Below are 285982 nucleotides of genomic sequence, written 5' to 3'. Positions count from 1 at the left end.
ATTATTTGTTGAACTTTAAAATCGCACTTCTATTAGCATAATTTTTTGAGACGATTAAAAATTCACACAAAAATTTGCTGAATTTCAGAACTGATAGGCACGTACTTTTGTTTTTAAATGCTCCCAGAATAAACAGGGTCCGGCAACACTTGTGTCCACCCCCAAAATCGTGTTTAATTTTAAAGTTACAATTTTAAAAATTTGCGTACGCTCATAGTTGACAAAGCTCTAGAAGCTGACGCAAAAATGTTGTTTTTTATCACGGTTTGGTTGGCGTCGCGACACCTAAGAAGTATAATTTTTAGTGATTTTTGAGTTTTTGCGGAAATATTCGAGAATTTTTTTTTTTCAACATAACTGTGATAAAAATATCTGAGTTTTTATTTTAAATCTAATGCAAATCGTGTTTAAAATTTGCGAAAAAAACGTTGATTTATCAAGTTAGTTTTCAAAATTATGGCAGCGCATCGGCAAATTACGTTTACACCAAAATTTCACAAGTCACTTCATTCACTCTTATAAAGGTTAATTTTGATTAACACGGGCATGTTGCACTTTATGGACACCAGAAATCGTTAATTAACATCGTCAAAGCGACAATTTCACCAAGTAAGACTTTTGTTACAATCTAAAGCGAGCCAAAGGATAGATGTCATTTGTGACACAAGATGTTGACAGATGGGTGTAAACGTAGTTCCCAATTTTGACGTAATGAAATTGGAAACTAACTTGATAAAACCGCATTTTTTTCTCAAATTTTGAAGACAATTTGCATAGAATCTAAAATAACACTGAAATATTTTTAACACATTTATATTGAAAAAAAATTAAATTAGGGGTTGATATCACAAACCCTCGCAATTAACTAAAAATTCCATTTTTAAGGCGTCGCGACGCCAAAACTATCAGTGATAAAAAACAAATTTTTGCGTTTCTAGAGCTTTGTCAATTATGAGTGTATGCAAATTTTCAAAATTTTATTTTTACAATTAAAGACAATTTTGGGGGTGGACACAAGTGTTGCCGGACCCTGAATAAGAGAAACGAAATATAATAGGAAGGAATGTCTTTTAGGGCAGTTTGCAACGAAATTGATTATAGAGTATGGTATACTACATATTAATGCTATGAATAAAAAAAATCAGAAATTCTTTTCTTTTAAATATTTTTTTAATAAGCCGGGGTTATGTGGCCGCCCCCCATTAATGGCCGCCCGCGTGCCTTGCACGCATTGCACATATGGACGGCTCGGGCCTGACTTATTATGTTTGAAAAGCTTAAACAATTGACGTAAAAATGAGTGACCTTGTGTATAGTGATTATGTTTACTTCGAATTTTATTTTACCAGATGATTTGCGAGCGGTAAATTTCAGTAATAAATATCCCAATATTTTCAAGTTTACTGCTAAAATTTGCAATGTGACGGAAAATACATTAAAATCAATACAAAAGGTAACTTTATTATACCTTTTAACTGTAATAATTAAACGAGTCGTTATTTATAATGGTCTACAACATATTTCCACGATTAATTCCAGGTAACAAAAAAAACTCTTACTTTTTACTCTATTGACTCTAGGTCTAGGTCTTGCCTTATTCAAACATTAATTAATTTTTTGTACAACTTGTGGTAGGTAGCTACATTAAATTTTGCTAAAACCGTAATCAGTTCAATTTAAGACTCTTGAGGACACTGAGAATGAAAATAAAAACGAAGAATAAAGGATGAACCTAAAAATTTATTTATTAATTTACTTGATTTTGTTGTCATTAGACAAAAGTATAAATTTAAGTTCGTTAACATTAAATTTTATTTATTTTTTAATTTTTATTTATGTTTAGATCAACTCGCCCAGATCTAAAAATTAGGAAAATTTGAACACGAAAGAAAAATTTACAAAGATATGGTTGCAAGAGATGGTTGATTGAAATTGTTTTATTTATCTATAAAAAACCATTTCTCATTTTGTAATATTTTTTTGACATTTCTTCGGGCGATATCTCAAAATTTTGACGTGATAGAATCTGAGTGCAGATTTGGATTTCTTTTTGTAATTTTAAATAACATACGTATAAGTCAGTAGTAACTCTTCAACAATTCATCACACCTTTTATTGCATGAGAGGAATTTTAATATGTATGCATATTCCCTATTTTAATTCATACTAATTATTCTGTACACGGTACTTACTTCGCTTAATAGAGAAATTATTTCACAAAACGATTATTGTGCATTTAGGACACAACAGGCATCATAAACTTGATATATATTAGTAATGTCACTATTTCTAATATAAACAGGTAGTAAAAGGGTAGTTTATAATGCGCCATAAAGCATAAAACTGTGTAAAGAGCGTATGGGTAGACAATAACTGCAAGAATGCTCCGAATAACCAATTAGTCAACAGGCAATTAATTTTTTTAATAAAACTTTATAGGTAGTTATCCATTTAACTTTCACAACCGCACAAAAATTCATGATAAAAGACCACTCTATCTAAAGTTCAGTAAAATGTTAAATCTCGCATAGATTATCTCCTAGCTCGTTGGAGTGGCTTTAATAAATTTTATAAAGTATCAGTTAAATCAAAATTTTGTTTTTAAAATGACGAGCGTGAAAAATGTCGGTTGATTAAATCTGCTGTGATACGTTTGTTAATTCTTATTAACGATTACATAAATGTGAAATATTTTTGGGCAAGTCTAACAAAGCATGTGCGTAAGTTTTTTATCGCTTAGGTTGTTATACTTTATAGTAATTGGCATTAAATATTTTTAAAATAATTTTGTTTTTTTTTTTATAAAGGAATTCAGTTTTTATCTTATTTTAATAAGAAATCGTTGTTAGATGTCATTATTGAAGACATGAATTTGTTAAACGGTTCTAGCTACTTTAAAGTTGTGTTGTTTCGAAAGCTCCCAAGCTTTCAACTTTCAACAGATGTGACTGAACTTTCCATGTACTGTTAATTGCCCCAGCATTTTTTTGTGAAAATGCCGGAATTATTAATGATTTAAGCTTAGTATTATCGGTGTTAATTCATCATTGCACACGTTGTACACTAGCCGGCTGATTATAATTTTTAATGTGCTCCTGCTGAGTTATTGTGAGCAAGCTAGAGAGAATTTCAGCGATGTGAAACGGTGATAATGTCATCGTGACTCTGGATGGCGAAGGCGCGGTCCACACACTACAACAATCAGACGCCCATCTCGACTCATACGGCCTAATACATCATCTATGCAAATACCAAGAAACGTACACGACCGATAACGCTATTAACTCTGACCGGAAATGCAAGAAATGACTGTAACTGCATCCCTTCGGCGGTTATTAAATTAACATGAATTGACCTTCTACAAGAAGATGGTCTTCACACGAAGCTTTAAGTTCGATTATCAATGAAGAAGCGTGAAATCAAGACTGATAATTACTTCTAAGCTGGAAGTTCAAATGTTAAAGACGCGCTCTCATGGGAAGCGTTTCCAGGATTGTCACTATGAGTTATTAGATATTATTCTTTAATCAGAGGTCCTCTTAATTAATATAGCAATTAGCTAATGGGAATTGGAGTAATTAAGCAGCGGGGGGGCTCTAAACGAAAAAGTTTAACAGTGGGAGGCTGCGGAGGCGGATTAAATTCATATTCATATGCATTTTTTAATTTTAGGTGCGTACATTACGAAGCTGGAAAATTAAACGTTTCTAGTAAAATTTCAAAAAAAAAGAAATAATTTGGACATGTATGTAATTTTTATCATAAAAGTTTATCAATTTATTTAAACAGTTTATATAATATATCCCATTCTATTCTTTTTAAAAACTTTTTTTATCTAAAATGCACTAAAATGTGGTTTTACTCATTCTTTTGAGATAAATAAAAAACTCTTTTACTTTCTAGTAAAACTTAAAGTAAACTAAAAGTACTAAAGTTACTAAAAGTAACTTTTTCACTTTAAAAAAAATTTTGTTATGATGCCATATACAGTGTCCCAGAACTCGCGCCCTAGGGAGCAAGAAAGGGTGCCGACAGCAACGCAGATGGTAAATTTCAAAAGAAAAATTGATTAAGTTTAGTATTTGAGAAAGGATAAAAAATTAACAACCAAAGCTTATTGTAGATGTGGAGTAAAAGGCCATTCTAATTTCCTAGGCAACGAGAGTGCAATGTTTATCTGACCAATGGATGATAGTAGACCGATTTTCAAATTCTGTTCAGCTTCGGAATTGTTTTTCATTTTTTGTTTTAACTCGATTATTTTTTAAGCTAAAAAATTTTTGTTTCAAAATTGATAATTCGACAAATGTGACAGTTCTTGTTTGACAAGCATTGACTAAATTGTACCACTGAATAACCAATTCCATAGCTGCATTTTAAATTTGGCGCCTATAAAAAATACACTGCGGGAAAAACCTTTCGATATAACTAGATACATATAAAAGATTTTTTATTGGTAACAAATGTGCTTTTCTTTAATTTTGAGAAATACTGCAAAACCATAAGTTTTTATTCTCTGGGTCACGAGTTTTGGGACACCACCTGTATTTATTTTTTACTGGCTTTAAAAAATTAAAGAAATGATGACGAACTGATGACAACAATAACAACAACAGATTCGTCCAAGATTGATTTGCTTACAGAATACCTAATATCACTTGAAAGCGTTCAGAAAAGCGATTTTTCTTCGGGTATAGTAAAACAAAGGTTTTTATGTGGTAGCGAGTGTCATCACGATGTATTTATTACCGACACGTACTTTTGGAACAAGCTCCACACATCAGATCACCATCACAACCGGCACTGTTTTTAGATGCTGGCCCAGTATTCATAATTCGTGTCCGTAGTTGACGAGCATAGTACAGAAAACATGCTGTAAACTGTCAGAATGTCTGCTGAAAAAAGCGCCTCGCTGAAAAATGCCTTAGCAACGTGACGTATATTCTTGAGCGACACTTCACTTATAAACTTCTCGACGCTTTCTACTTATAATAATAATTAGTATATGCAGGTGTCCGGAAAGTGGCGCACCACCTTAAAAGGGGGTAATTGGGAAGTCCCCAGAGTGTCAAAAAATGTTAAAAAAAATCTACCCTCTCTGTTTTCGCAGTAAGGCCAAAATAAAATTAGAAAAATGCTGAGATTGCTGAACTATTTTCACAACAATTTTAATTTCTAGTATTCAAAGCCATTGTAACATTGCTATTGTATTGTTAGCGTTGGTCTGGTTGGCTCATGAACGACTAATGTAACTATGGTTACTTTGCGCAAAATGTCCAGTACAGCAGTAACAAATTCATTTGAACGTAAAATTATTGCACAAAAATCGTTAATTTTAGCATTAAACATTTTTCCAGTGATATATGACATTGTCTGATGATACGGTATCACGGTGGGGCGCGATTTTCCGGACAGCCTAAATCTACAAATAAACTTTAATTTAAAGAAAGTCTTTTCTTATATCGTCTTTTCGGTTATATCCTATTTTCGTTAGGAGGTGATATTTTTACATGTTGTAAAAGTTGTAAAATATTCCTCTTTCTATGATTTTTAAATGAAGCTATTTTTTTAGAAAATGGTTTCTATACCACAAAAAACTTTACATACAGTTTTTCAACATATGATAAATAAATTGTGGATTATCATTTATCAAACACCTATTGAGATTTGAAACTTCTAATTTATAGCAGATAGACTGGACACTAACATCACAATTTGTTGTTTCCCTATGGCTAAAGTGAACGAGAAACCTGTATTATAGGTAAATGTACACTGACATATCGTAGAGGTCATATTTGGTAAATTTCTATAACTTTTTGCGTAATGACAATGAGTAATGACAGACTTGAGGCAGCGAATTATTCACGAAGTTTATTGAGCTCTGCAGAAGTTTATTAAAATCATTCCTTTCACCATTTCAATTTTTTATTTCTAATGTTTTTTGAAACAACAGTGTAAAACAAGTTGTTAATTACAACAACTTTTTTTTGCGTCGATAGCAAATACAAATAGGTACATACAATTTATATGCACCATAGGATCCACTTTTTTTTTTCGAGTAGGCCATGACGAGTGAGAGACATACAAGTCATGTCGGAGTAATGTTTTTATTTTTTTACATAACCTCAATTCTTTCATGAAAATAAAATTACCAAGGTGTGAATAAGAGGTAATGCGTGGTACCTACTATTCCGGCCAAAAGTCTTTAGTCGTCATTTATGTCTGTTCAAAAAAATTCTAGCTCTATATCAAGCATTAGCGTCAGTGCCAAAAAATTGAGTACCGCTGTAGATAATATATCAGACTCCGCTGTAGATAATGATTTTGTACAAAAAATCAAAATTTAAAGGGCGCGTATGGCACTAAATTTAACAACTTTTCTAAAAATTGATTTGATTAATTTGTTTGTTGAAATAAAATGAGGCCTCAAAATGGTCAATTTTTTTTTTGTAGGGTGACTTTTTAAAACAAAAAAACTCAAAATTAATTCAAATTTGAACAATTCTCCTCTTTAAAACCCACATTTTTCTACTACGATTATGGTTAAATTAGCGGGAAGTTTTTGCTACTAGTTTATTAGTGCTTTAATTCCCAACTCTTTGATGGTCTGGACTGACATTCATATTGAAGCTGACCTACCCCAACCATTGAGTGGCGCACGGCTATTTCTGCAGAAAACTTTAATCACTTTTTTTCTTGAAAACGGTGACGATTTGGAACGCAAAATTTGACCATTATGTCAAACGGCTTTGTCTGATATTGGGGTAAAAATGCTTGCACTTTATTCGGGTACATCCTGTATAATTCTAAAAATAACTCTCAGATTAAGAATTCTTGAGAGCAACATCCGCCATTAACGTAATTTAATTTGATGATTTGGGAGAAGAGGAAAAAATTCAAATTCCCATGTTGTTTCCCTAAGTTCAACAATCCATTGAACGCCCGATAGATACAGGTGTCCCTGAACTCATGATCCAGAGAGCAAGGGAGGGTGCCGGCAGCAATACAAATGTTAAATTTTAAATACAAATTGCCTAAAATTAATAGTATTCGAAAAAGAATAAAAAATTAACAACCAATTTTGGAGATATTCTAGAGATAAAGTAAAATTTCCTACTCAACGAAAGTGTAATATTCACGTGACCAATGGACGATAGTATGACTTCATAGTTACCGATTTTCAAATTCTGTTCCGCTTCTGGATTGGCTACCGTTTTTTTTGTCTTAACTCGATTATTTTTTGAGCTAGAAAATTTTTGTTTTAAAATTTTTTGAATTGTTGCTTTCATAAGTCTTTTTTCTCTGATTTACGAGTTTTAGGACACCCTGTATAGTATAAGCCAAGTAGGAGATGAAATTGAAATATGTATAATATCAAAAAATACTGGAATGTAAACACAGTTATATAATTAAAAACCTTTGCTCAGTTACCTCTGCAATATCAAGGACCGTTTTTGATTAAAAAGGGTTGAGGTTATTTGATTTCTTGAATTGCAACAAAACTGAAAGCAACAGTGGTTAAATCATCAAAATATTTTTTTTTCTAAGCGTTTTAGACATGATTACACTTTACCTATTTACTTTAACCTAGTAACAAAATATTTCCGTTAAAAAACGTCAAATTACTTGTTATAAACAAAAAACTGTTTCTTCAATCAAAGACATAACTTGAAATTTAAAGATGATTGAGGATGAGATTTTGTTTGATCGTGTAGTTATGTTTAGATATGTGATCATTTGTGGTTTTTTCAATTATTGTTGAGTTGACATTTATAATTTATGTAATAAAAGAAGACAATGAAAATTTATAGATGGGAACTTTCATATCGTATCAGAATCTATTAATATTTCCGCCAGTGTTTATGTGTACTTCTCCATTGAATCTTATTAGCTTTATACTGTACTTTACGTATTTTCGATTTCTCTGATTCAAATCCAGACTTTAGGAATTAAAAATGTATTATAAAAGTCAATAAAATGCGTTTAGTCTGGTAATGAGAATGACATGCAATGTTGCGCCGTCAATAAATGAACCAACATGATTTCGTTAAAACCACCGTATCTAGTTTATTTAGTGACGCTTTAATGTAATATTCAGACAATGACTATCTATCAATCACTATTAAAATAGTAGATGGTGCTACAAATGTCCCAATGTTGAAAAAATCACAATAGTCATTGGTTTTTTCCAGCTACGCTCGTAATTATTGATAATGCCAAAGCAGAAAAAATATTTCGACAAATCATCAGTCGTCAATTTGACGCGTTAACAAGACTGATTATAAAAAAAATTAGGGTCCCAGTGCGATACAAATTTACGTAAACCAAATCAAATATACGTTTGAAATTTATTATTCCATTAATGGATGTTCTGTCGGGTTGAATAAAAGGCGTGAAATGAAGTTGATAAGTTGACAGGCTGAGAAATTTGTCAACACACTGAGAATTTTAATAACGTATGCGAAACGTTAACACAAAAGAAACCGTTGTGCTATTGTTTAATTTTGTCTCGAAATCTGCTCATAAGCCCACTTAAGCACAGAATTCCTGCAACGCCATGATACAGGGTTAGGGTCGTGCTTATTAAGCTGTCAGAAGGCCCCGAAGACAGGTTTGGCCCGACACACGGATTAAAAGTGCAAGAATAGTTCGGTTCCGGGATTATTAATTCAAAAGCCCAACAGCAAGAGAATGAGTAGGAGTGCTTATAGTAGCAGGAACGTTGCATTAGTACTGAAATGACAGGAATGGCGGGAAATGGGAGTTGACGGGTCTTAATCTCCGTCACTTCCCTCGGTGATTGCCGCTCAAAAATAAACCATAAACGATGACACGGACAAATGGCCTAATTGCAAAATTAGCAACCACGTACGAGGAAATATTACAAATAGTGTTCCTGCTGGACGAGAAAATTTTGCATATGAAATGCAACTTTAATTAAATTGAACTTTGTTTTTTTAGGATTGATTCATTATCTCATAATGTTGATGAGTTTTCTGTAGCTAGAATTCCTGCAGGAAAGTTTGCAGCAGCGTGTCGTTTGTGGTTTCGTGTTCGTTCTTTATTGGTTATTAGCCGTTCGGGGTGTTTTGCTCGCTTACAGGGGAAGTCTCTTTAATATTTTGTTAATTTATTCAAGTCCATTGTTTTCTGGTAACGTCACTGGCTGGTCCTGCATGTAAGCGAACCCAAAACAAAAAGGAAACTCGATATACCGCAGGACGAAGCGGTGCAGAAGAGAGTGCAAGGTCTGGCCAATTTGCTGCGTTTGTATTATCTCGCATAACTTGAATACATCTCTCGCTACTCAGATCGCAGACGAAGATACAGCCGCAAATGCAACAACAACTCGCCACAAACCTGCCCGCTTATTTCTTTTATCTTTTGCAGGGAACAGGACGAGTAATTAAAATATATAAGTGTTCTCGACGAAGTCGCTTTGCACAAACTTTGGAAGATAGCAATAACACCAACGTATATATGATTAGGAGGTGCATCTGTTGGCAGCGTTCTTTCTGACATTGTCTGATTTACAGAGGGCAATTATAATATCCGAGGGGTGCGTTCGCGAATGGGGGTGGTTTTCGGGGGGTGTACACGGCAGCGGAACGCCAGAGAGCTAGCAATATCCGCATTCCAGAGCTGGAATCCCGCGTTGACAGCTCCTGATATTGCAGGGCCGGGTGTCTGATAACGACTCCGCTCCAGGAATGTCGTTAGCTTCCCAAAAATAACGTTTAGACAGTGTTATTTATGGCCTTGACAGCATCGCCGTATCGTACTCGAGCGCTCAGGAACGCTACCGTCTCACTTTCCAACCCCGTCCATATTAAATTGGTCGGGAACAGGGTGATTTGCCGCTTATTGGATCCGATATTGTTATTGTCTCGCGCACCAGAGGGAAACAGGATGAAAAAATATTGCGCGCAAACAACACTCCAGGTTTTGGTTTAATTAGCAGCGATGACAACTTTTATCTTTATAAGTTTCTTAAACTATCCAGAAACAGTCAAATTTTTAAATTGCATACCTACAAAATCATCAGCTACTAGAAGTGAAAGTAACCATCGACTACTGGTATTTTATAAAAGTTCAAGCTTGGAATTAAGTTCTTTAACTAATGTACTGATAAGCTAAGCTTGGAATAGACATCAGAAAAAATACCCTCCAATATAGCAATGAAATAAAACATCTCTGACGATTTTTAATGCCCCTGCATAAGTGTCTTCCAATCTTAATCCTAAGCAGGTCGTATAAAAGGTCGGAATAAAACAAAATATTGACAGATATTACAGGTACTTAAACCGGGCACTATAGGCATCTATTGAGTTGGACGTAATAAAATTATACAGCGCAGCCTATAAATTAAAAATAGCAGACACACGTAAAAAATTAATTACATAAATATGTATTTTAGATCTAAGATAGGTATTGAGGCAATTAAGTAGGAATCTTCGAGGTAGTTCAAACAAGGCATAAAAACCGATACTTTTAGTATTATAAAAATGCATTATAAAGCGGCATTTAAAACCTGCACAGTACAAACTCACAGATATGCAGACATTGAGAGACACATTTAATTAGCCTTTTATACACTTGGTCGAGATTATACGATCGTTGAAACAATTTAAATGCCATTAAATTGAAAACGTTATGACTGTAAAATTTTGATGATTCGGCATATTGCAGCTGCCTCAAAAAAGTGGGAGGAATGCGAAAAGCGATGTGAAATTGAAAGTAGTTGGAATTTTATGCGTTCCGTTTTCGTTGGTGTTTCCATGAAAAAAGAAATAAATAAATAATAATTCTTCACAACAATCATAACATTAAAGTGACACTAATGTGAGCAGATTGTGAGCCTGATAGTCTGAGATCACGTGATCGAGACGAATTATGGCGGGTGTTATTTATAATGGCAATTTTTGGTTCAGTTAATAAATTAAGTTTTCACTGTTGAAGAAGTACAATTTGTATCATGCTTTTAAGGTTAAAAGTTAATCTTCTAGAGTTCAAAGGACTAAAAAATTCTTCAATGTTAAAACTGCAATCAAAAAGTCACAAAAATTGTCGGTCTATGATACCCATTGTGAAATGATTTTGGGAGGTACTTTGTAGAAGCTGGAGCGATATAAATGGAACACAATGAAATCAAAGAAAAAAGCGTTGTCTACCTGCAGGGGTCAGAGACGGACCGCGAGAAGAAGATGGGAGACAAGAAGGGAATCAGATTTTATTATCGCGGACTTAGTTTTATTGACAAACAATTTTTGCAATCTGTGCGAGGTAACATAATACGTGTCGACGAAGGAGGTGTGTATTTGGTATTACCCCAGTGCGTCCCTGTCAGAAAGCATGAAATTATTCTGCATCTTCTATGCTTAACCGCTTTGACCATTGAAGGCACATCCTCTTGGAATTCCAAACGTCAAAACGTGACAAGAAGACAATGAGTTATAATTGCCGGTCCCCACAACTGGGTCGTATTCATTCGAATTTTGCTACGCTCACAGCAGATTGATTCTTTGTATTTTTCGGAGAGGGAAAAAAAGTTCGATTTAGATATGCCCCAACTAGTTGAGGACGCGAAGACGCGTGCATGCATTATCACGCAGGATATGATGTATGATCTTTCCACGAGTCGCTTTTCCCAAGGGCCAGATTTTCGGAAACGAGTTTTTTTTAGAGGTGATGGAGAAATAAATTGAAGTTTTCATAGTTATTCCTTGTTATTCCCTCGCACATACGTGATATACAACACTCGCAGAAATGAAGATATGGTCACAGCATTACGAACATGCAACAATTACATCGTCTTGCAATAAATTAAAGCCCTTTGTGAGTCGGCGTAAGACCCATTCAGGCCTCTGTAGACGATAGGGTTCATTAAATCCGTTATCGCAACTTTCAAGTCGTTTCTGCAGGGAAACTTTTAAATTTATTTCACTTATCGTTATTCCGAAGACGGCGGTTCCATTTCACCGCTACTAACGGCCACGGCCGACGCGGCTTTCGCACTTAATCAACGGCCTATTTTTAATAGTCTAAGCGCACCACCAAAGCCTATTAGCCCAGGAGATGGGCTCTAATGGATTACGGGGGTGTGGATTCGAGCCATTGCATTTTCAAGCCAGAAATCAAACTTAAAAGGCGTTTCAAAAATTTAAACGTATTAGTTAAAAAGACGTTTTTAAACTTAAAATCCAGCATTTTTAACTTACCTACTGAATAAATTGGAGCAATAGTCGCTTTATTTTTATTATCTGAGTCTTCTTAGGTATGTATAAAATACATATAGAGGGTCCGGCAACACTTGTGTCCACCCCCAAAATCGTCTTTAATTTTATAGATAAAATTTTGAAACTTTGCATATCCTCATAACTATGACGAAGCTTTAGAAGCTGACGCAAAAATTTGTTTTTATCACGGTTCGGTTGCCGTCGCGACGCCTAAGAAGTATAATTTTTAGCGATTTTCGAGTTTTTGCGGAAAAATTCGCGAATTCTTTTTTTTTCCACATAACTGTGATACAAATATCTGAGTTTTTATTTTAAATCTAATGCAAATTGTGTTTAAAAATTAGGAAAAAAACGCTGTTTTATCAAGTTAGGGGTCAATTTCAAGTTATTTAAAGACGTCGCTAAAGGTGTTTGCGACGTAGCAACGTCAATCATATCACAGCTACCTTAAACGACTTGAAATTGACTCCTTAGTTTTCAAAATTATGACAGCGCAGTGCAAACTACGTTTACACCAAAATTTCACAAGTCACTTCATTCCATCTTATAAAGGTTAATTTTGATTAACACGGGCATGTTGGGCATGTTGTGACTTTATGGACACCAGAAATCGTTAATTAACATCGACAAAGCGACAATTTCACCAAGTAAGACTTTTGTTACAATCTAAAGCGAACCAAAGGATAGATGTCATTTGTGACACAAGATGTTGACAGATGGGTGTAAACGTAGTTCCCAATTTTGACGTAATAAAATTGGAAACTAATTTGATAAAACAGCATTTTTTTCTCACGTTTTGAAGACAATTTGCATTGAATCTAAAATGATAACTGAAATATTTTTAACACATTTATATTGAAAAAAAAATTAATTAGAGGTTGATATTACAAACCCTCACAATGAACTAAAAATTACATTTTTAATGCGTCGCGACGCCAAAACTATTAGTAATAAAAATCAAATCTTTGCGTCAGCAGCTTCTAGAGCTTTGTCAACTATGAGCGTACGCAAATTTTCAAAATTTTATCTTCAAAATTAAAGACCATTTTGGAGGTGGACACAAGTGTTGCCAGACCCTGTATAATACACGTATCTACTTATCTACAATTATTAAAAATCTGAAACTGCAAGTTTTTAATACCTAAGGACATGTCCATATATTAGGTATATCACAAAGCCAGCACAGGGTGTCCCAGAAAATATTTTTGTAGGCATTTCTACTTGCTGCATATTATCAAGAAATTGAACATTTTTGCAATAATTTTAACTTAAAACAAATTTTCAAAAACGAGATACATTTGGAAAAAGCATTTATTTAATCTTCATTTTAGCTCATTGTAACCATAAATTTTTTACGGATTTAGGGCGTTAAGAAATACCCTGCGCAGGCTTAGAGACATTAGGAAATTCCGATTAACTATAGAAACGAAACGTTCGTTCTACATTATACAGACTGTCCCAAAACTCGCGCCCCAGAGAACAAGGGAGGGTGCCGGCAGCAATACAGATGGTAAATTTCAAAACAAAAATTGACTAAGTTTAATAGTATTCGCGAAAAGATAAAAAATTAACAACCAATCCCGAAAGCTTATTTTAGAAGTGGAGTAAAAGGCTATTCTAATTTCCTAGGTATCGTTACCTCGTCTCGTGAGTGTAATTTTCATCTGACCAATGGATGATAGTGTGTCCATAGTTACCGATTTTTAAATTCTGTTTAGCTTCGGGATTGGCTACAATTTTTTTGTCTTATCTCGATTATTTTTCGAGCTAAAAAATTTTAGTTTACTAATTTTAGTTGAGAATTGTTGCCTCCATAAACCCTTTCTCTATAGGGCGCGAGTTTTGGGACACCTGCTTATTATAATAGTATGTATAGACTATCAATTAATTGAAGATAAAGTGCTCCACGCAAGAATGAAAGAACCACCAATAACATAATCACCGAACTCAACGGGGAAAACCTAAATAAATTTAAATTTTATCATTTATGTGAAGTACCTAGTCAAAAAGTTTAATGATAAACTTTAAAATAGTAAAAGGTCACTAGATTAATGTTTAGCTTTTTTGACATTCGATCCACAGCTTCACGAACATTACTTTTTGTAATTACGGGCACTTTTAAATCCGGATTGTAGTTAACTGTTAAGTGCTCTGTCAAATTAAAAAGCATCGTCTAATCTTGAAATCTAAAGTTGCTTGAAGATTTGTGCTGAGGATCATGCTTCTCGCATTTCTCGAGCAGCTGCATCCGAGTTTGCGCATAAGAAATTTTATTAGGACCATTCATTTAATTTTATGCGAATGTTTACGAACAGAATTACGAAAGCTTTAAGCCTTATGCCTTACATGTCGTAACGCAAGCTTGTTATAATTTTTATGCGCCAATTAATATTACGTTTACATTTCACTTAACGCTTACATCCTCTGCGTGAGGGAATCTTCAGCTGTCGGACGTTTTTTCAGTTTTTCAATTCCGATGTTTTATTGCACTGCGGAAATTTGATGGTATTTTTTTATTGGTATTTTATTGTCAAAGTCAAAAATCTAGAATAAAAATCTACTTTTACGACTAGAAATCAAAAAGGATTAACAATCCGTGGATTAAATTTGTAGTAAGGATTGTCTAATTTTTATTTGATTGTCGTACCTGTGTAAGGCGCATTCTTAATGTGAAGGCATTCTCAGCTGTATTTTTTTTAATAGGTCGTAATCCAGATCGTTTGTGTAAGTAAATGTAATTTAGTTGAATATGGGCTAGTGGGTCAGTTTAGGATCTATTAAAGCTTATTGGCTTGTTGTCTAATTGAATAGGATGTTCCTTGGAGATTATTATAGTGCAGAGTGGATTGGTCGGAAAAGCATTATGTTGGTTGTAATAATCTGCGTGGTGGAACAGGTGGTGCATAAACGCCCATCAACGAAGCCATCCGACTTTTGGTTAGATGGTATCAAAGTTTGGAAATAAAAATCCCATTTCACCCCGTCACATTGTGACGATCAAATGAAGCAACGCACATTCAAGATCCGTAATAAAAGGAAACGTCCTAGGGGAAAAAGCGAGATCAAGAATCGTTCGCGACGTTGCGGTGGAATTTTTGAGGAGGACGGTTCGGTTCCACCATTATGCGATATATTTATGGGCAGCGGATGAATAAAAAGATCTGCTCGGCCTGTAGCTGCAAGGCGGCCCTACATCATTTTAACATAATAGAAGAATGGATGGCTTTCAGATTTATGTCATCTTTCGGCCGTATCAAAGTTTGTAGCGATAAAGAACACAATGAGCCGAGACCGAGAACGCGGTCCGATATTATAATATTGAATTAATCCGCCAGGTATATCTACACACGGGGATTTCGTTGCCGCCCCATTTGTTACGACTCTGGCAGTTCTCTAATCCCCGGAGGTCGACGCGCAGCATTCCGGGTCCATTTCACCGCACTCAACATACAACATCCACCTTCGAATGCAATTATCTTAATAATATCATATTCGTCGAGGTCGAAAAATGACATAAACCGAGGGGAGCGCAGACCTCAAATTAAACTTATTGCTATTTGAAAGATTAAATTTCGGTAAAAGGAAATGGATCGACCCTTAGCCCTACATATTTCTTCATTTTCGAATCCTACACAATCGCTATCTGAATACACATCACTTCAAGTTTCTCTAACATTCAATAACTTTTCAATGTGTCTACTGATAAATTTGGCCATGGTTTAGGTTTTTTTGATCGCGATGGTATGTATGTATACAGGTGTTTCAGAATTTCCGAAGCACCCGGTAACCATTGCTGCTGTCTAGCTTTCTGAACATTAAAGCAATTTAAAAATTACCAATCAGAAACGCTTCTTGCAGCGACAAGATTATATAGTTAAATAACTAGCAATATACAGGATGTCCCAAAACTCACGCCTCTCAGAAAAAGGGCAGGTGCCGACAGCAAACAAGAAATCAAAAATGCATTTTTTTTTTGTCAAAATGTGTACCAAAACCCAAAAAATTACATAATGAAATGGTCTAATCTCAGAACCTCAACTGCACGTGACTTCATGTACATTTTACTATGCTTGGTTTCAAAAACAAGTTCTAAAGATCAAGAATTATTTGTTTAACCACAGACATTTGAAGAGTGTTATGCAACAAAGATCCAACCCTCAAAACTTTTCACCAAGTGACCGGACCTAAAATTCTTCAAGCTAATTGTCTAATTGAGGTGCTATATCAGTGTGACAGCAATTTTGCGCTGCCGAATCGATTAAATTAAGGTTTGAATGACAATGATCTCTGTTTGTAGACGACACTGCCTGTATTTTTCTTACGTAACACTTTTCATTTTGCATCTGACGTTTTGTGTCAAATGTGACAAATAAAATCCACATATCTATTGACTCTTCTAAAAAGAATCCTTGAGAACTGTTTTCGCTAAAATTTGACTTTTTGCTGTGATATTTTCTTATTGTAGCAGCATCAAAGTCCCATCCTTCGATTTTGCCCCAAATTTGTGAACTAAGGTCACCTTTGAAGTTGTCACCCCGCTGTCTTTAGTCAAATTTCCAGCGAACCAGATGGTTTATTCAAAATTCAAACATGAAAAATAAAATTCATCTCATAGCAACGTGCGAGTGTATTCTCTAGGCCATGCACACGCGACTTTGTGATTGGTCAATTTTTTTATGTTTTTTTCTCCTTGATAGAGCTTGGATTTTTTTTTTGAACTTTCACATTCATAGATTTTCCCAATATCACCGGTTTTCGGCTAGGCGCGAGTTCTGGGACAACTGTATCATCAAATATTAATTATTAAAACGTTTGTGAGACATAATCTGGTTTGTGAGCTTTGGGACACCTGTAAGTATACAAGGTGATTTTGAAATAAGGGGGAAAAAATCCATTACAGCTTTTTGTAAACGAAGGAAGTTGGCAGATTTCGTTATTTGAATTGCTGTCTCTGTTTAAAAAAAAAGTAAAAGAAATTGATTTCAATTTTCATGCTACGCCAATGAATACTAAGGTTACTAAGGTTACTATGCCTAGGTACATTATTAACATACAAAATGCTCTACGTTGTTGTTAAGGTTATTTTGTGCATATTAGTGGCGCCGAGTAAGGTCAGGATTTTGGAATTTTTACCTTTACCTTAAAATTAATAAAAATCACAGAAAACGTTTTCTATGTATTTTCGTACAGCCGTGATTTTTTTCCGCTTCTATTTCAAAATCACCCTGTATATTTTGCGATTAATTTTAGATCAAATAAATCAGTTTATTTCATTCACGTGTGATTCAATAGAAACATTACATTACGATTGTTAACAAGAAGTGTCACTGTTATTTTATTATTTTAAAGTAAGTATTTTAAAATCCATCTTTTGCTTGAACCACCTATGTTAGAAATAATCAAAACGATCTCACGAAACCTTTATTATTCACATAAACAGCTAAAAATAAAAGTATTCTAGACATATCCTGTTACCTGAAAATGACACTCACGTGTTGCGCTCACCACGTGGATGTCATTTTGAATCATGACGTCACAAATACAGAATTAGATCTATATTCTTCGGTTGAAGAAACGTGAGCACGATAAATGTTTATGATTTGCCAATCAGAAAACAATTCAAAGGAGTCGGTGTTTATATTTGTGTAAATTTCCTTTTAGTATTGGTCTTTTAGGGTATAACGCTTCGGAGGATGCTATAAAAATCTGCATGTTCCTCCCTCAAATCAGGTCTGCAATATCGGCTAATATCCTCGCTGCTATTAAAAGGTGTTAGATTAGTTTTTATTGTTTCAGCGATGCGATCGCGGGATAAAAGTAAAACCCAGGGGCGGCTATTTGCATGCCGGGGAAACAGCTGGTAAAATTGCCTACTGGCGGCTCTAATACAGTCATAAAAGTAAGTGTAATTAGTGCTCGCTTTGTTTAAGTACAGCTTAATTAATTTATAGGTATCATCGTGTAGGTAGGTAAGTAATTTAGCTGGCTGCAGACGGTCCACATTAACCCCCATCAAATTGCCTTGTATTACGTACTTCTTAATGATTATCGCACCTGGGAGACGGTCATTCGCGTTGAGTCAGTGTTTTTATGACCTGGACGTCGTCCATGGGAATATGACTATGTAGGACCGATTTCGGCGAACACAAATCATTACAACCCACCTGTTCTTCCACTCAATCAACGAGAAAACTTGGAATGCCTCACACACAATGCACTTTAACTAAAATGTAGACGTTCTAATTTATGGCGTCACGGTTCGAAAGAAACGCTTCGACTTTCCAGCACTTAATTACACGCAAAATTATCTTAGTTACAAATTTGTTAATTTCACATAGATCGGTCTACACAAATTGAACCATTCATCGTCCGATCCGTGAAGAATCGATGACCAAACCGATCAGCTCGATGCATAATAGAAGATTTTTTCTGGGCATTCCTGTGGGTGAAACTCACACATGTAACCGATGATTAAAAGACCCAATCAAGACACAACGTGCAATTTAACACTCAAACTCTTCCAATCAGGTGAATTTGGCGGATTTTTTCTTGGTTGCTTTATAATGGATTTTATTTGGAGGGCGTCGTCCCTTGGTCTGTGAAGACGAGCGTGATGTGTACCGTTCTGACACCGCGGTGTTCTCGGCCTCCTGCGGCATAATATGTGGGAATTTGTCGCCGTAAATTACCGGAATCAGGCAGGGGCCCGTCGGACTCCCTCCAGGGCTTGAACGGGCTTTGCACGGCGACATCCACATATCAGGATGGGATTCCGATCTCGCTCCCCGGAATTAAGGTGTTCTTCCGGAGATTAGCCTCCCAGCTGTATATTTTTTATTTTATTCGGGCTATTTATCGCCGGAGGAGATCACGCTCAAGGAAATGGGATTTTACTTGCTTGCGCACACCACCGAATAAAATAAATCATACGAGGACGAGGGCGAACAAACAGGATACGTGAAAGGGACAAACAGAGACAAACAAGGTGGGAAACGCCAGCACACGATCAGAGATGTTTTGCATAATGTTTTCCAACATTTAGGTTGGTATGCCTTTCATCCTTTTTACACAGATATCTAACAATTAAAATGCAACAATTCAACAACATTACGAATCTTTCCTCAGCGCGTTTCATTAGGCGAAATTAAACTAATGAAAACAAACGGTTTGCCAGAAAAATTTAATCTTTTATCTAGAAGCTAAATCTTCACCGTAATCTCACTCACACCAGCAGTTCCATCATCGACACTTCCAATTTCTAAGCTTCCCTTTTTGGTCACCTTTTTACAATATTGGAGAAATCGTCTCGGAATAATTTGTCTCGTTCGCTTCTATCCCAGATCCCACGCAATCATTCAATTCACTTCCTTCCAAGTTTTTTTATTAAAGTTTTTTGTTGCTTAATAGAAATAACGAACCCTTTTGACTTAACGGCCTCAGAGACGGCAATTAGCGTTGCGAGTCTCGTCTCCTGGGACGTGGGGGATCGGTCTCGGGCTAATTATGAGTTTTGGTCGCGCGGTACGCATCCGAGTATGAAATCCTAAGCTTCTTGTCGTAAGTGTTGGATTACAGTCGCCAATTACAGGGTGCGTGTCGGGAATTAGGCGCGCACGACGCCCGGTACACTTGATTGACATCCGTCTTCTTTGCAACCGCCCCTCGAACAATGCGTCGGGAAAGCTCTCACGGACTCTCACCACCATGGGGATAATTGCTTTGTTGGGTTGTGTATACGAGCCTATATTCCAGCTTAATCCGCTCCCAATACCGACATTAGTCCTGTAATTATTGTTATTGTTTGGTTTTATTGTTCGGGTGAGGTTTGGGGGGCCAACGGCAAGAGTTATGGGATTAAAACACCTGTGCGATTAATTTTTGCGGTAGAATCCTGAATGCTACAAATGAGCACTGACTGCGAGTAATGAAGAGGAGGAGTTGGAATATCCTTACAAGGATCATTCCTTGAGAAGTGTATGTATTATTCAATATTGTGTTCTTAATGACGGAGATAAAGTGATTAAAATGTGCTGCCTTTGTGTAGCTGAAATTTACAATTAGGGAATGATTTTTATTTTGCGGAAAATTAATCATAAAATGCGAAAACTAAATACATATAACTACATACATGTATACATACTTAGTTTTGAATTTATATTTTTTAAATAATGACCCAAAGGTAATACATACATAAATGCATAGTTGAATAATAGTGATTTCATTCCATGAAGTACGTAAAACATAACTGCATCTATTGTTTCCTTAATTTCAGCGAGATATTTTTTTGAATAACAATAAAGTAAGCAAAATGATGTTTTTAGGCGACTTAAACTAAAAATGGAATTTTTAGGCCTCTAAAGCGTCCTAAAAGTAAGTTTTTTCTGGCCGCAATCAATTTTGGCCGATCTATAGTGGCGCCATCTATTCATAGTTTTACTTATTACATCAAGATACCGACATTAGTCTCAATTTTTTAATTTTGTGGCTAAATTAAATCGACAAACTGCTGAAAAGTGCAACAAAGACGTGTTGAACTATTGAAAATGAACATGTCTAGCTGTGCTGCAGCAACAACATCAAAAAGCACTTCAAACCTAGTTCATGCAAAATGCTGAAACTGCAAATGTAAATAAAGAAAATATGAACTTTTTTGAAGGATTCATAAATATTTGCAATTATTCAGTTGTTATAATTGATGAAATCAATAAATCACAAGTAAAAATTAATTAACTTGTAAATTTAAGGATGTCGCCTAAAAAATCTTGTGTGTATCACGGTCAAAAAAGAATCACTTTTTGGCCTTGGTACACAAATAGCTATTATCTGCGACCATTTAATAATTTGATTATAATATTTTTTCTTTAAGACAAATAATGATGGTATAAATAGTCGTTATGCAATAATGAAATAAAATTATCGTCGCAAATAAAAAAAATGTATTTTACTGGCATACAGGCCTTCGGCTGGTGTTTCAATGGTTTTTCTTGGCAGAAAATAGCTTAATAATATGCTATATATATATATATATATATAATATATTATTAATTCCACAATTTTCTACATTTAAAACTATGCCTTTTAGAAAATCATAAATTTTCTTAACCCTATAATCCAAATTATGTCATGTCATGTCATGTAAGCGCCTAAAAGTAGTAACTAGCTTTTTGTCAAGTTTTATTATAACTTTTAAATATTGGTATTTCTAGATCACTACTGTGTTATTTATTGTCTAGAAAAAAATCTTAACTGGCGGCGCGGCGGTTTGTTGAAAAACATCTCGTGACTGTTTAAGCGAGTTTGCGGAAAATTGACGTCCAGCACGCTGCCGCCTCCGCCGCAGCGGAAGAGAACGTCGGTATTTATTTTTTGCTTTGTTAATTTCCGCGTCCACGGTTCCGGGGCTTGCATGTGCAGATTTCGGAAACGACATCCATCGCGAGACGCAGGTAAGTATCGAATAGACGTCGACGTCGTGGCGGTGGCAGTTTGTGCCGGGGTGCCATTACGATGATTGCTATTATCGCGGCGACGGTGGAGTAGCGGGGGCGGCGTCCGTGCACCGCTGAAAATGCAATAACTGTCAGTTGTTTTCTCGAGCGGCGGCAACGTCGGCGGCGGCGGTGGAATATTGCAAGTGGCTGCAGCGACGCGGAAAATCGTACATGACACGTTCATATCCATGGCAACTCCGTCAGATATGAATATTTCATAGAATACATTTTCATACTTTATTGAACGTGTCACCTCTGATTACGAACAATATACCTGTCCTGTCTTTCTCTCTGTGTTTGGTAAAGCACCGGTGTCTCCGTAAAACACGCAGATAACTGAGCCACATTTCCACCCTTCGAAGTTGCACGTTATGTAACGTCGCCGTCAAAATTAATAACACCGAGCACGGCTTAAGGCCGATCCCGACGTGGGTACCTCATCAAAAATACACGTACACGTGGTACACGGGCGCTCAAGACTCGATTTTCGGATGGGTGCGCCAAAGGCGGCATCACCATTTCAAAAAAGAAAATAAATCAGGCAACATACGTGTATACTCTTTGTATATCTATGGACGAGTACCAACCTACATTTCAACTTTAAAATTTTATATACAGTTTACGACGATGTGCCATTCCGCAACTACAACATGAAACATTAAAGAGCAATATTTTCATTTTTTTATTCAGAGTGATTATTTTAATTTGTAATCCAAGCGGTCTTGCAATAAGGTCTCCCACCAACAGTTTTGACACTTTTAGGTTAGAACCAGGAAAAGGCGTCAAACTTTGAAAGTGGTGGTACTCATAATCCGTCATGAAATAACCATTGTTAGATCCAGTTGGTCATTAATAGTTATTTGTTTCACTAGGCTAGAAAATGGTCTTTTGTAAATGCAAGGAAAGTATTTCAATTTCAATTTATTTCCGAGCATTTTCAAAACATTTTCTAGCCGTGTCAAACACGAAATTTTGTGCGCCGACAATTATTAATACAGTAGTGACTCGATAATCCGGATCAATTAAAACCGACCCTGTGCAAACTAGAGCATATACATATTAATTTTTGTGGTAAGACAAATTGTTCATTCTAAAAGTTTGAAAAAAATTATAATTTTAGACTGACGCTTATTGCGTTGGAAATTTTCAAAAGCCATTTCCCTTAACCTTTGAAGTGTCATAACATCAGTTAATTGAACGTTGTTTTGAGATGCCCATTTTAGCACAGTATTAAGGCATTTAAAAGCTTCCTCATTTTTGACCTGTTCCACAATTTCTTCAGTGTTCTCATTTTCATCGTTTTCATTACCTTCTCCTTCTTTTTCTCCTTCTTCCTCTTGAGTCCCGATTAGCCTTCCATCACCATCAATCCAGTCTATTACTTCACCAGCATCTAAGGCAGTGTCCGCCAGATCACCAAACATTGCTGAAAGTTCATCAACTTCTTGAGCTGCAGAAGTCAGTCTATCTCTTATAATGCTTAAAAGGATTGTATTATCATCATCGTCATCTTCTGCTACATTGTTGTCAAATTTTACAATATTCTTCCAACATTTTTGTAAAGTAGCCGAAGGAATTTTCGCCCAAGCATTTTGGAGCAAACTGCTGTTTTCAAATTTATAGCTTTTAAATACTTCAACAAATCAAAATTTTCAGCATTGTTCGTTAAAATTTCAGAAAGAAAACTTTTCCTGTAGAACAATTTTGTCAATCGAATGGCATTTTGATCCATTGGCTGAATCAACGCAGTTGTATTTGGAGTGAGAAATTTAACTAGAAAATGTCCATCGTCACCAACCATTTCATCACTATGACAAGTTGCATTATCAATAAGAAGGACTGCCTTCTGTGGTAAATTTTCTTGTTTCAAAAACTTTTTGACTTGGGGAATAAAGCATTCCTCAAACTATTCCTTAAAAACGACTCGAGTCATCTATGCATTAGCAGTTGCCTCATAATGAACGGGTAGAGTAGCATTTTTAAAACATCTTGGATGTTTGGCTTTTCCAATGACAAGAAGTTTTAGTCTGTGACTACCATCAGAATTACAACATGCTAAAAAAGTAATTCTTTCTTTCGTTGTTTTTCTCCCTGGCGCAGTCTTTTCTGTTGAAGCAACAAGGGTTTTATCGGGCAACTATTTCCAAAACAAAGCCGACTCATCAGCATTGTAAATTTGGGTGGTAATAGGCCTAAACTTTTTATTGTATGATCTAGTTCATCAATAAATGGCTGAACAGCGGCTTCGTTATTAGAAAGTTTTTCCCCACATATCTTAAGCCGTTTAATACCGTATCTTTGTTTGAAATTTACTATCCAACCTCTGCTAGCAACAAAATTGTCATTGCCATAATATTGTACGTATAGTTGTTTAGCTTTTGCAGACAAAACTTCCCATGAAATTGGAACATGCCAATTTCTCAAATTTACAAACCAAGAATACAACTTGGTCTCCATTTTTGGATATTCTGCCTTTCTTAAAGTTCTTCTTTTTCCGGGATCAGAAACACATTGACCAACAAAACTAAAATAAAGACAGTCAGATAATTCCTAAGCATATTTAAAATTGTGTACCTTTTAATTTTGTTTGCATTTTTTTTAATATCACTAATAGTTGACGTTTCTACACCATATTTATTAGCAAGACTTTTGCCACTCACACCACGTCTCAATTCATCAATTATTACGGACTTCTCTTTAATGGTTAGAGTTTTGTGCAAACGCTTTTGGGGTGTCATTTCGTATGAATTAGCTACTGGTACTAACCTTGTGCATTATTGCATATAAAAACTGGACGAAACTAGTTGAAATTTCTTAAAAGTACAGTTTGCTCCATAGTTTTATTATATCCGGATTACCAAATCGTGAAATATCCGGATTACAACATACATAGTGCAAACAAATATTCGATCCAGATTATGGGATCATCCGGATTACCGCAGGTCCGGACTATCGAGTCACTACTGTAGTTATTTATTTTGACTTTTGGTTTGAATTTGAAACGTCATTCCCTCATTTAGAAGAATTTCATCAGCTGGGAAATAGGTTGGTAGGCATCCCATTCAAATCAATCGATTGCAGATTAATTTAAATTCAAATGTGTTTCAGCAAATTTTTCTGGGTCTTTTTACTTAATTAATTTACCTTTATTATTTTCGAAGGTCATTGGTCTCCAAATCGACACACATTTTGACACAATTGACATTTTTGCAGCGATGCCAACTTGCAAAATAAAATCAACTATTCGAAATGTCACGTTTGACTGCCTAGACATTCAAAAGGTGATTTTCTTGCCGCAAATGAGTACCACAAATCTCATGAAAATTGACAGAGGCACACAAAAGCTTTTTAAATATCTTTCTAACACCATAACTATTTTTTAGTTTTAACCTTCCACAGATTTATCACAAATTTTCAGAAATACCTAACTTATCTTAATCATCGAAAATATTGGAATCTTTCTATTTCGACTAAAAAGCCTTTTTTTAGTTTGGTCTCTGAGTTATATTCCGCGTAGCTTTCATCCACTATTGGTTAGATTTGTGTATTGTTTAAAAAAGCGCCGGTCTCATGTCTGGCTATCTGTCGGCGACTCTTCCGGCTTGTTTTCTCGTGGCCATCGAAGCCGGAAAGGCGTTCCGTTCTCTCTTCTATCGGCCTATTTATCGTCTCTCGTGTATTTCATTGTGTGGTAACGCGGAGTCGCGGATCAATGTGATTTACTGTGTAGCTAGTCTCGCCAGCAAATAAATAATAATAAATCTGGGATGATCCAAGCAACGGCGTCACGTTGTGGTCATAATCCTCCACGGCGACTCTCCTCCACGACACGATCAGTCGACAATGGCAGCCCTCGTTCACGACCTAACACCCCTGTGTGAACAACCGAACCCCTTTTTGCTCTTTTCGATTTGAATTGCCAATTATTATTAGCGACGGGCCGTGTTATTATTATATTCATTACACCGGGACACCCCGGTTTTATCACTTGTTTTCGTGAGCGGTTTTAACCCTATTGAAAAGCACCCCGGTTCTGATTGACCGAATGCCGCATAAGCACCCTTCACTCGTGTTAAATTAGACATTGTAACAACAAATAATGCAAATGTGGCTGGGACCGTGTAATCTACCACTCTCATGCTGAGAGATTCTAGGTAGGGTATTGATCAGATCAAAGATCAAAACTCACCACCTTGCGTCAGGGTGAGATATAATGGTTTTAAATTTGTTTGGCAGTTTACATAATTTCTAACTGAAGATGTTAAAAAGAGGGCAAAGGAGGCTAATAGCATCTGATTCTTTCATCAATCACAATAGACGGTTTACGACGATAGAGGTGGCGTCTTTTCCAAAAATTTGTAATAAATTTGTAATAGTATTATAAATAGTTTTAATATTTTGACTTGTTATATGTTAAATTAGTCTAAATTATACATAATAAACCGTCTACAAAAAATTTTACATACTTTGTCTATTTTTAATCTATTTAAAACATATTAACATATTCAGTAAATTTTAATGATTTATTTCGATTAAAACAGTAAAAAGCTGTTTGCAATACACTAACTCCCCCACAATCTTCATCATTCATGAACCATCATATGTACGTGTTATTTTCTCTTGATAATTTACTTCTGATCGTATGCATCTGCAGCCTAGAACAGTAATTAATATTGCCCGTTAAATACCCACGTCCCCTACACATGAAGGGGTGAAGTAGATTGAGCGAAACCAGAGACAAACATGATAATTGTGCCAAAATTTTGCTTCAAGATAGATGAGGACACCAGGTGCGTTTCTCGCAACCCCAACCCCAATAGCACATTTAATTCACTTTCCCCCTGCTTAGAAAAGCTATTTCATTTTGGGAAATCATAAAAAATTCCAGAAAACGACACACCTTCTTCAATTTCAACCACGTCGTAGATACTTTAAATGGTAAAAACCTCAACAGCACCATTTACGTTCCATTTGTTTAAAGTACTACCAACACAAACGCTGACTACGTAACTAAACAGCATAAATTTCTATTAATTTTCTCGTAAATTGTAGAATTTTTACCCAAGCCCAAGCATTTCCAGGACAGTGCTATAAAAATTTCAAGCGGAATCCTGATGCACGACAAATTTGTCGTTGTTTTCAAACGTAACAAGTCGTAATGTAAAAAAAACATCGGAACATTGAAACTGTTAATTAACTGCTGTGCAATGTGCATAGTCGGTGTTGATTCAGCGCGAGCGGTCTCACATGGAGCGTTGCTCCGGGGAATCCGGGAATATGAACCGACAGCGTCCCTCCGGAGTCAGCGTCGCGGCGCTTCAATCTCCAGAGATCTGGCACACGTTTGATGGATGGACTACGTCGCGAGGGAGTTGTAATCGTTTTCTAATTATTTTCGGCCCGCTTCAATCAAACGGAGGCGGCACGGCGTAGTAGAAAGGGCTTGTTATCTCTAATTGCTATTGTATTAAATGAAAAATAGGTACAGTAACAATTATTTATACAGGGTGCGTCTTTTAACTAGATCTGTCAACTCTTGTCTTTGCTACTTAATACGCGACTGACAGGTCCACAAAGAACCAGTATATAGTAGAAATAACAAGTAGATTTAATAACGATGACGTCTGTGTATAGCACATCTCAATCCCGCGTACCTGTTATTATTATCATCATCCGCATGCAACTCATTATTATTATTATCAGCGGCGTTATAATAAACAGATGGTGTGAATGGTAACGCCGCGGTGTATCTTTTTACCATTGTGACGGGCGATTTCTATGCCATTCAACCAGCACTTTATTAAATCTCTCGAGTCGAGACGAAAGCGCACAGAGAGAAAAAAGTGTAAACATGACCGTGGAAGTCAGGGGCGGGATGTAATTATCATAATTTAAATTTATACGCCGAGTTTGGACGGCTCTGATGGGGTCGTCCATTCCGCTCAGCTCGTCGATAATTACTTCGGCCGTACTCCCAATTTTAAACTTGGAACGAGATATATCCAACCTATCAGACAATTACAATTTAAGCCAAAAACTAGTATTTTTTATTTTTCAAATTACTGCAAAAAAAAATCGGCACAATTTGTGGAATTACAAAAAAAAATTGATAACGTTGGTCTTTAGTTATTTTGATTTTTACTAAAGCTTACAACTTGTTTAAATACAAATGAAAGAGTCCACATATGTGAGGTTATTAATTTTAACATAAATTTGAAAATTTTATAAAATATTAAAATATTTCTAATTAAATTGTCAAACATGATTATGAAATCCTGCTTTGACTAAGCTATGCCTTGTTTATTACCCATTTCTATAATTGCATTAGCATGTCATTACACCCGTATAAAAATGTTAAATTAATCACTTTTCATCCATAATAATTATTGCCAACATGATGCAAAGAAACTCGAAATCTCTAAGTTCACGTCTGAGCAACAGCTGCTTCAGTTTAGACTTATTTAATGGCCGAATCACTCCTCTCGTCGAATAAAAATAAAACAAGATAATTCGTCGGTGAATAATGATGAAATGAATACCAAAACAGAAGGGACAGACACATGCAGAGACTAACATATGCAATTTATACGCAAACTAGTTAAACGGCTTACCACAAATTCTATGCGTGAGAGATGATACAAATCATAGAAACCAATTTTCAAACTACAGCAGATGAAAGCTTCCGATTCTTAGCGATTCATCATGCTGCCACCGTAATAGCAAAGCTAGAATAAAATTAATTACAAAGTTCTCCGACTTGAAATCCACTTGAATACATTAAAATAGTTTTTTCATCAGAACAATTTCTCAAACAATTAAAGTTTATTTTATGGCGATTATGCAAAAAAACACCTCAAGATGTGATGAATTAGGTACATCATCACGTTGACGCCAACGACGGAAATGCGGGCTATTATTTTTTTTTATAATTTATAATAATTGTTCATTCAATATGGTTTGTTGCAATTTGTCGCATTTTTTCTATCTTGTAACAGTAAACTCGTTGACAGCTGTTTGTGCAGATTTAAATTAAAAACACTGCATGGAAAATTTATTCGCATTTTACGTAAACACTAAAAAGTTTGGTTTATTTCAATTTGGTTTGTGTATACTTGAGATTTTTCAAACTTCGTGTATGTTTAATTAACAATGAAGATCAATATTTATCCATGTTTTTTAGCTCTTAATCTAAATAAGCTACCGGAGACCTGTTCTGGATAAGTTGTAAAACCCCCAACTTTAAAATTCTTTATCTACATTTCTGTCCAAATAAAATAGTGACTGATATAAATTACACACACTAATTTGAATTAAAGTAATATTTTCATTATGGCGCCATTCCTAAAATTTTTATTATTGACCTAATTCCTAACATTACTAGTTCTGTTTATGTTAGGATAATAGTATAAAACATTTTTGAGATAAAACCGAAGTCCTTCAAGAAATTTACATATTTAAAACTTTGGTCACCGACAACATTACTATTAATAACACTACTGTGTAACGTTCACATGTATTGTGTCGTTCTCCTAAAAATTAGAGCATATTAGTTGACATTTACATGAAATCTTGTAATCATCTCAACAATCAGATATAATTACGACGTCAGTTCGCAACAATAAGAAACAGTGGAAAAAGTACAAGTTATATACATTTATGTACTAGTTTCGTAATTACACTAGATTGTTAAGTTTGCAATATTAACTCATTAATTCGGATGTGTTAATTTAAGTTAATTTGCAGTATCTTTTTGTTCGTTGAGTTGGCACTTATTGCAATGATTAACAGTTACGTTAAATTAACTTTGTAAATTATTCTATCATTAGATGTTTTTCTGTCTTAACAGGTTTTTCTTGTAGAGGCTAGTAGCGATTAATCTTGTCTACTTATTTTAACCCCTGTATATTCGTGTTAGTGCTAAGTGCGGGTTGATTGTCACATTAATGGAAATAAAAAGGTTAAACGTAAATAAGATCATTACTAATTCTTGTAGTCAATAAAACTTAAGTGACGACCGCATTCCAATAATTATCGTAATTAATTTCTAGATTTATAATTCTGTGTATTTTTTGAAAAACGCACAAATCAAACGGATTTAAGACGTAATATTCAAAGTCAAATTCCTTAAATTGTAAAGGCAGTTCAAGAATTGATAGAAAGGATATTATTAATTCATATAAGTAATTATTTGGAGTATAGGTAATTTTAGAAATTTAGGGAAGCGGCCTTTTATTCGTCTAAATCAATGAAAGTGTAGCCTACTCGTTTATACCAAGAAGTATAAATTGGGCGCAGTTCATTTAATTAATATGTAAGTGTATACGTCCGAAAATTCTCGGTAATTCCGTGTCGGTGTTAATTTTTGTTAGTAAAACATTTCTGTGCCATTAATCAGTGGCGTATCTCGTCCGTTGAGGGTGTTCGACTTAGCCTTCCGTGACAAGTCGAAATTAGATTTTTTCACTTACTCTACAAAATAAACCCGACGTAGGTATGAGCTGTTGACAAATTCCAAGTAAACTAATTATCGTTATAATTTAGAGCTGGAGGAGATCGCAAACGAGGTGAGCGTATAAATAGAGTCAATTACGGCGGAATGCACAGAGAATTTATGGAGATGCAGATGAGTCGAGGGGTCCAAAACAAACCGAAACAAGAGAGCAAGTGGCTCGTATAAATTAGCTCACCGGGTATACGTTATCAGGGCCGGCATCACCATAAATATTAAAATATCAATTATGAATATCTAAGTGCGCTGTTGAAGTCGAGTACGCCCCTAAGTCAGCGCCTGGGTACGTGGGCCCGAATTTTGAATTAATCCCGGAGCGCTAATCCTGAACTCATTGATTTACAGCAGCGTACTTAATTGGCGAAATAAAAATCACAGGCTGGCTCAAGATAAACATCGTCGGATATTTGTCAAAGTGTAAACTTAACGATCCCAAAACGTTCTTCTCAAAATACATAAATAATTAATCGCTTTAAAAAATTAAGTGTCGTTCTTTTAACGTAATTGAAATCGTACAAGCCCAGCTCCTGACCGGTTTAATTAATTAGCTTAACGTCTGCCAGAGATTATAAATTATCATAATTCAGTTCCGTAATTAGAGAAATTGTTTGAGGTTTCAAGCACCGACCAATTACCACTAAGAACGTCCTCATGCTTCCATTAAGCGTCCCTTATTGCACTTCATTACATTTACACTCTGAAGACACGCTAGATTGTCATAAATATTTTTACATCAATATGTCTCCAAGATGCTGATTTTTCCAATAAAGGGAACACCTGCTGAGTTTTTACCCTCATACTGGTCACTGTAATTCAATTACATTATACACGACGATGAATTTCCGGTGTCGACCTACAAGACAAATTACCTTTTATTATTTATCGCAGAATATTTTGAATACTTTCATTTATAACAGATATATGGGCACCGGTGTTGCTGTCATCGAAGTGGGCCACGAATCAAGCCCATATGGTGCTCCGTCATGGTAACATCTGATCACGGTGCAACACAAGACGATCAGCGAAAAAATATGGTAATAAAAGAACCGAAAGTAACGTACTAAATTAATCATTGAATTAAATGAATGAGGTGCTAATGAATGCACTTGGAGTTCAGAAGATAAAGTGTACCTGATATGACTACAATTTTTACAGACAAGCGGATGTCAAGTATCGATAATAAAAATTTAAATTTTATGTCATAACTTATAAATATTGAAATTGCAAACATTATAATGCAAAATACAATAATTTAAAAGAGTAGTCTGGACATTATTACATGACTTGAGTGAAAATTTAATGCTTTCTACCAGCCTTTATGCCATGGTATGTCTACTAACCTATATCTATAGGTATGTACCCACAATACAATCCTGAATCTTGCTAATAAAACTCTCGATTTGGAAAAAACATGCATTTTATTTTGAAAATACAAGGTGTTTATAAATGTTTCTAGCGTCAAGGGTGGCTATGGAATTCTCGTCGTGCACCATTTTGCCGCTTTGTTGACATAGTGAACTTAACTATCTTGAAAATTATTAATAATGTTACTTATGTCAACAACGTTTCAGTTACGGCTTTGTGTCCAAGTTTTTAATGTTCATATTTAAACCACAACTAGAACAGTTTTCTTCTCAAAACTTACTTGGCTCTATGATTGAGATTAACTACAAATGTCAGTTGAAAAATATAAACCCACATTTATAATGAGCGGCAAATTTCTTTAACATTTCATAGCCACTCTTGATGCTAGAAACATTTATAAACACCTTGTAGGAAAAAATACGTATTGAGAGATCAAATAAAAACTCCTCCTCAGTTGATTTTGAAATTTCAAGTTGTTTTTGATTGAAGAAGTAGTCTTTTGTTTTTGTAAAGTAATTTGACGTTGTCAAACTGGAAATTTTGCAAAAAGTTCCCTTATGACAAACTAATCACAACACGGACTTTTGCTTACCATTTTTTACATTTCAAGACAGTTTTCAACTTATAACCTCAAAATTGGCACAGTATCCTACATATTATGTATAAAAGTTTTTGTTTGGTGGATGGTGGAACTTTCAGGAACATTTGAAGGAACACCCAACAAAAACATTAAAGTTGCTTTGGTGTGAACATACGAATTCCTTTAAAACCCTTTTAAAAACAGTGAAATTACCTGAACGTAGAACTTAAAAATGTAGATAGGTATTTAGCTATATTTTTGAAAACGAATAAAAAAGGTTACCATAACGGATAGGTATAATTCGTAATATCCAGTTGCTTATTAAAAGTAATTTGTAAAAGAGTAAAAAGTCACCGGAACAAGATTCAGCTTTATATGTTCACGACAGGTGTTTATGGAATATACCGGTTGTGTATAAATTAGCACTAATAGTGAGGTTCAATTTCTTCTTTCAACAGGTAAAAACTATACCAACATGATAAGGGAACCAACTTGCACTCCTTAAGTACGTAAACTGCATAATAAATGTCTTTCGAATTAAACTAAAGAATTTTTTACGTGCAAAGAACGTGCACCTTTATTATCTTTGTTAGAGGCAAACAATCGTCTAAATCGCCTAAAGCGGGCATGAAATTTCCATTTCCATCAAAAGAAACAATAATCCACGAGTGTATCTATTCAGGCACCGATTCTCATTTACGAACCCGGCAATTAAAAGACGGTTTGATTGACAATTATCCAATTACAGCTTACGGCCAAGGTAGTCTCAGCCATACTAGACATTCCGTTGACAGTAATTATACATTTATGTGATAGCCGAAAATAATAGGTCGTATCGATAAAAAATGACGTCGCATTTATTGGTTCTTCATCTAAGGAAACCAGTCTTGATCCTCACAGTGAATTTAAAATGGATTCTTGGATAATTATACAGAGCTTTTGTTGCGCGCTCTCCTCATTGTGGCCCTGAATTTGGTTTAAAATGGCCGAACTGAACCGTGATGGTCGTGGTAGTATTTAAATTTTTTCTTATCCCAGCATCGGCGAGTTACTAACCAGTTATTATGCTGTTGGTAAAAATTATACAGCTTGGGCAGGGTCCAGCTGTAACCACTGTTTTGTAACAATCCCATACGTTATTAACGATTACACGTTGATTACAGAGGATAAATAATAACCGTCTATTGTACCACCGAACCACAATACGCGATTCAGGCAATAACGCGAGATACAACAATTAAACGGAGTTTGTAATTTCGTATTTCAGTAGTTTTATTAGTCTAACTCGGATCCGAAACACTCAGATTATTATTAATTACACGCACGGTTTAGAGTCATTAGGTATTTATCTCAAGCGAGGTTGAATTTTTTGGCTCATTTGCTGGTTCAAAACATTTTATTTATTATTATATTTATTCCAGTATTGCAAAATTCGACAAGATATTCTTGACCTCGCGACGGGACATTTCTATGGTAAGACACCAATTCCAATGTAATAAATTGGATTTTTTTCGACGGGACGCCTTCGTCGTTTTTATCGAAGCACGGAATGTGGAAGTAATGATGTAAGAATTTAGACATGTTTTATTTTTATATAAAAGATTACTTTTTTGTGATAATCAAAATTTGAGCTTCCATTCATCAGCAATTCTCGTTGACAAATTTTAGAGCAGCGGAAGTCCGGGAGCGCCCCCCTGCCGAACCCCATACATTAAATTCTTGACACTGTTTACATTATTCGGCCATTAGAACAAGTTAATTACCTTTTTACGATGGCTACGATACAAATCTCACAAGAAAATTAAAAAACATATCAGATATGACATAATTTTCGTTTTAATTAGGAATTCAGGGTAGACCAAATCGTGGACCTTGGACTCATCGTAAAATTCTCTTGATGTTTATCTTTTAATATTGCGTGGGGTTGTCGTTGCTGTTCTACATATATCATGATAATGGCTACTTTCCGGGCTCACGCCGCGTTAAATCTGGTTTAGTTTTTCACCTTGTCAAAAAGTGTTGTTCGCTGTGGCCATCGAGTGGAAACACATCATGGGTGTCGATTTTGTGTTCGATGCATGTTAATCGCAATATTGGCGTAGAGCACGCACATTGTGTTAATAATGCTGACGAAATGGGGGTCGACACGCGATAATAAGGGGACGTTTCGTGGGGGTCGAAGGCGGAATGGCCGACAAAGCAAAGAAACAACACCGAGAAAGTCTGTGGAGACGGCGTAGGCCGGTGGCTTGTAACTGTCTGGAGTCCGGAGACGATTAAGACAACAATAACTGCTCACATGAACTTATTCATAACTTACATGCACGCAATGTCTATACAGGGCGGTGATTAAATGGATGGAAAATTGCAAATGACGGATTTAAAGCTTGACGAGTTTGCAGCAAATTTATGTTCAAACGGAAAAAAAAATCAGACATGGAGATGTTAATCTGTAATTAAACTAACATAGAACTTCATTATGAGATCAAGAACAATTTTTTTAACAAAATCCAAGTAATCTAAAGACAGTCAATTTTCATAAACTCGATACATAAATTATGTTTTGTAATTGAAATCCGTTCAATATTTCCCTGCTTTCGTACCTACACGCATTTTTATCCTTTCCCATTTTGTATACAACCGAAACATGCTCGTAATATAAATAAATATATATCCCTTTCTTTGCGAGGGAGTAAAATCCGGCATCGGATCCGGCAGTCTTCAACCCCACAAGCTCGCGACCAACCGACCAACCGACCAACGCAACGGCGGTGATTAATGACTGCTGGAAGATTGGAAGTAATTAAAGCGCGGGAATAAATGGCAACGTTCCGTTCCGTTCCGTTCCTGCGGTTCCGGCCTAACAATGCACCCATTCATTTCATCCACTCACACACGTACACATACACAGCCAAAGACACACATAAACACACACATACCCGAGCTTTACGAGGATAAGTGGTGAGACGTGGCCGGAAAATGGGCTTGCTGCACCGAACGGGTCTCTGGGGCACTCGGATCGACCGATTTCATTCATGGACGAACAACCGATCCATCAAAAGTAGAAAAGTCGATGTTGCAACGGTGGAAAACCTAACGTCGGATGGGTTTTATATTTCTTGAGATTCCTGATTTTCTACTTGGATCTTCGAATAGATAAGTAGTTTTTTAATAAATACATTTCTGTCAGTAAATGTGACGACAATATTAATAACACGTATTTCTCATAGGTAAGTAGGTAATACCCATATGGGAATGAATAATCAGAATATTTTACATCGTGCTTCTTTTTTACAAAGTGACTAATATAGTTTTCTTTCTTGAACATAGAGAGTGACACAAGTTTACGACTACCACTCCTATTAGATAAGAGATTAAAGCAATATCATTTATTAACCTTAATAACTAGAACCCATATGGTAGGTGTTATATTAGTTTGTAGAAACATATACCTACAATTGAAGTAAATTGAGTGAACACGTTTGGAAAGCAATTCTCTTATTTTACTCTACCATGACAACGATATCCTGTAAGGTTACTCCTTTAAGCTTTTGTTTCAATACTAAACTATCCGTATCCATTCTGGCATGTGATGTGACGTCAGAAAATCAAGATCGAATTTTTTAAAATCGGTTTAAAAATATATTCAAGAAACTGGAAATTTTTCTTTTTTTATACGAAGAGCACTGACCTATTGGATTTAAATAAAAAGTTGTTAAAATTTTGTGCTTTTTGTAATATGTAGAAATTAGATACCAAATGGTTAAGAACTATAAGAACTAAGAAGTAAAATAGTATTTCAACAAAAACTGAAATACTTATTGACAGTACAAGCGCCGGAAAGACCTTATAGCGAAACGAGCCTCACTTGAGCGAGACTTCGCTATGAGCTTTTAGGGCGACTACTGTACCTACATGATTTTGTATATACATATTGCTTTTCCTGTAAATATTGTGTTTTTATTAATGTCATCAAATGTAACATATGTTGGTATTTGGCACTTAGCGCTAAATGTCAAAACTATGTCAAGACTGAAAAAAGATCAGCTAAACCGCACCAGCTGAAATAAAATTTACTATAGGTATATGTATGCATCTTTTCGCGGTAAATTATAAATACAGGATGTCTTAAAATTCGCGAATTCTGAGTTCAGAGCGTTGTAGAGAATAACTTCAGAAGTTCAAACATGAAAAAAAAAGATTCGGGACTTCCCACAAAAATACATAGATCTGAATGTGCACTCTTTGAACTGCACTTTCCAGTTTCAGTTCCAGTTTTTATTGTTATTTGTAGTGTTGATGATTGTGGATAATAATAATGTAAAACAATTTCTTGATGAATTTGTTTTATTTTGGAGTAAACAAATCTTAAATTTTTCTAATTTTTTTTTGGTAACGTGGCTAGAAATTAGTTTGTTACAGGACGTGAATTTTGCAATGTTGTCGCATTGAAGAAAATTAAACTGCTCACATCTTCTTCAGGAAGTGCAAATGATTTTTTATAAGTAGACTCCCGATTAACCGAGTTGATGTGAACCAGCCTCTGCTCGGATAAAAAAAACTCGGATAATGCGAAGACTGTTTGAAATAAAAAATGTAGATACATCAGTAGACTACTATAATGTTAGTAAATATTTTATACTTATAGATACTTATTATAACAAAACAATAGTTAGATATTATTTCTATCCCTTTTATAAGCATGTTTGCGGGACCAACATCAAAAATCAAAATCTAAGTAGGGGAGAGGGGGGGCATAGTGTAACGGGATACCGGGGCATACCGGAGTAACACTTCTGCTGCTCAAATCAAACGCCGTGAAAAAAGTCGAATAGCGTGTTTTGATTGGTTGTCAATTGACAGTTAACCATGTGTGTTTTATATAACAAAGTGTGAAATTTAGTGTTTTCGTTAAAAAGTTAGGGAGCAAGTTTTTTTTCAAATCTAGTCATACAAATGTAGCGGCTAAATATGATGAACCTGCTCATTTATGGGCAATATGGATTGATGCCTAAGTAATTTTAAAATGTTACTTTTTCTAAGTAGGTACACAGTTATTCAAAAATTTGATTTCTCCATAGGGTACCCCACTTTACCCCTAGGTGCGGGGCAAATCCCATTTTTCAAAATAATGCTCACATGTCGTAAGTTTTTTATTGTAATCAAAAAAATACAACAAAAATCATCCGCAATAGGTACATTAGTCTTTGATATTTAGTAAAAAAAATTGTTAATTTCTATTATTTTAAGATGCGTGGCTAATTGATTGTTAAGTTCCCCACTATGCCCCCCTCTCCCCTATATGATATTACATACCTACCTACCTCCTTCTCAATTAAATTAACGTTTTGTACCAGTCATTGGCCCCATCAGTTTCTTATGGCAACTGCTAACGTCAAAAACATTAAACATTAAAACGGCCAAGGTCGACGTACCTATAGGGACCAAAACTTCTGGATAGTGCTTTCGACCTAACATCTTAGACTTAATAATCAATGGCATTATTTCAGTGAGAACAGACGTAGTAAATTCTTATCTTTTAGAATATGTAATTACAAAATCAATAAAGTTTAATTCTTATTTTATTATGTAAATACCTATACCTACCTACCTAACTAGTAGACCTACCTCCCTAGATACGTCAGTCGTAGAATGTCTTTTTGTGATTTATTGACACCTAAATATTAATATGTATCTAAAGTCCAGCTTATTGCTATCAGTCCACTCTCCTGTGTAAATTTTCAAAAATTCTTGGGTGTAAATCCGGCTTTTAATTCTTTACGGGAAAAATTGAATAACGATTTTTAGGTTAACACATTGTCAAAGTTTGGTGAATCAACATCTCACATTAGTTAAGAATTAATCAAAGGTTAGTTCTAAAAGAGAGATTTAAATAAGGATTTAACAAGTTTTGGAAAACTTGCGCAGGACGATTAGCTTCTACGCATGTCAAAATTGCTTCAATGTCAAACGTTCTTTGCTAGGGACTGCTGCCAACTTTACTTTTTAATAAGTGGACCGATAGTAATGAGCTTTAGTATAAAGTCCAGCTCATTGCTATCAGTCCACTCTTCTGTGTAAATTTTCAAAAATTGTTGGGTGCAAATCAAGCTTTCAATTCGTTAGGGAGAAAATTAGGGGAAAATTGAAGGTGGCGATTTTTGAAGTTAACCCGTTTTCAAAGTTGAGCGTATTAATCAATAATTAATTAAAAATTTGTTGCAAAAGAAAGGTTTTAATAGAGATTTAACAAGTTTTGGCAATCTTGCGTAAGACGATTATCTTCTACGCATGCCACAGTTGCGCCAAGGTCAAACGCTTTTCCTGTCAACTGTTACGGATAAAGATCGCTAGGGGCTGCTGCCAACTTTTTAATATACCTAAGTGTACCAATAGTAATGAGCTCTGGTATAAGTAGACCCTGAATTGTATTTAGATTAAATTATTAGTAGGTAGAAATCTATTATTTTGACGCTTATGGCTGTAGGTAGGTATATCAGTTCTGTCTATTAATAACCAGTTAGCAAATTTAATCACCGTAGTAGTAACTAATTGTTTAATTCGTGTCAAAGAGTTGTCAATAACCAAATATATCAAATCTGATTGTTCCGGAATCAAATATTCGACATTTATTGATATGTGAATTACTCTTCCCACAAGAGATATTATTCCAAACGTTTAAGAGATCAAAATCACTTATGTCAATCGTTTGGAGTGTTGATTGATAGCCGATTGTTTCACACGTTGACTTTTTGTCACTCGTAAAGTTTCAAGTTGTCGACCCTGCCCACGTTACCAATGAAGTTAGCTAAATATTTTGACGCGTGAAATTTATGATGTTGATTTATTATATCACAGGTTAAGTGGAAAGCTAAGACGGAAGGAAGTGATTTTCTCTTGCATTCCCTTATCAGTTCCCATGTCCATTCTGTCATCGTGTATCGCAATGCTGTCTACAATCGCTGCATTGGGCTTATCACCGACGAACCCTGCAGATTTATCGGGTCGAGTCGACCCCCAACGCTCCATTCATCTTTTTCGCCACCTGTCCCGACAGATCGTAAACAGAGAGAAACCAAAACCGTCACGTTGGCTTTATCTATCGGTGCGATGCGTGATTTTCGATGTTTATCATGCATTTATCACATGACGTCATCGTCGCCCGATCCGCGGTGTCCACCACGCAGCACGTGAGTCGTTTATATCACGTGACCGCTCGACTAGCCAGATCACGTGGTGTCGCCGGCGAATCCAGCAAGTGGTGGATTTTTAACAGCGAGAGGGGCGGGGCATGCCATCAATCTGTCACGCGAGAAACGGCAGGTAGGCGTCAAGGCCGCGCCGTCGCTCAACCAATCACGCCGTACGCCATATTGCTGTAGGGGCGTGGTTGTACCGCTTTGAACACACGGTACATTGATGCCTAGCACACTCAAACAGGTACTGAGACTACGTTTTCGGGGCACGTGGTCGCCGCCAACTTGGACCGGCTTTTCACAACTATCACATTGCGCACCACTGTTGACAATCAAGATGAGGGAGGGCAACACATTTTTACCCAAGAAGAGTTATGCCGGCACTTTTGAAATTAAATTAAATAACTGCCCACAAGCTGTCTCGTAAATATAGTTGCTCACCTAGCCATTTACTAGATAATTGTTTGACTATTCTAACGTAATGACCGGACACACTGTTGGAATGATAAATGAACTACGGGAACTCGCAAGTCATTAGGCACTTTCCGGGATACTAGACAAGACTCTGTTATCGGACTTTCATCAAAAATTGTCACAATATGATTATGATAAGTGTGAACTAATTTCTTTTTTATTGGTGCTAGCGGTACAATAAAATTCGATTAATGTCATCGTAAATAAAAAATATCACTGTGAATATAAAATTTTATGAGAAGTCAAACGTAGGCACATAAAATCCAGCAATAAATTTAATACCTGAATTGAAAGCAACTATGGTTTTTTAATTATGCAAAAAATAAATAATTCATTGGTGTACCCACTAGTAATTTTAGATCAGGTGTTCAAACCTACACAAGAGTACCGTTGCAGATACATTTTCAATATAGAATAGGAGCCAAACCTAGCACACAGGTAGGTATTAGATGCCTATGATAAGATCTTTTTTATTCAATATTTAAAAACAACATAACAATTCTACAAATCATATAAAATTGTTGTAGCACAAACATATTACTAATTTATAAGTAATTCACAAACGTTACATTTTGGTAAGCATTTAAAAATGATAGATATCTTTAATATTTAGGCTGGACAAGTTGCATTTTAATGTCTTATTAAAATAGCTTATTGAATTTAAAATATGTTTCGTTTACCCCTAAGTGAGTACATAAGAAGGTAGTACAGAAAAATTTTGCTATAATATTATGCTTCAGATGTTGTTTAAATTCATACTTCACCACTAGAGTGAAGCAATCAGACGATATTTTTACAACAAAATAGAATAGGATAAGTACAGGGTGATTATTATTAATATTAATCAAAGGGTGCGTTGACATTTTTTGGACATGTGTTTTCTTACACCATACGATTTTGCTCAAATTAGAAAAAACTGCGTGTTTTGAACATTATTTTGTTATTTGTCACCAAGAATAACAATAAGACAAGCTCACAAAAAGTGTTGATGTGTCTTGTAACAGCCATAATTCGCAAATCTAACAATTACACCTGACTTGACAGATGACAGATCACTGACAGCAAAGTTGGAGCCCAATGGCGTATCATGTGGTAACATTTCGCGGTAAAACAAATTCATTTTAAATGTCAAAAATGTGCTTTGACTACAATAGATTTGCATCATTTAAGTTAGCATTAAGGGTGCATAACAAGTAGCAGTAGTTCAGTGTTTAATATTGCCGAAAAATAATTAATTAATGCATGCACCCTAATCCCCTCAATTCTACGCTTATGTGTAACACGTTCAACTAGTAGCGAATTGCACTACGCCCTACGTTAAAATTTGCAAAACCGTCTATGATTAATATTAATAAAAATTACTTTGTACCTGCAGTGCTACCATCACGTATTGAACACCATTGTCAACCAATTGTTACAAACTCTAAAACCACCCTGAAGTTAGCCAAACCCCACTTTAATTGTTATAGTTGACAGATTACAACAATCATCAGATGGGTACAGGTATGTATACACCAAATAGAAATTTCTAAAAACTTTTGACGATAAGTGTTCTTACAGGCAACATTTCTGTTGTCAACTAAAAAAGTTAAGCACAGAAAATCTGTCTCTATCGAAGTGCCCATTTGTTATTGCTAATGATAGAATGTAATCAATTTTGTAACATCTGTCACACTCTTCGAATTCGACCTACGACTTGGAAATTTGTCAACATTTATATTATTTTGTCAACATTCTTAAAATGAGAAGAGTAGTTGACTTTAGTCCCTTCTATCCTTTTATTTTCTTGTCCTCCAATTTAGTTCAAAAACTTTGAATAAAAAACTGCTTAATTTTATTACTTTATTTATTAATTTTATTTTGTATTTTACCTTTTCTGGATTAATATTTTATCTTGTTTTTCACTCTATTAAATTATTTATCTAAATTTAAAAAGAAATAGCAAATAAGGATAAAAATTTAGCTTCATATGTCAAACAAATAGGAATACAGTTGATTCCGCTTAATTGGGCCTCCGAATAATTAATAAGACGCTTTATTGGGACATTTTATAAAAGACAGAATCAAATATTGGTAAAGTTTCTCCTCTTTATTAGGACAAATCCGGAGAGAACCGAGCACAACAACGAGCAAATATTTTTACAAAAAACGAAGAAGAAACGTAAAAATTTTCATAATATTCTTCGTTGTCAGAACTGATCAGGGTCAAAATGTTTTTATAACAGGTGTTCACAAGGGTGGGATGCGAGTTGGTGGCAATCAATTTACCCCTTGGTAACGACCCCCAGAAAGAGAACAGATCAAGAAACTAAAACTTTTGTCATCTTGCAATCCTTTTCTTCGGGTATGATGTGGATGTGATTTTTTGTCGTACCTACTTATTTCAAAATCAAGATGATTGATTACATCCATAAATTTTTAATAAAATTTTCAAACTTAATCATGTCAGAAAAACATTTTTATATTAATTTTAAGTGCGACTTTGTAAGTGCATATTTCTGATTGATTTTGTTCTATAAAGCTGGTGAACAGGAATGAGTGGTTTTGCATGAATATCAATAGTAATTTTGTTTCTCTTTGTTTACCCGATCCATAGAGTTCCATCTTTATTTGAAAAAATGATGTGCACTTTAACCAGTCAAACTTTACTATAATAAAAAAAATAATTGAAGTTTGATACCGTACATATTTCCTTGTAATCTGATCCACAGACTGCTGATAATAAATTTCGTTTTTATTCACGTATTATTTACGACTCAAAAATGCAAATTTTCAAACTTCACTTTAACCGTTTTTAACACCATAGGTGACTTTCGTTCGCATCTAATTAGATTTTTTCGTGTGAAAGACGATATGATAACACTGAAAAATATAGTGCTGCTGATACATAAATCAAAATTTTATATTTTAAAAAATCTCCTAAGAGAAATTGATTTTCGATTTTTAATGTGGGAACATTAATCCCATGTAAGAGTTTCAGATGAAAGCAATAAATATGTATAATTGGCCACTCCACATGGTGCCGGCGCCTCCCGATGTGAAGAAAAAAAGTAGCACGAGAAATTTTCTGCTTATTTTATAGGCGTCTAGAAGTATTAGGTTTTGTATAGACGTAACTTTTATGTAGTAACAACCTAGAAGTTTGAAATATAATATACAAAATTCGCATACAGGGCACAATAATGGGCCCGTGTGATAATTCCCATACAAAATTCTTAAGATGTTTTTTTATAATCTAATAAAAAATGTTTCCAGGACATACAAACACTTTCTCTAATTAGGAGTTTTATAAGAATCGAGCGTATAATTTTATTCATATTTTTCTAAATTCCTGTGACGCAATAAACATTAAAAAACAAATTATTCAAGAAATAAAAAGTCTGAAACACAACTCGAAAAATGTCTGCGGTAATAAAATAAGCGCACACCATACCTCAACTTTAAGATTAATTAGCAAAGATAAAAAAATAATTAACAGTGTCTCGAGATGTCAAAGGAGCGGAGACAGATTTTTGGGATTTTTCTTCTCTTTTTATTATCCATAAGAAAATCATAAAAGCACGAAATCTTGATTCATAAACACTCTTTCTTTGATGTTTAATATCCTTTACTCTATCACTGAGTAATAAAAGTATTATTCGGATGACAGAAATATTTCAGAAATCTTTCGTTTTTTAAATTACATCTCAAATGCACTACTGTTGAGCTGTCAGCTCCTAAATTACACCCGACACTTAAGTGTTAAACCCCCATAAATTGAATAATTCGATGTTAATGCATCAACATTAGCTACTACTGGCTACTTCATTGTCAAGTGCTTATTTAGTGTCTGAGCAAACATAAACTTCTAGTGCAATATGTGGGCTGCTAGAACAATATCGTGCAGTGACGAAGCGGTTGGGTGTCTCAATTTGAATATAATTTTTTGCACTACTTTGCCCAAGAATGTGGGTTCCGAGTCGTAGTGAGATTTTTCTAAAAAATTGTTTATGGTCACCTCCATATGGTAAGGCTGATTCTTGAGATTATCTCCTTCCCGGTTTCGTGGATAAAAATGTTTCCATATTTATCGATAATGAGACCAAGCAACATAAATTCCAAGAATGAAGCTGAAGCAAGAAATCGAGAGAAAGGAAGAAATAGTTAAGCATGACATATTAAGATAGTTTTCCAAATATGGAGATCGACACTCCCTGGTGTGTATTTTTGTAACGATCTATTTTTATAACCTAAAACAGGATTAAATGTATTTAAAAGTGCTTATGTTTTATAATGAATGAGGATTTTATGTGCCAACGTGAAACGTTGAGCATTTTGTTCGATCGCCATAAAAACCCCATCTAATTAAATTTACAACGTGCATGAACGATCTGTGTAATTATAAGCGATTAAATATAATTATGTGTACCTACTGGGAGGTTAATTTAAATAGCAATAAATAAATTCAGAACTCGATTTATTTATACTTTAGAGACATCGAATGAGCCCCGGTCGAGCTGGATTCCTATCACTCAGTGAAATATACGCAGGTTTTATTAAGGTTTTAACCTTACTATCGACGGATAGGCTTACAAACACGAACCCCTTTGCAAGTCTATTATTCCTCCACTCGCTATTATACAAACAGACAATAAAATCTAAAAATAGCCAACCATAAAATAATACTCCACTATAAACATTACGAAACGAATATCTTGATCTATGCAAATACCCGCAATAACCGAGCAAAATATGCATTTGACATTACGCTGATTTGCTTTCTTCCTTATACTGCTTTTTTTTCATAAAACCATCCATAATAATTGCATAAATTGCTAAAACGTCGCTGCCGTCGTATTTCACATTATGGAAAGTGCACTCCGGTGCGTGGTTCCGGACTTAAGCATAATTTTCGAGATTTTATTAAGACCAACCGTAATCTCCTCTAATATTATAAATTTCGATAACTACACGTTTTATGCGCGAGATTCGAGACACGAGAAGTGCTAATAATACATATGTTTCCCGGATTATAAAATACAGCCTTACAGAGACCATAAATTCGGGTATTAAATTATTTATGAGCATTTATACTTTGCATTTATGAGCTTTATTAGTTTTTAAACTAGGAATTTCAATGATTTATTCAACCAACTAGCAAGTGAAAAAAAGATGTTCATGGTTTACGTCGGTATAAATAGACAAAGACTGCCGTTTTGACAGATGCAATGCGCATAATGAATAATATATTCAATTTTGCATGACAATATTCAGCTGCAATTTATTTTATTGCATATGTTGCAAACTTGAGATGCGTAAATTTTTTTAATTCTGTAATTTCGTTGGTGTGCATTTACTCAATAGTGGATCCAATTCCTAGTAAATTAGTAATATAAGTATACTACAAACTAAAAATGACTAATATAACTAAATATTTAAAAAAAAATAGTTGTAAAAATTGTCAACATTTTGATAATGTTGGGGTGGCCCAATACGACAGCTATCTTGTTCTTTAAAACCATGAAAACTTATTGCTGACCAAAGCGCGGAAGTGTCAGAAGTGAAAAAAAATGAGAGACAGATGATTTTCAAAAACATAGTAAAGACAAGTTTTTTTTAATTTGTATTACATTTTTAATATGTAATACAAATTACTTAAAATAATTATACACCGTGTTCCAGAATGACTTTTATCTAGATGCTCCCTTTTATGCCACTCGCATTGTATACTGTGTTTGAACTAGTTCTGATAATAATGTCACTTGTCAAACGTCAAAAGAGCCAAAAAAGAAAACAGAAAAATTAAGAAAGTTTTATCTTTTCAGCTATCCAGTTGTCCTGGATTAGTTTACCTACCTAATAATTTTTGAATAGTATTTTAAGGTTATGTAACCAACGTCCAATCATTATCTTTGTAAAGCGGCATTGTTTCATTTGTACGGAAAATCAAAGGCGACTAGATAAAATTCTTTTTGAAGCACGGTGTACATTAGTATCTAGTTAAATGATTCTTTTTAATATTAATCAATATTTTTTTCACGTAGGTAATGTTGAGTTCCCACACTGATTGAAAGCTTCACAGAAGCAAGAATGATTAGAGGGCTTACTTTTTGTGTCTTGTTAACAGAAATCATTAACCAATAGCTATTTGGTTTTGTGTTTTGAATAAACATGCATTGTAGCCGCTTTTTACACAATTAAAACGAATTTGTTGAATGGCTAAATGTTACTACATGATACGCCATTGTCTTCAAAGTAACTGTTACGGATTTATGTGGATCAACCATAAAATATCTTTTGTCTTTGCAAAAAATGTAATTATGTTCAATTTGCCAAAAATTGAATAATACATATGTTCATATAAAAAATTACATGCCTTTGATTAATATTGATGTATAAAGTATGTCCTAGTGTAATGCAGATATTTAGGAATCGTTGACACACAGAAATTGAGTTCAGACGATTGATCAAGAATATTTGAAGGGTGCACGCAATACTCAGAACCAATGTTCAATTTCTTTAAACTAATGTTTGAAAAGAAAGGGGACAAAGGGTGATATTTTATCTGATTGCTTAACATTTCAAGCTTACAATAAAAAAGGTCGATGACTTTTGAAAATAAGTTGTTACCGAATAATATTGTTTTTAATTTTGAAATATATAGTATACAGCATGGTCCACGGGTGATAATGAGCCTGACCGAATTCAAACTACAAGCCAAAATACATTTTCATAGCATTCGTTACCAAATTTATATTTACAACAATATAGCTGTCAGAGTTTCGACAAATCTTTTCACTCACGATAGTTTCTAATCGCATGTGGAATCTCTACTCTAACTCTTGTATTTTCCAACATATGAAGATCTAAAAGTCATGTTTTTCACAACCTTTTTTTAGTTGCAAATACGAATGTGGTTTAGCAATTAAACCTATTGGAGCATGATTTTTTACATCAAAACTAAACGTTTTGCAACCATCAGATTTAGGAGAAGGTACTGACTGATTTGCGATCAGCTTTAAATTTGTAATGAAACATTATCAAAATCTGCAACAAATTAATATAAAAAGAAGAAGGATAAAAAACCCTTAATCCTACCCGTGTATAAACATGGGAAAACAACTTACTTAAGCTCATGTCTGTGTATAAAATATAAAAATACCTGTTCGAAATAAATTAGATGCCACAAAGATACGAACTAGAATCATGAATTATTTATGTCATCAATGGGGTATATTTCTCCGATTTATACATAGGCAATAATTACAGTTTAATTTTATATGTTAATTTGGGCAAATACGTGTTGCCTTTTAAAAAAAAAATCAGCCGCCCGGTTAAATTAAAAAATATTGCGACCACTGTACTAAATTATAATTGGAAAGAGATAAATTCTCGTCGCACAAATTGTTAATGATCGTTGATTTAAGATTATTTTGAGCGCTTTGATAAATAACTAAAGCTTCTCGTTAGTTTCTGTGACATTATCGTCTTCGGTATCTTCAGCAAAGATAAATCCGCTGAATTTGTTTAGAAAGTTTTTCGTTCGAGCGCTAACGGAAATGAAAAGCTGTGTCACGCGCTTACGTAATGTTTCATTTTTTTGATCTTTGTCTTTATCGAAAGCCATTGATCACGAAAAATGTACAAAAGGAGTGCAAGAATGAGAATTTGAGCCACAACCGAGAGTTAAGTTCACCCTCATTTGGCTTGTATCTAATAAATTTGGGGTGTCTTCTGTATATTGCAATCTATGAGTTTTCTATAAACAAGATTACCCGCTTGCTAGGGGGTACAATGCGCAATTTAGTCTCGAAAATATCTACCGTAGATCCTTAAAAAGATTTGTGTACGGTAATTAGAAGTGGGTAAGTTTAGAAAATAATACCACAGGGTTCAATACGAGATCCAATGCTCTTTCGGTACAAAATTTCGTTTTTTTATTGTTTGGCAACTAATAAATATAAGCGTAAAAAATGACGATAATGGCCTTTAAACGTCGATTTATGAATATGAAAATTTTAAACTTTTTTTATCTGATGCCGTCATCTCCGGCTGAAATTTAAATCGTAATAAATATGATATATGGACACATCCTGACAAACGAGCATGAAAACCGTCGGTGTCAGTTGAGATTTCCTCGCACTGTGTGTCGTCTCGATTCTGATTTCTCGCTCACGAGAAAATTTCTCGCCTGGACGACATGTCGGCTCATGGGGGGGTTGGCGGGGATCGTCCTAATGAAGCGGGCTCACCTTGCCTATAAATTACGACCGACTCCATGTTATAACGGTTTGATATGGCCAAGATAAGCACTTACATAGCGACGGGGGGTGACCTCCCGCTGGCATCGCTCCGTTCACTCTAATCAACTTTAAAACCGAATAAAATATACAGCCGACTCGGTCGCGGTATGGAAACCACACGAAAAACAAGACGAAACACTGGCAGGGGGTGCCTCTGCGAAACTCATGCTGTTCGGCTTATTGACCGACGGCCAATCTTGTGTCGGGGCCGAAACACCACTCGCGAAGAGCATGAAAAATATCTGATGCTAGACAAGACGGAGGATGCTACCGATGATGGTACTCTTTAATGTGTCAGTTCATCACTCATTGACAGGGGAGAAAGTTGATACACTTGATGCTTAAACCGAAGATTTATTGAGAGTTTGAGATTGGGTTATAATAACATCTGCATAAGAAGTACCCTCAGTACAACTGAACACTTTGCAGAATGCTTATGGGGTTAATCTTTACACGTCTCGTTCTGAGAAAACTGGTAAAATTACCTCACTAGAAGAGCCAGAGGACGTTATGATTTGCATCAGCGCTGTATCATAGTGTCAATATAATTTAATTTTGCTCTTTTTGGACTCTAAAGAAGGATGTCGCGTACATCTTGTGCCAAAACTAAGAGTGCAAATGCATCAAACGCTTCACTCGTCGTTGTAATTGTGAGCTAATAAAGCTGTGACAGGTGCTTACAAATGCATGTCTTGTCATGGCTCCTAAGAATATCAGTTATGAGCGTCCATCAAGTACGGAGCGCCATTCAATATTCTTCTGCTACTACACTTCGCGTATCCCTTTTTTCACTTATAGTCTGCACCTCTTGAATAAATTGGACGCTTGTATTGTTTGATGTGCTAATCCATCATTCATTGACATTGAAAAGAAAGTTGATCCAGTTGATGATTATGTCCAAGATTTATAGCCTTTGTATTGGACGCAACAAGTGACGTAACAATAGACAGTCCTGTAATTTGGCCATGATTGAGACATCCTACCCCTCCTGCGATAATTTTTATACATTAATGGGCAATGTGATTCCGCATAGCTGAACCGAAACTGCTTCTAGTGCATTTCTCTTAATTATTGTTTGTTTAAATATGTCCGAGATAAGAGTGCGGTTTTTCTGTCTTATTTTTGTGACTTCCTTATGCTCTCAACTTTAATTATAAGTATAATATCTGGGAGATGGCATTACGCTCTCTGAGACTGGGGTAATTAACTGGTCGACCCTCTCGACCTCCGCACCTGACATCGGACATTCACGAAAACACGCAATTCTAAGTGCACACACAGACCAGGATTATTACCATAATTAACTTTTCCGAGTATTTCGGGCGCACGGTTCACGAACTCTGTTATTCTCTTCTCCCATCGCCGGATTACGAAACCTCCAATGTGCGAGAAAAAATACGGACATGCATCACGAGCATGACCGATAATAATAGCGGATTACAGCCACTCGACGAGTGTGAATGCTCGAAAAGAGCTACAATCAATACGATTTTCCTAGAAAGCTCGCCGATGTTTTGACAGTTTGATACGAGTTACGAACTTTAGATCGGTAAAAGCAAGGGTTTTTGGAGAGTTTATTTACTTCTCGAGTATTTCTTTCTGACTTGGCTACTGTGAACACTTTTTCTATCAATACTGGCCATCTATTTCAGTGTGGCTTGTATTTTGTTATGCATCGTCTTTTCCGTAAGTAAATCTCTAGTAGTGCCGAATCAAAAGATTTTGCAATTTTGAGGAAACAAGGATTGTGAAGTTCTAATGCCTTGCAAAGAAGTTATTCCGACTAGGTACCGACATTGATGAATGTAAAGAGTAAAGAACACCTTTTACATCCAAGCTAAAGCTGGTATATACAGAGTGGGCCAACGAAAACGAAACAGAGGCGTTTCAGGGCATTTACTAGTAGATTTTCAAAAAACGCTGAGACAGGTTAATTTTGGTTGGGAGGGGGACATACAGGGTCCGCCAACACTAGTGTCCCGGGCCAAAATCGCTATTAATTATGAAACTATCAAAATATTTTTTTTTGTACATAAAGAGGGAACGGAGCACTACAAACTGATGTGATCAGTTTTACTCTTGTGTTAACCATATGTGAAATAAACGCAAAAAACTACGTTTTTCAAAAATCAAAATGGAGAAAATAGTGGAAAAGTCAACCTGGCTTGTCCCATTTTTCGTGAAAAGGATGAAAATAATATTAAAATTTGAATTAAAATATCTGGTACCGAGATATTAAATAATTCTTAAAATTTAGACAGGTTTACGACAATTGATTCTTCACCGCAAACTAGTCCCTACTAAGCTATTTATTATGGGTAATATTTTTACCCACAATGGGCTGGATCTTCCATCGGACGGACCAACTGTTTGTTATCAGGTCCATGGTAATCTCCTAGGTACTTATGGGCCAGTTTGCGGCTTGGAAGCCAGATCATAAATCTTATAAGAGAGTTAAAACGATTTTTAAGAATCATTTAATATCTCGGTACCACATATTTTAATTCACATTTTAATATCATTTTCATACTTTTGGTGAAAAATGAAACAAGACAGTGCCCCACTATTTTCTTGATTTTGATTTTTGAAAAACGTAGTTTTTTGCGTTTATTTTATATATGGTTAACACAAGAGTAAAACTGATCACATCAGTTTGTAGCGCTCCGTTTCCTCTTCATGTATAAAAAAATATTTTTATAGCTTCATAATTAATAACAATTTTGGCCCGGGACACTAGTGTTGGCGGACCCTGTACAACACACATTTATCTACAGTCAACCTTCTTTGAGGGGTGAAATTAATCCCTTTAATTTTTAAAGATAGCTATAGAACATGGCGCTTTCTTGGAAAAGCTCATAGAAGAGCTCTACGGTGGTGCACGCATTTTTTTTGTATCTAAACCCTATAAAAATTATTAGAACTACAGAGGTTCGATCAATCTACGTATCAGCATAACAAAACATTAAAATAAGACTAAAATACAAAAATTTCATTAAAAAAAAAGATCACAAACTTTTGGTAGATCTCATATAAAGGGTGGAAATTACCCCAAAAATTATAAAATACAAGAATAATAACAAGAAGAACAAAACAGAGTAAATATTTTGGTACAAATCAACTTTTGTTTCCTACAAAAACTATTTTTCTTATGGTTTCATTGATTAGTATGGATTTGCATTTTGAAATAGTAGCTGATTTACGTATTTCATTGATTTTACTGTTTTTTTTCTTTATTTTTAAGAAAGATATAGGATATTGCATTTTTTTTAAAAGCTTTACGGTAATACATTTATTTGATTTCAAATCGCAATTAAAAAACTAATTTAAAAAAATTGTGAAAGTGTTCCCCTTCAACGTCATACAGGGTGATTTTTAAAAAACGACAGGCGTTGTAGAATTTTTATTTATGAACCGATTTTAAAAATTAAAAAAAACGAATTAAATGGTTTTTAATTTACTATAAACAGAGGATTTTAGAATTTTTCTAAATGGTTTAGTATCTTTTGGGCGATATTCAACTTTCTTATTTTAAATTGGCACCCATTTTTTTTCATAATTTGGAAGATATTAATTTTCTTGATTCAAAAATGTGCAATATCTTCTACTTTTACAAAAATTATTTTTAAAAAAATTATCGAAAATGAAAAAATTTAGGCAATAAAAGTTAATAAAATCTAGTGCGTGCTGTCAAATAACACAATACCGTTATTGTAATGTCAAAAATCAGCAAATAACAGAAAGGATTGGCAATCTTTTTTGAAATTATTGATTGATTATTGAAAAAACAATAATAATTACAAATCAGAAAAAACATCTACCTAATTTAATTAACATACTGTTGAAACGTCATCCCGTTTTTTTCATTGCGCAATTGACACCATGCACCTAGATTTTATTAACTTTTATTTCCTATTTTTTTTTCAATTTTCACAATTTTTTTAAAAACATTTTTTTGTAAAAATAAAACAATTCACATTTCTGAATCAAGAAAATTATTATCTTCCAAATTATGCAAAAAAAATATGGGTTCTAATTTAAAATAAGAACCTTGAATATCGCCCAAAAGATACTAAAACATTTAGAAAAATTCTAAAATCATCAGTTTATAGTAAATTAAAAACCATTTAATTTGTTTTTTTAATTTTTGAAATTGGTTCATAAATAAAATTTTACAACGCCTGCCGTTTTTTAAAAATCACCCTGTATAATCATATAATTTTTTTTGTAACCCTTTTGTACATTTTAAAGTATTTCATGAGTTATTCTTCATTATTGCTGTATTCATCGTTTCTAATTATTTTTATAAGGGCTTGAAAAAAAAAAAATTATACCACCGCAAAGCTCTTCAAAACACCTTTCAAATAGGGTGCCATGTTCTATATCTATCTTTAAAAATGAATGGAATTAATTTCACCTCTCAGAGGAGGTTAAATGTAAAAAGGTATATTTTTTTTGTATTGTATGTCCCTCTTCCAACTAACATTGACCTGTCTCAGCTTTTTTTTTAATCTAAGGGTCTCAAAACGCCTCTGTTTCGTTTTCGTTGGCGCACACTGTATATTCTAGTTTGCCGAAGCAGTTCAAAAATCTGCCACACCAGAATTCCCTGGTATTTATCTCAATCTCTCTCAGATATTTCGGGCACGTTGGCACAAATGCCGTTCATTTTGAGCAAAAAGGCTAAAAATCGTGTTGGAGAGCAAGGATTCCTGGAATGAGTGAAGTGAGGTGTGACCCAGCAAAGAGGAGGTTATCAAGTCCGGTCCTGCGTGAGTTATCTGCATGTTATTGGATGGAAATAAGCGAGCTCGAATAGTTCCATGAAAGGTAGTCGAATTCGTTTGAGTATTCGTGGTCCTTTTATGGTGATTTTCCTTTTCGTTTTGGGGTAATTATGCGGCGTCAACTCTGCAGCACTGTGGAGAGGACTGACCGGTCAGCACATGCGATGGTCTTCGTGTACTCACAACATTTTCTTGGGGCAGCCAGCCCTCATTAGCATATAATATGCGCGGATTTTATAGCCGCTGCACGGGACCATTATAAGAGTTCTTGTCATGGTCGGTGCGTGACGGCTGTCGTATAAGTCACATCAGGGATGGATATCTCGGCCCCAACAACAAACCGTTTGTAGCTACGATATCACCCGGACGTCCACTAAATCGCGATTGTATCGAATTAATTGCCGTTTATTTCTCCAACATAGAAAAATTTGTGTATTCTAACGAATAAACTGCACGTCACTGCCAATTATCGCACACCTTGATCCGCTGTTTTCTCGTACGACAGTCTTGAAGTAACGAGATTTATTGATATTGCTAATTTACTGTTAATAATAATTTACAAATGAAAAATGTTCGCTTTCAACAAACTTTTCCAAAGACGACGACTGATAAGTTCTTAGATTGTTACTGAAGAATATTAAAAATATTTTATATTTAAATAATTGTAATTAAGTACACAAAAAACAAAAGCAAATACAGTGGAACCTCGATTAACCGGGTTCGCGATTAACCGTGCTCACTCAACGATAAGAGCGGCAACAAAATTTTTGAGACTGGGAAAAAAAATTCAACCAAGTCAAGCAATGAAAGCAATTGATGAATTTCTGTAAACAGAAAAAAAAAATTTTCATGATACAAAGTGTTTATAAATGTTTGTAGCATCAAGGGTGGCTATAAAATGTCAAATAAATTTGCCGCTCGGTACTAATGTGAGTTTAGATTTTTCAACTGACATTTGTAGTTAACCTCAATCATTGAACAAAGTTAAGTTTGAAAACAAACTGTTCAATTTGTGGTTTGAACCCTGAAGATCTAAAATTTTGACACAAAACCGTAACTGAAAAGTCGTAAACGTAAGTGACATTTGAAATAATTGTGAACATAGTTATATTCACTATGAAAACAAAGCGGCAAAATAGCGCATGACAGGAATTCCAAAGCCGCCATTGATGCTAGAAACATTTATAAACACCTTGTATTTTTAATTTAAGAAAAATTAGAACTGACGTACAAAAAATAATGTCTAACTGTAATAAACAAAAACTGATTACTTTCGTACCTTAGCCCCTTTTTCGTTGTCATGGATTTTTCTCTTATTTTTTATAATGTAAATCAGTCTTTGAGCAGTGGCGTTCTTTCCGATTTTTCACTAAACATTTTATCTTGACTATATAACATTTGCTAATCAGCAGCAACTGCTCTCAGCGACCAGTTTCCTTCTAATTTAGCAATGGCTATTCCTTTTTACCCGGGTAATCGAGGTTCCACTAAATTTAGTTTTTGTGCAAATGTCATTATTGGAACATATACATCTAACAAAATCCAAATTACCAAAAATATGCAAGTGCTAATGTAAAAGTAAATTTTGAATTTGAGATTCAAAAATTTGAGAAATGGAAATTGAATGTTTTTTAATTCAGAAATAATAGCAAAGCAACGACAGGTACACAGTTTTGTATTTTTTTTTTGTAGAATAGAAAACGCCTGAAAACGTCTGTCGTAGCAACTTTACTTCCTTGGATATTTTGCCTCTCTTTATTTCCTATTTTCTATTTTCTTTAAGTTTTTCAGTCTTCAATGATTTGAAAATTTTATTTTTGAGTTTTGGAGTTTACAGAATGTTTTTAAAATGCATGTACATAAAAAGTGTGGTAATTCTTTGTCACAAGTTGAGTTTATTAAGAGAAAAAAGTTTTAGTTAGTCTTTTTGTTTTTGAGATAAAAATACCTAAAAATTTTAATAAATTTGCTTGTGTGCCACATTTTACATTTTACATCAGTAAAAATTAACAAAATCGCGTTGCTGGTTGCTTAAAAAACAAGTCATTTCAGATGCGATTTTGCCAGTGTTGTAGAAAGTTCGTGGATTGGAATTAATTTTACCTTCTCAGCTTTTGATTTATACTCCATCTTGAATAGCGAAGAACTGTTTTGAACTTGTTTTGTTTGGATTACATATTTTTATTTTTTGAACTTTTCTTCATGTTTTGAATGTTTCTATTTTTTTTTTCAAATAGATACTTGAAATTTTTATTAAACGTTATAAATTCTTTGTATTTATGATCAAAATTTTTTAATTCTTCAATTTTTTTTGATCCCTTGATTATGTGAAGTCTGTATTTTCCTTGAATTTTTGGTTGCTTTCGATTTCTCGTATTCTTTAAGATTTATAGAGTTGCAACATTCTGTAGGTCTTCTGAAATTCTTAGATTCCTCGTATTTTTTAAATTCTTCACAAATTAAAAAAAAATAATTAAAATGATCACTCCGTACATATATTCGCTTCATGTCTTGAACCAGATTTCTTAGATTTTTTGTATTTACTGGCTTTTTTAGATTCAAGATTCTTTGTATTTTTTATTTGCTTTTGCATATTATGTATGTACTTTCGTCCATTGAATCTTTTGTTTCTTTAAACGCTGTGCATATATTGCACTACTTTGATTCTTTGGATGGATAAAATTCTTTTAATTCGTTTAGTTAACTATCTACTTTTTTTGGACTTGTAATTGCAGTAACGCATCGAAAATTAATTTTATGTCACAAAGATGTCAAAATCTTGTGCCGATTGCATCTGTAGTTTCAATTATTAATGCTCAAAAAAGCAAGAACTAGATCTGAAGAAAGTTGGTTTTCTAGAGCAATTATCATTGACTGGAATGTCAGTCACTTGTGTATTTTGATACGCTACTGTCATTTTGACACACAAAAGCTATTTAAAGGCGGTTTGACACAATCACATTTTTTTCAAATTTTTATTCGTAATAATTTGAAAATTTTTCTTTCAAATTGACGTTCAAGCCTTGTCACAAAATTGCAGAATTTTTTTTCTGATCCAAAAACAGCGGTTTGGTGGTTTATTCTCTTTACTTGGAGCATTGTTACTGCGCAGAATTGTGAAATTATTTGTGAATTTGTAAATGTTTTCTCCAATTTCGCTGTTTGTCACAAGAATATTTGTTTGAAAATAAATTCAAATTTTTATTTATAAAATTAAGAAAAAATGTGATCGTGTCAAACCGCATTAAACTATGACAAAAAAAGCGTCTACTAGATATAATCAGGTTAGCTGTTTAATCTGTATCTATCTAAAATTGTGGGTGTACACGTCCTTCGCAAAAGATACGTTATAAAATGTCCTTTTTTAAATATTCAATTTTGGATTACTGTTGTAAGCTGTTTATTTCCCTTTTCTTAGATTTTCTATTACGTTAACTTACGTGGCGCATTCTTCTCTGTTGCCAAATTTCGTATCAAGGTACTCAGTCGTCAGATTAAATCAAGCATTTTCTGAAAACCCCATAAACATAACAAAATTCCTCAGATTTCCTAATAATAAGTGTAAGTTCAGCTTTAAAGATTCCGGCGTCGCGTAATGCGTTCGTCGTCGCCGCCGACCTGCCACGTCTGATTTGCTCAATTTGCGCACGTCACTCTACGTCAACCCGAATGAGATGTAAAGTGTCTTAAAAATCAAACTCAATCTTTCTTCAAACCTGCCTGCCAGATACCGCCACTTTACATACAGATGCGGTTCGATTTTTTAACCGTCTTGCGGAGAAACACACACATACATACTCACAAACGCTTCTTCTCTTCGCTCGTTCGCCGTTTGCAAGGTGAAGCGGTCCCCATAAATCTTTCACGCAGTTTCCATTTCCGGGTGAATTATATACGCAGACACATACACGACCATTTGCTCCGGGAGATATCCGTCTTGTACGCGAGATATCGCTTGCACGATGTGTCGTTCGCAAACTTGCTTGCCAACCCTACGCCGCCCCCAGCCAAATTCAATTAGTTTCGTCTTAATTAGTTTTGATCCTGCATATCATTCGACCGACTTGTTGGAGTGAAGCTAGTTGCGATCTTTATTAAAGAAACTTCCTTTCATTTTCTACCGACTTGAACTAATAATGGCTAGAAAACAGAGGCAAGAAATTGCAGAACTTTCAGATATTTGTATACAAATTAGGTATTGTCAAAAACCGTTTTATAAAACCTTATTGAAATCCGAATTTCTTCTTTTTTGAGGATAATTTTAACAAGACTTTTTTTGCAACCGTTTCCTCTTTCTTTCATTAATCATTGTTATCTCCTCTTCTGAAAATTATACATTTTGTTGTTTGCATCGAATGGGCATAATAGGTCGCTTCTTTTTTCTCGGATGATTGAAGACGTAGTCCTGAATGGAAGTGGATTTGCATACGTTCGTTTGGACATCGCAAATTACACATTACGGGACTGTTGGGCGTCTAAATTATGATGCTTCCCACCTTTGAGAGCTGGTGTAAATGCCTACAGAGGATCGTAATGACTGCGCCCTTCGCAGATGGTACCTGATGTACCTGCGGCACCACGTCAGGTGCTCAATTCGGCCGCCCCACATCACTCAAAATGCTCCAAAACCCTTGTCATACATCCGTGACGTTTATTTTATTCCCAACGCGATCCACGGGGGCAAAAGTCGCATTCCGGGAGTTCCCTGAGTTATTTTTAATTGTAACAGCGCGGTTTTAATCTAATTCTGACATGTGTCATGTCTAGTGGACGTATTACGTTTGTCTGTTTGTGGTCTCTTCTATTGTGGAGTCGGTCGAGCTCTCAGATTACGAACCGATAAGTTGCCGGTTGAATTTAGTGCGATGTGTCCGACACGCCTCGAACTCGTAATCGCGGATACATCTCGTGAAAATAATGAAAAGGCTTGATCGTGATATTACGCGCTTCTTCTCCACGGATTTTTGATAAACATAAAAAACATTAATTTTACCGATTCACTCAGTCAAATGAACTGAAGCAGACTAAAATATAATCAAAAATGTACCGAAAAATTTAAGAAATCTTCTAATATAGGTTGAACTATCCATATTTGAAGATAGGGCGATTCAATGTAAAAGTTCGTACAAAATTGCACGAAAACGAAAAGAGCTATTTAGATGCGGTTTTTTGTGTTTGAAAGAGCACAGAAAGTTGTAGTGACGTTACCCTATAAGATTTATATCTTGGTTTTATAAATATTTTTTTCTTTATTAAAATTTGACTTAGTAACAACGCTACACATTTTCAAAACAAGCCGATTGGCGCAAGAAAAAAGTCAATTTATTAATTAGGACGGCTGTAGTTTTGGTTAAACTTTTGAAATTTTAGCGATTTCGGAACGGTGGCTGTCTTTTTCTTTCGCCTCTGGCAAAGACGACCTTCAGTGTAAAACCCTCAATAAAGGTTATTGTTACGTAATTATTTTGTTTTGGGTGCCGATTTGTTGATTTACAACATAGTTATGGTCAACTAACTTTTAACTAAATTTATTAATGAATGCAGTTCAATTTCCGGGCGAAAGCGGGTGCATAATCAAAATAAAAATCAAGAAAATTATCGCCACTCTTGATCCATTCTTGTTTCCAAATTTGATAACAAAAGTGGTCAGTTTTCGACCCGTCGCGTCGGCGTGGATAGAAAACTATAATTCTACCTTTTTGGGTATTAAAAGGATTTAATTTTGAGACGTTGGTAAATCAAGAAGCGATTTGTCCACATTATATTTTTTACCAATGGTCTAATTTACATGTTTAAAATGTTTATTTTTGAAAATCATCCAGTTGTCACCAGTGTACCAATTTTACACCTTAAGAAAACATAGCAAAAACAGTTGTTTTTACAATAGTAAATCAATCAAACGACAATGGTCGCGTGTCCAGTGCTTGTCTAAACTATGAGATGATCTAAGAATAAACGTAGTAAACAAATCGTCGTCTAAGCGGCAACTACCTCAATCTCAATTTTTACAAAGTCATACAAGAGCGCAAAAAAACTGTTTTTTTGTCAGTGAAAATAATTTTTCTCAATGACTATTTGATATCAAATTTTAGCTTAAGGTTATATCTATTCAGTAATATGAAAGATAATCTCTACCAGTAAGTTTCCCGCAAAAAATTCTTCTGAGAAAAAGTAGTAATAAAATATTTTCACAACTGATTTGCGGATGTTGCCGCTTAGACGACGAAACGCCCATCAAATAAAAATTTTTCTCACGAACGTAGCAAATAAAATGTATAAAGCAAACGTTTTATCCATTATTTTTAAAAATAAGTTCTAAAAAGCCCAAATTTTAAAAAAGTTAATTTTTTCGCGTTCGTAAGGGTGTAAAGAAATATTTTTTTCTCCAAACGTCACAAAAAGTCACTATTTTTTGTTGTTTTTAGACAGTAAAGTAGGCAATTTTGTTATAAGTAGTGAAAAGCGCTTATTGACATTGAAACAGTTTTGCTGCCAAGGCAGAAAAAGTACTTTTTGTGACGGCTACTATTGAGACTTACATTTTGTATGGCACTTGCACGATCTTAACTTTGAAACTCTTTGAAAACAATATTTTTCACAGTAAAACTACATGCATAGCCATCCATGTTTTTAGTTCAATTTGCGTTCACTTATTGTCGATCGTAGAACTGAATTTAACGTTTGGAGAAAAAGTAGTATTTATTATGTGGCCGAAAAGTGGCTTTGCTCTCTCGCAATTTTGCATACGCTACGCTTCACCTCGCTACTGCAATTTAATTGCTCGACAAAAAGTACCACTTTTCTGCCGAATAACAAAATTTACTATTTTCTTCACCGTACAGGAAAAAACCTTGTGGTAATTAGAAACTCTCAGTAATTCGAAATTTTTTACTTTTTACAACATTATAGTTTTTAGCAATACCTAATTTTTGAAATCCGTCTTATCTTTAAAATAAGTAATAAATTAATGAAAGTTAAAAAAAAATTGATTAGAGCGAATATAAACGTTTTTTGAACTGTTTTTGCACTTTTTGAGAAGCAATAATAATAATTATTAAATTCAGTGTCATAAAGTCATAAAACATCGAAAAACGAGTAATTCGACTTTTTTGGCAAAATCATAATCTACAAGTTTTAGCTGATGCTGTGTATTTTATTCTGGTTCACCCGTATACTTTTAAGTGCATATGAAGTTTTCAATAAGTTAGGGATATCAACAAAATTACAATTTATTCCTAAACACCAAATTTTGACAAAAAATGCTGACGTGCGTTTCGATAGCAATGCTATAATCATTAGATGTTTAATCATTATCATCATGTTTGGGAATAAATTGTAATTTTGATAATTTGTCAACACCAAGAATTGATCCAATAAGTTTTCTTTGTAGGTATATCAAGAAAACTTATCAACTTAAAAAGTAATATTCTCTAGCTTTTTTAGCAACATTTGTACAACAGTTTGGATATTTTTTATTAGGGCACATGAATAAATTTGCATCAGTTGGCTCGTATTTTTTCTTATTACTTACCTTATTTTTAGAATAGAAAATAAGTATTTAGAAAATAACTAAATGCAAAAAAAGAGGCTGCAATGTGGCGTCTCCTGCTATTAACCATCCCATTTTCAACAGAATTAAGAAATTACAAAAATACCTTTCACAATAAAACAGTCTTTTTACCACTTGTCTAAATACCCACACCGTTGCCATATTATTTCAACGATGACTTTTCAGAATTTGGTGCTAAGCCAAGATCAACCAAAATACCAAATAAATTGCAAATCATCAAAATACTGCGTAAACATTTTTAAAGCAAGGAAAAGATATTCCTAAAACCACCTGTTACAATTTGATGTCGTAAAATGGTATCTTCACTGGCAAACAAATTATTCTTTTGGTCTGGTTTAACAGAAATTAAGCTGGTGAATGAACAGTTTAGATGCAAACAATAAACATCTGCATGCTATAATCAGTGTTACATACTTGTCCATGCTTATAACGTTTACTGATACCAGATGTTCAGTGAATCTTGTGGCAATTAATAAGAGTAAACAAAGTCAATAATGATGATAATAAAATGCGTTGAAAAACAATTTCTCCCCATAGCCCATTCGTGATCAATTATCAATTATCGTCATCAACTAGAAAAGATTGCCGTTCATAACTCATTTAATTATATACGTTTCCTCTTCAAATTACATGTCTTTTACAAAAGGTATCATTAGGGTTTCTTATGTCATTGTGCGCTTGAAAATTTGTGGTAATTCGAACACGGAAGGATAAGCATTATTAAGTTTATTTTACTGCATCACACCACGGCACGTTATAATTTGATAAATAACGGATTTTGCTTCCGAGCTACTCAAAAAATTACGAATTGATAAACCGCGAAGAAATGCTTAAAAAAATTAAATTAAGCGCACAGAGGTTTCGTCTACCCAATTGTGAGATGAAAAATAATTAAGTGAAAAAATTTTAATTTGGTTAAACCTGTGATATTGGATCTTTACGGTCCTCAACGATAACAAGACTTTTGAATTATGTTGCTGGATAAATACTCCATCGCTTTCGATTCGCTTTGAGAATTAAACTATGGTAGTGACACAGCTGGTTCTGTGGATTTATTTAAATAGGCTTTTTTGCTCTATTTTAGTCTCCATAATCGATCAAAAGCATTTCGTGGTTTCAGGCTAATTTAGAGATGACTCGGGGCGCCACTGGAATTCTGACCACAACAGACAAATGTCAATTTAAAGAATTTTTAATTCAAAGGTGATTTGATTTTATAATTACAATTTGTGAGAAAATTTTAGTCTCTATTGCGTTGTTATATGCAGATCTATTACAATCCGGTAATTTTATGCGTTTTGATACTACAAATATATATGTGTCCAGAAAGTAACGCTCCACGTTCTCCTCTAAAATGCGAAAAAAACTGTTTAAAAAAAATCCACACTCTTTGTTTTCGGAACAGAACTAAAACAAAATAAGACCAATAAGCAACATTGTTGAACTGTGCACTCAATTTAAATTAGAAACAAAATAATGAAAAAAATTCCTGATGTTATTACGAAAAATGACCAAATGTCCTTCAGTGGACAATCCACAATGTCATCACTCTAATCTAACTCCAAATAATCTAAATTTGAACAATCTGGCACTGTAAAACTCACATTTCTCTGCCACGATTATTTCTAAACTGAGGGGAACTCCAATAAAAACATTTTCTGCCACTTGTTTATTAGCGTCTTTTTGATCTTTTTGATGGTTTAGCTGACAGTGAACTTCAGTGGCAGACACAAATTTCTGCAGAAAATTTTTAATCATTTTTTTCTATAAAACGGTGACGTTTTGGAACGCGAAATTTGGTCTATATCAAACTGGGTTGTTTGATATTGGGGTTAAAATCTTTGCACTTTATTCGGGTTTACCCTGTATGTATAATTTTTGTAAGCCAACTGCAGGAGTTAATGTCAAATGCAAAATGAAATTGTAATGAGATGGTCAAAGATATCCAACTTACAACAGTTTGATTTAATTTAAAATTGTATACAAGGTTGTCAGGATTTAACACATTTTTGTGAAATAAATTATGAAAAAAGTTGATTTAATTTACATAAAATCACTATTAACATTTGTATGAAGTTGATAAATATGCGAAATCCCAGCTGCGTCTGTGGTGACATGGATGCGCTGCTAACATAATTAAAAAACAATAAATAAAATCGTACTTTTAACATCAATACATATATGGAAAAATGTGGATCCCAACACGCGCAAAAAATGTTTATAACTAATTAGAAGGAAATTTTTTGAATAATATTATAAAAGCTTGGAATACTATTCAGAATATTCCTAGAATAGTAATTAATAATTACCTATAGATACAATCTGATTTAACAACTGACGTTTTGATGAGATGAGATGGTCCGTTTGTGAGGCGGCCGGAATTTTAATATACATATATGTACCTATTTACAAAGTTTTTAAATCCTCGAATTTTGATTAAGCTTGTTAAATGATAGGCGGGTTTTGAGAAAAAATTAAGAAAAATTAAACTGTTTTTGCATCAAGAAAAAAACAGTTGGAATTGGCTTTAATCGATATGTGGATTGCGTTTAAAATGTCTCTTTAAACACTTCTAATGTTTATGTGGACACTATTGTTGCATGTCACTGGATAAGTAGGTATATTTAAACCAAAGTTAATCATCTAATAATTCACTGGCTTAGATTTTTTGAACGCGTTGGTATGTAAAACTATTCAAAATTGCCCTACAAGCTGTCCCAAATCTTGGCATGAACCACAGATTCTGCCTTGGTTTCTGAGAGTAAATTTATCAAAAATACAATTTTTCCCAAACACCTAGCATTGCTATCGAATCGTGCGTCAGCATTTTTTCACGAATTTTGATGTTTGGAATTTTCTTTGGAGAGTAAATTTGCAAAAAAATATTAGTCTCTGTAAATTTTAATTTTGCGCAATTTAAGTTTATAATTAAAATGAATATGCAAATACAAATTCGACAAAATTTGTGGCCAACCCTAAAATCGTCATTATTTTTATTTTGGATTGGTTTAGACAATATGTAGTTTAATTATAATTAAGTTGATCTCGCAACTAACTTGACGATTGCTGACATTTGATTGTCGAGAAAACGGTCACATGATGTCAAATGTTTAATCAAAATTAAAGATTTAATTAAGCTTCTGTAAATTAAATTTGCGTATGCTTGCAGTTGATCAAGCTCTAGAATCTTGTTGGTTTTGCTAGCTATGCTAGAATCTAGCATAAGTTGGTTTTTTAATAGCGTTAGTTTATTGAACTAATCACTAAATGAATTTTGTTTTTAATATAAATGTATTAAAAATATCTCCGTTATCATTTTTGATTTTATGCAAATTGAGTTTAAAATTTGAGGAAAAAGTGATGTTTTATCAAATTAATTTTCAAACTTATAACGTCAAAATTGGAAACTACGTCTACACTAAATTGTCAACATTTTAAGGTCACAGACATCATATATCCTTTAGTTCGCTTTAAATTGTAAAATTGTGACTTTTTCGATGTTGATTATGAATTTCTAATGTTAAAATGAAGAATCACGCCCCCGTTAATCAAAATTGAAGTGAATTGAAATTTGGTGTAAACGTATATAGTTTGCAACTATCCCGTCATGATTTTAAAAACTAACTTGATAAAACAGCGTTTTATTCTGAAATTTTAAACACAATTTGCATAAGATCCAAATAAAAACTGAAAAGAATTTGTCTACTTTCACAGAAGCTCAAAAATCGTGGAGCACTGTAAATTGTGTCGTTTGTAATTGGTAAATTTTAAATTGGTCTAGTTTAAAAATTAATTTTTTAGGCTAGACTTCAATTTCTGAACTTTTATATGGTGCCCCTCTTGTTGCGAGCTCTTGTTTTTGCTGTTAGTTAGATTACGCTAAACCTTTTAAAAAATCCATCATTGGTTGATGTGACACGGCCCTCTACTCTTATCATTTTATCATTTGAAAGTACATGGCAATAACAAGTCTAATGGAAGTGTTCAAGTGGAAGAACAGAAGAGTCATATCCCGCTAATTCGTCCAAATCCCTGGTTATTAGTTTATCAGAAGAGGTGTCGCAGCCACATTACGCTTGTAAACAGCCCCCCCGTCCAGCAATACATACTCATTATTGAGGAAAGTAAATAAGCAATCAACTCTCGCACGCAGCGTGATTGACGGGATTGATTGACAGCGCAGAGTAGCGCTACTGCGGCGCCCTCTGGTCCTGTTTGGCCACGTAATGGCATCGCAAACACCAGCACATATGCACCCGTCAACGGCATAGACAAATACTATTTGCCCGGTGTAAACAATAGTCAACACGGATGATCGCAGTAAGCCGTGAATAATTTTGGAGGGTTGGGAAATGTCGCGTACATCGTCGTGTGAGCCGCTCTTAATACGAAAAATTCAACGTGCTACGCCACATAATATGAAAGAAAGTAATAATTGTGGCATGTTCACAATGCGACATAAAACAGATTTATGGGATACGTTCATGTACCATAAACAATAAATGGACGGAAAGTCATTGTGAGCAATTAGCACGGCTGTTGTTCGGTACGGTAGCCGACTCCAAATTTTCTGTTTTATTGAACGATTAACGTCTTCGGAATGGCTTCAAATTGCAGAGGGTTGTCGAAATGGACGCCGACTCGTAAAATTTTGACGTGTCATCCTAATATGATTAATATATCAATGGTTTTGTTCGCTATTTATAATAATTCGATATAAACAAACAGATATTTTTTGTATTTAACTTTTTCTTGAGCATTACTCAAAATTTTTATTTTTATTTAATTCCATCAATCAATTTAACTAATGGCAAGTCTCACAAAACCATCAAATTTCTTGTTTTTCCTGTGACGGTTTAATTCTTGATTCACTTTCTTAGAAGTTTAACAAGCAGTTTGGTAGAATCTATGGAAAATTTAGAGTGTCTAAAGAGAATTTATGCACAATTTATAGAAAATCTAGAAAATACAAGAAAAATGTTGCATACTGGAACCGTCTAAAAAGAATAATGATAGAATGTCGAAATAATAAAAACATACAGAAATTCTAAAGAGCATTATAATAGTTATTTGTTTCACTAGGTTAGAAAATGGTCTTTTGGAAATGCAAGGAAAGTATCGAAATCCGAGCCCGGAGGGCGAGGATTTAAATTTCCGAGCATTTCCAAACATTTTCTAGCCGTGTCAAACCCGAAATTTTGTGCGGCGATAATTATTATTAATAGTTATTTATTTTGATTTTTTATTTAAATTTGAAACGTCATTCCCTCATTTAAAGGAATTTTATCAGCTGGGAAATAGGTTGGTAGCACCCCATTCAAATCAAACGATTGCAGATTAATTTAAATTCAAATGTGTTTCAGCAAATTTTTGTGGTATCTTTGCTTAATTAATCTACCTTTATTATTTTCGAAGGTCATTGGTCTCCAAATCGCCACACAAATTGACACAATTGACATTTATGCAGCAATGCCAACTTGCAAAATAAAACCAACTATTCGAAATGTCACGTTTGACTGCCTAGACATTCAAAAGGTGATTTTCTTGGCGCCAAATGAGTATCACAAATCTCATGAAAAGTGACGGAGGCGCACAAAAAAAGTTTATTAAAACTGAAGAATCTAGGAAAAATCGAACGAAGAATCTAATAGACCCTAAAGGCTTTAAAAATCGAATCCAAAAAATCCAAGAAATCTATAGGTATGGGTAGAGTAGGTAAGTTTCTCGAAATAAATCTTTTATCTGAAATAAATTTAAAGAGGGTGAAAGTAAAATCTACAAAAGCTTAGAGAAAATTTAAGAAGTTTCTTGAAAAAAAAAATTGGTTCAAATTCAGATGACAAAGGCGACATAAATAATGATTTTAATTTTTATTTTTTTTATGAGGTTTAATATTTGTTTGGTCATGCGTCCGAAACTCAATAAATTTATCAATTAAATAATTCCAGTTTAAAACCGCTCATCCAGAAGAAAAACAATTAGTCAAAATTTTCATATAATCATCACCTGATAATAAGAAGTTTATAATAACTATATCATTCTGGAAAGAAACTAGAGATGTAGGTAAGTTTATATTTTAATCCACTCGAGATTCGAAATAATCTCTCATATTATCATTGTCTTAATTGTAAGAAAAACTGAAATAATCGATATCTTCTTATTTCCACTTCACTCGCTACCTATTAACATAAACATTTCTGCGCAGAATCAATGAAATTTCTCACTTGTTTGAAACTATCGAAAATAGGTAGGTATTCGTTTTACATTAAACAATGATCAATTAAGGAAATTAACCCATAAATAACAAAATATCCGATTTTTCAGTTATCAAAAAAAAATGCTGAATCTAATGTAAATGATTACCATTTTAATTAAAATTTGAGACAATTTTAATAAACTTTTTGGATGATTTTAATGCAACCAATTTATTATCTTTATCTAACTGAATAGGTGAGAAATTTGATTGTTTCTGCAAAGAAAGTTTTTGACAGGATCCGTAGGAGAACGAAGTAATTTTTCTAAGAAAAATGCATTTTTTTAATCTTCTAAATGTGTCTAAAATTTTTGTTTTTGGAAGAATACAATTTGACATATTTTCGTATTCTAACCTTTACTGATAATAAGACAATTAAATTTCGATTAGATTATTAAACCAGTAATGAGGACTAATATCCATTTTGAGCGTTTCACTAATTGCGACGACAATGTTTTGTAATAATTATTGATATTTTAAGGTAGGGAAGCTATAATTCATCATTTTTACTGTCGGTCATAAATTTTTACCGATATTCTAATGTTCCAATTATCCTCCTATTTACTATAATTTAACAATTTATACAAAACCTGTAATTATTATTTTACAAACCACCATGTAGAAATTTCATCGTTTACACTCGATTTATCACAGCAATATGTCACGTAAAACTAATTGCGACTAAAATACAAAAATGCTGCTTTTACTGTGTTAAAAATTAAATTCAAGTGCAAAGCACTTCGCGCTTTTCAAAACACTGCAATGGAGTAATTAAGTTTTAATCACAGCAAATGCACACTTTAAACTTTGTAATGGATTTGAATCTTTTATTGACAAAATGAAAAATGATCTGCATTATTAAAATCACCTTCCTTAAAATAATTGGTTTTCGTAATCATTTCAAATTTGTTTAGAATGAATTAGTTTTTTAAAAAATATGATTTAGAGCTTTTCAGACATTCAGTTCTTAATATACTTATTTTTAGTTTATACCAGCTATTGGCTTTGGATAAACAATTAAAATCCTAAATTCCGGCGTGTTACCGTCTGAAGCGGTGTGCATCCGCGACCTGCTTTCGAACTTTAACTCCTGCCGCCGCCACCGCCGCCCCCGTGACAATTCCATAAGCGTCTGAATTATGCAGGCACGTAATGCGCCAAAATGCAAATGCTCCAGTCAGGCTGTTCTAATCGCGACGCCGAGCGCAAGAGCACATTCCAAATAAACAAGCTGAGCATCGGTGGCGGCAGCAGGAACGGCGGCGTCCCGGCGCTCACCAGTTAAAAATAAGCGTCCATTAAAAATTCACTAGATGTTCCGCTTTTAAGAAATTAAAAATGCATGAAACTTCGATGTTTCTAATTATCTTTAATAGATTATTTTAATGGCCTTGTTAAATATTTACGCAAATCAAGCGCGAAATGACATTTATTACAGAGGATGGGTGTGCGCGTTTTTCTCGTTGCCGGACGTTTATTCAGTTGACAGACGACAGACAGAGCTTTAGAAAATTTTGTTGCTCTTGACCTTTGGAAATATGGTTTTATCTAACGTCCAAATGATGACCTAGAGTGGTTTATAGATTACTCTTTTACCTAATAGAAAGGTAGAGTGATGTAAATGAATAGATTTAAACTATTAATCGTAAAAAAGTAGACATAAATAAATGTTGCAGACAAGGAAAATAGAAAATGTAAATATCTTTTGCAAAAGTAAATTAAGATGTTAACTAATGTCCATATTTTATAAAGTTGTCAAAGAAAATGTAAAATTTAAATAAACAACTGTTTCTATTACATACAACGAAATTAATGCAGTTTTACTGATTTTGATAATGAAAAATATTGATTTTTCTAAAAATCTAACGCGTAAACATTAACTTAAATATTGTGACAAACAATTATTTAGGGTAATAATAACACACATCAACAAAAAAAAAATTTTTTTTTGTTGCCCTGAATATCTTTGCGGATTTCTATGTTTTCAAGACCATAGTTTTCTAATATATTGAAAGTACTGAATTGGCTCTGGTTTTTATGATTTTGGCGTATTTTATATTTCTAATAATTTAGACTTTGAGTCGGCTCTTCAAAACACGAATTATAATAAAGTGTTTATTATCATGTTAAAATTCGCTTTGTGCACGCCACGTGACCAACAAAAGTTGAAATGCTTCAAGATTTTGAGTAAATATGGGCATAAAGTTACACTTTCTCTAGTCGTCTAGATAGTTTTCTTGAGAATCTAGAAAATTATAGTGAACAGGGAAAGAGCTTCCATCATTATAAAAGTGATGATGAAAAAATGGCATCAGTTTAGATGGGATCGTCACTTGATGGCAGATTACTGCTGATCTTTAAAAAGAGATTGTTCAAAAAAAATATATAAAAGCCGCACTTATAAAATGCGTTTTATTAAAGTTTAACATAAGCTTTATATATGTTTTTCTTTTTCAACTTCTTTGTAGGTACATTAATTAACCACTCAAACGAAACAATTTGTAACAATTAAAAAAAAAAGATATTAGAAATGTACTTTTTATTTCTTTCTCAATTTTACTGATTTTTAGTAAAATATGAAGATCAAGATTGAAAAAAAATTAAAGCCAATCTTCCAAAACCATCCATAATTTCGTGAATTGTTGGCATAGAAGTATTCGAAACCACTCTTACATCATGATTGTTGACCAGTGTATGAACTTCGAAATTAATTATTACCTGCATTATGCGCGGTATATAAATGGGTAGATATCTAATGGTGTAAATTAATACTCCTATCACATTATAACCGATTAAAAACGGCATTTAAGCAGACTTTGGAATTTGAAATCTGCTTATCGTTCTACGGGTTATCGCAACCTAATAACGCTTGAAAATGTCTTAAAAATCCAAATAAAATCAAAAACACTAGAGAAAATTTGGTCGCATTGCGTTCTAGTTTTTGTTCTTAGGCTGTTTGAATGACTTTTTCACATAAATCTAAATCAGAATCCGAAGCGAAATAGAATAAACAGTTGTTTATTGTTTCGAATTTGCCAAAAATGCCAATCGCCATAATGATTAGAAATGTTTTCCCCCACGTTTATGGAAGGAGTCTCGACCAAATAATTCGATCATCGCGTTAACAATGACTCAGGTAATTTGTAGTTTTCGTTGCGGGCAGCGATAAGACCACGAAAAGGCCTTATCTCGTTCGGGCTTCGGTCGAAACACATGTTCCTCGCACCGTCAGCGGGGTCCGGGGTCGGAGGAGTCCGGTGACGGTGCGGCATCGCCATGGGATAATGGATAAGCAAGTGGACCCCTGCCGTGCCGCATCTACATATGACATTCCAGCGAAGATCGAGTCGTGTGAGAAAACGAAACAATAATCGCTTCAAGGATTAGAACGATGTGAGATTTGATAGAATGACGTTTGAAAAAGAATAAAGAGACTGTGCGATAAATTATCTACAATAAATATGATCAATTAAGGCCGCCCCCGGAGCTTCCGTGGCGCTTCGACTTTTTATTCATGGCGGTCCGATGTATCATAATGAAAGTCTTGTGTGTATCTCCTCTAACTGTTTCGTAAACCCGTAAAGTACCTCATGACAGAGATGATGTACTACAGCTGGCGGGCCGCACTTCGGACACTGCCATCATCGTTTAAAAAAATATATTATACCGAGCGAGCACCTGTTGCCTTCCGGAGAAAACTGTCATTTTTAATAGTAGTGCGACGGGGCGATGTCGCCCTCATGTTTGTTTATTGTTTACCTAATCGAGAACGGCTGCAAAATTACCCGCCATAAATATTTGAGAATGGTTGCCATGTCACATAGCTCGATGGATAGCCCCCGACGCTGAATTTCACACTCGCTAGATTCTATTTCCTACATACACATGCTAAAAAAATCCAGGATATTCACGGACGTTTATCGACAAATTGATAACTGATTGTGTCAGCAAAGTTCTAATCGTTTTTATTTATTGCCAAATAAATACAAGCATTCAATTAGTCGTCAAACAATCAATAAAAACGATTCTTTCTACAAGATTTTTGACAATAAGGTTTAATCTAAATCAAATAGGTGTGTTTGTACCTATACTATATTTCAGAATTATTGACATCTCGGTAGGCCATGTCTGTGTAAAACGCCTCTTACAATTTTTTAGCATTTTTTTTAGCATTTTGGTTCTAAAACTGTTAATGTAACATTTTGAGGTTATGAAGTAAATTACTTTTTTAAGCTAATGGATTGATATTTTAATCAGATTCTGAATCTACCATCATAATACAGATTTCTTCTGCTTCAGATTCCAGTTCCTCTTCAGAATCTAATGAATCAGATTCTAAGTTGACGTGACACATATTACATACACATATGGATAAATATAAATCTAAAAACACTAAATACGCTTATATTAGAAGATTCTGCCAACAAAAATTTGAATTTCCAAGGCACACTGAGATGTCAATAATTCTGAAATATAGTATAATATACATAGCTAAGTACCGAAACAGCATTTATTACTGTCTAAAGAAAATTAAGTTTTTTTTACAAATTTAACTTTGTGGGAAAGAATAGTAAACAGCGCTTTATATTGAACTTACAGGTACGCATACATCCTTCCCTAAGGTGCTGTCGATTACACCACTGACAATCCCTTACTCTTCCTACCCAGCATCATTGCACTTGTCCGAAGCCCTTCCGCTGTTTCCTAGGGCCATGATCTATGAGGTGACGCCGGACTTCCGTATAATGGGTGTTGGTTAGATCGGATGACGAAGAGCAGACCTACTTGTGGTCTGACAGTCAAGTGACGAAATTTCACTCGGTAAGACATATGAGGGTCATTTAGTCCGTAGATGCTGATCTCGTTGGGACGATGACGGTCAGGGGTCATTCTCTATTGTCGCCGTGATGGCCTCTTCGTGACTTATGGTGCTCGACATAAACCTCCTTCTTATTACAGCAGTCCTGCTGAGAATCGCGTGGATAATATGGATCAAGACAACTACCATCATGACGATTTAATTGCCGATAGCAAACGTTATTTCAAAAAAAATGACAGTTTAATACGCACGATGGTGCCAAAGAATGTTGGAGTTAATCAGTTGTGACAGGTATTAGCGTAGCGAATGGAGGCCGAAATTTTAGGCAACAAATTACTGATATCAGACGCAGATAAAAATGTTTGTTAAATTTATGGGTTTCTTTGGTTGGCTTGGATTTCTGTAGCAGCAGTAATATGAAGCTCCACAACTCATGTGTGTCTTTTACTACTTTTAGTATGTTTATAGCGTCAACTTGGGATTTAGTCAAGTAAAATTAATAACTTGGTCAGTGTTTCCATTCAAGCCGAAAAAGTTTTTATAATAAAGACATTAAAATAAATGTCACTCAAATAAAGTCGTCGCCTCTGTATCGGTATTCTGGAAATACAAACATAAATTTGATTAAAAAATACAAAGGAGATAAAGATTTAATATTTGTTACACAAAGTGTGTGTTATTGCCAATAATTTTTGATAAACGACCAAGACAAATAAAATTTGAATATTTATGCCATGGCGTTTCTGTTGAATCTGCAGCAAAAGAACCAATTTTAAGGTCAGGATTTTCATAAACTATTCAGTTATGTAAAGCTTCAGCGTCAATATTTCAATGACAACAACTAAAATATTCATGTGCTTTTACCGAAACAGAAATTGTAGATATTTTTGACGTTAATTCTAATATAAAATTTAGTTTTATTATTTGCGAACTATACACATTTTTAGGTGTTGCGAAGACTATTATTACTGTTACCTTTGTCATGTTATTTAAAAAAAAGGCAGTTGATAGAAATGATGTTGAGACAATAAATTGTGAATTTCGTTAAAATAATAATACATGATATCAGAAAATAAATACTTCGAGTACGACAATATTTAGTAGAATTTTCGGAGAAGAGTAAATATGATGGCGACATTTCCCAAAGAACGTTAAGTGGGCTCTCATTACCCGCATGAGTCGGGTAATGGGAGCGACTTTTTTGTAAAATTTATTGTACCTTAATCTGTGACTGTAAATGATTATAACTGTGATTGAAATAAACTTTAATAATGAATGTAAGGAGTTTCTAATTAAAAATTGTAAGAAGGCTAACAAATGTTGGTTTTATCAACATTTTCCCTTAGTAAACTCCCATTACCCTGTTTTCCCCTACCATGTCCGTTTCAGTTAAACCATCTCAGAAATCGAAGCCAAATTAATTTAAACCCATTCCTTTTTACACTATGGATTTTTTTTCAAAGGAAAAACTTGACAATGTTTTCTAATAAAATTTTACATTTGGCAGTCTCTGCAACTAAGCTAAAAGCTTGACAATGTTGCAACATTGAAAAAATTTCTACAAAGCCAAGAAATGGTACTTTTAAAAGTTCAAGAAACTTTTAGTTCTTTTTTTGATATAGAATGTCATTAACTGCTTTTATCTAATTGTCAGTTAAAAAAAACAAATTTCGTTTTGGTTTTTATTTTTGGGCTCAGGAAAGAATTGGCTGCAACATGATAAATATATAGCATGGTCGGCCTTTTTCATCACCCTGTATAAATGCCATATTCCACACGGTTAAATGGCCTCGAAACTTGATGTTTTTGTAAGTCTGTTTTCGAAAGTAAAAGTCGCAAGTGTCAAAAATTACTTATAATTTGACCTGACCTAACAGTTTACTATGTATTTTAGCAAAAAATTCAAGCATTATTAATTTGGTTAATATCTAATATAAGAGGATTTCATTTGATAATTGCACTTTGACAGACATCTATTATTTGTACAAACACACACTTTGATTATATTTGAGTAAATTGTAAACTTTTATTAAGAAATGAATTGGTCATAAGTCAATTTCGACAGATCTGTGCGGACATATTCATAGCTTTACTTGTGACTTTTACATTCGAAAATAGACGTACTTTCAGAACCAATTACCTGTCTGGAACTTCCATATGAATTGTATGAAAATGACAATTAGAGTAAGTAAGAAAAGGACTATTGTCGAGACTCATTGTTTGTTTTAGATAGAAGGTAGTAGAAAAAATAGTGTACATAACTCGTTGGAAAATGATTTTCTTGCACTCGTGCGATTAAATTCCCACTCGTACAAAATTTGGCACTTTAGGCACTTTGCTTTATAAATATCTATTCAATCTTATAACGAAAAATGTAAACATACCACTTTAGAATAAATACAGGGTGTTTCACAAATAGAAAATCCGTAAACTGGTAAGCCTTTGGACTTCCTAAAGAGAGTTTCTGAAGTTTTTTTTGTTCTAAAGCATTTCGTTTAGAAATTAAAGCTTCCTCACGATGACCAATGAGATGCGTTTTAGACATAAAGCTAAAAAATACATGTATCAAGTTACTGTGCTAAACAATTCATAATTGTCTTTGACAAATCTAAAGTACAATGTGAGAAATTTGAAGGATCAGATCAGTGTCGCTGGTAGGTGCCGAAAAAAGAAAACGAGAATATAAAACAGTGTAATAAACGAAAAATTTACAACATGTGTGTGTACATTACAAGTTCTTAATGTATCCTCAAACTGTCCTAAAGTTTTGAAATCTCTAAAACAATTTTGCTACGATGCGGTATCCGCCAGTTGGGAAATGTTTCCTGATATCCTCAAACCCCTTGCTGCTAAACAATTTTGGTGCACTTCACCATAAATTAAAAGCATTTGGGCAATCTTTTAAAATGTGTAATTTACAAGTTTTATAATAAAGGCACTGATTTGGCTCAGACACTATTTGGTGACAAAAAATCCACGAACTGCGACTTTTGACGTTTTAGATAAACTGTTAATTCAAAGTTACTTGATATTAGGACAAAAATTATTGCACATTCTCGTTCCACAAAGTCCTCAGACTTGGTATTGCTGTCTTTTTACGAAACTTACATAAAATTTTTGAAGAATTTATAAAATATACAAACATAAGTATCGTAATTTTGCAGAGAAACAAATAATAAGTAAATATTAATTAATTACATTTTCATTGTAAGATTTTAAAGAATGCATTAAAAAAATTCTAAAATATTTGTACAATTAATTAAAACTGAAAAAATTGGATACTTAAATGAATAAAACATAAGTAGGTGGGTAGTAAAAATCATGTTACAAAAAGGAAAATTTTGTGATTTTTCTTGTTATTGCTTTATACGCAAATTTATGAAAAATTCTGTTTCATCGAACAAAGTTGCTTAACATCGAAATTTTTTGACTTTTTTCCGCCATTTTGTAAAACAGGTAATCTTTCATCATTAGTATAAAAATTTATGGTATTTTATTAAAATGACAGCTCAAAATATCGCAGAAAATAGCTGCAACTGATAATGATTTCTAAAACAAACGTTTCCCTAAAATCCGCGAGTTACGACACAGCTTATAAATGAATTAATTTATAGTAAAAGGTTTAAAAAAGATAATTGAAAATTATTGAGCTGTTAAATGACTTCATAGTAATCTAACCTTCATAAAAATATAAAACTGCTAAATTAAAAATCAGTTCTGAATGAAATATGGGTGCGAAAACAACAATATAACTTTTGAAAAATAAAACATTTTATTATATTTGCATATTATTAAACTTTGTAATGTATAATCATAAATAAAATAATAAATTTTATTAATTTCACAGATAAATTGGCAAAAAACACATGACGTCAATTAGTTTATTCATCCCTATTTATTTCAACAAATTATTTCCACGTCAAGCCAAATTTAATTAATAATTACGCGCATTTAACAAATATAAAATTGATAACATTACCATTATCATACTAATGCTTTTTTTCGTATTTTCTTACCAATTTAAAAAACATCTACGTAAATTTCGTGACTTTTCGCTTTTATAGTTTTCAGTTTTCACTTTACGACGTTGTGAAGGTTTTTTTCATAAACATAAAGACTGATAACTAATCTTCAGCTCAATGGTGCAAACTTACTCTAACGTAGATAAAACGTGAAGTTTGAAAGCTCGTAAATGCAAATATTGGCAGATAACGATGATAATTCGCACCCGAACTTTTTTAATGCGTTGGGCGTGACAACATATGGAAATTTGTTCACAATTCATCAGTTAAAAAGCTTAATTTCGTTGTGTAACTATCTACGCTTTTTTAATTTCATTAAGACGTTGGTGATAAATATGGGAACGCAATATTTTCTCTAATTAAATTCGAGAGAAATACTCTCGAAAAATAGACGTTAGAGGTAGTTCCATGGGCTGGTGCACACGCAACTCATAACTCATGGGATTACAGCAATGGAAACTAAAAATTCTCCTGGATAGTCGTGGACGTGTTTTAATCCACTCTTCTACACGGAAGAACGTCGATGGTAATCCTCTCCAGTGGCGCACACATGTGTTTCTAAGGCTGTATTTAGTCAATTATTTATACTTCTAATTAGCATATATTTAAATTTATCTCCGGATTAAACTCATTATTTATCATTTAAATGCATGGTTAAGTAGGTTGTATTTGCGAAATTCTCTACATGACTACATCTAATTATCTATCCACTAGCGGTGACATTTATGAAATCGAATAGATTTGTTGAATTTTTTCAGTAACGAAGTATTCCAAGCATTCACGCACGACCGGACATATCACTGAAAAGACATGTTCTAAATTCTGAAATGTGTGCTTAATCTATTTTAATTTTAAATACACTAAAAAGAAGTCAAAATATTTGTATAAATTGAGATTATTTCGAAGAATTACACAGGTTAAAAATTATCGCATTTATCAAGTTCTTGAGATACATAATTGGAATATTGAACTGAAAACTAGGTAACTATAATTTTCTGTAACGACTGATGTTCGGATAGCGGAGACAACAAAGAGACCGAAGTGGTAATACGTGTAAATTCCTGTTGCAGAAGAATATATCAATTGATCTATTAAAATACCATATATGTTTCAACTTTTATCTTTCCATCTTAAAAGATAATAACACATTCTTAGTAGTGTATTTTTAGTTCTAGTTTTCGTTTTCAGAAATTTTTTTAAATTGCTTCGGCCTTAACAAATTTTTAGGATAACTAAAAATTGTACAGGGTTATTCACACAAGAGGACAGATACCAACGACCAAACAACAGTTCACATTTGGATACGATTTTTTACAATGACTGCAAATTTGAGATAACTATGATTGTTGACCAATGAGGTGCTTGAAAAATATTTTGGGTTGCTTTCCGGTCTCGTCAGGCTCGTCATCTTATGTGCATAGCCCTGTATATCTAAGCATGCAAAATAAGAATAAAAAAATTGGCGCAAAATTGACCCAACATGTAGGTAGACGCATGTGCTCTTTTTTAAACAAAATCACTCGTCAATATTTACAGCGGCAAAAGAGTTATGTCATACATGCACGCTATAGATTTAATCCAGTTTAAATGCACTTAAAAGTTTAGCCACATGAGCTGCTATACAAAAACCTCTTTCCAAAAAAATTAAACAGCAAACGCCAAGATAACTTTCAAGCCTCAGCTGAGTCACGTTTTGTAATTATTAGTTTTCACAGCGATAACATTTGCTAATGGATCACTCGAGCGTCTGCCTAGATCTCCCGATATGTGCTCTCTTAACTCTTGTAAAGAGAATTCTTGAGTCATCCGCAGATCATATTATTTACTAATGCAGTTTTTGAGTAGCACACCGTAAATTTATCTTAAGTAGCTGCTTATGTTTTACGTGGTAACTTCATATAAATTAAAGCATGCCAAACGTGTATATGTTACATCGCACACCCCATAACCATTTGAGTGATTTATACGTTAATTAATTTATTAAAGTCCAACATATTTAAATGATTTGCATGAGCTTATAAAATTTGCATAAGGTTATAGTCAAAAGTCTTAAATTGGTACTTGTTAACTTTAGGCTGCCGATAAAACAAAATTATGTATGACAAACACGCAGCCAAAATTTTCATATCTGATGAAAGTTAGCGGATCACTATTACACTAACTTTCAAAATTTTAATTTATAGTGTTTTGAAAACTGGAATTTAAAAATGATATTTTTTTATCCATAAAAAAAGTCCAAAGTACTGTTACAAAGCTGCCGAAGAAACTGGGAATAAATCAAAATTAATTGAAATATGATACATCTTTTAAAGTTCATGGACCTCCTACCTGTTTAAAAATATGATTTTGGTGTCTATCCTAATGCTGTGATTTATAGCGTCAATTTTTAGAAATGCGTCTTAGAAGGATAAACCACATGGTTTATAACGTGGCCAACTGTAAATTCTGTAAATTTAGAATTATGAAAGAATCAATTATTATTATTATTATCGGTTTAGAAATAATTGTCATGTAACACAAATTCTGTCTTGTATTTTGGTGTATTATGCACACCTGTTTAAAAATTGTGAGTTATTAGCTTCGCATTGTAACGTTATACTAAGCTACTTTAATTTATTGTCCTTACACCCTGCTGTACAATTTACAGTGAGTTACTCACATAAATCTCGCTTTTTCATGACCGCAAGTTCACCCCAAAATCAGAGTTTTTTAATGTATCTTTAAAGATAAAGTTTAATGGAGGGTCTTTATGTTTAAAAGGAAAAATATGGGAATAAACCATTTCAAATTTAGGGCACACACGTTTGAAAGTGTTTATAACACTATACAGGGTGTTAAAATATTATGGGCTTTGTGCAGTCGTAAATGTTCTAGCGCGATTATAATTTTGCATGCTACTGTTTGAGCACGACTTCAATTTAGTCATAAATTTGTAGTAAAAACAAATATTATAGTTGTCTTCACTTTGTTTTTGCACAAAGATGCACGTTCTGGTAATTATTTGCAGAAGTTTTAGCACATATTAAAACCGCGTCTCAGTTGCAAGATTAGACATTAAATTGAATATTTTTATGATCAAACATTATGTGCCTCTGACACTTTTCCTTTTTTTTGTATCTATTAGATGTTGTTTTTCGAAAGTATCTAAGAATCCATTTGTAATTTTTTTGCTCCCCTGGTATTAAGAAATACATTTGCGAATGACTGAGAAGTGCGTCTCGCGGAAAAAGTTCGGAAGCTCTCTTTGGCAATGTGACAATGATAGAATCCCATTAGTCCTGATTGATGGATCATCCAGAAGCTGTAACATCCAGCTGGAGCTCTCCTCCTGGATTGTTACTGTCAGTAAACACGCAGCCAGAAAAAAATAATAATCATGAGTGTTTTCCGGTCGATTTATAGCCGACCATGCACCAATTGTTTATAAATCAAAAAGCAATTAGCAACAAAAGCGATAAATCAACGAGTAAAAGTGATAAACGCTCTCCCCGTTGCATCGATCCTCTTTTCTCCTCTCGGATATGTTGTCAAATCGCCAGCGACTCCGAAGAGGGTGTTCCTGGCGTAATTTATATGATATTAATGGGCGCCGGCGTCTGTCACGAGTTCCTGCCTAGAAACGACTTCATAACTCTAGAAGTCCAAGTCATGACGGTGCTGCTATCAAATACGCATTTATCTTGAAGTTGAGGTAGGTCGCGTGCTCCCGAACAACAATCATTAATCGTCTACAAGTGGCAGTTCGGACTCGCACCCATAGGGTCTCTGAGCCCCACGTGGTGGCGGCTATCCGGAGGACGTCACCTTATTCTTAAGAAATTGATGATGTCATCCGTCGATCCACGTCACACATTGTGAAAAGTTAATTTGTCAAAGACCACCAACAACTGGGTTTTTACAACGATCGGCAGAGGTGTGAAAGAAATCAAATCTTTAATGAAAATGACACTAATTCTAGTCTGTGAATACAGTCGGATCTCGCCGTTCGCGGATTTGTCCTTCGCTAATTTGATTTTTTTTTCGTCGTTCGCGGGTTGCTTTGCCGTTCACGGACAGAACTGTTATGCCAAGTGTTTATATTTCACACGAAATCGCTAAAGGTGGGTTTTCCCAACTTTTAGTTAACTTATAGTTACGTAACTAACAGTTAAAAATAGCGAGAAGTTAACTTCTAAGTAAGAATTTAAGAGTTTTTCCACAATATTTCAGCTTAGAGTTAGTAAACTAATAGTTAACCAAAAAAATTGTTATGTTGTCAAAATTTAAATGACGACTTCTAGTTATTCTTGGCTAATTTTTGACTTTTTTCAAACTCCATAAGACCTGTTTACAACATTTTTTGTTTTGATCTGTGATTCGTTGTATAAATTTTCTGCCATATTTCAACTTTAGCGTAAACAAGTAGGACTTCACAAGATAACCGCCATTTCCCAAAAGAACCCAATTTTTATAATTACCAGCTGCAAACCTACGCATCAGTAAAAAATAACAAAACATCAACAATATCAAAAATATTTATGATAGTTTGCACATTGAATGAAAAATATTGTTTTTGGTTTCTGTATGAATGTATAAATTAAGGTCTAAGAGAAGGCAAGGCCTGAGTACCTTTTTTTATTGTCTACGACGTAGTGAATTTATGAAGCCCATTTGAATTCGCAAGTATTTTTGCAAAAACTCAAAAATCGTAAAAAGTTATATGGGATTACTTTTTAGACGTCGCGACGCCACAACTATTGGAGATAAAAAACAAATTTTTGCGTCAGTTTCTAGAGCTTTATCAACTATAAGCGTATGCAGATTTTTAAAATTTGATCCTTAAAATTAAAGACAATTTTAGGGCCGGACCCTATATCTAGCCGACAAGCGAAAGCATTGGGAAAATTCGTTTGCCTCAAATTTTTCAAAATGGTTTACTCGTTGTTCTAACAGACGACGTCTTCTCATAGGCAAATAATCCTCACCATTACTGTACACGTTTATATAATATCAATTGTGACACTTGCAGTAAAATTTGTAAATTCTTTATTCTGTAAATTAACGTTAAACTACTAGTTAACTCGAACTTAATGTACTAGTCAAATTAAATTGTGAGTTAACTCAGAATTATTAGTTTAGGACAATGGAAAAACACTTATATGGTAGTTAACTATTAGTTAATTAAAACTGTAAGTTAACTAAAAATGGAAAAACCCAGCCTCAGTAGTTAAATCAGAGAGGTATTTTTTCATCTTATAGGCAAATTTTGTCTAAACTAAAAAAAAGCAACATTAGAAATCAGATTTTTTTAAGAGTGAGACCACCGTTGAACCATCAACATCAAATCCAAAAAACATTTGTGTTCATCAATGTGTACATATATCTACTTGTTTACATTCGTTCTAAACTGTCAAATCGGTTGCAGCTTGGCGTTTCATGCATTTTGTTGTTTTTTTTCAAAATACATGTTTTAGAAATTTATACAAATTAATATGTAATATTAATGTAATGTACTTGACTACTTTTTTTTAAATTTTTTGGTTTGTATTTTGTGTTTTAACATAGTATAAAATATATAAGTATGTTACACACGTATTAATAAATTAAAGTACATATGAAACCCATCCTCGTTTTCACCATGATGTTGTACTTGCATGAGATTTTTTATAGCATTTTAAGTATGTCAAGACTGATTTAACAAAATATAACTTATTCACTTTACTGCAAAAGCTAAGAGGTAGATACTAGCTACATAAGTATACATATTTTAATAGGTAATTTTTGAGATTTAGAAAAAAATTCTACGTAAATATTTAAAAATTGTTATTCAAAATTTTTCCTGATAATATGTATGTAGTTTGAAAATTAATTAAGGATTCACGTTCGGTAAAGTAACTAAAGAACAAATTAACTAGTTATCAATGTCTAGTTATTGTACATACTTCTACCGAATTGGAATAGAATTTCATTTAAATTTTTCTTTTAAACTATTCATAAGGTGTTACAAAAATGACAAATAAATTATTCACTATGCAAATCTTCAGCTAAAATTTTTTATTTATTGCTTACATTAATTTTCATTGTGTTTGGTGGTGTTTACGGTAAGTTCATATAATTATTTATGATTGAGAACGTAACCAGGTAAATTAAATTTTCTTCAGAGGAAAAAAAAGTTATGTAGGCAACTCGTCAATAAAATTAACTAAACGTTACTCAGTTAATGCTTAAATAACTTTTATATTAAATTATTTGCTCCACAAAAAACGGCGGATAAGAACGTAATATAAAAGCTTTTCCATTTAAAAACGGCAAACATTGATGATGTCTCTCTTAGTACAAGGTGTTTATAAATGTTTCTAGCATCAAGGGCGGCTATGAAATGTCAAAGAAATTGGCCGCTCATTACAAATGTAGGTTTAGATTTTGCAATTGACATTAGCAGTTAATCTCAATCATAGAGCAAAGTTAATTTTGACAAAAACTGTTCTAGTTATGTTTTGAATCTTAAAAATCAAAGACTTGAACACAAAATCGCTAATGAAACGTCATTGAAGTGAATGACAGTTTAAGTGTAGGTAAACAGAAAAAACAGTTACATTTTCTGAAAACAAAGCGGCAAAATAGTGTTTGGCAGGAATTCCAGAGCCACCCTTGATGCTAGAAACATTTATAAACACCTTGTATAATGTCTATATTACTATTACTTATAAAAGTAGTTTTGTAAAATTCTAAAGTACAACATAACGTCGTAGTTTAAATTTTTTTAAACCAAGTTCAACGGTAAAATATTCCTAAAGTCAAATATTTTTTTAAATCAACATGTTTCAAAATTTGTACTTTAATGCACTTACTCGTATATAAAAAACATGGGCACATTCTGTCACTTTCTATTTCTGTCGGAATCTCAGATTATATTCGAAACAATTCTTATATTCTCATTTCTTATTAGCTATTAGCTCAGATTAGATTTTTTAATAGAAAATGTCAACGAAAAACGATAAGGGGTGATTAAACGTAATTAGAATGTTAAGTTGACGTCATTCAGTCTAAATAGTTCTGTTAATTTTCGTACTATAATAAATATATTTTAGTTTCAATGACACATATGTTAGTTTCAATTATTATTATGGTAGCAATTTGAGATCGTAGAAAAAGTATAGTATGTAACACGTTTATAAACTACTCTAGACACTCGTTACTTTAAACACTCGCTCCGCTCGCTCCTAAATAAACTCGTGTCTAAAGAAACGTTTATAAAACTTGATACATAATATACTATTATTAATGAATGCATTCGATCTCCGGTCGAAGGCGGGTGCATTATCAAATTAAAAATCATGAAAATCATAGCTTTGACTTACAAATTATTGAAATATTATTGATATTATTGAAAAAGAACAGTTTAGTTTTGATTCCGAATTTGATGTCGCCTTTGTATTTTCCCGCGAATCGGATTGTATTTTCTTCGTATAACGAAAAGAAAATATTGTTTCTTCATAATTTAGCCTCCAGAAGAATGATTTTTTCAAAAATAAAAAAAATTGCCATGCGATATTAATGAAATTAAAAGACATATTCCATTTATGATACCCGAAAAGACTTTAGTGAGATTTTTTGTTTTTGTTTTAGTAAACTTTTTATGTATTTTTTTCAGTATTTTTTTTTGCTTTGTATATCTTCATTTTTTTTAGCATTTTTTATTATACATTGCTTTTCAAAATGAATTCAAAATTGAATTCAAATTACTCATTTAAAAATGGCTTAAAAAATTATTAACGATTCACAATAATTTCACAAAGCTTTAATTTGAAAGAGCATTTATGGGACAATCCAAAAATGCAAAATTAACTGATGCAGCAGCATTTTGCAATCCTTTCAGAACTAAAAGTTTTACATTACTGATTTAACACAAATGTGGAGAAAATTGCAAGGAAGAAGTTAGAAATTTAATTGTCTACGAAGAATACTGATTGTTATCAATATTCGAGGAGATAAAACACTGTGTCAAGGCAAATTGTCAGAACTGAAAATAAAACTCACAGCAATCCCCACTTTTGTTTTATGCAATTTTTTGGATCAAAAAAATATATTAATAGAAAATTAAATTTTAAAATTTTGTGTTAATTTTCTGGCGCAGTGTATTATTTGTTTTTTATCAGTTTTATTACTATTTCAAATTCCTCTTGATCACACACTTAAAACTCATTTTCCTTATTATGCAGGCAAAACTTTTATTTTACAAAGACATTTTTTTTTCAGAAATATGTTCCTCTTTTCGCTTGTGGAATATTTGTGCAAAGGACTGTCAAACTGGTGCAGTCTTCTCTGTTATATTTATGGTTTATTTACTATTTGCCTCAATCTGACCATACCCCAAACTTTACCTACCCAGAAGTGAGACGAGTTGCTTGTCACTGGAATTTACCGTTATGATTTTAGCAGATTATTTTATGGAAGAAGGAACTATAACTTCATTTATGTTAAGTCGAGTTAACTAGAAGAAGTGCTGTCTTTCAGCGAATTTTACAATCACATTTTTTTCCTAATATTTATAATAATTTCCTTTCGGAAAAAGTTCAAAGTTGATTCCGTTATCATTCTCGGGTGAAAACAATGGTTTATTGCAACTTCTTTCTTACTTTGTATATCATTTTTGTTGATTTGTTTGATAGAAAAAAAAAACTTTTAAATAAATTTAAAAAATATTTGAATTTAATTGAAAGGCATTTTTATTTTTTTTTATTTTTGTAAACTTTAATAAAGGGTAGCTAGTCTCTTCTTCCAGCGTATCCTTCAATTATATCGGATGCTCATCGTGGAAATGTCATCTCTAATTATTCAAAACTTTCGAAACGTCATTTGTAATGTTTTTCTTGACAATAATTAAAAAAAATAGGCCGTTGACAATGATTAGTACAATACGGCCGCACTGAACGTGTTAAAACCCAAGAAGAAACTGTCATAAAAGTTAGATTTCTATCTGCTTTTACAATAAAAGACACGTTTCTTGAAAGCTAAAATTTTTAGGGCGAAACTCATTGTAATTAATATTTCTTTTCACTATAATTACGTGTTGTCAAGAATTACTGAAAGAACAGTTGGTTTACATAAAGCAATCAAATTTATTTAGATAAATAAATAATTAGGTAAAACATATAGTAAATTTTATAGTAAAAACCTAAACTTTCCTCTCTTAAATCAAATTCCCATTATAAATCAATGCTACAATAAACGCTACAAAAAGCACAAAATCCGATTAACTTAATTTCTCACTTGACGTGGCAAATCGACCAAGTAATGTGTATCAGAAACGTCGTCATTCAGTCTGGTAGATGCGTCCTCATTATCCAACCAGACAGAACAAGCGACCAAAGAAAATATTTACGAGAAATAAAATTTTAAATATATGATGTTGGTGCCACTGTGTTATTGTGATGATGGCGCTTTTTATCGAGGTGATATTGGCGGTTTTATTGCTTTATAGCCCCTGTAATATGACTTTCATTTAGGAAATATGATGGAATTATAATGTAGATTGCGTTGTAAAATATCAAAAACCACATTCTGACAATATGGCAATTTCCCATAATCACAGCAACCTCGTTCAATTTATGGAACTGCTGTAAAATTCACGAAAAACTCACAGGAAAATGCTAGTTGGAAATTACGAAAATAATCACAATGTGAAGATGGCGTCATACAGGAAATCCTCCAGGTGGCACAACAAATTGCTGCTTTTTTTCTTAGTCATCACATATGGCCATAACTACATCAAATAGTGAGATAAGGAAATGTGTTAGCTAATCTGATGGAAAATGTGTGATGTGTACATGCAGTGTTCGATAAATTTTGAGATTTTATTTCAACATAAACATAAAAATATTTACGGTTACAATTCAATAGTTTTAAAATTATACTTATAAACGTTTCTCTTGATTTCATGAATAAAAACAGAAAAAAAAGCGCTGCGAACAGGATTCGAACCTGTGCGGGCAGAGCCCATTTGATTTCGAGTCAAACTCCTTAACCACTCGGACATCGCAGCTCGCTGTAATCATTCGATAGTCTTGCATATACAGTACATTTTATCAAACGATGCAATTGTACATTCTTTTTTTTAACTCTTTGTTAGTAATAATTATTTTGCATTTACAGTATTTTATACCAAAATGTAATACAAAAATATGTGTCAAATGTAAACTAATCTCGCCTTGCGTACAATTTAGTCAATCAATTAGACTATCGGTACCTAATTATCAACACAATAATTTTCAGTATCATGTTTACAGTTAATTATTGTTATTACTGTAAAAAACTCCAAATTTATTAAAACGTCTTATCTAAGTAGCTGGTTAGTAAAAATTAATAAGAAACAGTAAACATAATTCAATAATTTACGTAAAAATTCGTTATGAATTTGCAAATGCAAATGTACTAAAATGCTCGTGTTAATATTAACACCAGGCCTACTTAATGTGTTTAATTTCAAGGCAAAAAGTTAATCTTGTATCTCTTCCTGACCATGCAACACAAGTAACACATGTCTAATTTGCACAAAAAAAACAACAATGATAAAACATCACGAGAAAATTAAACATTTTTATGCTGACTCATCATAAAAATATTAAGAATTTTGTTCTATCAGAAATTCATCTTTCATTGTTAACACTGACCTGCGCCACTGTTTCATAAAATTTGGTCCCACATACCTACAATTCTAATTAGTAGTCATTCATAAATCGTTATTTCAGAGCTAAAAAAATAGGTTCATATTCCTATGAAAAAAGTTTTTTACATTTTATGGTCGATTGTCCATTCGACCATGTGTATGTAAAAAGGTGATAAAATTCCATAATCTGCGGTTACTTTTATGGTTAGATTGAAGTTTACAAAGGTTTTTGATAAAATGTAAATTACTCGGATAGTTGAGTAAGAACCATAATGTGATCGAATAAAATCCGCATCAAAGCAAGGCTTTTGAAATTTAAAATATTGAAATTTTGACATTTCGAATTGTCATGACAATTGCTATCTTGTCAACAATGACAACTTTTAACTACTATTTTTAAGGTCAAAGTGATTGCATTGTCACAAAGCGTGGTATTTTATTATACTGTCAATTTTAGCGAAATTGATTGTTTGATGACATTCTGATACTCAAATATGATTCAGTCAATGTACTAGACTAAAATCTTCAAAATGTCAAAAAAATGACGTCCAAAATATGATTGCGACTGGGGGATAAAACTATGTATTTGAATGGGAAATCCAAGGTTTTAAGAAACAGAGTTTTCGATCTAGTGACCTTACGGACACAATGATCTACAAGCATCTGGTGGTGAAAAAATTAACCAACATGTAAATATTAAGATTAAAAATTCTTAATCTGCCCATAAACCCCCATTACGCAAAAATCTTAATTTATTCCGCTCTTGATACTTAAATAACTATTAATTATTCACTACTCATTATATAGATGCGGTTTTTATATCATCACATGATATTTAATAAGTATCGTTTCGTTTGATTTGGACCACCTAAGATCGCTAAATTACTAGTTCACACTTATTGAATTAATGACAGGAAATTGTCGAAAGAGAAAAAGTAAATTAGAAGCAACATTAATAAACTAATAAACAGAATAACTAAAAACAGAACTCTAAAAAATTGAGAAGTGACTTTTATGTTATGGTTTATGTTATGTTTCGCAAAGTTTTTCTGCTCTTCTTAACCTCCAAATAGTGATTATTCTTTAAAAGGTTCTTAATTCGAAAACCATTTTTAGGATTCAAATTTTCCGTTCAAAATGTTGGTGTATAAGGTAAGTTGGGGTATTGGATACGGAGTAAAATCGAACAGCCAGAAACAGAGTTACCCTCTTGACTGTAATTCTAGAATTTTTTTGGGTCAAAATTGATAATTTTTTTTGAGTTGCGGAAATAAATTTGAACTTGCCCAAGGTAGTGGTAGAATTCTAAAAATATGGTACCTTTAATTTATAGATTATAAAGGTTCTCAGAGGTAAATTCGAAATTCAATCTAGCCTCGTACTTGATAATGTAAGAACATTGTATATGTTAGATTCATTCGATCTTCCTCCTTCTGAAAGAGAAATGTAACGTTCCTTGATTGATTCTCTTGATTAAAGTTGTATAAATGAGTAGGTACCTACATAAAAGTAGTAATTTAAGAAACCTTTTTATAAACATTACAGTTATCATTCCTAAAATTTTGTTAAAATTAATGCATATTTCTATGAAATAAATACTGATAATTCTAAACTTGTCTAAATTAAGTTTGATCTTACCCCAACTTACCTTAATTAAACATTAGTAAGCTGTCACGGATCTGTATAAACTAACCTTACTTTTTAAAGTTTATCTGTGCGTAAGATTTGGCAAATGTAAACACGGATCGTAAAATTGCTTTGGAAAGGCATATTTACTGTAAAAAAGTTTGTTCATTACACTTTACATCTCGGGAACGCAGAAAAAAATAAAATTCAAATTCCCAAGTCACTTAATAGAGCTAGTAAGTAAATGACAAGAAAATGCATAGCTTAGAACTAACAAATAAGAGAGTAATGAAAATGTTATTTTAGAAAGCATTAAAAAATCCGTTCAGAATCCCAAAATTTTAATAAACAACACACTTACGACGTAAAAAATAATCACAGATGCTGAAATGCTTTTAAAAATTAGTCCCATTGGTGAAGAAAAAAAAAAAAAAAAACGAGGACCGTGAAAAATTTATCATTTTGAATTGTGCTCCAAAAGTCAATCAACTGTCTAAAAAACATACATACATACATGACGGTGTAGGGGTGCTGGAATGAAGCTTTGCCACTCTTGCCGGTTTTGAGTTTTCTCTTGTAACACTTTTTCAATATCGCTGTTCCACGTTCTTCTCGGTCTCCCTTTTTGTCGTTTCTTATCTGTTGCCATTGTCCAAACATGTTTTGCCACTCTTTCCTCTTTCATCCGCGCCACATATCAAAACCACATTAGCTGTCTCTTTTCCACTTTGCACAAAATTTGGAACAACACTGCACGATTCCCGAATTATGATATTTCTAACTGTCAAAAAGTATAACCCATGTTTTCTAAGCGAATTATACATATTTATATCTTACATATTTAAAAAATTTTATATTTTTTTATTCAGGTATTTCTTAATATCTGTGATGATTAGGAGAGTTTTTATCAAAAGTTAGATTAGGTAGTATACAGTAGAGCCTCGATTATCCGAGTGTTTTTGAAATACACTACTAAACAAAACACGGTAATTGGTGAAGACAAGTAGAATCATTTGACAAAACATGTTGTAGTCTTTTCGTTTTTGAGATAAAATTAATCGAATGTTTGGTCAAAATTTCCAGTTTGCCACTGCATTAAAGAATATAATCTTGATTGCTTAGCAACAATTCAAGGTTTGTTATTTTAAAAAGGTGGTAAAAGGTGTGTCAATTCGAGTCCTTAAGACTGCTAAAGACCGTGTTTAATTTTTGGTAGTGTATTTCAAAAACTCCCTGTATATGTTACAAATCCAATTTTTTTCAAATGACCGGACAATCAGCGTTCTACTTTACATATCTACTACGTACTGACAATAAGATTAAGTAATTAAGTAATGTTGAAAATAAGTAGGGTGTTAACAAAAACGAAATTCCAATAGGTATTTCGCTTGTTGACTTCCACCCATTTACTTGAAAAAAGAACGTTCTGAACCAATTATTTCTGCCATTATTATAATTAACTGTCTTATTTTTTCCAGTCAGCTGCAAGTGCATCTTTACCACCTTTATTCCTCGTAAGTGATAAACGTTCTCCTTAAACACCCCACCACGTTTTGACATTGCATTCTGCGTTCACCTGGTTGATAAATACCTCTTGCATCCATAAGTGGAACGTCAGTCAATAAATATTCGTATAATCCCTTGTCGTCACCATCATCCGGAATGACTTATACGACAGGAAAGTGTCACATTCCGCGGATTTGCCGTCTCGGGGGTTGACTTTTCGTCTATTTAAATAAAGCAGGGTCTGCGTGATGCTCTCTCATGTATACAGAGGGTGTCTAGTCATCGTCAGCTTTGACCTCTGAAGGAAGTGATGACCGGACCAGCCTTTCTGACACGTCACTCCCACATTTGTTACGTCGTCCATCATCCATAAACTTCAGTCTCTCTGACCTACGGCCGGGACGTTACCAGTGCGTTCATTATATGACATGATGTATGGTATACAACAATCAGTATTCCGAATGTTATGATGAATATCTGGAGAATGAGGAAAAAAGACACACTCACCTGGTGGTATAGAATAACAAACTTGTTACATCAGTTGGTGTCTGAAAAAATAAAATGTGAGGTACAATAAAAGCCAAAGACTTTGAATATATTTAAAAGGAAGATAGACTATCGCTGATTTTAACACGGAGAATTTTTCGTTTTTACAAACGGATGGTTTACGAGCTACTTGATTATGTATTGTTAGTTACCTCGATATCACTTACATACACCATAAAGAATGCTTGTGGCATGACTCCTAGAATTCACGGTAGTTAGTGGTTTGAATAGTCATAAAAAAAAATAAGGTGACGTCTTCTGAGGTGGTTATGAGATGATTTAATGTTTTCTTGTTGATTTTCCCATTACTGTATCTATTTAAATAAATTACGATATCACTTTCAGTCAGATTTATTCATGAACAAGGTAATTATTTTAGGTTCTTCCAAAGTCACTGCGACTTACCATTTGTTTGTGCTTTTGGGAGCTTTAAAATGGTTTTAAATTTTACAATTTGAATTAAAAAGACACCTTCTGTTTTAAGTTCTTTTTCTCTTATTTTAAATGCAAGAAAAATGTTTTCACACCTTCATTATCACATTTACGGTATGTTTATCGTTAAAGAATAAGTAAGTTTCTTTTATGGCTGCCAGTGTAATCTTTGTTCCTGCTGCATAAATTTGGTTCTTAACGCATGTTGTCAAAATTTTTGGCCGACATGCTGTTGCTATCAGTTCTACAATGTTGATGGCGTGGTTGTTAGTGGGCGTAAGTACTTGGTAAGGTGTTAATGGGTGATGATGGGCCGTCAAATTTATCTCTTGCTCTTATTGATAAAGCGCGCCATTAAATCCCATTTACCAAGTGGTATGGCGTTAGCAAAACGGTGATAAATTAGTCTTGTTTTAGGGTATAATAAAAGCTTGTAACGCAAAGTATGTGACGTTTGCAGAAAGATATGATTAATAAATATTTGACAGGTGTGTGTGACATTTGATACTTCATTAAGTAGAGATTTACAAGGGCCAATAAATGATATCTGTTCGATATTACTGGAGTGGTCTATAAAGGCAAGTCGTAAACTTTTATAGCATCATATCCGAGATTGCGAAGAGTGAACACCGCACTGACGAAACTTTCGCAAAATAAGGATGCACTGGTGCAACCAGAGAGCTTTTTTATAATTTTTTAACTCGAGGACTATAAACTCCTACACGTTTATGGGCTATTCGATATCTGACTATCTACGTAATACGACCGATAAAAATACCAGCAACAACTGCATTATGACCCATGAAAATCCAACCGAGAAGAGGACGACGTGCTGCCTGCAACACGCTGCTAAATAATAAATAACTACTTGATTTGCTTTTTATTCCACTTTTACGATTATTATGTGAGGTCTAACTGAGCAAGCAGACGCTGAGCCCTAATCATTTGCTCTCATTTCAAATGGACTTCTACTAAGACGCAGGTATCACACTTGTGAGAATTTCTTTTCAACCCAAAAAGTGCCACCTGATGAGAGATAGAATTTTCCCCTCGGTTAGTATAGTGAATATAAACAACTATAGAGCTTGGTTAGGATTTTTTTGTAAATGTTTGAAAACACTTTGGCTCTAGCCATAGATTTATTGCAAAAACGTTGGACCTACATAGTATCATAACAAATTAAAAAAGTGGAAAAACTCATTTCCAAAGTTATTCAAACAATTTTTAAAAAGCAACTGTTGATAACCATTATCAACTTTTGTTTATTAAAAATAAATTAGAAAATTCTCTAGTCGAGAAAATATAGACACGACACTTAACTGAATAATTTAATTTTCTTCATGAATATGTAATGAAAGTGTGCAACCGCTAAAAAAATAATATTGAAATGAATCCGTCTTGTATAAGCTTCAATAAATGCTAATTGTCATTTAATCGCCAATATAATTTATTGCTTCCGCTTTTATAACACCCAAGTAATTAAACGTTAGACGACATGTGTTCGGAACCAAGCAAATTGATAAATTGATTTAGAGGTCAATATTAATTAATTTTCGCATTTTAAACGAATGGCTCTGCGATAAACAAATATCTACTCCTTAGAACTAATTTTAGGTTTTTTGGTTTATTTCGAAACACAAAGAATTCCCATTGGAAAAAATGTAATAATTATTGTAATTTATTCGATTTTTATCTTTAATATGGGAGCAATTTGTTGACACACGCTATTTATATTTAATATTTTATAATTTAATGCAGACGTTGGTGTAAACTAATCGTTGAAATATGCACCATATTACATTAATTTTGCAAAAAAAATTAAAAGGTGAAAAACCGTACCTACGTATTTATTTTAACTTTTACTGCGCGAATTTTTACCTGATATATTTATTTATTAGGAACAGTATTTATAATTTTAAGAACATTGTGGATGTATGTAGGTTAGAGTAAAATAAGCTTTCTATCATAGTTCATTTTCAGTTGTGGCTTACAAAATCTCCGACAATTTATAGGGCTCATTTACAATAGAACATTAATAAAATAAATAACAAGGGAATTTGTAAGAATTATCTTAAAAATCTAGCTCTACGAATCATATAACCACTCATTGGAACAACGCAGTAAAACCCATTACAATACTGGTAACTATAAAAAATGAAATATGAATAAAAGTTGGAAAAAGGCTGTGTGAAAATATTAATTTCCTTAGACGTTTATGGAAAGTTTCCCGGTTCGTGTTTGGGGTTGATATTGGGCTGGTTTCGCCCCCCGACTGGAGGGTTGACGTTTGGCTTTACTCAACATTATGCATTACAGTATCCGCATTGATTCGATATTAATTTGGCAAATATTTTATGAAAACATTGACAATTTATTCGTGCTCATGGCTCGGATACGCTCATAAATATTAATGAAATCGAAGTTCCCTGCCTGTTTACGAAATGTGTTCGCACACTATATTAAACAAATTATTAATCCGCAACGTACATATATACACATCATGCAATAATCATTTTGCACGAACCAATAAAATATCAATTGTCCATAACGTAAAAAAGGAGTTTTATTCCCAGAATTTTTTTGTGTTGATTGGGCGAACTTGGGTGGTATAAAAGGCAACTAATTAAATCGTTGTATTACAAGGTTTGTAAATGAAATGTGATCCAGCTCAAAATCTTTCAAGCTTCAAGGCCAATTAAATCGAAATTTATGGCCATATTGTATTTCATTAAATACCCATAAATCAACCTGGTAGAGTGTATAAAATATCCCAGTCGCCGGAATTTCTCTAAAAATCAAATAAAAGTCCCGACTGGTGCCTGCAACTCTTCCTCTTCTAATTAATCCATCACACGCCCGTGATACATAATTTTCACGACGAGCGTAGGTATCAAAAAAGAACCGTTTCAAGTTTTGATACGTAACAAATGACTTCCGCTTTCTGCATCAAAATTTACATTTGCAGAACTTGTCAGTTTATATCAACTAATTTTTTATAACCAGATGCATAGTTTTTTATAAATAATTTTGATAGCGACAAATTAGAAATGGAAGTTGATTAAATGCAGAACTTCGTCAGAGTGAACCTTATTAATTTGTCAACTTGTGAAAAAGTCTTAATTTGTTTAGCAACTACAAAAATGTTTATTTTGTGGTATATTGTAGAATAAATTCAAATAATTACCGCTTTTTTCTGCGTGGTTCAGATAGAAGCTTGTCATCACGGCTACTAATATCATCTCTGATGACGAAAAATAAAAAACTTTTCTAGCTTCGAATGTCTCGCCGATGTGCCCCGTACAGGGAATTCTCCGAATTCCATCCGCCGAGACACCCTCTGGTGATTGTGGTAAATGAGCTGGGGTGCAAGGTGTTGATTGATGGCGCTCTGTAGCGATCTTGCTCTTTTCTCATCCAAGCCTCGAGGAAAGCTACGAGACGGCCATCTGCATAAACATTTGCACGGCTGTCAGCGGACAAGAAGAATGGCAGCCGTCTGCATATCGCGGCGGAACAGAACAGGCCCGGACCCCAACGGCAACTCCACCACCTTTTTCTTCATTCCGTTTCTGGTTTGTTTTAAGATATCGACTCGCCGAACACAAACTCAATCACCATTCAACATTTTTCAAATGCTAAGCTTTCGGCTCTGTGACCACATCGACGAACAGGTGTCCTCTTAGTATGCTAATTTGATAATTATGGAATCCATATGGTACAAACATCGGCTAGCTGTGATGAAGACTAACTCATTATTTCAAAAATATGAATAATTCAGGACAAAACAGATAATTTAATGAACATTCGAAATTTAAATTTAATGATTAGTTATAAAGCAGAAAAATTCATTACCAATCGTATCAATAACCGCCATGAATAACAATAATTATTTGTCTCATTTACATATTAGACTAGATATAACAGCATTTTTGTTTATTTATTATTGTTTCACAGGAACTGTTAAATTGCCACTGTGTCCGCCTTAAAAAATTCATTTTCAAATATCTCCTTATTGTAAAAACTAAGTACATACGGCTGTAAATCAAAGTTATTTGATGCATGTTTTATTGGTGATGTCAATCATTGGATATGGAAAATTAAGACCATACCATATATGAAAACCACAATAATATAAATAAATGCAATGCTAGAAAATTACACCTGTTTTCTATTACAATTAACTCGCAGGAGATGTATAGTGTTATCGACATATCAAATGTTCCATGAAATTAAATAATGATTTTTTGTTTTTTATTGCAACTAGACTTTTGTTGCATATTGGATGACAAAATCTGTCGGTAACTATTTCTCTTGGAATGTGTTTCTATGTCGACATTCATTAATGTTACTTCTCACTTCTTAAAAAATTCGTTGGAATTTCTCCTCACATTATGTGTAGGTACAGTTATTTTGCCTGGCATAATTAGCAATAACAATATTGTAATGATCATAACACGTAATGTTAATCGTAATGGAATATTTTAAAAGAATAGTTTAACTTGGTGCCTGGATTGCCAAAACTAAAAAAAAAGTTTCGTTTTCTCTAATTCAAATTGTTTTATGTATTTTAACATTCTGTGAACTGCATAGATTTAATCATAACTAATTCTACAGAAAAAGTGTTTTGATAAAAACATTTTACAAAAAGTACAAAGTAGGTATGTAAAAACTTGTATTTAATTAAGCACAAAAATAACCTTTTCGTATTTTTTTGTTAAAGCATAAAAAACTCGTTTAATAAAAATTAAATAAAAAACAGCATTCGTCTTGTTCATTCAGCACACTATCGATAAAATGTTTCAAGATCTAATAAAGCCTAAAACGAAGTCAAAATTTGAAGATTATCTGTAATATGAGCTTCTAATCTAAATTCTAAGATCTTAACTTTAATGTTGTTCTAAAAAGCACTATTTAGTGTCAAGCCTGTATATTTGCATTTTTGGAAGCCATTTTCAAAAGAAAAAGTTATTTTCTTCTTAAAACATTATACATCTGTAACCGTGCGGATTTGAATCTACATAATATGCAAAGTCAAATAAATTTACATTTACTTTGTTTTTTGTAATTTGCAAAAAATACTCCTTAAGTATAAATCGAAATTGCTGTCGCGTTGAAATCCACTAGAAGCCATCAAGATTCCACCTTAGGTAAATCCACCAAGTTATGAAGATTGGCAAACAGGAACGATGCCTATTTATAAAGAAAACTCCACCGACAAACTAAATTAAACATAAAAATCCGAACATTATGCCTGTTCCATTCTCACTCCATTGACGTGTTGGAAAGCCATGTTTTTAAATTTAATCCTGCCAGTCAGCTTTTAGATTTTATCTGTCAGGATTTTTCAATCTTTTAACGAACTTCGACTGCATTCGAATTAATTAACTTGTGGAAGAGTGACCTCAAGTCCGGTCGAATCCAATTAAATTAATTTTTAATAGATTCACATTTTCGGATCGCATTTGATCTTTTGGGTGGTTACGAGGAAATTATTTATGCGAGCGGTGTGACTTAAAATATGTGAGTAATTTTGAGATAATTACATTCTTATGGTCTGCCAACAAGCAAGACGAATAATAACGACCATAAAAACCTACACTCGATAAATTAGCTCAAATTAATTAGTGATTATTAAATTGTAACCGAGTTGTAAACATAATACGTCTTTAGATTCTTAATAAGTCACACAACTCGTCGCTTGCTCTTCAATCGTACCAACTATATACTAATTAACAGCGTACAGTACTAATTTTGACATGTTGATTTATAGTTACTGTATAGCTTTCGAGAGTGAATTTCTAATTAATTATTATTATTATTCTTTATTTATTTTAATTTGAATAAAATGTAAATAAGCAACCGGATGAGCTCTGCTGAAAGAAAAATATTTTTTAAAAATACGCGACTGCAAAACATATTCAACTGATTAAATTGGGTTTTGATTAAGTCAAATTTCGAGATTTAAATAGATTGAATTAATATCAATAATGACTTAGTTTAAAATGACGTCATCGTAATTTGCTGTACGAAATTCGTTTCACATAATTATTCGAATACCTCACACTAATTACTAAACAAAATTCTCGCTTAATTAAAAAGGCAAGCATTGCTATTCAAATCATTTTAATAAATTCTAAATCTATGTATGGAAATTAAACTGAATGTAATCCTGCATAATATGAAGTGGAACTCGGAATATCGTTGCTTTCTTTTTGATTTGTTTGTGATTTAATCTTATACTGTGATAACAACGTACAACAATCGTCAAGCTATACATGTTACACTCAATTTAATTTTGCCAGCAGCAGTTTGTGGTTGATTGCGCGCAATTTTAATTTGAAATGTGATTTACAGATCAACATTCAAAAGAAGTTTTCCATGAATTAATGAATGCATACTATGTTAACGAGAACTGATTACCCGATATACTTAAATTTGGGGTTCTTTCAGCAAGTTAACTTTGTTCGCAATTTTTTATTCTACGCTAAATAACTTTAATTAAAAAATTCTAAACTAAAATTCAGAAAATATGACGCAAAAACGTATCTAATAGAACTGAGATGAAGAAGAAACCAAATCAACTCTACAATCAGGAAAGAACTAAAAAGACTGTTATGATTTGCACAGAAGGAGTTTATAGCAACCGGCTTAAATTAATCTTGCTTAAAAAATGTGTTAATTTTTAAATTATGCAATTTGGATCAAGACTAAATTTCGGTAAATTTAAAAGAGATTAAACTAGATCTAAATCTAGATTGATTGCAGACATATTTTAAAGTAGCTTAAGTTTAGTGAATGCGGAATATGTTGGACTAATGTGGTATCTCAACTTGACACACTAGATTTTATTAAATGCGGGTGTTCCAAAACACTCGCACTTTCTTTATCAAAATCTTTAAAAAATTATAGTATTCATGCTACACGCATTTTAAGTTGATCAATCACACTTCATCTGTGTGTAATACAAGAAAAAAATTTTGTTGGTAACACTATCTAGCGATTTATGGGCTATGATTGGCCAAACTCTAGTGCATAAAAATATTACCTGGACATTTTAATAAAGTATTTTCCATTAAAAGAAAGTTCCAGCGTTCGGGAACATCCTGGTATATACAAGTTAAATAAAAAATAAAAAAGAAAAGAAGTATGTACCTACAGGCAGAAAGAAAACAAAATAATAGTACATTATGTCATTAAGAGCAAAAATGAAGCTTTATGTGTTGAGCCTTAACAGGCGAAGCACATAAAGTCATTTTTGCGCTGAATGGCATATACGATTTTTTTGCAAACGATAGAAAATTGCTCCATTTTACTTTAAAAAATTAAATTCATGCAGAATTAGTGCAATGAACACATTTCTGTTTACAGTGGAGCACAAGCATATAAAGTGTTGTGTTCTGCTTAAGCATATAAGTGAAACCGAGCTATATAGGTAATGTGTCACTTTTATGACGTTTGAAAAAAATAATAATTTAAATTTCATATAAATGGAGTGAATTAACTTAATTTAATTTTAGCAAATTAACTAGATCAAATTGATCTGGCATATATTCTACCTAAAAAAAAACAGAAACTTGTGAGCTTTTCTTGTATTTGCAGATTTTCAAAATAATCGAAAACCACCGATCATTGTTATTCACGGCCTCTGGGTCATGTTCTTAGTTCGAAAGTCCATCTTGTTACAGGTGCCTTCTTTGTATCTGCCAACATTGAAAGGATACACGAGTGCACTCTTGGAGGGGAGCATCCGGGGCTCTGTATCAGCGTATCGTTGCTGCATCTCATGTTGAAGCTCGCTTATAATGGTAATTGTATCCTTATGGTTTTATTTTTACGCTTTAGCTTACAGACATCGGCGCAGCTTTGTTAAATTGATCCCGCGCACTATTCCACAAAGGACACTTTTTTTTTAATTAAACGCCTGATTTATGAACGCCTGACAACTTAAGCATGAAGGAATCGAGAGACGTGAAGCGCATTTTTTTACTTGTATATTGAAAAAAGAATTTCTGGGTGCTAAACATCGATTGTCTACGCAACAACTAGCAACCCTCCTATTTCAGATTCGTTACACGTCATGTAATACACATTCCCCCTCTTCAAAATTCATTTTGTCCTGTGTGACAAATCGTTCTGGAGACATTGCAGTCAATATTATTATGGTAGGGACCCGAAATTTCTTCGGGTTCACTGCTTATGGTCGACAAGAAAGGATTCAACCTGAATTTTAAAATTACACACAATTTGGATTTTCTTAACTAAATAAAGTTCCGAAGAAGTGAGCTTCTTTCTGCATTTACTTAGTTCACATTTCAATACGACGAATTGAAACAAAGAAAGTTCCATTTCAAGACTTTGAGAAAATCTTTCATCTTACAAAGTACATCTTTATCAAGGTTTCTCGGATTTTGTGATCAAGCTCCCGGAAATGTGTTAAGAAAATTGGAATTTTGCAAGGCTTCGAATAAAACTCATTTTAATATCAAATTATAATGGCATTGTAAATCGGAGTATAATTGTCGCTAATGGTCACAAGAGAATTCACACCGAAATTTTCAAATTATTGGAAAATTACTGCCCGCTCATTACTGTTGGGAAATTAATTGTAAATACTTTTCAAAATAGTGAATTGTGGATGTTTGAACAAATACCTACCTAATAAACAAAAGTTTCTGTTTAAACAAAAAGATGACTTAAGTTCTATAATTGTATTAGTGCATTCTTTTAATCTCACACTGAATTATTTTTTTAATTAACTGTCAATGTTATTGATACAAGTGAATAACGAATTTCAATAGACGCTACATTAACTGTAATTTTATATTTCAACAAACGTAGGTTGAATGTATTGTATTTGAAACAAATGTTCCATAGCCTAAAAGTTCAACAATTAATAATTACCAACTAATCAAAAACAAGAAAACATTGAGTACTTTAATTACTTAATCCTAACAACAAATAAAAGTAGACACCTAATTGATATGTGATCTTTTGTTACCCACATATTTTCGACAAAACTGCATTTAGCATTTGCATTTCGTTCCTGAGGTGCTTCCCAAAATACCGATTTCTGGTGACAACCATCGGCTTTACTCCATTCAAATATGAAAGTGTTGAAAAGTCGACGAGCGACTCGAAAATATTCATTTATGCCTTAATACATTTGTAGTTGTGACAGTGACTAAAGGGATTAGGACTAGTCTAGAGGAAGCATCAAGCCTTTCTACCCCACGTCCGTGACATGAAATGAATTTCAGACACCCCACTAGCTGCCATCAAAACTGTTATTCCATCATATAAGCTAAATATTCAACAAAACAATTAATTGATCGTTAAAACTGTACATATCGTGGATTGATTTGCCTGTAACACCACCATTCTCTAATAAATATAATTTTATGGAAATAAAATTACCACTTTTAATTAATTAACGTTGAATAAATTTTTAAGACTGCATATAATTTAAAACTGGATGTCTTATTACGAAAAGCCATGCGATGATACATATTAAGTTCAGATTAAGGCAACTAACGATCCAGCATTTGCATCCAATTTTCATAACGTAATCTCGATACAACACTAAAAACGACACAAAAAGATTACTTTTTAATATATGAAACATCAATGTTATGACCAGAGAATTTATTAATATTTATAGCGTGTCTGAAGCTCATGTCCGATCTAAATGTAAGGTCCTGTAGAGAAATTCGAGATAAGAGCATGAGGGATTTCATTTAACAAATTAATTAATTGTAGGCAATTAATTTTGGAGTTCAAACAATTGACAGTTTGGCAAGTGATGAATTTATTAATAGTTCATTAGTATTTGGCATCAACAGCTATGCCAACTTAGTTTTAATTTTTTTAAAAATTTAAACTAAAATTTTCAGTTTATCCGTACTTATTGATATTCTTTGATGATTACAACAGGAAATCGTCCCATTTGGTAAATTCTGTGTGTCTAATTATATTATTGTCAGTCATTTGACGCTGTCATTATCTTTTCTTTAAAATTTACAAAGACACCTAAATTGTGGGTATTTAAAATTAATAATGCAGTCCAAGTCGGAACATATGGACTAGCTTCCTTCATTTATCTTGTTAGTTTGGAATTTTGTCAGTTATCAGCTTTAATTAAATAGTCCTAAATTTGTAAATTCCATTGACTGTTTCAACGAAAGATTAATGCTCATATTAATACCATACAAATTATTAAGATATTATATCGACTTTATAAATCTGAATTATTAATTAGTTGGAATTCCGTCTTAGTCTCATCCACTTTCATTTTCAAGCAAAGCAAAAAAAGTAGGTCGGTACATTTAATACGAATAAATATCTAGAGAACTGGTTAATGTGAAGTGTTTATAGATGTATATGATCTATTTATTGCCATTTCAACCGCCCTTTCGAATACATATTTACACAAGATTATGAATGGTGATTCGGGAATAGGTGAAATAATTTTTGTTTATATTAATATTCGTAATTAGACCATTTTTTGTAAACTATATTTATAGCACCGGTCAGATTTCCCAGGATTTATTATAGAGATATTATATAGGGTTACTTAAATTTAAGAGTTTACAAAAAATCGATTTAATTGGAAACATTAATTTTTTTAATACTTATCACTTTCTATTGACTAGGACCATTAATATGTACCTGTTCTTAAAATTATGAACGTTAAATTGGTGTATTGAATTATGTTATTTACCAGAACCAGTCGTAAATATGTATTAACGACACGTCGCGCGTCGCCTCGATGGTTTGGTTCATAATTTTTTAAATGTAACAATAAATAGTTATTATACACAATTAAATTTTAAATCAGCTTTTTCCCACACTTATAATCTGTTTTCACCAACATTTTTTCCTCTAGAGAATTACATTTTATCCACATTACGAACGACACATTTTGTGTGACTTTAAATGTCACTTTTTTTTAATTTTGAAAAATTTGAATTTGTAATTGTGGATAAAACTTTTTATCAACTTAAAAATATTCTCGCGATTAAACATTCTTGTCTGAATAATACGCTGTCTAAAAAACACTTGTACAATAAATAAATATTGATGGTATACAAATAGGTTATTTTACTCGGCAAGTCTTGTAAGTTAAATACACCTCTGGTAGGTACATAATATCTAACAACCCGAGAGTGCAATATAACAACGTTTTAATCCAATATTCCGCAATCTTCACCTAATAGCAGAGATAACAGATTAAAAAAAACTTTGACAACACATTTGCATAGCTGTTATTTTATATTCTTCCACTGCTTACAAGAAACGCTAGAGAAAAAAAAATCTTCGGGATTTTAATTACATACAGTAGAATCGCGATACCGTGAATACCGGCTAACGTGAACACCATAATTTTAGTGCAGAACCTCGGTAACGTGAACAACGTTTCCTCGATAACGTAAACAGCAAAGATTTTGTCAAAGCTGCGTGTGCGATTTATTATGATATTCACTGAAAACATGTTAGTGCATGTACATATCAAACATGGCTCCCCCAAAAGCACAATTTTTTAGTTTTAGTGTAAATGCAAAAGTACAATGATGATAAATCTTCAATTTGTAAGATTAAACTGCATACAGCTGTAATTCTCAATAACGTTGTTTATACAATCGGTGGTTCTGGAAAATAAAAAACACCTTAAGGTTGCTAAATTAAACCTAAAGTCCATTTTTTTTAAACCACCAACACCGCACCCTCCCCCCACTTTACAACCGATGGTGAGTTTCTGATTATAAAATTAAATAGGTTAGTTGTCTAATTGACAATTTGATTACACATAACGGCCATTCAGCTGTGTCAAGTCTATTCGCTATTAATTCTTTAATTTACAATTCAACTGTAATAAAAGAGACGTTTTTAACGGAAAAACGCGTAATTTTCAGAAATGTCACTAATTTGGCTCTTGTTTTTTCACCAGACTATTGCTCTAGGCGACGTTGCCGGTTGTAAACATTGCGGAGTTGATGGTTTACAAAAAAAAAATAACTGTAAATTAGTTTAACGAAAATGGAGTAAATTATTCATTACTCGCATTTGAATAGTCTCGAAAGAAGCAATACTCACAAGTTATTTTTTAAAATAAATTCATAATATTAGTTTACGTTTTTTGTGTTAAAAAATCGAGTCTACAAACGTTTTTTTGTTTTGAGGATTTTCCTCAACAACGTGGTTATTTATAAATAAAGTGTAATCAATTAATTGAAATTAAAGAGAAGTCATTACAAGTTGTTAATCATTTAGTTTTCCTGTATTGAGTTTCTACTGCCATTCAATTATAACTCTAACATTTTGTTTAATAAAAGTTCTTAGTAACACATATTTTTTACATACCCTCACTATGAACAAATCGTAAATGTGAACAAGGCTTGCCTTAATTAGTTCAAACTACCGCGAGGTACATATCACCATGTATATGCGTATATTGAATAAAATCTTTAATATCGAAATTTATCGCCAACTTAAAAACTCAAATAAACAGCAAAAGGTTTTATTTCTGGTGACCGTTAAATATAGTATATTAAGGCTGTTCTACCCCTCAACTAAAATTCGTGTTTTGAAAAATATGCAACCCAACATACTAACCATTTGACACATGCCAATCATCCATAAGGTTGAAAATCGTCTGTAAAATTAGCATATTTTCTACAAAAGTTTAGCAATAAACCAGGCAGATGAATTTGCCTGGCTTTGGAGTTTGTTTCGAACGTTTTCCCGATTTCGAAATTTTCGAATTTTGTCACGCAGTGTTTTAATTGATAATAAATTTAAATAAATTAGATTTAGATATTAGTTCATCTTGTCATTTCTTGTGTTTCAACGCATCCGCGGGTATTTAATAAAATCAGTTCTATCAAATTTTAAAACGGATATTTGGGTACTTCCGAATAACACAAAATATTACAGGTAGGTAAAGAATACATATGTATTTTTTATAAAATTGAAAAAACACTCGATCACGATTTTTTTTTCGATAAATCGCTTATGCCATAGGTATTTTTTCCATGGCAACATAGAAGGTGGTGTGCGGTTGGGTCTTAAAAATCTAAAAATTAGATGTAGAAGTTGTTTTTAATAAAAAAAGATCCAAGATTGTAAAAAAGATAATGTGTGTATTTCGAGCGCAAATTCTAATTGCCGTTTTCGAGAGGTTGGCGCGCAACTTTAGACTTTTTGTCTCTTTCAATCGGCAATGTAGATTTTTACGCTCTTAATACACAAATGGCTAGTAAAATTTGTGTAGTTGTACTTTTGTCACCAGCTACTTGTATTAACGTGAGTTTCAAAATTATGAAAGATATCCATCGATCTAGAAGGATTCTAAGTAATACTGGTGTATTAAACTTTAACACTAATTTGTTTTTATTTTTTATACGTGGACGTCAAAAAACTATACATTTTATAAGCATCACGAAAAATTAAAAAATTACATATCTTGACATAACTAAATATTTCAAAAGTTGAGAACAAATGTCCACATCAATGAATGTTTTCATCATTTTGGAAAAGTTTAAAAAGTTGCTAAAGTAGCACAATTTGAGATATGTATACAGAAATCATTGAAAATGTAAAATCATGTTTTGGATAATTATTTTTGGGGAAATTGCCAAAACACAGAAGTAACAATATAGAGCTATGCTGGTATCTAAAAATCAAATAGTTACGGGAGCGCTAAAAAGCTTTCAATCGTCTAATCTTTTTATTTTAACCTGACAGTCATGTATGGGAGACAACTCGGTGCTGACCTTTTTGGTCTTATGACTACTTGAGAAAACATTCCACCCTGCTTGCGGCAAAGGACCAAATGGTCAAAGTTGCAATAAAATGCATAACAATCAATGTATGAAATGCAAATAATCCGTTGTCCTATATACAATAGACTATTTAAATGCAATGTTGTAATGCAAGTTGTTAATTGAGGTTTGCTTCAAGAGTCAAAAGCGAATTTTTTGTCAATAAAGATGAGTTTGATTGCACTAAATCTAAACTCAAAATACCACACTGAACTGAGAAAATAAAAAGGTTTTGAACAGTGACTTTTTAGTTAGATTAACGATTAAAAATCTCTTGCAATCGTTAATCTAATTATTAAAATGTCGACAAAATGTATTAAAATTTATTTTTAGAAATCATGCATGAGGGTTAAAATGTTATTATATTCAGATGCGGCAGTCTTCAATTCTTGGTAGAAAGTAGGTATAAAGTTGGGGTCCCAATGGTCAATCGCCGTTCGGCCGAGTTGTAGTCGTCGAACCGTGATTAGGATTAGAGACCCCCTGTTGTGAGGGGCTGTAAATCATGGGAACATTGAACTGTTGGTTGCCGACTTTTAGAAAATTGAGAATCATTTTTACATTACATTTTATTTTTTTCTAAACAAACTATTCATGTGGGGAAAATATCAAGGAGTTTCCCGGATGTAGAATCAAATTCCTCATCTATCGAGTCGTAATTCAAGCAAAAATTCCTAAAACTGCGCCCGTAAAACGACATGGCGGTTTTTCAGTTTTTATTTTTTTTTTAAATAAATTTATAAGAAATTTTTAAAAATCAAAGAGTTTCCCGGGTACATTTCGATGTTATCTACACGTACAAAAAAAATCAAAACTCCAACTCTTAATTTGTGGCCGTAAAAAGTAATGGCGTTTTGCGCTATTTCCTATGCACTTCGGCCGGGGTAGGACAGAGCCTTAAGTATTAAGAACGGTAAGGACACTTTACCGATAGAAGACGATTGCTTGGAGGAGGAGCGAAGCGACGACTCCAATTATTCTCTGAGATCGGTATAGTCCTTAGCGTTCGTGATGTTTATATAATTTTTTGCACGATAGACAAATTTCAATTATTTTTATAAAACTAAAAATGTTACAAATAATTGACATTAATTGTTCTTTAATAATTTCTGAAAGGTCAAAATTTCGGTATGAGAATGTATACAGAGTCCGGCAACACTTGTGTCCACCCCCAAAATCGTCTTTAATTTTAAAGTTACAATTTTGAAAATTTGCATACGCTCATAGTTGACAAAGCACTAGAGGCTGACGCTAAAATTTGTTTTTTATCACGGTTTGGTTGGCGTCGCGACGCCTAAAAAGCATAATTTTTTAGCGATTTTTTGAGTTTTTGCGGAAATATTCGCGAATTTAATTTTTTTCAACATAACTGTGATACAAATATCTCAGTTTTTATTTTAAATCAAATGCAAATTGTGTTAAAAATTTACGAAGAAAACGTTGTTTTATCAAATTAGTTTTCAAAATTATGGCAGCGTATCGGCAAAGTACGTTTACACCAAAATTTTACAAGTCACTTCATTCAATTATAAAGGTTAATTTTGATTATGATGGGCATGTTACACTTTATGGACACCAGAAATCGTTAATTAACATCGACAAAGCGACAATTTCATCAAGTAAGACTTTTGTTACAATCTAAAGCGAGCCAAAGGATAGATGTCATTTGTGACACAAGATGTTGACAGATGGGTGTAAACGTAGTTCCCAACTTTGACGTAATGAAATTGGAAACTAACTTGATAAAACAGTACTTTTTTCTCAAATTTTGAAGACAATTTGCATTGAATCTAAAATAACAACTGAGATATTTTTAACACATTTATATTGAAAAAAAAATTAAATTAGGGATTGATATCACAAACCCTCACAATTAACTAAAAATTACGTTTTTGAGGCGTCGTGACGCTAAAACTATCAGTGATAAAAAACAAATAAAAAACTATGAGCGTATGCAAATTTTCAAAATTTTATCTTTAAAATTAAAGACGATTTTGGGGGTGGACACAAGTGTTGCCGGACCCTGTATAATTTTTTTTTAAATGACTATTTTTAAATTTTAAATTTTGTACTTACCGTTTTGTTTATCTTGGTAACCAGTAAACTCAACTTACTGTTCCAACAACAAGCGTGGTAAAATTGTTCTATCGTGCAAAAAATATAGTTTCCCAGATTTTCTAAAATTGCGTGATGTTCTTTTTGTGATTTTTTAATATAACGATAAATATTTAGATTTTGAATGTTTTAAATTAGTTTTGCTGATTTGTATGTTGATTTACTTCACTCAAGCCTACCCTTAATTAGAATTGAACCTTAAATAATTAACATAATTAATTATAATTAGTGTTATCAAACATATTTCTTTGAAAATGTTAATATCACGTTGACAGTCTATCTAATTAATTTTTAAAAGCAACAATAATTCGCTTTGTTGAGTTTTTAATTCGCTTGTCTTAATCGAAATTGCTCACCAGACTGTTTTAACAAACTGCCAAAATTACTAATTCAGTATTTTAATTTTGAGCAATCGCTGGTAGAAATCTTGGCAAGGGGTGTGAAAAAATTATCGCACTTTTAGTTTTAAACGGTTAATTTATGTTAAAACAGAGCACAGTTTAGGGTTTGGTTGACAGTGGCTTGACTCCCCTAGACCCTGTCAGCTACAAGAAGTGTGGGAAATTGTATCCTAGCAGTGTTTAAGCCATAAATTTGTAGAACGGTGGTTTTAAGAAATTTGTGTTTACTTTTCACAAGTGGCTGCGTTGATAAGGGAGGGTTCACATCATTCATGTCCCGATGCGTCCTCGTCCATAAAATTAGAAAAGTTGTCGTTAATGGCGGAAATTCCTACACACGACGATGTTTTAATTCGGTAAGAGTTGGTGGGATTTCCACCCCTGTTCTGTCCATCAATATAACAGTGGCATTGTAATGCGCATCGTGACTGATACAAGCCTCACTCTTATTCAGCTTTGCCTTTGTTTGCATGTGAAACGGAAAAACGCTATGAAATCGAACAGACAAAAAAACATCCACAAAAAATCTCGGAGAATCCCGGAGTGAAGCCCCAACTTTTTGCGTCTGTAATAAAGCAAATGCCTTATCGAGCCCGTTTATCGCATTCTGAAATTTTCCGACGCGTTACGTTTCGAATACTGTACGAATGAAATTTGATACTGACACGTTCTTTCCAAATCGTTTTAAATGTCTCTTGTTCCACCGCGATTGCTGACATTTATTGGAGATATGCGTACAGGTGGAGCAATAAGATCTATTCTTTTACGAAAAAATGGGTTAATCAGCAATAAAATGTGTGAAGGCGGCGAGCTTGATTTTATCTCGTTAAAATCGTGTCTGACAAATTGGATTATGCACACCCACTTACACTAATCCGTTTTAACAAAAATTAACCATTGCAAGTTGGGTTAGATTTTTATACTACACAACTTATTAAGTGATTGGGTTAGATGGGAAAAAAAAATGCAAATTCTATTTACCCAAACGAATTCTCAATGATTTAATGCAAAGGGTGAATTTTTAATGGAAACCCTTTTGAATACCGAGGAGTAAAGTCGGAATAATTTCGTTCATTGAACGGTTGGGGAAAATATTATCGGAATCTCGGAGACTTTTGATTGTAGACACTTATATTAATTAAATAGATCTTCTAAATAAAAACTATCTAATGAGTTAATTATATTTGGGGCAATCTGAATGTTTAAATTGGGAAAAAACAGTTTCTATTATTTTAACATTACATAACTATTCTTACTGCTTAGTGTTATTTTTAATTTGGCAATTATTTAACGTCACTGTTTTTCTTCTATTTTGATAATTTAGTGAATACGAAGACATGTATGTACTTCCTTTTTTAAATTTATCGTGGTGTTTAGTAACGTTCATTACTGGTTTGTTTCCTGTTTTACAGTTGTTAAAAGTGAGAACCCTTTCTTACAAAACATGTAAAGTGGTTTACGAAATATAGTTAATTTTTCAAATCTTGACATTTTAACAATGTGTATAAATTATTGGACTTTATTCTTTTTTCTAATATGTAATAATGAAACTGATGACAAATGTGCCATCATAGACCTTATATTTTTGGAATCTTTTTTTGTTATCCGACTCCAACTTTTTCGTTTTTTTATTGATTTTTTTAGTCAAAAATATTACCGTTTCCGAGAGAAAAATGTTTTCAGCCGAACTGAGTTGTTATGATAGGTCTAACGCCAATGCCAATTCAAACCATTGAAAAGTTAGGAATAAAAAGTGTGGTAAAAATGCCTATCGGATTTCCCGTCAGCTTAACAATAATCGTGGTAGAAGAACGAGGAACGTGACTTTTACAGTGCCGACTTGTTTAAATTTGGATTATTTTGCGTTTGAATTTGTTTATTCTTTGCCGCTGGTTTCTTCAAAAGTGTTGCAATGAACCTGAAGTTTACGGGTGAAACTTAATTTACGTACATATGATGACATTGTGGATTGTCTAATGCAGGGCAATATTTTCATTTTTCGTAACAATTGCTTCAAGTAACTTACATTTTTGTTTTTTAATTAAAATTTCAATTTAGTTCACCGAGCGAATCGAAAAATGTCACAAACCATTCGAGATAAACATTAGCACTTTTGAGTTTTTTTACATATTTCAAACAAATTAATTTTTTTCATACTTACTTTTTGAAATGTGTACGTATTGTTTTTAAAACTAGTAACAAGTAAACGTTTTAGAAAAGTTGTTGAATAACGAAACAGATGTCACAGACCAATATGTTTAGAATCTTTTATTGTTTTATTAGTTTCCAACTTCATTTTTTTTTATTTTTATTGCATTTTTGTTTCCTAGGGAGCCTAGCCATAAAAACATAAAATAAAAAACCATAAAACAATTTCTAACGAAAATGATACATTATAAAAGACACAATAGAAATAATAAAACAAAATGTTAAAACGTTCTCAGCCAAAATTCTTGTTTCCTAGTAGGTATATATCAAAATATAAAAAACAAACTCATAAAATTTAAACTGAATTTAACTTTCCATATCGGCATACATAAAAAAGACAGCAATATAATATTGAAAATTTCAGTATATGTACAATATATTCTAATTTTGCTAAAATTAAAAAATGCAAATCAATTGTCAATTTTGACATGTTAAATGACTCTCTGTCATGGTTTGGTAACTAATAAACTAATAGAATAGTGACAAATGTAAGGTAAATTGCTAATGAAAAAAAAATAAATATTTTAAGTTACCAAACAATAAGAGAAAATCCATTTAAATATGTATAAAAATTTCTTACTTGTCCCAACTTAATGTAGTACTTTTAAAATTGTTATTATGAATTATTAATTTATATTATTCACCATCTTTCAATAGTTATTTTCTTAAAAGTCAAAAAAAATACATTATTGACTAGGAGTTAGTTGTAATACGAGACACTTTGTGCCGAATCAAGTAAGACAATTATTTACGGACGAGTTTTGTATTAATTTTTTTCGACATTCATAAAAAAATTAAAAATGTTTATGTGCTATAGTGACATTGCAAATTTTACCAAAATTTAAAAAAAGAAAAATTACTTTATTTGCATCATTTTTTTAATCGATACGTAACGTAATCTTGATAATTCAAAAAATTTGTTTTAGGTGCTATTATCCTCGAGAGATGTCTTTGTATTTTACAATGCTTTTACTAAATATAAGTATAATGGGGTAACTTTTAAATTGTGTATTCCAAGTTTTACCTCATCTTTCATGGTATAGATAATGTATTTTTTGTGTATCTTTTAAGCAACAAAGCAGCGGTCTAGTCTTCCGCTCATGATTTCTCCAAAGCAATTTCTATCTCCATTCGGCTTTTTATTTACGAAGTTAAGACGGAAACTCAGAAATCCACCCTTACGTCAGCGAGTCCAAGAATAACGTAATAAATTGATTTCGGTTGTCTTTGGCTCCAATACGGCTGCGGCCTCGGTCCGTCCATCCAATAAATCGGGAACTGGAGGGCCTCCGTTGCACTTTCAGTTCAATTAACGTTTTGTTTCCCCGAAAGTATTCGGTGGAAGCACGTCTGAATGCTAGCAATAAATCTAGTCGTGTTACAAAACAAACCAAAGCAACAATAGACCGTATGAGTGACACAAATAACCTCGCCAGAGAGCCCAGCCAGAACGAGAGAAAGAGATCCCATGCACCGGCTAAGTGATTTATGCCATATGCTCCTTAAAGAAAAGCTCAAGCATCTATTTTTTGTCCGTATTCGAAAGTGTCAAACCATAAATCGTCCGGACAAAAGCTTAGGGCCTATCGAATGGTGGCGGAGTATACCCGCTTCGGCGCGTCGTCGATAGATGGCGCGACATGCACATGCCGTTTTTCATTTTAACAGAATTTTAATTGCTCACCCGGATCGTGTAATAGCGACAAATAAAAGTGCACTTTGTTATTCCGGGCGGACGTGCCACTATCATAAACACCACCATTAGAATGGTTCATGTCGCACGGAAAAATTCGGGACACTGTAAAAACTACAAGGAATTAATACATTTTGACCGCGAAACTTTTGAATCACTTCATTACCACTGATAAAAAAAAGTTTCAACATCTCTCAAAAATGACGAAATTTTCTTATAAAATTGATAGATAGAAACGCACATAAAACATCCAATTTCTTCTAACACAAAAATATTTTTAAATATTAGAAATAAAACGTGTACATTTTTCGAATATTAAAGCAAAAATTCGAAGTACAAATATATCATATCTTAATAAATTAATAGAAAAGTAAGTAAACTTTTAGATTTAATTTTCAAACATCACTCAAAAATATCTACTAGTTTAAGCCAAAATCAAATTATAACATTTTAACAGGTGGCGACAAAGGAGTAGGTAATTGACAACGTCGGAAATAAAATATTGTGTTAAACAATATCCAGGCAGATTATACATATTTTTAAAAGAACTAATAATCAAATTAAACTATTTTAAAAAGCCACTAGTTACCACTGCGTTTGCTCATTATCTTATTTCATTACTAATTGATTGTTCAGATTCAAATCTTGGTAAAAATTTATTACCAACAAAAAATATATCCTGTCTTAAACCAACAATTAAAAGTGATAAATAATAGTTAACAACTTAATAAAGACTTTAATTATCTCACGACGAAATAGCAACGTTCCTTGGTTGATTTAACTGAACTAACAACAAGCATTCAAAAATGCAAATTATTTTTTTTTAAGTTACATTAAGTTTTCGTTGAAACGATTTTTATCATTTCCGCCTCGAGTGTTAAAAAACACGCTGAAAACTTAAATTGTAGAAAAAAATCACCATCATGAATTATCGTTCGATATAAATTGAGTAAATTAGGCGTTAACTATTGATGTAACAGAAATTATCCGTTCGTTCGTGAAGAGTGAAGCAAAATCGGGACAACAATTCGATAAAATACTATTTGCGGACGATTAAATTTTACAACACATTAAAAATAGCACGGTTTTTTAAATACACGTGCCGTGAATAAACAATTCTAAAATATCTAAAGTGTTTTTTAAGAAAATCCAAGTGAATGCGTTCCTCATGATCATTAAACTACGTTCTAAATTAATTAAATATTTAAATTGCTGACGATACACTGATTAAAACTAATTATATTATGTTGCTGAGCCGGCTCAATTTATTCGGGCTGTTCTACATAAATAGAACAAACAACAATTAAAATCCAGCCACAACATTCCACCCCTAGCTTCAACCGATTTTTTTACCGTTCACACAGACAAAAAATGCAAATAATTCTTCTCGAGTCGACAATGTTCAAACAAACATGTTCTTGCCTAATTCCGATTCAAAAGTCGCCGCTCATTTCCCATTCCAGGTTGACTTTTTCTACTAAATTTAATTAATCGAAACCTGTGTTAACACCGTGATTTCCAATACACGACACAGTGGGATCTGTTTTAATAAGATTAATTAAGTCAAAATTTCGTGTGCGAAATATCGCAGCACCTGACATTTTAACTGTGTTTACGAACTGCTTTATGCATAAATTCGTGAGATTAAAAATGTACAATTTCTCCACAATTCAGTAATTTGTGCAATCGTCAGTTCATATAATAATTTTAGTGGACATTTATTAAAAACATTGCAAGGCTGCTTCTAATAATAAATTGCTGCGATGTTGCGTTAGAACGAAAACAGAAAGCTCGACATTCGTGTACAAAAAAAGACATTTTAGTTATTTCCGTCGTTGCTATTAACATTTTAAATTCCGAATGATATATAGACGTTCAGGTATCTAATGTTGTGCAAAAATTTGCATAGCAAATAACACGAACACTGAAAATTTAAGTTTTTGCAGAACTGATCGGATCGCACGAGAAAGCTTTTTATAAATTTCAAATTAAAACTAACCACAAATTGGGGTCACTTACCGAAATGTAATCAATAGAAAAAGCGAAAAACGAAATCTTCAAGTTTCATTTTGCGATCTTGCTTCAGTCTAATAAAATTTGTTTTAAAATAAGTAGAAAATTAGCACGAAATTTAATAAAGGAGAATTATATCTGTTATTAATAAACATTAATAGACACATGGCACTAAAACGATGAAGATGGCGGTCCTTTAAAAAATCCTTTTTTTATAATGTCTCGAAATTAGAAAACAGAAAATAATTGAACAAAAATTTCAAATAAAATTATTTTATGGATTTATAATATCGAATTTCAAAATGGAATATAAGTAGATAACAGTAAAGAGATAACAATGATTGAAAATATCAGTCAGTAACACCGAAATATGTGTGTGTAGGTAGATAATTAAAACCTAGTTTGCACATCCATTGTAAAACCTGACAAGTTTATAACGAAAACAAATAAAGTCTTGTTTTTGTCAACTCACTTTAACTGCCTATAAAATTTTATGTGAGCTATATGACGTCTAATGATGTCGCACAAAATATCCCAATGATAATGCAAACAGAGTTTATTGGATACATAACTGGTGCGCCATTCTAGGTGCATATTCTATTCTATGACACACCAGGTAAATATCTACCATTTGTCGAGGTTCATGGAAACCATTTTCAACAATCAAATCCAAATTAGTTGTAGCTTTTCAATGCGCAAATTGTAAATCAAACTTTTAAGTTGGATCTGACAGGTAAAGTTAAGCCTCTGCAGGGTTCCCTTTAATCCGGTTGGACCTTTAAATACTTAAGAAGTCACCTAACACTTTGTACTTTCCTTTAAAATTTATGATGTCAGTAATAATTTTTTCAGTAGTTTAAGAGTCAAAAATCGATGTAATAGTTATCTGTAGCATGCAGAATTATTCAACTGTCTTTGACGACAGTGAAGGGTTGTTAAATCGATCGTTATTGAGCGTGTGTCATGCGGTATGTCCATAGTATATTTTATCATTACAAAAAGGTTTAGCTGGAGGAAATTGTTTCGATAGCGGCTTTTGAGGAGATTTCTGACCTCGATTCAGCTCTCCTGTTTTCTTCCTGTTCGTTTCGGTGTTTGCTCTTTTGATCAACGACTGCCATATTTTTCTAAATAATCACCGTAATTTTCCGGGGGCATTATTTTGAGAAATCATCATGGTCTGCAGTTTATACTATGTTTACAATTATTAGCTACACGAACGACATTAAAACACAATAAAAACCTCGTCGGTTGATAAGTATTTGACAAACAGCGTGTTTAGACGACACGGTCAATTAGTACATGAGTTTTGCGTTTGGAGACCGACAATGCTGTTGAATTGTCTGCACACATAAACAAACAGAGTATATAATACACAATCCAGCCACTTTACATTGTTTATCATAACAACAACAGCAACAACAATCAAGAAACGTCGGCAATAACGCCATAATAGGGTGTAATTTTCTGTAATTTCATAAATATTTAACAATCAACCTGTCATTTTTAATTCCACCGGCAATCAAGGGCACAACCGCATGTAACAGACGACTGCTTAATAATTCACATCGAGGTAAAATTTCAATTTTCTCCCAGCATGAACTAAAGAAAAAACAGATAACAACTCAATGCGAAACGGGCTGCGTCATTGCTCCTAAAGAACCCACCAGAAGCACCCCAATGGTGTTACAAAGGCCCCAAAGGGTAGTTATCTAGTCATTGTTAGTTTGTTATCAAACACACTGCAATAGCAAATCGATCACAACCCTCACTCATCCTGACTCTAAAACCATTACTTCATTACGCCTCATTTTTATTATTATAGAGCGAGGAGCTGAAGAATCGATAAATGCAGATATAGAGCGGACCCTTTCAGCAAAATCCTGAAAATTTTTTGCGTACAGGTCACGTCGATCCATGAAGCAAGGTTAAGTGGTCGTAAATCTGCTAAATGAATGGACGTTGATATCAAGGTCTATTGCTAATAAATCAAATATTACGATGCACCGCTTTGTGCGATTTACGAGGCCTTTGTCAACGAAATTTCTACAAAGAGAAAAAACCGCAATACACGAAATGAACGCTTCCTACATTCTCCAACAATGAGAGTTAATGCGAATAACTGATTGCGACTTTCTGAGTGTTTTCTGATCACTAATTCGCTGTTTCTTGGTTAAGTGACGTTTTTATGGGCACGGTTTTAATTAGAATTTATTCATTAATTCTGATGAAGTTTGCTCCATTTTCCTTGATATATGACGAAAGGGGAAGAAAAATTCGTCGAACGATCAAGCCTAAGCCAATTACCGCGCTGTTTCGACCTGATTATCAAATGATCTCATTGTGCTATAAAATATTTAAATTATTAATTCGAACCGGCGTTGTAATCATAATAATTTTTCTGAAAGACATTAAGGATAACAAGCAAGCTTTACTGCAAACAAACTCATTATTTGGAGATCAATACGTGAATAGAAATCGATAACTCACATTTTTATGGCTAGTAGTGGTAGAATTAATAGTCTTAGGAAAACATGCATTGAGAAGTGAAATTTTTCACGGTTGTTCTAAGATAGGTATCAATTTAAATAATTGCACAAGGATCTGGTTACGAATACGAAAATAAACATCTTTCGTATAACAATATTTTAAAGTCTGCACAGTTGCGTCTCTTCATATTCATAAAATCCTAACTATTGCAAATTCATATTATTTCACACCATTTTTCTTACATTAGACGTTGAAAATAAACGGTTAACTTCGCGCCGCTTCTATTTCCATACACATCTGGTCTCTCATATTACTTTTTTTGGGTGGTAACCCTAAGCCGATGTCTGATTGAAATAAATTTCGAGTTCTTAAATAGATGCTCTAAAATGCATAAATTCGAAGCATATATTTTTTGAGTGCTTTTAAACATCACTTTATGATGGGCGCTCTCAGATGTCAAAAACATAAAAAACAATCTTATTAACAGAGCCATCACCTGCATTTATATCCGGGAAAATTGCTAGATTTTATCAGAAGACGATTTGTTGGACATATTTTAAAAACTGGGATACAACAGATGGCCCACGATAATAACACATATATCACAGTTTTTTACGTTATTTTTATTCTAAATTTTATTTTTGTAAATAATCGTACAATATCTATATTTTTATTTGTATTGCATATTTTCTGTAAGATTTAACAAAAATAATCATATTATGAGCGCAATGGAGGAGGTATGCCACCTTTAAAACACCATGAACTCGTGCTAATTTTTTGCTGAATTTTTAAAATAATGACTGCCAAAATAATTTTCTGCTGTGAAGAATTAACGGCCGTGAAATGTAATCAGTTTAACATAATCTAGTCGATTTTTTAAGCAAACCTATTGACAGTATTTATAGATAAAAAATTTGATAAAACTGGACCAAATCTATCGTAAGTTTTTCGAAATATGGTATGTAAGATTTTTTTTATTATTTTTAAAATTTTGTTACAATATGGATATAATTTGCAATCCATTTCTTCGAAACGTTGGATAGAATTTTTTAGTTTGACGACGTAAAAATGTGTGAGTTCGTATTTTACAATGTAAGCAACGACGGCAAACAGAATCTTTTCTTTTCTGGGTGTTTTAATGTTTGTTCAAGTAGCGCAAACGGTAACAGCGGCAATGAAAACATCAATTAAAACGTACAAAGTACTAAACTAATAACTATAAAACGAATTTACTCAATAAATCAGTTGTTGTTTTGACAAGTTGCAATCACTCACAAAATCATAAATAACGCAACGTCACATATTTGAAAGGTTCAGGACTTTGTGTTAACACAAATGTTATCCCGATTCCAGCGAAAGAAGAAAAAATTACCATAATTATACGTTGTTTGGTAATTATGATTATTATAGTAAATGACTTGACTTTGAAGATTAGTTGAATTTATGAGCGTAAAGTTGATAAATATGGTTAGGGGCCGTATTATAATCTCATATTTAACCTTAAGTCGGTGGGTAGGTTCCTCCCTTTTAAAAAAATTTTACCTGCTTGGGTAAATAATGTGAACTATGCAGAGATTTTCAAGAAAGTGAAACTTAAGTAGAAACGTTTGGAATATTTGTCGGAGACTTATCTTAAACGCGCGTTTAATTTACATATTAATGATTTGTTTTTCAGATAATAACAAATTCCTAAAACGGAAAAAAACGAAGAGTCACCCGGTTCTGACAATCGGCGCCCTTCACGGGGGTCAAAGCGTTTTTATCTACAGTAGGTGCGTAATAAATTGGGTAATCTCGTGAGCAATAAAACGATAAATTCGTCAAGAATAACGCAAACAGATTTTACGTTGGAAATTTTTCCTTCGCTGCGAGTGGGGTTTCTGAATTGTTAATGCGCCCCCTTAAGGCTAAATGCACATGTCAGGAAATCGTTAAAGCATTGTAGGCCGTTAATAATAGAAATCTCGTTTGGTGTTCGATTGTGCAGTCAATTCGGGTCTAGTTTTTAGTTTAAATGTTTAACGAGGATGCGTGTAATGTCGAATTGACATTAAACCGCAGCGAGTGTTGATATTTGCGGCTGAATAGTTTATAAATCCCATCGATTTCGAGTGGGCTGGGGTTACACACACACACAACACTGATCGATCTCGGCAGAACCTGTTTCAGACCGCATCATCATCAGAGACGAAAACTGAAACCAGCCAAATTGAATTTTTGCAAGTTTTATTAATAAGACAGAGCTGAAAGAATGTGGACATCAATCTCAAAATTGACAGAATCGACTAGGGGAGGACGATATTCAGATTTCAGACTTTAATAAGGAAAGGAGTTCATTTAGTCATTTGGCGGGTGACAAAAATTTTGTTTATACGTGTAATTTGATAATATTTTGTACTTTTTTTTAACACTTTTAGCCAAATCATTTTCTAAACGTTTCTACATGATTTGAAAGATCAAACATTTGTATACTTACTACATTTAAATGTCTCCACTTTTCGTCTTTAAAGTGAGGACATTCAATTCCTAATTAGGTACTCTAGAAGTGGAAGTTTGAAAATAAAAATCAAAGTTTTATTCATTCAAGAAACATACTTTTGCAAATCAACTCGTGGCCTGAATTAATTAATGAATTCGAATTCTGCAGCACCAACTGCATTCAAAGCAATAAAAGTTAAAAAACTTGTAGTTAAAACCCCGCATCAGTGTTTAAAATCCTCTGAGTGTGGCTAATTTCTCTAAGCGCTGGAAAGAGGATCCACCGTGAGACCTTCAGTAGATCAAAAGTCAGTCATCGTCAACGTCAATCATGGGGCGTCTCCTGCAGGACGTTCGCGACGCTCTTCGTCGTCGCTCATGAAAAATGATTGAGCGCCCTGAATAAATCTTTCAAACACTCAGTCTTGACGTAAACAAGTGATACCGAGTAGAGAGCACGGCGAGCCTTCACCGCCGCTGTCAGACAAATCTGACGTGTTCAAAGTGACGTCTGACGTCTTCCACGCCGCCACCACCACCACCAACGCCGCCAACTCGTTCATACATACACATTTGCAATTCGGGGTGGCGTCATGCTAACTTTTTACAAATTAAATTTTTAATTAACAAATCTTTTCCCTCAGTTAAAATTTTTGCTGGGAGGTAAAAGAAAGCGGCTTAGGGGTTGGCTTCACCTCGTTTCTCGGAATTTTGTTTTTGTGCTGAACGGAAAGAGGCTTTGTAATGAGCAAAAGCGAACGCTTGTTGGGGGCTTTGGAATTATCTTGGCTGGATTGAATTACTAGGAAAATAAAAAGAGACTTTCACGCTGGGACTGACCATAAGACCAAACACATTTAAAATTTGCCCATTATTTTCGCATTTCGTTTCTAAGGTTGGAGTGGGATATAAGTGATATAACACAGCTTCGTCTTCAACACATGCCGGTAATTATCAACATTACACTTCTTTTCACCAAAGCGCATTTATCGTAGTTTCAAAAGAAGAAAAGAATTAGCTACATATCTACAAAGATGAGCTGCTCAGAAGTCATTTTTTGTTCCTGGGGTCTCAATGAAACCTCAAGGTTTCAGTGCCCGAGATTCGTATCTATTAATTGCTTAAATTTTATTACTTTATACTATTAAACACTTTTTATGAATATTCATTTATGTCTGGATTAATTATTACGAGAACATTATAGCAGTTGCAGTTATCAAGAGCTCCGCCTATTGTAATAAAAGATAACATAACAATTCAGCAAACAATCGGCCTACGATAATGGAAGCTTGTTCGTTAGCCTATTCAAGATTATTTGCTCCGGCTATAATTGGTTTAATTTCAGGCCGCGTTTCAAAAATGAACCATAAAATTGTAAAAAGGCGGCCTTAAAGAATGTATTCGCTTACACGCAAAAGTCTTAACTCAATATTGATCTTGACATCATAAGTTAAATAAAAATTTATACTACTTTTTATGCTTTGTTATTTCGAGTGGCCGCGTTATGAAATTGTATTTGCACTGTCGTAAACACTGCTTCAAGTTGAACACATGTATCAAAGACTCGTAAAAGCAGGTGATTCTACCGTGTTAATATCTATGTGTTTACTAAGGTGTTTATGCAGTTATAACAACAAAACAAAACAACAAAATTGGACTATTAATAATATTTATGCACTTTTTATGTAAAAAGGTGATATACTTACATTATCTATGTAACACTTAAAGAATATACCTGGTGCTGTGTGAAATTTGAAGGTTTTCAATTTCAGTTAAAAATTAAAGTTACAAAAATTGCGGCAAAATCAAACACTGTCATTTTCTGACCATATTGAATGCTATATTTTAATTAGTTGAAAATAGTTTAACAACATAAATTGATTCTCAAAAAATAAGCCTAGTAACGATATTGAGATCAAATAATTTTAAAGGATAAAAAAAATAAGAATTTAGACAAGTAAATAAGTGTTGGATAGTTACCATATTGTGAGTTTTGTTACTTTTAAGTCAGTGTTACATAAATATTTTGTTAGACCTACCTATCAAACTACTGCATACTTACACTCGTAGAAAAACACTTGTAACATAGGTACAAAAATGTCTTCCTGTTCGAAGCCTTCGTGACATTAAATTTACCTGACCATTTTGATAAGTGGTTGTACGTAACTACGGGTTATTTTGTCATTTACTTAGACAAAAGGAACAAATGTTATCATAGTAATATGTACGTTACGACAACATTAATGGCGTAAAATGTTAAGCACAACAAGCTAATTGAAGTTTTTTTTCTCAAATGCAACACGAGACAATCTTTAATAAAATCCCAGCATGCGTGGATTACATGTGCTACACAGTTTATATTGTTCCTAACATGTTGTTCGTGCACAAGTGAATGTCGTAACTTTTTGCACGCTAAGAAAAACTAGTATTTTCAGAAAACATATTAGAAATCGTGACGTACTCGGTTATTAATGAAAATCAAAATTTTTTCAATAGATCGTACCTATACGTTGGTAGGTACCTACATATAGCGAACATGAAATCGATTTTGGAATTGACAAACTTAACAAAAAGTTTTAATAAAATAAAAATGTAAAACAAGAATTCTTACCAATAACTTGCAAATTTGAGAAGATTTATGCATTGGATTGAACATAAACGAGTACTTGAACACCCAAATACCCGTTCGTGATTCAATTCAATACAAAAAAATCTTCTCAAATTTGCCGTAGATTTTCATAAATTATGACCTTGAAATGCGGTATTCAATGTAAATGAGAAGTATGTACGAAAATATTACTTTTTAGTAAAGATAACAGATTGAGATTTGAAAAACAACGGTGACACTGACGTGAGGTGCTTATGTAATTTAAGTTACGCCTTGTTTTTGTCAAGATCGGAGCCTTTTGGCTTCAAATTTTGGTCACGATCAAAAGGAAACTTTTTAAAGATATACCTGAATGTATACTTCATTTCAATTCATAGTGAAGCCCCCATTTTAGTGTCAACGAGTATACACGAGTGTCATACGTCAATTTGTTAAAATGGATTTGTTTACACTAACCTACAAACTTATTTTTTTTGACTTTAACATTTAAAAAGAAAGATACCGGTTATTTCTTACACTGGACCTATGTGTAAATTGCCATTGAAGACTTCGCAATGATAAGTTACGTCCAGTACGAAGAAGTACCTCTAAATTCATACAGGACACGGAATTTCAAAAGACAATTTTTTGTCAAAAATTAAAAGTTTGGTTATGTGTGATGTAAATGTCTCATCAATGTTTACAAATTATGACGTTCCTGTCAAAAAGCTGCCATATATGTCGACAACTTTTGGTGTTTAAAAATATCCCTTAAAGTAGATTCCTCGACACAGTTTTTGAATACAGCCCCAAATTCCAAGCCAGGTTCGACCTTTGGACTTCGCGAAGGATTGAAATGAAGTATATAGTAAACATTTTCAGTCTGTTTACTAGTAACGTGTTGTTATTTTCATTGGTTAGCGCAATTTTTATAAACTTTAGCAAAATATGAACAAATAGGTAGATAATTTTTTAACGCAACTAATACTAGGTAGGAAGTGTGGGTATAGAAAGATCTATTTAGTCAAGTAGAGTCGTTTGTGTTGGCTGTAGTTGATATAGCGTAATTGTGGCAAAGTTTCGTTAAAATTTAAATTTCTAAATAGGTAGGTATAGTTTTCCCAAATAAATGAGTAAATATGAAATAAATTTAATATAATAAAGGCAATTAACCACGTTTGTGAGATATCCAATTAAAATATTTAAATAACTATATTGTTAATACCCGCGACGTACGTTTCAGATGTGCAATTATAAATTGAATCACGTATCGGTAACGCAAATGAAATTCGAATTTTTAGGTTATGTTTGTAATCCGGGTGCAACGTATAGATATCGAGTTTTGTGGGGGGTGCGAGGGGCGTCTTGGCAACGTTGGCTCGGTTCGGGGTCGCTAGTGCCGAAGTCGTCCGTGAGAAGGCGCGCGCGCGCCTCGTACCATCCGCCATTGGGCGAGAGGCGTGTCCCTGCCCTGACAGATCATTCATCTGAGCCCCACTCTGCCCCCTTCGTTCGGCGTGATTGACAGTTGGCAGACGACTGCGGACCGCGCAGGATCTCCGCACGCGCTTCGGACACGGCAGCTCGGCGCACCATCACCACCGAGAGATCTGAGACCCCATCCACCGACCCCATGCCCGAGGGGGCCCCCAGCACCCACTCGCACCGGCCCAGTGTACACGACAGTGCAGTGAACCGCAGTGAGTGTGTAAATAGTGCGCGCCTCAAGTGACTGACGGTGCTAAGGTGCAACCACCCGGTGCAGTTCATGGCTCAGCCACGGGTACGGTGCCATCCTATGAAGAAGGCGACCACGCGGACCCCAGCACTAAACGCGCGCGACGCCACTGGATTACCATCCGGTTCCGACGGCCGGTACCGCCTCACGTGACGCGTCGCGGATTTAACGACGCGCGCCGCGATCAAGACAGACGACACTAATCAAGTTACAAACCCAAAAACAAAACTCACATTTAACATAAAACCTCAAAAAGTTATTGAATCAAAGTTGGCGCATTTTCGGTACTAACGCATCCGCCGGCTTCTCTAAAATTACGTACTCATATCCACTTCCAAAACCAAACAGCCCATTTGAATAAACACCGACGTCAGAAGAAATTTATTCAAATATCTTGGATTTTATTCTTTATATAATGCAGTGCCATAATGAACATAAAAAATATTGCCAATAAAAACATTTAAAATGACAACATTGAAGCTAGAACTTACTGGAAAACAATCACTTGTAGATTTCTTTGGGACTTGAAAAAAAAAACAAAAATATTCGGCTGTTAACATCGTCCAACGGGACTTTTCAAAATTTTGGTCGGTATCAACAGTTATAATTATTAAATTAATTTTATTTTTTCAAAAGTTTAGCATTAGAATACATCAATTTTGCTATGCATACTGTACTTCTAACCTTTTGAGTAACACAAGTAACTCCAAGAATTAGTCCACTTGTCTTTTTTAAAAATTATCTAAAGTAATTATCACTGCCAAACTTGAGGAAATCTGAGTATAATAATTATTTTGTAAGAATAAAATTTTTGAATTTTATGAGTTTGGGGAATGATATAGTACGTGTTTAGTGATTTCAAAATGGACTTGAAAAAAAATTTAAGTACACTAAAATTTCATGGTGGAAGAATTATGATAGTTTTTGTGAGAGTTGAAATGGGGTAAAAAGTGCGTAGCTTTCGGTGGAGCTAGAATGAAAATGTCTTGGAATCAGATAAAAGTTAGCTCCGCTTTACGGAGAATGATTGCGGGTCGTTGAGTCTTGGGAAAGAGCGGAAAAGCGGGAAAATAGAAAAATATAAGTCTGGGATTTGCTACGCCCTTCGGTTGAGAGTTCGCAGGCTCTGTGGAATAATTTTGTGTTATTTAATTTGGTTCTTGGCGCAGATAAGATGTTTGTGTGTGGTCTAATTTGAATGATTTTATAGAAAAGAGTGTTATAAATTAGATCGGGAGCTTTATTTAATAACCTCCTTAACAGTGAAGCTTCATGTTTTTCGCAGGCAATAAAAATTTTCATGGCTAAATAAAACGAAAAATGTTATTGGCACATAAAAATCATTTATTTTGTTATGATAGCGAGTAATAAAGTATATAAAATATAGGGATAATTATTTAAAAAACAAATCATTGTTGGATGATTATTCATTCACAATAATTAAAATTCAAATGAAATGAAATTTATGCGTCCGATTCGAATGAGCGTGTTTGTTGGGAAAAAATCGGGCAGCGACTTGTTTTTTATCTGAATGGGTGATTTTGAATTAATCCGAAGACCGGACCTAATGGTGCGGCCGTCATAATGGAGGTTTGATTAGTCAATGGTCGCAATTAAAGATCGGGAGTGATGCGTTTCTTGTAATTATGGTTTAGCAGTGGCCTTTCAACGAATACTTTTAATTTCTCTTAAAACCGATGAATAGGCACTTTGGCCGGACCACGGCAGATACCTTACCTGATTACACACCGTAAATGCCACTCACAAAAAGCCACTTTTGGATTATCATCGAGGAATGCAGCGAAGAATGCAGCAGGCAACCCCCACCTTTAATCCCGTAATTAAATTCGTCCGTATCTAATAATTAATCGACGTGTATACTCCAGAATTTTAATTACAATTAGACCATTTTATACTAGCGCTCATTTGTTAGCAAATCCATATTCATGAAGCGCCGGAATGGGCGCGAAAAGGCCCCGTCGGAACGGGCTCCAAATCGGGATCCAAATTTCCGACGATAAAACTTTACTGCCGAGAATCGTCGCAACACGGGGCAAAAAACGCCTCCATATAACACACGGTCCTCTTTACTACTCCATGAAACTTTACGACGACAACCATTCCAACAAGTTCCTACTTTAGAGCCACTAAAATCCGGCCCGAAAAAACTCAAATTATCAGCATCCGGCGATTCGATCAATCGCGAACGCGCTTTCCATCCCCTTTTTTATGTGAATTTAATAAAAATATTATCACTTTTCCCCCGGCGAGACACCGCGAAAAACGCCTGCCGACGGACGCACGTTTTCCTCTCCAGTGGCGTCGCTTTGGTGCGGGAGTGTCGTGCGCCACCCATCGAATTAAATTCGATAAAAGTGTGTTATTACAGACTTTGAGAGTCGTAATTATGTGAGTTTATGGCAGTTGTAAAAAGATCAAAAGTGTTCTTCAGTGCTGTGATGTGTCTCCGAGTCGTCGCCTTCTTCGTCTACTGTTTTCACTCTTAATGGCTTTTTACTTATCCCGATGAAATTCTCTTTTAGGTGTAAAATTCTTATTTGACCGATTTTAAAGAATAGTGCAAAACGATTCGACATGGATGTGCTTCAGAAAAATGTAAATATGCCCTTTCTTTTTCTCTAAAAATAGTTGTGGTTTTAGTCGTTTAGTTAGTGGTTTAGGTTAAAAATCGTTTTTACACCTGGAGGCTATCGGTTTTGATCATGGCGCAGCTGGAAGAGATCCTTTTCATTATTAACACACGTGACCGAATTATATTAACCAAAAGCAGTGAAACCAAAATTTTGTCATACTTGTGGAGCGCTATAATTTTGTGAAAATTTTATACAAATTTAATACGGTTCTTATCTCTTTACAAGTATACCTACTTTGCTAGCACGTTAAAATTATCAGATTTAAATTAAAATAATGTATATCTTCATTCAATACAAAAATTTTCCATATCATTAAATAGTGCCACATTTTTCAAAAAACTTTACATTGATATATTTTCCAAATTTTGCGACCTTAAATTCCAAATTCCAAACACGATGTAAATTACAAAAACATTAAATGAAGTGGGCATTTTTTATAAATTCAAGTTCAAATTAATGTAAACGGCACTTGGTCGTAAATTTTTCAATTTTTTTTTTAAGTACATTATTGCAAATACCTCAACATATCGACGAATGAGTAGGTTAAAAATACACCAGCACATACAGCAGACGTAATAAGACTGTAGACAATATTTATGATTTATGACCACTTGGACGATATCTTTATTACCGTTGCTAGAGATACTAAAATCAAAAATTATTCAATTCCGAGTCAAACCATGCTGTCATAAGTGTTCCCGTTCATTATTTTTACCCGTTGTTTATAATCATACAATGTGAATTGCTTCAATCATTAAATTAATTTTAGTTTCGAATATAATAATTACCTACTCAATTACAGTTTCCTTTTAGAACCAGTTTGTTACATTGATTTTTATTTAAAACTGCAGTTAGTCTTTAAAACTAATTCTATGTCATTCGTTTCCTGTAAAGTACGAGAAGGTTAGAGACAGTTTTATCAGTGCTATTATACGTTTATGCATACGAAACACATTATCATTATGATAATGGTATTATCGCCAGTAAGGTGCCAGCTCTAATGGCAATCGAATAGTTTAGAAGTTCCCGCCAAGTGTTTAAACCGGCAGTGTAAAAATGTGATGTTTAATAAAAATCAGTAGGATCACCTAGTTTTACAACTGTAAAGGGTGAGATTAAAGATCAAAATCTATTAATCCGTCTTTATTGTATGGTTTGCTAACTAAAAACTTATTTTAATCTTATCGCAATAGATAAGATATTTTGGGTTCTTGAGGGCTATTTTTCGTGGTGGATGTGAGATAGTGCTTCAAGGAAAAAAACGGATTTCCTAAAATTCACGAATGACATATTTATGCAAATGAGTGGCGACGGAAAACAGTTAAAAAATTTTAATCCGGTTTTGTTAAAAATAGTAGTAAAGCGGACATTGGATCAGCATGAGTGTCTGGTATTTCTTAGGCCCTTGCGATTCACAATTCGTAGAAATTTTATTGTTATTCGATCCGATTCGAATAAACATTTTATTAACAGATTTAATGGTCCACGTTGAGTAGCAGTGCGAATTTATTGCGTTATAAAGATAATATTCTAACCAGTTTAAAATTAGTCTCGTAGGTATTTTCAATCACCGTTATCGAACTATAATTAAAATTTTTAAGAAAGTAGTAATTAAACCATTACTCGTGTTATTTAAATTACGATTATGCAAAACGCATCAATGAAATTGAAACCCTCGACTCATGGTGGCCCCGGAAGTCGTCAGTAATTTAATTTTAACCCCTATATTTATTACACGTAAAATAAATTAAATACTGTATGTGCTGGTTGCTTGGTAAAAACACCAATTTGTTGCAAATTTATTAATTTATATTCAATTTAGATACTTACAATAGATGGGTATTATTTAAAAATACCATTGCGGCTTATTATTATTCCAGTAGCGTGAACTGTTTATATTCTATGGTATAATGGAGGTATCATTGGTGGAGAAAATTTACAATTTTTGTAATGTTAAGGTTTTTCAATGATAGGCGGTTCAAGATCAAAGAAAATAAAAAATACTTTGACATTTAAAAATTTGAGGTTTTAATTTGTATGTGACGCCACTAAAAGTTCGTGTGAACGAGCCTTCAATTCACGAATCTAATTAACTACGTGAATGGACAAAAAATCGAAATATTCAGTGAGTCATTTGCTCCATTAGTTGTAGAAAATTAACATTTTACGTTTAATAAATTTAAAATTTTAATTAATTCCGTTCGAGTCGTTGGTAATATTCAGAAATGTTTATGAGAGGACAACTTTTTAATATGACATTCTATAAATATTTATGTCTGGTCAAAATTGTTGCTATATTAGTGATCTAACTCTTAATTGAGTGTAGCTGTTAAGTTCGGTTTGCACTAAGTCTTTGTTGTTTGTTGCAGTATGATGACGGCATCCACCCTGGTTACATGGACGGCGGCGCTGGGGCGGGTTTATATGAACCCCACGTGGCTCACAGACCGGGGTTGCAAGGCCTTCATCATTCACCCCACTTGAACCATGCTATGCATCCGTACCATGCGAACCATGTCAACCCAGCCGCCAACCATGTTATGGGTGGAGGGGTGCCGGACGTCGGCAAAAGAGATAAGGATGCCATTTACGGGTAAGTCAGTTTTCGTGATGACCAGTGGGAACGAAGCCCAAGGACCACTCTAAATGACTCTTGAAAGACGGAAATTGCTCAAAACCGCTAACGTGATGAGGCTTTGTTATGTTGATTATTCGCCGAACTGGCGACAGATGGCGGAGAGGTCAAAGGAACCACGTGATTTACATTAGGTTTGCCACAGCCACCGCAATTCTTAATTTTTTCGAACTTTATCTTCTCCAAATTTAGATTAGGTTTTTATTTGCGTTTATGCCAACATGTTGAAAGACACCAATATCATATTTATTTGATTGATTTTAAACATGCACGCTTAGGCTCTTAGATTTGAAAGAAACAACCTGACACCTCACACTTTTAATGATTTCTAATGGGAGTAAATAAATAATTTTTATGGAATAACAAGCAAAACAACGTTGTCTCAAAATATTAAATACTAAATATTTATTGGAGAAACCGTTAAGAAATTAAAAGTATACATATATGTACTACTATAAGTGACTGAAGTTGTATTTGTTTACAAATCAAACCAAGAAAAAAACAGGTACCATAATGGGTATTTAGCCCACGTTCTTATGTCGTGCACCATGGGTGTCTAGTACCTTCATCAAGATTTTCTCCATAAATTCCATTACGAGGAAACTAGTCCTTAGCACCGAAATGATAACCGTGAATGTCAGAAATTATACAGCAAAATACAATTAGTTAGATGGATTCAACAGCTATTAACCGGCCACGCACAACTGCCTAGTATCATTTTGCTGAATGTTCTTAATGTTTTCAGATATAGGTTTCTTCAAAGTTTACAGTTTTGTAAAACGTTAAAAGACAACTATTATTATTATTATCAGCCAACCATTAAGATTGTGTTATCACCAGCTAAGCGAAAATATGTTGTTCTTTGCAAACATTCATCTACTTAAAAACGTTGAAATATGTTAAATTTTGAAATGTCTTTTTCTTGAAATTCGATAGACAGCTACATTGTCATGATAAAGCTGCAATTTATTATTAATAGCTAATATTGACTTTTTTACTGACAAAAAGTAGTTTACTGTAACGAGTTCAAGAATCTTTTTAATGATTTTTTCATGTTTTGACGTAGACTATAATCACGTCTAATGATAGAACGTCACTACTAATTTACAATTATTATTTTTTGTGCGGTTATATAGAGGCATTTTTAATTATCATTAAACGCAAGTAATTATTGCTGTTAACGATGCAAAATGTACAAGTTGATAGAAAACATTGTGAGAAAATGAGCGCCAATGATGAGAGCGTGGAAGAAATCATTGTCACTTTTTCAGACTCAGAGATAATTAAGCTTTACACTAAAGTAATGTTTTTCTTAAATTCATTTGCGGCTCCTTTAACTTTGCAAATATGTTTCCTCAGCCGCTAATGTTTGGTTTAACTTCCATTTCGGAACTACTAGAATGCAGACTTTGAAACTCATTTCACTCTAGTTATATATTATATAGGCTTTGGTCCTCTAAATAGGACCCAAGTTTTCATTTAAGTTTTCTAAAAGTCAAGAGGACTTTTCAAACTAGGACTTCCATTAAGAGCATCGCTCCATTATTAAAATAACAGTTGCCATGGTTGGCAAAAGTGTTGTTTGCACTTCTTTCTCGGTTAAATAAATATTTTAAGAAAACACGTCTTGGATTTTCGTTGGAAGAGAAAACCAGTCGGAACCAACTGTTCGCTTGAATAATAAACAATTTTGAGATTTTCAATGTGACGGTGGATTTTCCACAACTGTGATTGATGAACCGTAGAAATTACAAATTCAAACAACTAGTAATGTGACAAAATTTAGTTGCTGTTTTGATCACTGCTAATGGTGGATCCAGATTAATTTACATATTGTCAATCAAACTGGACACTGATTCATCATTTATCTGTTTTTTTGCAAGCAAACACATCGCGTCTAAGCTTACAATGTATTGTTACAACATATCATTAACCAAAATCGTTTCTTCTGGTAAAACCATCGGGTTGGAATATGCAAAGTAGTGTTCGTGTACACCTACCCACTTCTAAATGGAGATAATAAGTAAATAGTCAGCCATCTACTCTAGTTTTTGTAATAGATTCGATAATGTAAAAAACAATATGGCACCCACTGAACGTTTACCATTTCGATCTGAAATAAGTAGGCGTAGAAAATTCCTATTAACATATTTGGATTCCTCCGGTCATTTTACATAATAGTACCGAATTTCATTATGATTCCATGCATAATAAAAAAGTTATTAATGATTATAAAATTCATGAAATTTCATTGTATTTTTTATTTTTCTAGAGGGTAATTTGAGTTTCCATTATTATGGCAGTAGTTGGTTATTTCTTGGCATGACTTGAGGCAAATTTCAAACAGACATCCAATCATCGACAAAGAAATATTTCCACTTTAATAGTAGATATTCCTAGATTAATTAACATAATAATGTTGCTCGACGAAGAAAACTTGCATTTTCTACTCGCGGAAGGGTAAAATTTTTCTAATTGCATGTCTCACACGATAAATCTTGAGGAATTTAATTTATGTGAGCTGGAGAGACGTTGCAGAACATGGTTCGCATAGTAAAAAGACAGTTGGACTTGGTGGCTTTAAATTTTCAAAATATTGTATGGATACCATCATGGACTTTTTAGAAAAATTTAGATATTTAGTAAAAAGCGTAATTTGTAAAGTCGTAATTTTTATTGGCCATTAAGAGAGAATATGCTTCTTGAGAAAGGCAACTACATATATACACTGTTTTTTTTTTATTACCTTTACGCAATGTACTTTTTTCACTGGCTGAAGACGATCTCATAATATTTTTTTTTGAACTTTAGTACAATACAAAGGGAATCATTTTCATTAAATTTATCTCAAATATCTGGAGCAGATGATAAATTGGAATATCTGAGCCACGCGAAATAAAATTTGGATTGTATAAAATTGTTGCCTAACATTTATGGAACTATGTTCTGTCGTCACTGTTAGGTTAGAATCACATATCGGATTTAGTTGGCGACAAAGTTTTACGCCATCTGAAATTTGAAACAAACTTTGACAAGAACTATTGTGTTTCAAATTTCAGTGAAAATGAAGTTTGACTATTACATTGACTTGGGGAGTACAAATTCAAACTGATTTATCCAGTTTTTAGCGCTAGATGCGTGCCCACATATTTATCCGCGTTATTAAAAATAAATCTGGCAAGTTTTTAATGTTTATATTACGGAAATAGAAATAATTAAATTAAATCAGATTATTTACGATTTTGATGAATAACGACGAAAAATTATTTTCAGATTGGTTTAGTAACCTGTTATTTTAGGCTTCAGATGTTGGTTGTCATTAACAGACTTATACGTAACGCAGTTGCCTTGTCTGCTGTTATCTCTAAGAAAGTAGCAGATAACAATGTACACAGTTGTCTGTGATTATGATTAGTAACAGTGCACGTTTATATTTGAATGCATATTTTATTTGAAACGTGAGGTTTTTTCGGTTATTTAAAAGTTTGAAAATAAATACAAAATATCTGATTTGAATCCTAATCAGTGGACTGTTTAGCAGATCCCGGAGCCTTCCAAGCTGAGTCTCGTAAATGTGCAGTCGTAAAACTTCTTCACATAATGAAAGTTTTCGTCAAAATGAAGAAATAAATTGGTTGTAAAAATACCTAAACAACAATAACTATAAAGTTGCGTCATTATCTTATATTTAACGACCGAATTGATGTAAACATTTTGAGTAAGAGCATTGCAGAAAAACCCATGTGTCGAATCGTTCGGAGGGCGAATTCAGGGCATGTATGGGTCCCCGATTTATCGATCTGGCCATAGATAATGAAAGCATTATTACGCATACGTGATAAGCGTGCGTAAAAGTTTATGGTCCGAAGTACGTTTACCGTCGGATCACGCCAAGTCTTGGATCGTATATTAAAACGTTGGGCTTCCGCAACCAGCAAACAAACCTAATATTTGCCCAGCGCTTGGACGACACTGTTTATTTAAAGGTGTCGGTAATTACTTGGCGCGTACATGTTTATCTCTGTACACACACTGTATACTGCGTTTACCCACTTAAATACCACCTAAACGAGCCATAAAAATAAACGGCTCGTCAGCTGCCACAAGATTAGGTCCCCGACCGAATTACCCAAACAAAACCTCTTCACGTTATTATATAAAGCCTCCAAACAAAATAGCAATCGAACGTTTTGAAAAAAGTTGCCCAGAGATAACCTGCCATGTGTTTCTCTTATTTGCACAAAAAGTCTTATCAATAGTGATGTCACCTATCAATAGTTCAGCTACTGAATTCGATTTTATCTACCACCATAATTCTCCGTGACAATGGAATTTTTCATATAAGCTCTACGCATATTTTGATAATAAAACTGGTTATTTAAACGTAAATTACATCAAAGTAAATAATCTTACAAGAGATTAAATATTTACCCGATATATTAGGTCAGTTATCGGTGTACACTTTGCAGATGTTTATTGTATCGTTTGGATATACAAAATACTTTTTAAATCGTGTTTGAAATCGCAATTTTTGTTATTCTTGCGCAAAACCACACATACTTCTGATAACACTGAAAGTCGATCATACAAAATCACAAAATTACAACGTTGATTACAGGTTTTCATTCGCATTATCTCGCCTAAATTCAATCAAATCGTTCAATTTTAAAAGAGATTACTAGTAAGCAATATGTTGTATCCTATGTGTATTTAATGACAGAGCCCAATAACAATCAATCATAATAATGACTGATATGTCCATATCGACATTATAATAATTGTTGCAAAATAAATCTTGTGGGTATTTGAAGGCAAGAAACCGTGCCATTGTTATTGACGTGATTTTCGATTTTGATGGATTTGAAAGGAATTAGAATGAGTCCCTTTTGATTTAATCTAATGTTTGATAGCAACACCATCAGTCTTCGTGAAATGCTTATCACTGCATTTTTTAAAAGGCTGCAGAAAGATATATAAACACTTGGACATCTACCCGTTTTGCAAATTTCATAAGACAAGAACATAAGCTATGTTTTCAAAATTATCTAGTCACAATTTCAGTCCATTTTAGAAGCAATAGAAAAGTAAAAGTGCCTCCGTCAATTTACGGTAGTTTCGATCCATTATTGTTTCCTTGAAAATATAACAAGAATACTTTCAGTTTTCAACGCACATCACGGTTTTGTCCTTTCTTTGCCATTTATGGAAAATTTGAAACCAGATTTGATCCGAAAAAGTATGTTTGAAACTTTTTTTTAGATCTTCTGAACCCTCTTTCTAGAACTAGCATCCTATTAGTAATTTAATGACGAGAATTTTTTCCAACTTATTAATCGAATTGACATGTCCAACTGTAAAACTTTCCTTTTTCGTCGTGGAATCGCTATTCACGGATTGTAACATTTAACGGAACGTCAATATAAAACCATTACAATTTTAATGGTCTTTGATTCGCAATTACGCAATCCCAGATAACGACCGCGATGTTAGAATGTCAGTAACGCGAATTTGCCCCACCAAGTGCAGTAAAAATATCATTATCATAATAACGATAGAAAATGTGGTAGAAACTTATTAAAAACGGACTACGTGTTTGATAGGTTATCTTCAATTATCTGTATCTAGACCAAGAGTAATTATTGTGTAATGCATAGAACCGGTAAATTTTATTAAATGTGAACATAAATGTGGTGCAACGTCAACTCACTGTGGATTCTTGGGATGACGTTTCATGGATGAAAAACTTTCTCAGAAGCAACACAGATTATTGAATAGTTTCTGCTCAGGTTGTTAAATCTGAATTTATCTAAAAGATGTGGTTTAAAACTATAATAACAGGATATAACGTACTACTGCTTTTTAAACGACACTCCCATGTTATTAAATCAATTTCTGCTCAAATTGCTGGTTGGACCCTAATCTATTTTTAAAAAGGACGGATATAGAAGTTCGATTAATAGTTTTCAGTCACTTTGGACATTCTTAAAGGTTGTCCTTGGATTTATTGTTGTTAAAAATTGAAGGGATCAACACAGCACATAAAAGTTTTATTGCTGAAGTTAGTTTTGTCAAACCGGACACAATTTAGATCCTTTTCTTTGCTTTTAGTGGAGTTTGATAAACTACATGAATTGGTAAATAACCACATACCTGTCTTTTGTTTTGATGTTTTATTTTGTCACTTGACACCAAAAAGTAAAAACTGTGGCATCCTGCATTCCTTCAAAACTGTTCATCACATCACTTCTAAGAGTCTATAAAAATTTTATGTTCACACTTTTAAGAAGTTCTTAGAAGAAAATGAACTGAGTTTTAAAGTTTTATTTGGCAGTGTAAGCTTTGCTAATTCATAATAAATACACTCTAATACACATCAATGAGTCATGTATGTTTTAAAACACTGCCACCGTCGTAATGCTAACCATCAAACCTTTATCGCATATTAATTACTGTGTGAACTCAGAAGAGTAACAATTAGCAGCGCATATTTTTCCATCTCTTCATGAATGAAGTTAGTTTTCTAAAAGCTCCGAATGCATATAAATCAAATGAAAGCCTTTTATTACAGTAAAAGTATTACAAACACTGATATAAAGGAATATAATCGAGACTTGTCTCGGATAACCCACGACAGCTCTTGAATGGTGTCTATCAAACAACGCTGTGCACAAGACGCATTCATAAATGTAGCGATTTATTTATGGCGTGCCATCCTCGGATAATTTACGGGTCAAAGGATAGAGATAACTGTGGCCACACTTGCTCTCGCATGTTGTTGTTTTCGTGACCACTTTTGTACGATGATCTCTTGTAACCGGGATGGTCGCAGATGTTGCAAAACCGAAATTCTGCACCAGTTCGCAACGGATACCGACAGAACCGGACTGGGAACGTGGTGTGTGTGGTGGCGACCTTCGTCGAATAAAGGAATTATCAATATACATTGTTGCCCAAGAAAAACTGCAGCGCAACATGGGTTCATAGTGAAAGTGGTTCTTTTTTCTCAATTAAGACATGCGCGAGAGTCATCAGGATATTTTTGAGCAAGTCATTTGATTTAGCAAAAAACTGTCACCTTTTTACGAAAATGGTGTTCTTAAGAAACCGCGGTCAGTTACTGCTTGCGTAAGTTGACCGAGAAACTGCAACAATGAACGTGTGGACATAAACATCTGTGAGGAAAATTGGTTCTAATGCTTTTAGATCCAAACATCGAAATCAAATGAGAATATAAAACCGCTTGACAACCTCTGATTGAGACATACAACTTGTGCACACTTTTATCCCAATTATCACATTCATGATTGACGTGTTATGTAAATATTTGCATACAGAATAATAATAAAAACATCATTAACAATAATCGCGATACGTTTGGCCATTGCCGCATTTTCGATTTTTCAAGATCAAATTATTTGGAGATAGTGACTTACTAAGCTGTTAAGTTTTTGGTTACAAATTAAATAAAACCTGACGGGAAACAATGGGAAAGAATTTCATATGTTTTATGTCATAAGGGCAGCTGCGACACTGAAGGATTTATAAGCAGCTTTTGACGTGTGCTAGCAATAGTAATGTTATGTAATTTGACAACTAGGGTAGGAATCAAACAAAATGAATAGTGCAGATGTTAGATATTATTTTTGAAAGGTGAAGTTTAGTTTATATTCAATGACAAAACATGTCGACGGTTATTTAAAATTTGCCGATGCCCAAAGGAAGTGTTTATAGATTGACAAATAACATACATTTCAGCATGCGAGTGGTAATTTGTCACTTTAATGAAAAATCTCATCAGCGAGCTTAACATACAAAGCCACGAACTGAAACTGGTTGTTCTAAAAAACTTGTACTCCAAACAATGACAATTTTTGTCGCAATAAATAGGAATTGAACGAATGGCCTTTATATACTCTGCACTTACCCTTTCGCCGAACATTTAAATTTTATAACTTAAAATAAAAATTACTGTTCCTGATGGCTAAAAATATCGCCAATTGAGTGGTCACACAAAAATGGGCCGAGCAAACTATCACATAATATTCCGGCTATTTTTAAATTTAAATTTGATGTGACATGAATGATCTGTTTATTTTGACATATTGGCAAACCTCACATACAAACAAACTTCGAGATGTTTGCTTTGCATTGAGTCTTCTAAATTTTTATGTTGACCATTATGGTCGTTCCTATTTGTTGTTTTGTTTACGAGAAAACCCCGGTAAAATTTAATGCGTGTGACGGTGGATCCCGTGTCGACTTAAATTTGCCATTAATGGTGGAATTAATGGTTTTCGACGTAGAAAATCTCACGCAAAACCATCGATCACCATGATGGTTGTCGTTCGGTTTGAATAATCGTCGAAACCTCGATGTTTTTTGGCGTGTGGCAGGTCCGCATATTAGACATGTTAATTATGAATGAATTGTGCTTCATAATGTAGATAATAAATCAAAGCATTAACAAATTGTTAAAAGTAAATAAATAATTTTCAATTAAGTTAAATTTACGATGTCAAATTAAAGGTTTATAATTTTAAAAATAAAAATAAAAATAATAAGTCAGGACATTGCGTGTTTATACTGCAATTAAACAGAAAAAATTATCTTAATTGCTTATTTTATTTATTAACAAATGGCCGATTGAATCTATTCATTGATAAGTTTAGAAAATTGTGTACGCACTCGTTTACGACTGCATTTATCATCGATAGAAAAATAACACACAAAGGTCACTTACAAATTATTTTATATCGTGCCAATATGTAAATACCATTGCTTTATTATGTTGTTCTTTGTTAATTTATATGCCTTGCTATATAAGGCGACCAGAACACGTTCGTTTTTTAATCCTCTTTAATTAGTTCATTATCTCTTGAATTCTAGTCGGGGATCTTATAGGATGATGGACTAGAAACTGCCATTTCATCACTTTGTATTTAACATTACATACGTCGATTTGATTAAAAAAGACGTGGCTGATGTCACTTATACTTTTAGAATGGAGAGAGAGATAACCTTTTGACCGAGCCGAGGCCTAAACTCCAAAAACAGACATTTCTCTAAAACACTGATAGAGCATGTAAAAAATGGATAATATTTTAGATTTGTGGTTATTACTTTCTTAATTAATAACGAAATTCATGGACTTTTTTGTAGTTAAACTTCAATAGTTCCTATTGCTTCCACAATAAAGGTTAATTTGCTTTTAACCGCAGTGCACTTTGTTTAGTCTCATGAAAAAAATACATATTAATAATTGAAAATGTTTTTATAGTTTCTCACTAATTAGCGGGTACAGAATAACAATTATAGCGTAAAGAATTAATGTGTTATAAGCAATTATTTCATTAGATTTATCTAATGTTGATACGTATAAAAAAAGTGTTTGAGATATACATAATTATCACAATATTACAGCATACATACAGAAACACATAAATCATCAATCAACACATCATAGTTGATAACAATTTTTGAAATAAATTTCTATCGAATTTTTCTGTAGATACATTAAAACTTTGTTTTTCAAATGTTACCGATGTTTTAAGAAACTCCTTAAAGCATTGTTTTGTGAGTTGGTACTCCTGTCAATGATGACACTTTAAATAACACGTTTCACTAACTTGGCCGTTTTATGAAAATGTCCCTAAATAGAAACTTCATGCAAAATGGTTTTCTAAAAAAAAAAAAAAACGTTAAAATAATATCTTTACTGAAAAGAAATGTATAAAATACATTTTGTTTGGTTTCTTCAATTTATTACATTTTTTATAAAACACGTAGGAATTTATATACATAGGTCCTTATACCATAATAGACAAAAAAGAATAAATAAAAAATGAACAATTTTTGTCAAAAAATGCTGAAAATGTTTTTACGATATTTACCTTTTAGTTTGAAGATGTACTAATGAACTAATGACTAATGAGTGTGTGCATTTTGGTTGCTTTTTATTACGTGATAATCATAGAAAGTGTAAATACGGATGTTTACAAAGACAATAGTAAACAATACTCTTTGACGTATTAATTCCATTGACGTTTTTAAACAATGTCATTCACTTTCATTGCTTGTTTTTGGGTGTATTATCTTTATTTCATTTACGATTGCATTATGACGTTGTTGGAATAAGAAAAAATCAAATTTTATGAGGGTTAATAAAACATTGTAAAGGGATTGTGAATAAACAAAATAAATCTCGAATTTCGTAGTTTTCAAAGTAGAACCAAAATTCGAGATTGCAGTTAGAGATCGAATAAATTTACAATGGTGTTTTGAACACGCACACAAAGTTTTGTTTTATGTAAATTACACTAGATAACTCCTGATTAGTTATGTGTAGGCGAATCTAAACAAATTTCTCAATCAAAAATTGTCTTGTTTTCACACCTTTTGATTGTGTTTTTGTCTCGTCTTTTTGTGCTATATTCCAACAACTTGTTCAAAGGAACGCAGTATGCACTTGAATATGTCCGAATTAAAAAAACATTATGTTAAACCCGACGTGCCATGGAATCATGAAGAGCTTGTACGTTTTTGTGGCAATAAAGTGCTTCTGCAACTAGTTCCCAGTGTGCTTGTTAAAATTCAGTAAATACCGTAGAGTCTTAAAAAAGAGCATGGGTGGTCCATCTCCAGCTCCTGTTTTGCTCAGGTGTTGACGCACCCCACTGTACTCCATAACTCAATGAATATTTGTATAGTAATTTTCTCTTGCAGGCACCCGCTGTTTCCCCTGCTGGCTCTCATTTTCGAAAAGTGCGAGCTAGCGACGTGTACGCCCCGAGAACCTGGAGTTGCGGGAGGAGATGTGTGCTCCTCGGAGTCATTCAACGAAGACATTGCCGTTTTCTCCAAACAGGTAAGCCCCCATCTGCGGGTGTATGTTTTCATTATTTGCATTTGATATCCAAACTTTGCCTTATCAGTTTGATTAGCTTATCGCGTTCGATAAACACGAAAACACATGTAAAACATCTCCAGAATTTATATTATACTCGAAATAGCGATAAGACTACACGCATTGAATCGTTTATGTGCTGGTCGAGACCACTACGCACATATTTATTTACCAACCTGGCAATTGTGTGCTCCTCTTCTGCCAGACAAATGGAATTATGTATGAAGAATGGACAATGACCATTTATTTTAATTATCGGTCACGTACAACTTACACTGAAATTCCCACATGTTTACATAAAAGGGCGATTTTGCTACAAAAATAAATATACATCCACATGATTTGTTATTGCCATTAAATTTTATTTAGTTTACTTGTTCGTGGATATGAAAATGTCTTGAATCAATTGCGGGTGGATAAATTATTTATTACAGCTGGCGACTAATTCTCATATTTATGACATACCTGTATGATACCTATTATTAAAAAGATTATTTAATCATAGAGATATTCTCTGCTATGCTACAATTTCAGATTATTTATTACATATTATGATCGATCATTTATTTAAATGTTTTTCTATCCTTGCACGACTTCTATTTGAATTGAATTAAAATTACAGGGCAACTTCGGAATAAATTAACAACCAAACCTAAGACAAAATTTTACTGCTCTTTTCGCACCTGAATTATGACGACTGACGACTGCTAAATACAGCGAGCTAAATTACCATCGTAACATTGCTAATTTGAATTCTTACTTACATTTTACTAGTTAACCCAAGAAAATAGGCCAACACCAAGGATAAACTTATAATTTTAACAATTCAAGAACTTGATTGTTAGGAGGTAACAAACTGGAAATACTTATGTGCCTGCTAAATTACTTGGTTTCTACTTCTTTATAGTCATCATGTCAATGCTCAACATTTATTATAAATAAATTCATACTGGAAGGGAGCGTGGGAAGGCTCTACCTAATGGGTATTTTTATTTTCTTCAATAAAAATTGAAACGCGGTTTCATTCGTTATCTAGTTTAGTGACAATTGTTTAGTGAAATATATTGCTAAAATTTGTTACCATTTACAATTCATAAATTGTAAAGAAATATAGACATTTGCTTTTAAAATGGAATTAAATTTATTGAAATTAAATCATCAGTGTGGAAACATATAGCGCGCTACTTATGCTTAGATTATACAGGTGTCCCAGAACTCGGAACCCAGAGAAAAAAGGCTTATGGAGAAAAGAATTCTGAACCAAAATTTCGAAACAAAAATTTTTTAGCTCAAAAAATAATCGAGCTAAGACGAAAAAACTAGCCAATCCCGAAGCTGAATAGAATTTGAAAATCGGTAACTATGTACACATACTATCATTTATTGGTCAAGTGAACATTACACTCTCGTTGCCTAGGAAATTGGACGGTCTTTTACTCCACCTTTAGAATAAGCTTTTGGGATTGGTTGTTAATTTTTTATCATTTCTCTAATACTATTAAACTTAATGAATTTTTGTTTTGAAATTTACCTTCTGTATTGTTGTTGTTGTCTCCTTGTTCTCTGGGTCATGAGGGGACAGCCTGTATAAACTAAAAAAAATTATTAAAATGTAACGTAACCAAACTCTAATTTTTAATATCATAATTAAAGTTCTTCATTGCTAAAAATGTAAGAATTTTTACCAGAGATGTTTAAAGTAGATAAGAATTTAAGAAATTAAAATTTTTGTTTAAAGTATAGCTATAATATTAAGTGAAAAATTGATTTCGAAATTTTTTTATTTATTTTATTTTTTATTTCTCGTAGGTGTCAATTGTGCAATGAAAAAAACGGGATGACGTTTCAACAGTATTTTATTAAATTTATTAATTATTTTATTAAATTAGGTAGATCTTTTTTCTGATTTGTAATTATTATTGTCTTTTGTTATTAATAATTTCAAAAAAAATTGCCAATCCTTTCTGTTATTTGCTGCTTTTTGACATTACAATAACGGCATTCTTTTATTTGACACCATGCACCTAGATTTTATTAACTTTTATTGCTTATTTTTTTTTCAATTTTGATAATTTTTTTAAAAATATTTTTTAGAAAAGTAGAACATATTACACATTTCTGAATCAAGAACATTAATATCTTCCAAATTATAAAAAAAATATGGGTTCCAATTTAAAATAAGAAAGTTGAGTATCGCCCAAAAGATACTAAGACATTTAGAAAAATTTAATTAAAAATCATCTGTTTATAGTAAATTAAAAAACATTTAATTTGTTTCTTAAATTTTTGAAATCGGTTCATAAATAAAAATTCTACAACGCCTGCCGTTTTAAAAAAATCACTCTGTATAAAGAATTACATCCTTAATTAATTAATTAATTAATTATTAATTAGGTTAGCGATTGTTTTTATAAAAATCCTAAAATCTTTAAAAATTGCATTTTTTAGACGTCGCGACCCTAAACAATTGGTGAAAAAATTTTATTTGATAAAGCGCACATAGGTAGGTAAATGTCTCAGAAATTAAATTAGAAAAAAGTTTGCGGACTTGACCCGATTATAATCGTAACAACTCGAATAGGTACAGTACAATTAGTCGCAGGAAACAAGAACTCTTGGGCCCGCTCTTACCACAAACTCCTATACCAAATAATTAAATTACCATTTTTGGATTAACATGATTAGTTCAAAAGTTAAAAATAATAATCGGGACTAAACAAGGCTGAAGCCGCACACATTTTGTTATTAAATTCACTCTTTTATTTTCACTATCAGTACATGGATCGTAAATAAAACAACCATTCATAAACACAGTTTTTATACTGTGTAACTCTTTAAAAATGTACGTTGTTTATATAAAAATTAGTCGCTTCCGGTGGCCTCTGAAAAAATATTGTTTTCTATAATCTCGTAAAAGCCGCGGCGATCTTTTAACTGAAATTATCATACTGGTCTCTGATATTAAAATTGAACATATGTGGTCGTTTACAGTACTTGTGATTTTCAATTGAAATAGATTGTAGAATTTCTGTGAAGTATCTCTGAAATAATTTTGTTTAAAGTGCATTTTGACATGGCAATTTCGTTCGGTAACATTTATAAACGTTGAAATATTCTTTTAGAGCGCAATTTTCTGAGACTAGTGTGAATGTTTCCATGCAGTATAAATTTCGCCAGTTCGACTCTGTTGAGATCGTGCCAACGATATTCTTTTGGACACGGAAGCATTTCGCGTAGATAAATAATGCCGTGGAGGCCCCAGTGTTTAATTCGGTTTGTTTAGTCTTTAAAACACTCACAAATGTGCTCTCGTATAATGTAAACACACTTAATGGCTTAAAACTTTTTGTCTTTACCACAACAACCATGGAATTGTTCGTATGTTTATCTGTTATTTTGTAATTATTGGATGAGAGAAGATCGTAATTGGGGGGTAAGATGCAGCATCTCCCCTTAGCATGTACAGGAAACGGACCCTGCTTTCCCCCCAGTTTAGCAGCTGAAAGTGTAAATTTGCCTAACTGTATTTATTTATTCCTTTTATAATTCGTTAAAGCGTACGCATTCAAATTCATACCCTCCGATTTATCCGACGGGTGCGTACAAACAAAACCAGAGACGGAGCTAGGGTGGCCGTAATTATAAAGTCAAAATCCCATCATTGCCGGATAGGGGTCGATTAAACTGGGAAAAAATTAGCGCAAACGTAAAAGTAACATCAAACGGCGTTTCGTTACGTGAAATGTACAGTTGGCTCGTGAAAGCGGCATAAAACGACCCTGTAATGGTTATGGGGCTCCCCGACCTTCTTGAACGCACTTCGAAGGGTCTGCCTAAGTGATTCACGAGATAATGTGCCACGGTGCTGCGCCATTATTATTTATCATTGGTCGATTTGTTTATGGGACCACAAAAGGGTTCTTGTCGATCTTTCACCAAAAGTTACAACAACAAAGCCACCCCTGGTTATTACCAGCAAACATAATACGTTAATGCGTAATAATGTACGTACGGAGACCGGTGATAAGTACAAGTGATAATAAAATGGCAGGTAGCTTCATTAGATAATAGCTAGAGTTGTTTAGATCCTTAGCAGATGATAAGCAAACGAAAGCACTTGAACATGTTTCGTTAATGCATAACGCTTCTAATTTACTTTCCTCGTTGGGCCTTTTATTACAACGATATTAAGCATGCTGGGAAAACGTAAATTCACATTCTTTCGAAAAACTCTTAATTGCGAAAGATTGCCATGATAACACAACCACTACAGTTTCCTTCATTACCGTTCACAATTCACTAATTAAATCACATAAATTAAAATTACGAAACCAATCAACGTTCGCTTTCAGAACGAGCGCATAATTGGAAAGAATTAAATAATGCATCATTCTCATCGCCACTTCACTTATTGGACGCTCCAAAATGTCATTTAACGCACCGAAAACCAACCAAAGAAATCAAGACATGAAGCAGATGGTAATTGCGTGGAACGAAAGTTATTTGCCAATATTTCAATGAGATGATGAGTACCAAAACATGCACTTTGTACAATATGATTACTTTAATTGCTTGGAAATTGATTTTTTCTCATTTACATACATATTATATTGTACGTTGAAACAAGAATTTCTAGTTCAATTATTAATTGGGCTTCCTAAGCAGACATGTCTATCTACAAATTCAAAATGGTCTTGCGTTCTCCTACCAACATGTTAACGACACCATTATTGTTTGTGGTGATTTTCGGTAATGTTTCAGTCATTAAAGTGAGTAACGTGGAAAAACATGCGTAGGCTAAAATTATGTGTTCTTTTCAATTACAGAAGTTACTATTGATATGAGGCATGTAATAGTTTTTGATTTGTTCTTTAAAATTCTGGTTCGTGTAACAAATGCAACCAGACCGTGTGATAAATACACCCATCAGATAATAACGGAGTGCAAATATAATTCAGCGCGATTTGTCTTGGCCGAAGCCATTGGCGTCCGTTAATTAAATGGGCTTTTTATTTAATTAATAACAAATTGGCCTAATAAAAGCTAACTCATAACAAATTCACATTTAATTAGTACGTTTAATGGAGTTAATTCATCAGAGCAAGTTACGTAATAGATCCGTTTTAATGTATCCGATTTAACATTTTTTATTGTCGACCCAACAGTGATTTTCTGGGTTGCAGTCTTCAGGTGAAAAATTTATACGCCCGTCGAGAATAATTTACGACCTTCAACAGACTTAAAAGGCAGTAAAACTAAAATCTTGCTAATCTCGTATAGTTTTTAAAAATCTCTGTATACAATTCGGTTCTGGTATTTTTAAGTTGGGACAGATGTGTTTCTGAGAAAAGCCCAACTTACAGGAGGGTGGAGAGTGCAGTGAACCTTCAAAACGGCACATCCATCCCCTGGTTGAATAGTGAAAAGAGTCTTTTTGAAGCAACCTTGAAACCTCGAGCCACATGCTTCTAGAAACTGGAGATTCGAATTCCTCGAGCTCTCGGCGTCGTTGTAAGCATGGTTGGAAACGTTTCGTTTCGAGTCTCGACAAAAACGACCTCAATGTGGTATTAATGGAAAGAAATTAATATCGGTTTGGTGCAGGAAAAAATGCCGGAATTTGATACGCGGCTCACCGACTTTTTACTCATCGACCACTCCGATTCCTGAAACAATTTTGGGTTCGGGGACTTGAACGTGTCAATTAAAAGAGTCTTTCAGACTAATCCTCCCTTGCCATCCGGTGGAGCATTTATATGTTATCCGATGGTTAACGATATCCTTTTTGAATGTAAATAGATGCAAAGCGTTTATTTGAAAGTAATTTAATCCTTCAACGCAGCATTCGTAAAACCGCTAATGGTTTCTATAAAGTTGTAATGGTGATTTTTATTGAGATGTTGGCGTTGACGAGAGCACTAAAAGACATTTCGAAACGCACAACTCGGACGGGGACATAATCCGAGACACACTATTTATAAACGACGCATCCGACATTCACCCAGGGTATAAATATTGGAGTTAATCACATGGAGGAGACTGCCAAGTGTGATGCGTCAGACCAAACAACGAAATTTGCAAAATTATCCTATTCATAAAGAAAACACGTGAAAACTGTACAAACGACTAGCCACCACAACAATACTGAAAGAAGTCAAGTCAAAATTTTTGATACGTTTGATAGTCGCGGTTTCTTAAAGGATTCAGCATGAATTTTCTTTGTTTGGTTATGACGTACACCGTTTGTTAGATATCCCATAAAGAAAAGATTGTAAAAGTATCAAATTTCACCTGTCAGACGACTTATAAGGATACGAAGAGGTAGTTTGGCGCCTCTTCTTTACATTTGTAAACGGTGCGGCTCGCTTCGTTTAACAAACAGAAAAATTAGCTATAAACTACTTCTACAGTTTCAAATTTACTTTGTAGTTTTTGGAGTATTTAGGAGTAACATTTTTGTGCGGCTAATATCTAAATCGAAATAATACTTCTCTTAAACTTTCCCAAGCCAAGAACATGTTTCTACACCAGAGTACTGTTTTGTGTTATATTTTGTTACGAGAGGCACCCTAAAGGCGAGGATCAGGAACTGTCATAAATCACGGCAACAACCCTACACGTGGTTATTACGTGAGAAAGCGTCGGCCACTAATTAAAAGTGCCATTAAAATGGCCAACAATGTGGTGGCCCTCGAGGGCACACAATCGGAGAAAAGAATTTGTGCGTGTACCTGGACAGCCGATTAACTCCCAGATGACAGGCAAGGATTAGAAGGAGCAAAGTCATCGGGCAATTACCACAATGGGCACCACCTAGGTGGAGATTAACGGGCTTGGAGTTGCTCATTTCGACGGCCGCGCTGCGGGAGGCAGTGACGTCAGGATATTGAACGGCACTCGAGCACACCAAAAAATTACCAACAATAACAGCATGCCAGTTATCGGGTACGCATCTCCAACACAATGGAGTACAGGGGGGCTCCGGAGCTATACAATGCCCCCCTTGCACGACGCAGAGCGTGTTCTCTATGCTTAATAATGGATACCTGGCGTTTACGCTTCACCTAAGGCCTAAACGATTAAAGTAACTGACAATTTTGGACATCTGCATAACAATGATAGTCACCTGAGAATCCACCAAAATACCAGCCTGTAGATTTTCTTCTTGCGTTGGAATTTTTCACTGTTTAGCTCTGTTGACGCTGATGGGAGTTAAAGTCGTTGAAAGTTTTATGGTCCAATAATTGAAAGATTATAACGCATTAATTATATATGTATCATTCGGATAATGGTTAAAACGTCCTGGAACTAATCAGTTTTTATACGTGACTAATATTAATGGCTCCTGAGACACCACAGCCGTGCTGTGAAGAGTGTAACAAAGTAATAAACTGGAGCATAAAGATATCTTTTATCGAAATATGTAAATACTTGGGAGGGCTACAAATAACCAATGCAGGCCGTAAATTTCAAAATGACCGAAGGTGACAATGCTACCAAAAGAAAGAGCTCGCTTTTTACCTGTGATTTACGACTTTGCCCCTTGTAAATAAACACAAGTGATATTATAAAGTGGGGGCTCACAACTCGGATATCTACCGTTTTTTTAACATTAGTTGCATAGTTCTGTGTCGCATTCTTTGGCGAGGTCTCCTGGTGGGAAACTGGCTAGTTTGCAAAAAATCCGATAGGTTTATCTATGATACAAACACCTACCACAATTACACAGAAGGTGGAAAAGGTGACTTTATCATGTAGCCATTTTTCAAATGATGTCATACCATGACGATGACATATCTAGACAAGGTAACTGTACCAAATAGTTTACAGTTTTTAATCAGGTGCTAATCCACTTTTATCTGATTTTCGCAATATCTTAATTCCGTTATCTGCTGTTCCAACATATTAAAAGCAAAAAGACTCTGATTTATCTGCAAGTAAGGTCAAAGTGGCAATTTTTCGTCGATTTTCCCATACATCTACATTTCAATAAACGAAATCAAAAATAATGTTTGTTTCACGGCATAAATAAATTGTCAATAACGATTATGACAGTTTGTATTTAACAATATCAGAAGAAGCATAACATGGAATAAAAACTCCAAAGGATGATAATGCGTTTTAAAATAGTCGTGTAGAGTCGCTTAAGTAACCTTTATTTAGAGGTGGGGTTTCTGGGAACTGTAATAGTGGCTTTTAATGCTCAAAATTATTATGCTGTAAACTGGGTGTACCTATTTTCGTTAATAACATAGATTTTGATGCATGTTCGTCGACCACAATTTTCCAGTGGTTAAATTCTATTGCTTTATAAAATCCTGAATTCATTTTATTCCCCCATGATCATGGTAAACCACTGGAACTTGTGGGTTGGTTTGAAAATACGAACTTGTTATTACTGCTAACACTAACATAAGTGTCTTGTTAGCTGCTCGCTGTATGAACTATCAAATAACTAATTTACATTAAAATCGAAGGCATCCGTAATCTTGTTGGAAATAATATTCCTAATTATGTATTTAGATATTGAAACGCAATTAGAAATTACACAACACGTTAATATGTGAGACTTTTAATAGATCTTTAGTAATCCATTTAATATCCCTGAATATGTATTTGATTGATCCTTAAATTGTTAAACAATTTGAAAATTAAGTAAACATGACACACGATTATACAATTAGCTCATTTATCTCGACTACTGGAGAGTTAAATATCAATATTCCATGTGTAACATTGTTTTTTTTTGCTGCACATTTATGTATATCAATATCTTAATTTGTAGCAAATTGAACAATTTAAAAAATAAAGAGATTGTTAAAGAAGTTATGTAGTGTTACTATAAAGTATTCATAAAAGAAGTAGCTAAATATTGATTGTTGCATAATAATTAGTATCAGTAGTTGATGCATACAGTAATTGGAATAATTAACCAAACAATTAGATTTTTATGGTTTTAAAATGAAGTAATTATTATAAATTAGTTTCTGTCAATTTATTTGATATTTGATTCAATATTTAACCCTCTATAATTAAGATCTTGGTTCATTATTATGAGTATGATGTATAAATTTCATCTTGTGTTCTCAACATTTACTTTTTCAAAAATTAACTTTTAGGGACGTTTTTTTTTTCAAATTTTTGTTTTGAAATGTTGAATAAAAAAAAATTAAGTTTTTAAATTAAGTAATTAGTTTAATAAAATTTTTGATAAAAAACGTTAATTTCTCGAAATTCGTATTTTTTTATTTTTTATTTTATTTTCTCAAAAAAAACTTCAATTAATTCTGCGATCATTCCCGCATATCCCAGAGTGGGCCGATTTTTGTTTCTATTTTTTTATTTAATTGAAAAAAAATAATTTTTAAAATTTTTATTATTTTTTTTAAGTTATACAATAAAATTATTGCAATTAAACGATTTTACAGGATTGTGTACTAAATGTATAGTTTTATTTTCAACTACATATTTTTTGAAGTACATTTCAAAACAAAAATTTTGAAAAAAAAAAACGTTCCAATAAGTTAGTTTTTAAAGAAGTTATAGCTATGTGAAAATATAAAAGCCAATTTTTGGAAAAATTCATAACTTTTTTTGGGTTGAGAACAAAAATTTCAAAAAATTCTGAGAACTGTTTTTCATAGGGTAGAAAAAGATGAAAAGGGTCGGTGTCAAAAGTGGTCGGTTTGGTATGGAATAATACCCCGCATATATACCTTAAGTTTAATCCTAAACTTACAAGGCCAAGAAATTTAATAGAAGAAGAAGGGACGATCAAATGATCAAAAGTTCAGTGAAAATCTTCACAATCAAAACTTTCTATAGGTACTTTTTGGATACTCAAAAAAAGATTGGCTAATATCAAAGTTCCGTCCTACGAATCGCGAGTTTTTATTTGATACGCGACACCAAGATAAGCCTTAATTAAAATTAGGTATTAAAAGCTGCCATAAAAACTCTGTTAATCTATATTACCTACTGATAGAAAGCAGTACCGTAAAGGCGTTGTGATAAGTTGTCATTCTTGGATCTAATCTTAGATCGATAAGCTGTTTAAACTGCCAAAACTGGGAAAAACAAAAATGAAAACGTTGCAAATTGATGTTTTTGTGAATTAGAGGCGTAAAAACAATATTCCACCGAACCACATGCTCGACCAAAAAGTGCCCGGGCGTTACCAATTTCCACACAACTTTTTTCTATGATTCCAATTATTATCGACATGTGACATTTGGTACGTTGTGTTAGTTTCCGGTTTTTAATAAGGCAAACACCTCGTGGTCCTAATCAGCTGTGCTACCTGGCCTATCTAATAATACCGATGAACAATGCTTAATTGTCATTCAGTAAAGTTTTGCAGTGCACAAAGCATACGAGTTGGGTGGCAATTTGATACTGTTGGTCGCTTTTCAATGGTCACGGAACAATATAAAGTGGAATTACCTGCACCGGACACAATTAAAAAGTACAAATTAATTTACGTTCAGTGTACACTCGTTGATTGTCGCATGTGTGGGAGGTGGCGCCAACGAGAAGACTTGTCTTCAATTGTCACATTAATTAGCACTGTTTTTCAAACATAATAACTACTTACAAAAAGGATAGATCTGTTACCCTTATTTCCGCATTACTGTGGTCACCCAACCAGGACGAAAACACAGAAACACGTTTCTTTGAAGAATCTTAATTCGTTAAGTTGTGATGTATTCCTACACGCATCGTTTTGTCTCCTCATTAGCTAAAGCTCGTTTTTAATGTGAATGCAAATACGTTTCTTTATCAGGACGTCTGTCCACTTTGAAGCGTGAACATCAAGGATTTGCATGCATTATTTTTTATATCATTTCAGGAAAAATTTGCATACCTATACAACATACAGTTTATTTTATTTATAATCGGCGAAGATTATAAACCACCTTTGATTTGTTTAAATTTACAGTTAAAAAAATAAACATTCGGATTTAAAACATTACAAAGGTAAGACAGTCATTTTAATTTCCATCCAAAATGTTAGCATTTTTCTGACAAAGAGAATTTTTAAATATTTTTCCTATCGCACGGAAGTTTCATTTTCATAGTATGTAACTACAATAAGCAGTTAAACTGATTGAAATTCGATGCTTGCGCAATGGAATTGTGTTTATTAAGTGTTCCTAAACTTGATGTGACATTTGTTCCGCGTGAAGTTATATAGACCAGAAATATGTTTTTATGTTTGACTTCTGCAAAATTTAACTTTGCTAAAAAACATGGAACGGTACCAAGAATAACAAAGACAAAATGTTTTATTTCTATAAAATATCAAGTGATTGCCAAAATATTTTAAGTATGTATTTTGAACGTTCCAATCTTCGAGATCATGTCAGATACTGTGATAAAATTTCCATGTGAATATGGGTCACCACTATAATTTTCTATTGAACTAATTACTGAAAGATAATGGAGAGCATGAACACCTGCTGCCCAGATAGTTGTAATACGTATTAACTTAAAAGGAAGTAGAGACCATCGAGCTTACAGTTAACTTGTGCATTTCATAAAAATCACTAATAACCATATAAATATACCTATGCCTGCAGATATGAGAAAAAATACTCGTTTGTAATTTTTTATTTGAAATTAATTGACACTGGTCATGGAAAGGAAAAACGTGCCTATTTGACCGATATAACTGTTGCAATTGTTAATATTTTTTTTTGTATGAAGACCAGGGTTAGACGAAAGTCGGCCATGTCTGTAAATAACTTATGCCATTACAATCACGACCACGAGCAATTTACCGGTTTCTTTCTTCTTCCTTTCCATAAGCAAACTTTTTGTGATGGTCTCCATAAATATTAATTCGTCTTTTTCAATCGTCTGTAACAATCATATTACTATGGACGCATTCGTGCAAGTGTCGAACACGTTCTTCGCTATGTCCATCTTTGTTGTCTGTCGTTGATACTAATTTACTGGCCCGACTAATTAAAAGGTGACGATTAACGACAACAAGAAGTGATCGGCATGCCAGTTTAGACGTGTGAGCTATTCGACCTCGCGCTGCAGCAGCGGTAACGGCAGCGTTTAACTTTTCTCTTCTCTCGTTTGGTCGAACAATAGTCTTGTTCCCATACATGGTTAAGACGGGATGCGTTCCACGATAGCCATCGAGCAGGCGTCAGAATGATGCTGTCCAAGACGTGGAAGACGACGCCGCAATCATCCAACGTAATCGACGGGCAATGATGTTGGCAATATTTAAATTGATGTTGGTGGAAAAACGCTGCTTTTTTTTGCTGGTACCGTTTCAACTCACTATTCGTACTGTTTTCACGCGTCATTAAGTGCTGCTATCTATTAATTAAGGGAGACAGTGATTTCTGCAAGTCATTTGTTGTTTTTCAGTTAGACGTAAAGTTTTAACATTCCATTGGTAACGAACTGGTTTGTTGGTTTTGATGCGCGTGAAAATGCAGTCGTTGGTTTTCACGAGACGGTGAAAATAGTCATCTGGGAGTGTGGAACGTTTTGTTTTGGTGGAAAGCGAGTCTAGTGGCCAATAGGGCGTATATCCGCTACATGTTGGTAACGGATGTATTTTGAAAATCCCCCGTTTTCCGATAGTGCTCACCCTTCCACCATTACATTTCCATAATGGCACGCGAAAGGGAAATCTTATGGATTTCGGAATTGCTCCCTGAACAAATTCCAGACGACCAAACATCAAATCAGATTTTTATCGTTATTTGAATACACGGAAGATTTGTCTTCCCGTTCAATTTCACGGTTTACACTCGGATTACGCTATAATTGGTGCATCAACGAATGGTCACCGATAAAACTAAAACAATATCGTCTGAAACTCACGCGTTTTATTATCTAGAGATTTTAATGACAATAGCAGATTATTCTTAACAATATAATCCGTCTTTATTTAAAATGGGATGAATTGAAATTGTTATTGCCACTGTACAACGCACTTATCTACATAAATAGCAGCGCGGAATTGCGAATTTTTTTATTCTATTTGGTGCGATTACGCTGATCTCGGCTCTGAATAACAACAAGATCGCAGTTTCCCCCCCGATTTATAATTCCGTCGGGTTCGAAGCCTCTTCTAACGACATTTCTTAATCTTCGCTGTAACGCCGGTAGAATGATCACCCTGAAAATGTTGGCACGTTAACTGGATATAAATTAATGCTAGCAAATATGTAGAGTGCCGGAGCGACAGAAAGCTCGCACATGTGGTTTTAATTTGCCATCGAAAACACCCACACTCCACACCCCGAAAAAACAACTTTATCCGAATTCCGCTATAAATAATTGATTTAATTAGTCTGTGGGAGCAGAACCGTACCGGGACGAATCACACGAAATCTCGTCAGACACAATGGCGAGTTTCTTTCTTCGCCCAGGCAACGCAAACATGCGAAGCACACCACAAAGACGATCCAGTTTAGTCTTCGGGCTTTCAACAAAAGGAGTTTGCCTGCATTCTATTCATTCCGGCTCACCTGTGTACCTGCATCCACATCCTGTGCTCTGTGCCTGGTAGAATAGGGCCTTGTTGCCAGCTCCGACATTGCCCTTTCTTCCAACAGCCAAGACGATTAAAAAATAATTAACAACACGTAGGAAAATTCCGACAACGCCGGTTTTTTTCTTTTGTCCGTTTTGACATGGATTGACCCACATATCGCCATTGACGTCAAGCTCGCGTCTCTATCTGCAATTACCTACAAATCTAAATTGTGACGGATCAAGAAATTCTTTGCACATTTTTTACTCGAATTGCGTTGACGGTGCGGGAATGTTTAATTATAGGATATCACCAATCTACAATTGTGTTCTTGAAATGATTGCTGCACTTTTTGCAGTTCTGCAACGGCAAATTGCCTCCAATCCGAATGGAAATAAGAAGCTGCACAAGCCATAAATTTAATTGGTATATCATTTAATGCCGTCAGTCTTAAATATACAGTTTACTGTAATAGGATAATTGCAGTTCTTGGTTACCAATCTTTGTTGTCATTGCCGTTAGTCAAAGGAATTCCAGTATTGTATGTGCCGTATTAGCATACGGATCGTGAAGTCTTCCGTTAACTTTGTGTTTATTTTTACTTCCATGGTATTTAATGTGACACTCCTACTTCAACAATCATTACGTCAAAAATACGCTTTTTATAACAAAAAAAAAGGATATCATAAGCTGATGGAATTAATTCAATTTGGTAGTCCATTAAATTTGGCGTTTATTTTGTTCGATTAAAATTCAAGTCTGCTGTGGAGATGAGCGCTTGTTTGTGTATAAATAGCTTCTACACCAATTAGTTTTATCGAGTAACTTAATGAGAAGAACGGATTTATAATTCTTCGCAGATTCGTATGGGTAAGGGAGAACAATTTGCCACCCATAATTCGCACCCGTAAAACGCTACCTAATTATAGACCAATAATGACATCTGTCGCTTAAATTGCCGCCTATAACTGTTAACGGCATAGTAAGACAACTGTGTCCATAAGTAAACATCTTTTTAAAAATAGTCAAGAACGTGCATTCGTCTACTTTTATAGGAATTCCATCAAAAATCGGCAGTGAGGTCTTAAAAGGCCATTAGTGGGCTTTTAAATGAAAACAATTGACATGAGTTGCCGGTCGTAAAAATAGCAAGTTCGGCTCTTGTCGAGGAGGACGACTCTCCGAACCATAAATATATCTCGTGTAGTTATTTACAGACGGGGCATAAATTATTTTACAAGCCCACTATAAATTATTGCCGCATTGTAAACGGCAGGTGATTCTGACCGAAGGGCAGTCGACTTCGGAGTATTGCTTGGTTTGCGCCACGGGGAACCCATCGAGAAACTTGGAAATTTCTCAACACTACCCTTTCAAAGATTCTGGTTTATCTCTCTTTCTTTTGTCCCACCCGAAAACCTGCACAAAAGGCACTTTTGTAACCAAAAATGCAAGGACACGTTTTTTGCCCACGCTGCTGGGTTACAAAAGCATGTCGAGACAGTGTAACTTCGCTGTCGGACAAAAGGTAAAGTCACTTTTATGGTTGTAGACGGATGACTAGTGCCAAAATTTTACACCTTGAAGAGAATTAAGGTGAAATTTAATTAAGATCACTGAGTTTTACTTAAATTACAATCAAGATTATTGGCAGCTAGATCTTAAACAATGCAATAGAGTGTAGTTAAATTGTTGCGTACGTGTAATTACTTTATTATGTTAATAAGCAGGTATTTTCCAGTTGCTTGTTGGTCGTAAATTTTAAACCAAGATCTATTCTGTCATAAACTTCCAAGTAATTGAATTTTGAAACTTTCAAAGTGTCTAGTACATACATAATTATTGTAGAATACATACAAAATTGTTGTGTAAAAGTTGGGGCAAATCTAAACGTCTTCAAAGAAAAGAAACCTATAATTAGTAGCAATATTTTCATTGCAAATTAGTTTTATTCGCTTTGTAAGATAACATAACAGGTGAAGAGGATATGAACATTATACTTTTAGATGCATAAAATAGATCTACATTCATTTCCTCGGAGGCTCCTCAAGGATCCGTTCTACGCCCACAACTATTTTAAGTTGACCAAAAAAACATGAATCCTAATAGCCTAGCCAATAGATATGTATTTAAAAGTCTGGCAAATGACTCATTGCTGACGAGTTTTGTATTACATTTTTTCATAAATTGTAAAAAATATCAAACAAATTCAATTTCTTTGGGTATAAATAAATTCACAATCCGCTTTTCGGAAAAAGTTTCAACCTAAACAGGTATGTTTTTAAATTTTCGATTTAAATATAGGTATGTATGTATAGACAAATAAATAGAGAATTAGGATGGGATTTTTTGGGAGAGAGAATCCAGCACAAATTAAATTGATAGGTTAGATAACAACCATTTTTAACACTTAGGTAATTTGTTATGTTATAACACAACTTATCGCAACCGTCACTTTAAAATCTTTTGTAAAGCAGTAATCCTCAGAATTAGATGACTCTGATTTTCAATACCTTTCAACTCAACAAATCGCAATCTGTTGACACATTATGATTGATGTGGGATTTATATTTTTAATCTTGTGACTTCATTATTCCAGCTACTTGACATTTTTTACTGCAAAATCTGTGCACAATCACGTAATATTTCACAAGTTGACATTTAGTGTAAGTAATTTTTGTGAACAAGAAATAGCAGGTCTTACATTTACAGTAACTGTTTTATCGCCACCAGTGGTAGGTATATACTCAAGCAGCGAACTTACTTTCTTCGTCGTAAAAACAGAAGTGGTAACATGATAACCAGGAATAAAATAGAAAATGAAGTTCAGTGTTTTAACAATAATTATCGATTGGCTGTAAAAGAACTACTCTTATTTAGAGTAAGAGACTAGTGGAATTCGGTCGGATGTCTGTTGCTTTATAATAATTGTTGTGTGGAACCCCCAGGGACGAGGCTGGGAAGAGCATGAGGGTCTTCTGGTAGCTTGAGGGCACGCCGGCTGCGAAGTGAGCAGCAGCCTTCACACAATAAGTCGTCTCTACGCACCACTGAGTTTCTAATGCAAAAATTACGAACTGTACCGTACCATATGTCGCAATGCATATGACCCTCTATTCTCTCTTTAAACAAATGAAAACGATGCTGTAAGGCCAACTAGAAACTGTCTCTTTAACGATGCTGTTTGTGTCGTTTAATTAAATTAATTGTTTCAGTGCGGGCTGTGGATCCGAACGGCGTCGTTATTCTAATTTAATCTCTGTTTTCGTAATTGCGGACTGATTTTCACAGACTGTGTGGAAAAATGCGCCTATCGAGCCTTTTAGACAATACAAGCAGTATACAGGTTAAAACTTGATGTGGGAATAGTGTCAATTTATTACATCAAATTTTTGCTAAAGGTTCGTGTTAAGAAGCTACTTTTCTTATCTTAGTGACGAACAGTAATTGGGCAGGTAATGTGAGTTTGGGGCGTTGCAAGGTTAACTAATGGACGAAAGAGAAAAATGACTTCGTCTTGATGATGTACTAGTGTGAAGTTGTGCGTTTCGGTGTAATGGCAGCAAGGCCTGCGCTGGTTCATCTTCCACAAGGGTCTAATTACGCACGCGAATGTAGCTAGCTGGCCGTCGGACGGTTAACGTCCTCGTTTTGCCCTTTCGAAGGCATCTGCACCGCATGTGTAATCTAATCCTGTTCAGCTAGTAGACCTAGTACTTATCGGACCCCTGAAAAACCACATGTCGACGCTCTGCCTGCACACAATGTTTAATCCTCGCCTCCAACGAGATCCATTTGTATTCATAGTCAAATCGGTTTTAGAAAAGCACACTTTCGTATCAGATAACATTATTTATATCATCTCTATTTATCCAGAATCATAATAAAAGACACTGTTAATGACAAAATATCTAACATTTTGCTGTTCGGTCGTATTTATTTGGTTTCCGTTCAAGGGTTATCAGCAGCATTCTTTCTTCGTCTTCTATGATGTAATTTGTTCCCATGGTACCGTTGGAGAGTATGGGCGTCGATATTGCTTCAATCCTTTGCGTTTTATCGTTTTGAGGTTTCTTGAAGCTTGTAAAACTCGTAATCAGAATATAAAAGACTTATTGACGACCTGTTTGCGTTTGCTCGTTTTACGGTACTCTGCTGCGTATCATCAAGGAAACGTTTGCCACTGAAATTTATATTCATTGCAATCCATTTAAATCGGCATTCGCTACTCCGCTAATTGAAAACTGCATAAAAACCCGAAGGCATCCGTTATGTCTGCGTTACACGCCTGGAATGATGCTCGTCATAAAACCTCATTATTTATCCACCACTTTACATATCTATTCACCAAGAAAACTTATTAATGTCCCATAAAATTTTCGCCACAAAACTGGTTGAATCGTGGGTAAAGTGAGGGAGCTTGATCGAAAAGCATCGATAAAGGTGGACCTGATGGTAAGATGTAATTAGACGGAGGTCGCACCGCCCCTCGTCCACGTGCCCTAACCGCTTTTTATCCAGTTTTTATAATAATTATAGCTATTTTCTTGGCGGAGTCGATGCTGCTCGTTGTGTCGGAAAAGGTGTTATAGCTAGGTTATGCAGGCGGCCATGACGACAACTTAATAACCAAAAAGAACCCATGTAATTTCACTTGTCATCCAGATTATACCCGTTTGCACCAATCTGATGGAGCGCCTTTTAAATAATGCAATGTGTTCGTTAACTGCACACCAATTACTGCGTTTCTATCAGCCTAGATGACAGCGTCTAGTAGACTTTGTCTGACTGGTGGTTATAAAAGTAGCCCTCCCATCTTATTTTTTAATTTTCTTAAAATTACAAATCAAATAATGAAAACGCCAGATTTTTTTTATAAAACCGTTCATAAAACTGATCGTTGCAACACTTATTATTGATTATTGCATGTGTTTAAAGTGGTAGTTGTTACGTTAAATTTCATTACAGTACCTTTTAACTTGTGTAAAATCAATTCGTATGGTTATCGCTGTAAAGTGATTACTTTGGTGAGCCTTTGCGCCAGAAATTCATGAAGTGCCAAAAAGAGGCAAAAAGTCAGTGCAGTAATAACGTGCTGGTTTCAGTTTTTTACTGTTGAAAACTAATTGGATTTTCTTTTGCAGATCCGACAAGAAAAGCCCTATTACATAGCAGATCCCGAGGTAGATTCATTAGTAAGTATCCAATTGCTTTCGTGTGCTCAGTTGAGTTGTAACATGCATATCTAATCGAGGATCCATTATTTGCTGATAAAAAAGTAGGCATGCAATGTACCCGATTTATGGTTTCGGTAATTCGAGCCAACTGTAAAATTAATTTACAACATATAACACAGGAGAATTTCGAGAGGCTTTAAAGTGGGCTTTAGTGTGTGTGTTTGTGTGTTGGTATGGTTGCATGCCCACCCCCGATATTCGAGTCGATGTTATTTATATTTACATCAGATATCGGAGCAACATTTCCATCCGAGCTGGCTGTTTATGGTACAAGGACACGTGACGATCTGAACCAGTCGCTTTTTTACCTCTCTAGCATAGTGAGCCAAGTCCGTTGTTGAAGCGGAAAAGAAGAAAAAAACATTCAAGACAGACCATCCACGAAATATAAACGTTTCTTTGTTAAGACTTTGACGAATTCGTTTAACGTCTCTTCTTGTGCTGACGGTTCAACCAGGGACATAGATTTTTTCGACGTTAGTAATCTAGATGTTGAGGTCAGTGTTTCTAGCTGCTGGAGAACTACTGGAGGAGTGTGATTTATGGTGGTTCCCGCGAGAACAACTGCGCGAACTTTAAATTATTTTTAATGCGGGAAGGGTTGCACCACTGGCTCGTAATTAAATTCAGTTAGTAACGATATTAGTCGATGTAATGCGGGGTTGAATTACAACGTCATAAGATTACCAACCACCCCTTGTTTACACCCGAATATGAGCGATTACCGTCTGTAGTTAACGGTGAGTTATGTTGGTAGTAACATTGCGCGCGGGAACTTTGAATTTATTGACTGTAAATCAACGTTATTGACGAATTAGCTCTCACACACGTATTTATTATAAAGGAAACTGCGCTGCCGACAGGTTGCTATTAAGTTATTGTTCGTAGCTTTTCGAAATGTTACAGTTTCAATCAGTAATAGATTTTTTCATAATGATATCTTAATTATGTGTGCTGCAAGCTTGGTCGAAGAAGAAACCAGAGGTAGGCGCTGCAATTGCAATTGGCACCTTGATTATAGATGCCAGGGCTATGGGAACGCGAAGTTTGTTATGAAGAGTCTGACCACGTGATGTTTTTAACGAGTGGTGTTAATGTTCCGTTTAAGAGCGTATTGTTGTGCATCCAGTGGAGTGTGCGATAACGTTCCATGGAGTCGAGTACCACACGCAACAAATCTAATTTTTAACAGGTCGAAACAGCCGTCATCTACGGGGTTACGGTGAGCGTTTATTTGACCTATGGCCCTCCACGCCATCGTGCGGGTGGTCCACGAATTCGCAACCTGAGTACTTGAAACCTTAACATCTGTGAAATTGTCATGGGGAACCGCGTCGCACACTCCTTCACCATCGAGATTACAAGATTCACGATTCCGGCCATTACGACTAATTTTCTGTTTCGTGAATTGTTCGACCATTGTGATCACTCACCTACGCCCACAAGATAAAAAAGCTAATTCGTACCGGAAGGCACTGATTTATACAATGAAACTCCGACGTTCATTGTTACAAGTAGCAGTAATCGTACAGTCACATTACTCACCATGGTTTTTGTTTCAGATGGTCCAGGCCATACAAGTACTTCGGTTTCACCTTTTAGAATTGGAAAAGGTAAGGATACATCGACAATCATACGTCAAAGATTACCATCGGCCGGCAGGTGCCAACACGCGACAATGTAACAGTTTTTTGACAAAAATCAGCAGAGCGCTTGAACACAATTTATTAACCGTTTCGAAACGAGACTTTAGAATTTATAATATAATACAGTACTGCGTGCATGTTTCCGAGATAGATACATAAAGATTAAAGATAAATTACATGTATGAAATAGAAAAAGTGTGTGTTTAATGAATTTTAATCTAATTATTATACTCCAACTATAGACAATTTAATTAGTACCTTTTTGCTTCCATCCTCCATTATAGCAATTATCAGATCGGAAACCTAGATATGGGTCTTTTCGACGTCAAAAAATATTTTAGGTACTAAAAACGAATACCTAAGCTCTGAATATCCCGTGTTGCCTTAAAAAGCTTTAGAATTATATTGCAGATAAGCAAATTACCCGTTTTCTATTTTACAGAATATGGGCAGAAAATATTTACTATAGGCATGCATGATGTTTCAATAAAGTCAAAACCAGAAAAATATAATAACGAAATGTTCATAGTCCTTCTTTTTCAAACCTGTTATTCACAGCCAATAGGTTTCCAATTTATTATGACTGCTGACCAATGCACAAAGTTCAACTGAAAGTGTTTAATTATTATTATCTTGTACAAGCGCGTTTTACCATGAAAACCTCAAGTTCAGTAAACAAGAGAAATTATTATATCTGTGGATAATAATTTATTTCGTTTACATTAGAATCGTTTTTCTAGCTTCAAGATTTATTTTATTTCCAACAAATATTTATGGAGTCGCCTGCAATACTTCTGCAGTACATAATGGAAATGCTTTATAGTAATTGTATTCAAAAGTCATTTTCCTTCACATAAAATTAACATCACTAAACTCATACAAGCATAATACTGTGTAGCAAGTCTGTTAATTGCTTCGAATTATCTTTTACATAAATTTTGACATGTTCATTGTTTACATTGCATTGCTGATTCTAATGGTGGAGTCGATACATTTTTTACACCGGTAAAATTGCTATTTTTGCTACTCAAATTGTCAGATTCCAATTAAATTATAGATCAAATTGAAGCAAACACATGTTTAAAAATATTTCTTGTTCGTTATTTCCTTTAAAATGGCGTAGCATGCTGACTGAATAAATAGTTTAGTGCTTAGTACGAGCCTGACGTGCATGCACTAGAACGAATCCTCCGTCGATGCACATTTCTTGCAAAAATCAATTGGCACTGTCAAGTCACCAACATTGCGGTATTGCAAGAATAGTTTATTACCGTCATAACTGGCAGTAACGAATGGTAAATGAAGGCTCGGGTCATGCTTTCTATTGGTTTGTTCTATCCGGGATTTAAAAAATATGGGTGCCTTCTCCGACGGCGGTTCTAACGATCGTAACAACGTCGTTGCTAATTAAACCGGTTGAGGCCGTCGCTAGATCGATAACACAGGCTGCGACATCGTCACAATGCACCGGTCGGGTTACACATTGGAGTCCGTTCCTGGGGGCCCGTCTCAGATTCTTCGTATTAAAACACCGACATGTAAAAATATGGAAATTGTGCCCGGCAGAATGCGGTCCGATCAACCGGATGGCCATCGCGCATCGCTTTGCATTCGCAGCCGCATTTAAATTGCTAAAAGGGGACACTATCGAGCGGTCCATCTCTCTCGCAGCGTTGCGATATTATAATCTTGTTGCAAGGTAAATGCACATAACCGGTTACCCCAGACAGACGACGTCTTTGCCGGCCATCTTGGAACACGAACGAATGCAAACGAGTGGAGCGAGGTGGGTCCTCGAGGGGTCCCCCTGCGTACACTCCATATCTAATCTACGTACAGGGGATCCTAATTTACGGCCGTATTCTACGTCATTAAGGCTGTACGGGACAGACACGTTTTTAGGAACCCGCAGCGATAAGGGAATGTGCCTCTGGACACTTAACCTGACCCACCAACAAAATCATAAAGCCCACTAGGATTGTGCCCATTGGGCAATGTCAGAAAAAAACGAACGTGCTCATTAAATCATTATCGAGACCCAAGATTTGTGAAGGAAGCATGGCCTCGTGCATTGTGTTCTTTCCATATGACTATGCAAACCAAACACTATGTTTTGTATGCGTTCATGTTGCACGGAGACCAAGTGAAAGCCGCACCAATAAACGAGAAGTACCTATCGTGCATTATGCTCAACTTATTTTACACATTGTTTGTTTAAAAAAATCGTGTACTTGTCACGGACTGCTGCAAAATTGACTACTTATTTAGGTTTGTTTTTTAAACAGTTGCTGAGTTAAATTAATAGTACGTCATTATAGGAACGCATCGATGTTGTTTTGTGTTCCTTCTTTCGGAGCGGTTTTTGGAAAAGAGGCAAAGCACGGTTGAAGGCTGCTTGTCTCGGCATGCAAATCAGTTTCATCTCGCTCTCATACGGCCGTTATTCTTGACCGTATTTTTTGCTATATGTAAATCCTGGTTGTGTCCATTCTAAGTTGATTGTTCTTTGTGTTGCAGGTCCATGAGTTATGTGATAATTTCTGCCATCGATATATCAGTTGTCTGAAAGGCAAAATGCCCATCGACCTAGTGATAGACGAGAGGGACGGAGGTAAACCACCCGAATTGACGGGTTCCACGAACGGAGATGGTGGCACAAGGAGTAACGCGGATTCGACGTCGCACACGGACGGCGCGAGTACGCCGGATGTCGTAAGTACCCATCTTTTCTTTGCGACACGTTCGAAGATGCTCGTCCATTTGATCGACGTCGGGTTGGGGAGACGCCCGCCACTGAGTGTATTAGCTCATTTTCGTGATGCTGTTTGCGAAAGCAGGGGGAGCTCAAAGCAGGGAGTTTTGCTGGTAATTGGTGTCAATTTAGACTGACGCATCGTCGATGCGAACGAGGGATCGAGTTACACGTCCCCCCGCGTTGTGGTCTACAATCGGCTTCTTTTTCAACTTGAATAAATCACTGCAGTGTTGTTCGATTCTTTTTGGACTACCTGTGACCGCGGGGAGCATTCAGACCAACAAAATAAGATCATCGTGAACAACATGGATGAGATATGTGGCGTCTCGGTGACGGTGTATCAGATGCATATCGACCATCGAAATTTCTTTATGAATATTCCTAAATTGTTCGGGATTTTTTCTATTGGCGTATCTCTATAAAGATGGCGGCTGTGGGTCATATAACAGTGAGGTCCTCTCCAAAATTTCTCTTGTGATGTGGCGACGCCTAAGAGTGTCGCGTCGCTGAGGGTGTAAAAATAGCGAACGTGCGGTATGCGACTGGTGAGTGAAAGCCAGGTTGTGGTTTGGAAGGCGCTCAAAATGAGAATACTTCATAGCGCGGATGGCACCGTGCTGCCAATAACGTCTCACGAACACGGTTGTCGTCTGAGCAGAGTATAATTAACGCGGTATTTATAGTGCAAGGGCAACGATCAAGCGTGTATCATCGGTCGAAGAGCGTAGCAGTTTTGACGACATCTGCAAATTCCCGCCACAAGCAGCGTACCGTCTCCCGTATCTCCGTTTCCTTCCTGATACAATTTGCATCGTCTCGGAATCACTTAGACGGAGGAAGGCGTCCCCGTGCGATGCTCTACGCGCCGCTTTTATTGGGGCATTATCATTTTATTGACTTCAAATAGCTTGTAAAACGCAGAGCTGCGATTCGAGAGCGAGAGCGGGAAGCGATTCCCTCGAAACGGCCTAATTCAGGAGACACTGATGGCTTGTAATCGCCCGAAGAGTTTCCCTTTCGCAAACAGGTGGATTTGTTCAATTTATTATGCGGCCGAAACTTGATACAGCTGGTGTTCCCGTCTAACACATTCACATACTTACATCCAAGACGAATTTTTCCTAGACGATCGATGAGAGAGTTCGGGGGTGTTTTCGCGGCAAATGGCCACGACCCGTCTGAGTTATGTGTTGCCGAGCCAGCAGAAGGAAGAGGCCGAGACGGCGGCGGGTCCATCTATCAATCCCGGTCCTTGGCAGGATTGTTTCCTGCTGCATCAAACTAATGGTCCCAGTGGCAAAAGTAAACTTCGCACGAGAAACAGTTTAATGGAATCCAGGGCCGCGGGGACCATTAAAATGAAATAGTGCGCGCGGACCGAACGGACGCCGTTCTTCTCTTCCCACCCGCCAGAATCAATCTCTCCTAAGCAGAACGGATGGTTATTGTTTGCTCCATCGAGTAACGGCCCATTAGTCCGGCGACTTTGTCCTTAATGGACCGTGATGACGGACTATCAATATCATCATCGAATATTACACAGGTGTCATCGATACACCTGACTTGGAAAGACGTCGCGACGCCCAGTGGCCAATACATCAAACAAAGAAATTTAATTATCCGCTCGTCTACGATAAGACCAACCAATTGCCGAGACTGCTTCTTCACGACATGAACAAAGAGGAAACAGTCGTAACCCTATATGTCCTATTGAAATCAAGGTACATCCGAGATTCGGCGAGCTGCCAGCGGCTCTACGGCTGTATTACACCCTCTAGGAAGGGAGTGCGTGCATGTGCGTGTGTTCCTGTCAAGAAAAGATGTCTTTAGCAGGCGAGCTTTGGCCGGCTACCGCACGCCGTTTTTGTTTGAATGTCATAGCCAGATGTTCGCAGTTTGGTGGTGGTTATTATTTGTTTGTACTCCCCCATTGCATCGTGCACTCATTCAGTTCATACTTCTGCACGCTCCTCCAAAAGCCAACGGTAAATAATAATCGAACTTGTGGCTTCAATCCCCCTACATACAGAGACGTTTGTCATTAAAAACCAGAAGAACAATAGACTGGATTTTAGCATACACAACACTCCATTACATTTGGTATATGAACTGGAAATAAAACTTTTTTAATATTCTGATTTCAAGAAACACACGAGAACAAATATCAGTTCGAAAGAATTCCAAGAAATTGATGTAGAATTTTGTCTTGGCATGAATTAACTACTAATAAATGGCGTTCATTAGTAAATCATCGTTGATTGATTCTCAGCTTTACAAGAATAATTCTGTCGCCAAGCGCAAGGAATTTTGCAATTTTGAACGAGGCGTTCTCGGCGGGACTTCGTCTGGTGCTGACACTCGCCGCAGGAGCTCGACCTTTTTGCTTAGGGAAAGTATCCGTCTTTGTGTACGTTATATCCTGCTGGAGATGCATCCGATTCATGGTAAACATGCGCGTCTCTCGTTCAGCTGATTCAATTAACATATGGATCTGACGTCATCAGTCATAGTTTGACAGGCAAGGTCGGCGTCCTAAGTTCTACAACCTTCAACAACCATCATATTTTTCGCCATGTCTGATCAACGACACTATTGGTGGATTGCAACTGCAAGCAATCGTAAATGTCCACATGGCGTGTGTCGAATCGTTGCAATCGCAATTTTACTTCTTCGAGTCGGCTGCTGGCGCGGTTCTTATGCTTGACACGGCCGAGCGCTGTTTGTAAACAGAATAATCGAGTCATGTCCGGAATAAGCAATGGTTTTGCTGCAAAAAATCATCGATTTCGGACACTGTTGCAGATGCATGTATTCATTTGAGTAAAGCTGGACAAATATGATTTAGGAGGACAATCGGAAGTCGGTAACGTTGTTAGAGACAGTTGTGGACGGCGGTGATTTCATTAGTCGTCCCACATGACGAGGCCGAGAACAGATCACGGTCACAATTAACACCCGCACCGTTTTCGAACAGTCCCGGTTGTCGTTCATTACCATCCGGAAATTAAATAAATCTGTGCCGAGTCGGCGACCCTGATGCAAGCCAGTTATTTTGCCGTCGAAATCGGATCAAGACGCCAAACGTTGAAGGGGTTGCGATTGAATCTGCATGTAGCTTCGCACATTAACCTGAAAGTGGCCAATTGGCATTTGCATGAGAGCGAGGGTTGTTGGATAAATACGTATAGCTGCCGGCATCCCCGAGGGAACTGCTAATTCGTAATTCGGCTGATGCGTAGATTAGATTTGTTACTAGTCCCCCATACATGACTTATCCATTTTCTAGCATTTAGTTAAAAGTCAATTATGTGAATCGAGAGGGACGCATTCAAACGAAGAACCATCAAATTAACTGGAGAGCATCACCGACGAAATTATTCGCATATAAAATTCACGCTCCAAAATGGCATAATTGACAGAATGGGGATTCTACGCCACCTGCTGACGACATTCTCACTAAGATTGTTCTGAATGTCTATAAATCAGTCAAGCTGTTCTATTTTCACTCTTGCATACACCCTTCGATTTTTATATCTTTTTCGACGATGTACGATTTTTAATGCTTCCGGACAATTGACATGCGGACGAATTCGTCACACCTGGCAGGGGCACATCGACCAAGACGTCCAGCAAGTGTCCATAAATCAATCAAGCTCTACCCATCGACACTGACCCACATCCACGTCCAGCTTCAGCTCGGGTCCGCGACGTGAATTAACTATAATATGTTTTTAATTGACGACATAATAACAGGCCTGTTTACGTGTCAGCTGAATGCAAACATATTTATTAGGAGGGAGAGTACGCCGTGTGGGAGTGGTGCTGTAATTATCGGCACTCATTAAGTAAGCAGTAAGTAGCCCAAGCTCCCGATGACCAGAGTAACCGACCTGAAGCTCCAGACGTTGTTTCGACACACCGCGCTTCATAAGAACCATAAAAATGTTACGATCGCACAATAACCGTAACTGTACACCAGACATACTCTGTAGCAGATTTCGCATTTATTTTACGAGTTAATTGTGTTGTCAAATTGACTAAAAACAAAACGCTTCTTTACGCCCATTATTACGCTTTTTACTTTAACGGTGGCTTTGACTTTCTTTTGTACTCTGTTCCTTCCTCCGGACTGCCGCCCTAAACGTTACTACCGAATAAAATTAGATTCCTCACGTCCAAAGCAATTCGCAAGCCGCATCAAGAATTATAAATCCCTCCACAGTAATCTACGTCTTTCTACCGCCACGTATATGACAAGAAAATTCATTCACACACGTGGGGCTGTCTCTCCTTTATTTCTCTGGAATAAAGAGGCTTTTATATTGAAATTTAATTCCTGCAACAAGAGAAATTAACCTGGAAAATATTGAATACACAGCAACTATTCAGTTTTTGTTTTCCATTTTATAAATTGCAGATCTTTAAAAGGAAAACAATATTTTTAATTGAAATTTATACATAATGGTGTCAGAGGGGTGCGCTCCAGCCGACCTTGTCTACTTTTGAAGTATGATGCAGTCGGGATGATCAGCTTGGCTCCCAGCTTCCCATTTCGTCAGAGGTGTCGTGTTTCCATATTTTTTGCATGGTGTGGTCCCCTCAGTCGAAAGTGAAGTGTCATGTTTGGTCTACCCGGGGGACCACGCCGTCGCATCCCAACTCGTACCGGATTCCCGCATCTGTATATTATTTATCTGCTGGTTGCACGACAACCACGCATCAACTTATCGAATTTGATGGAGAAAGTGCCGCCATATCGTCCCCAGCGACACTGCCGCCGCCACATCTGTAACCGACATCGTAAAATTGAAATTATCCTCGTTGTTGTTGCAAACGCGTCATTAAAGGGGGAAGTTATAAAAACTAGCACCAATTTTGCATGGTTCATTAAGCAGACCAGTTGGGATATCAATTAGACAGTAACGCACCTTTATACAGTGTGTTTTATTAAATTAAGGGGCGAAAGAAAAAGCACGGAACGCGACAACGAGTTAGCACCACATAGGGCTAAGTACACACCCCTGCCAAGTGAACCGGAACCGTCGTTTCCTTCTTCCGGTTATCGACATATGCACTGAGTAAATAACGTGCAGTATGAGATGTGAAATGGTCGGTACTCCACTAGCAAATTGACGAGCATCGACCACTAACGTCTACTTTTAAGATTATGTCGTTACCAATTTACATTTAGTACGAGGCTATTGTTACTGCCCTGCAAGGTGTTGACACTGTAACCATAAATTGCCTGAATGTCAAACAAGTTTACGTTTCTATAAAACAATCATGGACGCTAGCTCAAGTCATGTTTCCAATCATCTAGAGATGTTGAGGTTATGCTTTACTTCTTTCCACATATGTGACGTCATCTCATGTAAATCAAAACTCTAGGTCAATATCAGCACACCAAACAAGACTTATGAAATTTATTGATACCAGAAAATGAGTAGACTCATCAGTACATAGTTTATCGAATGATCTATTATTATTTAAGATGATCAAATCAGGTGATTTTTGTTTCAGTTAGTATAGATTAGATTAGATTAGTGTATATTAATTTTCGTCTCTTCAGTGATTTAATGATAATTTAAAAAAAATGCAGAAACATAGTTGCCACTACCTAATGTATTTTGGAGTTTATAATAGCTTGTAGCCACTTATAGCAAACTGATAAGATATCATCATTTATGCCTAAGTATTGTTTCTGATTACAGAGGCCGCCATCGTCGTCGTTATCGTACGGGGGCCCCGTGAATGACGACGTGAGGTCGCCTGGAACACCTGGACCTCTATCTCAAGCACCCGCATCCCAGCAAAGTCTCGACGCCTCGGATCCAGGTAAATGCTTCAAAACAGTAATTGTAGGTTTTTATCGATAAGCAACGATCGAGCGGGCTAATGAAACTTGTCCCTAATATTAAAACTACTTACATAATTGAAAGCCGGGCGGCTAATGAAGAGTTTGCGCTTCTTCTCGTAAGCATTAGTGGCGATAACGCCGCGCTAATGACTAAATCAATAATTGTTCATTTGCCTTTACACAAAATTACAACTGGCCATTAATAGGCAGGCAGTGCGTCGTTAAATGGACATTACCGGTGGCCAGATCCACTGAAACGATAAAAAACCTGGCCCGAAAACATGTGCGATCATCAGCTGTACCAACCCTCCCATTAAACTTGCATATTACGAACGCGAAAAAGGTAAACGATCAACCTGCTGGTCTTTAACGCTAACGGAGCCCAATGTAATTGTTTAAGATGTAAGATAATTGCACGCTCATAGGAGAATAATAAATTTCGGCACGAATGTCGTGAAACTTGAATGCATTAATTCCTGCAGTTTAAAGAACCTCGATAAGATTGTATTACCAGTGGATGCTCTAGTTGCTGCAAAATGACGATAAAAATGCAGCATAAACAGTCCCAGTAAATCAAAAGGACAAAAAATGAAGCATTTAGCGAAAGTGTGCCATTTAAACACATGATGCATACATACATACATAACTTTTTCGCTAACCAACCGGCAGTAAACGTTGAACGGGTGAAGTGAACGCGCAATAAAACGACGACGTCGTCGTCGGCGTGCTCACGTGGCCAGCTCGTAAACTTTCATTAGTCGGCACTGAATTAAACTAATGTCACCACAACGTGTAATTGTGTTGAACACGGCACCTCTGCTATGCAGTAATGCAACGCCAATACCCGGAACGTATATCAGACGCACAAATCTGTATTTATTGGGGCGTCCCGTCGACGTGTCACCATAACTAATGTCGCGTCCGAATCGGAATGTAATCATTAAAAATGTTTTCGGAGGGATGGATGGAGGATGATATTTCTATTTTGGGAGGACGCGCCAGGGTTTATCTCTCCAAGCCCGACCCTCCCCGTCTCCTTAATGGAAGATGTTTAAATAGAACAGCGCATCTTTCTTCGCTCTGACTCCGCTAATAGCTTACGGAATGGAATGGAAAACAACTTTCATCATGCCACGAAAACATCCCCAGCACGGCTCACCCAATCATCGTCTTCACTCAATTAGAGCACCAGGATTTATTTTAAAAGTGTTGTCGCCGACGTTGTCACCGACTATTCAATTAGCATAATCCGTCATATCGATGAAAAACGACCTGCCAGCATTAGAATGCATGTTGGGTTTCATCCGAAATGTTGATAAGAAGACGACCAATTATCCCGGTGTTTGAGATAACCCCTTCGCTCTCCTTATCCGCCCAGGATGCGTTCTTATCATCCGATTTTTCATATGTATGGCATCAACCTCAATCATAAATAATCATAAATTCCGAGATGTCTGATGCGCTCACCGAAAGTTTGATCCATTTTTCAACATTCGGGAGGTCTCCGAAGTACTACAAGGCCACATGGGTCTATTAAGTGCAGCAACACGCAACATCCACAACAGATGTGTGTCGCGAAGCAAGCTCGTTTCCCATCAAATTGAAAGAAAAGTGTGAATCTTTTATGAGTCGTTGTGGTAAGGGTGCTGGTGGTTAAAGCAACCACTTGCGGTCGACATAAATCAAACATTACACAGAAAACCATAGACGATTAGGGACTGTTTATTTGTGTTTTTGTGGAATATTTATATTAGATGGTGTGGTCTATTCGCTTGCTAGTCTTGTTGAGGGTCTTATCGTAGAACACCCTGTGGATAAAAATAACCGCACGCAACGCACCGCACACATATTCAACTAGACAGGGGAGCTAGACGGATTGAATTACTTATCATTTTACAAACGATATTACTCACGAAACGCTCCCAAACGCCCCCACTTTACAAGCGCTAGGTTAGATAACTTGTGACCGAGGCTACCATTATAAATTACAAGTAAACCTAGCACTACTTCTCCTATTTTCCAATAAAGAACCAAAAAAATTCGCCGACTATTTCGTTTTGTAGTTAAAATTACATGATTTTGCTAATTAAAAGAGACTGCTGCCTTCAAGTCTTAATGGTCATTAAATTCTTTCAAGCTAGATTCATGTGTAGAGCTTTTGGAGAGGGTCGTGAAGCTACGACCTCTTGAAGTTGCATCAAGTCATGTTTTCTTTGCCAAAGTTTTAAAACTCTTTCTTTATCTAATAAGACAAAATGAATTTATAAGTTTTGTGTTGAGAAACCCTTCTACATCGTGGTATATGGACTAAATTCCGTGATGGCCTTGGCAATGTTTTATCATTAAAAGGGTGGCTCTGTTCAGTAACGTCTCGTCTTGTGCGCTCTGAAAGTATAATAAACTAGAACAACAGGAAAGAAAATTTGGTAATATTGGAAAAGCGGCGGCGGAGAAGGGCACCGAGTTAATTTCTTGTTTCTGGGTTTTGAACGAAGATTGTGGGGTCGCGGCCAAAACTTTTTCAAGTAATTATGCAAAGTGAATGGGAGCGAGCAGGCCTCATAATTATCTATTTGGAGGCATTGCGAGTTAAGAAGAGGGCTTTCTTGAGAGTGTTAAACAGTGGGTGAGGTAATACCATAACGCTATAATGGTTTCGACGCTTCTCCTCTTCCAAATTCAGCATGCACGGTTCGGCGCTCCTCCACAAGACTTCCATTCGGCTTTCGTTCTTTCCGCCTCGTCAACTTTTGTCTCGATATTTCCGCAAGTTCCGTTCCCAAATAATCCCTCCCGACACACAAAAGCGAACCGGAGATCCTATTCGAATTAAACAAACGACATGCCGTGCAACCGCGAAACATGCCCCCGCTATTATTTACGACTGCGCTTTTACAAATTTTAAATTGCCAGCACCACCGACCGTTGCGGAATAGTTTCAAGCAATTTGTGTGGCGGCGCACTCGACAAACCGCACCGCATTCATTCGAATTATTTTTGCAACGATCGCATGCCCCAGCACAATTAATTATAATCAGGACAAATCGCGCGATTGACCATTTGCGTAGCGCAAAAACCCTACACTCCCGACAGTTGTATTGAACTACCAGAAAACGGACCCACAAACTTTCTTTTTATATCAACTCAATTTTTCACATTTTTCAAATGATATCTATGTCTAATTATATCTTTCTAAAATGATATCTTTCTTACAATATGGTTTAAACAGCAGCGTTGTTTTCCATCTGCCATTTGGCCTAATATAATTTAACTTGGTGCATTGAACTAATTTGCGCACTTCATTTCAGTCGCAGTTTTATTCTATTGTGCGCTGCTCTATAATTAAATTATATAAATTCAGCCCAGTCTAGTATTTGATTTCACTGAATTAGCTCAATTTAAAGTCAAAAGCTCTTAGTCATTTAAATGGGTATGAGCAAGGATAAATTAGCTCGGTAACAAGTTGACAAAGGGTTGCATTTTGTGTTGCGTGGTCACCTTCAAAGATGCATCGCCGGGGGAAACCTGGGGAGCCGATAAAAGCTGCGTTATCTCCTCCACCGTTGCAAATTTAAAATGTTCATTAGCGATAGCGTGCCCGGTCCCCATGATGAATCGTTCTCCGGTTCCGCCGAAACAAAAGAATATATCTCTTGGCTGCCCAATATCTTAATTAAAGTCGCCGATTTATTCCCCTCGGCAGGGCACACGAGTCGCTTTGTCTAACGGCGACGAAATGAAATGTAACACAGAGTGTGCTTTCTTCTCCTGCTCTCAGATATAGAGAAGAAAATAAAAGAGCGTGTTCGTTAAATTACACAATTTAAAAGTTCGTTTCGTGAAATGAATAAGTAAGTGCGGCGGAACCGAAGTCATTTCCATCGGGGATGGCGACGTCGTCGGCGTCATTTGTTTTTATCAGTCGTCCCAAAGGGACACACGGTGGTGCTACAGATGTTGCGATAACGAATAGACGAAGAGATGCGCTCGCTACGGACCAGTCCTGTAATGACCGCAGCGAAGCGGACTTTCCAACATTTTCGCAATTTCAAAGCAGCGCCTGCTGAAAGCTGTCCCTCCAATCTTTGAAAATGATGTTTGTCTGCTGAATTATCCCGTTACAACAGAAATACAAATTATAAATAAAACGAAATATTTGAAAATTTTTGTCAACCGGTTATTTATTGTTTAATGAGTATGCCAATTTCTGTGTCATAAAATTCCATATTCAGTGTTCTCGTTTGTTCTTAGTCAGCAGTTGAGATATCTTTGGAAACTCCTGTAATGTATAGAAGTCCATCCAGACACCTAAATTTAAAGTTGGTTCGTTATGTTGTTATCTCTGGCGATTGAAGTTGTAGTTGGTGATTTGTAAACGTCCCCTAGAATCATTGGGGTATAGATTGGTTGAAAGTTTTTGTGCAGTTTTCCAAAGTTCTCATTGGCTGTTCCATCTTAATCTACGGGGCAGTAGATGAACTATGTCGACGGCTAGTACTACTTTTCCTGGTCGTAGGTAATTTTCGTGATTCGTTTTCGTGTTCGTGTTATTTGTTTGAGATTTACGGCAACGTTCGGATAAAGCGTCTTAACAAATTGGCTCTGGCGAGTAATAAGTTAAAAGTTGGTTCAATAATTTTATCAGATGCAGCCCAAGTTTTGAATCGTTCCATTTAGCGAGGGGCGATAAAGGGTTCACATACAAGTGTCTTACAGCTACTCGGCGCGTCGAACCGTGGACTGTTGTTCTATCGGCCCGGGGCCCTTTGTCATCCACGAAGTTGTTATCAGCGGCGCTAAGACGGCGCCGAGATCTACCGGCACCTCCGCTTAATTAAACCCGAGAACGACAATACCACCCCATATCAGATCTCAAGACGACAAAAGACCAAGCAGAACCTATTTATTAAACCGGCAAACTATTATAACGATAAGTTTCCCCGAGACTTGTTGTTATGTTGATGACGCGCTGCTCTGATACTTTGAATTTCAAATTGGTTAGGGGTGGTTCGGTGTTTTTTACGCAGCGACGATTGGAATTACAAAACGGAGTCCTCACCATTGCCATTGTCGGTTCTCGCTCCTGTTGTAATGGAAAATAACGCTGAGCCCCCATGGTCGGTATTAACGCGAAGGAGGCCATATATCAACGGGGGCGATATCGAGATGCACATCAAAGATACGGTGTCGTCGCCACCGTCTTGACTCGCTTTTCGGCGATGATATGTGCGTGTCGCATGGCCGATCGAATCACGACGTAAGGACACTCGACAATGAGTGTGCTCGACGGCGGAAGCACCTCGTTATTTGGGGACCCACAGGAGGAGAGCCGATCGAATTATCTCGACACGATGTCGAACAGCCCAAGATCGACAACGACACTGCTAACTCCTTCCGCATTCTTACGGAATCACTTCCTTGCGATTGCAGACTAAGGAAAAGTTGAAACAAGAAGATGCAGGCTTAAACCGACAAATTAATAACGTACCAGAGAGAAAGCGTCTGATTAGAATTAACGTCCACCGCAAAGTGCTTTATTTAGACAAAATTGAAGTAAATGTTGCTTAAACCACGAGCTCGCGGAAAACGTGAACACTATAAATTTTCAATTCTCTTATTTGCCACAAATATACCGTATGTTAACGATTAGTAACTACGAACAACCCTCATATTTCCTCTTCAACACAGCCAACATTCGTTCCACAGCTGTTTACTTAAAGTGGCGAAAAGCCATAAGGGCAAGTCGATGTATCATTAATGTTTCCATTCTACCTGTTTTTGCCAAAGAAAAAAACCCCTAGCGCGAGAACGTCGTTGACGGAATTAATCTAGTTGGCGCGATGTAATCAGAGGCCATTATCACCCCGGGTATTTGGTTAAAAAAGCAATAGCCGCCCCACAATTACGTCGTAATGGCCCGTAGTCTCTTCCTTGATCAACACATAACAATCGCGAACCCTCGGGATCGCATAATTCCTCCAAGCCGCGTTATTAAGCTCGTCAGATGAACGCATGCTACAATGGTCTGGCTACCTGGACATTGAATAACTTGGGTTTTTCAACAAAAGCAACTTTCCCTAGGCACCCGAAAGTCATTTCTGACACAATATGACAGTTGACTCCTGAATTTTTTTCCAATACAATACGGTGCCATGAAGAAAAATTGGGATACTCTTGATCCTAATTGACGCGTTTTGTGTCGGACACCTTATCATCTGCGTGTTTCCCGCGAGATGCATGTCCCAAGTCCATAACCGCCACCATCACACCCCGGCCGGCCCTCGCTAAGTGCAGGGACGGACAGTAGGTGCACGCCACTTTATTTATTACGCGATTTTCGCATGGTATGGCGAGTGAAAAGGGTTCCGTTGCTGTCACAGGGGTGAAAAGTACGACCGCCGTGACACTAACACGCCGTCCCCATCAAATATTGACGCGCCAAGGAGGTGGCGTGCTGTACATTTTTAATTAGCCCAAGTGACGTGGAGCGGAGCGATTATGCAAATTCCAGTGTCAGCGCGCTGCCGTACCAACCGAAATCAAATTTTCCGCCCCATTGAATCTGAATGCGATTAAGAGAAGAGCTATAGCAATCGGGGGCGGCGACTAGTGCCTGGTGGGCCTTGCTGAATCCAAGCCTCACGATTACACCGACATTGTTACACGGAAATCTTAATCAACATTCAAAAGGTTTTCGCAAAAACTTGGAAGCTTTGAAGAAACGATAACGTTATCGATGCTCTTCCTATTCAAGAAGAAGTTAAAAACAAGCCGAATTAAAAAAATAGGAAAGAGTAAAGTTTGGTTCTTTTCCATGCCCACAAATTAAGTGTAAAATACTTTTTAACGCAAATGAGGGAACAGTTTTGTCGGCATCTTCCCGGCTACAAAAGTGGTAATGCAAAATGTGCATGAATCAGAGTTAGGAAATACAAGTTTACAAGAAATAGTTGTAAACTCCAATGGTTTCCTTTATGAGTAGTGCAACGGCAAATGCCGAAGTCAAGTCGCGTATCTTCCTGCAGGATGCGTAATCCTGATCTCGTGTTTGAAATCTCCCGTTGACGAGCGGCTCGCGCACACAAGAGTATTTTATTAAGGTAACTGGTGTCGAATGTGTAATGCGCTATAAAGTTTATATCCCGGTCGTTACTCGGCCTTAACCGCAAATCCCGCGCGCCGTATCGTGTCTTTTACGGGCTAAGCAATAAGATAGCTCCAGAATGACCTCTCCGACCGGCCCAACGGCGTCGTCAGTCTCGCCGGACCACTTGACGCCGAATTAAACTGATTCCGATGAGTTTTACATAGGGTAAACCGGCGATTTGGTATCGATCTCTTCCCCTACACGTAACACGGAACATAATTGTTGACATTGTCGAACTCGGCCACAAAGGCGTCGTAAACCCGCCGCCGCGCCACAGCGAAAGAAACCCATTCTTAAGAAGCAACCTGAAATAATACGCGTACCCGTTTAAATTAATCATAAAACTTAGATAAATATATAACGGCGCGTTTGATCTCTTTGTGGGTGCGACAATTTTATAGTTCGTAAAGTCGAGACTCTAGGAAGTCGGTGTTTGTTTGCTACTGGTCGGGTGGGGTCGCTTTCGCTCTCTCGATTCAATGATCGCGGCTTCGAATCTATCAGTCCGCATTAGACTTACTTACAACTTTTCCCATATTTTAAGTCTAAAAGCACTCCGGCCTAATGCGGCCGCATAATAGTCTTCGTAATAAAGACAGACCAATCGATAACTGCAGCGCTGCCACCAACACACGATGACAACACCACTGAATCAGAGAGACCGTTTTCTTTTCCGGATTCCTGCTGGGAGAAGTGCTCGATACATCTCTATCAAAACCGCACAAATCCGACAGTTTGTATATCGCGGAGATGCCTGTCGAAGATAGACAAAGGCGTCCTCTCCCCCGACGACCATTAAGCACAATGGAATACAGCTATTTATTTATTACCTCCACGTCCCGGCCTTTCACGATCCGCTTTGCGTGTATGCTCTATAACTCCGGCTCCAACACAATGCCCAAGAAACCCAAGAAGCCTTCCAGCCACCAAGGTGATGACGATACATTTCACTTGCGAAATTCACATCGACCACAGAATTTGTTATAAGAACATTTCCAAACCATCTTCATTGAAACTTCAATCCATCACTTTCTCCATCTCTCTGTCGAATCCCATGACGGTTCTTAACATGGTCTCTGTTTGTTAAGACAAATCCTCTTAATAAAGACGCAACATGTAATTTGATGAATATTCTTGAGCGTTTACACAATCATTGTCTATTTTTCCGGACAGCTCGTTAACGGGAACCCCATTACTTTGATCTATTTTTGTAAGCTTGCGACGCAGTGGACACAAGATTCCCAAAGAATGTTTTAATGAGTGTATAGTGATTTTTTTTAAAGACAACTAAATTTAAAAAATCACATGTATTTTTTCTTTTATATGAAATTTAAATTAAGAGTGCGTTGTCAGAAGGAAATGCTGCGTTCCAAATGATTTGCATATATCAATTCAGAACGGATCAAGTGGAGCACCCGCTGCTAATTACCATTATGAGCCCCTTGTCATTGAGTTTGCTAAACACCATCTCAATATCCAGTAATTGCAAGTGTGTTGACTTGGTAATTGCCCCCTTCAGGTGCAAGGACACCCGTTGTCAGATGATTCGAATGAATAACAGGACCGGCATCGATAATTGCGAAAGCGGCCCACGTTTTGTTTTCACTTCTCAAACGCATTTTTGGAATTCACCGCAACTGATCTCTTATCCAGCACTTCCCAAACTCTAGATTGTTGCAATCAACACAGAGCTGAAGATAGCCCCACCACCGTTTGAGAATCCCCGTTGTCGAGGAATGCCGCCTCGGCATTATGACAACGCCAGAGAGACCAGTTTTAGCGCAACCAGAAAAATGGAATGTTCAATCTCCCGTTTCTGTCCAGGGACGTGCAGCAGGATTCTCGCAGGAATCTCAAATCGTCTCACACAATAATATAAATTCGTCGTAGTGGCTGTTGAGCACCGATAAAATTTTCTGTGAAATTTGCCACATATACGCCCCTGTGATGCTCGCTTCTGCATTATTCCGCGACATTTGCATTCGAGCGCCATTTGAATGCTGATCTTAATTTGATGGAATGTCGGGGGAAGAGGAGGGGGTTATGTAGCGGCTGATCGCATCGGCACAAACACCGTTTTGCACTACTCAAGAGACCGGATAAGGTGGCCATCAGGTAGACACTTTTAATTAAACTGGGTCTTTGACTCTTGCGTAATTAACAAACAACCCTTATGAGATAAGTGAAATGATTTTTGAAATGAGTCGGCGGCGAAAAAGATCTACCGTAGGCAAAAAATAAATGAGCTGTGGCAGAAATGGGTGTGCCACGGTCATAAAATGAACACTGCGGATATGAAGCCAACACGCACACCTCAAATGCACCCAACATCGTTTTTTTGGGAGCTAATATAACAAAAATCTTTAGACCGCGATTTGACCAATTGCCTTACTAGCTTAGTAAACGGTTTCTGTTTTAAACAAAAGGCCAGAGAAAATTTTTCTTTACAAAACATTTACCTACTTCCAAATCTTGAGAACAATTTGCAGTGTTGTTAAATACAAATTGTAATCAGAAAAGCTGCATGAGAACACAATGACTTGCACAAATGTCTGCGTTGATTCTTAATTCAGTTAACATTTTAATTTGGGATTTTATATACAGTTCATCACAGATTTGTTTGTATTACAAGTTGATCCTGCTACATTTTCTCTCCGTATTATAAATTTTGGTTTACTTTATTCATATGTAATTGAATTTTGTCTAATTCCTGTTTTTCTTTTTTTCAGACGCCATGGGTAAGTGGTACAATTCTTCGCGATTGTCCCAGTTGATAGTCCCTCGTTTTTATAACTAGAGGTCAGGTATGAAATTTCCACTAATGTTTTTACATCTGTTTTATTTTTAAAGTCGTTTCTTGTTATGTACCGTTCCCGCTATTTTACAATAAAATGTTGCTCTTGAAATTAAAGTAAATTGTGTTTGTGTATAGTTAGAGAATGTTCTATTCTCTGGACCAAGTGAAGTGTTTAATACGTTCGTATGTGTTCGTCTAGTGGAATTGATGGAATTTGCGATCGGGGCGTAACCGCGAAGGGTATAAGACTTTAGGGGAGGCAATACGGTAACGTGTTGCAATTCCTGCGACCGAACCAAGACGTGTGGTGCATGAAGATCACCAAGATGGGATCACGTAATCTATTTGCGGCGGATCGGCGGTCGGCGAATGTGTGACGTGCACAGAAGCCCAAAACATACGTGTGACATCAAAAAAGTAGATTAATAGTAATAACGGGTGATGGGGATGATGATGACCACTGCAAGAGCCTCACAGAAATGGCCTTCCTTGCAATGGAATTGTTTGAAATATCTCAGAAGCCGTTTCTCCAACCCTTCGGATTATTTTAAAATAGTACACAACAACAAAAGTTGAAATTTTGTAAGATTTTTAGAATTTCTTAACAGAAAGTGTAATTGAAGAGTCTGTCGCCGGTATCAAAATGTAAGCTGTCACGACGTTTTTCCATATTTGGGTTGTTGGTATCTGTCTCTTAATTAGTTTCTTTATCGGCACGAGTGAATTTTTGCCGTAGTCGAGTAAAAAGCTGTGAAATCGTAGTGACTGCGCGGAGAAATACCTCACACTGCTCTATTTGGTTTGAATGGAGAAAGTATAAATGACACGTCTTGTAAGTCTAAATTCATAAATGCCGGTATGCGTCAATTAGTTTTTCTGGGAAGCGTATGATATAAAGTTATCCCCGTGCCGATATCAGTGTGGTTTTGCGCGCAGAGTATGTATTGGTGCCTTTGTGAGGTTTTTCTGGGCGTTGTTTGAATTTCACGCGCGTTTGTCTGTTACCTCGCCAAGTTCTCTGGTGTAATTAGTAGTCGCTAAAAAGCTGACAACACTTTATAAGTTGTCAGTCGGGGCCGGTCGGCGTTATCTTCTTTCCCGGACACGTCACTCCGTGACATTCGCGATGGCTTTTTATCTTCTTTTGAGTCTGTTTTTGCCCCTTTCGTCGTCGTTAATGAGCAGGGATCGACTTACGGACACACCAAAAATATTCAAGAGTTTTTAGTCGCTTTGTGTTTGTATGATAATGATCTTGTTTCGACGAGGCACCCGTCTTCATGAAGTTCTTTGAATATTTTTTTCTCGTCTAATCCTTCTTCTTATTAAAGTCTGAAAAGCGATAAGGTTCAGGCTTTTGGTTTAAATCAATTTTTTTCTAAAAATACGATCCGCTTGCCACTCTCGCTTTTACATAATGTATCGATTTCGAAGTGTAATAGTTTGGAGTGGACAATTAGCAGCGCGAAGCCATAAATCACAACATGTGGTAGGTGTACAGGTTTGTTATTATTGCAGCCACCAGCCATGTTGATCGACCAAGACCCTGGAGCAGTCGGTAATTTTTCTGCTTGTCCTTTGGCAATAATGACAATCGCATGTGTCGGCGGACATGCGATACACCTGTTAACCGCATCCCCTAGGACCTGTGAGGGGCGCCCCCTAAAGTGCCCTCACCGCCTCTAAACAGATTTTAATGCACTCCCAAAACAATGACACGCTCCCCGAGTCATAACCACCAGGCAGTGCCGTTCTAATAAATATTTTTACGGTCGTTCCTCCCTCCCTCTTGACGAAGAAAAGGCAAGCGCGAGGGTCTCTGCATATACATAGTGATTCCGTTATTACGCGGGTCACTAATAAATTTATAATCTCGGTTGCGGTTACGAGGCCCCATTCACCAACTTTGTTTGAATACACAACACTTGACGACACTTTGTGGGGCGGCACAATCACCGCCATATTGTCGGAGGTGGCGCCGCCGCCGCTTCCGAAACTGCACTTCCGTCCCAATCAATCTAATTAAACGCATAATGAGGCCCTCGACGTCTCCACCATGTTTACATTAGAGCGCGCTTCATAAATTACGGTATCGATACGACAGTGTTTAATTGTGATATAGCGCCTCCCTATCGCATAACGCCCCGAAACCAGTCAGATATTAACATTCATTTACATGCAAATATCCACAAACACGAAACCTGTCACTCATTACATACAACAAAGAACGGCCGAAATTCTGATGCGAATAACAACGTGTCGGGTGGATTTTTTTTTATATGTATACACATACCGGTCGCTATTATAAAAGGGTAGAATGAAGTTGGAACGGTTTTATTGAATAATTAAACAGGGAGCGCCGCCCGGTAGAATTTCTGTCGGTTTAATTGCGACGCCGTAATGTGTAGTTAAACAATTGGTGTCTAAACAGCAGGAAGGAAAACTAGTTAATTACACTCCAGTGACACTCACGTGATGGAATGCGAGATTATACCAACCCTTAACTTGATATACCTACGTCTGTTTGGCCAATGATGCAACGTTGATAAGAGACGAAAACAACGGAGGCGCAGTTTAATTAAATTCAGGCAGAACTTCTATGTGGCCACATACCTAACCAAACCTGAACAGGCAAAATTACCTGCACGATTCAACGCTGCTTGTTGATACATAGCAGCGCTAGCAAATTTACCAAACAACCATTATCTACATTTCAAAAAAGAACATTAATTTCAACTGTGCCAACAATCAAACTCGTTAAAAATACACTGATTCACCCATGGTTTTGTGTTGGAATACAATCAGACAAAATGCACCTGAATTCTTTTAATCGCACAAGATAATCAAGAATTAGAGAGTAAAAATTGAAAACCATTAAATTAATTAAAACCAATCAAGTATCATAGCATAACTACGAGACAGAAAATTGATAGACAAACGGCTTAATCTTGGTCGACCTCTTTTTTTTATCATTATTAGTTCATTGCGATGATATCAAATCGATTTTTCGTTTTGAGATTCAAGATTCCAAATAGAAGCTTCAGATTTGGTTCATTTTCTGTTATAGTGCTTCATTTTGAAAATTTGAATGCGAATTTTACTTGGTTAGAAATTTTTTTTCTTCTTCAAAACAAAATCAACATTTTAAAAGTAAGATAAATTTAGCATAAAAAAATTATAAAATCACATAAAATGACAGCAGGTACTAGTTTTTTGCGAACTTTTTTAATAGACATATCGTGCATACTTGTAGAAATCTTGAAAATTGCACAACTTTTTACCTCAGGTATATGATTATGGTGTTTGATTGAAGTGCGTTGTATGGCCTAATTGATGCATGATTCCACATTGAATAGGAACATTTCCATTACGACATAATGCATGGTATGGTCATATGCGAAGCCTTAACCCCACTTGTTTTATAATTAGTGAATCGGAGAGTGAGTAGAGTGCTAATGCAACCGCATGTCACAAAATGCAAGTTCATCTAATATAATGGGCCGCAGCTGACAGGGACGTCGATTAAAGTGGCGTGTAGGGCGCCCACGGCGTCCAGGTGCTACCGTTTTGCAAGTCACTTCCTACACCTAGACTATTTCAACTATCGATTGCGACGATCAACGTCTTCATGGACGATATACAGGGTCCGGCAACACTTGTGTCCACCCCTAAAATCGTCTTTAATTTTAAAGATAAAATTTTGAAAATTTGCATACGCTTATAGTTGACAAGGCTCTAGAAGCTGACACAAAAATTTGTTTTTATATCACGGATTCTTTGGCGTCGCGACGCCTAAAAAGTTTAATTTTTAGCGATTTTTGGCTTTTTGCGGTAATATTAGCGAATTCAATTTTTTTTCAACATAACTGTAATACAAATATTTGAGTTTTTATTTTAAATCTACTTCAAATGGTGTTTAAAATTTGCGAAAAAAACGCTGTTTTATCAAGTTAGTTTTCAACATTTTGACGGTGCAGTGACAAACTACGTTTACACCAAAATTTCACAAGTCACTTCATTCACTCATATGAAGGTGAATTTTGATTAGCTCGGGTATGTTGCACGTTCTGGACACTAGAAATCGTTAATTAACATCGACAAAGCGACAATTTCGCCAAGTAAGACTTTTGTTACCTTCTAAAACGAACCAAAGAATAGATGTCTTTTGTGACACAAGATGTTGACAGATGGGTGTAAACGTAGTTCCCAATTTTGACGTAATAAAATTGAAAACTAACTTGATAAAACAGCATTTTTTCCTCAAATTTTGAATACAATTTACATTAAATCTAAAATGTCAACTGAGATATTTTTAACACATTTATATTGAAAAAAAATTAAATTAGAGGTTCATTTCATAAAACTTCACAATTAGCTAAAAAATACACTTTTAAGGCGTCGCGACGCCTAAACTATAAGTGATAAAAAATAAATTTTTGCGTCGGCTTCTAGAGCTTTGTCAACTATGAGTGTATGCAAATTTTCAAAATTTTATCTTTAAAATTAAAAACGATTTTGGGGGTGGACACAAGTGTTGCCGGACCCTGTATACATAAGTACATCGAGTTCTAAGATAAGATCCGTAATGTGAAAATTTTCCTCTCCGGCAAGATTGGCGGGAAGCTCATTAGTCGTGGCAGATTAGAAGTTTCCCTCTTGAAATTCACTTGCGACTGCACTTATATGCCGGTCGAAAGCAAACAAGTAAATAAATAAAGTGCAACCCCCAGTTTGGGGGCCGAGCGGGTTGATCCGGCCCATCCTATGCGCCGAGAGCGGCCTATGACGTAGAGAGCTATTGATTTTCCACCGTTTGTTGTAGTGGTCTTTTTGCCATATCAAACCGTCGGCAGCGCGCTCTCGCTTCTCTTCATCGCTCCGCACCCATCTCTCCAAAACGTCACTTTATGTGCCATTATATTACGTCCCGAAATGTTTTTATTATGCCTTTCGCCAAAATCCCCACGGCGATCAGCTGATTTTTACTGCCCGTTTCAAATCTGTCCGAACATCGTTCACCTCTGCATAACAGCGACGGTTTACGGGGCTCCTTATAAATTTTCTCTCAGATTTTCCACCATTTTTGCAAACAAACCTTGACCTTCCCACCAAACGGAAGCATTCTCATGCAGATCGTTCAGGTGGTCTATTTCCTCTATAATGAAACGATCGTAATGTTGATAGGGCCGATACGCATCTATCTATTTATTAAATGAAGTAGTAACTTTATATGGATTATTTTACTGCGTCTGGTAGATTGATTGGTGTGTTTATGTCAGTCATCATGAAGACCAGTTCATGGTGATGCGCCAATTATTTCGCTCGTTGTGACACTTCCTCCCAAAGGGCATTTTCACCAGAAAGAGCTCTGTTTTGACTTCGATAATGAAACAGTCGCATTCTGGAACTAGACGACGCTTTAAAAAAGGCCTATTTCACTGAAGGGGTGATAAAGACGCGATTTGTTGCCGGAAATGAGGGCGCGGTCGTTCGAATGTCCATCAAAATTGAGAGGAGGGCCATCTCTGAAATAGATTTGCCATCGGCGTCGGCGCACACCGTCGCACGAACTTCACCGTCGCGACGCCGTAGCCGCCGTAATGCTTCATCCGTCCGTTTGATGCTTCGCCATCTTGCCTGCAATCTTCTAAATGGCCATCGCGATAAAATTCGTCGTCCCGGATCATCCCTACTTCTTCAGTTATGACGCCGGGACTAATTGAAGGAAGCAGTCGTAAAGACACGGTTCCCACCTTTATCATTCAAAAAAAACAACTTGCTTTGTTATCGATTTGACACCTCGACGGGTCCCGTTTTCTCTTTTTTATTATAACTTTTGATGACTCACTCGTAAATAGGTTGTAATAAAGTGGATATAAATCTGGTGGATATGGTAGATGGAGTAGTGTTGTAAAACGTAAGAGACGAGTCGCGGCCAGAGCAGTGCAGATGGCCGTAAAAAGCACAATAACTCTGGTGCAGGCCTAGCGACATCTCTATACGCACGTCATATTTATGACCACGATTGAATCCCAGCACCGTGTCTACAAATTTCGCCGACCGCTTCTTTTTCGAATAAATTGCTCTATTTGTATACGTCTTTCAGCAAATTAAAAACGCCGTGCCCATTCTTTCTAAACATGGAAAATGGGCTAAAAACTATAAACCGAACTAACCGGTTGACCACCGCAGAGAACTGTCTGCTCTTTTATCCAGACCACGGATGATATTTATTAATGAAAATGGCTTAGCTGATGACCAGACGTTGGAACTCGAGGAACGACCACCGGTTTAATATCGGAGTGGTTACAAAACAACCAAAATACGTATACTGAAATGGGGGTGAAATCCGTATGGCGAATCGTGTTATTCCATTACTTTACCGATCCAATCTTTTTTGGAGACCTTACTGCAATTTTGATTATTGCCGCACAATTTAAGACCCAATTTAATGAAAGCTAGGTGCAATTTTCTCAAAGGTCGCTTATCTCAACATTAGACGTTCTTCTAGAGTTTTTGTTGACAAAGCCAGATATCAGAAAACTCATCCTGTATTGCAATGTCCAATTATTTTGCGCAGTCATTTCTGTTTCACTTTTGTGAATCACCACAAAGTCAAACGTTGTAAATTTATGTTTCTTCTGTATATTCCATCCATTCCCTTTGAACTTTTCGTATTTTATTTAACACAGAATATCGATCTGCTTTGCGGAGTCATTTGAATACATGAAGATAATTATAAGTCCACCTTTTTGCCACTTTTATGATGTCGGCATAATAAACAGCAGTCATGCACAGTGCTTCTCTTTTCCGAATTTATGAGATGAAACATAACTTTCTGGTGCGAATTATGTCAAAGTGATGTCAATTTGTCAGGTAAATGATTTATCTCTACTTTGATGTAGTACATACCCCATTCCCTATTTAGCCGTCAATCGGTTGGCCTGGTTTTAGTACATCAAGAGCCTTAATGATAAATTCTATAGACCGATTGGAGGAAAAAGTGCTCACGTCAATTGTACTAATTAATTATAGAATCCATAAAAGGAGTATTGAAACAAATTTTTCTAAGATTTGTCTATGTAAATTACCAAGAGTGTTCGTAGCTCTTAAACTTGAACATAAATTGCGATTATCTGCTGGCATATCACAATGGTAACAATAGCGATCTCAATTTAAGTACGATAATGATTGTCATTATAGTCCTCAGTACAATAATGAATTAATTTATCAGACTACTTTTTTTCATGTAAACTCAAATCAAACCTGAAATTGCTCTGGATTTTTCCGGTAGAAATGAAGAAATCACGTTCTTTATAGTTTCTTCAATGTCAGAAGCCTAAATTGATGAATCCGAATCGCTCATTTCGTGCAGCAGATAAAGTTTTGTATGCAATTCGGATCGTACCCAGTCATTATGGTACACGTCGCATAATTACTGCCGGTACGACCTTATAACATAAATAACTATTACAAAAAAAAATGCTATAATGAGCAGTTAAGAGAATTTGGCAATCTTGAAGGCTCAAAATGACAAATCGCAACGTTCTCACCATTGGCATTGGTTTATTTTTAAAGCTTCAAACGAATGAAAAATTATGGAGCGTCGCGACAGCGAAGCAAGTGGGCTTGAAAAATTGTATTGGCAGTTGTATTTTTTGGAGGATTTGAATGAGCTCGCCATTCATGGTTTGCGTAGTTTAAAAAAAATCAGTGCCATAACGTGATTATAGAATGACTAAACGAGTCCGGCAAACGGAACCCGTTCGATTGATACCTTTGTTTTATTGCCCAGTGCACTTAAAAATGTATCATAAAAACTTGGCAAAAATGGATTTGTCACAGTTACCCATACTTGCTTACCTATTAGTTTTTATGATCAAGAACCGTGACATGTGTCGGCCGAGCCCATGAACTTTCCTAGGAAGGTCGCGATGGGTGCTTGTTTCATTGTGGTCTAAAAATGCCCGTTGTTTGTGTGAAATTTCACTTTCATATGTCGGGTCAGAACGGTAGTTGGATGTAAAATTTGAAATATGAGTGCGCGTCGACGATATATGTGTCGCTATGGAGGTCGGCCGAGGCCTCCTTGATTTACGTACTAGACGTGGACTTGTTGTCGTAGGTCGCGGCTATATACAGTTGAGGTCCATCATTGTTTGGTGCACGCTCAGTATAATATGTGTGTTTGTATGTTTAGTCGGTGTGCGCTGGTCAATTACGAATCGCGTTCAAAAACACGTCCGTAATTAATTAAAGCCGCTCGCGCCAATTAACGATGCGCGCCACGAGAACACTGTCACTCGTGCAAATTGTGATAAATCATTACCGGTAAATCAAACGTTATTACTGTCGCTTTTTAACAGGCCTTCGACCCGACAGACGTACGCTTTTTACAAGTTGGCAACGCTCAAACGGTGACACACTCACTGCTCCATTGCCAAATCTTTAAATCACATTTAAATCTCGTCGCGTCGAATGTCAAATCGCCGTCAGTCAATTTTCTTGATTGGAGTCCGTTAGGCGATCACACCGCATATCGATCGCGTCAAAAACGCATACATACCTAGAATTGAGCTTTTGGACAAACTCAGCATTCTCGGGTTGGCTGATGGCAGGAGCGGGTCAGTAAAAGGGTGGATTCGCTGGCGAGATTTTGATTTACGAATAGAATCGACATCGGATGCATGTCTGAAGGGGCGAACGAGAACCAATGGGAGAACAGAGCGATGCTGCGGCGAACGCTGCCAGCTCGCTGACGCCCCCGCGAAACTTGCAATTCTCAACGACGACGCCGAAGCAATGATGATGGGGAACTAACGACCAGCGTCTACACAAAACACTCGTTTTATTTTCTAGCCTAATTTTTCAAAATTTAGCACTAGACTGCCCTTTGGAGAAGTTTTTTACTTTCGTGCTTCACAAATTATTACGTTAAAGTAGGTTTAAGCTTATTTGTTACTTTAAGGCAATAATTATATTAGAGAACACGCGATCCAGTCCATTATAAATTATTCCTAAATTTACTTTCATGATCATTATTGACCGCCTCAATATTCTGACAGTTTAGGTTTAGGTCGCAACGACACGAGCTAACTTTATTTACGAAGCAACCATATTTTCTCTTCACTACGCAGTTTTTTTTTCTTGATTCTATTTTCTTCGATTTATAAAGGAGCACCTACATATTTATCTATGGTGTAACAATTCAAATGCCGCTACTAGATCAACTCAGTCACTCAGTTACTTATTTATTTTGCAAATTTGTTTAATGCTTAAGTTAGTGTCACTTTCGAAAGCAAAATCATTAAAAATCCACATTCAAGCGGAAATTCATTTAAATTCATGAGAAGAACCATAAATTGACTTGTTTCTATTAGAATTTACAGAAGGTGGAAACACCGCATTAAAAGGTTAAATGCACAATTATTCTTCGATAACAAAGCAAAAGCAGATTTATCTTGTTGATGATCACCGTTTTATATTTTCACCGAGTTGTTTGGAGCTTGGAATGGTATTTTTTAAACCTGCTGGTCATAGAAAATGCAGGAATGTGGAGTTTACCTAAAACAAAACATTTAAACAAATTACGAGCCTACAAAAAATAGTGGCATTAGTAACAACTGATTTTCAACGAAATTTTAAATTTTAAACATTATAATTTATATGAAACATATGAAAAATGCCCATGATGTCTTCTTTTTTATTACGTTTGTTGCATCAGCTGATTAAAATACAAGTGTCGTATTAAACGATCATGACCATCAAATTTTTGTCGTTCTTTTTCGGTAGTTTTAGTTAGTTTAATTCTACCGTTTCCTGTCGAAATATCTTCTAATCTTCTATACGTTATTTTTCCTGCAGAAAATTTTAGACATCAGCAGTATTTAAAAGGGATAAGTTAGATACCTGTAGTGAATATGTACCTTTGCTGAGACAAGCAAAATTTTGTTAATGTAAATCAGGCTACAGAACTATCATTTGAAATGACAATGTCAAATTTTGAAAAAGTGCCAAAAGTGAAAAGTCTGAAAGTCAAAATGCTTTTGTTAAGAAAGAAACTATCCGAGTTATTACTTAAGAATTATGTGTTGCCACAGATACTGGGACTTTGGAACAATTAAAAGATACATAACATAACCTTATTTAGCAAACGTCACCATATGCAAATTTACGCAGTATAAATTACTATATTTTAGATTTATAGGCTGTTTAAATTTGTCTCACTCATTAACCAAATGTCAAGTTCATTAGTAATCGCAAAATAATATAATGATGAAAAACAGTTATTATAAAATATGTACCTGTAAATCTGCACTAAAAATAACAAAAAGAAGTTTATTGCTGCTGATCCTACAATTTGGTAAAAAACTGACAAATGTGACAGTTCTTGTTTGACATTCCACAGGAATTGCAGAAGTTTAAAAATTAGCATTGTGTAACTCGCTCTGTTGTACGACCAATCACAGAGCCTCATTTTATATTTGGCGCCTACAAAAATTTTCTGTAGGAAAAATAGCGTTTAGGGTACACATATATATCTTGGCTCCTTAAAGTTACAAACATGAAAATAATGTCAATAAATTTTCTGTGTAGTAATACAATAACACCATTTTGACAAGCACGCAATTAAGAAAATCTCAGTTGAACACATGGTTTTTCTAGAACAATAGACAGTTCAAAGAAAGCAGCAATAATATCTTTGTTTTCGTAGGTGCACAATCAGTTCTATCTACCTTATAAAGTTATCACTTACGAACACGTCAATGTCAAATAATAAACTTAATATAAAAGTGCATTATGGTTCTTGGAGACTACCAAATAGACTGACATAAACTTAAAAGACGCTGTAAACCAGTAATATACATTTGCTATAGTCTAGAAACTCTTGGTTGTTTCTACTTTTACAGACGTCAATAAAAAATACATCTAAATTACAGTAGCTTGATTGACAGCAAAATATCCGCTGTGAGGACAAATCACACAAATAACACCATGGGATTTCATTAGCACGAAAGCTTCTGTTTACGGCAAATAGGATAATTAATGTATCAAGTGGTAAATAAATTGTAAATAAAACCAATAAAAAAAATAACGGTAGATATAAACATCCAAAATTATATTAATTTTGTGGCTTAGATTTGTTGACATGTTCCTACTACGCACTATTTAAATAATAAAATGAAAAAATGTATTTAATAGCTAGCGTGATCTGATGGTGGTTTGAAATTCAAATATTCTAATCAGTATTTTGTTTTGGTAGTAATAAACTCGCCGGAAAGCTAAGAAATAGTTTGTTATCTTTACGTTTCCGATTTTACAACCTCTAAAACACGGCGTTTTGTATTTAAATATGGCCTATTAATTGCCCCAAAAGAATTGGTAATCATCAATAAAAGGCGAATGGTTAATTTTAATAGACGAAGACCCCAACGCGCCACCTATCAACAGAACTTTTAATTACCATGAAGTGTGTTCGAAGCATCGTAAACCGCACGCAATTTAGATAAATAAATTATTACAATTATTAAGCGTACGTCATTGAAAACAAGATATATAATAACAAGAAATACTCGATTTAATAAGACGCCATAAAAAGAAGGCTACGACTCTCAGAAAATTCTGCGTCATTAACCTTTTCACTGCGCAATGTTTTTTGGAAAATTTTGTAACTGTGCGCGGATTGTCAGCTTCTGCGACAATATACGTTCCGAGCAGTTGATCGCTGTTTTGCCTTGGCGTCTATTAACGTCTTGAGCACTTGTCCGATTAACTAGTTTTAAAAATGTTCATAGAGATTTTAATTTTCCACAACGTCAATATAAATATTAAACAAGGTAACATTGAGATGAGAGCTGATTATTATGGTGATATTACCTGGCCCTTAGTTCGGACCTACTTTTAAACTGCGTGGATAAAAAAATGCATGGAATAGATTTCAAATGAATTTTAGTCGTAGACGGATATATACGTTCTGAGCAAGGAACGGTAAAAAAAATGTATTTAAAAAAATTAAAGCTATTGTGACTGTGTATTCCTAAGAGGTAGATAACCATATTTGCGTCTTCAAAAAATTATGTTTTGAGCAGTTGACCACTTCTTAATCAATGCGAATACATCCGTTCGGAGCAGTTTGAGCGAAATATTATTTTGCGGATTTTTCCGGGCCGAGCAGTGTAAAGGTTAATAATTAAAGACTAGGATGAGTCGGTGCAATTTCCATTTCTATTTGGCTTTTAATAGACTCAATTTAAATTAATTACAAATAAAGAAGGTTGTACTTGGAAAACAACTATGAAGATATCTTCGATAGCTCGGCATACAAGCACCGTGCTTCGTCGGTTCGGTTTTTGTGCGCCATTTTCAAGTTTTTTCTTAGCATTTACATTTCTCGATTTTTAGCGGAACTTTAAGTAATGATATCAATTACACATCGAAATCGTTTCAAATTATTTATTTATGTCGTCTTGATCTTGCAATTAGTCGCGGCCATCTTTTATCGAAGAAAATTAAGATAATAACGTCAACAATTTCTCAAGATGCGTCGATGGTGATGATGGTTTATCGATGAAATGCACAGCTGTCAGAACCGTTTAATTACATTTCTAAATACCGCAATTATATTAAGAAATAAATACAATTTCAGAGCCAACAATGGTAAATTTGATTAGTCATGCGAAATAGCTATTTTTATTTATAACGATGCAAAGAGAATTAACAGAAATTATTTGTCGGTCGTTTTGTTTCATTTATTGAATTTTAAAATGGGGAATAGTGAAATATCCATTTCAACGAAACGGCGATAAAATCCGATTTCATCATAGTAGGTATGCATTTTGTGTAAACTTTATAAAAAGTGAATTTATTTGATTTTCAAATTTAAGTTTTTATAGACATGTGCCACTATAGTTTTAAAATATGTAAAAACTGAAACATACGAATTTTTAACTAGTAGATTATTTTAAAATTTAATTTTTCACCTGTCAAAATTTTTATAAGAGACGGAATGTTTTGTGATGATACTAAAATTCTTCAATCGAAGGAAAATAGTTGTGGTTACCTTCAGGTCAGAGGTTGTAAAGTAAATCAAATTGTATGCGTCAAAGCCCATTCCAAGAGCTGTTATTTGAGTGTTTAATTATTAACCGACCACATACTTACAACTAACCGCACTAATCCTCCAATTTGTAGTAAACTGTAAAGTAAATGAGCAATGCGAAGTAACTATACATGGAACCAGATTCAGAAAAGAAGTTTATGAGCATGACTAATTTTTAGTACTTTTTGGATGTTCAGAAATCGATATAATGAAATGTGTGTGAATACCTCCGTCTAAGTCATTTGATGTACGGAGCAAATAAGTTAAAAAATTTCTAAACGAATAATAAGAACTGGAATGATTTTGCTGATTGTGAGTGATTTTTAACTTCAAGGTGTTGGCTTGACTGTACCAAACATTATTCTAATTATTGACTTAAATTAGGTATACCTATTAATTTTCTTTCTTTTAAAAAGTATGATTTTTTCTTAAAAAGATTGATTGTCTGGCGAAACATCCTCGAAAATGTCCGTCGCATGTCCAATTTCCTGAAGACGCTGCCCCATCAAACCTCAAATTCCGGTCGGAGACGAGCTGGTAAATGCAATCCGGACTTGTAATAACGCATTTAGCGACCACCCGTTGAGTAGAGAGCAAGGCCTAGACAGTAATCCCCAAAACGATGGTAATGAAAGTGGGGCATCATCTATGTGCTTGTGTGCCTGTACTCGTAGCGCAGGATATTTCGAGGGTCCTCTCTTTATTGCCTCGACTGTATGCTGGGGGCGCTATTGACTGAACCTGAAACACCGTCATCTGTTTACCATCGATTACCGTTCGCCTACACGAAACGACCTGTCATTGCCGTTTGTTCCTTTTCGACGCCGGCTTCCGGAGGAACGACGCGCGTACGAAGACTGTTCTTGGCGTGTTTTGCACTTAATTTGCACAGATAGGGAGCTCCCACCGACCCCTCTGACCCCATTATTCTGATCGACGGAAATATGCACACGTTCGTGTATTTTCATACAAGACGCGCGACAATGGTAATGTTCGTCTCGGGTCGGAATTCCAAACTGAAATTGGTGGTTTGAAGCCGGGAGAGACTGTAGGATTTTGATTAGATCCACTGGAATGGAGATGGACACCTGTGCAAACAATATGGTAACAAGCACCACAAGTTAACTGTTGTAACTTGTACGTTGAGTTAAATGGGATTATTACTACGTCAAAGACATCGTCATCCAACTCTACAAATAACAACAATTATTAATATTATTCTTTATTATTTTAAATGGAAAAATGTTGTTTTTAAATTGGTACAGTATGATCATTAATTAAATTATTTGTACAATGCATTCTAAACACTTTTTATGGTCAGCTAAAATTCGAAATGGTTTTGGTGTAAATTCTGATTTTCAATAAATTTTAAAACCGGACAAACGTCATTCTCAGCAGCAACAGCAGTTTTAAACAAAAATTAGTTCATATATTATGCAATTTAAAAAATTTAATATAATAATACATAGTACTTGATAATTTATTTTTGCACACAATTAGCGTAGGTATAATAGTAAAAATTACTAATAAATTACGTGTGAGATAAGTTACGTGTGGACTGTCCACCGGTGATTAAGATTCAGATTGCCCTAAAAATGCAAAATATATTTTTTTGCAATTTCGTTGAAACTTAAAAATAAAAACCAGTTGTCAATTTGGACATGTCAAATCACTTTTTCAAATGCAGCCTAAGCAGTTCTTCAGTTATAAGCGTTTAAAAAATCTAAAATAATAAAAATGCCTTGATAACCAAAAGTTTATATTTGTTAGGTTTTAATTTTAGGTACCTCTTTAGTTCTAGGTTCAACAAAATGTGAGGATTTCCAAGATTAAATTATTACCAGGAAATGATCTGTCTTTTTTGAGACAGCTTGTTTATACCTACTTATTTCTCATAAGATTTAGAAGATACTTATTTAATTTCTTACTTTAAAAAATTATTGCAAACGTTTTGTTGTAATTCTACATTCTATAATTGTTTTCTGTTCTTCATGTACCTATGTAGGTGTATTTTGTGAAAATGCATTTATACATATAAATATTGAGTTCATGGGGCACATTCAAAATAATTGTCACGAGCTGATTTATTCATTTATTAACACGCTCGTAGTTAATGCACCGTTTTTATTTTTATTAAAACAGAAAATTATCTATTAATCTTCCATTACGTGATTAACCTAGCGAATTATCGGTACATTGTCATAATACTGTTATTAATGCTGCATTAAATTATCTCCTTTGACAAGATCCTGTCACTAATAATTTATTTGAATATATTTGCAAACATTTTAATAGAGGGTTTTTAATGAAATGACTATTAACTAGATACAGTTATACCTCCCACACATTAGTCCCAAAGGATTAGAAAACAATAATAATAAACCAGTGAATTATTATTTTGTGCAAAGTTTTAAGTACCATTTTCACCGTCGGAAAACGTTATTGTAAACAGACGTTTTTAAGAAGCGGAAAAGCACATTTTTTGAAACCGCAACAGTTTTCACTATATTCGAAATTTATTTAGTGGGAAATGATCCTTGCAATGGCTATTTGGCCGTAAAAACCTGTTATAAATTAAACTTAGTTTGAACGTCATTTCACAATTCATCAGTTTTTATTTAAGCAAAGCAGGAAATTTATTTAGTGAGTGGGCCCGATGGTCTTCCATTTCAAAAGCCGGAATTTTTACAATCATGTGTACGTTTGCGCTGCGATGAAACAGTTTTATTTACTATAAACTTAAAAGGTGCCAAGATCTAATAATAGTAAACACAATGAGACGATGTTGATTTGGCAACGCTGATAAAAATGGGGACGAATAAATTTTGAAGTGAGATGAAGGCGCACTGTTCACACTTTTTGAGAGTTTATCAGACCACAAACGTCTGACCGTCGTTAAAATAGATAAATAGAAGGTCGGTTATGTTTTTAGAGTGAGGAAACGGATGTATTAATTTGGTGGCGAGATTTTGGTGACCGAAAGGACGGTGATTTCAATAACGAGTGCGAAAAAAATTTGGTGGATACATAAAAATATAGCACTTATCGATAGAGCCTTTATTTAACTTCAGCTGTTCTAAAATTTAAGTGTAGGTACAAAATAATTAAAATGACAGATGGAAAACAATTAAAATATCAACAATTTTTCCTTCTAGCAGAACCTCCGCTACTGCCCCTGTGATCATTTCTTTCCTTCCTGATCGATGTAGTAAATTGGAAAGCCCGCCGCCTATCCTAACCGTTCTCCTTTTTTTTTACAGGCAAATGGTGTCCGAGGCGAGAATGGTCTTCGCCTCCAGACGCCCGAGCGGCTAGCGACGCTGCGCGAAGAGGCGTCCTTTACTCCTCCGTCTTCCTCGGCAGTCCCGGTGAGTAGCTACACCAGCAGCAGCAGCTCTCGCGTTCGTTTCCCCCCACCTGAGCCGTCGGAGCAGGCTCTGGGAGTAGGGAGGGGGCCCCGTTGTCATGGTGACGGCCGCATTCCCGCCTCGCAGCCATGGTAACACCGTACGCATGCGCTGCGACACGGTAGTGGCGCGTTGCGGTGAAATGGCGAAGTTTCAGGGAGGCGCGCGAACGCGGCGAGGAGGACTTCCAGATATGTACACACACACACACACACACACGTATTGTGTTCACGCACACTAACACTTAAATATGATTGTGTGTATTTTCATTTGCTTGGGGGCAATCGGAGATCGCGGAATTCTTCAATAATGACTGATGGACGTCATCATGATGCCAGAGAATTATAATTTCCGTTCGGGTAGAAATTACCTAGGCGCACCTTTTTAAATGAAATACTATTTCTATTGTTCGCTTTTTTAAGCTCTTGCAGTGGACCTAGCCAAATTCTCTATGTAAAATAACCTTCTTGTCAATGTCATTTTTGAAGGCATAACCTACAACAATGGCGGTAATGAGTTCATACTAAAAACATCGGAAGTCTTCCTAAAATCTTGTGGGTGCAACCCTTAATTGAAAAGAAACAATTTTGTTTTAATCAATACGAACCTACATTACCTTTACATGTCCATTCTTGTTATTAATTTTCAATTTGTAGTGAGAAATAAGTACATATACCTAATCAATGAACTAGAGTAGAAAAATATTTTACCTGACATCTCACATTTATTTAATAGGTATTATTTACAAAGTTAATTGCAATTTCACCTCCCTTTTCCTTTTTATTCTCTTCTGCTGCTGTATAATCAATTTATCGTGTAAAGTATCAAGCTGATAGCATTCATTTAAATATTTTGTTTACAGTCTTATGCACACAACTAGCTAAACCAACCTTCAATAATTTCTAGTCGTTATTATGTCTAAGTACTGTAATTCCGTCTAATCTAATAATTTTTCTCACGCCAACATGATGATAGATAACTATGGTTCGAACAACAGTGATCAAACAGATAACGACAAGCAAAAGAGATCTATTTGCATTTCTTTGCAGTTGAGAATTTGTAGATTTAAAGCACTAAATACTATTTCAAAAGCTGATATTACCTACATTTTACACTGAATAATAAGAAGGTAGACTCGAACTTGCGATGATGGAATATTGGACAGAAGAAAAAACAGTACAAGTGGCATATTATAAGCTCAATTCACATTTACCGGTTGATATGGCTTTAAATTCCATTTCTGCAAATGTACGGATTGTAATATTAGTTTTGCTGTTGGTGATCTCATGGTTAATTACGTTATATGTTCGATGGGTAAGAGGTATCAACAAACAACTCATTGTTTCAAATGTTTAAAATTTGCCGTACTGTTTCACTTTACAAATGTTTTATGTGTAACAACTTTCTGCAATTTTTTAATTGGAATTAATGAAACACTATAAATCCGTCAGTTAATTGCCGTTCACGGCTAGGCTGTTGACATTTATTGTGGTCTGTGTTAATAAGTAGTTGAATACTTGTTTAACGATTTCTTAAATCTCCCTATAGATGCTTTTTGTTAATCATTAAAATTAAAATGATTAAAATAACAGAAGCAATATTAAGGTTAGAATAACAATTTTCAAATGCTTAAAATCTTCTTAATAGAACAACGAAAGAAATGGACAATCTCCACGATGAACCATAATAACGACATCCATTAATTCAATCTAAAGTAGATTGAACTCAGTGATAATGACAACACAACAACAACATTTTCAAAAAGATTGATTGTATCCGCTTATATGAAGCATTTTTGTTGCCATTCATTCGGGTGTGCATTAAAAAACTTAGTTCACGAATTAGATTTTTGCTAAGGATAAATCTTTTACTCAAAGGATTGTATAACCCATACAAAATCGATTTGTATACGAGTTGGAAAGATCGACCAGATAAGGAGTTTTTTTGTGACAAGATAGTTATGGATTCTACTAAAAAGGAGAAAATGACTTTTTTAATCATAACAATTAGCGTCAGAATTAAATGAAGAACTAGTTTGGTCTGGAACGTGAGAAGGTTTCCGCCCATATCCATGAAGGATAGTATCAAAGCTACAATGCAATTTACCGGTGTGACCCCTGCAGGTCACCTGGTGGTAAGTAAAGCCAAGAGAGTTCGTCGTTTCGAGCGACGAACAGCGTCCTATCCCTGATTGGACCATCCATCAAGTCGGTGCCGTAATTGGTTCCCATGAAGGCTCGACCGGACCGTCACGTGGAGCCGAGAGGTAATTGTTACCTTGGAAACGACGGTCCATCACTCAACCAGCGCGCCCCCAAAATCTCATTTCGAGAAAACAGCCCTGCTTTGCTAATTACCCCCCGAGAACCACCGTGCTGATCCCACGCACCCACACCAAACAAACAACAAACGATGCCACGTGCGTCGCGACGTCGACGTCGATACGCGAAAACGTCTGTTCGTGACAGCAACTAGATTAAGAGGCTCGCAACCTACCACAAGTATGCCGGGCCCCGGGCCAATTATGCACGAGTATGCAGCGATGATGGTGCCTTTTTAACTGTGCTGTCCTCTGCTTCACAAATCAAAGAAAATTCATTTGGAATGGAGAATCCGAGAGGCGGGTTTTGCGATTGCAGCAATTGGAGGAAATGTGCCTTATTAAATTATAGGTCATGGTTTCTTAAGCTGGTGTGCGGCGGGTGCGTCTATGGAGAGCACGCAAGAAATAGAGGCGGTAAAGAGCCCTAGGCGCTCTTATTCAAGAAATTACGTTTTTATAAGATATTGTAATTTATGTAAATATGATAATAGCGCACATTATATGTTTATAATGCAAGGCAGGCTGGCGCGATAGCCTTGGGTCCGTGCGGCGAATTTTCCACATTGTCAGTCACGTTCCGGTGAGAGAGAAAAGAATGTAGACGTCAGATGTGCCTGATTGGAATCCCACAAAGCCGACACGAGGTGAACTTGTAATACTTTTATAAGCGCGGTGTGCCGCGCCGACCAATGGTATGACTGACGTGACCCGTCATTATACAGCGATGGACGGCTGGGTTTCGTTCGATGGGACCCTCCTCACCCACCTCGGCGGCCGCAAGCCAATTCCCACCATAACGTAACATTATTATTCTCCCAAATCTATACTGGAAATTCTTTCAAACGGTTATGGATTAGGTATAAAAGAAAATGTTGTTTCGCCGACCTCTAGCGTCAAAAGAACGCAAAAACTATCCAAATATTCTCAACGCATAGCCAGCTGCCCAGCGTCACAAGTATGTATGCAACTGCAAGGAAAAGATCAACCGAAACGATAATAAAATGAACTGATAATATGGTAACATTTTATCATTTATTAATAAAGTTTCCATTATCTCTCGTGGCAATTTAAAGTACCATTTGGCCGCCCAAGTCACAAAATAAACCATCCATTTTGTTTGAAGGCGCTGTCACTCAAACCTATCTGTAGTATTTCCGAAAGGGCAACGATCATAACATGAACACATGTGAGAGACATAATAAGCGTCGTGTTCCGGGCGTCTTGTTTATTCGGTCGGCGCCGAGACGCACTTTTCGACACCTGTCCGTAGGCGTCATGTAGCTGTCGAAAACGCGTCGTCGTCATCGTCGTCAGCCGACTATTTTGACTATGATCACGGCTTAATTCCCAACAAACATAAATTTGGTTAAATCAGTAAAATCTCGTGGCACTCATACGAGCGACTTCTTTAATGATGCATTTTATGTTTTTGCACGACGGACATTATTTTAATTCGTTCGGTTGGAACGTTTCCAACGCGTCTCGGGCACATGTTTACTCTTCATTTCGGATTTTTTTCTAGACGAGGCGACATATGCATGATAACGAACCCAAATTCCCAAACTCCCTCGTAAATCGCTGGTCGTCTAAACTTGGACCAAAGACACTTAAAATCGGGCCGGATCAGCTCACATCACTGCTTAATTCACATACAAGAATTTCCTACAACTGCAGACACGGACCGACATCAAATTAAGCTTAAAATACCAAGGTTTTATGGGAATTTTTGAAAAGAATGGACAAAGAGGGGTCTACAGACTCAGGGTGGTGTATTTTAGTAGGTACACATTAAAAAAAATGTGGTTAAAAAATTGGCCCTCATTGCAGTTAAACTCAAGTTATTTGCCAATAGTCTAATCGTGGCTTAAGGTATAAACTGTAATCCAGGAAAACGAGTTTGTGGTGCTATCAAGCAAGAAAAACGCTGTGTTGAATTGCATATGGAGCTTGGGGCTCCAACGAGAGCTGTGATTTGAACTTGCCATGTCAGTGACATATAGCCAGTAATCCCACAGACGATAGATAAATGTGTGTTAATGAATACTGGCAAGGGGTCGTCTTCTCACAACAAACAAACGTTGGCTGTCTATCTCGACTTTCAGCGTGTTTCAGGATTGCATATGGGCACGCCGACTGAAAATAATAAACAAATCCAGATGCGCGAGCTTCTGAACATTAAAGGGCCATTTCGGCGTTTACGCGGACGTAAAAGGTTTAACGCTGATTGTTGACATCGTATAATAATTAGGACGGCGAAGATGGTTCCCTCGAGGTGAGCTTATCTCACTCGGCAAAGAAGCGCGTGGTGTAAACAACGTAAAAGTCGTGGAATTGAAAAAAAGTGATAGATAATGAGTATGCACCCCGCGAGTTGGTCGTAGTATCAGCGATGATGGATTTGTTCGGGGTGGTAAGGCGATGATAAATCCGAGAAGCTCTCTTCGCCCCTGTCTTCGTCATGGGGGCCCCGACCAGTACTATATCGTGATCGAACATTCCTGGGTCCGTCGTTATCCGTCTTCGGATCGCCAAAAACCAGTTCGTGTGTCGGATGATCCGGCAGCAGCCGACACCGAAGACGATTAATCAAGCGTTATCGCGCAGCCTTTGGGGCTGTCTCTCCCCGGGATTTCACCGGGCATTGTGTGCCCGTTCCGCGCAATTATCTTAACGAACTCACCACCAAAACGGACGCGCGGTGACGGATTGGAATATTTCACCAAGATTCCAATGCAAATCCTTCATAATTAAGTGTAGCCCGCGGATCGCAGAATCAATCACGTCATAACTTGTAAATCTCAATCTCATAAAACCGCCGATAAAACCACAAATGTTCCCAATATGTAAACGACCGATCCTTGTTAATTTCGAGTGTTTTTAATTATGTCCGATAGCTTTTCGATTTCCGATTGCGCCTTTTAAGGGTCTCTTGTCGAACTTTTATTGTGGTGAATCCACTCGTGTTTGTTTCGGCTTTCGTCAAACAACAACAGAGGAGTCGTTTGTGAAAGTCGTAGGTCGCCTCTAATCTGATTTCTTTCCCTTTCAGTTTGCGTGTGAGTCATTAAACCCCTCACCCTCCGATTGTGTGCATACATGCTCTGTATGGGGTTGGGCAATCTTTTACTGCATCGACTGTCATTACGCCACCCGCAAAATTGCGTCGCGTAATTAGACGGTCGTGCGCAGAACTTTATGGACGTTATTCTATGACGACGATTGACAATGGATGTTTTTGTTGCAGGTGATGCCAGTAATGCAAGCATCGGGAGTGGGGAGGGTACAGGGGAGGAAGATGACGACACGAACGGGAAGAAGAATCAAAAAAAGAGAGGCATCTTCCCCAAGGTCGCCACCAATATACTCAGAGCGTGGCTCTTCCAACACCTTACGGTAAGTTTTGAAAATTTTGGTTTTACTTTTGCAACAGTTCAAATTTTTTTCCGTTATCACATTTATGCAAGCACCTAATGAATACAATATGCTTGACTGGTTTGGAACTACTACTTACAAAGTTTGTACAGTAGACTCTCGATAATTTGACGTTTTTTCCCGTCCCCTCGATTTCTCTCGATAAACTGAAAAATTTCAATGTATTTTGGCCCCTCGTTAATTTGAAGTAAAATCTAGAACTTTTCTCCCGCCAACACTCCATAATTTGAATTTTTTCCACCCGATTCTCTTGCGTGGGCGGACAAGTAAAACAGAAAACTTCTGAACAAGCCATTCTTAAAAATTCCATTGCAGCTTTAAAATCAGATTTTTTTGACTCTTTTAATAAAGGGTTCTTATAAGTTTTGTCGTAGCATAAATCTGTTTCACCAGAATAATTCAAAGCTTACAAAACACAGTGTAGTTAGTAGATTTTACGCTCTCTTCTCTGATCGGTTTGTTTATTCTGACTCGTTTAGTTGAATTTTTTCTTCTCTTGATTATTGAATCACACTATATTTTAAACTTTCGATAATCTGAAGTTTTTGCCAGGTCCCTTTAGTTTCAATTTATCGAGAGTCTACTGTACCTACTGTCATAGCCTTAAATAGATCTTTTGAAAGCAAATTTTAGGATACATTCTATTGGTAGTAATAACGATTGCGCGCAAGAAAAAAAAGTCTGAAAGTATGCGCCAGGAATGCATTGCATATCTTATTTGATGTAGAATGCCAACGATGAGATTTCGGAACGATTTACGGTTTAAGGAAACGTTCTAATGGAACGACCGACGGCAGCGACTTACCTAAACGAGTCACGTGAAAGTAATTATGGAGACGTCGACGGGTCGACGCGCTTTTTAATTAATATTTTCGAGGTAATAAAAAGTCGGGTTCGTGAAAGAACAAGGTCGATTTGGAAGTTGCGGCGTCGTGAGCGTCAAGGGGGCAGCGAAGGGGACGAAATGCATCGATCGAGTGGGTCTGTCCCTCGCAATATCCGATAGCAGGATTAGCGCACAGGGTTTAATGAGTCGTGCAAGTAAGCCGGGATCAGAGAGCGATACCCGCGTTGGGATGATGCATCGCTCAAATATTCATGCGTCGTCGCGGCGTCGTCGACGTCGGTCTTTAGTCCACTTCGGACCTCACATTAAATATTGAGGAGTGCGCGCGGTCAAGAGTGGCCCCCGCGGGAGCCGCCGACTCAGTGTTATCTACGGTTTCCGGGCCGCAGGTCCAATTGCGGACGCCCATCCTTTAATTCTGGCTGACAGGTGGACGGGCTGGGCGCTTGCTGGGATTTCCTTAGGGACCAACTCGGCCCATCTTATATCACACGTTGGAGGAGACGCTGCGCTCGGACGCCGACCATCGAACGACGCTGGGAATACGGATGAGTGCCGCGGGGGCGGCTGACAACGTTTGCATGCATGCGAGGTCGAGATAAAGAGACCTGAACATGGGGTACATGACGACGACGATGCGGTTGCCCAGAGAGGGGTCTTTAATCCAGGGACGGATACGTGACGGTCTAACAAAACTAACAATCTTCCCAAAACCCCCACAATTCTCACCCACGATTCTACACAAATGACGAACATAACGTATTTCGATAACACAAACGTCAATTCTATCGAAACCAGGTCGAACAGCACACAGTCACTGTCTACCAAAACAACATTTTCGCCTTTATCGCCAATGTTTGTTTCATTTGATTATTTATGGCACCTGCAGACAGTTTTTATAACTACATAGCTATTACGTATATTAGCTATAGTAAAACAAAATCAGTTTTTAGCGTTCTTTCTGCTTTTTAAAGATTTCATTGCCAGTGTTTCAAACTCAGGAATTAATGGTTAGTTTCATAAGCAAAGTATACATTTTATATTGGGAAGGCTAATTTTTCTGGAATTTTATCTTGTTGGATGTGACCCGTAGCGTGATGGTGCTTGGCTGCTACTCGGAAAACCAATCGGCGCTCGCCCCGGCAAAAAGCTTGTCTTTTTCAGGGAAAGCTTTCATTTCCGATCCGACTGCATCTCTGCTATATTTCCGGTGGCGTTATCCTAGTTTATCCGCAGGGGAGCCTCACCGTCGACATGTGTCCTGCTTACCGGAGCCAATTCGAAATCCAAGAGGATTTGCTGAAGCATTAAATCGGACCAGTTCCATTCGCAATAATTAAAGCAAGCTACCTCTGTTCGCGTTTAAAATTGTCCACAATTACAATACGAGCATGGTTGCGTCGTCTCAATCTCAGATAACGTCACCCAATGACAGAGTGGATCTGTTATCTTGGCTTCGCACGCAAACGGCGCTAGTAACTCCAGTCGTGTGGCTAATTTCACGTTTCGGATCATGACTATTCATCCGCAGGAACGTAAAAAAGTAGGTACACCACGCGTCTGTTTGCGTTGTCGCGAACCATCATTTATAACGCTGGCGCTCCGGCATTTTCATGTTTCTCTCATTCCGGCGAAACATTCTTTGTTCCCCGTTTTGTTCGCAGCGTTGTATTGTTGCAATTATGCTTCCTTCCCGGTCTCGGCGAGTGCGTGAAGACGGATGGTGTTCGGTTATTTATGGTTTTATCTTTGAATTCGGATCGTCTCTGTTCGAATGCGATTGCAGCCGTAAATCCGCCAACGTAGTGATGTGTGTGCACCCCGGGGGTCTGCCAAGGTGATCACCCTCTTCGCTTTCCCATCTTCACGCAGCACGCAAATAACGACGCCATCCTCGGCCGTTTCGGATTCCCAACATAATCGTAAAAATCACTATGCATCGCGGCTTTTTGCGGGCAAAGGCGACGCGGCATAAGGGTTATGCAACCCTGGAGAACCAGCAGATGGGGTTATCGGTCTCGGAGGAGATTTTTCGAGGTGTGATGGGGAATGAATGGATCGAGCTAGCAGTTTTTCACGGAATTACGACCGCAGATTCTACTTCCACTGGGACGTCATATTCACAATCTAAATAATTAACCCATCAAACCGATGCATCTACGATTTTACTCTACTACCAAGACGCCCACCAACATCTCAGATGCAATGCTACTAGCTCCGTCCCTTCTTCAATCTTCCCACCGTAAAGGGGATTTGGAATATTCTTTGGTTATCGTTTAAGAGCGCCCGTGTTTTGAATGGAAAATCTGTCTGCTCGGCCGCCTTCCTCCGTACTCCTTACTCTGCATTTTCGATTATTGGGACGATGATGACGGTGCCGGCGGCGGTGCTGCCGGCCCGCCCCCAATGATACGCCCGGTCACGAAAGTTACGGATGATCACGTGTAGGTACGCCCACAACTCTTAATTTGACATGTCCGACTTGCAAAGTTGACGTCGAAATAATTGTAACTGCACCACCCTTGAACATAAGTTAAATTCGTTCCAATTTTGGGCAAACCAAGAGAACTGAACTGTCCGGTCAAGGATAAAGACGTGTTAAAATTTCGCGTTTTTGGCTATTAACGTGGTAATTTTTGTTTTTGTCAAACATTAGATGCATATAAATTGGGCTGTTAATTACTGTTAACAAGTGTTAATATTATGTCTTGTGTGTTTAATTGAATCGAATGAAGGAGCTATTGACCTTATAGCAATAATTTAGCATCTTTTTCTTGTTGCAGCATCCCTACCCTTCGGAAGACCAGAAGAAACAGTTGGCACAAGATACGGGTTTAACGATACTACAAGTCAACAACTGGTAAGTGTCATCTCAGCTTTTGACTTTTCCATCACGAGCCAACATCTCTCCGCGGAAAGAAGTGCTCTTGGAATGGGAACGGATTGATTAATCGTAGTAATTACCGATCAGCTTTCGGCGCTAATTAGATTTCGTCCCCCGGCAGCGCTGCAAATGAGATTACGGCTGGAAATGGCGCTCCACGCCACATCAGAGTGGAGGCGGGCGCACGCGTTAATTGTCATCGATTTTTATAATGCTATTATGTCGGTACACAATTTATCACGTTAGTCGTCCTAGTCAACGACGGCGACTGTTGGATCGGATATTCGCGTCGTATGGATCCATTAAGGGCCGTCCCGCGGCGTCTCGCCGGTCATTTCGGCCCGTTTACGAGCCTGAAGAGGGCGATTACTGTCCGTCCGCCCGGAAATGGCCGCCGAAATACGTGCTCCACTTGGCCGTGACGTCGGCACGTTACGCTCGCTTGACTCTCCAAGAAGTCGCTCTTCGGACACCTCGGGGATCCTCCAGGCGGACTCCACGTCATCATCATTTTTCACGCTGAGTGCCATTACCGATGCCGTCTCGGGGGTTCACCTGGGTTAATGTGACCCGGTGATAAATCGCGTTCGAACCAATTTATAGGGGAGGCACACCAACCGAAATTTTGATGACATTTCGTTCCCTCAGCTTCTTGCTGCACCACAAAACCTTTTTCCTTTATCATCTCCTACCAACAGTTCAAAACATTCTGATGCTAGATTTTGGCAGTCTCTTCAAGTGTTCAATAAATAATTAAGATCAGTGTGGATTTTCTGAATGTAGCTTGTAGGTTGAGCTTGTTTTTTCCCTTTTCGCGTTCTTTGGATGCAGTGCCTTTGATGGCCGTTAATCATTTCGGCGTTGGCGTCGTTTTGTCTCGGTAGTTCACCTGGGTTAATGCGCTTTAGTGATAAATCGCGTTCAGGCGTTATCAACGAAACCGACGCGGTATTCGGTGGCTTTAAGAAGTCGTCGGTTAGTGAGGACGCCGCCCCCCTTGCGTCTTGTTGCTTGCCGGCAATTTACGAGTGAGTTTCATTGTCGTCGGATGCTGCCGCCGGCGAATGACTCTCCGAGGAGTAATATCAGGCCACCTAATAGCTTACCAAATAGCCTCCGAAACACCTTTTTAATGAACTATTGTAGCAGGAAATGAAAATAGGGACCGTCGGAACAATAACGACCGTTCTACACCCGCCGCCGCCTCGACGCTCATTCCGTGATGCCCTCTTGCATACGTGGTGCTCAATTTTATCTCAGTTCTGATTGCGTCAACCCTTCCATAGGGACGACGTCTCAAGGGTCACATCCGAGCCGGCGTCGCGACGATTATTAAGAAGCTGATACAGTAATTAGTTAAACGACGCCCTTCCGCCACGATTAGGCGGTCAAAATATTAAAAATAAGACAAGTTGATGGATTTATTCGAAGTTTAGATAAAGAGCATTCGAATGGCACGGCAAAAAGGCTTGGAATCCGACGACATCGGGGTCGGCATTTAAGAAACGTGCGATTTGTATCGGACAGACTCGACGTCATTGTTCGACTGTCCGATGGCATTTCGGACAGGTAATTAATGGCACCTCTAACCTAGCGCGATGCTGTGGGAACATTCCATGTCCTCATCCCTCAGCTCGTTATCGTCACAGTTCGACCGGCGCTTTACCAATGCTGCCGCCGCCGTCCTATGTAACGTGTAATGTCATCAGGATTGCGCCTTTGTTATTCGAATAAAGCAGATAGCTTTCCGAATGTACTGAGAGGTGAGTGTGTTGTTGTAGTCTACGGTCGTCGGCGGTTCGTTCGCATACAATCCAAATTGCATCAGGGCTGGTGTTAATGGCTCTGCCAGGATAATGGATGGAATTGCATTAAAATGTGATCTGCATAGCTCGCTTACATTCCGAGCTCGCTCAAATGTAATTACTGAATCTTTCGGTGGCTTCCGGGCTGATGTGCATTTCGTGATGAATAAAGGGTGGGCGGGCGTTCAAGTGAAACCGACGCCGACATAGCCACCCCTCGCGATCGGTTAATGGATCAGGTGGCGGAGGACGCGCCTTTTTCGTGTAAGGACAATTAGAAGAGATCGAGGAGGATTGCCGCCTGACGCGCTAGAACAGAAAACTGCTTGTTTAAGGGCGTGATTCCGATGCAATCGATATCGACAACAAAAAACACATCTTTTCATTCATAACACATGGAAAACCAACACAATTTAAGAACTCACCCCAAAACAACATGAAAGAACGAACAGGAGTCACAAGGAGAAAATTCAGATCCTGAAAGAAAATACATTTCATACCGATTTTAACACGATGAAATAGTTAATAACATTTTGTTCAAAAACATCTGAGAACTGAATTTTATACAAGTATGGCATTTACATTAATTTAGTTATGATTTTATGACCCTTAGAAAAATTGGAAATCAGTTATTAAGTTTCTGTTCAATAATCACAGTTGTATAAAACTATCGAAGCATTACCAAATAAATGAAACTCAACAAATATTTTTCTGTTATTAGAGAATATTTTTTAACGATTTGTATTCGTTTAGAATAGAACGGTTCGGAAACAATAATTTAAGCTTTGTATTGTTGATAACGACGTATGTGCGTATAATGTGAGTACACTTTGGCGGATCATAATTCATGTATGTCACCTTCGAATTATTTCCCGGTAACGACGCTTTTAATGTCAGTTTAATAGGACGTTTCCAACGAAAAGTGTGTTAAACGTCCGTATAAATTCTAGGCGCGCTCGCGGAGAATTACAGGAACATAAAGAAATAATCAATGTGGGAAATTTTTCTTACAAAAGCGTTGGCAAAGTTGGTCGGTGCCACAGGTGAATAGAACCCATAACATCGTCGTCGATTAAAGACTCAGCGTCGTTCGATAAGGCCGTATCTGCTCCTTTCCCACCCTCGAACATCCGTTCCTCCTGTGAAATAATACCGCGGAGCCTTTCAATCCTATCAGGCCGTCATTACAGGGAAGCAAACAATGCAATACACTCTGCTCTTCGATCCGGCGGCGGTTTTTAATGTAAGGGTGGTAATTGTGGGTGAGGAGGGTGAAAATTTCAAGTGAGGGAAAGTTTTCATTTGGTTGCAGGAAAAAAGAGCTTTTCGGTGAGTTTTTTCGCGCTTCTCGTCCTCCTCGGGGAGAACGGGCGACACGGCAGGTTGAGCGTTATTTATGTGCGCTTTTCCACTTGGAGCCGGCTGTCGTGGAAAGGCGGCGGCCGTATAAAGCACGTATCATGTTAGATGGAAAGAGCGAAGCTGTAATCCCCGAACTCGTGATGTATTGACGCTCGACCCTGCCGTAGACTCTCCTGCACTGCACCGTTCGGCGCTTTTTCAATTTACAGGTATCGGAAAATGCCCGAACGCACTTTATTACGCCGAAAGAAGAAGACCGCTAATCCACATTCCCACCCAATCCGAAAAAGAAAGGGATTCTATATGTATCCCTTTTATTACATCCCGATGTCAGAATTTTTCTGATTTTGTACATTTCATGTCGTGCACCTTCAACGCAAAGGAAACTTGTCTTTCACAATATCGAAGAAATCAATGCAGTTCTTTCGTACCTTGTGGCCTCCGAGTTTCTCAACTAACAAAGAAATAGTGCATGGTCGGAATGCGAGAGAATGAAATTTCTGTTGTGGCCCCCGATGGCGGCTGTCAATATCGTCGTCGTCGGTTGGTGCAGATGTGTCGCAGTGTAGGGCGCGGGGCGGCAACACTGCTGCTGCGCCAGCATCAACACGGGCCCTCGCAGGCTTGGAAAATTCACGGGTCATTTCTTCTCAGTTTCCGGATAGTGCGTGAGGGCTGCTACAGAATTTCGAATCCATCATCGTCACGAGCAAGAGGATAGCGCGACGGCGACGCAATGGGGCGGCAAGAAGCCCCTCTCGTAATGACGTCGGGGTCATTTTGCCCCCTTCCCGTACTCAAACATATCGTCAGGTGTACGTCGCCAGATAACCGCCGCCTACCCCTCGGCTCGTGCCTGCGTTAATTCGAATCGCAGAGATTACGCACGTTCGCTTCATTGGAAATCCTCATGCGAGCTGGCTGTATGGAAATGTTGGTCAAATATATCATTCCGGCTTGACAGTGCAATTCTCTTATCTGCGCGCTGCCGGCAACGGGATCCCGGGGGCTGCTCGCTGAAAAACAGGATCCGAGCCGGGGTTGGCTCGTCCGCCCGCCTTGAACTCCGGCCAAATTACAAACAAAACACCAGCTACGCGGCGCCCTCCCGGCCTCAACGAATATTAAAAATACAAGATTACCATTCCGTGGAAAATTCAACCACCCCTTGCGACTACCCCACTGGCGGCAAAAAACAACCCGCTTTGTTCATTCAACATCCCTTTGAAGCCAACTTTTCACTGGGTCAAAAAACAACCAACAAAAACAATAAATATATGACACCGGATTCACCTTTAGATAATGTACAATATAGGCATCCAAACCAAACTTATTATTAAATATCCAGTTTTTTTCTTTAACCTAAAATTGTCCGATTTTTAAAGTCACAATGTTATACTTTACAATAACAAGAACTCTGCTAAACTTCTTTCCATTCTCGATTTGCTATTCTATTGTGGTATTTCTCTGTTCACGTATTTACGTTTTTATTTCATGAAAACGCTTTTGGATTTTCATTGTTTCATTTTCTGATGGTGTGAAGGTCTTGAAACAGTGTGTTTGTTTTTGGATTAAGCTATTGATTGGATGCTGCGGCGGTCTTCGTTGTTTTCGTCAACCCTTTGGTGTAAGGTTTCACGGAATGCGACGGTGCGGGGTCGTAATCCGCCTAATGATCGGCCGGCTGACTCGGCATCGCTCTTTTCACCCCTGACACTTGTCCGCCGCCTCCGCTTCGCACAAACATTATTCCGTCTACAATTATCGTTTCCGCGTTAAAGGGCCGATGAGAAATCGGCTATGCGCCACCCCTTGCTTACAAATGATAGATTACAAGGAAGGGTTCGACATGAAAACAATTACATTACTAGAGACGACGTGTGTGTGTATTATTAAGAGCTGTTTGTTGACGGGAATCAGATGTCGCAGTATACAGTATTGGCGGCAACAGCACGCGCTTTGCCACTGCTGGCGCAGAGTTATGAATGCCCCCAATTACATCTTAAAAGCTGTGCTCCATTAATTTTCACAGCTGCTGCCTCTTAATTGGGATCCACACGCTCGATAATAAACGCGAGACCATCGCGCAAGCACTCTCCACGTAGTATTTCGCACCAGTCGGGGATGATTACGCGACGCATGCAAATAATCACGACGGAAATCCATCAAGGTAATAGCCAAGACGCCGCCACTTAATAACACTATCCCACCTCAACAATTACACCAACAACTTGTTTTGCTTCTCACATGCTACATTGTCCCATAAAAGAAATTCAATTTCAAGATCTTGAAATGTAGTGGCCATTCATCACTTCTTCTGCGTTTAAAGTATTGTTGTATTTCGTTCCTTAATTCTCTGCTGTCTCTACTTCTTCCATAGTGCTAATTACCCTTACCTAAGCAAAAAAAAAGATATGATTGCAGGGCTTTTGCCATTGTCGCGGTAATAGCGTCTAATTGTTGACTTCCCACATCGCTTGTCTATTCCGCACGCAACTTCCACCCGCCAATTTCCCGAAAATCTGAAGAAATTGGCCGGGGCTGGGCTAAATGTGCGTTATTGCCTGTTTTAGCACGATTTCTATGCGTGTCTTGCCCGAGCTTAAATAAAGGGGGGCGATCTTTGGCGCTGGACGTCGCGATGATTTGTTCCAATACGTGATATTCGAAATTGGCCCTGCGAGGGGTCACAAACGCCGCTGGTAATTATGTCGTTAGCAAATGGCACCATCTGCGACACGGGTCAACCCGACGTGGACTCCATCATCGCTCCAGCGTCAGCTTGCCGTTTATGTGCCCGGAGATATTAAACCGGGAATTTATTGCGGCACCCGGGTCCATAAAGACGCACGGCCCGAGATCTTGCAATTACTGTTTTCTTTATTCCCTCCAGTCACATGTGTGGCAGGAACCCTTCTGTAATCTTCGCGCAAAACTCGAAATGATTAATGCACCAAGTGCGCAAATTACTCACGAGGAACTACTTGAGGTGTTGTGTAATTAACGGCTTGAAGCTTTTTACTTTCTTTAGGTGTCTGCTTTATGATTTACCCTAAGTCACATCATCAGGGACCTCACTTGCAATACCTTGATGAGAATGAAGGAGCAAGCAGGTCGAGGGCAGTATCGCGTACGGGCCGTATTTCGATTATCCGCCAACTCCGGGCAGATCCGGGAGCCGCGTCACACATAAACAAAATTACGGGGAATTTTGTAGGATCAGTTTCCCCTATCCATTAGGGCTCGGTGGGATAGGAGCAGGCTCTTCCCACGACGACTATTACAGTTGCATCGTTCACTGTATTATTCATAAAAGGAGAGGAAGTATGCCGCATCGATTTTTGTTCGTTCTATCTTTACGCAATTTAGCACTAGTGTGCGTGTATGTAGTGTACATTTGCGCCGGAAGCGCCACCAATCGGTCGCCAGAAAACCCAATCATTTCCGGTGTCGGAACGTATTAGCGCCAGCGCGATTTTGATAGACACTGACAGGTCCAACCGACGCCAGCACCTCGATCCTGCGTCGTTGTTCCATTCACGTTGCAATATTACTAATATTATTTTCTTTGTTTCAGGTTCATCAACGCCAGGCGGAGAATAGTTCAGCCCATGATCGACCAGTCGAATAGAGCAGGTAAGTTGGATCATAAAACAGCCACGACGCCATCGTCATGGCGCTTCCCTGCACCGCGTCGGTAGAAAGACAACGAGAGATATAATCTTTATTTATTTTCATTTATCTTTGATTCTTGATCACTTGGTACATATCTGAAAAAAGTTAAACTTTTTTTTAATTATCTCGGCATAGTTTATTAAGTATCTTGGTTGACCATCTGTTGAAAAATCGAGGCGTACATTTGTTTCAGATTTAATCTCTCAAAGAATGTCCCCGTGGTTTTCGGTTTTGTTGTACGAATCACTAAACCTGATCGCATTAGATTTTTTTTATCTGCAGTCGGTTAATGACACTTGATTTAAAAAAATAATTTCGCTGAAGTAGCTTCGGAGTTCGGTCGAGGAAATTGTAATTGGTGGCCGGCTTCTCTGCACATAGTCGTTTTGTTTTATGCTGATTTCGTTTTCGGTTAACAACCAGTGCGTAATTCAATAATTAATGACGACTGGTTGAGTAAAAAACCGTGGGATCATGTGAAAAAGTTAAAGTCGGTTTGCATTCGTGCATGATGCACCAAGCTGGATGCTTAAGCTGTTATCGGTCTTCGTTACGGCCCCGCCGTCCCTTATCTCATTTTTAATGAATCGTGATTTCCATTAAAGCCTAACGTTGTTGTGTTCATTTTTACGAAGATATGGACCGATCCCATGCCGAGCAATCGTTTCGATATGAATTGTAAGTGGAAAGTCTTGTATGATCGGTTATCGTTGCGCCGTGCCTCTATTTTTTTCATTTCGGCGTTTTGCAAAAGCCGTATTATTAATGGTCTGTGCGCTATCGATTCTCCGAGGCTCTCTTTCTGTTCCTGTTCGAGACGGGCGAAGAGAAATAGCGAGGAGAACCGTTGACCCTCGCGGACCGATCCATCACGATGTTGACATTTTTCGGGAAAAGGACGCGGTGCAGGGAGATTCAACTGCAGATGCAGTACAGGGGCAGCTTGTTACACCACTAATAGTCTTTTCTCCGCATGCAGGACCTAGCGGAGCGTACAGTCCCGATGGTACTATGGGATATATGATGGACGGCCAGCAGATGATGCATCGGCCGCCGGGAGATCCAGCCTTCCACAATCAGTACGCGCACTATCCCGCAGAGTACTACGGACACCACCTGTGAGGTAAGGATAAAGACAATCAAATTTGCCTCCAGCCCACAGCAGCCAACAACTGTCTTTCTTTTTTTCGAAAATAATATTTGAAATGACAACTTGATTGGACATTAAAGAAACTAGTATATTAAAACACCGAGTTGCATAAGGCAAATTTTAAGGCACGAATCGAAGTTTATAAAACGAGCGGCAAAGCCGCGAGTTTTATAATGGATGAGTGCCTTAATGGCCTTATGAACGAGGTTTTTATATTATTTTTCCTAATTTGTTCTTGTAACAGAGCTACTTTCGCATTCGTTTTCAGTGCTAGATTATCAATTTCGATGTTAGAATGTTAGAATAGCTTTGTTTCCATAGCAACTTGGGAATGTTTAAGATACAAATTAGGAAAAATAAGTTTATTTTTCAAATTTGCCGCTTTAATAGGTCCATTAGAATACTCAATTTGAAGTCGTTTATAGACATCTACAAGGTGTTTATAAATGTTTCTAGCATCAAGGGTGGCTCTGGAATTCCTGTCGTACACTATTTTGCCGCTTTGTTTCATAGTTGAATAATAACTATCTTGAAAATTATTTATATTGTTATTTACATCAATGACGTTTCTGTTACATTTTTGTGTCCAAGTTTTTGATTTTCAGGTTTAAAACCACAACTAGAACAGTTTATTTCTCAAAATTTACTTTGTTTGAGGTTAATTGCAAATATCAGTTGAAAAATCGAAACCCACATTTGTAATGAGCGGCAAATTTCTTTGACATTTCATAGCCACCCTTGATGGTAGAAACATTTATAAACACCTTGTATAAGAAAACTCAAAGTAGGAAATTTTGTTTTTTAAGAATTGGCAGTTAATTAGTCTGGCTGTCATCTGTTTTCTGTCAAGTTCTTGGTCAATTTCACCATTACGGATTTTACGATTCGTGTTTAATAAATAGCTGCGAGAATAAAAAATGTTTCAATATAATTGAATTGTCCTTTGTAGCCAACAATATGTTCCTAAATATAATAGATGTGAATACAGGTTGTGAAGTTAGGTTAGGTTTAAATTTAGTGATAGTGAAACTCAATAAATGTCAAATTTTAAATTGAATTTGAAAATCAAGTGGCAAGTCGTGGTTACAAAACCATTACCAATCGTGTAACACGAAAACTCTTAGAATTGGAAAACCTAAATTTTTTATTAAAAAAAAGTGGAAATTCGAAAAAATAGTATAAAAGACTTCTTTTATAATGACACTGGTGTACTCGTCCCATACAAGACTCACCTAAGGCTCGTTTTGTACACCGGGAACTCGTGCCCCAAATTGGCCATTATAAAACACGTTCTTTAATATACTATCTTAATAGGCCAGAGGAGTACCGAAATTTTGAGTGAATTTATGTAGCAGCTATCCAACTTCTAATGGATGAACATAAAGTTTTCCTCTTGATATGTATTCGTACTTAAAATGCAGACCCAAAAACACGACTCACTTATTAATAAAGAATTTGCCATTTGTGTGATGGATTCTTGAGTACATTATCTGTTTATACTCAAACTTGCATCTAATCTAAGTGGTTCAAAACAACGTAACAGTATAATTTTAAACAATTCGTCTTGTATGATGCAGTAGAAGGTTCTAAAGAGGCATGTTTGCAGAGATTGCTTTTGTTGTCAAAATAATTAAAAATAATTTTTGTTTCAGATCCCCCCACGCTAGTGACAACGACAATGGACATAGAAATATGCGACTCTTAAATGTGATTATTCTCTGTACAAAGTGTAAATGTAGTGCCCCAGTGTTTAGTTAACGGGAAGGACTTGTACAAAAAGTATTAGACTACTCGTGTGCTGACTGCTGTACATAGATAGTGGTAGGTGCGGGCCGACCCCGGAGCGGTGCCCGGACCGCGGTGTATACTGAAGGGACAGCCGCAACCGTGTAAAGTGATGTGGTCTCGTAGCTTAGGTTCCTCGATGTGTTACCTTACAACACCCTCGTCCTAGTCCCCATCCAGTCCAGAAACGATCAGCCCAATCCTCCTCCTTCTTCTTCACTCTGTCCGCCGTCACGTTTCTTAAAAAAAAAAATCTTCAAAAAGTACGACGCGTACAAAAAAATAATCCAAGGTTGTGCTGTTGTAAATTACTAGTTGTTATATCTGTTGTGATTTTTTTGCTATTTGAGGAAAAAACCCGAACTCTCCCTGTCCCGATGATGATATACGATACGATATACGTAACTACTGAACCTAGAGAACAAATCGTCGTGAAGGTGGCCAAAATTGGACCCCTTCGCCCTACGACTAGAATAATAATATCAATACACAAGTATACAGAATGTCGCAAAGTCACTCAGGTGGTCCATGGCTGAAACCCAAATTATCGTAACATTTATAGTAATTAAAGTCAAAAGTACTTTTCTGTTTCTTGTACCACACTGATGATTTTGTTGTTTCGTCTTTAGTTACTTACCAGGGACAAATGGAGGAGTGACTGGATGATTCTAGAGTGCCTGCACAAGCCTTGCCTGGTTATTGTTATTGTTGTTTTGTAAAAAGAAACGGCACTTGCGAAGAACCCAGTCGGTCCTCTTGTATTTTTATGTTCGGCGACAAGGCGGAATTCCATTTAGATGATTCAAAATTAAAACATCAAACCTTGTCCTGGACTAAATGTGGGATCCGTGCACCTTCGGTGCGAACACCGCCTCCAATACACGACGTATACGACTTTAGTGATGTTATAGGTTATTATTATTATATGAAATTATGGCGTACACAATGGCGGCGACGAGGCGGAGTTGCACGGCTCACTTTCACCTATTGTTTGAAACTTGTGTGTATTCTTCGTTACCTTTGTTAGGGTCAGGGCGGGGGGCTTACAAGTATACCAATTTTTACACTCCGACTTATAGTTTTTGATCTGATGTACTCTCGAGTGTGTTGTACATATTTAATACCCGCGCCGACACGATACGATTCCCTCTGCCCCAGGCCCAATCGTTTTTTGTACATACAATTACCTCCGATGAGAATGTTGGCTGTTCGTTTTAAGTGATTTCCATCATGAATCATTATTCGCCTTATCCAATGTATACGAAAAAAAAAACTAAAAATCAATACAGATCAATGAGAGAATATCGTACCTCTGTGTTATGTATGAGAGGAAACTTTATTGTGTTCTGCTTTTTAATGAAAGTATATATTAATATTATAAACGATATGGGACGAGATACCTCTAAACTAATTTGGTAACGCCGTGTCCTCTGTATAGTGTTTTTTTGAAACGTGAGCATTAAATGCTACATCTTGTGTACTTATATAAAATGTGTTTTTAATACTACCGACCCACTATCCCTCCACACTCTAATATAATAATAGTACAAATTCTAGTTTTACTGTAGTGCTATATGTGACAGACCTTACCTTACCGCCCCCTCTCACACAATCTCCAAACATGTACAGCAGTGCGTAGCACAAAAAGGGAAACAAGCCCCAAATCCACGGCCTCCAAGCCGACAGATGTAGCACTCATTGTTTTCCTTTTTTGTTATGCACGTTCTTTTCCATTTTTTTCTATTTTTTAATTTTAGTTTCCTCCAATTTGTCACGATCGCATTATTTTCGTATTATACAACAAGATGGGACGTTTAACTTTTCTGTACTGTGATTGAATTATTGTTAATTAAGTGCAATTTATGTTCATGTAAATAAACAATTATTTCAAATTTCAATACTAATAAACAACAAAGTAACTAATAATCTACTAATGAATGTCTCCTACAGTCCTCTAAAAAACAAAAATAATACTAACCACTTAAACAAATATACTAATAAAAAGTTAAACAATCTCAAGGAACTTCAAACGTGGTGAAACACTGTCGCAGGGTAAGTACTTTTCTATTTAGAATCATTATAAAACCTATAATAATTTGAACTAAAGCTATGAGATTCAGTTAATGCCAAAAATTTTTAAGCCCGTTTTTGTCTTTACATTAATAACGTTGATGCTTTAATAGATTATTTGACAAGTAGTGTGTCTGGTGAGACGCATCTCACTTCCGCCTTCGGAAGAAGTAGAGATAATCCTGCTGAGTGTAATTTCTGCTGAAATATCGTCCTTGCGTACGGAAAGAGCGCCAGGACATTAACGTGCAATCCTGATTCCGGACTTGAACGGCCATTGGTCATCCTAGATTGGTCGCGGGGTCCGGTTGACAGCTCCTATATAGGCTTGCGCCCGGAAATTGTGTCCAGTGCTGCCGGCTGCCTTCCGGTTCCGTTCCATTCCTTATACCGCGGCCGCCTTGATTCATTACCCTTATCATGGACCTGGACCAAATGACTTTCTCTCCTTCAAACCCTAACTTCATTTCTGGAAAAAATCGATCCCGCATCATTCTGGGTGATTTCCAACGACAATTGCGACATTAATTAAATAAGGAACCAATGTAGTCGACACGGTGAATGAATAACAAATGGTAGGTGGCGTGCTGTGTCAATCAAATGTCCGTGCTACGTGACCGATGAGAGCTTCCGGCCAAAACAGCGCCATTTTCTGTGTTGGTTATTGCCACGATTATGAACCAAAGAGCTTCCGCAGCGTCAGCGATCTCTGCAAGATGTCCATGATGCACGAATCGTAGAGTTCATTTGGATGGCGCAAATTGCGCAAGCGGCACTAATTATCTGTCCCCTCATATAAGCCAAACGAATCGGAGTAACGCGAATTGAGTTGACAAAGCAAAATTTTAATAATTTTAATGCAAAGAAGAAGGAAATGTGGTTTTGTAACTAAAGCGACACTTTCTCTGAAAGCAGATGCACGTAACTGAAACTAAAATTCCAGCACATTTATAAGTCCTCTTTCAGGCACCAAACCATATTTAAATTTAAAAAAAAGGTAGATATGTTTGTGGGATTACTGAAATAACTGCTTCATTTGTTCAATGTAATAGATATTGTTGCAATTCGACTCCTAACAAAAGAATTTAACCTTTTTATCGCCACTCTCCCGGTGTTGAAATTTCCCTGTCGGAATTGGTAGCGATGCACCAGGGAAAGGTAGGCTATTACGCCGTAAAAGCAACTAACAATAACTTTAAGGTTATTTGGAGCATCTCATAACCGTAACAGAGGGGTGTCAGTGATGATTTGGGGGTTTGTTCGCTTTCCATGTGATAAGCAGTTAGTTTTCATCTCGTCCAACGACACGGTGCTCGTTTCGTCGGCAGTTTGCATCTCCGACACCGCACATACCTCATTATTCTTTCATGCTATTGCAAATTATCCATCAGGAAGAACATAGGGAGAGAAGAGCTTCGTGCTTAAAAAATTCCGAAAGTTGTTCGCTCGGAAACTTAATTATATTGGATGTTTCGACTCGGGTGCGAGGGAGATTTACAATCGAATCGGTTAATCGATTGATGGGGAAAAAGGGCCTAATTAAAAACTCCGGGATAGCAGCTGAATAATTCCAGGCAAAATTCGACGGCTTGATTTCGGTTTCACGTACTACAGGTGTGCTCCTAATACAGCGAAGTGCTTCTAGGGCCTCTTGGGAGCGGGGAAATGGATTGGAAAACTTCCATCCATTGATTTGTATTCGCTTTGCGTCCGCCTGCCACTGTACTCACATATTCACCGACCGGTTGGTTACCTTATACGACTACACTTCGAATGGCTCCATTTCAGACCAAAATCGACTTTTCCGACCATTACTTGCCGCACCCTTGAAAATGGATCGCAATTAAAGAAAATGACCCAACACCCACGCTGACCGATTCTACGCACAAGGCGCCACAACTGAATGACACTTTACATCTTCAGTTTTCAAGTGAAATGCAAGATTAACGGGAGGAGTGGTTAGTTACATTATAACGGATCTTTTGGATAGTAATGTCTCTGGTTCGTCTTCAAACTGCACGATTATATTTTATGCACATATCGGCAGGCTCCATAACAGTACCAGAAGCATGTTCACTCTGACAAAAACTCAAAATCTTTTATTTTCGGCCCCCTAAAATTATGGACACTACAAAAAATCTTGGATCATTTGGCACGTAAAAATCGGTGAAGTGAAAAACAGTCTCAACGAAATGAGAAAATAGTGCTAAAAATAACACAAGCAAGTACCCTTATGATTACGCATCCAAACATATCTTCACAATTCACATTTTTATAGGGAAATACAAAATACCAAGACAATTAAGTAGTTATTCTGCATTTTCATAATTCGAAGATTAGAGCCATCCTTTTGAAATGAGATGTCAACGATTGTATTACATTAATTTCATCGAGTGTTTTAGGGGCGGTTTTCGCTCGGAAAATGCGCTTTCTTTGTAGCGGTTGGGGCGATTAGTCTCGCGCCACAACCCTTCGCCGCGTCATCCTCTTTTCTCTTCCATCCATCTCCTGAAAGCGCATCCATATTCATATAATTGTAATCGCATCATGCATGTGTCATTTGAGCAGTGTAACTACATTTCCTGGGCATTGTCGTCGGGTTATCGCGTCCCACCCCACTGAAAATTACGTTTTCTCGTCGCCACCCCTATCAAAACTTTGCTCGCACACCGAATCGCAATTGCATTATGTGAAATCGCTGGTCAAGTCCGTCGCCATCGTCCGTGGAAGGGAGGTCCTGGTACCCCCTGGCTTTAATTAAAGGGAAACGAGTGCCCCTTTAATGCGGCGCATATCTCGTGTGCGCGATTAAGGGCCTGTCAAAAACAGAGAAATTCATTTTTTCGCATTCGTTCTTTAATTCCTTTTTTATCAGCTAAGCGGCATTCATCCGACCAAGCCGTCGCTTCTCCTCGCCACCCTCCAGAGCTTTTTTCTCCGGCTGGAATGCAGATTTTTTGATTAAATGTTTTCGCACCGCGGCCTGTCTCCGATGACAACGATCTAGCCAGTTAGGAAACGAATGGATTTCCATTATTTTCGAACCATAACCGAGCCGGCTTTTTCAATACCCTCTGTGCTGCTTTTCAAAATGAAATCTGCTTGCCGAAATTATTATCTTTATCGTTATCTCCTACTATTTGATTATCGGCCTCAAATTTACGGCGTGATTTTAGTTTGAACTCTTTTCTAAAAAAAATTTTCACAGAAGTCGACTTGTTGCAAGACACAACAAGCCACACAAGAGTTTTAATTTCAAAATAATCGCCTATCAACATTCATGTTTACCACTTTTCAATTGCCAGTAAGAGATTAAAATTTTAATAGACTTGAACGGTAGTAGGTAATGAATCGATAAATTAAAGAGCTTTGTAGGTTGTGGTTTCGTGTTTACGCAGTTTTTCACTTTTTTAGTAATGTTATTGTCATTGCTTTTCATTTTTATTTGTTGCATAGAAAAGGCGCCCCTATTTTATGTAATTTAATAATTTTAAGTGAAATTTAATAGCAATGACGGTTGAAAGAACTAAATAAATAGAATAAAGCTTTTTATGCGTCCAATGATGTCTGCATTGTTTTTTATTAACACCTCGATAAAATTCTGACTTTATACCCCATTGTTTATGTTATGAGGTTATAGAGTGGAACAGTTTCACAATGCTGGAGTAAAAATATCGCATATCTAAAAATTGTTACAAGTATCCACTGCCTATGTATAAAAAGTCTGAAAGTCATAATACTCATAATATAATATACAGTAATGTCCCCGGATTGAGTTCATAAGAGGAAAAAAAACATTATTTTTGATTTTACAAAAGGAAGGAATAATATTTTTTGCTTAATTTAATATAAATAAATCTTTAATTAAAACTTTAATATTATCAAGCTGTGTTCTTAAAATCGAAAAAAACAAAAAATAACGAAGAACTTTTTTATTTTTAATTTTGCAAAAAATGTCAAAGGAATGAAATTTGTTTCTTAACTCAAACCAATTTCCACTATTTGATTGACCCATTACCTGTTTTAGCACATAGTTCAATTCTAACTTGTAATTCTTTAAGACTGTTTCGAATTTTCTCAATTATTGTTAAGGATGCAATTGCATTTCTTTTCCAATTTTTTAATACTTACACATTATTGGGTAAATTTTCCTTTAATCTTTAACGCACTATTTGATATTGTGAATCCACAGTCTGCTATTATTTAAATACGATTACAAAATTTAATAAATAAAAATAATGAAAAAAATAATTTTAAGAGTAGGGGAGAGGGGAGCATAGTGGGGAACTTAACAATCAATTAGTCACGCATCTTAAAATAATACAAATTAACAATTTTTTTTTACTAAATATCAAAGACTAATGTATTGCGGATGATTTTTGTTGAGCTTTTTTTGATTACAATAAAAAACTTACGACATGTGAGCATTATTTTGAAAAATGGGATTTGCCCTGCTTTGCCCCGCACATAGGGGTAAAGTGGGGTACCCTATGGGGAAAACAAATTTTTGAATAACTGTGTACCTACTTAGAAAAAGTAACATTTTAAAATCACTTAGGCATCAATGCATATTGCACATAAATGAGCAGGTTCATCATATTTAGCCACTACATTTGTATAACTAGATTTGAAAAAAACTTGCTCCCTAACTTCGCAAATTTTTTAACGAAAACACTGAATTTCACATTTTATTTGATAAAACATATAGGTTTTCACACTTTGTTTTATAAAACACACATGGTTAACTGTCAACTGACAACCAATCAAAACACGCTATTCGACTTTTTTCAGGGCGTTTGATTCGAGCAGCAGGAGTGTTACTCTATGCCCCCCTCTCCCCTACAAACTAATAATTTTGAAATTTTAATTGCAGATTTTGTTTTGAAATAAGCAAAAAATTTCTTTATCATTTTTTTGTAAAATGGAAAATAAACTTTTTTTCCCTCTTGTGAACTCAATCCGGGGACATACTGTATAAAATAATATACAGGTGGTTTTAAAATAGACGTCCAAACAAAACACGGTAATTGGTAAAGACAAGTAGAATCGATTGACAAAAAATGTTGTAAATGAAAGTCTTCGTTTCCGAGGTAAAATTAATCGAATATTTAGTCAAAATTTTCAGTTCGCCACTGGATTAAAGAATGTAGTCTTAATTGCTTAACAAAAATCCAAGGTTTGTTTTTTTAGGTGCGTATTTTTATCAGTGGTGTTCCCAGTAAGTGGTAAAAGGTCTTTTCGTTTTTATCTGTATAATATTTAAAAGGTAATTTGCTATTGTTTGTTTATTAAGCAGTTTCCATAAAAACGATACCGTAACAATAATAAATTAACAATTTTTCAGAAATGTTTGCAAAAAAGAAATCCGAAAAATATACATTGTATTAATTTTATTAATGGGGGATAAGTAACAAAAATTTAAAAGGACATTTTGTTTGTACAGACAAAGTACCTACATAGTAAAAAGTCAAAGATTCAAACCTAGCATATAAACCGCTTATTGTAAAATTCTATTTTAAATTTGATAGCATCTTTGTAAATATGCAGCAGTATTTGCACAAATTGCCTTCCTATTATAATCTACGGAGTTGGACCAAGAAAAACCTCGCTTCCTACAAGAACTGAATCGGCTTCAAACTGGAGCGAATAAAAAGTTCTCTTTGCGAAAACCCCTTGGGGTGGGTAGACAAATGGGTGTCGCTGCATATGTAAAACGAGGAGCCCAGTCACCCTTTGTCTGTCATTTGTCACTGTCCGAGCGTCGGGGGCGGCACACGTCGTCATGGTAACACGCACACGACCGCTATGCCCCCGTGCATCATAACAGAAAAAGAACACACATCAGGGAAAAACAGTAAGTTGAAAAAATACTATTTTGATCAACAAAGCCGGCAGGTAAAGGTTGGTCTTGAAGGTCGCTCAAGGGGCGGCGGAGGCGGCTGCTTTCGGAGAAAGAGAGCTTTCTAGCTGGGTTTGTGCATCAGTCAAAGCACGGTCCATTACGCAAGGCTAAGCGATAGCGGCTAATGGCTGAAAACCGGAGATGAATGGCCGGCTGAAAAGCTAGCCCCGCTCACTGAAAACCATCGACCTAAAACTCCCCAATGACGATATGTTAATTTGATGGGAAAACGGTATTAACTGCCTGAAAACACAAAAACTGGCGACTCTAGGAAGATTCACACTAACGCTAATGCTGATCGTTCGACGATAAAATCTAAGGCTAATGCCTTGAAATGAGACGCCCGAAAATGTCACTGATTTTCAGGAAATATTGCCAGAGGGGATCATAAATCTGTCATCAACAATTTTTTCTCGCTCGCCGTTTTCGCGCAGAAAATTAACCCATAATCAACTTTCAATGCCGGGCCCGAATATGATGTTGTTGATGATTCGGCCAAAAAATCTAATTTAAAGTCAACAAATTATGATGTGTTATGTGAATAAAAATCAAAAAGAGTATTTTTTTTGAACCAAGGTAGTTACATAGTTTTAGAATTGTTTAAAGTACCCATTAATTCATAAATGTATGTACTTGTTTTGTTAGACGTGGATATACTTTTCACATTTTCCATTGGTTTTTCAGAAAAAGTACCTAGTAAGAAACAACATCAAGTCATCAAATAGCTATGTAGTAAAAATAAAGTGGTTATAGCTAATGAAAATAATATCTGATCATTTTTTAAAATTGAATTCATTCGTAGAACCAATAACATGTACCAATAAAAAAAGTACAACATAATATGTATTAGTTTTTGTTTTTTAAGTATACAGGATTCTTTAGGGAAATCTTTAGGGAGAAAATTAGGGGAAGATGATTCATAGTTACCGATTTTCAAATTCTGTTCAGCTTCGAGATTGGCTACCGTTTTTTCGTCTTAACTCGACTATTTTTTGAGCAAAAAATTTTTGTTTCGAAATTTTGTTTCAGAATTGTTGCCTCCATAAGCCCTTTTTCTCTGGGGCGCGAGTTCTGGGCCCCCTGTATACATTTACGAATAATTAAGGGAATTATAAGTTTTTATAAAAATCATTGAACATGCACAATAAGTAACGAAAGAAATCAAAATTGCAGAATTACCTAAATGACATAATCTGGAGAAACAAACCCCGGGAGAAAAGAAGTGAAAGCAAGTGGGTACTAAAACCAAACAGTAATAAACAACGGAACAATGAAAAAAGCTGAAGCCAAAAATTTTAATAAATCTGCTTGTGCGCCACTGATTTAAAAGTTAACAAAATCTAGTCGCTGGTTGCTTAGGAAACACGGTATTTCAGGTGCGTTTTTTTGCCAGTGGTGTAGAAAGTGCATGGATTGTGGTTAAATTTACCTTGTCAGTTTTTGATTTAAAAATTGATTTTTCATACTTCATACTCCTTCTGGAATGGCACAGAAATGCTTTTTTAACGTTAGAAAAAAATAATAAATAGTCAATTCGATTCCTTAAGGCTGCCAAAAACCGAGTTTAATTTTTGGTAGTGTAGTTCAAAAAACACCCTGTATAAAAGACCTGAAGCAAAATATTAATTCCGTGATATTGAAATAAATTTGTTATAACGACACCATTCATCCAAGATAATTACATACCATCAGTAGAAAATTAATTTCCACTCCACAGCAATTTATTCTTTTGTTCTCAGACATTTGATTTCTACACCTGGCGAACTTAACAACTTCATATAAGGAAAATTCCAAAACTTGTTTAGAAGATCCATGTAAAAACAGCCCACATAAAAATATAAACATGTTATTTACAGGGAGATTTAAACGGAGTAAGTATAAACTAGATGTACTACCGGCAGCCCCCATAAAGAATAATTCACGCAGGTGTCAAAACTAAATAACTAAAATCCAATAAAAGTTATTTTATAGTTTCCAGGTTGTGAATATATATAAACTGAACAACATCATATCCATAATAAATAAAATGAACAAAAGGAGAAAAAATAAAATGATAAACTTCAAATATCCATCTCACAAAAATAAATAAAAAAATAAAAATCATAAAGCTGTAAAGAGCAAATACGTGACGTTTTAATTTAAAATTTAAATTAAATAAAAAAAAAAAATATTGCATTGCAACGTGATATTTTTTTTCTTACCTTTTTTACGTTCCCTGCAGCAAATACCTATTTCGCCATAGCTATTGCTTACTTTGCCATATAATTATTGCCTACATTTCGATTTTTTGTTTAATTTGACGAACCATGAAATGATCGCCTACAGCCAATGCACCGGTTTATTTCTATCCAGCCTGCCTCAAATTAATTTAGAATGCAGATTCACTAATTATTTGCAAATCTTGAAAAATTGCGAGTTAATTAGGTAAAGTTTAATTTAATTTTAATAACTGGGACAAGTATTCAAGTACGTAGTATGATTGTCAAGTTTTGAAAAGCACTTGCCATAGTTATGTTTCTACACAATGTTTAATTACGCAATTTCTCGCAAAACATTAAAAATATTTACGACAAAACCACCAAACAAGTAAATGAACGCGTAGATGGTATACCACAACAGTTTTATCATAGCTTATGTGTATTAGACCGCAAATTGAAATTTTATGGTGACATTTACTGCTCGTCCAGCTTTTGCTCAGTTTTTTTTTTGAAAATGTTTGTAATTGAAAATAATCCTGACTCTGCAGATATTTGCAGTCCCAGCATCACTCCTATTATTATAGTTATGCCTGTTAACAGGATTGTATCAAAAATTATAGACGGTTAAATACAGGTTTTGATATTATAAAAATATCTGGACTACTATAAAATCAGAATGGGCAATTTAAAATGATAATGATTGATAATAAAATAAAAAAATAATGACTAAAATGTTAGGGGTAAATGTTACCTTACATAACAGAGTACGAGAACAACCCTTTCACAGATTTTGATGAAGAATTCCTCATTAAAAGGAAGTGCGAGGGTTCTAGGACAACTGTATCTACAATAAGTCAAAAATAGTACAATTAGTAAAAACGTCTCAACGTTTGCAATAAAAAAACTGAATTTCACTAAGAAGTTTTATTTTCTACAAAATTAGGTTTTTTCAACAGTATACTTTGGGAAATGTGTAAAAAGGCTATTTGATATTTCACTTCACCATCAGTATTTTTTCGTGTTTTGAAATTTATAAGGGATACGTTATAGCATAACGTAGGCTACCGCAAACTAACAATGACTCTTGCCATATTTCTTTGTATTTTAGAAGTGTTGTAAACCAAAATAGAAAACAGCGCTGAACACGCCAAAAATAAGTCTATTGTAAGTTGCAAATAGGAAACAGTAGTTAATTAGGTTTTCTTGCAGTTTTTATTGCGATAAAAAATGTCACAAATGTGAATTAAAAATATTTGAATGTACCATATGATTGTGATGTAAAAGCGAGTCAAAGAGGCTAGTTATTTCAAGTGCTATGGCAAATGGCAGGAATTCGAGTGTTAATGTTCGATGGTTATATTTCAAAGTCATAGAGCGAGTTCTTAGTCAGACACAACATCGAGGACGGAAGACGCTGCCCCTGATCGGAAGCGATTGTTCGAGGGTGGCTTCCAGCAGAAGTAGATCTGTTGATAACGACCTCCTTCATAACATTTGATTCGAGTTTATGGTATCGCAGGCATAACTGTGATCACCTCGTTTACTTTACGATCTGTATCTGTTGGGTGTTCAGTGCGGCCACTACATTTGCGCTAGATGAGTACGTCCACGATACTTTTATAGTACAATAACATTCGCCAAAGTGGGCCGTTAAATTGTTTTATGGGCCTGGAAGCGGGCCGGCAACAGATGGAGCCGTCACACGTGCCGCCATCTACCAGACGGTAGCCCCACAACCCTCCCGTAAAAACCCTTAAGAATTGATCGTAAAACATTTTACAATTCTGCTTTAATGCATCGCTAATGCAACTCTTTACGACCGAAACAAAACGAGTGCAAAAAAATATAAATTAGATTTATTTTTAAGCCGAGACTGATTGGTTCATAGTAGAACGATGTTTCTTCTGCTGCTAATAAATCCAATCGTTTCGCTAATGAATTGCGCTATCTCTTTAGATTGTTCTGATGTGGGTCTTTTTTGTCGGAGCTTTCATAAAGATTCCATCGTTATATGCGAATGTTCGTGTATTTTTTGTCTACTCCGCTTCTTGTTAAGGTAGCCTGTAAAATTATAATAGAGATCTTACGGTTTTTGCTCTTGCTTCGAGATGCATCCAATACGCGCTGAGTTATGTTACGTGTGTAAATTTATCGGCGGTTTGCCTTTTTATACCGACACGATATTTATGCAACCGTGGCGTACTAAAACAGAATACCAAACGGCTTAAGCTCATCTTTCCACTTCGACATTCGTTTTTTTATACTTATAACAGAACTTCATCCATTATTGATAAAGATCGAATTTTTGGATCGATCCCATCAATTCAAAAGATGACTTTCTAAAACCACATCTTCGAACAAAAACTACCAATAATTGCAATTTTCTTTCAATTATCTGTTGTTATGGATGTTTTTAATTTTGACACAATTTTTTTTGAAAGCTTTAATAAATATGTAAGCAATCTTTGGCAGCTGAAATTTAGTACAATAAAAATCTACATTTATGTTGGACGTTTTAAAATCGCTGGAATCAGTTGAATTAACACTTTTTTCAAAGTATTCTAATTTTGATTCACTGACCAAAGTTATTCAAATAAATATAATTACACTGCGCCGCAAAATTTGAAAATTTAATTTGAAAAAAAAATCCTAAACAGGTCTCTAATACTTGCTTTTTAATCAAAACTTTTCTAAAAAATTAACACTGTTTTTTACCTCGAGGTTTTTAGTTGATCTTGACAAAGTGTTTTGCCTCCTCGAATACTGATAAGAGTCAGTATTCTTCGTGGGATACAGCCAATTAAATTTCTGACTTCTTTCTTACCGATTTTTTGTCACATTAGTGTCAGTTCATCAGCTAATGAAACTGTTAGTTCTGAAAGGATTTCAGAATGCTGCTACAAAAGTTTAATTTGCATTCTAGGATTGTCCAATAAGTGCTCTATCAAATTAACATCCTGTTATAGTAACCTCAGTTGACATATACCTAGTAAACATTTTATGGCTTAAGTCAAACCACCCATAGAAATAAAACTGGGTGTAAACTGCAGCCGACAAAGTTCTAGGTAGAGAGTTGACCGATGGTTGAATAGGCCCGCACTCATTTCGTGCTCATTTATGGTCTCCAATCGCAAGGATTAGTACTGCCCGGCCCTCTCATAATCTGGCCATAAAATTTACTAGGTATATGTCAACTGGGTTTACTATACTATAAAATGGTGCAAATAGTCAATAATTTTTTTAAATCCATTTTTAAAATGAGTAAGTCAATTTGCCGGCATTGTAAAGAGAAGTTTGAGAAGTTTTAATACCAAGCGGTTTGACAATTTTTCTACTTCAATCCCACAAATCTAATTTGATTTCGTCTTTTTATTAGTCAAACCTACACCTTACAGAAAAATGAAGACGATTTATTTTCTTTGATATCAAATTAAATTATTAATAGAGAGATAAAGAACAACAAACGTCTAAAAACTTTTGTTAAATGAGTCAAAAATGTTTCAAAAGAGAAATGTGAACTGAAAGGTAGTGTGAAAGCAGAGGTTGATTTAATTAACAGAGAGCACGTGGCTTATAAAAGGCCCAACAAAAACCCAGACCTTACACTTTTTTATCAAATCAACATTAAATCTAAAATAATAAAAAAGTTTAGAATATTTTAAGTATAATTAATAAATAATTTTTTTTTAATTTTAACACATTTTTTAATTCACATTTTTATATCATTTTCATGCTTTTGCGATAAAGGAACATAATAGATTAAGTTTGCCACCGATTGCTCAATTTTGATTTTTGAAAAACGTTGTTTTTGGCATTCAAATCACATATGGTTAGCACTCGATTAAAACTGGCTATTAAACAATATAATATACAAAGTGAGTCGTCTAATAACAGAACCCTAACGACTTGGAAACGCAACACAAAATACATCTTCCACTTGTCATTAGATACCAAAATAATTCTAAAAAAATGAAGAATCTACGTAGGTGGGCAACCACTTTGTACACTTTATGAATTTTGATTACTTAGATCTCGTTTTGCAGGCCGGTGGCTGTTAGAGCCCTAGTCATTCGTTCTTTTAGTTAGTTTATTAATATCGTGGTCTCTAAACACCTTAAATTTTGCTCTAAATGGTGCTACTAGGTTATCGTCGTGCAAAAAGACTGTCGGCTGCAACAGCATTTATTAGATATTCACTGAACATGAGGATTCTATCCACAATAACACAAATACTTGCAACAATTTACTTTGTTTTGAAAAAAAATATTTACACAGCGATACCTATGAAATGTGTATTTTGTGTTGCAGTTTTAATTCGTTAGGGTCGTGTTATGTGACTCACTTTGTATAGTTTAATCAAAAGGTTGAATAAAATAAAATGGTTACACCAACACATTATTCGCAGTGTCTTTGGATAAAGTAAAAAATAAATAAAATTCGCACTACTACTAAAACTTTCATTGGTTGGCTTGTTCGTAAAATTTGTGACGCTTCACACAAATATTTCCAAGATTCTATAAAAGTGTGTTTGAAATGGCAAATAACCAAGAAGAAAGCATCCCACAAGATGTTCTGAATGAAGCTGCGGTTGCAATATCCAATTTATTGTCAGAAAAATCAAAATGAATTACCTAAACAATAAACTTTTTGAAAAATTATGAAAAATTGGAAAAAATCTTGTATGATACACGTGAATAAACAAATTTTATCCACTCAAAAACATTATCGCACTCGGCCTCGCCTCGTGTGCTAAACAGTTTTTTCGTTGAATAAAAATAAATAGCTAGTATGTACTACTATAGCGAAGGTCATAATTCTAATTTTATTCACATAATTAAGAAAAAAAAACTTCTTTTTACTTGCAAAATTTTGGAATTTTGAATATTAGTAACATTTAAAGAAAATCTAATATATTTAAGAGTCTATTCAAAAAATAAGAAAAATAGAACTGTAACGACACAACAGAAAACATAACAATCAGAAAAATAAAGGATCTAAAATCTAAAATAGAGAATCTAAAAAGCAGTTCCTCAAAAAGATCTTCTCTAGAACTTTCTGCACATTGAAGAAATCAAGAAAATTTGAGGAAAATCCAAAGAGAATCAAAAGTAATTCTAGAGAACTCATTGAAAAACCAGATACAATCTAGAAAACTCAAGACATAATCAGAATAAAACAGAATTCAAACAAATGAAGAAAAATCTAAAAAGAAATTGAATTGTTCAGAATAAAAAAATTGAAGTCGATGATTTAAGTGCTTTTTGAAACAAGGGTCATAAACTACGGTAGTTTCAAAAACTTCGACTTATACATATAGTCTTTAAAATTTACGATTCAATTATAAACAATCTGCAAGAATTCTAAAAAAAATAAGAGAGGATATAAAGTAAATCAAAATAGAATTACAAGTGAATCAAGAATTCAAGAAAAATTTAAAAGATATTCTAAAAAACCCCAAAACAAGATAGAAAACATATAAACAAAAACTAAACAAGCTGCAGATAGAATATACGTAAAAAAAAATCTAAAGAAAATCTATAAAATTCAAGTAATAGCAAGAAATTATTTGACGAGGGTCTGTAGAAGATATACAGGATGTCCCAGAACTCGCGCCCCAGAGAGAAAGGGCTTATGGAGGCAACAATTCTGAACCAAAATTTTGAAACCATAATTTTTTAACTCAAAAAATAACCGAGATAAGACAAAAAAACTGCAGCCAATCCCAAAGCTGAACAGAATTTGAAAATTGGTAACTATGGATACATACTATCATCCATTGATCAGTTAAACATTAGACTCTCGTTGCCTAGGAAATTGGGATGGCCATTTACTCCACTTCTCGAATAAGTTTTTGGGATTGGTTGTTAACTTTTTATCAGTTCTTGAATACTATTAAACTTAGTCAATTTTTGTTTTGAAATTTACCATCTGTATTGCTGTCGGCACCCTCCCTTGCTCTATGAGGCGCGAGTTCTGGAACACCCTGTATGTACAAGGTGAGTCTCATAATAACGGAACCCCAACGAATTGAAACTACAGCACAAAATACACATTTCTTAAGCATCGCTTTGTAAATTTTATTTTTACAAAACTTGGTGGATAAATTTGACATTAGCAATAATTCTGTCAAATATACGAAGTAAATTGTTGCAAGTAGTTGTGTTATTGTGGATATGATTCTCATGTTTGGTGGATACTTAATACAGTGAAACTTCTCCAAACGGACACCTCTAATAAGCAGACACCTCTTTTAAGCAGACAGTTTTGAACTCCCCGGCATAGTTCCAGAAGCTTTAGTGTATTTTCAACTTCTCATAAGTGGATATTCTTTAAGCGGACACCATTTATCCCGAAAAAGTCTCCATTAAGCGGACAGTCTGAATCAAAACAACGCTTACTTCGGTAAACTATAAAAATTCAGATTCGTTCTTGTTTACTTTGCCCCATTCATACAAGACGAATAGTTTTCCAGGAAACTCCCGATTCTTATAATAATAATAATAATGTTTCCTGTTTTAAATAATTTTGAAGGTGTGGGAACAGAGTTGAACCTCGAAATTCAGTTAGAAAAAAATTGCAGCGAAAAAAATTCAAACGAAAATAAGATTTTTTTTTTAATTAAATTACATTTCTTTTTTTATGTTTTATTATTATGTTTATTGTTCATGATTAATGATTTACACAAAGTTTCACTGTACTTTGTTTTTCATTAATCCTTTATTGTTGAAAATAAATTATTGGTTTGAAGAAATTTTGCTTTATTTATTAAGTACAATTTTTATTATAAAAATGTTTTTGAAAGTTTGTATCCTCTCTACACTTCCCTTAAACGGACAAAATCTTGTCCCCTATTGGTGTCTGCTTAAGAGAATTTCCACTGTATATGCTGATGTAGTCGCCAGCTCTTTTGCACAACGATAACTTGGTTGCACTCTTTAGAGCAAAATTTTAGGTGTCTTGGAAAAAAATAGAATTAGCTGAAGACACTTCTTTTTTGCGTCCAAATTGAAAACGGTTCATAAGACCATCACACAATTTTATATTCCTTTATATAACTTGTAGTCAGCATTGAAGGAGCTTTAAAATAAGCACTTAAAATACGAATTGTTGATTTATTTTAAAACATTAAAAATTTATTTAGCAGCTTCGTATATGAACTTCCTGTATATGTGAAAATATTTTAAATTATAAAGGTTTTATTTATATGTATACATATAAGGATTCAGCATTCGTCTTGCGAAATTTCTAATAATACAGCTGCAATGCTCCTTCCACAAACCGTTCGAACACCCTGTTTATCTTTTGCAAATATTTTACAAACGGTTACCGCTGATAAAGAAAATGAAAATCAGAAAACATAGCTTAAAAAAACTTCTAATAATTTTTCGGTTCGTAGAACATGATTCTACACCATGCAAAGTGGCGACGCAGCGTATTCTTTTCGTACGCCCCAAAGTAAAAATTGCAGTTTTTTTGCATGTTCATATGAAGATCTGCTCTACAGATTGTCCTAGAACTCACGCCTATAAGAGAGAGGGCTTATGAAGGCAACAATTCTGAACCAAAAACGTATACGCACATATTGTTTTCATTGCGGAAATATGTGGAACTCAAAAACAGTTTATATAAAAATCAATTAAAAATCTACTATATCTTTCACATTTTTAATAGACCAATTAACTAATTATAACGATAATAATACAGTAGACTTTCGATAATTTGAATTTCTCGATAATTTGAAGTTTTTTCCCGGTCTCGATAAATTGAAAAATTTCAATGTATTTTAGTCCCCTCGTTAAATTTGAAGTAAAGCTAGTTCACCACAAATGTGGAAATGAGGCTTAATACAAAAAACTAAAATTCCAACTTAGATTTTTCGACTTTTGGTCAGCTATTTTCGATTCTAGCCCACGGTGAAACGGTTCATTCTCTGTAATAACAGACTTCTTAAAAATGATTTAATATCCCAACTAAATAGTCCAAACGTCGCGGTTAGTTATTTTACGATAACCGGATCTTAAAAGACCTACCTGCCCACCATTTAATGGGTTGTGGGTCGACTAATAACGATTGGCCCAGTACCAGAGCGAATAGCGTAACTCGTTGAGGATATTCCGTGATCGGAAATAATTATATTCACAACTAAAATGGATACACTTAAGTATCCTGCCTTTACCCCCACTAGCTGTGCAGACATTATTTTGCAGCGCCATAATTTGTTTCTGTAAAAACTAGTCCTAACAGTTTCAATCATAAAGTTTTTGATAACGCTGCTGGAGCTATAGATATAGAATGTCATGAGCGAATGATATGTGAACTAAAATCTAGTCAGAAATTAAATAATTTGTCAATAACAATGAAGTCATAAAAACCTAAAAATGCAAAGCAGATTGAAAATATATCACTTTATTTCTAACGTTTTCCTTAAATAATCAAACCTGTTCATGCTTTCATTTCTACATAAACTCAGAGCGTCTTGATACTGTTCAACTGTAAATGACCCTCCAGTATGGGAGACCAAAATGTTCTTGTCAACACTATCAAAAACAAACATAAAAGAACCTTTGATTAGTTTCTCATCAGTGAGAGGAACTATATGTAAGGTCTCTTCTGTGTCTAGAAAACACGATACAGCAGCAAACATAAATTTCATGTCTATTCCTGAATTTAGCAAAGCCAAACAGACTGCATTTAATGCACATGAGATTAACTGAAAAAACAGTAATAAATAATTTGAATTTAATCAAACTAACAACAAACCTGTCCCTCATTTTGCATTTCTTGTACCACCACTACGACTGAAGTTCGAGGGTAAAGAGCTACCGCAACTACAGCTTCACAAACGCTTCTGATTATGGACTCATTTAACCTATCTTTCACCCCTAAAAATACAATAACGAAATCCAGAACTAAATTATATAAATGAAGTTAACCTGGTAGTCCCACTTTTGGTCTGAAATGAGCTTCCACACATGCTTTTTCAAACAGTGCTTTGTTTACTTTGCTCTCAAGGGGTCCGTAAACACCCGCTACGACTGTCGTTTCTCCTACAAAAAGACACGTACAAAAATCATGAGAAAATGTAAAAATTGTTTTACCTTCTGCGAATAAAACAGAACCGTCTGGTCGGCTTAATACACCTAATTCACACCGAACTTGAATTTGTTCCATTTGGTAAAAAAGTGAGGTTATACACAAAGTTAAAGTTGACAGCGAATGTTGCCAACTTCAAACACAAAACAGCTAAAAATTGTACGCCGCTAAATTCAAAAAAATTGAAATACCCTTATTAATAAAATATTTATTTTTAATTGAAAAATGTCACAGGTTCAACCAGTTTCAGCAATACCAATATAATTACAATATAAAGAGTTGTACATTGATTGCTACAACACTCAACACCATAAAATATCATAATTTGTTATAAATAAATTGACCGTTAACGAAAAAGTGTGTATAAATTAAGTCACCGCGTTTAAATCTATTCCGATACCGGTATCTCTGGTGCTGTATTGGTACCAATTAAATGAAACGATAACCACCAAGACAGCACTGGTTGTACACCTGCTACAAATAACAAAAAGTATAATCGCCTCTTATTTCCTGTAGTAGGAGTGGCATCTCCATAGTACGTTGGTTGAGGACTTGCCTCAACCAAAACTTGCGCTTTCAGAGTTCTCACTAAGAAAAATGCTAATGCGAGATTAACATAAATAAGACAGCTATAATAAGCTGTTTTGGCTCCCACAAGACTGACTAAAATACTAACAATAATTCCGACAAATTTGTAACCACTGAAAGCCAACAGATCAAAAGTTCTTAAAGTGGTTTTTATGTTGGCCACATATAAAGTGCAACTGTATATTGCCAATTCCACAACAAACCAAGCCAGAGCTGATGAAGCTAATATTCCAATTTGCTCAGGGGTGAATTTCTGTTGCATTCCTAAGACCATCCCTGCTACCAAAACATAAGTGACATAAGCCATTGTTGGGATGTACAAATCAGGGGCGTTTATCTCAAATCGGGGTTGAACTGGGCCATCTTGTTCATACTTGACTGACCAATCCTTAAACATACCATAATTATAAACGCTTCAAGTTTAAAACCATATTACCTTGTGTGTAAATGGAAAGAACAATAACATTAATTTTGATAGTACGTATTTTGTATCAACAGCAAAATAGTATTTCAAACTGCTAACAGGAACATACTTTTCCACCTCTTGTTTAAGCATCGATTTCCCTGTGCTGGCCAACTATAAAAAAATATATACAAAATTGTAAAACTCCAATCATCCCAACCTGTTGTCCATATTGTAGAGCCATGTCCTGTACAATTGGCTGTCCAAAAACATTCCCAAATTGTGAATTTGGAGTAGGTGGAACATTAGGATATGCTCCAGGAGGATTAAACCCATACATTTGAGGATTATTTTGTAAAGGACCATAATTTTGATTTGAATTAAACTGTGGATTGGCAAAATCTATAAACAATTTGATAGAACAAGCTTAAAAATCAGTAAAGCAATACTTTGTTGATATGGGTTTGGAGCTGAGTTTTCGGAGCTTAAATCAGGATAAACGTTAGCTTGCGATGCTTGAGGTTGATCATACGGTGTATATCCCATTGAATTAACATCGCTTACTCGTTTTACTTTCCGGCCAAGAGCTAAAACGAATAGTTAAAAAGTGGGGTTATGTGAATTTTCAATCGCAAAATTTAAGCACAAAGTACTTACTTGGCCGGTTTCCAGTGTTAGCGTTGAAATGCATTTTAATAAATCAGCGGAATTTAAGCATTAGAATGATTGGAAATAAAGTTTTTAAGGAAATAAACAGCAACAGACACGTCACTACGACATCTGACATTTCAATAGGATTTCAATTTAATGGAGTGCGGGCACTACCGCCTGTAAAGTATGCAACTTCCCACTCTGGAGGATCAACAAACTGTGCCGGTCCATTTAAATACCATTGAAAACGTTGTTTAGATGCCGTATTTAATTATTTTTGACTGTGTTTTTACTATAGTTGGGTTCAACTCTTTTAATATGTATTATATATACTGCCATTGAGTAGTAATTGTTTATTTTAGGGCACTTTTGGCGTTATTAGTGGTCCAAAAACGCCAACGACTTTCAAAATTTGATATTTTATAAATCGCAAAAAAAAGTTACAGGCGTTTGTCGCTTGACGATGAAAATTAAAATAAAATTAAAATATCTGCAGATTAGACGAAAAAAATAATACAGTGCTTTGTATTTTAATTGAATAAGCTTTTATCTTCCTTAATTTTAGAAGAAAGAATTTGGAAATGATAGATTGTTCACGAGTTTTTAAATAAAATAAACTTTTCCTTGGTGTTGGACATCTTCGATTTTTAAGAAAAGTTACTCAAAGGACATTCCTTACACAATTTCAACTTAAAATTCTTATTTCGTTTTCTTTTAAATATTAAAATCTTTAAATTCTATCGTTAATTATTGATAATGAAACATTATTATTTTGTTCATTTCTGCTAAATAAATGTTTATTTTATTTTTTAGTTCGCCGATTCTTCTTATACGAGTACATACTATGTATTACTGCTGTATGTGATAAAATAAAAATTAGAAATTTTTTGTTTAAAAACTCCTCATTTGGTATAAATGAATTTAAAATTCGATTCTAAGCAACTTCTCTTAGAATAATATCTAACTTTTAGAGATATTCCTAATGCGAAGTAAATTACAAGAAAATAGCTTTATTCAAAAAATCCTAATATTGAATTTGGCATATCTGCTGTATTTACTACCGTCATGGATTTTGCAAAGTTGCAATATAAATATCTCTAAAAAAGAACTTTACGATTTTATTAAAATTTAACTTAATATGCCAAAAATAATAGAGATATCAGCTTGTATTCTGGGTGAAATTAAACATTTACCGTTCACTGATCAAAATTATCATTAAGGCAATACATTTTAAGAAGTTGCAACCCAACTACAATACAAAAAAATTATTAAATACTGCATCTAAACAACATTCTGGCTGGTATGAATAAAGTCGAAGTAAATGCTAATGCTTCAAGCATTCGCTGAAAGTGTAGGTAATACTACACCCGCGAAGAATATGCTTGACGATGAAGTATGTACTACCGGAACTTACTTTTCGTCTAGCATCTACTACGCATTGTTTTAGTATTTACTTTTTGACGAAGTAGGAGTATCTACTACACTTACGGCCGATAAATGAAGCATTCTCTGAAGTTGGTAAGCAAGCAACTTCGAGGCAAATGCTACAATATTTTCTATGTATATAATATCGTCGTCTAAGCGGCAAATACCGCAATCTCAATTTTTACAAAGTCATACGGGAACGCAAAAAACTGTTGTTTTGACAGTGCAAATATTTTTTTTTCAATAATTAATTGGTATCAAATCTTAGCTTAAGGTTAGATCTATTCAAAAATACAAAAAATAATTTCCACCAGTAAGTTTCCAGCAAAAAATTTATCTGAGTAAAAGTAATAACAAATTATTTTAACAACTGAGTTTGCGGATGTTGCCGCTTAGGCGACGATATGTTAAAAAGAATATATGACTATCAGAATGTATTGGTCTTAACAAATGGAATCAAAATTTCAAATGCCATTTTTTTCTCAACTGTTTAGTTTTTACAAAAAAGCGTTTTGTAAATAGTTTTGGTACAGCATTCATTGCATTTGACATTTTTTGCGTCTTGATAATTAACAGACAGTTTAAAAAATCCAAAATTAGTGATCATCTTTGGTTTTTTAAACTTTCGGCTTTGCCAGATATCTGTAACACGTTTTCAATTCAAATTCCAATTATATTTTTTGGTTTTGTTAAAAATATTATTAGGATTTTTTGTTTCATTTATGGGGCAGAAGCTGCATATACATATACTACTTTACGCACCCTGAATAAGCAAATTTTTTGTATTTATTGTTAAAAAAGAATCTATAGTTCCTTTTTTTACTTTTTAAGTGCGAAACGAAAAAGGTTAAGAAAAATAAGAGAAAAAGAAGTGAGATTTAATTGTCTAATAACTTAAAATTATTATTAAAGCAGAATTCAATGTAATGTAGTATTCACAAAATTTTGCTCTTTTTTTACCTTTTTTAACTTCTATAGTTCCTTTTTTAACTTTTTTTTACCCTTTATTTTCGATAATGTAGGTACTTCCCTAACACATTCCAATATTCCGTTAATTCGTATTTAATGCTCAATCTAGTGAAACTGAATTAACGATATTCTATTCTAATACATTTTTTATTGGTAATTTTAAAAAGTATATACTTCATGGAGAAGCAGATGCTTGGTTCGTTTAGCATCTTGCTTCAGTCGAAGTATGGGCATTATATTGTGGTATGGGCTTGTAGTAGATTCTACCGGAACTAAGTTTATACTTCAATTCGCCAAGTATATACTACATACTTAAAGCATTAGCATTTACTTCGACTTTATTCATACGAGCCTATCAATGATATTTAAATAGTCCGGTCAAATTAGACGAAAAAGTTAGGGTGAATAGTAGGTTACATAAATTCGCAACAAGCTGAATATTGGTACAATTGTTCAAAATACAATTATAAACAAACCCTGAAAGTTTCCCATCATTCCTGTGTATGGAAATTTTTTTATTCAAGGTCAAAGGTCAAAAAATGAGTTTTTCGCGATTTTCAGCAAAACGGTAAGTTTTATCATAAAAATACTTCAAACTAAAATTGTAGATCATAAAATTATCTATAAAAAATATATTAACACTTTTTTTCCTACAAGCCACCGTTTCAGAGATATAGCGATTCAAAAAGTTGTAACCACAGAATAGGTAATAGATAGCCAGCCACCTATGAGATAGTGTACTTAGCACGTTTTTTTTTAACGTAGTTTCCGACCAAGGTTACTAAAATTAACAGGTTTGCTACAAAGTTTTCAGCCAATAGAAGCAGGCCTCTTGAACTGGCGCGAATACGTCATCGGAAAGCTCTTTTAAATTCCGATTGAATTTTTTCATTGCTATTATTATTTAAAACAGCAATATTTAACACTCTGATGCTTCTACAAGAACTTTGTTAAACAACATTGGCGATCAACAATGTTTTTACACCCCAAAACAATTGACAGAACTTTCTTGTGACGTCATTTATGGTCACACGTCCCTAGCAACCAAAAGGGGGTGGAGTTTCAGCCTCAGTAACGAGCAAACCTGCTTAATTTAGGAACCTTGGTTTCCGACTGACCCACGTGACGCACCAGCAGTTACGCCAACGTCCAATCGTTAAAATTCACTACCACGTCGCGGAGTTTGTGTCGTTCGTACAGGGATTATCCCGATTCGGGTTGGTATTAGTTTTAGTACCAAATGAATCCATCGCTGATTGGTCCGAGTAAAAACAGTGACTGTTTTTTCAATTGACAGTTTTTTAAACGAAAAAACAGTGCTTTGCAAAATTCGCTTACGGCGCATTCATAATTTTAACATTGTGTGGTGAGTCAACATTTGACTTTGTGTTTTGTTGTTTTTATTCTGCGGACGACGCATATCTTGAAATGAACTTTTAGGGGTTAAAAAGTTTCATTCAAGAGTTTTAAAGTGTTAAATAGTTTAGTTTCGCCATGGATAACAAGAGCTCGAGTACTAATATTAAAGTAGCCATCAGAATCCGTCCGTTTCTTGCCGCTGAACATGAGAAGAAACTCTGTGCCCACTGGGCCACCCAAAGCAATGTTATCTTCCAAGTTGACGAAACAGGGGTTAAATATGGGGAAGGCTACAGTTTTGGTAAGATCCTCCTGCGTTGTGGGCGCATCTTTATCTTAATTTTAGACCACATCTTTGAAATGAACAAAACTAATGGAGACATCTACACGGACGTGGTCAGGGAGTTTGTAAATTCTTCCATTGAAGGCCTAAATTCTACCATCTTCGCTTATGGTCAAACTTCTTCCGGAAAAACGTACACAATGCTTGGAGACCGGAAAGACACGGGAATAATGGCGCTTGCTGTTGAGCACATCTTCCAGAGCATCGAAAATAACAACTGCCGAAAGTTTCTTCTTAGAGTCTCCTACATGGAGATTTACAACGAAAAAATTAACGATCTGTTAGAGCCGCGGAACAGCGATGTCAAAATTAGAGAATTCCCACCATCAACAATAACGCTGCAAAACATCAAAGAAGAACTTGTCTCAACACGTGAGCAAATGTACGACTGTCTCAAGCGTGGAAACTTGAACAGGCGCATTGGATCAACTCAAGCCAATGCTCGCAGTAGTCGGTCTCACACGATATTTAAAATTGTAAGAGAAAATTTTAAGTTTTTCTGTCTTAATTTGGAGTTTCAGGTCATAGAGTCAACGCAAATCACTGATTTTGATAATGGGGGCTGCGTTCAAGTTTCGAATCTTAATTTGGTGGATCTTGCGGGGTCGGAGCGGGTGGCGCAAACCAAGGCGACGGGGGTGAGGCTCAAGGAAGGGGGCCACATCAACAAGTGAGTGTGATTAAATTTTATGGATAAATTTGAGTCTGAATGAAGTTCAAAGTTCCAGAGTCAAATGTCAAGAACGCAGCAAATATTTATTTAATTACATATTTTAAGAGACAATTCTTATCACTCCAATTAGATAATTAAAACTTCGTACTTTCAGATCTCTATCGGCTCTAAGTCTAGTCATCAAGCAGCTGAGTGACGGCCAAGAATACGTAAATTTCCGCGACTCCAAACTGACCAGATTGCTGCAAGACTCTCTCGGTGGCAACTCGAAAACGTTAATAATTGCCACGATTACCGTAGCGTCCATAGAAGACACCGCTTCGACTTTAGCGTAAGTGGGAAAATCGCGCGTTCTAATAAAAGAAAAATTCCCTTTTTAGTTTCGCACAAAGAGCAAAAACTGTTAAAAATAAACCTCAAGTGAACGAAATTCTCACGGACGCAGATGTCAGCAAGCGGTATGCTGCATTGAACACGCGCCTGCAGAAGAAGTTGGAAGAGCAGATGCGAGTTAATCAAGTACGAGTTGTGCGAAACGACCAGGTTTTAATTTAACTATTTCAGATGACACAGGAAGAGAACGAACGTGAGTTAACGCGACTGCAACAACAGATTGAGATGTTGCAGAATTTCCAAGGTGGTTGTCAGACGCCGGAGTCAAATCCCATTCCTAAGAGACGGCATACGATCGGATTTACAACGCAGAAGCGGTTGCTGCCCAAGTTTCTCGAAGACAACAAAAGTTTGTAAAAAATGGGCTCTTGAATCTTAATCTGATTCAATTTTAGGTGCTCAAGATTTGGAAGCGAATTCTGCACTGGATCTGCTACTAAAGTGAGTATAATTTGCGTTTTGTACAGTCAGAAAGATGGGTTTTTTAGACATACGTGTACCCCCATGTTGGAGCCGATACTTGAAGATGAGCTGTTATCGTCATCACCTCATGAAATGATATTTTCATCGCCCACATCACATGAACCGTAAGTGTAAAATATTCTCTTGATGTGATTTGATTGTTTTAATTTAAGGGAAGAAACACCACCGTGTCGATTGAGGGTAAGATTATCAGCCCTCGAGCAGGATTACAAAGAACTGGTCACGTTCACAAGAGACGAGGAGAATATCTTCAGTAAAACCTCCCAGGAGCTTAACAACGTACGCCAACAGTTGCTGGAAAGCGAAGCTAAAGTAAGAGCCATTGACTTGAAGAGTTCCAATTATCTCAATCTTTCAGGTGGCAGAATTGGAGACAACATTGAAGAAGACTCAGAGGGAGTTGACCGATTACAAAAACGAAGTAAGAAACGCATTTTCCCCACTGTTTTCTCTTACTCTGTTCACAGGACGAGTTGGCCAAATTTTGGGAACACAAATACAAAATCCGAGAACAGGAACTTTGCAGTCGCATTGCCGAACTTGAGGAAACTGGACCCCAAGAGCGTTATTTTGACACTACGAATATAATGGAGCTTTTACTCACTCTGCAGGAGACTTTGAAAAGTCCGGATTTCGACAAGGAAGTCCGGAATGATCACAATTCCGTGATTGAAAAATTCAACCAGAAAGTGAAAACTTCCAAGGACATAATCGAGAATGAGATTTTGCGGCAGATTTGCACCCCCGACGAGTTGGAAGAAAAAGTTTTGCCCAATGCAATCGACAGTTTTAATGAGCTCCTCCAGGAATTGGCGTTGTTTGAGTGCGATGTTCCTGGCGATTTGATTAATAAAGTTAAAAAGGAGAGTATCAAGGATCTTAAGATTTTAATCAAAATTTATGAGTTTCTCTTTCGGAAGAATGCGATGGGAAGGCACTGTGCCGAGCGCTTTACATCTCTTGAGGCGGAATATGAAAAACTTAAAAAAGAGGCCTCCGTGGATTGCTTAAAAAAAGAAAGTTTGTCACGGGAAATTGCCGAGAAACGAAGGGAAATTGAGGAATTATCCAAAAAGATGGAAAGCTCAGATACTCAAGAACTCATGAGGACGAAAATCGAAAATTTAAATAAAGTTTTAGAAAAGCATAGTTCGAATGAGAAAAAGCTGAATAAAGAAAAGGAGCAGATTGAACTGAAACTCAACAGCTTGCAACAAGACGAAGTGTTTTTAAAATCAGAAAACCAAGAACTAAAAACACGAATCGATTTGATGAAAGAAGACTCCGATTGCTTAAGAAAAAAACTTTTAGAATTTACCTCTACAAATTCAGCGTTAAACCTTGAAATTACGGCCCTGAAAAACAACGTCGAAAAGTTATCACGTGAAATTACTGAAAGAGATAACTTGGTAGAAGACGCTGAGCTCCTGAAGGCTGAAATCACCACCTTGAAGAACGCCATTAGAGAAAACGAGCAACAATTAGATCAAGAAAGAGAGGAATGGAAGCTAAAATTCGATAATTACGAACGAGAGAAACAGGCACTAATTGCCGAAATAAAAAATATTAATTTTGGACCGAAACTCAACAGCTTGCAACAAGACAAAGTATTTTTAAAATCAGAAAACCAAGAACTAAAAACACGAATCGATTTGATGAAAGAAGACTCCGATTGCTTAAGAAAAAAACTTTTAGAATTTACCTCTACAAATTCAGCGTTAAACCTTGAAATTACGGCCCTGAAAAACAACGTCGAAAAGTTATCACGTGAAATTACTAAAAGAGATAAGTTAGTAGAAGACGCTGAGCTCCTGAAGGCTGAAATCACCACCTTGAAGAACGCCATTAGAGAAAACGAGCAACAATTAGATCAAGAAAGAGAGGAATCGAAGCTCAAATTCGATAATTACGAACGAGAGAAACAGGCACTAATTGCCGAAATAGAAAATCTTAAAACTGTTGAAGCCTTTCTGAAAAAGGAAGTGGCTCGTTTAAGAATAGAAACATGTAAGCTCTCTTCAGAAAATGGCACCTTAAAGCGTGAGATAAGCACTCTGAAGAATAAGATCGAAAAATTGTCGCGTGACATTAATGAACACGAAGATAAAAACAGAGAATTGACGAGAAAATTGGACAGTAAATTCGCGGAAGAAGAACCCCTAAAAGCCAAGGTCGCTAATTTGAAGAACATCATCGAAAACCTCAAGCAAAGTAAGCGAGAACTGGAGGAACTGAAACTCGCACAGTACGAACAAGAGAAGAAATCTTTGATGGCGGAACTAGAGAAACTGACGCCGTTGAAACGGGAGATAACAACTTTGAAGAATAACGCAGAAAATTTATTCCTGGAAATTGTGGAAAAAAACAACTGTCTTAATCAAGAACAGGCGAGAAATGCGGAATTGGAGCGACAGCTTTTGGAACAGAAAGAAACTAACAGCACAAACGAGAAGAAAGTCTCACAAAGCGAGCACAAACTCCAACAACAAAAAGAAATGTTAAACTTCGCAAATTCCCGAATTGACAGTTTAAAGCAACAAGTCGAGGAAAAGGAGCAATACAAAATGCAGGCTTCACTCGCCGAGAGGAAGTTACAAGAATGTGTGAAATACAACGAGCAGCTGCGATTAGAACTCTTGCAATCCAACTGTGATAATAATAGTAAGAAAGAAGAGTCAGTACTGAAGGACATCTTGTGCAATATTACTGAACATATTATTAACGAAGAAAAAATGTTGTTGTTAATCAAACACTCACAAGACAAGCGGGATCGGTTTAAACACATCTTAAAGGACCTCAAGTCCAATCAAAATGCTTTAAAACACCAAATTCGCTTAGAAGACTGGAATCTCAACGAAATCAAAGAAAATTTCACGAAAAGTCGGGAGTTGATCCACGAGTATTTTATCATGGAGAAGTCGTTCTTGCAAGAACAGATGGAGCAGTTGGAGAGAACGAACAAAGAGTATTTGCAGGAGATGATGGTACTTAAAGAGATGAAAGGTGCTTGTACGCAATGTGATTTCCTGAAAACTGAAATTCCACACCTAAAACAGACGATAACTTCTCAACAAGAAAGTAAGTTGTAATTATAGAGTTTCCTTAACTGGGTGCATTTTCCAGCAATCGCATCGCTAAAGATGGAAAACACGTCGCGAATAAAACAAGTTGTGAAATTACGAGAGGAACTTTACAAAGAACAGGACCGAAAAGCAGAAGTTGCCTACTCGGATTTCGAGAAATTCTGTGAAGAAGATTACAAGTCCACTCTACGAAGAGCGAAAAGTCTTGATAAACAGGTGAAGGAATTGAAGGAACGACTCAATCAGAAGACTGGATCCTCTGTGCAGATTCAGGTGCGAAGAGTTTGAGGATTTGCGAGTTCTAATTTGTGTTTTAGTGTGATATTCTTACGGAAGACTGCATCTTAAAAGAGAACGGCAACGTGATAAAAGAAGTGAGGCAAATTAATCAGAATACCTCTGTGGAGATTCAGGTGAGAAATGTTTGGGTATTTTCGAGTTCGTTCTATTTTGTGTTTTTAGTGTAATATACTCACGGAAGAAAGCCTTTTACAAGTGAAGTACAACCAGATGAAACTCGTTTGTGGGATGAGAAATGAAAAGATATCAGAGCTGAAAACGGAAATTCTAGAACTAAAACAGACGATAACTTCCCAACAAGAAAGTAAGTTGTAATTATAGAGTTTCCTTAACTGGGTGCATTTTCCAGCAATCGCATCGTTAAGGACGGAAAACACCTCGCGAATAAAGGAAATTGTGCAATTACGACAGGAAATTTACAAAAAACAGAACCGAAAAACGGAAGTTGCGTACTCGGCTTGGGAGAAATTTTGTGAAGAAGATTACAAGTCCACTCAACAAAGAGCGAAAAGTCTTGAGAAACAGGTGAAGGAATTGAAGGAACGACTCAATCAGAAGACTGGATCCTCTGTGCAAATTCAGGTGCGAAGAGTTTGAGGATTTGCGAGTTCTAATTTGTGTTTTAGAGTGATATTCTTACGGAAGACTGCATTTTAAAAGAGAAGGACAATGTGATGAAAGAAGTGAGGCAAATCAATCAGAACACCTCTGTGGAGATTCAGGTGAGAAATGTTTGGGTATTTCTGAGTTCGTTCTATTTTGTGTTTTTAGTGTAATATACTCACGGAAGAAAGCCTTTTACAAGTGAAGTACAACCAGATGAAACTCGTTTGTGGAATGAGAAATGAAAAGATATCAGAGCTGAAAAAGGAAATTCTGAGATTGAAAAATATGAGGGCAAGTTGAGGTACAAATTTACTGTATTGTTTTTAATTTTACGACAAATCAATAAAGTTATTGAATTTGAGGATCGACCCGTCAACAAGAATTCTGTCCTACGAGAAATCCCAAAGAAACCTCGCTTATAATACGCTGACGTACAAAAGTGTTGGACCTTCCACATTTTTGTATTCCATTTAGAGAAAACTAATATTTTACTAAATCTAAAATAAAACTAAATATTTTAAACTTCTTTTTATTAAAATTTGTATCTTTGTTAATTTTTAAGTTATGACGATGAAATTTATGGAGGTTTCCACTTCTAAAGTTCATTAACTGCACCAAAGGACAAAATTTTAAAACAAGAAATAGAGATTTTAGAAACTTTTACTTTAGAACGAAGCAAACATTTTTTTAACTTTTTTTAATCAAGTTAAAAGTACAGTTATGCCCATATTTAAATTTTAATATTTATTATAGTTTAATAAGGAGGTTTGAAGATTTAAGATAAGGTTTGGCAAGAGTTTTGAACGTGAGTATAATTTAATCTAATTTTTTGTTTCCTTCTAAAATTAAAATATAAGTTATACAAACAAAGTAATCCAACTTTGATTCTAATAAGCGACTTCAGAATAATATCCGGCGACAGCACCAGCTCATGCTTAGGGATGGCAGCTCTGAATTCAAAGTGTCTAATCAATTTCGAAATTACACTTTTTATTTCGAGTAGAGCAAACTTTTGACCTGAAATTACAAGAGTTATTGAATTTGCGAAAATTACAACAACTACGAACCGATGCCTCCAAATGGTAAAAACGAATTCGAATAACTCCCATTATCGGGATCGAACTCTTCCGGGTTGGGAAAAATGTCGGGATTTCGATGCAAACCGTAGATAAATAACCCGATATTAGTGTGCTTTCCAATAATATTTGAAAATAAGGTCGAAACATGGTGTTTTGTGCCAGGATGTAAAATTGCTAGTATTAATGCACCCGAAAAAATATTTATAACAGTTCCTTAAGACAATAAGAAGAAAAAAAAATGCTTTTCGGTCGCGAGATGTTTAATGTTTCTATAAAGTGTAATATTTTACATTTATTGTAATTAATTATATTATTACCATGGTACATGCAGGCATTACATTTTTTAACTTTAACTCTAGTTCAGATGCTACATACACTAACTTTATTTATTAAACTGCTTTATCTTTATACAAACTTAAAAACAATGAATTTTTTGCTAAAACTGAAGACTTTTGTTATATCTGAAACAACTGCCAATTGTACATTTTCTCAAAGACTTGAAGCATTGGTGGTTTTTATAAAAAAATCTTTTGGCCTGACGAAAAAACTATTCGAAGAAATTTACCAACTTAGTTGCGACTTTATATTGTGGTTACAAATTCTAAGTGGGGCTTTACACCATTCGACAATTAGATGATATTGACGTCTAAGATTTTTTGTCACCGGCTGTAGGTACTTTAGAGTACTCCTCATTTATTTTGAATACCGCATTTCAAGGTCAAAATTTGTGAAAATTGTGGAGCTCTACGGCCAATTTGAGAAGATTTATCCATTGAATTGAACATAAACGAGTACTGGAACACTCAAAGACATGTTCGTGATTGTTTTCAATACATAAATCCTCTTAAATTTGTCGTAAAGCTCCACAACTGTCACAAATTATGACCTTGAAATGCGGTATTCAAAATAAATGAGAAGTACTTATTGTATTTAATGCAACCTAAACCTTATTTATTATTATATAATATTATCTGTTCATTAAACGTAAGTGTCATAAGAATGACAGATGACTGGTAAACCGTAAATTCACCTGCCACATTTTTAAAGAGCATTGGCTGCATAGACAAAACAAGTGACTAGCGCGCATACACGTCATTTTAAATATTGCTATTGCAAGTTTACCACGACGAATTGTAAAAGAATTTATACGCTCGATGCGAGATTGAAAAAGGCACTTGCAAAGTTTTGAATATGTAAAAATACGTATTGAACAAAAAATCGTACGATTAATTGTCTTAACCTGTAAGTTTATGACAGATTGTGTCCGAATTTTTGAAGTTTGACGTTGCTTGTCACCACGGGGTAAAAGCTTTATAGGCGACTTTGGTTCTCAATTGTTTTAGTGTGGGCATAAATCTACGGAGGCGCCACATTCGACAAAACGTCAAATGTAGGTAATACAGAACTCTAATTTAATGCTAAATTGTCATTAATTAACTGTCATAATCAAAGTCACAATCGTTCATGTTTATTTTGATGATTTGTAGTCACTTGGTAGTATTTTGTGATCAACTTAATCCTGGATCATAAATTAATTCCATTAAACCTTTGTTAATGTTTTAGGTTCACCATGTTTGCGTATATTCAAGATCTTTTGGAGTGCTTAATTGTAACTTGACCATGGTGCACTAATTTACGTATTGACGATTTTAATTAATACTTGGGTAATTAATTAGGGTAACAGTTCTCAACATAATATAGAAATGACCTGCTCGGTACATTTTTGTTCTAAAGGTTTTAATGTCGGTTGGTGGTTGGGGGTAATAATTTCCAAAATTTTATTTTTGCATACTTTGGTTAACTTATGATTAGGCACATTAGAAGATCTTGATTTTACTATGAAGGTTTAACTTTCCCCGAAATGCGTGTAAGAAATTATTTTCAATGAGGTGGTCATTTCTTTACAAATCCGAATGCCGTTAGCGAGAAACATGCTTAATTTATTGAGGAAGTTGTCAAGTGAGTAAATTTGTCTCAGTTAAGTCATTAATACTGTGACAAGTGTGACGTGCTAAAGGACTACCCTGTAGGGTTGCCAATGGGTTCCAGATGTGAGTACAGTTATTCTGTAAGTCGCCGTTGCTACAATTCTTGGATTTATTTTTTAAGAGAAATCATCATGTAGTCACAATTACGCGAGATGATCTTCAGGTACTGAATGATCGTGAAACACTTTTTGCCTGTCTCGAATCGCTAACTATTTTTTAGGGATTTTTCCGCATGTGGTATAACAGGGTGAAGTAATTTTTAGGTGGAAGCGCTTTTTCATAAGAATCTAGTTACCACTAAAGTAGTTACTGGAGCAAACAACCAACACAATCCGGAAAATCGAATGGTTATATTAATCATCATATCATTAAAAAGGTTGAGTATCAGTTGCCCTGGGATCTATTGGTAGAGCCTCCGTCACGATAATCTGATAGCCGTTTATGGCATTCGGTGGTTTACTGCAATAAAATCATTGAAATGTTATTTTTTCATTGTCACATTAATTATGAGCTATTCTTGTGTAACTTTTCTCAATAAATTCTTTAAATATGATCTTGATGTGTATTTTGTTAACCACTTCGTTTTCGTTATCTTACAGTGTTAGACACGTGTTAAATATAATAAAAAAGTGGGTTTTTGTAACATGAATTTTGTGAGATTCGAACTTACGTTCATCTTATTATCACCTTTGTTGTTTAATTAATTCATTTTATTCCCGGCTTGATGGCGCTCCTACAATGGGTGCGATAAGACTCCTACAATGGGTGCGATAAGAAGCGAATGATCTTTTGTTTTTGTCATACAGCGCGCCAATTACGAATTTTATTAATTTGCATACAAATTTGCCAAGTGCCAAGGTCAAAGTTGCAGTCGTTGGTTTATTTGCATAGATTATGCTACGTGGATAAGAACACATGTAGCGCGTTGGAATGCGCGAGAGACTTCAAAGTCCTCACCAGTCTGGGAAGAAGCGAAGCAGGTTCGAACCCCGACGAGGAACTTTTATCATTTTTTTTTCCAGTTTAGTACATGGGCATAATGCATGATGGCGCTCTCTTGGAACCAACAAATTGCGTTAAGTCAGCGTTCTGTATTACCTATTCTGTGCTTGTCACTAGTAGAGTGAACGGAACACCATTCATTTATCCTCGTCCTTGACGGGTATTTTTGAACGCACCTCAGCTCTGGCTCAGCGTTGGAACGTTGGAACCTTAACCACTGCCGGCAAACCTGCAAATATGCTGTCATTTCATTAGTCATTAAAAATGAACTACAAGTCATTAATTCTTAGAATGAATCATTAAAATTAGATTATGCACAAACTTTATTCGTTTTTTAGTACGTATTTTATATAAATGATACAACTAGTACATTTTCCTGTAGTGTTCTGACCAACCCCGACTGTGATTCGTCTACTATCCGCTAGAGTCAGCTAGAGTTATCTTGGATTTTCTTTTTTTAAGTTATCTATCCTTGTTGTTTGAGTCATACGGTTGCATCGCAACTGTCACTTTTGCGGTCTTTGTACTCCTTTGACAGTTCATGATGCAGTTGACATAAACCGTGCAAAAGATCGAGTGTAGTGATGATCGTGGTTGTTGTTGGACGAGCCGAGAGTGTCTCGGAAATAAGAAATGTGTGTTTAGGGCCCTTAATTTAGCGACTACGCCCCCTTAAAAATGAGTGATAAACCGAACAAAGTCGTAAGCGGGGCGGGTGCCTCCGCACCTAATAAAATGAGGCTGTATGCCACTTGGGTGGATAGGACCCCCTCAAATTGTATACCCAGGTCAGTAACGTGGAAAGTCATTCTTCCAGGTTGATGACAATTTATTTTTAGGCTTTGTTCACTAACTCTGACCAGGCTGATTGTATTAAGGCCTTTAGGCTCAGATTTAGCCTCTATTTCGATTGCTGTAAAAATGCAATCAAGCAAACGCACATTACGCTCCAATGAGCTGATTCTGCCACAAAGCGGGTTATTAGACACGCCGCTGGAATTAACTTTTTGTCTTCAATATCCGCATTTTTTAAAGAGAGAAGGCAACAAACTTCACATTTTGCTACAAAGGCGGAAACGATACAAGAATCGCACAATGTTAGGCTTCAAGACACTGGCGGAAGGAATTATTCGAATGGACCAGGCAAGTACACTTTTATTCAAATGAAAAACTAAAAATTTATCCCGTATTCAAATGTGGCACCAGAATCAAAGATTATGTTAATAAGATAATTGACATAAAATGCGCATCAAAACATAAAAGATCTGTCTCTAAAAATCCGATACGCGTATTTTAATTTCTGACTCAACTCATTTCAGGTGAACAGCATTTTTCAACGATGTTAAACAATTACTCTCATGACCCCTGAGTCATACTTTTCTAGTTCGAGTTTTTATGAGAAACATGAGTGTTGGAAGTAAATCACAGCATCAACAAATTTAAAAAAAAATGCTACCACAAACATTCTCATAATGTAATCAAGTTGTATCACACATGCGAGTGAATTAAAGCCAAAAACGGCGTAATTATTGTCAATTTTAACGCCTATTCCATAAACACATCACGCAATGTAAACAAAGCCGACTCTTAAAAATAAATTAGTGAGTACTAACATGAGCTAGTACACGGATTATTAACAAAATAGTATAGTTTAATCAATGCCTCGTGAAGTCATATTACAATTTTTATTCATTACGGTCGATATAATTCGTTTTTCGTTAAATTGCTCGTGTAATAACTTAAATATTATTATCGTTTTTGAGATATGCACTTTCAAGTTTATATCATGCAATTATGGTTTTCAATTATTTTTAGGAAGAGATAAAAATTCCAATTCTTTTGTGTACGTTTTTTATAATCATTTTAAAGTTTTACGTTTACGCTAAAAATAAATTCGTAATTTGTATCGAATTTATAGCAAAAGCTGGTGTATCCCTAATGAACTTTTAATGAAGCGTTAATTTAATACACATTTGCTAATATCACAGCGTTTTTTTTGTGATGTGTGTGAAAGCGTGGTTGTAAATCTCATACATAAAAATTTGAAATTAACATTCATAAAGCGAATGACGACCAGATGTAGAGGAAACTGTTTATTATTCATAGTTGAAGTAAATATTTCGGAAATTCCATAAAAAGAAAATAACGTTAACTGTGTCTTTATTTATAAGAAGATGAAAAACAATTAATTATAAAATGTAAATGTTATCATTATCGTTTTCCTTTTGATTGAATCAAAAACCTTTTGTTGACTAAACATGGTTTGCCAGGTTAACATAGACAGAATGGAGCATAGGATGTATGTTGCGTATACAGGTGTCCCAGAACGCTTACTTCCCTTTAAGGGGAAATTCTCTATCAAAATCGGCGGTACAGAGGGTACAAAAGAAATGATAATTGACGGTCAAAATTTTTATTAGTGCAATATAGCCTTATACCTTTTGGCTTACTTTAAGTTTCGTACGTTTTTAACTTTTATGTAGACGAAATAATTAAAAAAAAATTGATGTGACGATCAATACCTGTTTATGGGTTATTTTCCTGTAGAGAATTTACCGGATTACACAGAGCAATTTTAAACATCAGCGGAATTTGAAAAAGATAAGGTATATACAGGGTGTTAGGTAACGTTACGGCCATAGAAAAAGGGGTGATGGAGGCAGCCGTGGAAAGTAATGTTTGGAATTTTTTTTCGGGTTTTCTTGAACCGTTTAAGAGCTGGAAGGCTTTGAATGACCAATCAGAGAACAATTTGCATAAGGTTACAAAAATTTGAATCAGAGTTACTGAAGAAAATTTTTTGTTTGAAGTCAAACTGACAGTTCTTATTTTTTATCAGTGGCGTACTTGTTCCATTTTTGTGGACATCACAAATCAATTTTGTCAAAACGAAGATGTGTTGGGTACAATAAAGGAAACATTGTTGCGTCGTTTACAATTATGTGTTCAACAAGATGGTGATCATTTTGAACATCTATTGTGGTGTTGCTTTATTGTCTGTTTTTTGAATAAAATTGCGTTATTGTTTTTCCCTTTTATTGACGCCACTGATTTAAAACTTCAAATGTGACGGGAATGTGACAAATTATTCGTTTGGTCTGAAAGCTACTTGGATTTCTGTAAAATTGAAAAATTATTTGACGCCATTCTATTGGTCAACTTTAAAGCCTTGTAGCTTTTTAACTAAAACGAAAAAAATAAAATTAATTGCAGATTCCAAGACAGTTTGCCTTTCTTAATTACCCATTAGTCTCTGGCCGTAACGTTACCTAACATCCTGTAGAGATACCTGTAGTGGATACATGTCAATTTTGATTAACAAATGGCTCTATAGCTAAAAGTCAAGATTTTTAATAATAGCAACATGCAGGTTGTTTTTGAAATGCGTGTAGAAAAAGAATGTGGTAAATTATTTCCTGTCACATTAAGAGAAAAAAGTTTTAGTAAAAGTCTTCTTGTGTTCGAGATAAAATTACACAAAAATTTCATAAATTTGCTTGTACGCCACTGATTCAAAAGTTAACAAAATCGAGTTTCTGGCTGCGTAGGAAACAAGTCATTCCAGATGCATTTATTGCCAGTGGTGTAGAAAGTTCGTGGATTAGGGTTAAATTTACCTTGTCAGTTTTTGATTTGAAAAATGGTATTTCATACTTTATTCATCCTCCTTCTGGAATAGCGCAGAACTGTTTTGTACATGCATTTCAAAAACACCTTTACATTGATGAAAAACATAATGTTTTAATAAAATATTTGCTAATTTGCACTGAAAATAACAAAAATAAAGGTTATTTTTCATGCAGAGAATTTTACGCGCTAAATTTTAAAAGCGGCTCTGTGATTGGTCTCTCAGCAGAGCGAGTTACACAATGCTAATTTTTTAAACTTCTGCAATTCCTGCGGAATGTCAAACAAACACTTTCACATTTGTCAGATTGTTACCAAGTTGTAAGAGCATCAGCAATAAACTTAAGTAATTTTGTTATTTTCACTGCAGATTAGCAGGTGTAAATATTACATACACTACTGCTCAAAAGTATTTGCCCACTTAAGGCTCTGTCCTACCCCGGCCGAAGTGCATAGGAAATAATGCAAAACGCCATTACTTTTTACGGCCACAAATTAAGAGTTGGAGTTTTGATTTTTTTTGTACGTGTAGACAATATCGAAATGTACACGGGAAACTCTGTGATTTTCAAAAATTCTTAATAGATTTATTTAAAAAAAATAAAAACTGAAAAAACGCCATGTCGTTTTACGGGCACAGTTTTAGGAATTTTTGCTTGAACTACGACTTGATAGATAGAGAATTGTATTCTACACCCGGGAAACTCCTTGATTTTTTTCAATTATAAATAGTTTTTTTAGAAAAAAATAAAATGTAATGTAAAAATGGTCCTCAATTTTCTAAAAGTCGGCAACCAACACTTCAAAATACAAATGATTTACAACCCCTCACAGCAGGGGTCTCTAATCCTAATGACGGTTCGACGACTACGGCTCGACCGAGTCGGGATTGACCATTGGAACCCCAACCAGATACCTACTCACTACCGAGAGCTAAAGCTCATGAATCCCATAACATTTTAATCTCATTCTTATCAAGATTATTATTACTAAATTTTCTTGCCAGGCATAAAGCTGGCCCAATTACGAACGAACGAAAATTGTAATTATCAATTAAATTACACTCAATTAAAAAAATAAAGAAAATAATAAAATTATAATACCCCTCTTTTTTTAAATTATCTAGTTTACCCCTTCGAATTGACACATTTCTAAGAAGTAAAATTATGGTTTGCTAATGTTATTTGCAATCAGTGTTTACAAATATTTAATACTTTTAAAATAAAAATTTCTAAAAGAAAAAACCTTATCTTTCGTATAATTGAGATGCACTCTTGTTTTGAGACTTCAAATTTTGAATTATCTATTGGATCTCAAAATCTATCCTTTGGATTTCAAAAATATGTACCTAATAAGTAATTCAGTAATCGCTATGCTTTTTCCATCGGTTAGACTTGATCTTTATTGATTTATCGACTATAAATTCCAACTCGAATATAAGATACATTTCAATTTTCGAGATGCAAAAATAGTAAGGTAGTAAGGCTAAGTATTTTTTTTGACCCAAGATTTTTATTGTTTGTTAGTTTGTTGCGAATTAATCTCATATTTTCCAAAGCGATGAAAATAAAAAATAAATAAATAAATAAATAAAAATATAAATAACAACACATACAGCCGCGGACACAAAATCTTAGACGTCATTTTTCTGACGTTTCAAAAATTTGAGTGTAGTCTGTGCTTTACTATCATTGCCATTATTGACGTTTAAAACATCAAAGTATTGACAAGTTGACAATTAAGAATTATCAAGACTGAAACGAATAAAATTAGAATATTATCTTTAGTACAGAGCGGTATGATCTACAGTCAGTTCCTTGCAATATTGAAAACACTGAAAATTTTGAAATTAAAAAATTATAACTCAAAATTGACAGTACAAATAAGTATGGTTACATATTTTAAGTGGGGTTTTACACCATGCGACAATTAAATGACATTGACGTCAAAGATTTTTTGTCCGCGGCTGTATATGTACAGGTGTCGGGAAAGTGGCACACCATCTTGAAAGGACGTAATTGGGTGGTCCACCAGAGTACTAAAATTTTTTTTAAAAAAGTGCAGACTCTCTATTTTTGCAGGAGGATTAAAAGAAAATTAGGAAAATGGCAACATTGCTGAACTGTTCCCCCAATAATTTAAATTTCTAGTATTCAAAGCCATAGTAACGTTGCTGCAGTATTGTTGGCGTTAGTCAGGTTGGTTCATGAACGAGTAATGTAACTATGGTTTCATGTGAACGATGTCACACTGATAGAGATTGTTCATTACAAAATCTTATAATAGTATATTATGAAAGGCGTTTCATAATGAACATTTTGCCGCACGCATGTTTTTAGGACACGACGAGCGCAGCGAGTAGTAGTAAGTAGTAAGTAAAGTAAAGTAGTAAGTGCGGCAAAATGCATTATGAACAAGTATCATACGCTATTTTTTCTATTTCGTCTTGTTTTAAACGAAAAAACTTAATTTCGAAATCTAGGGAATTTTAGGGTCGTTGGCATTTGCAAAATGTTCGGGAAAAAAATTCGAAGTAGTCAAATCCAATGTCAGTTTGACAGTTGTGACGTTTTGAGGTAAGGGAGCCAAGAGAGCAAAGATGTTGATCATGATCATGATGGTTCTCTTGCATCCAAAGAGTTTTTCTCCGATGAATTATTAAGCCAAGTACAACAAGAAATTTATCAAAACCAAAATCTAAATTGTCAACGTTGACGGCAGGTTGACGGTACTGCTGCAAACGTAAGAAAAATTTATGCTCCTAGAAATATTGGCACGGGATTGGTCCATTACGATACCGAAATACGCTGAAACGCGTATCGAAATATCTTCATTATGAACGCGAAATAGAAAAACAGTTTTCTGGCATTTCTAACAAGATTTTTTCAATTTTTTTTGCACTATGCCTTTGCGTAAAATGACTATTAGGTAAAAAATTCTTTTGAACCTAAAATTACTGCACAGAAATCGTTAATTTTGGCATTAAACTTTTCCTCTTTAATCCATCAAAACTCGAAAAATTTAAGACATGATTTTTTTTAACATTTTTCCGGTGATCTATGGCATTATGATACAGTTGGGTTTGTTTCTTTTGATTCTGTCATGTGAAGTGTCGGTTAATCACATTTTAAAGACAATTTAATATAATACTTGGAATTCTTCTAGAACGATGGATTAGCTTTCTTGCTTTTAGGACTCTACCTGAAAACTGGTAATGACTATGGTTTCTTCGCAAACCTCACTCTAATTTCTCTACCTGTCAAAGCACATTTACACAGATTTTAAAACTAATTTTGTTTTCCAAAATAGTTTACCTGAAATATTTTGTTTTATTTGGAAGTGCTCAAAACACACATGCGCCAGATTTTTAAATTTGTTGCAATGGATTTTATTAATAACAGCGTAAACATTCAAGCAAAAGAAATAACAAGATGGGAAAATATCTTCATTTTATTCATTTTGATTTATTATCATTAATGATAATTTTCCAATGCATTAAATTAATTTCGAGGGACATCGTATTTCGAAATAAGAAAAATCTATGAAACAAACTCTGAACCAAGGCAAACTTATCTGCCTGGTTTATTGCTGTACTGTGGTAGAAAATATGCTAATTTTACAGACGATTTTCACCCTTATGGATGATTGGCATGTGTCAAATGATTAGTATGTTGGGTTGCATATTTTTCAAAACACGAATTTTAGTTGAGGGGTAGAACAGCCTTAAGGCTCTGTCCTACCCCGGCCGAAGTGCATAGGAAATAGCGCAAAACGCCATTACTTTTTACGGCCACAAATTAGGAGTTGGAGTTTTGATTTTTTTTGTACGTGTAGATATTATCAAAATGTACACGGGAAACTCTTTGATTTTTTAAAATTTCTTATAAATTTATTAAAAAAAAAATAAAAACTGAAAAAACGCCATGTCGTTTTACGGGCACAGTTTTAGGAATTTTTGCTTGAACTACGACTCGATAGATGAGGGATTTTATTCTACATCCGGGAAACTCCTTGGTTTTTTCCCCACATGAATAGTTTCTTTAGAAAAAAATAAAATGTAATGTAAAAATGATCCCCAATTTTCAAAAAGTCGGCAACCAACACTTCAATGTTGCCATGATTTACAGCCCCTCACAACAGGGGGTCTCTAATCCTAATCACGGTTCGACGACTACAACTCGGCCGACCGGCGATTGACCATTGGGACCCCAACTTTATACCTACTTCTTACCAAGAATTGAAGACTGCCGCATCTGAATATAATAACATTTTAACCCTCATGCAAGATTTCTAAAAATAAATTTTTAGACATTTTGTCGACATTTTAATAATTAGATTAACGATTGCAAATGGTTTTCAAGCGATAATATAATTAAAAAGTCACTGTTCAGAACCTTTCTTTTTCTCAGTTGAGTGTAGTATTTTGAGTTTAGATTAAGTGCAATCAAACTCATCTTTGTTGACAAAAAATTCGCTTTTGACTCTTGAAATAGACCTCAATTAATAACTTGCATTACAACATTGCATTTAAGCAGTCTATTCTATATAGGACAACGGATTAAATGCATTTCATACATTGATAGTTATGCATTTTATTGCATATTTGGCCATTTGGTCCTTTGCCGCAGGCAGGGTGGAATGTTTTCTCAAGTAGCCATAAGACCAAAAAGGTCAGCACCGAGTTGTCTCCCATACATGACCGTCAGGTTAAAATAAAAAGATTAGACGTTTGAAAGCTTTTTAGCACTCCCGTAACTATTTGATTTTTAGATACCAGCATAGCTCTATATTGTTACTTCTGTGTTTTGGCAATTTCCCCAACTTTGTTAAAATAATTATCCAAAGCATGATTTTACATTTTCAATGATTTCGTTATACATATCTCAAATTGTGCTACTGTAGCAACTTTTTAAACTTTTCCAAAATGATGAAAACATTCATTAAGGTGGACATTTGTTCTCAATTTTTGAAATAATTAGTTGTGCCAAGATATGTTATTTTTTAATTTTTCGTGATACGTATAAATGTATAGTTTTTTGACGTCCACGTATAAAAAGTAAAAACAAATTAGTGTTAAAATTTAATACACCAGTATTACTTAGAATCCTTCTAGATCGATGGATATCTTTCATAATTTTGAAACTCACGTTAATACAGGGTGTCCCAGAACTCGCGCCCTAGAGAGCAAGGGAGGGTGCCGACAGCAATACAGATGGTAAATTTCAAAACAAAAATTGACTAAGTTTAATAGTATTCGAGAACTGATAAAAAGTTAACAACCAATCCCAGTAGCTTATTCGAGAAGTGGAGTAAATGGCCATCCCAATTTCCTAGGCAACGAGAATCTAATGCTTAACTGACCAATGGATGATAGTATGTGTCCATAGTTACCAATTTTCAAATTCTGTTCGGCTTCGGGATTGGCTACAGTTTTTTTGTCTTATCTCGGTTATTTTTTGAGTTAAAAAATTATGGTTTTAAAATTTTGGTTCAGAATTGTTGCCTCCATAAGCCCTTTCTCTCTGGGGCGCGAGTTCTGGGACATCCTGTATAAGTAGCTGATGGCAAAAGTACAACTACACAAATTTTAATAGCTATTTGTGAATTAAGAGCGTAAAAATTTACATTGCCGATTAAAAGAGACAAAAAGTCTAAAGATGGGCGGCAACCTCTCGAAAACGGTAATTTGAATTTGCGCTCGAAATACACACAATATTTTTTCTACAATCTTGCATTTTCCGCGATTAAAAACAACTTCTACATCTAATTTTTAGATTATTAAGACTCAACCGCACACCACCTTCTATGCTGCCATGGTAAAAATACCTTTGGCATAAGCGATTTATCGAAAAAAAAAAATCGTGATTGAGTGTTTTTTCAATTTTATAAGAAAAATTGTAGCTCTAGAACATATGTATTCTTTACCTACCTGTAATATTTTGTGTTATTCGGAAGTACCCAAGCATCCATTTTAAAATTTGGTAGAATTGTTTTTATTACATACCCGCGGATTCGTAACCGCAAGTCACCACCAAATTTTATATTTAATTTTAAAAGTAAAATTCTATGACTTTGTAAGTTTTAAACATTTTTGTTTCCAAAGTAAAAGTCTGTACATTGTCAAATACAATCAATTTAAAATTATTGTAAAAAAATCGAATTTTGTAATAAAGAGTAAAAAAATTGTATCAAAGTTGGCGGCTAAACAAGTTATGATTTGCATATAATTTTTTTTATTTTAGTTTTTTTTATGTGTATTTTAAATATTGATAACCATACATACATTAAAATCATAAGTAAAATAGAAGAAGAATCTCTTTTCTGTGTTTTTTTCAACTACTTATGTTAAAAATTGTAAAGGTTTTAAGGTGAGGATGTTCGTTGGGTATGTACTTTGTTTGGATTACATAACACATTCAAAATTAATTTGAATTTGTCGCACAGTGTAATTTTGAAAATAAAATTGTGATGGTACACATTTTTAACGAAACATTTTTTACTTGAAACATAAAGTTTATTAGATGATGCCATCATTTATTATTTCTCTTTATTTTTCATTTATTATTTTCGAGAGACATAATATTTCGAAATCGGGAAAACGTTCGAAACAAACTCCAAAGCAAGGCAAATTCATCTGCCTGGTTTACTGCTGAACTGTGGTAGAAAATATGCTAATTTTACAGACGATTTTCACCCTTATGGATGATTGGCATGTGTCAAATGGTTAGTATGTTGGGTTGCATATTTTTCAAAACACGAATTTTAGTTGAGGGGTAGAACAGCCTTAAAAATATTATTAATTCTTTTGCGATTTCGCGGATATTTCTGCTGATTCTGTGATAAGCGATAATCATTGCACGCGTTTCCACACCTAACTTAACTTTCTTCACCATTTCTGTACAAAACTGTCACAAATTTTTTGAGAAAAACTTGAAAAACAATAAACTTCCGCAACCACAAATTAAAGAAGTTTTGTTGTCAAACACCTTTACGATATTAAAAAAACGATAAATGTCAATCAACTCTTTCATTTTTACATTTATAGGCTGATGGATTGTAAAAATATGTGAAACAATAACTTTTTCAAAATTTCTAAAAGTACATTAAAAAATAAAAAAATTGATATTTTCAAAAACATCAAAAAAAGAAAAAAAAATGCTGTTAGCATCAATGAAGTATATAAACATGAAAACAAAAAACGCCAAACAAAAGCGGAAGAAAAAAATTATTTTGGAGTTACTTAAAAAAATGTTAGTGGGCAAATACTTTTGAACGGGAGTGTACATATTAATAAAATTTGATATATAGTTATGAAACCATCTATTAATTAAAATTGACGTGTACCCGCGACAGGTATTTAACTTATCCCTTTCAAATTCTGCTGCCGATGTCTAAATTTTCTGCAGGAATAACCTAGAGTAAGCCTTTCCCCTAAGCCACAACCTATCTGAGTTTGAAAAAATGTTCTTTATTGCTTTTTTTCGAAATGAATTTCTTACTGGTGCGCTTGACTTCTTGTTTTTCTGAATACATTAAATGCAATTTTCCTAATATTTTTCGTAGTTTCTTACGAATTTTAAACAGCGAGTTTAAACTTTTTGACAAGTATGACACTTCATTAAAGAAATGCATGAAAATTTGTTACGTTAGTTGCCGCTCCTTTCTCGCAAATAATCTTCGAAATTCTCTTCTTCTGTTTAACTTTGTACAGACAGATTTGGCAGACAACTGATGTCAAGTATTAATTGATACTTATTATATTACTGACATTCGTTGTCCGCATTACGAGATAAAACTTAGCTTGTTCCATTTTTTATGAAACCAATATACTACGTTTACCTAATATTTATAAAAAATAAAATTCTCTTCAGCTTCGGGATTGGCTACCGTTTCTTCGTCTTATCTCGATTATTTTTTGAGCTAGAAAATTTTAGTTTTAAAAGCCCTTTTTCTCTGGGGCGCGAGTTCTAGGACACTCTGTACAAAAAGTATTGCAGACCGGTTTTGAAATGGGAAAATTTATTACACATTAATTTCCAAAACTATTTATTATGGTTTAAAAATGTTAAAAAAACGTATGTATTTATTTATGCTGATTAATTAGAAGGATTAAGGAAAAGTTAAAAGAAAATGGTAAAAACGTCAAAAGAATTTTTACTGGGCAAAAATTATTGCATCAAAAAAAGGACAAATTCTCAAATGGACATATTTTGTATTTTTACATTTTGCTCGCGAATTTATTCCATCTTTCGTAATAAATTCGTGTACCTAATTATTGTCGACTTTTTTATGTAAAATTTAATTACGCTGCTTAAATTACTTCCAATGAAGTCTTCTTTATGTCACAATTCGCCGCTTGTTATTAATTTACGAATAACAGAACATTATCGTGTCCCCTCTCATATTTTGCTTCGTGAATTTACCAAACATCAAACTCCGCGGATTTTGTCTTTAATTTTATGACAATATCTGATAATTTTCAATAAAACAATTACGAAAATTGCGAGATGATGAATGAATTACACGGCTCCATATCCATTCTTAGCTGTATTTACTTTATTTATACACTGGACCGATAAAGTGTGAAAATATGCAATGAAAACAAAACGATAGCACAGATGGTAATGGTACATCGATTAAATTTAGCGAAAGAAAAATAATGTGCAAGCTGCACATTAGCATGTCACCCTGTCACGGATCGAAAGAGAAAAAAATCACAGCCTTGGCACAAATTGCTTTTTTGGCGTGAACTCCGTATTGAACACAGAACTTTAAGTACATAATTAATGTAATTGTTATGTAAATTTTTAATCCCAATTATTGTATTTTCCATTCAACTCTAATGAGAATCAATTGTTGATTTTCTGACTTGACGTCAACATTTTTTTATTAGGTACAAAATATCCAATGCGCGGACCGTAGTTTATACATTATACAATGTGATTCATATAAGTTTCCGACCCTGACGAGTTAAATGCAACCTATAAATACTTTATTCATGTGTGACTAATGTGACTTGATTCAAAAACATTAAAAAATGTAAATTTTTGTGTAGTTTGGAATGTTCTTCATCTAATACAAATGACCTCAATGGATAACTTTATCGATTTTGCACTTTAAATGAAAAAAAATCTACACAATGGATAATTACGTTTATGCAAAAAAAACACTTCAAAATTTGTCAAAAAGGAATTACATATTATTATCAAATTATTGTCTTTAACGTCATTGTTACACTTATTAATTACGTAGCAAAAAAACGCAATTACAAATTTCTAGTTATTTTTAAAAATCGGGTTGCATTTAATGTTCATCAGGGTTGTTTATCCTTGTAATAAACTGATTAAAGATTTGTTTCCATTTATTTCAACGTCATCTAATTTGTAACTGGTTTTCTAAATTGAATTAAGGCAGTATAATGTAGTTTTTTATTGCTTCCGAGAGAGCAGTGGGAAGAATAATACATGGTTATTTATGGGATAAGTGGGTTATTTTTAATAATACCTATGTAAGATGTAGTTAATCTACGAGGCTTGTCGAGGAGCATTGATATTTCGAGTAGATGTAGAAGCTTTCAAAATAATCTAGAAATGATCTGCTCGGAATATTTGATTTTAAGGGTTTTTAACAAAAATACTCCAAGCAAGTCATTTTAACAAATGTTAACAAGTTTGACAATGTCACTGGCATGGTTGTTGTTCACAAAGCAAATATTATATGGCTATTTACGCTATAACCCTCGGTTAACGTGGGTTATTTTGACGTTAACGCAGGTTGCTGCTGTCAAGTAAGTCACATGCCACTTTCCTCGTTTAAAACTGTCAAAAAAATGTCATATTTGTATTTTATACAGAGGGATTCTTGCACGACGGTTTTGAATCTTTAAATTTCGATAAACTTCTCTCAATGAACTTATTATAAGTTTAAGTAACGACAGTTTATACAGGGTCCGGCAACACTTGTGTCCACCCCCAAAATCGTCTTTAATTTTAAAGTTACAATTTTGAAAATTTGCATACGCTCATAGTTGACAAAGCTCTAGAAGCTGACGCAAAAATTTAAAAAAGATTTATTTTTGATTAACACGGGCATGTTGCACTTTATGGACACCAGAAATCGTTAATTTACATCCACAAAGTGACAATTTCACCAATTAAGACTTTTGTTACAATTTAAAGCGAGCCAAAGGATAGATGTCATTTGTGACACAAGATGTTGACAGATGGGTGTAAACGTTGTTCCCAATTTTGACGTAATGAAATTGGAAACTAACTTGATAAAACCGCATTTTTTTCTGAAATTTTGAAGACAATTTGTATTGAATCTAAAATAACAACTGAAATATTTTTTACACATTTTTATTGAAAAAAAATTAAATTATGGGTTGATATCACAAACTCTCACAATTAACTAAAAATTAGATTTTTAAGGCGTCGCGACGCCAAAACTATCAGTGACACAAAACAAATTTTTGTGTCAGCTTCTAGAGCTTTGTCAACTGTGAGCGTATGCAAATTTTCAAAATTTTATCTTTAAAATTAAAGACGATTTTGGGGGTGGACACAAGTGTTGCCGGACTACATATAGGTGTTTGTTTATTATATTCGATTCAATTTTTTATTAAATACGACCCTGTTTAAGTATAGTAAACTCAGTTGACATACACCTAGTAAACATTTTATGGCTTAAGTCAAACCACCCTTAGAAGTAAAACTGGGTGTTGTAAACTGCAGCCGACAAATTTCTAGGTAGAGGGTTAACCGATGGTTGAACAGGCCCGAACTCATTTCGTGCTCATTTAAGGAGATTTTTATGATCTCCAAACGCAAGGATTAGTACTGCCCGGTCCTCTCATAATGTGGCTATAAAATTTACTAGGTGCATATCATCTGAGTTTACAGTAAGCGTGAAATTGGCCGGGTTTAGGGTGCATGTATTAATTATTTATTCTTCGGCAACTACTGCTACTTTTTATGCACCATTAATGCGAACTGAAATGATGCAAATCTAGTGTAATTAAAGGACATTTTGGACAGTTAAAATGTTACCACACGATACGTCTTTGTGCCCCAACTTCGCTGTCACGGATCTGTCATCTGTCAAGTCAGGTGTAAGTGTTAGATTTGCGGATTGCGGTTGTTGTAAGAGACAAGAACACTTTTTGTGAGCTTGCCTCATTGTTGTGCTTGGTGGCAAATAACAAAATAACGTTCACTGCTGCAAAGCACGCAGTTTTTTCTAACTTGAGCAAAATCGTATGGTGTAAGAAAACACATGTCCAAAGAATATCAACGCACCCTTTGATTAATATTAATAAGAATCACCCTATATTTATATTAAAGGTTAGCGCTAAGCCTGGCAAAGCGCTACAGTTCTAACGTATTCTGATTTTACAAATTTTAATATGTAACGTGTGGACGACGTTAGCGGTCAAAAATAATATACAGGGTGGGCCAACGAAAACGAAACAGAGGCGTTTTGAGGCACTTATTGGTGGAATTTTAAAAAACGCTGAGACAGGTCAATTTTAGTTGTGAGGGGGACACACAACACACGTATTTACAACTTTTTGCAGTCAACTCCCTTTGAGGGGTGAAATTAACCCCTTTAATTTTTAAAGATAGGTATATGTAGGACATGGTACTTTTTTTGAAAAGCCCATTGAAGACCTTTAGAGTGATATAATAATTTTTTTATTTCTAATCCCTATAAAAAAAATATTGAAAAACGGAACTGAGGCGTTTTGAGGCACTTACTAGTGGAATAAAAAAAAAAGGCTGAGACAGGTCAATTTTAGTTGTGAGGGGGACACACAACACACGTAATTACAACTTTTTGCAGTCAACTCCCTATGAGGGGTGAAATTGACCCCTTTAATTTTTAAAGATAGGTACAAGACATGGCACTTTTTTTGAAGGCCCATTGAAGACAAAAAAGCCGTTAAATTTTTCACAACTGATAATTGGACAGTTACTAAGTAATGACAGTAATTTTTCTGAATGATTGCTTGTTGTCAAATTTTAGCTTATAGTTTGATCTACTCAGAAATCCTCGCGAAAATTCGGTCTGAGAAATAGTAGTAACGAAATATTTTCCCAACTAAGATAGCGGTTGTTGCTACTTAGAATTTAACGAAATTTTAATTTTCAGGTTTTGCAAAGACAGATAGATATGGAACTCGAGATGCTTCCCGAAGGCGGTGGAAAAGACAAAGAAAAAGGTCCAATAGCCCGCATAAACGTTTTGCAATTGAGCTCTACGCCCGTCGATCAAGAACATAAAGTCGACAGAGACCACGACTTCAGCGATGACGAAGACGAAATCAGCTCTGGTGAAGAAGAAGTCGCTGATCTTTCAGACAGTGAGCCGATCCGAACGAAGTTGCCTCACACCAGGCACAACTTAAAACAGCGTTTCGTTTCTCTATTACGCCGCTTTAGAGTGCCAGATAGTGAAGGTGGTCGAAGTGCCGACTTGTCTAACCCAAGCGACATACAAGCTCTCTTTCATGAACTCGAATCATTAAGTTGTGATGAAGACTCAGCAGGAGAACAAGATACCATGTCCATATCCAGTACACCTAAGCCAAGCTTGCGACCGTTTTTCAGTAGTAGTAAAAGTCTTTTAGACTCTAATTTAGCTCATAACAGCGAATCAGAAAGGTTTATAGATGATAAAGCGTCAGGGAGCGATGGCAATGCAGATCTCTGTTTTACGGATGCTGAAGTCCAATCAGATCCACAAACTGGATCTCCACCACGTGAACAGTTGACAACACCAAGAACCAAGTTATCAGGAGATAGCGATTTCACCAATTTAATGCAAGAATTTAATGAAAGGAAGTCAAAGTTGTTTAGGTCGTCTGCGTCTTCAGGCAAGAAGAAAAACTCGCTTAGCGTTAGCGCAGACGTTCCGGCGCCTGAAACGGTAACTGTAAGTTAAATAGTAGTATTGGTTGCCTTTAATTAATATTGTTTAGGCGCGCAAAATGTTTCTCGAACAAGTTTCGCGAGTGTTGCCATTGGAAGAGACAGTTCTTCCTGAAGCTGTTGTATTAATCACAGGCCCCGACAGTATTACAGGACCATTATCAGCGCGTCTCACTCATCACCGTATTTTCCTCCCATTATCATCAGTCGAAGTCAAAGCAGTTCTTACAGCTGTTTTTAACAAAATCCACAAATAGTAAGATTGACTTGAAAGTTAAACAATAATTTATTGTTCAATTGCAGTTGCAATAGCTGTGCCAAGCCTGGAAACTTCGTTAAATTAGTATTGATTGGGGGAGACACTCTTGTGGGTTGGGTGATCCGCCCTTACGTCGAACTTTTAGCGACGAAACCGCCAGAATGGTTGAATTACATCAGAATATACATTATTCCAGTTGGAAATTGTGGACTGACAAAACATCTGGCTAATTTGGATTCAGGTTACGCGTCTTTGTTTCCAACAGATCAAGAATTAAAAATTGATGAACTTACTGGGAGATTACAGAGGTATCTGTCGGTACCACCTACTGCGCCTGTTGCACAACTTCCACTGGGAGAGGCGATGTTAACGTGCCAGGATGATTCCAGTCAACTTTTCATCCCATTTGTTAATGTAAGAAAAATTTCTTTTAAGATGGCCTATTAACGCATTCAAATCGACTACGGAAACAGCTGTTACATTCGTAAATTAGAAACAACATTGTAGGTTTCGTTCCATAAGGTCAATCGTGATAAATACACTGAGTAACAAAAAAATAAACCACCCTGAAGGAGTAAACGTAGAACGTTCAAATTTGGTGCAAAGGTTTGATGTCTTAAGACAAATAAATGATTAAATTTTGAAGGCAATTCGTCATCTCTGAGAGCAATTTTACCTTTATTTTCACCTGTAAACTTGATTTTTGTCTACCGTTTTTTTGACACTTTTTATATTAGTTCATACCTTCGGTGGGCTGGGTTTTATAGACAGTGTTTTGAAAAATGCCACGAATTCAAAGACGTGTATATTGGTAGTATGGTCGACACAAATTGAGCTGAAGTTTGTTGCAGATACTTTTTGAATGTTGCTAACTTCACACCTTTCATGACAGTTGTAGTATTGGCAACGCTGCGAGCTGTGAACATAATCTATAGTTCGTACAGTGAAAGTTTGAATGACCGAAAAGTCACTAAATCTACGCAATAAAAAGTGTACCATACGCGCGAAATTTAAAATAACAAAATAACCCCAGTTACTTACAACCCCGTCAACCCATTTCGCATAGGAATTTAGTGTTTGCTACCAACCTATATGTCAACTGTCGAAATATCCCAATATCTCACCGGATATATTATACAAATTACATTTTCAGATTACATTTCTGTTTATTAATTGCTGGGATGTCTGATATAGTTACGTTTAAAGGCAGATGGCAGAAACGAAAATTTGCGGAAAAACAAGATAAAAGTTTGAGTGCTTGCCGCAGTTCAAAAAATCGGTTATTGACAAAAGGATTGTGAAAATTTTCCGGAAAATGCGATAAAGATGTTTGTTAGAGGGCAATTAGTGCAGGTTAAGTAGGAAGTTGAGAAAGAAACTTACTTATAATTTGCAAAATACGTTTGCGACAACCAGGCAACGTTGCCACATTGACCTATGTAGGCTATTGAAGTGTCACTTTCGGATTTCTTTATTATTTTAAGAAAAAACTGTAGGTGAAAATTTATTTTGCAAATGCTGAGTGTCTTCTTAACATCTAGACAAATATTATGTGAGATTTTTATAAAAATCCAAGGAAGCGTTAAAATTTTAACGGCAAAAACAAACTTTTTACATGTATTCTTATGACATTTTGACTTAGATTTTCTCAAAAACTGTACGGTAGATCGATTTATAATTTTGAGGAGTTGCTAGTGTACCTCTATTATACACTTTTACAAAGTTTTATCAAAATCCTAGGAAAACGGTTACGTCGACCATACTACCTTAAACCTTTTAAACGAGGTCGAAATATTGTAATTATTTTCATTGACTTCCAGTCCTTTAAAAAGGATATGTCGTTATGCATATTTGTATGAAATAGTTTTGTTAACATTATTTTAATTCAATTTTGCAGGAAGTCAGAGTGGGTCCCGCCGAGCATGCTTTGTCCGTCTCTGTAGATCTTGAAGACTTAATGTGTTCCAGTCCTCCAGCTCCTTCCTTAACTCCTCCATCGTCACCAAACGTGCAGACTCGGGATTCGCCTTGGGAACCTCTAGAATTACAACTAGACTATTGGCAGATTTCAAAAAGCACTGAACCTGCCACAGTTAAGACTGATAAAACCAAACCAGACGGTAAAAATTCACTCAAAGGACTGTTTCGTGGTCTGCAGGCTTCGCCTTCAAATGCTTCAGGACTCAGTATGACCATTCACATGGCAAACAAAGAAAAAAAACAAAAGAGTAAGATGATAACAATGAAATCAACGCAATATTGAACTTTTTTTCATAGTTATGAGACTCGGTAAGAAGAAAGAGAAGGAAAAAGAAAGTGAACCTCGCAGTCAAACTGTCGAAGGAATCTCAAGACTCATCTGTTCCGCGAAAGCGTCCCATAATACTCCAATGAGAGGTAACTAAACCTTGAAGTATGATAAAGTTTATTTATTTTTGGTATTTTTAGTTTATGTGGATGGCGTGGAATTCAACGGAGTGAAATTCTTCCAGTTGAGTTCAGCGTGGCAGACGCATGTCAAACAGTTGTCTGTGGCTTTAGTAGGAGTGCCATTGGCGAGTGCTGAAGTAAATTCTATGTAACAAAAAGTTAAACGGACCTTCCCTTTTTTAAAACCCGCCGCTTTGCTTCCGTGTCTCGTTTCCGCGATGCCTTCATCGCTTCTAGTCAAGGTTAAATCCATCGTAATCCAACCGTTGACAATACATCCAAGTAAGGCTCAAAACTCAAGTTTGAAATGAAAAAACTCACGTTAAGAATACTCCGTATATGTGATATAGTTTATAGTCGTCGTTATTGATATCGATAAATGCTTGAGATTTTTTGAAAACAAAAAATACTTTTTTACAAGCTAAGGTTAATTGAACCGATTTGTTTATAAGCACAGCAAGATTTATTTGTGGCTAAACCACTTTTATATCGATATAGCGTACCCACGGTTTTGCATATCATAATATTCATAATAATGCGTGTTTTTGTTACTTTGTTGGTATCATCACTATTGAAAAATGATGTGCAAAGCTCCGTTCATATCAGCATTTTGCATAAATACCAAAGCAACAATTTGTGTAATTTGACGGAAAGTTGTTTGTATTAATGTGTAGAGGTTTCTCACAGTCATTGTAGTCCTTTTTTTTTCTTAAATTAATGACTGTGAAAAATAGTTCCATGTCAAAATAAAATTTTGTTAATGGGAATGTTGAAAGCATCTCACCAAAAGTTGTTAGTTGAACTGTGATGACGTGAAAGGTATTGATATAAGAATTGGAAAGTGCCGTGCAACTGTGATTTTACGCAGCTCATTCCAACTTGTTAGCTCGGATGGATGTTCCGCTATTTATCTCATTTGGAATGTGCAACAGTTTTGGAACATCCATCTATAGTTCATCAGTGTTTGATTGTAAATGATAGAATAGTAACTGTTGTATAAATGCAATAATGTCTGAAATTAGTATTGTTTATAATATATACTACATACATATAAATAAACATGAATATGTACTTTTATTATTGTTTCCTTTCTTTTTTACAATACTTTTAGTCGGGAGGTTGCTGCTCTGATGATTCCTTTTGCTTCCTCACTGTTTCTGCAACGTACCTGAAACGCATCATACATTCCTCCTGGAAAAAAAGGAAACAAATCAAACTTTGAAAAAGCCGCTGACGGTAATAAACATGAATTACGAATTCAGTAGGGGGAACCCAGTGGTGCCCGTAAATACTTATAAAAAAACATGCGCAGTTCCTTAAGCACTTTAATTTATATCAATGCGACAACAACTCACGTCCTGACCTACAGTTTACCAAACGCTCTAGTGCGGTTATGGCTTTGACTTTTTAAATCGTTTACAGCCACCTTACCGGAAACCCCCATAAACATAATAACCCTCAAGTGGTTGGGTCTTATCTGCCTTGAAATGAACCGTAATAAATATTTTTACCCAGCTGGTCAGTCTTACAAATCGAAACAATGAAATTCCTCAAAATACAACTTGAAGTGCAATTATACAAGTGTCCCAGAACTCGCGCCCCAGAGAAAAAGGGCTTATGGACAATTCTGAACCAAAATTTCGAAACTATAATTTTTTAACTCAAAAAATAACCGAGATAAGACAAAAAAACTGTAGCCAATCCTGAAGCTGAACAGAATTTGAAAATTGGTAACTATGGACACATACTATCATCCATTGGTCAGTTGAAAAATAGACTCTCGTTGCCTAGGAAATTGGGATGGCCTTTTACTCCACTTCTTGAATAAGCTTTCGGGATTGGTTATTAACTTTTTATCAGTTCTTGAATACTATTAATCTTAGTCAATTTTTGTTTTGAAATTTACCATCTGTATTGTTGTCGGCACCCTCCCTTGCTCTATGGGGCGCGAGTTCTGGGACACTTGTATAAAACTTACAAATAGAATTATAGTAATTATCTTATAACTCGATTGATTGTCACGCTGAACTTTTGGAATAATCTTATTATCTCACGTAAACTATAACAAGATAGCCAATTATTCTGTTTCATTTAACCAATTGCTCACAAAAAGGAATAGGTAGAAATGAAAACAGTTTAAGAAATAAATGTAACATATTAAAAATAAAATAACAAACAGAAAGTTTTTTCAAAATAACAAAATAAAGTTAAAATTTATAGAACTCAAGTATCAGTGACTATCTGAATATACAGAATGTCCCAGAACTTATGACCCAGAGAGCAAGGGAAGGTGTGCCGACAGCAATACAGATGATAAATTTCAAAACCAAAATTGCTTAAGTTTATTAGTATTCGAGAAAGGATAAAAAATTAATAACCAATCCCGGAAGCTTATTCTAGAGATGGAGTAAAATTTCCTAGGCAAGGAGAGTGTAATGTTCACATGACCAATGGACGATAGCATGTGTCTATAGTTACCGATTTTCAAATTCTGTTCCGCTTCCGGATTGGCTACCGTTTTTTCGTCTTAACTCGATTATTTTTTGAGTTAGAGAATTTTTGTTTAGAAATATTGCTTCAGAATTGTTGCCTTGATAAGCCTTTTTTCTCTCGGTCACGAGTTCTGGGACATCCTGTATAATATACTGTATAATATGTATAATATACGGGGTGTTAGGTAACGTTACGGCCACAGAAAAAAGGGTGATGGAGGCAGTCGTAAAAAGTAATGTTTCGAAGTTTTTTTCAGGTTTTCTTGAACCGTTTAAGAGCTGGAAGGCTTTGAATGTGACCAATCAGGGAACAATTTGCATAAGGTTATAAAAATTTGAATTAGAGTTACTGAAGGAAATTTTTTGTTTGGTGTCAAACTGACAGTTCTTATTTTTTATCAGTGGCGTACTTGTTCCATTTTTGTGGACATCACAAATCAAGTTCGTCAAAACAAAAATGTGTTGGGTTCAATAAAGGAAACATTGTTGCGTCGTTTAGAATTATGTGTTGAACAAGATGGGGACATTTTGAACATCTATTGTAGTGTTGCTTTATTGTCTGTTTTTTGAATAAAATTACGTTATTGTTTTTCCCTTTTATTGACGCCACTGATTTAAAACTTCAAATGTGACGGGAAAGTGACAAATTATTCGTTTGGTCCGAAAGCTACTTGGATTGCTGTAAAATTGAAAAATTATTTTTTAGGCGACTTAAACTGAAAATGAAATTTTTAGGCCTTAAAAGCAGCCTAAAAGTGAGTCTTTTCTGGCCGCAAACATTTTCGGCCGATCTGTGGTGGCGCCATCTATCCATAGTTTTGCATATTACGTCAAGATACCGATATTACCCTCAATTTTATAATTATTTGGGTAAAATCAAATCGACAAACTGCTGTAAAGTGCAACAAAGACGTGTTGAATTATTGAAAATGAACATGTCTAGCAGTGCTTCTGCAACAACATTAACACAAAAACACATTAAACCTAAATCATACAAATTGTGAAGCTACACGTGCTGAAACTGCAAATGTAAATAAGGAAAATATGAACTTTTCTGAAGGATTCATAAATATTTACAATTATTTAGTTGTTATAATTGATTAAATCAATAAATCATAAATAAAAATTAATTAACTTGTAAATTTAATGATGTCGCCTAAAAAATCTTGTGTGTAACACCGCCAAAAAGTGACATTTTGCCCTCGCCTTCTTTCTGGCCTCGGCTAGCGCCTCGGCCATTAAAAAAAGGCTCGGCCAAAAAAGAACCACTTTTTGGCCTTGGTACACAAATAGCTATGAAGCCATTCTATTAGTCAACTTTAAAGCCTTGTAGCTTTTTAACTAAAACGAAAAAATAAAATTAATTGCGGATTCCGAGACAGTTTGCCTTCCTGTATATTTTCGTGGCAAACAGCGAAATTGGAGAAAATATTTGCAAACATCTAAAAATTCACAAATAGTTTCACAATTCTGCGCAGTAACAATGCGCCAAAAAAACAGAATTAACCGCTGATTTTGGAGGTTAGCGAACAGGAAGAAATTTTTCAGCATTAATTTTGTGACGTCAATTTGCAAGAAAAATTCTCAAATTTTTATTCGTAAAAATTTGTGAAAAAATGTGTTCGTGTCAAACCGCCTTTAGAGTAAAAAAAATTCTTCAAGAAAGTCTTTTACATTATTATTATCCACAATCATCTACACCATAAATAACAATAAACGCTGGAATTTTCACCGTGCATTTAAAGAAAATGCCGTTCAAAGAGTGCACATCTTTTTTATTTATTTTTCATATTATTAGAACTACTGAAGTGATTTTCTACAAAGCTCTGATCTCGGAATTCGCGAATTTTGAGACATCCTGTATATATAATCATTAAATGATTTTAAGTATTACTTTAGATGTAGGCAGTGAAGAAGACCATCTTTCAACACTCCACCATGATGTCCGGGTAGGAGAAACAATTTTGAAATGTTTCCAACAGATACTGACTGTAAGCAATCAACTTCCGGTGACTGTCAAGTACACTAGAAGTCGCTGTCAACTTTGTTTTTTAAATACATACCATACATTTTTCGATTTATTGATTCCTTATTACAGAATTCTAAGACGACTTCTTCAACAATTTGCCACAATAAAATTACTAGCTTCCGAGACCTATTAGTAGATCAATAGATTTTTTCTAACTCGCTCTACAATGACAAAAAAAAACCTGTATGTTCAGTTACTTTTGGCCGACAGTATTACAAAGTTGACGACTACTTGCAGTATAACTAATAACACAGGAAGTTGATTTTAAAACCATAAACTGGTTGACAATAGTAGTACCTCTTGGTGAAATTTCAAATTATTGTTACTCTTTCCCCGTAAACTTTAACCGAATTTAGTGATGATAGACTCTGTATACACTGTACAACGAAATTAGCAGGGTTTAACTGTATAAGTGCAATTTGTCTGAAATGGTGAATGCGCGTCGAAATTCTAGTTTTTAATGTTAACATTATTTGAAAGATTACCCTTACTAGAAAAGATTTACGTTATCATACCTTTGTCTTATTAGGAACACAATCCGCTATTCTTTCCCATCTTTCAGCGCATCCTTTTGGATATTTAGCCAGAGCCTCTTCCAACGCTTTTTGTTGTCCTTGACTCCACTTTTTTACATCTTCACCTCCATCAACCTCTTTCTTTGTCTTCTGTTTCACTTTAACTGGCAGAGGCTCCTCCTCCTGTTCGCTTGGTAATTTATAACAATTGTCTTTCATCTTGTTTGCCATGTATGTAACTTCAGGTACAGACCTCCCCATCGCTTCAGCTATAATCTCCCACCTCCCAGATGTACCCCCTGGATGCTTTTTTACCAACTTTATCAACTCTGCCAAATCATCATCAGTCCATAATCCACCAGAACTCACAGGTGGAGGTGCCGGGGATTGGAAAGAATCATTGGAATTTTGGAATGTTGTTTCAAAATTAGATCCTTCAGGTACAACAAAACCCTTGTTGCGTTTGCGAACCGTTTTCACTCTAATAGGAACTTCCTCAGGTTCTGGAGTTGGTGCTCTAGTAACTTCTTCTATTTGTTGAGCTACTGCTGTTTTCAGAAAACCCACAGTTTTGGGTAAAGAGGTGATAAAATGCCAAAGAAGTCGAGGTATCTGTATTGGTAAAGTGTCGGTTATTGAAGGTTTTTGTAAAATCACAGCCGGTTCCAAGGGTTTATCTAATCGCTTGTTGCGCTTAGTGGGTTTCTTAATTTGTTCCTAATAAATAAAGAGAGTTACTTGAAAATTCATTAGCTGGAGCAGTAACATACAATGGTGTATTTTCGCTCTAAGTACGCCGCCCAATTGACTATATACTGTCCTATTGTTACTATAACAAACAAAATGACGCAAACTTCCAATATGCCCATTTTGCGAACATAGCGGTAATAATAGACTGCTGAACGCCAATTTGGAAGGCCATTTATAAGAACCTCGTCATAGTACTGTCGTTTAGAACTACTTCGAAGAACATCATAAACAGAAACAAGGTTTCTGAACTGAACTGACGTGTCCACATTTGGATTTTTATCTGGATGCAGTTTTAAAGTGAGAGCTCTGAAAGCCGACTTAATTTCTTGGTTTGTGGCATCCTGAAAAAATTAACGTAAAAATAAATTAAACAGTTATTAAAAAAAAACCTAACTTACTTGTGATACATTTAGCAAAGTGTAAAAATTTTCTTTAACCTCCTCAACCACATCAAATACTTCCAATTGCTCTGAATCCCAAGCGGCAACTGCACGCGCAAAAAATATAACAAAAATTACACGTATTGAAAACATTTTATTGTTTTATTAGTGTCCTAAATTCACATTTTATAAAATATTTGACAACTAAAAGTGAGGTTATACTGCGTGTCAATGTCAACCAGTCAACACCTCAGGTAATAAGAGAATGAGTGTTGTTGCATTAAAGGTTTATAAATAATATCTAATCGGTGGAAATGGAAAGCGTTGCTAAAACGATTTTGGTCACTCTTTTTCTTTTCGCAATGAAATGGAACTTTCACGTTCAATAAAGCGTAAAGGTAGCGTCTGCTAATGGATTCTGTCTTCCACATTCCTTAAAATGACAGCTTTACATTTGAGCCCCAATGTACCTGCAATGCCTCCCTTGGGTAACTTGAAATTAATGTCCGGCTGCTTAGAGTATGTCCCTACTTCATTCAACTGAGCATTACTTTCAGATAAATCTGATAATTTCCAAATGGCAATGTTCTTAGCTTTGCCATGTCTAGCTAAAACAAAGAATCCACTTTCAGTCTTCACAGCTCCTGAAATTATTGCCCAATGTGCTTTTTGGCCGTTCTGACAACAAGGAGAGTTGTCTTTATCAGTATCATAAGGCACTAAGATATTGGCACCAGTTATTAGAAGTTCTTTGATTTCTTCAGTGTTCAATAGTCCAGAGTATACATGAACATCAGTGGATTCTGCATACAATTTTGCTAATTTTGCCATGCTCTCAGCACTGAATATTTCTCCATTGTTGGTGAAATCCATACTTTTAGCAGATTGAAATAATTTTTCTACTGTGGTTTGACTTGGATTTCCCAAATACATTGCTAAAGCTACTAATCCACACTGTGGGCCATCTTGAATAAATCCTGGAAGCGGTCTATAAGAATACTTCAAGGGGGCACTTAACTCCGTTAAGCTAAATAAAGTACAGACTTTATGCACTTCTGGAAACGCTTCTGCCCAGGAAAAGTCCATCTCTTGGCCTCTAAAATGATCATTAGCTTACATTTGTCGGAAATTTTGCCTAATGCATTTTTTATTTTTAGAAAAAATTGAATTGAAGTTAAATATATCTACGACTAGCTTTACAACTTTCGTCTGGGCGAACGTGCCTTCCAATCTCGAATCAGCTGATTTCTAGACCTATTTGAGGTTATGTTGACTTTGATGACGCAAGAAATGTCAGAATCGAAACGTCATAGTGATGGAACCATCTCCAAAAAAGACGGATAATACAAGCGTAAATAAATCAAAGATCAAGAAATGTGCTGGAAAAGATATTCTTGAACGAATGAATTATCTATATCAGGTTTGATTTCGATTTATTCATAACACTTTCTTTTACCAGGCAAATTTCAGGCAAGCAATGCAACTGCAACGAAAAATCAATCATGCAATATCGCATCCATAATGTACAGCAACCTTGTAGTCGCAGTATCAAAAAAAGCAGTTCAAAGACTGTAATTACCTTCAAAAATTAGTTGTTTTGATAATAATGATTGATTTTAGGGATATAGATTTGAAAAGAACTATGTGTAAAGGATGCCGTTCTTTACTTCTTGTGGGCGTGAATTGCAAGGTGAGGATAAAGAAAAAACGCCTAATATGGACGTGCACAACTTGTTTTACAAAAAAAATGTATGATATACACAATCCTGATCATCTTCCTTGGACTCAGCAAAGTGAAAGTCTTGTGGAAGTTCTAGATTACCAAAATAGTTCATAGAAACATCAATTTTATTAATAAAATTACACAAACATCTTAATCTACGTTATTTACTTATATTTTTCATAAGTAGTTAAATAAATACTTGTTCATCTGCTAAACTGTCTGCAAAGGGACTAACGATTTCTTTGGTTGCAAAGTAGAAAATCAGACCAAAAGTGATAGAAATTGGAAGCGCAGGTAACGCTTTTTTGAAGATTGCTAATAAGAGTAGAGTGAGACATAGTCCCTAAAAAAACTCAATTAATTATCAAAACAAAAAGTTTAACTTCTACTTACAATGAGAATTGCAACAAAACAAGCAAGAGTAGTATTCCAGTCACCATATGATGAGGCTTTACCAACCAAAACACTGTAGAAGATAAAATCTCCAAGACCTAGTTTTACACCTCCTAGAAAATAAATTCGCATTAAAATGACCAATTGTGTTTTTCTGTTCGCATACTTTCTTCTTCTTCTTGATGAATTTGCGTCCGTGGAGTCCCTCTAGGGACATCATGAACTTCAATTTGCCTTTGAGCCATTCTAGTGCCATGATTATCCACCCAGTCTTGGGTGAACCCATGTTCTTCACTATTTGAATCCACAGAAGTTCGCGCGGTATTGTCTGCTGGAGTCGCCATACTAGTGTATGTGTACATGTAAGTGGCTAAAAAGCGGAATTTATTAAGCTTTGCTTGAAAAAATAACTTTCATACATGAATAAATTAGAGCTGGGAAAATTTGTTCATTTCTTTCCTGGGCGGTTTCAACGAGAATTCTTAATGGTCCTTTGGGCATTAACACGGCTATTAAATCTAAAACTAAATTTTAGACATAAATCCATTATGATAATGAAAGTTACCCCAGACTGATATCACAGCTAAAACAGCCCAAGTTGTCCATTCTGGGAGATATTTAATAAAAACTAGGGCCATAAGTGCAGCTACAAAAATCAGGTAAGCTTGTTGCAAGAGTAATGGGCCTTGCCAATGGATGCAGATCATTCCCATAACACCAAAGTTCCACATTAATAAAACAATTGTTGGATAATCCATAGGAATGTTGTAAGCTCTTAAAATCTCTCTAAAATGGAATTCACATTTTACACCACATAAACTGGTTAGATTGATTAAACTCACTCTAAATATAGATATGAAAATACTGAAAGGAGCATCAGAGATGACATGATTAACCATCCATGAATGGTTTTATAACAACGATATTTATATAGGACAATCAAGAGTACTGTCATCACCACAATCACCCCCATTAAAATTAATGAATTTGCTGCAGCATTCCAGACTTTTGTGCTAGTATCAGAACTTTCTTCATGGAAAGGTGTGTAAACCCTAAATAAAATATATTAATTAGTCTAACATTAAGCAACAATATACTGAACTCACAAATACATATCTTTGACTGAATAAAAATTCACAGTGCTGATGGTTGCAACAACCACAACCATGCACAGAGACACAGGTGCAAACAACTTGATAACATGTTTGGCCCCATACTTCAACTCTTCCTCTTCATCTCTTAATTCAGCAACATTTTCATAATCCCTAGGAGTTGGTCTATTTGCCCTTCCATCCACGACGTGAGTTTCAGGAATGGTTTCATCATCGTCTGGACTTCTTCGGGAACGTCGTTTCCGAGAACCCTCGGGTGCCGCTCTGGAATCTCCTGTAACCGAATTTCCACTTCCGTTCGTTTCCACATGTCCGTCCATCAGTCTTGTTTTCTCGGACACTGGCTCGAAGTCGCTTCCACTCTCAGACATACAATTTTGTGGAGAAAATTAACAAGGAACTTAAGAAAAATACAATAATAATATAGTTTTGACAGCTGTCAGCTGTCAAAGGTGAGTCAGCAAAGATCTTCTATACTATACAGGATGAACCCGAAAAAGTGCAAAGTTTTTAACCCCAATATCAGACAATACAGTTTGACATAATAGGGAGAATTAACATTTTTGAAATTTGACGAAAATCGATAGTTTTCATGTCGTATATGATGTCGCTAATGGAAAAATTGCAAAAAAAATGCTTATAACCTTTTGAGCGTTTTTAAAAGTCCGATTCGAGCCAGATAGAGTGCGGGCACTACCGCCCTTAGATTAGTTAGAGTACACCTCTAAAGTATCCAATCTCCATTGACTTGAACTAAATAACCTAGATGGTGAAAAAGTACCCGCCATGATGTTCCTGCTCACCAGCCATATTGGAAATGGAGGAGGAAATATTGGAAGTGGATTCAAATTTTTAGGCCCGCAATTCTCAAGTGTAATGTTTTGCTTGCTCTAAGTTGAAATAAACTACCGAAAATAGTCGGAAAACTTGACAGATACTTTAGATTGAATTTGCTAAATGACGCATAGTATAAATAGATTAAGATATTATTGTATAATAAAAAAACTTTTCGTTTAAAGTCGGCCAAATATTTACCTTCACAAAAATTGCATGTAAAGCGGGTAACCAACAATACAGCTGTCTATCATTCAAGTTACAGTCGAATTTCGATTCGACGTCTCACATTAGTCGAAATTTCTTCGAGAACTAGGATTTCGCACATTTATTTGAATTTTTGCGCAAAAATAATGGCAACAATGTGGCGGTCTTAATTTACCGACGAATAAACGCGAAGGGCAGTTTTTTCCGAGGTTTCGTAATGACTTTATCACTTTGTTTAATTAGTTGAGCGGTGCGACTTGGAGGAGTGCATGTGAAATAAAATTGTGCCGTTTTAGGAATTGAAAGGTAGGTGCTAAATGAATTTATTTAAGAACCACGCAGGGCAGAAATATTTCGCGAAACTTTTCATTCATGAGTTTTAAAATTCTACTTTTTGTTTAAAGTAAGACGTGCTTAAGTGTAATTCGATGCGCTGCTTAGTTGATATAGCTTAACTTAACTTCTCTAGTGGATAGATACAGTAATTTACAGGAAATGTCGGGTTTATTTCTATTTAATTTTGCGCTTTTGAAATTGAATAGTTGCAGGGTATTGCTAACAGATAATTTACTTAGAACCGTTTGAATTTAGACATTTCTATTTCGTATTAGTTTCTCCGAACTTTACGTCCCCTCTTTTAATTTTCTCGATTTTCAAGCCGATTTGTCGTTTTTGACAGAATAAAATTTTAAACTGTAACTCGAGATCTACTATTTCCAAACCTTAAAATGTTCAAGTAATACCGTTTACTATAACCATTTAGTCGTACAAAATGGTCCCATCCTTTAGTTTCCTCAATTTTGAACGCAATTTTGCTTTTTGAGCAAAAATAAATTTCGGCTTTAAAATTTGAACAAATCTAAAAAAACGCCAAAAATTGTATATTTATACATAATTAGAAAGAGGAACCTTTATCAAAAAATGTGGCAGATGTGGATTTTAAATAATGTAGCGTTTTTATTTTTTTTTTTTAATTTTATTTGGTGGCGCCGTGCCGCGACGATTACTCCGTGGGCCCAAGGACGAACTCGAAAATGTCGATTGATGGCCAGTATGCTTTGAAAATCTGAATGTCGGGCTTCAAGACATTGACACTGTCAGTGTCACAGCTTTAATGACGTTTGTTAAGCGTGCTAATAATACATTGAGATTTTTGATAACATTTGTAATGTGAAAAGATGGAAAATAATGTTTTTGTAGGCACATATTGTAGAAACACCTTTCGAACAGTAAACATTTTGGCGCGAATTTTGAATTTTTAAAATTGATGTCTGTAATCATAATTTGTTACTTCTCTATACGTATAATATTAGGCACAATATATTGTAGAGTTTATCGATAAATTGTTGAAAATGGAAACAAAGTATGGTTACAGTTAATAGGTGACTGGAAGTTAAACAAATACGAATGATAACTTTTACTAAAAAAATTTGAACTGCATGTTGCAGTTTTTAAGAAGGCGAAAAAAATACAGAAATGCATTACCAATAATAATAATGATTCCAATTTTCCAAATTCTAAATTTTTGTCAAAATCTTAACAATGTTCAAGCATTTATAGTTCTTGACTTACAAACACTTTAGTTTGGCAAATTACAACGCAAGAATCAAGAATTTTTAAATTGCCATAGCTCATTTATTTATAAATTTTGGAATTCTAGACATTATCCGGAGTCGATTTTTAATTTTTCTTCTAGTTACGGCACGGGAAAGATTGGTTCTGAACTTTCGTTTAGGTTTGGATAATTATTTCTTACGTCAATTTTGTGTAATGATGTACCTTTGCTTAGTAAAGTACCAACAACATCTATAAATCGATATCAGAATTTTTTCTTTACCTTAAATATGCTGGTATAAATGCGCAAAATTTATAACTCGAGATCTAGTATTTCCGGTCCTTAAATTATATAAATAATACTCCCTGACGCTTCATATTCAACATAGAAAATGGTCCTCTTCAATATTTTTGTTGATTTTACAACGGATTAATTTTTTTTGTAAATTGAGATTTTGGGTATAACTCGAGATCACCTATAAGCAAACTCTAAAACTAAAATATAAACACACATTTGTAAACATAAATCGTTTACAAAATGGTCTCCAAAATGCTTTTCTAAAAATTAAGCACAATTAGCTTTTTTTGAGCACTTTTCGTCGTGCCGTGGGCCAAGTGTTAATCACCTACATCGCGTATCGTGCGACTAATCCAATATGCCATGAACGCGCGCTATCGTACGCAACTAATAACAACGAACTCTTCAAAGATTTCATATAAATAAATGGATCCTGCTTTGAAATAAGATTTGTAATAACTTTTCACACCATAATTTAACCGACGCATACGACTATATCAACAAACATTATTTGTTAATTGCAATAGAATAATTATACATATAGACAATAACAACGGCATGCAAGGTAATGCTGTAAATTGTAACAACGTTTTATTCATTGATAGATAAAATACGTTCAGCAAACACAAAAGTGCTTTTTTATAATTTTGTGCTTAAAATAATATGCATTTCAGTGACACATGGCAAATGAAGTTTCGAAGGTTTTCAGAGCAAACAGTTTTTTATTTCTACTATTTACGACTAAAGAAAAATTCTGAAATATTTTTATAAAAACAATAAAATCTGCCAAATCCTATAAAAATATTCAAGTATATGTTATACAGGTGATTTTTAAAAAACGGCAGGCGTTGTAGAATTTTTATTTATGAACCGATTTCAAAAATTTAAAGAACAAAATAAATGGTTTTTAATTTACTATAACCTGATGATTTTAGATTTTTTTTAAATGTCTTAGTATCTTGTGGGCGATATTCAACTTTCTTATTTTAAATTGGCCCCCCCTTTTTTTTGCATAATTTTGAAATTGATTCAAAAATGTGTAGTATGTTCTACTTTTACAAAAAATATTAAAAAAAAATATATCAAAAATGATAAATGAAAAAATTTAGGCAATAAAAGTTAATAAAATCTAGGTGCTTGGTGTCAAATAACACAATACCATTATTGTAGTGTCAAATAACACGATACCATTATTGTAATGTCAAAAAGCAGCAAATAACAGAAAGGATTGGCAATCTTTTTTGAAATTATTAATAACAAAAGACAATAATAATTACAAATCAGAAAAAACATCTACCTAATTTAATTAAAATTCTGTTGAAACGCCATCCCGTTTTTTTAATTGCACAATTGACACCATGCATTTAGATTTTATTAACTTTTATTGCCTTTTTTTTTCAATTTTGATAATTTTTTAAAAATATTTTTTGTAAAAGTAGAACATATTACACATTTCTGAATCAAGAAAATTAATATCTTCCAAATTATGTAAAAAAAATATGGGTGCCAATTTAAAATAAGAAAGTTGAATATCGCCCAAAAGATTCTAAGGCATTTAGAAATATTCTAAATTCATCAGTTTATAGTAAATTAAAAACCGTTTATTAATCTTTTTTTTCCTAATTTGTACTTTAAACATTCCAGTAGCTATGGAAACAAAGCTATTCTGACATTCCGTATCGAAATGGATATTCTAGCACTGAAAACGAATTGGAAAATAGCAAAAAATAGCTCTGTTACAAGAACAAATTAGGAAAAATAATATAAAAACCTCGTTCATAAGGCCATTTAGGCACCCATCCATTATAAAACTCGCGGCTTTGCCGCTCGTTTTATAAACTTGGATTCGTGCCTAATAAATTGCCTTATGAAACTCGGTGTTTTAAATTGGTGCGAATGCTCAATATTTTTTTAAAGCCATTTTTAAAATATGTATTATGTGAGTCGATTTTGCGTTAATTTTGTGTAATTAATCATTGTCGCAACCTAGCAAGCCTCCTAATGCAATCCTTTTTGTTGTAATAGTAGGTGTTGCTTGGAATAGAACTTCATTTCTGTCTACTTTTTGACATTTTATCATTATCACCTTTTAGAGTGTGTTTTATGTGACTTTTGTTAACTATAATGCATATTTCCTGTGTGTACGCCATTCTCAAATGTTCAGGAATGCTTTAGTGTGGTAAGTACTCAAAGATCTCCATTGTGTTTAATGATAACATCATTTCTAAGCTTAATCGCGTTCATGTTTATTTGTGGAAGGAAGAGACTAGACGCTATCGATTTCCAACCGATACAGGCATTTAGTGAAAACTTTCTCCAAGATGTAGCTGATTTTAACAGCATTGTTGAACCCGAATCTGGCCAAAATGATGTAAACAGTGTTATTAAAACTAGAGATAGCAAATCCGACGACAATTCTGACGAGAAGGAAAAATTGTCTTCTTTTTATGAAAAAAGTCCACGGTGTGCGAAAAATCATCAAATGGAAAATTGTTCAATGAATAAACCTCCCGTAGACGTTGAAAAAACGAAAAGAGACTTAAAACGAATGGGAAGCTTTTTCGTCAATAACGTTCTTCCCAATAAAGTTATCCAAGATCGGCAAGAACGAGGTTCTGAAGATATGGAAGAAACAGAAGAGCTAAATGAAGATAGTAAGGATCCTTTAAAAAATGACAGAGACTTTAAAGAACAACAACAACACGCAGAAAATGATACGATTAATGCCAAATCCCTCTTTAACAATCTAGAGAATGGACCAATACAAGAACAAGATAATCCAGCTTGCGTTAATTTAGAAGACAACAAAGGCCAGGTGGAAGATTTAAATAACGCGAACAGTTTCACAAAAGGTACAACAAAAAAAGCAAATAATTATTGCAATTATATTACGGCACTTTTAGGTAAAGTTGGGAGTGACCTTTTGGAAATGCATTTTTATAAACATTTACCAGACACCGACAGCATTAAGATTTCACCCAAAAATGAGAAATCTGTTTTAATTAACTTATACCCTGAATCGGAGAGTATAAAAAGAACGCCTGAAAAGTTTGACTACATCGCGTTGTTGGCAAAAGACAATCAACTAGTTGAAGTGCCTGCGGTAAAATTCACAGTAATGCCACAAAATGGAGGTCGACGACAAAGAAGTGATGACTTTGTTCCATTTTTTATTTCCAAGTTTATTAAAATTCCAGATCATGCGATGCACGAGACATTTCATCTTCCATGCAGAGGAAACTTATGTTCTACTCAGTGGACACATGTACCTATACTTTTCGTGAATACGATACCAGGAGTACAAGAAAAATTTAGCAATAAGCACAAAAGAGCTTCAGACGTTGAATTTACTGACAATAAATATCTACGTGAGGCGAATCTATTAATTCAGAACTTAAACACCTCGTTGAAAATGGGTTTAGCTGAAGATAAGAAAGAAGTGCCTGTAGATGGTAGTGTTTTGGTTAATTCAAAATATCAAAAATTGAAAGAGAATTCACCTGGTTATAATAAAAAGGAATATAAGAAAGACGTAAATGACGAGTTAGCTTCAAAAGTTGGAGATGAAGTGATCAAGCAAGAAAACTTTTTCCAGAATAACGGATTTGGAGAAGACAAGGCTTCTATAAGAAATAAAATTGCATCAAATAACGATGAGGTTTTATCAAAGAATGAAATTAGTCCCGTACAGGAAGTAGCAGATGGTGCATTTGTGAAAAACGATATCAATTCTTGGGACGCTCCATCAGGTTCAAATGCATTCAGGAATTTAAAAACAAACACCATAGTGTCTACAGAGATTGCACCAAAAGATGTAGATCGTTTTATTCAAAACGCACTAAGTTACGTAGATTCTTCTTTATACAAGGACTTATCCAAAAGCGAAACGAATTCTGCTGAACAGTCATCCAACAAAGATTCTAGCAATGAAATAAATTCTTGGGTTGCTCAACAAAGTGAAAGTGCTGGCTTGGAAAAAAGTTCTCTCAATACTTGGGACGTTGCACTAAATAATGAAAAACATATGACAATGGGTGAAGTTAGCCCAATAGAAGAACCAAAGAAAATCGAGAGTGTAGAAAACGGTAATTCTAATTTTGGATTGCCCCATAAAGACGTTTTATTGAAAAGTGATATAGATATAAAGCCAAGCAACGAAAATAATTTGATAAAAAATGTAATAACTCCTACCGATTTTGGCTCGAATAAATTTGATCCTGTAGCTCATAGTAAATCAGCTTCTATGGAAACGGATTTATCTAAATGTGAAATTAGCCCAGTCTCCAACAAAGATAGTTTAAATAATAATGAAGAACGGACCATGAAACTAGCCCCAAATATATTCGATGCAGCAAATGAGAATTACTTAGTACAACCGAGTAAAAACAATCAAAAAATAAATAATCTTGTTAACAGCGGAAGTGACCTTAGTTCATTGGATACACTACCATCCAAATCTGTTACTTTGGGTAAAGAGAATACTAATGGACAAAATGCTTTTGTCCAAAATTGTTCACCTGTTCATACCGAAAATGCAGTAAAAAATGAAGTTAACTCTGCAGACCTGGCATCTGGAAAAATAGAAAGTCCGCCAAAGAAACAAATCAATCCAATAGATACTACATCCGACAAAGGAGCTTTGAAAAATCAAGTTAACTCAAGAGCAATTGAACTAAAAAAGGAAGGACCTGTAGTGCAAAATGAAATTAGTTCAGGTGAGAACCTCCCATACCGCAAAGTAAGTTGTAAAGAGTATTTCTTCAGCAGATGTAGGATCAAATCAAAATAACCTAGCAGACGTTATGGGCTCCAATGGAAATGGATTATCTAATAGCGATGAAATAAATCCGTTGTATCAAGCTTCGATCAACAATGCCCAAAACGTTCTGGATGCAGATGTTAACGATCTGTCAAAAAATGTCATGGGAAATTCTGCTAGTATTGGGGAAAACGACGGTGGAAGCAACATAATCAACAATGATGAGGTAAATATAAAACCTGCTAAAACACAATAGTCTGTAATAACGCTAGATTTTCGTCCGTTTTAAAAATATCGCTAACTAGCATTTTGGCCCTAAAAACCTCGTTCTTCCACGACGGTTTTGAACAACTGTTTAGATTGTTGAAACAAACAAAAAACCAAGGACTGTGGGCAAAAATGTTGCATAATTTGCGTTCAAAACTGGCCAAAAGTTTAGCGAGAATATCACGTTTTAAACATAAATAATACAAATTTCTTAGTTTAGCAACGAATAAATTTAATCAAGAAAAGTCTGTTACAGAAATAATAATAATATTAAAGATAAATAAAATAAGAAAAAAGTAAAATAAAGTCCATCAAATCTAACATTACCAAAAAAGGTAAAACTGTATATTTTACTTGTATAATTGTCTGTTATTTAGTCAAGACAAATGTTTTAAAACACAAAGTAAACAAAATAATACGACTCATCAAAGTGGTGATTTATTTTTTTTTTAAATTGCAAATTATCGCAACTTTTGAACATGAAGACGAAACCACAAACTTTATGGTAAATGTTTAGTTTAAATTTGAAACAACTTCAAAGATTATTAAATTGCTACTTAAATTAATTTAAAATTTAAGTTTGAAATTCTGTTACAAAAAAATACAGTGTGTTTTTGAAATACATTCCCAAACAAAACACGGTAATTGGTGAAGACAAGTATACAGAGCTCATTACAATCGGTTTACTCATTAAAAAGTTAAGTTGACAGCAGCTCTTAGTGATTTTTATCGGTAACAATCGGTAGCAAAAGCGTTTGACCTTGACGCAACTGTGGCATGCGTAGAAGCTAATGATCTTTCACAACATTGCCAAGACTTATTGATTAATACACTAAACTTTGACAACGTGTTAACCTTAAAAAAATTGCTACATTCAATTTTTCCCTAATTTTCTCCCTAAGGAATTGAAAGCCTGATTTACACCCAAAAAATTTCGAAAATTTACACAGGAGAGTGGACTAATAGCAATGAGCTGCACTTTAGAAACAATTAACAAAAAACGCTGTATGTAAAACTCTTTTCGTTTTCTTGATAAAATTAATCGAATGTTTGGTCAAATTTTCCAGTTTACCACTGAATTAAAGATTCTAATCTTAATTGCTTAGCAGCAATCCAAGGTTTGTTGTTTTAGGTGAATATTTTCATCAGTGGTGTTCCAATCAAATCGATTCCTTAAGGCTGCCAAAGACCGTGTTCAATTTGTTGTATGTAGCAGTATTTGTGTTCATAGGGTTAAATAATATTCAGATTAACATTACATTTCTTAGGCGTCGCGATGTTAAACAAATGTTGATGAAAAATAAATTTTCGAGGACATATTTTTATTTTTTAAATTAGAGAGGATTTTTTTGTTGACGACGTAGACATATTACCTTTTTGGGGTGTTTTCCAGCACAAAATTACCTTTCCGTCCATGTTAACAATGTATATGTAATAAAAACAGTATTCTACTGTGTTGTTTTTTAAGCCCTGATTGGTCAACTTTACAGCCTTAGAACTTTTACAAGAAAAGCTAAAAAGAGAAAATTTTCACTCAGAACTCTTTCTGTAAGCTATCTAATTCTCCATGTAAAAGTTGGTGCTTTATTTATTACTTACAAAACAGCCTGTATATTTCTCTTTATTTTCTTTGAATTGTCTTTCGTCTTTTTAGATCTTTGAATTCTCATAAATTAGTAATAATTATTACATTTTATATTCTTTAAATTTCCCTAGATTCTCTAGATTTACCCTTTAGATTACGATTAAATTCTTTTTGTCTTATCGATTCAATATTAGTGTCTAACGGCCCGAATTCGATATACATTAGAAGCAAAATAATAATCTAGGCCCTAGGTCCTAGGGCATTAAGGTGTCATGGCAACCTCGCCAAACAACTCGACTCAATGTAGAAACGCAAGAATTGTGTATTATATTAGTCCGTTACTTAAATTTTTGAAAAGAAAATGGGTTAAAATAGAACATGTCCAGAACTTTTTATAAAGTTTTTAAATAGATTTCAAATTCCAGAAAACAAATTCGTATTCGTGCAG

At 35.3% G+C, this 285982-nt stretch overlaps 9 protein-coding genes and 1 non-coding gene across 14 annotated transcripts; 4 read left to right on the top strand and 6 right to left on the bottom strand.

Annotated features, from left to right (window-relative positions):
- Positions 1–85523: 85523 nt before the first annotated feature.
- TRNAS-CGA (transfer RNA serine (anticodon CGA)) lies at positions 85524–85605 on the bottom strand. The gene has a single exon. It is a non-coding gene; the product is annotated as a tRNA-Ser (tRNA).
- A 36203-nt stretch (positions 85606–121808) lies between these two features.
- On the top strand, positions 121809–212742 carry hth (Meis homeobox homothorax). Of its 3 annotated transcripts, none has more exons than XM_088049857.1 (15): positions 121836–121924; positions 124423–124495; positions 126903–127126; positions 137891–138032; positions 156720–156770; positions 158375–158425; positions 160976–161170; positions 166925–167048; positions 176947–176955; positions 193374–193481; positions 199088–199236; positions 202906–202982; positions 209751–209809; positions 210828–210971; positions 212651–212742. In XM_088049857.1, the coding sequence occupies exons 2-14, from the start codon at positions 124475–124477 to the stop codon at positions 210968–210970; spliced, it is 1353 nt and encodes a 450-aa protein (XP_087905983.1). In that variant the 5' UTR covers positions 121836–121924; positions 124423–124474; the 3' UTR covers position 210971; positions 212651–212742. The 3 variants fall into 3 exon arrangements, with proteins under 3 accessions (XP_087905982.1, XP_087905983.1, XP_087905981.1); XM_088049855.1 differs by having other exon boundaries at positions 210810–210971; XM_088049856.1 differs by lacking the exon at positions 124423–124495 and having other exon boundaries at positions 121809–121924; positions 210810–210971.
- Positions 212743–231343: 18601 nt separating this feature from the next.
- Rrp46 (exosome complex component Rrp46) lies at positions 231344–232207 on the bottom strand. The gene is made up of 4 exons (XM_088045936.1): positions 232052–232207; positions 231887–232000; positions 231714–231835; positions 231344–231663 (listed from the first exon to the last, which is right to left on the bottom strand). The coding sequence occupies exons 1-4, from the start codon at positions 232122–232124 to the stop codon at positions 231355–231357; spliced, it is 618 nt and encodes a 205-aa protein (XP_087902062.1). The 5' UTR covers positions 232125–232207; the 3' UTR covers positions 231344–231354.
- Positions 232208–232234: 27 nt separating this feature from the next.
- Yif1 (Yip1d-interacting factor 1) lies at positions 232235–233885 on the bottom strand. Its single transcript, XM_088045924.1, has 5 exons — positions 233695–233885; positions 233487–233624; positions 233258–233439; positions 233071–233211; positions 232235–233022 (listed from the first exon to the last, which is right to left on the bottom strand). Exons 1-5 carry the CDS (start codon positions 233726–233728, stop codon positions 232435–232437), a joined length of 1083 nt encoding a protein of 360 aa, XP_087902050.1. The 5' UTR covers positions 233729–233885; the 3' UTR covers positions 232235–232434.
- A 3414-nt stretch (positions 233886–237299) lies between these two features.
- LOC148182213 (uncharacterized) lies at positions 237300–243683 on the top strand. 2 transcript variants are annotated; one of them, XM_088036568.1, is made up of 17 exons: positions 237301–237742; positions 237788–238260; positions 238306–238454; positions 238612–238788; positions 238838–238976; positions 239022–239199; positions 239246–239291; positions 239339–239437; positions 239486–239645; positions 239692–239754; positions 239801–242411; positions 242457–242689; positions 242734–242829; positions 242879–243020; positions 243066–243298; positions 243343–243438; positions 243488–243683. In XM_088036568.1, exons 1-17 carry the CDS (start codon positions 237577–237579, stop codon positions 243620–243622), a joined length of 5196 nt encoding a protein of 1731 aa, XP_087892694.1. In that variant the 5' UTR covers positions 237301–237576; the 3' UTR covers positions 243623–243683. The 2 variants fall into 2 exon arrangements, with proteins under 2 accessions (XP_087892704.1, XP_087892694.1); XM_088036578.1 differs by lacking the exons at positions 242734–242829; positions 242879–243020; positions 243066–243298 and having other exon boundaries at positions 237300–237742.
- Positions 243684–247851: 4168 nt separating this feature from the next.
- On the top strand, positions 247852–267713 carry KrT95D (phosphofurin acidic cluster sorting protein KrT95D). Of its 2 annotated transcripts, none has more exons than XM_088036598.1 (8): positions 247852–248179; positions 248231–248534; positions 263169–263945; positions 263998–264203; positions 264251–264620; positions 266104–266434; positions 266484–266603; positions 266655–267713. In XM_088036598.1, exons 1-8 carry the CDS (start codon positions 248070–248072, stop codon positions 266786–266788), a joined length of 2352 nt encoding a protein of 783 aa, XP_087892724.1. In that variant the 5' UTR covers positions 247852–248069; the 3' UTR covers positions 266789–267713. The 2 variants fall into 2 exon arrangements, with proteins under 2 accessions (XP_087892724.1, XP_087892716.1); XM_088036590.1 differs by having other exon boundaries at positions 263169–263951.
- On the bottom strand, positions 267685–272955 carry LOC148182211 (uncharacterized protein F54F2.9). The gene is made up of 4 exons (XM_088036625.1): positions 272821–272955; positions 272443–272763; positions 271673–272389; positions 267685–267827 (listed from the first exon to the last, which is right to left on the bottom strand). The coding sequence occupies exons 1-4, from the start codon at positions 272953–272955 to the stop codon at positions 267744–267746; spliced, it is 1257 nt and encodes a 418-aa protein (XP_087892751.1). The 3' UTR covers positions 267685–267743.
- On the bottom strand, positions 272937–273966 carry LOC148182210 (actin maturation protease). Its single transcript, XM_088036637.1, has one exon. It carries the CDS (start codon positions 273886–273888, stop codon positions 273211–273213), a length of 678 nt encoding a protein of 225 aa, XP_087892763.1. The 5' UTR covers positions 273889–273966; the 3' UTR covers positions 272937–273210.
- On the top strand, positions 272970–274679 carry Rpp21 (ribonuclease P protein subunit Rpp21). Its single transcript, XM_088036647.1, has 4 exons — positions 272970–273056; positions 273960–274222; positions 274273–274373; positions 274423–274679. The coding sequence occupies exons 2-4, from the start codon at positions 274118–274120 to the stop codon at positions 274637–274639; spliced, it is 423 nt and encodes a 140-aa protein (XP_087892773.1). The 5' UTR covers positions 272970–273056; positions 273960–274117; the 3' UTR covers positions 274640–274679.
- Positions 274633–276527, bottom strand: Psn (presenilin). The gene is made up of 7 exons (XM_088036612.1): positions 276025–276527; positions 275761–275970; positions 275484–275704; positions 275338–275436; positions 275085–275288; positions 274919–275031; positions 274633–274868 (listed from the first exon to the last, which is right to left on the bottom strand). Exons 1-7 carry the CDS (start codon positions 276399–276401, stop codon positions 274713–274715), a joined length of 1380 nt encoding a protein of 459 aa, XP_087892738.1. The 5' UTR covers positions 276402–276527; the 3' UTR covers positions 274633–274712.
- Positions 276528–285982: the final 9455 nt, after the last annotated feature.

This window comes from Gnatocerus cornutus, chromosome 1, assembly GCF_029298725.1.
Source record: "Gnatocerus cornutus isolate USDA-ARS CGAHR chromosome 1, icGnaCorn1.1, whole genome shotgun sequence".
NCBI lineage: Eukaryota > Metazoa > Arthropoda > Insecta > Coleoptera > Tenebrionidae > Gnatocerus > Gnatocerus cornutus.
This window is presented reverse-complemented; position numbering and strand designations above follow the sequence as displayed.

Coding starts and splice junctions, on each gene's coding strand:
- hth (XM_088049855.1), top strand. CDS start 124,475: ATGGATGTGCTTCAGAAAAAT. Junction 202,983..209,750: donor ATACTACAAGTCAACAACTG/GTAAGTGTCATC, acceptor TCTTTGTTTCAG/GTTCATCAACGCCAGGCGGA. Junction 209,810..210,809: donor CGACCAGTCGAATAGAGCAG/GTAAGTTGGATC, acceptor CACCACTAATAG/TCTTTTCTCCGCATGCAGGA.
- Rrp46 (XM_088045936.1), bottom strand. CDS start 232,124: ATGGAACAAATTCAAGTTCGGTGTGAATTAGGTGTATTAAGCCGACCA. Junction 232,001..232,051: donor TTCTGTTTTATTCGCAGAAG/GTAAAACAATTT, acceptor GTCTTTTTGTAG/GAGAAACGACAGTCGTAGCG. Junction 231,664..231,713: donor AAATGCAAAATGAGGGACAG/GTTTGTTGTTAG, acceptor CTGTTTTTTCAG/TTAATCTCATGTGCATTAAA.
- Yif1 (XM_088045924.1), bottom strand. CDS start 233,728: ATGCATTTCAACGCTAACACTGGAAACCGGCCAA. Junction 233,212..233,257: donor CTCTACAATATGGACAACAG/GTTGGGATGATT, acceptor ATTTTTTTATAG/TTGGCCAGCACAGGGAAATC. Junction 233,023..233,070: donor TCTTTCCATTTACACACAAG/GTAATATGGTTT, acceptor GGTATGTTTAAG/GATTGGTCAGTCAAGTATGA.
- LOC148182213 (XM_088036568.1), top strand. CDS start 237,577: ATGGATAACAAGAGCTCGAGTACTAATATTAAAGTAGCCATCAGAATC. Junction 238,261..238,305: donor CTCACACGATATTTAAAATT/GTAAGAGAAAAT, acceptor TTGGAGTTTCAG/GTCATAGAGTCAACGCAAAT. Junction 239,200..239,245: donor GTTTCTCGAAGACAACAAAA/GTTTGTAAAAAA, acceptor ATTCAATTTTAG/GTGCTCAAGATTTGGAAGCG.
- KrT95D (XM_088036590.1), top strand. CDS start 248,070: ATGAGTGATAAACCGAACAAAGTCGTAAGCGGGGCGGGTGCCTCCGCA. Junction 264,204..264,250: donor TTTAACAAAATCCACAAATA/GTAAGATTGACT, acceptor GTTCAATTGCAG/TTGCAATAGCTGTGCCAAGC. Junction 266,604..266,654: donor CCATAATACTCCAATGAGAG/GTAACTAAACCT, acceptor TGGTATTTTTAG/TTTATGTGGATGGCGTGGAA.
- LOC148182211 (XM_088036625.1), bottom strand. CDS start 272,955: ATGTTTTCAATACGTGTAATTTTTGTTATATTTTTTGCGCGTGCAGTT. Junction 272,764..272,820: donor CTTTGCTAAATGTATCACAA/GTAAGTTAGGTT, acceptor TAATTTTTTCAG/GATGCCACAAACCAAGAAAT. Junction 272,390..272,442: donor TAGAGCGAAAATACACCATT/GTATGTTACTGC, acceptor TTTATTTATTAG/GAACAAATTAAGAAACCCAC.
- LOC148182210 (XM_088036637.1), bottom strand. CDS start 273,888: ATGGACTTTTCCTGGGCAGAAGCGTTTCCAGAAGTGCATAAAGTCTGT.
- Rpp21 (XM_088036647.1), top strand. CDS start 274,118: ATGGAACCATCTCCAAAAAAGACGGATAATACAAGCGTAAATAAATCA. Junction 274,223..274,272: donor GAATGAATTATCTATATCAG/GTTTGATTTCGA, acceptor GGCAAATTTCAG/GCAAGCAATGCAACTGCAAC. Junction 274,374..274,422: donor AAAAAAGCAGTTCAAAGACT/GTAATTACCTTC, acceptor GATTGATTTTAG/GGATATAGATTTGAAAAGAA.
- Psn (XM_088036612.1), bottom strand. CDS start 276,401: ATGTCTGAGAGTGGAAGCGACTTCGAGCCAGTGTCCGAGAAAACAAGA. Junction 275,705..275,760: donor TTTTCATATCTATATTTAGA/GTGAGTTTAATC, acceptor ATTCCATTTTAG/AGAGATTTTAAGAGCTTACA. Junction 274,869..274,918: donor GTTTTGTTGCAATTCTCATT/GTAAGTAGAAGT, acceptor GAGTTTTTTTAG/GGACTATGTCTCACTCTACT.